Genomic DNA, 252,030 nt, shown 5'->3' with positions numbered 1-252,030 from the left:
GGACAAAGTTACCGCCATTGCTGAAAGGAACAGGGAAATGGATCGCATGCATTGAAAAGAACACTGTAGGAATGAACTTAGTTATAGGCAATATTAAAAGTCTGCGAAGTAGACTAACACGGTGTTTGTCCACAAATTATGCTGACAGACACCGAGCATGAAGGGCCACATTCAATTCATACAGGCACCAGATATGGACAGCCCTGAGTGATATGTTCCCCGACTGACCAGATGTGGGAGGGTTAATGGTAGAGGCTTCAAAGCCAGGGGAAGAGTATAACCGATTCTCTGGACAGAATGAGGGTATGATGGGGACAGAAGACAGGACAGCTGTGGACTGATATGGGCCCACAAGTAGCATTCTTTTACAATATACTGAAAAAAGAACTTCCCACCGATATACAAAGACACCAAACCATGGCAGGTGATACAAGCCCATATATAATATTACCACAAAAAGAAGCAAGAAAAGGATAAAGAAAAACAAGAGCAAACCCAAAGAGACACTGCCAAATTGGTCCATCACAAATTGAAAGATAATGTGCTAAGTTGGCCGCGAGCGAGCAAATGGCATCAGTCTTAAAGGAAGCTCCACCGCAAATCCCCAGAGGGTTTCAACCTAGCTATGGCAGCAGAGGCCAGGGAGGTTTGCAGCAATCAGACCTTAGGGTATGCTACTGTAGCCACAGGATGGGCCACCTGGCAGACAGATGCCACTTAAAGGCATGCCATGAGCAGAGATTGATGGGCCAGGCCCAGCCACAACAAAACCCTATGACTATTTATCCACAAAGCCATGCACCTTGCATTCAGCCACAGGAAGGTCCGTCAGCCACCGCACCCCCGCCGGGGGGAGGGGGGGGGGGGGGGGGGGGTAATCAGGTAGTTGGACAAACACGTGGCAGCAGCAACCACAGAGATTGAACTCAGCCCAACAGGGACCAGGGCCACAACCTCTGCAGGGAGGGATAACTGTGCCTTCTCACAAACACAGAGTCCAAATGTGCCGTAAGAAACCCCCTAGAACAAATAGCACCCCTTCACCCACATCCCCAAAAATGGTACCAAACCGAAAAGGATTACAAACGAGACACCGGTGGGAATCTAAGCTTTTACTCACATCTAGGAATTCAGAAATACTGTATACACTCTGTCGACCAGGTATCCTCATTAAAGTTTGTCATCCAGGGTGCCTATGGGAGGCAAGGACCCACTCTGCTGCTGGTCCCCCAGGTAGAGGTTGGCTTGCCACACCACAGAGGGAGGGCAGTCTGACGAGTGAGTGGATGTCTCCCAGATAAAGTACTTAAAACCCAGGCACCCAGGTCACCATGCCCAAAAAGTCAATACGGACGGGTTCTAATCACTAAGTCAAAAGGACCCCATTCTCGGGCATTCGCCAAGTACCAAAGTTTTCTTCGTGGATAGTAGCCCAAACAACGCCTACAAAAACTAGAGGTCTCCACCAATGGAGCCCCCCCCCTTTCAGTTCTAAAATAAAGCTGTCCTCCAGTGGTGGTAGCCAGGGTTCCCGTACGCCTGGGATAGTGAAGACCCTACAACCGCCACCTAACACGGACAGGAACCAATTAGCAGCGAGACGTCCACATGATGTCGAATGCAGGCCTTTTGGGGGTGTGGGTTGTTGGAGGAGTCAGAGGGCCCAGAATTGCTGGGGCACTCCTAGTTCAACACCATCAGTCGGCAGACTGTAGTGTACGTTTTTTGGCCTTTGCCCAGGGCTCTTCACGTTATGTTCCCAATTTTCAAAGCCCAACCAAAGTTCACACCTCTGCCAAATAGCGACAGAAGCATGCCTACTCATCAGAAGACCCTAGCCACCGGCCGGGAACAGCATGACCAAATGCTCTGAAAGGAAGTAGGAAGTGGTCCGAGGGGAGAGGGGTGTGCCTAGGAGAGGGGGGGATCCCCAGTGTCCATCACGGCCCCACGCGAGAGAAGAACGCTAAATGCACTGATCCCCATGTCAGATCTAGCAACTAACCAACGAACCAAGCTTCACATGTACCATCCAGACAAACCATGTAGACCCCGACCTCTGACACCACAAAACGGCATAATCAGGGGTACATGGGCGCCACAGAACAAATGTTCAACCCCTTTGCCTCGCAATAAATACGGCAGGAGGACGCAAGACCTAGTAAAATACCCAAAAACCAACAAAAGAAGCCCAAATTTAGCCCAAAAGAAGACTCTGGAGAAAGGATGGAGTAGAGATATCTGGTGCCACAAGAGTGTGTCACATTGCACACTGCATGCCGGGAACTGAGAGATACACACACACACTTAGGGGCACATAGCAATCACAACCAACACTTAACAGTGACATGCCCCCTTCTCGCACAATCCAGTGCACATGTAGGTTGAAAGACGCAGCCCACACCGACAGCGTCTCCGTGCACAAATTGGAGAGGCATGTTCTTGGAAACTTGGTGGTGCTTATAGAATCCCGACTAAAAACTGATGAGAACCATCCCAATGGACTGCAAGACAACTCCATAAATGTATGCACTAGTCCAAGCACCCAGTTAGGTAGGAAGGAGGGGGGGGGGACAGGTAGGGGGCTCAACGGCTCATAAGAGATTAATCCATCTGATTACCAATAAACCACCTCTAATTTAAAAACGACCAAAAAGATACCCCCCAGGGTCATCTTCTGGGGGCTCAATAAAAATGTGAGAAGTGGAGTGTGGAGAATACACCCCTAAGTGAAATACAGGAACCTCAGAAAAATCATTGACTATGGCACACTTGCAGAATCTCCGAGTGTACCACCCCTCAGCTGCCACATTAACACCCCAGCACAGATTCAAAGTGTACGAATCAAGATTACAAATTAACACTGCAAACATTTGAACTGTTAAATGAGAAACCAGAGGACCACAGACACCATGGACCCATATCAAGACTTGCAATGTTCACTAACAAGTTATGTATGTATCCTCGGTCTATGGAGTCCTGGCCAAATGGAGTTCATTCAAAAATTGCCACAGCGCTTGCGCAGGGATCTTTCCCATGTCACTTACAACTAAACACTAGCATCCCATATGCACTACACAGCGCCCTCTTGCACAACAAGTGAGATAAGGTCATGACTGTAGTGGCTCACAGACATCAGCCAGGTCATGTTACGTCTGTTCACTGATACCGCATGCGGTGGGCGCTGACAGACTTTATTTAGGTAAATGCCTTCTTAACTTATACCTATGCAGAATTAGGGCCAAAATACAAGCCAAAACAGTAGAACCCCACGAGGTAGTAGTTAATCTGGCCCGACACGAAACCAACCAAATGGCTCTATACCATTTTACCCAGCCTAGCAATATTCAAACTGACCTGGAGAGGATTTGCAGAAAAGCACCATTGGGGAGGATAATGTTTGACCCAGAGATTTCCCACACAAGAGATTCTCGGAGGCAGCAAAACTCTTGATTCAATGCACAAACACATGCTCCTGCCTCCATATATGGTCCAAGGGTGGCCCTTAGCGCATCTGGGGCAGTCTTTAACAACCATAGAGCGCGATTTTAGAATATTTCAATTGCTTAGTCGTGTTTTAGATCGTCTGTGTCTGTACTTGCATTGCGCCCACTGGGTCTTTACCCCAATCCTGCTTCGGTGTTTAGCTTGCAGCCATTTTTGTTGTTGTTGTTGTGCCCTCCTGGCCGGATATCCTCCACGCACCCGCCTCCCAGCTGCTCCTCCCTCCCACAAGCATTGTAAGCGCCGCTCTCCCCTCTGCGAAGCTGTGACCGCCCTGATTCCCATCAGAAGCGGCCGCTCCCTCACGCTGCTCCCAGCTCCTCAGAACCCACCATCTGGTATCGTAGCGCTACACCGCACTATTGCCAAGTGAATTTCAATCGTAGCGCTAAACTGCCATAGAGCGCGATTTTAGAATATTTCAATTGCTTAGTCGTGTTTTAGATCGTCTGTGTCTGTACTTGCATTGCGCCCACTGGGTCTTAACCCCAATCCTGCTTCGGTGTTTAGCTTGCAGCCATTTTTGTTGTTGTTGTTGTGCCCCCCCTGGCCGGATATCCTCCACGCACCCGCCTCCCAGCTGCTCCTCCCTCCCACAAGCATTGTAAACGCCGCTCTCCCCTCTGCGAAGCTGTGACCGCCCTGATTCCCATCAGAAGCGGCCGCTCCCTCACGCTGCTCCCAGCTCCTCAGAACCCACCATCTGGTATCGTAGCGCTACACCGCACTATTGCCAAGTGAATTTCAATCGTAGCGCTAAACTGCCATAGAGCGCGATTTTAGAATATTTCAATTGCTTAGTCGTGCTTTAGATCGTCTGTGTCTGTACTTGCATTGCGCCCACTGGGTCTTAACCCCAATCCTGCTTCGGTGTTTAGCTTGCAGCCATTTTTGTTGTTGTTGTTGTTGTTGTTGTGCCCCCCCTGGCCGGATATCCTCCACGCACCCGCCTCCCAGCTGCTCCTCCCTCCCACAAGCATTGTAAGCGCCGCTCTCCCCTCTGCGAAGCTGTGACCGCCCTGATTCCCATCAGAAGCGGCCGCTCCCTCACGCTGCTCCCAGCTCCTCAGAACCCACCATCTGGTATCGTAGCGCTACACCGCACTATTGCCAAGTGAATTTCAATCGTAGCGCTAAACTGCCATAGAGCGCGATTTTTAAATATTTCAATTGCTTAGTCGTGTTTTAGATCGTCTGTGTCTGTACTTGCATTGCGCCCACTGGGTCTTTACCCCAATCCTGCTTCGGTGTTTAGCTTGCAGCCATTTTTGTGGTTGTTGTTGTGCCCCCCTGGCCGGATATCCTCCACGCACCCGCCTCCCAGCTGCTCCTCCCTCGCCCCTCCCCTTCCACTATCCATATATGACAGATGCATTCGCGCGCAGCCGACGCGCCCCATGCGCGCCGAAGGTGCGCCAAAGGTAAGCCCGACTTCGCCCGTCTGCGCCTGGACCGCGCCCAGCGCCATACCCCCTGGTCCCTGCCTTACCCTGCCCACCCGCCTCATGTATGACGCCGCAACTCTCCTCGCCCTTAACCCCGGAAACACACCACAATGCTACGTAGCTGCCCCGGGACGTACCCACGGCCCCTTCGCCTGTCGCTCCTGCAAATTTTCCAGCGATAAGACCCATACCACATCCACTAACCCCAAACACAACTCCGACTAACCACCTGAAGTGCATCCTGCTGAACACCCGCTCGGTCCACAGACACGCCACTGAACTCTGGGATCTACTCGACACCACATCACCGGACATCGCCTTCCTTACTGAAACATGGATGAACGCATCATCAACACCCGACATCGCCATTGCCATCCCTGACAATTACAAGATCATCCGGAAAGACCGCACCGTCCAAACAGGAGGAGGCATCGCCATCGTCCATAAGAACACCATCAAAATCACGACCAGCTCCGACGATAACCTTACAACCACCGAACACCTCCACTTCCAGATCCACACCGACCCCAGAACCACACTTAGAGGCACCCTCATCTACAGACCACCAGGAACACGTAATTAATTCAGCGAAGACATCACTGACTTCATCAGTCCACATGCCCTCGCCTCCGAGAACTACATTCTACTAGGAGACCTCAACTTCCACCTGGAAAAGAAAAACGACAACAACACCACCACCCTTCTGGACAACCTGGCCAATCTCGGCCTCAAACAACTTGTTGACACCCCCACCCATGTAGCCTGACATACGCTCGACCCATTCTTCTCCTCCAGCAAACACATCTCCTTCGATCGCACCACAGCTCTCCACTGGACGGACCACTGTTGTGTTCACTTCAGCTACAAAACAACCTCGACCCACAACCCCCCACAACCTATCCCCTGGAGAAAATGGAACAAAATCACCACCGACCAACTCCTCACATTGCTCAACCAGAACCCACCCGCCCTCTCATCGGACCCAAACCAAGCTGCCATAAAATTCAAACAATGGATCACTCACAGCGCTGACGAATTAGCACCCTTGAAAAACCATCACACCAAACAAGACAACAAAAAGGCCCCCTGGTTCAACGATGACCTCAAGAAATCCAAGAAGCTATGCCGTACTCTCGAGAAAACATGGAGAAAAAACCCAACCACCGACAACATGACCACCTTCAAGTCAGCCACCCGCAAACACCACCAGCTGATTCGATCCACCAAGAAATCAGCATTCAAGAATCGACTCGACAACAACGCCCATAACAGCAAGGAACTATTCAACAACGTCAAGGAATTCACCAAGCCCACCGCAGCCTCAAACGACATCACTCCCTCCCAAGACCTCTGCGACTCGTTATCTTCCTTCTTCTACAACAAAATTGCCGACATACATAACAGATTCGAAAACAATTCCAACGAACAATCCTCTCCACCGCCCTCAGAACCTAAACCGCCCTCCAACCACCTCAACGCTTGGAACCCAATCACCACTGAAGACACCATCCGCCTAATGAATTCCATCCACTCTGGCTCGCCAACCGACCCATGTCCCCATCACATCTACAACAAAGCAGACTCCATCATCGCACCCCATCTCTGTGACATCATCAACTGCTCCTTCAACTCTGCTACCTTCCCAGAAAGTTGGAAACATGCCGAAGTCAGCGCCCTCCTGAAGAAACCCACAGCAGACCCCTCTGAACTTAAAAACTACCGCCCCATATCCCTCCTCCCATTCCCGGCCAAAGTCATTGAGAAAGCCGTCAATAGCCAACTCGCCACCTTCCTGGAATCCAACAACGCCCTCGATCCATCACAATCCGGCTTTCGAGCCAAACACAGCACCGAAACCGCACTCATCGCAGCAACAGACGACATCCGAACACTACTGGACAACGGAGAAACAGTGGCCCTCATTCTACTCGACCTCTCCGCCGCCTTCGACACTGTCTGTCACAGCACCCTCATACAACGCTTCAGCTACATTGGCATAAAAGGTAAAGCCTTGGACTGGATCATCTCGTTCTTCGCCGGAAGAACCCAGAGAGTACGCCTCCCCCCCATTCAAATCAGAGGCCACCGAAGTCATCTGCGGTGTACCACAAGGATCATCACTTCGTTCCACCATCTATAACGTCTACATGAGTCCACTCGCCTCCATCGCGCGCCAACACAACCTCAACATCATCTCCTACGCTGACGACACCCAGCTGATCCTTTCCCTCACCAAAGACCCCAACACCGCCAAAACCAATCTTCACAAAGGCATGAAAGAAGTAGCCATATGGATGAAAAACAGCCGCCTAAAACTTAACTCAGACAAAACGGAAGTGCTCATCCTAGGATCATCCCCCTCTGCCTGGGACGACTCATGGTGGCCTTCGGACCTGGGCTCCGCACCCATACATACAGACCACGCAAGCAACCTAGGCTTCATCCTAGACTCCTCCCTCTCGATGACCAGACAAGTCAACGCCGTCTCATCCTCCTGCTTCAACGTACTTCGTATACTCAAAAAAATCTTCCATTGGATCCCCACCGAGACAAGAAAGACTGTCACCCACGAACTGGTTACGAGTCGACTAGACTACGGAAACACCCTCTACGCCGGAATTACAGCCAAACTACAGAAAAAACTCCCAACGCATCCAAAACGCATCGGCGAGACTCATTTTGGACATCCCTCGCCAAGATCACATTACCGGCCACCTGAAAGACCTCCACTGGCTTCCCGTCAACAAGAGAATAGCATTCCGTCTCCTCACCCACGCACACAAGGCCCTCTACAAACTAGGACCCAAATGCCTCAACACTCGACTATCCTTCTATACACCCAACCGCCAACTTAGATCCTCCAATCAAGGCCTCGCCGCAGTCCCGCGTATCCAAAGGTCCACCATGGGAGGTAGATCCGTCTCCTACTTAGCGGCCAAGTCCTGGAACTCACTCCCCACTCACCTCCGCCTCACACAGAACCACATCTCCTTCAGAAAAGAACTTAAAACCTGGCTATTCGATAAATAATGAACCCCCTCCCCAAGCGCCTTGAGACCCTCTGGGTGAGTAGCGCGCTATACAAATTCTTGAACTTGAACTTGAGTGCGAGGATAAAAAGGTGATGAATCACATGGGGGAGGGTTAAATGAGAGCATGACTACCCTACCCCATGACAGGAAAACTGAGATACCAAGGTGAGTAGATACACTTGGCTAGAAGGGAAATGACAACCCCTAGTTTGTATGAAAACTTACACTGTATTCCCTAGTCTTCAGTGGTAAAGGGAAGCTTCCACTGGGCACGAATGAGAACTGCAGCACGATTATGCACATTCCAAACATGCAATGGGGGCACCTCCACGCTGATGGCTTTTTACTGGCAGTGCGGCGAGTTTGCCTAGACTCAGTTCGTCCCCAAATGGCACAGACTTTGTTCCTTAGTAACCATACACACCACGACCCTAGGCATTCCCAGAGAAAAACTGCTGGATATGAACCAACACCCACTAAATAAGAAAAAAGACAAAATCGCTGCATCAGGCTCATGAAAAAACCTGTGGATTATTTTGGCTGGGCTCAGTACAAGGACATTCGAGCAGAATTCAGACTGTTCACAGACACAAGGGAACGCCTGCTATTTATAAATAACCAGGTCGGTGATTTTTAAAATGATAAACAGCACTGAGCTTGGCCTTAATTCAAGCAAGGAGAAATGAGAGCAATCTGCCTCATGGTGATGCAGCATCGATATGGGTTAGACTTAATAACCATGATGGAGTGAGGGGTGTTAGCCAAGATCGATGTGTCCTGCTGCAAATGTATTCTAGGGAATGATATGGACAATGGAACACTGACTCATGCCATCCTAGCACTGCACTATTTACACAGAGACATGTGTCAGGAGGGAGGTGCCCCTGATCAGGAGTGGCTCTCAAATTGGTTCTCCTGGCTCCCCGGCGGAACTCTGGTTAGTGCAAATCATTGTAGCCAGTTTTCATTGTGTTTGTGTCGATCCATACAATTGGGGATTTCCAGCTGTAAAAAAAAAAGCCCTCAAACTGGATAGAATGCTAGTAACTAGGAAAGTAGTAATTGTCAAAAGTGAGTTTAAAGAACAATAGGCCCACAATAAAGTAACTGTCACGAAGTATGGGTTAGTGTAGTTGAATATTCAACAAGAGGGGGGAATATTAATATTGTTATTATGAAAAACTATATGTATTCATGTATGAAAAGGAAATTGCATCTTTATCAACAAATTTGCTCGTTGTGAACTCCACCTCAACCTGATTCAGACATACGTAGTCAGGCAGGCTCTGAGATCTAAGCAGGAGGTCACAGGTAGGGCGGCACATAGCTGGCAGACAAACGCACGAACAAAAAATCCCAGATCAATTCCACACATAGGCGCAGCAACACCACAATGGTCCAAGGAGATTGGCCCCAATGAAGCACATATGGCCGGAGGGGTATGTGTGCTCCCAAAAACACCATAAAGTCAGATGCCACATAAGTTCGGAACATATAGCCAATCAGGACACACAGTACACACAATGATCACACACTCCCCATACCGGACATCTGGGCACATTACCCACTGGCCACAATATGTCCACGCAAGTTCAAGGCCCACCTGGATTCCCCATTGAATAAGTTGATTTACGAATCCAATTGCAGCTTTGACATACATGGATCGCCAGAACCATTTATGGCATTCAATGAACAGTATATAAACATATCTCAGATCGATTGTAAGTTGAGACAGACCTCAGACCCTATGCCTGTAACTGTGCTCCTGGCTGCACTGTTTAATTAATCAAGTTGTTCCTGTTTGCCAAACACCTTTTGTCTCTTCTTTTGCTCAAGGAACATAATCTCTTCCTCTCACACATCATGATCTGAACCCTTTCACGTTTCTAGGCCAGCACAAAAAGTATTTCTACCAATAATTTCGAAATTCGCCCTTTCTTTTGTGTCACTATTCCATGTTGGAGCAAATCTTTAATCTTTTGCTCTCAAAAGATTCATTTCTTTTTATGAATGCCACCAATCGATATCTCATAAAAAAAACTTGCCCATCAATGTCCCTATTCCACAATTTCCCCCTTATATTTTTACTTCTGTGTCTCTGCAACCTGCTAAAATTGTTGCAATTCAACACATTTATATATTCTTAGATTGCTACTTTAAATAAATGTATTTTAGCTTTCTATCAGCTCACACAGCCAAAATACTCTTCTGTCAAACTTTCTGCTTTCACTGCATCAGAATATCATCTCTGGTTTTACACTATCTTGGTGCTCGTTTAGCTAGAAGTTCTTAGTACATTTTTCGGCTGGTCATGATCCCTTCCGGATTACGCGTGGGGGTAGGTTTGCAGGCAGAGACCGCACACCACATGGGTCCCTGACTCGACTGTGCAGGTCCCACAGAGCAGACTGAGAGGCACCTTCGGGATTCGCTTAGGGTTGCATTACTTAAGGCAGGACCAGCAGGCCTGTCGCACTACAGACTTGAGACTAAAGGTTGTATAATAAAAGAATTTTTATTCACTGTGTAGTACAAGCACTAAGGTCCTGAGGAATTGCTAGGTTAAGCAAGAAACATGTCGACCTAAACTGAGGGTTGCAGATATTTTCGCCGCATACACCCTTGGCGTCTATCTCCCCTCCCACCATTTTTAATCAAGGGAGTTAGCCACATCAATAAAGTTCCTTGTGGACGAACCCATCTTTTTTAAACCACCACCTATCCACGACTACACATTCACCTGCCCCCTCACACGCATGAACCATATGGCTGGAACAAAAGATCTCCGCTAAAGAGCCCCTTCGGGGGTGCCCGTCAGACATTGCAGCGCCAGTCTGACGAGGAGCAGGACCCATATGATGAAGCATGACACCTAGCTTGCTGGGTGTCTGAGGGTTCTAGTTCCCAAGAGGGAATTCCCCCTCCTCTTTCCCTCTTGGTTATCTCCCTTCTACACTACACACACTTCCCCTCCCCATTCAGTCCTTCCGGGGAACTTTGTGTATCTTCTTTGTTGCCATGATGGTTTGCCTTCCTTTTTCTTATTGTGCTACATGGGGTAGAGTGTTTAATCCTTGGGCACCCATCACTAAGCCTCATGGCCTATCCTGCCACTTGTATACCGATGATTCACAAATCGTTCCTTCTATTTTGCTTCTTTGTACCATTTGTAATGGTTGTTTCACTGTTAAATAATGGATCTCTGCCAACTCTTTTCACTTACACATCAAATTTAAAAAATAAATACTTCTTCCTGGTATTGTTCAACCTTTTGATATGCTTCCCTGATCAATAAATGTTCATATTCTCGACTAAGAATGTTCTTTTCTCGGTCCTCCTAGCCCCACTTGGTTAAAAGCAGCAGATAATTTGGAAGTGAACTTAAAATCTTCTCTGGCGATCTCAATGCACACTTGCTTTTTTCCTCACAGACGCAGAGATCAGAGCTACAACATTCACAAAATGTCTTCCTTTTCAAGCTACGAACACCCTGAATCTTACGTTGCTACGTGTCTTGCCCAACTATTCTCCTTAGACTTCAAAATATGTCCCTTAGATATATGCAGTGAAATTGATCTTTCAGCTCCAATCTTCTGTTCATATCATAATTTTTCTTCTCTTTTTACTGACTCCTTGTTCATCCGTAACTTTCGCTTCTTAGTGTTTTGAAAAGGTGTTCATCCTCTCAGGCACCTTGGTTAGTCCTCCAAATTCTCTATATGTACCATTTTTAGTCATGTGATTCAACATCTCTAGTTCATCTTGGTGTTTCCTCTCTACCATGTGTCCAGTTTCTCCAAGTCATTCTTAGTAATGGTCCTTAATATAGGAATTGCTTGTGTGTCTGTCCCGGTCGCCCATAATTTGACCAGTTTGGTGTCTATTGAAAAACACTTGCATAATCTGTGTTTCCTGTGTGCTTTACTTCAGAATAATTTTGATTTAGCTTTATTATTTTTATTGTTCTAGTTTTATCTATGGAATGTGATTTAGTCATGAATATTGGACCACTGCCACTTTTGTGAACCATTTTGGTTAAAGCCCTATATTAAAAATTTAATTAAAAAGAACTTAAGAGTAAAAAATGGAAATTAAGAAAAAAAAGGAGCAGGTACCAAACCAGAAAATAATTAGCATAAAGCCACATACCTGACAGGCATATGTTCCTTTATCTTTCCGATCATGCCCATGGACGGATCCACACGGGCATACATCGTCGCCATGATGGTGATGACAACAAAGAGCCAACTGGAAGGACTGGCTGGATAAACGCCGGTAACGAAGGTATTCTGAAAACAAGAGCACCAAATTACACACTTCCTTCTGCCAGCCTAGAGCTCTCTACAAATTAGAAGTAGTGACTACATATGATTAACTTACTTGCAGGTCACCCAAGCAACATCAGAGCCCAAGCCCCGTGCTCGATGGCCATTGATCTAGATGATCTTCCAACATTAAGCCATTTTGCAATAGCAATGAAAATAACTCATCTTCCAATGTTAAATATCCCTCAAAATATTGAAATCTATATTGAAAAGGTGTTAAAGTCAGCATAAGAATCCACATCCTGCCGTTTTATTTCATATAGGGAATCAGATGATTACAAGGCAAAAGATCTGAAGCCATTCATTATTAAAACGAGGTTTTTTACCCAGTACAACACCGAATTACGGTTTTAACATAACATGGCTACACAGTAAAAATGATAAAACTTGGATAAATGGTATTGTATTGTAAGGAATATGCTACTTACCAGTATGCATCTGTTCTTGGCATGTAGGGCTGCTGACATTCATATCTGTGCATAGATCGCCGCCTAGTGTTGGGTCCGGATGATGGCACATTGTTGTCCTGGAAGAGTCTTCAAAGTATCACGAGATAGGTGGCTCCTCCCCTGGACTACAGTGCCCATGGGCATCCTCTCCATCCTCAGATAGTTTTTCGCCATTGTGGCAGAGATGGAGTGTAATACAGTAAGTGATGACCATGCCTGAGAATGATTCTGAGTGCTACAGCTGCGACAGGCACCCGGGAGGAGGGCGGGCGATATGAATGTCAGCAGCCCTACATGCCAAGAACAGATGCCTACTGTTAAGTAGCATATTCCGTTCGAGGCATGTGGGCTGCTGAATTCATATCTGTGCATAGAATAAATAGCAGTGACCTCCTTAGCGGTGGTTGCCCGTGCCAGCTGCAGCAGTCTGAAAAAGGGTTTTGAGAACAGCCTGTCCTACAGCAGCTTGCTGTTTGGAGTGTACATCTACGCAGTAGTGTTTGGTAAATGTATGTATGGTGGTCCATGTGGCTGCTTTACATATATCCTCGAGGGGAATGTTACCTAGGAAAGCCATGGATGCCCCTAACTTGCGTGTGGAATGCGCTCTTGGGGGAACTGTTAATGTGCGTTTAGCTTTTTGATAACCGATTTGTATGCACTTAACAATCCACCTGGCTATACCCGATTTGGAAATGGGGTTGCCTTTGTGTTGTGGAGAGAAGGCAACAAACAGTTGCTTGGTCTTTCTGAAATCTTTTGTCCTGTCGATGTAATACAGGAGAGCTCTTTTAACATCTACGGTGTGCAGTGCTGGCTCTGCCACAGAATCTGGATTGGGGAAGAAAACTGGCAGTTCAATGTTTTGATTAATGTGGAACTGCAACACCACTTTAGGCATAAATTTAGGGTTGGTTCGTAGCACTACCCTATTAGCATGAATTTGTATGAAAGGCTCTTGAATAGTTAGTGCTCACTAACTCTTCGTAGCGATGTGATGGCTACCAGAAAAGCCACTTTCCATGTGAGAAACAGTATTTCACAAGAGATAAGGGGTTCAAAGGGTGGTCCCATTAGTCTGGTGAGAACCACGTTTAGATTCCAGACAGGTGAAGGAGGGTGCCTGGGAGGGATCACTCTTTTGAGTCCTTCCAGAAAGGCTTTAATGGCAGGCACCCTGAAAAGGGAAAGATGCTGCCTGTTTTGAAGATATGCCGCAATGGCGGCCAGGTGTATCCTGATGGAACTATATGCCAGATTGCATCTGTAGAGATGCAACAAATAGCATATGATGTTCTGCGTGGACGCATCCAGCGGATCAATGTCATTATTGGAACAGTAAATGACAAATCGTTTCCATTTGCCCTAGTTGTAGGTCGCCTTGCCTCCTTGATGAAGTTCATACAGTCAGGGGGTAGGTTGAGGTAGCCAAACTATGACCTCAGGAGCCATATCGCAAGGCTCAACTGTTGTGGATCTGGGTGCTGAATGTCTCCATGGCTCTGAGTGAGGAGACTGGGCATGAGGCGCAGCCTTTCGTGGGGCAGCACTGAAAGTTCTAGGAACGTGGTGTACCAGGCCTGCCGTGCCCACATTGGAGCAACCAGGATGAGCGTCATGGAGTGTTGTCGCAGTTTGCGTGCCACTAGCGGTATGAGTGGTGCTGGAGGAAAAGCGTACGCAAATCTGCCTGACCAGTTCATCCATATCGCATTGCCCTGAGACTGCGGGTGTGGGAACCTGGCGGCGAAGGTTTGGCATTTTTTGCGTTTTCCTGTGTGGCGAATAGGTCGATCTCCGGATGACCCCACTGCTGGAAATATGGTTGGAGCACTGAGGGGTGTATCTCCCACTCGTGCATTTGATGGCTGTGCCTGCTGAGCAGGACCGCCATCTGGTTGTCTTTGCCTGGGAGATGTTCTGCCATGAGGAACATGTTCCTCTGGATAGCCCACTTCCACATGCTCTGGGCTAGATGAGATAGTTGCGGAAAGTGTGTGCCTCCCTGCTTCTGGATGTAATACATTGCAGTCATGTTGTCCGCCCGGATCAGCACGACTTTGTTGCACAGGTGCAAATTGAATGCCTTCATCGCCATGAAGATTGCCATCAGCTCCAACAGATTGATATGCATCTTTTACTACTGCGTCATCCATAGTCCCTGCATGGTATAATGGAGGACATGCGCTCCCCAGCCCTGGAGAGATGCGTCCGTTTTCAGCACTATTTGTGGGATAGGCTCTTGGAATGGTCGTCCCCTGCAAAGCTTTTGTGTGTTCCACCAATGCAGAGAGTTGTATGCACGACCGGTCACCAACACTAGGTCTTTCAGATGCCCATGAGCCTGGTTCCACTGTCGTGCCAAGCACTCCTGAAGCGGATGCATGTGTAGCCTCGCGTGCGGGACTATGAAGATGCAGAAGGCCATCATACCAATCAGCTGCATGAATACCTGCGCTGGGAGCGAGTGCTGGGGCCTGAATTTCTGGATTAGCAACTGCATGCTGTTGACTGGCAGAGTTTGGCTGCGCTGTTGCTGTTAGAGTGTTTAATGTTGCACCTAGGTACTGTTGTACATGAGCGGGCTGAAGGTGCGACTTTGGGTAATTCAATGAGAATCCTAGACTGTGTAGGAGGTGAATTGTGCGTGGCATGTGGCTGGCACACTGCTGGGCTGACTTTGCTTGGATAAGCCAGTCGTCCAGGTAGGGATAGACATGGATGTGTTGTCTCCGAAGGTGCGCAGCCACAGTCACTAAGCACTTGGTGAACACCCTAGGGGCAGTGGTGACCCCGAAAGGCAGGACCTTGAACTGGTAATGCTGGTTGTTGACGGTGAACCTGAGATACTTCCTGTGACCTGGGTGGATGGGAATGTGGAAATATGCATCTTTCAGATCTAGGGTTGCCAGGAAGTCTCCCTGACTGAGCAATGGTAGGACTTGCTGTAAAGTCAACATATGAAAATGTTCTGACAAGATGTACTGGTTCAGGGGTCTGAGGTCTAGAATGGGCCGCAGGGAACCGTCCTTTTTTGGGATTAAGAAGTACAGAGAGTACACCCCTGTACCTTGCTGTTCTAAAGGCACGAGTTCTATTGCCCCTTTTTGCAGCATGGAGAGTACTTCTTGCTGCAATAAGTGCATGTGCTCTGCGGACATAGGACGGTGCCTTGGGGGTATGTTGGGGGGAGTGGAGGTTAGTTCCAGACAATAGCCGTATTGGATAAGTTGTCTCACCCACCTGTCTGTGGTGATGGCTTCCCAAACCGGCAGGAACTGCTAGAGTCTTCCCCCGACCGGTGTTAAATGGTCTGGGGGCAGTGACAAGGCGTCATTGTTTGTTGGGGGCGGAGGATCTGGCGCTGTTATTTCCACGTCCTCTGCCTTTGGTGCTGTTTCCACGATATCCACCCCTGTTATTTTTAGGTTTCGCCTAGCGGAAGCTGCGCTCTGCGCAGCTTTTCCGCGCAGGCGAAATCCTGTTGAGAACCGTAGGGTGCTTTGGTTCGGCCCTCGTCGTTGATTGGCTGGCTCCGTAAACGGAGCCTTGCCATTGGACGAGGGGCCTGTCTGTCAATGCCGGACCAGACACGGGGGCGTTCCCGACATTCTTTGGCTTTTGCCGACGTCACGCGACGCCGGGAACGCCCCCGTGTCTGGTCCGGCCGGCCGTGCTTGCTGCTGTCCTCCCTCCTCCCGCCGTCCCCACGTTTCCCTCCTCCCTCCCGACGTCCGTGTCCTTTCCCGCCCCCCTCGTCCTCTCCCGCCCCCCTCGTCCTCTCCCGCCCGCCCCCCTCGTCCTCTCCCGCCCCCCCCCGTGTCCTCGCAAATATTGGTGTCCCGCCCGGGGGTTTCTTCAGCCGGCCGGCCAATCCCAGCGCGGCCGGCCGGAAGTGCCCGCCCCCCCCCGCCGCCCAGCGCGAGAAGAGGAGCCACGGCGAGCGCTGGAAGTCTGCGCTGCTCCCGGCCGGCAGCTCGGGGACGCTCTCAGGCCTTCGCACCGGACACACACCTCTTCTTCGCAGCGCTACGGTGCCTCCGGGTGCCCGGGGGCAGCGGAGCTCCGGCGGGGGGTACTCACCAGCCGTCCACCTTACCAGAGGGCCGAGAGGAGAGCGGCAGCACCGGAGGCGGCCTCGTAGGAGCGGAGTGAGGCCAGCCCGAGTGTCACTTCCCCCAGTGAGGCTGCCGGGACAGCTGCATTGATACAGCCCGACTAAAAATAACCCCGAATGTCAGCGAGGGAGGGCAACTCCTGCGCCCGGCTCCCTGCCCCGCTCCCCAACCCCCACGCGAGCTGTGGGAGCGCCGCCGACCGAGCTGCAGACTGCAGTGCTGCCGGCGGTGGCTGATCACGGTGAGTTATCTCGGTGGGTCAGTGCGTCTGCTGCAGGTGTGCGTGTGTGTGAGTCTGGGACAAGAGGACACAGAGGAAATAGCCGACCCGAGGGTCACAGGTTGAGATCCTTGCGGGTCAAGTCTGCGTTCCATCCTCTCGAGGGAACTACATCCAGCGTTAATCTATCTCACTACAGCGCTTAGAAGGGCTTCTAAGAGACATGCAATCATTGATGCTTGTGTGACTGTGAGATTAATACAGCCTAGTGAATTGATCACAATCTTTAAGTCTCTGGGGCAGATACAAATATGCTGATACCCATTCAACACACTGAAAACGTGTTGTTCTGTAGCAATGGCGCAAGCCATTCTTCCTACTGCCCTTTTATGATGTTACGCCTTTTTGTAAATCGCTGTTTTTGCCAAGTTTGTTTAATGTGTGTATTAAACGAATTGCCCTTTGGTCCCTTAAACATAGTTGGACTTCGCTTTCCATAATATTGATTGTTGCTCTCGTAGAGGTTCTCTGTTCTCAAAGACTGTTGCTACATTACCGGAATGGAAGCAGTAAAATGATGGTTAAAGATTAACTAGTCATTCGAGGGTAGGCTGGCATGATGGACTGGGTGCACTATTGAGACTTAATCTGAATACAACATCTTGCAGTACATATTTTGTTACATTCTAATTTCCAGTGACTTCCCGCACACCATGCCTCCACCCCTGAGTTGGTTTAAGGATTCATCTGCTGGTTAGTATGACAGACCCTGCCTATTCACGTTCTCAGGGTCACCTTGCCGCTTCAGAGGCCCGAATCAAAAGTTAAGCCCCCCTTTAAATCGTGGCCTTGTGGGACAGTCCGTTCTGCGCATGCTTCTTGCTATCTTGTTGTTGTTCTACTCTTTAGGGGACATGCGCTTTTTCAAAACTGCACATATTATGTAACACATTTTTGCCGATTTAAGCTTCCTCTTTCCATGCCTATATTTTATTAATCCAGTATGTACAAGCTCAGAGAGCAACCTCAGAATGGAAGTGAGATTTCACATTTCCTTTTATACAGCTTGGGGCTGCCAGACACTGGCTCGGATTTCGCCACTCTCACCCTGATATTTGAAACTGGACGAACAATGCTCTTTCTGGTTTCGAGCAGTGCTTAGCACAAGATGGTGCGTCGAATTCACCCTCCCCCATGCAGAGAGCGTTCGTTGGAGCTTCGATGCATGGAGATATCAGCAGTTTCTCTGCGTTCCCTTTGTCCGATAAAAGGTTGTTTGCCAACTTCATACGCGGCCTTTTTTTGTTTCAATTCCTCACCGACTACTAGATGGCTTGATAAATCGGCATGACAATGCCCTCTTTCGCTTGCACGTGCCTCAGCTGTTTCAGGGTCGCATGTGAGCGCGAGCCGCGTCTCTTGGTGTTCTGGAAGTTTTGTGCGCTTTGTTAGTGATACTTGGTTTCCACGTCCATTACTGACATTCCATTCCGTCTATTTGAGCATTCCATACTAATAGTGCTGAAACTTAAGACCCTGTTTACACTAGTTCAAGGCCGTGCACGTCGGCATGGCTCGCTGTATTCATCGGGAAGTAGACATTCCAAAAATCCGACAACTGCACATGGTTTATTTTTCTTGGTATGTGAAGTTTTTGTAGCCAGTAAGCGTGCAGTACATTCAGTTGTCTTTTTTTTCTTGGTGGTCTTGCAATCTGTATTGTCCCAGAAGTACCATTTCTTAGTCTATTACAAAATGTGCCTGTCGGGTGTGTGAAAGCAACTGTTCATTTGCTGCTATACTTTGTAAAATACTCCTCCTGTTGCACCCAAACGAATTTTGTATTGTTTAATATACTTATATTTTTAAAATGCTTAGGGGGAGTTTCCTAGATCAAGGATGACTTTGAGCAAGCAGATCGGAGTCCAAACAGTGATAATGTTTAGGTTTCGTCTGCACAGCGCTTGGGATGGGCTTGTGAAATCTATTATTTTTAATATAAATCTTAAAAGGAGCTTACTTCCTGCCCCCTCGCTTTCCTGGCATTTTATTGGTTCCTGTGTTGCTGCTTACGTTTCCTCCATTTCTATTGGCTGTAGCATATTGTACTGCATGTACCAATGCTTTTTACTTGTTTACTTCTCTTATCAATTTCCTGTAGCCGAAATACGGTTACCTTCCTCTTTAGTGGAACTATTTTTTCATAGTGTTTTGCCTCTTACTGCTTTTTCGTCTTGCAGCAGATTTATATAGCACAATCTATCACCTGGGCAGATAATGTTTGCCATGTCAAATTATTTTACACTTTGCCCTACCTATTTTCAATACCACATGCCTGCCATGGAGTCAACATTTACCATGTTTCTATCCTTAGCTTTATTGCTTCTTTAAAAAATGTTCTCCTTCAGACAGCTTCTTTGATTTGTTAGCCTTTCTTAGACTCTATATACAGGGCGTTAGTATAACCGTAGGTCACCGGGGAGTAGTCTTGCATGCCTCCTTAGGTTTACATATGAAAGTAATTTTCTATCTCGTTTAAAAAAAAAAAAAAATCTATCTATCCGTAGTTCCACTCTTAATTGTGGGGCTCTTTGCATGTGTGTGGGGCTCTTTGCGGGTGTGTGTGGCTCTTTGCGTGTGTGTGGGGCTCTTTGCGTGTGTTTGGGGCTCTTTGCGCGTGTGTGGGGCTCTTTGCGTGTGTGTGTGGGGGGGGCTCTTGCGTGTGTGTGGGGGCTCTTGCGTATGTGTGTGAGGGGCTCTTGCGTGTGTGTGTGGGGGGCTCTTGCGTGTGTGTGTGGGGGGCTCTTGCGTGTGTGTGTGGGGGGCTCTTGTGTGGTGTGTGTGGGGGGCTCTTGTGTGGTGTGTGTGGGGGGCTCTTGTGTGGTGTGTGTGGGGGGCTCTTGTGTGTGTGTGTGGGGGGGGCTCTTGTGTGTGTGTGTGGGGGGCTCTTGTGTGGTGTGTGTGGGGGGCTCTTGTGTGTGTGTGTGTGTGGGGGGCTCTTGTGTGGGTGTGTGTATTGGCATTGTAAATGAGAATGCCATTTATTTATCTGTTTTCAAAACCAACACATAAATAAAAAGTTTGCCATTTAGAATGCCAATGGCTCAAACTTTTCCGAAGGCGAAACCATTGCATTGTAAATGCTTGTTGTTATAGGTGGTCTGCATGCTCCCCTTGTTGTACTGGGCTTGCTGTAATGCCTGACCTCTAGAAGCTCCCCTGTTACCGGAGCGACGAAAGGAACTGCCCCTGAACTGCTGTGACTGCAGAGCCCCCATGGATTTTGCTGTCTCAGTGTCTTTTTTAATTTTCTCAAGGGTAGTGTCTACATCAGGGCCAAAGAGAAAGTCAGGGTTAACAGGCTGATTGAGCAAAGTTGTTTGGATTTCTGGTTTGAAACCAGAGATGCAGAGCCAGGCATGACGTCTCAGCATTACGCTAGTGTTGATGGCTCTAGCTGCTGTGTCTGCTGCATCGAGTGCACACTTGATGGATGCATTTGAAATCAACTTTCCTTCCTGTATCAGCATTTCTGCTCCCTCTTTGTAAGCATCAGGCAGGTGTTGCATCAGCTGTTCTAGCGTGTCGTAGTGAGCCCTATCATATCTGGCTAATAGGGCCTGTGTATTTGAGATCCTCCAAATATTAGCCGCTTGAGCAGCCACCCGTTTACCAGAAGCCTCTAAGATTTTGGATTCTTTGTCCGGAGGAGCATCACCACTTGTCTGAGAGTTTGCTCTCTTGCGAGCATTAGCCACTACTAGGGAGTCCAATGGGAGTTGGCCCTTGATGTACATAGGGTCCACAGGCGCAGGCCTATACTTTCTTTCAATCCTTGGGTTTATAACCCTTGCCCTTGTGGGTTTCTTGAAAATGTCAGTAGCATGTTTGAGGACACCCTTTAGCATAGGCAGTGTTTTTACCGATCTTTCTGAGGTGGAGAAAGTATCGAAGAGAAAGTCCTCCTCCACTGGCTCTGCGTGCATGTCAACATTATGGTTGAGGGCTGCTCTTTCAATTAAACGACCCAACTTTCAATTAAGGCATTAAAAGCCGCCGTGTCTTCAGTAGGCGAGGTTTTGACACTATAAGACTGAGTGTCGGGTGTAGTGAGGGGATCATCAGGGTCAGCAGGGTCAGTCCAGTGTTGAGACTCTCCTTAATCCACGACAGTATTGTAAATGAATCCCATATGACTATAATCATCTCCCACTTCCTCGTCGCTGCGTGTGGGAGAATCGGCACCATGTTGTGTATAGGACTGAACATGTTCAAAGAGAACAGGTGAGGTTGCAGAGTCCTTTTTCTTTTTGAGGGGGATTTTATATGACTCCAAAGGATGTTCTGGTGCGATTTTCCTTTTGTGAATGGTGAGTCTGCCAGAATCCGAGTTGATGTAGAGCTTCGACTGATTGTCATATGAGGGTGCCTGGAACATTACCTCCTCCCAAATGGACTGAGATTTAGAAGGTCCCGATACCTTTTTGGAGGGTTCGGCGCTCCTTTGTCTCTCGAGCGTTTTGGGTCGAGCGGTCGGGGGCAGTCCGTATTTAATTGGTGGTGGAGGCACCGGAGATGAACCGACCGCCTTAGGGATCGATGTCGTCTTCGATCCGATCGGCTTCGATGTATCACCAGCATGCTTGCGGCCTAGCGTCGACTCGAGCTGATGGTGCGCAGCAGGTACGGCCTTGGTCTTCGACGCGACATGCTCCTTCGGGCCGGGTTTGGTCTTCGACTTGAGGGCCTTACTGAATAGAGTCTTTGAGGCTGCAAGCGTCGGATCAACAGTCTTTTTAGCCTGGAGACCTTTGGCAGTGTCGCCATGTTTGGACGTCGACGTCGTCAGGCTGACGTGCTTGACCGTCGAGACTGGCTTTGGCGCCCCGCGTGGCCCCAAAGGGTCGAGGACGTTAGTAGACTTGACTGGAACCGAGGAGCTCAAGGGCATCCATCCGAGGACTGCTTTCACCAGTTTCGGTTTCGTTTTTGCCTCTGTTGGTTTCGGTTTCGATTTTTGTAGATCGACCGATGGCTCCGTAGACGTATTCTTAGACGGGCCTTGACGCGGGGCTATAGAATGTAACTTAGGATCTCGGCTAAGGCCTTCCGGCGATGCCTCGACCTGAGCCTTAGAGAGTACAGTGTCAATATTAGGTCCCACCATTGTGGGTGGGCCTTGCTCATCGCTCGAGTCATCATCGACAGCTTCGATGGCCTCTGCGTCGTCTCCTACCTAGACGACGTCTTCTTCATGGACGTAGCCTTCATCGTCGTCCATACCGAAGGTAGAATCTCGCTCCAACTCGGGGTCTGACTGCTGGTCAGGAACCTCTTCATCGACGCCTTCATCGTCATCGGCTTCGAAGATGTTCTCCGGGTCAGGCGTCGCTTTGCGCGGCGCGTCGAACTCGAAGTGTCTTCTTCGACCGGAACTTTGAACAGGCCATACAGCTGGCCTCGTCATGGTCCGGGGACAAACATTTATTGCACACTGGGTGCACATCAATGTGAGGGCACTTAGAGTTGCAGACGGGGCATCTCTTGAATGGTCTCCGTTCCATTGTCGTCGAAGTTGGGGACTGGTGTCGAAAAGGCAAACGGCCTTCGACGTGCTGTTCGAAGAACTGGATGAAGTATAGGCCCGAACGAGACAATACAGACGCCCCGAAGGCCTTTTGGCCTTGCGCTAAGAGTTTTATGTCGATTCCGAACTGGAGTCAAGAAAGTACATCCGAACCCAATGGCGGAAAAAAACAATCTGAGGATGGAGAGGATGCCCATGCGCACTGTAGTCCAGGGGAGGAGCCACCTATCTCGTGATACTTTGAAGACTCTTCCAGGACAACAATGTGCAATCATCCAGACCCAACACTAGGCGGCGATCTATGCACAGATATGAATTCAGCAGCCCACATGCCTCGAACTTGCATTTATATAGCGCTTACTACCCATGACAAGGAGGCGAAGTGCTTTTTCGGTGAGTAGCACGCTACTCCGGAACCCATAAAGGATTAGTGTGGAGTTAGTATAGTGAAATATGAAAGTCATTTCAGTGGTGGATAGGTTGGTCAGTTATGTGGATTCAGAAGGATAGCGGAGGGATAGAAGACGTTAAAGGTTTGCATGATCTAAAATCGGCAATCCAGGCTTAAGTCATCTCTAGACTAGAATATGGTTGCTCCACCCTCGCAGGCCTACCCAAGATCTCTCTGGCACCCTTGAAAGCCTGCCAACGCCAGACTTCTTACTGGCTCTAAGAAGTTCGAGCGCATCTTACCCCACCATAAAGCTCTAAACTGGCTTCCTCTTAAGGCCAGAATCCAATTCAAGCTGGCTTGCATCACCCACAAGGCTCTCTATTCCAGTTCCCCTGCTTTTCTCGCACAGAAACTTGTGTTATCCGGAGGAACCAGAAACTTCCGGTCCGCCAGAGCCCTTTTGCTCCAACCCACACACGCTTCAAGAAAAAAAGAACATACAATCGGGCTTTCTCTGGGGCCGCTCCAAGAATATGGAACTCACTCCCACCCGCCATTAGAAGAATACCATCTCTAGCTCATTTCAAAAAGGAGACCAAGGGAGGCGTGGCTACCGGACGTGGAAAATGGCCGCCTATTTCGAGAGCTCCGGAGTAACACAGCCCTCAAACATCAATCCGCACATTTATCCGCTAAATTGGGGCTTCCCGAGGGGCTCCTCCGCCGTCGAAACCCGAACGGCACACATTGATGCCCCGTGCTTCTAAACCGAAGCCCGCTTCAGAAGTTATCCGCGCCGAACTGTGCGAGGCCTGGTGGAGCCTGTGAGACCGGGGACTCAGTTGGTTACAGAAGCTGGCGGCGGCCTCATAGACAATGGCGCATGCCTGCACGACGCTCCTACCACATCTGCTCCTTCCTGTGATTGCCTCCCTGGCTGGCGGGACCCTGCTGAGAGTGACAGAAAATTGGCCAACGTCGTCCATTGGACTCTCAGCCTTGCGGGAGACGTCTCTCCGGCCTCGCCCATCGACTCACCCTCTCGCCTCCACCCCACTACAACAGCTTGAGACTGGGACGCTGAGAATATTGAGAGCGTGTGTTCGGTTTACCCAGTAGCTCCACTGGGTTCACAACTGGTACGCACTCTACAGCCCACGGTAAAATGGCAGGCAGAGGGCCCAGAAACCAGACTGTCCAGGCGAAATTGAACAAGTATGCATACGAAAAGGGATCGCATACAACGCCACTTCACGGCAGAGCGCAGGAGGGTGACGGAGGGAAGAAGGTAACATTAGAGGACATCATGAAGGCACTAGCAAATGTCCAGACGACGGTCGGAACGATCTCTATGGATGTATCCCTGCTGCGGGCGGACCTCCACAAAATGGCAGACAGAGTAAAAGACGTGGAGATAGTGGCCAAATCCCTGGTCCAAGACACCTCGGACCTCCAAGTATCAGTGGCCCGCCTGGAAAAAGATAACAAGCTGCTTATGGACAAACTGGATGACCAGGAAGGGCGCGCTAAACGGAACAACGTCAGAATTATTGGCATTCCGGAATCGGAAGGGACCCAGGCAATGGACCTTTATGTTGAAGACCTGATAAAAACTAAGTTACAGCCCAAGGAACTCTCGCACTTCTTTTCAGTGGAGCGCGCTCATAGAGTGCCTGGTGGAAGGCCGAAACCGGGGGTGCCTCCGAGACCTGTACTGGCACGTCTTTTCAACTTTAGGGATCGCGACGCCATTTTGCAAGCGGCAAGGATCTCCCCCCTGTTCGGATCTTGAACTCGACCCTCTTCTTCTTTCCGGATTATACTGCAGCCGTCTCTCGGAGAAGTTTTAGTTTCTTTGAGGTTAAAAAACTGCTGCGGGCGCAAGAATTGCCATATTCCATGCTATTTCCAGCAAGGCTGAGGGTAATGGCTGAAGGGAAAACATGGTTTTTTGACACGCCAGAGACGACCCTCGAATGGCTGGAGGGATGGCGTCGAGCAAACAAAAAGGACCGGAGACCGGGATCGCACCGCCGCCGAGAGGGGGTAGACTCCCCAGAAGATATGGGCCCCGGGGATCAGGAGCCCCACCGTGACCTACATCCTGAAGAAGAGTAGGGCTGACCAGGCTGCAGACAATACTTTAGACTAGAAAGTACGGCACGATGAACGCTGACAATTGAGCTGCCTTGAAGTTCTGGACTGGGGGGGCCTAAGGGACTCCAAAAGGCTGCTGCCTCAAAGGACTCTCCCCCGACACGCAAGTATTGCAGTTCTGGGAGGGACAATAAAGCACTCTGCAAAGTTGGGGTGGCGGGCAGTTCTAGGTTCGCCTGGCAGGGAGGCGGGGAGGGTGGGTGGGACGCGAAGGTAACTTATGCTACAGCTTTTGTTATGTATACAACTGTTTCTTGTTTGTTTGTTCAACTCACTCTGGTTCTGACAGCACTATGGGACGACACTTCGGCACTATGGGCCACACGCAACTCTAGATTCTCGATTCACCTCACTGCACCCAATATTGGCGGGTCACCTGCATGATGTACCTTACTATAGATAATGGCTGAAGCTGCTGCGCATGAGCCGCAGGCTCCTCGGACAACTCTCACCCTTCTCACCTGGAATGTCAGGGGCCTGGGAGATAAAGTGAAAAGAGCCCTGGTACTGCCATACCTGAAACGCTGTGGCCCTGCAGGGGTCTTTCTGCAAGAGACGCACCTGGTTGGGTCTGCGGTTCGAGCTATGGATAGATGGGGTTACCAGATGATGGCCCATGCAGACTTCTCCTCGGGCTCCAGGGGTACAGGGATTCTTATTAGGAAAAACTTCCCATTAGCGGTGCAGCAAACACGAGTTGACGAACAGGGCCGCTTTGCGGCGCTGACCTGTCGCTGGAAAGGAAGGTTATTCAATTTGGTCTCTGTATACATACCGCCTGCACTCCATACACAATCCCATTCAGCTCTTACGACGTTTCTATTGACACTCCTAGAGGCAACACTCCTAATGGGGGGCGATTTCAATGACATAGTAGATGGCTTACAGGACAGATTCCCTACTAGGCCTGAAACTCAGAGTGGGCGACGTCTTCTTGGTCTCATAGATGCCCTAGGGCTTATAGACAGCTGGAGATTCAAGCACCCGAATGAGACACGGTACACCTTCTACTCAGCAGTACATAAATCTCTCGCACGTATCGATTATTTCCTGGTGTCAGCAGACGCACTGCTGGGTATAGAGGAGGTCACTATCCGCCCTAGAGGCATATCGGATCACTCCCCAATAATGCTTAAATACACCCATCATCAGGCCCGCCGAAGGCGCATGCTCCCGGTACATGCTAGCAAAAAAAAACATTCAGTCAACCCTCGCACGTACCACTAAACAATTCTTCCAAGAAAACCAGGGCTCGGTGGACTCACCCAGTACGCTCTGGGAGGCGTATAAAGTGGTCCTCCGGGGACAAGCTATGGCATCCATTCTGGGACACAAACGGGAGCGTCAGGCGGAACTGGACAGCCTCGAGGCTGAACTTACAGTAGCCATTGAAGAGCAGGAGGCCCACCCATCTCCGCCTAAAACAAATAGAACTTTTGGCCCACCAGAGAGAAATAGCGCTAACCAAGATACAAGCCACTAGACACAGAGTGTATGAACTGGGAGATAAGGCAAGGAAAATGCTGGCCTGGCTAGATCGGAAAGAGTGAGCACATAAAGTCATTCCACAAACTAACCTCTCCTACAGGCTCCCCGATTTCCGACCCAGATGGCATAGTCAATCTCCTAGCTGACCACTATGAACAAATCTATGCTCCCCGGGCAGCCTATTCGACTGCTGAGGCATATGAATATATTAAGGATCTATCAATACCAAAGCTCTCGCCGGAGGCAGCGCTCCTCTTAGAGGCAGACATTACCACCGATGAAGTGCAGACAGCTACCTATGCCTTAGCGTCTGGCAAAGCACTGGGGCCGAATGGGCTCCCAGATGAAATGCACAAGAAACTGATACAATCGACAGCCCCCTTCTTCCTTAATATGATCTCCGACAGTCTGGAATTAGGAGAGCTGCCACGAGATCAAAGACTAGCCACTATTGTTGCGATCCACAAACCTGGCAGGCCTAAGACGGACTGTGCCTCATACCGTCCGATCTCACTCATTAACGCAGAGCCTAAGATCCTCGCTAAATTGCTAGCGTTGCGACTCACTCCTCACCTAGCGACATTAGTACACCCGGACCAATCTGGCTTCATGCCACATCGGAGCACGGCCCTAAATCTCTTGACGGCTTCTTGCGGTCCTTGCACGTGCCCCCTATCTCAAAGACCCTGCTGTCATCCTCTCTCTAGACGCCACTATGGCGTTCGACACAGTCGAATGGCCCTACTTGTTTGCAGTGCTCCAACATATGGGATTTGGTCCCAAATTTTGCGCCTGGGTTCGTTTGCTGTACACTAGCGCATGTTGTCGCAAATGGACACATTTCACGACATTTCCCACTTGGCCGAGGCACGAGACAGGGATGCCCACTGTCTCCGTTGCTATTCGCACTGATCCTGGAACCACTTGCGATCTGGATCAGATGGGAACCCTCCATCAAGGGGCTCCGGTGGACTGACATATGAGAGGATGGTATATCCCTATATGCGGACGATATCCTTCTGTACCTCACCTCCCTGAAAAAATCAATTCTTGAACTACTGAATGTGTGTGAAAAGTTTGGTAGAGTATCAGGATACAAGATTAACTGGACTAAATCCATCCTGTTTATCCTTTCTGGTCCGCTGCCTATTCTACCATTAACCTGCCCTTTAAGGGTTACAACAACTGCATTCAAATACCTAGGTATCTACATAACACCAGACCCCGATGAATTCTACAATCTAAATCTCAGCCCTCTATTGGACCGTTTCAAACGTGACGTGAAGGTATGTCAGACTCTCCCTCTCACACTTCTAGGAAAGGCAGCATTGTATAAAATGATGGCTCTCCCCCGCTTCCTTTACGTTCTTGAAAATACTCCTTCCTTGGTCCCTACACAGTACTTTAAAACGATTGAGTCATCAGTATCCCACCTGCTGTGGGGTGGAGGGCCGCCCCGAATAGCACAGGATAAATTGACTAGGAGTTGGTACGATGGGGGAATTGCACTTCCAAATGTAGAGCTCTACTACTGGGCGGCACATCTTAAGCAGATTAATTTTTGTTACACGCCCCGCAAACTGAACCTACGTATCATGCTGACAGACACTCTTTGGAAGGCAGGGGACTGCTGGGTAATATATACAGCCCCCGTCCACCTTCAGACTTGATAGGCCCAACGCAGCACTCTGTGCAGCTTTAGTACCGGGCCAACAGATGACTCAAATGCTTGAGAACCATCACCCAAATGACACCACTGTGGGATTCAAGCAGGATGGGTTTCCTCCGAAATAGTAAGGGATTCCAGGCCTGGGATAACCTTGGTATTTCAGTGGTAGGAGATTTACGGAAGAACGGTAGGGTGGTAGACTTCGCCCATCTACAAACACAATATGAAATGTCACAAACAGAGATATTTAGATACCTTCAAGTTAAACATGCGCTTCAATCGGCTATACCGGTTGGCACTGTCCTTGGGGAACCCTGTCCTCTCGAGGATAGGCTCTTGACTGAACACATGCAGGAATGGGCAACTTCCCTCACATACAGAAAGCTAGTTAATAACCTCCCGGACGTTACAACCACCCTGAAACAACACTGGTCTGAGGAGGTGGACCCACTTGATGACTCTGAATGGCAGTAGGCCCTTGCCTCTCTACGTGAAGCGGCCATCCCCTCTAGACTAAAACTGATCCAACTCAAAATATTGCATTGTACGTACTATACCAGACCACTCCTACACAAGATAGGAAGAGCTGTGCATAAATTCTGCCTACGTAATTGCGGGGAAGAGGGGACTTTTTTCCACACTATCTGGGAGTGTAGGTTCATTTCAATGTACTGGACAGCAGTGATGCGCACGATTTTTCAAACAATAGGCATCTCCCTGCTGCCGGAGCCTCGGCGATGCTTACTAAATGTATGGGAGCCAAATTACTTGAACCACCGGCAGCAGGACTGGGTGATGTTGGGCATGCTGCTGGCAAAACGCAATGTCGCCAGGCTTTGGGGCTCTGCAGTGTCACCAACATTAAATAGTTGGTGTAAAGATATGGACGGGGCAATGGTAGCAGAGAAGGCTGTATATATTCATCGTGGTTGCCCAAGCAAATGGGGTAACATATGGGGTGAGTGGAACACATTCAGGGGTAACATCTGCGAACCACCAAGCACCGATGGGGACAATGAGGATCTAGACCAATGATAGCTCCTTGGATATATGGCTGATGAAGCGATGTGTTCACAATGTCATGTTTAATACCTCTGATTTCAAATTGAATGTAATTGCGGAAGGCCCGCTATTGTGTTTCTATACCTGATATAACAATCCTATGCAGAACTGTCCTAATTGCTGTGTTATTACAAAATAAAAAACAATTTTAAAAAAAAAGGAGACCAAAACTTTCCTAATGGGCAAATTCCTTTCCTAAAAGCTCAAACTACAATCACCCCCTCAACCTGACTTTACCTATAGACACTGCACTATTCCTTGGCTGCCTCCCTTATGTTATCCACCCTGCACTTCTGAACAATCTTTCAGGGTTTTCTAGTTTATTGCATCGTTTTTGCTCGTATCCCTCATAGTAATCTGATATTATGATTGTTTGTTTTGCCACCTTCTGTATCTATTTGTTTCCCTATCCCTTGGCTCTCCTCCCCCCTTTGTTCTGTATCCCACCTGATACTACCATAAAGCGCTTGGATACCCTCACCGGTCTGGTTCGCACTCTATAGAACACTAAATAAATAAATAAATAAATAAATGTATATAGCGCTTGTTACCCCTGATAGGGTGTTGAAGCGCTTCTTTTTTTTTGCAAATAGCACGCTACTCGAGACCCCATTAAAAGATTAGTGATTAATTAATATAGTGAAATGTGTTTTTGGTGCGTGCCCTTTAGGGTTGCACAATACATTCAGCAGCCCGAAGGGACCCACTCTGGTACAAGGCCCTTGGTACCACTGGTACCTTTTACTAGGGACTTGTATGTGGGCCAGAAGTGTGCCAATTGTGGGAGCAATGGTACAGGGTTGGGAAAGAACACAGGTCCTGGGGCCTGTTTAGCAGGCTATCAGCACACACTCAGTAAAGTTAGCATCAGATACAAGGCAAAACGTTAGGGGGTAACCATGAACAAGCATTTACAATGCAACGGTTTCGCCTTCGGAAAAGTTAGAGCTATTGGCATTGTAAATGACAAACTTTTTATTTATGTGTTGGTTTTGAAAACAGATAAATATATGGCATTGTCATTTACAATGCCAATAGCTTACTCTGTCGCAAATGCGAGACGTATTGCATTTGCACACACACACACCCACACAAGAGCCCCACACACACACAAGAGCCCCCCACACACACACGAGGCCCACACACACACCACACAAGAGCCCCCTACACAGACCACACAAGAGCCCCCCCACACACCACACAAGAGCCCCCCCACACACACACGCAAGAGCCCCCCCACACACACGCAAGAGCCCCCCCACACACACACACGCAAGAGCCCCACACACACACACAAGAGCCCCCCACACACACGCAAGAGCCCCCCACACATGCAATAGACCCCCACACACGCAAAAGCCCCCACACACGCAAGAGCCCCCCACAGACACAAGAGCCCCCCACGCACACGCAAGATTCCCCCACACGCAAGAGCCCCCCACACACACGCAAGAGCCCCCCACACACACAAGAGCCCCCCACACACACAAGAGCCCCCCACACACAAGAGCCCCCCACACACAAGAGCCCCCCACACACACGCAAAGAGCTCCCCAAACACACGCACAGAGCCCTCCGCTCCATTTGCATCAGGTGTGAGGCTCCTGACTGCTGACAGCCAGGAGACTCCAACAAAAGGAGGCTTATGACCCCTAAGACTCGGCCTTTGTTATGGCCAGTATAGAAATAAGAGAGCCCTGTCCCCTCCTGCACTTTGTTGTGATCGGAAGCAGACAACAACGTGCAGGCGCTGCTGAGAGTGTCCCGGTGTTTGGAAATTACACCAGGACGAATTCAGTATCTTTTTCTGTGGGCACCAACTTCTTGGCAGGGTGGACGGCAGCCACCCTGTGAAAATAAATGGGGGGAATCCGTCCACCCGCGTGGACCCCTGACTCGTGCCCTGGTTGCAGCCACCCCTTCTGCACATTGCACCCACACAAAATCTGTGTTGCTCCTTCCGCGCCCCCCCCCAAATGTTTAACTAGCGCTATGAGGTGGCCAGCGCCAACTGCATAATAGCACTTTTATCTCACTGCCTCATTGCCTGTTAACTCCCACCCCCTTGTTGTTCCTTCCCTCCCATTGTCCCTGTTGACACAGCCATCAGCGAGGTGCAGCAGTAGGAGAATGGGATGAGCAGGAGGCAGGGTGCTCCTGGTGGGGCTGCGATCGTGGATTTACTAACTTGCAACTAAGACTTAATTAATAACCTACAAACTACACCTCGACTACCTGACCTTCATAACTACAGTCAAATATTCAAAATACAACAGCCTTCTAAATCATGAACTATTTTATTTGCAGTTTTTTGCAGGAAATAGGTTCAATAGCATTAGAGCACTTTCCATTAGCACACAAGAGCTGATTTTTTTCCTAAGTCACAGGAAATTAAATAATAGGAAGCTGAGCCAAAACTGGGACTTAAACCTGTTACCTAGCTCCAAAGTCTGCAGCTCTGCCGTTTAGGCCACTTTGTCTGCCTATTATGGTGACGTATTACTTATTTTACTTTGCACTGTAATCCTAATTTCTTTATTTACCATAACATTTCCAAAAACGTATTTGGCAGGGGAGAACATCCCAAAGAACAGCTTAACGTGATCTTTAAAGCATAGGATTTATAAATGATAACTATACACCAGTTCTCAACGTACCGATTTACTCCTTTGAAGTGCAGCTGTTCTCCCATTGCAAGTACTGTACACCACCTGAGAAATGCTTGCACTCTCTTTTTCAAATTAAAAAACTACATGTCCATTTACAACACAAGGAACAACCCAGCTAAACATCACGCTCACTTTTGTGTTCAATATCACACTCACTTTGTGTTTAAAAGTACACATGGATACACTGTTGTCTGTTGACAACCTGGATGGAACGTATGAATTTGGCATTTACTGCTCAAGACATGTCAAAGACAGTCACGATGGGTGGCCATATTAAAATCAGGCAAAAACATCCCGCCTCATCAATAAGGTACATGGCAGCTACGGCTGCCTCCCATACAGCTGCCTGAACCAAACGTGGACAACATTTGTGACTCAGTCACGCCTCTGCGCAAAAAATGATGCGCTGTAAAAAAGTCATGTGAATATCACCGCTGCTTAACGTGAAGAACCCGTATAAGGCTTTATTAAGAAAGCCAAGGAGTCGGTTAGAGCACCGTACGTGACGTCAAATTGATCTTAACAGCCCGCCTCTCACCTCCTGTGCGCCGCAGCCCGGCAGCAGATACGAAGCCAGCTCTTCCGCGGCTGCTTCCACCAGCGGCTCAGGAGCCCAGGCAGAGCTTCGGCTCACTCCCGGGGTCTCTTCGGGTGCGTCACCCACCCCAGAGGCATTGCTGAGGCTCTGGGAGACGTTGCCACTGTCCTCGCTCTCTCCCTCCTCTTCAGTCTCTTCCACCGGGCAGCTGTCTACACGCTCCATCTCGTAACACCCCCAAGCAGAGCCACTACTCTCGATTACTTGCCGATATCTCGGAACTAAAACCAAGGGAACTACAACTAGAAACTGCAAAATTGAAGCCAGACAGAAGTTGTTGTCACATGACGCTAGAGAGGCGTTAACAGTCACGTGATGGATCTCCCGAGCCCCGCCCCTCATATTCTAACCGGGGCTTCCCTTCACAAAGAGAAAAGCACTTATGAAGGAAAAAAACTCGAAAACAGGACGTGCAAAAGATGTAAGAACTGTAATTTGGCACCGACTTTTCGACTGAGGAATACTAAAATTACATCCGTGGTCAACATAAAACAAGCACCTACGAGGACAGGGGGGGGCGGGAGAGGAACGGACGGCGGGAGGGGGCGGGAGAGGACACAGGGGGCGGGAGGGGGGCGGGAAAGGACACGAGAGGAACGGACGGCGGGAGGGGGCGGGAGAGGACACAGGGGGCGGGAGGGGGGCGGGAAAGGACACAAGAGGAACGGACGGCGGGAGGGAGGCGGGAAACGTGGGGACGGCGGGAGGAGGGACACAAGGCAGGACAGCAGCAAGCACGGCCCGGCCGGAGGAGACTCGGGGGCGTTCCCGGCGTCGCGTGACGTCGGCAAAAGCCAAAGAATCTCGGGAACGCCCCCGTGTCTGGTCCGGCATTGATGGACAGGCCCCTCGTCCAATGGCTAGGCTCCATTTATGGAGCTAGCCAATGGGACGGGGGCGTGTTCCAGAGTGCCTTACTGTACTCAATAGATTTCTCTGGAGGAGGAGCCTAACGGCTCCGTCCCCCAGCGAAACCTAAAAAAGGAGCCCATTCCTACACCTATGGTGACATCTGAAGTTTCACCACGCTTTTGTATTTGCTGAGGAGCCCAAGAAAAAGGCTCTGATAGAGGGGTATCTGTGAGATGAAACACAAACCGATATTGAAAGCAACTAACATGACACTGTCTGGGTATATTCACATGATGACGAGAATTTTCCGATGTTATTCCATCCTGGTTGGTAAAAACTGATGGTGGGGTTGCAAATGTGAGATTTCTCCCAGCTACATGTTATGTTCTCAAGCAGGCTGCGTGAATACAGCTAGTTGGTAAATGCGCAAGCTGGATGTGTGTTTATCAACACAAAAAGATTATCTTTTTTAACTGGATTGTGGCAACAGTTCAATAAACGGCCAACAACAAGTTTGCTTACCCAGCTTGGGAAGTCGGACCAGGTTGGACCCCGTAGGCAGAGGTCACGAATATTACGGATGATAATCACACAGGACTGCAGACCATTTGCTCTAGCCTCCATCCTTCAAATATTTCCCGAATGAGGAATCCCGTGGCTGCCTCTTAAGAGGCACGAGGTCACTGCTCCCGTGCTACCCATCACCTGGAGCATTCAATTTAGAGTACTGAGAGACAAGGAAAAGAGAGGAAGGGGAATCCAACCCAGCTGACATGACTCTTCTTTCTCGAGTCTCATGGAAACAGTGGATAAATGCATCTTTCGATCCATCCAACGCTAAGCACAATACGTCAGGCAGGTGTTGCAGGGAATGGGGGCATGAAACTAATATCAACAAGTTCTATAACAGAAGAATGATTGGATCAGAGTTAGCAAAGTGCTAGATGACGAACAATTGTGCTTTAAACTCCAGAATTTGGGAATTGGGAGACTGGCGGCTAACATGATGACTCAGGATCTTAGACAACACAAAAACATAACATATACAGGCCTACGTGCCTATTTCCTGGTGAGCATATACTAATGCCCGTAGGTATGTGCCACCATCACCACTAGGGCAGGCGGAGGGAAACACCCATACAGTCACGCTCACTCCAAGGATACGGTCTGTACCATTGGCAGCACCTATTTTTTCCAGCTCTGCCCTTTTTCTCATACGTTCTGCATGTGTATACGTGTGTTTTCTCGTGGGCTGTATATCATGTTTATGTACTGCATTGCCTGTCGCTGAATAAGATGTTTCATGTGATGATGAAAGAGCAAGATGGTGTGTGTGCGCGCTCTCTTTATGCGGTGCAGTGAGTGATGTAGAAGGTGCGTGTGCGGTATGCTTCCTTCAAGTGCACAACTCCTTCCAGAAGAATCGCTCATGTCTTACCTTAAGTCGTGCAAATTTCTTCTTCCAGGAGCGCAGTCCAGAGAGGTAGATCTGCTTGAGCACCCCTTGGCTGAGCTGCAGGTCAATGCCCTCTGGGGTGACTGTGAACTGGAAAGCCACGGCCTGGTGGGCTTCTGCCATGATGAAGATGCAAAGTCCTCCCTGCTAGAGTACAAAGGAGGAAGCGAGTTAAGTCGAGCAGACTTCAAGATCAGCAGCACGTGGCATCAGATAGCAGGCTGTGTAACCATCCCTTCACAACCCCACAACAATACAGAGGACCACGTGGAACAGCCTGCACTTGAGGCATGCAGGTTCACCCCGTCACTGCTCCGCCATTTCCAGCTTACACAAGAGTCACGGTTGCAGAAAGTGGGCAGGCCTTGGGGTTGAAACCTCCTTAGGTAACGCACCGTCTGCAAATCCTCGGGAAACAATGCACGGTATCTACATCGTTTTTACGGCCCTGCTTTCGACGCTGGCTCCTGTGGAGATATGCTATCTGCTATCGGCTGTTCAAGGCCAGCTCCTAACAGAAGGCACTGACTGGAAGGAGACAGCCAGCAACCATATCCCCGATAAGGCAGCGATAAAGCACCAAGGCGGGGTTCCAGTCCGAACAGGGGACACGCAGGACACAGTTCTCGCATACCTTGGACCAAGACAGCAACGTGTCAGAGATTAAAAGAGAGCAGTATTTTTTCACGAGATACATGTCGTTTTCAGGAAAATGACACATTACTGGACTGTAAAAAGGCAAAACCAAATTCTAAGAAATTTGCGGATGTAGGTAGATTTTGCCTAAATAGGAAAATTCTTGCCAGCTTCCATTGAGGTTAGATATGAGAGAAAAATGAAATTACTGTGCAAAGGCGGTCCCGTTAATTATTTCATGCTGACACCCTCTAAAAAGCAATGCTTAAAGCAGCCAAGTCAGTGATACTCAAAGTACGGCTCGGGGGCTGCTTGCGGCCCTCCGAAACTTCACATGCTGGCCCCTGCTGAACGGCAGCCTGCACCATTTAACTATAGGAACACGTTCATTTTTAAGACCTCTTTCAAAAAACCTGCATAAAAATGGCAAAGTCTCTCCAAATTTCAAAATGTTCATTAACATGCAGATCAGTTCATTGAGAAGTATATTTTAAAAGTGATAGTTTAAAAAAAAAACGTAGAAACATTCATGCCTCCTCCCACCCTGGCAACAATGCCAATGATGAACTAACTAGGCAAGTCAGTTGTCCAGTCGAACCCTCTGGGTTGCATAGGTTGTTGTTATACATGGGCAACATTATAGTTTATTAAATCAACCACAGCAGAAAGTTTTGTACGGTGCATATCCTTTACACATATATTTCAAGGTGCTCTTACATGTGGAGTGAAGAAAAGGGAGGCATAGTATAATAAAACAATTCCCTAGGATTGCACAATTTAGTCAAGTGAGTAATCCAGGATTGACCATATGTTTTTTTGCTTTTACATTGTGCAATTCTATTTCCTTCTAATTCAATAAGGAAGTTACTTATTTTTTTACTCCTGACTCACCAGAGATAGTGATAGCAAGTAGAGAAGGCTGGTAGAGGGATAGCGATTCAGATACTGCATAACAGTATTGGCAAAGGTATGACTTCTAGAGACTAGGGGATTCATTTAGAGGGCAGTATGGACTCATACTCTCAAAATAACTCCATGATTAAGTGATCACACCATGAATATGCTTCACATCCCCAACACACATCTTACCCCATACCATGTTGGCATCAATGTGGCCCTTGGGCACACCACTGACCATATTGTGTAGCCCCTGGGAAAATGTTTACGAGTACCCATGAGCTAAGAGATCAAGACATCAGCAAATGGGCCAGAACCTCTCACCCAGAGCGATAAACCTAGGATGCCCTACATAGAAGACAAAAGAACTTACTGCCTACTTATTCAAACTCTTTTTCGCGAGTGGCCATATTGAGAATACAACAACATGTACCATAGACTTCTTTTTCTGTCTGAAATAAATCTTTCTTTTTCTTTATTTTTTCACATATCAAAATTTAGACATTTCCATCATCTTTTTGAACACATCACTGCCAATTTTGAATCATAGAATCTTCTACTCCCAATCAGCATTCTCCCATTTTCTCACTCTCATACTCTCTTCAAACTGCCTTTGCATTCATTTGCCGCACATACAACACACACTCTGAATATTTCTTTTTTTGAAACTTTTTAGTCCTGATCTCTAAAACAAGCCATAGTAAATGATATTACACATCAAAAAACTTTGAAGATTTAAACAATTAGGACTCTGTTTTATATCCTTATGGCTAATAACATGAAATGGTCCACGTGTTTCGAACTCCTGCGCTTTCTAGAATTCTCATCAGGACCACGCAGCTTCTCTTATTCTCGCTGTCTTAGATGTGCGACCTCCAATTCTGGAGAATCGGTGTTACTGGTTCTGGCACATCTATTTTGAGCTGAAACCATTTTTTGAGAGGAAGGCGCTTATGTGGGAGTATTCTTTCTGTAGGTGAGGATAGGGTACAAATCCTTTCTCCTCTCCTCAATTGATAATAATATTAAGCAGAGGCGCGCCTCATCTTTCTCTTTAACCAGGTCACCAAGGCTGCCGGGATGCGTCGATATGTCCACCACCTCGGCGTCTGTGCATTTGCCGGCTCTAAGAGGGGGTAATCCTTTCTCCTCCTTTTCTCACTCGATAGTATAGTAGCACGGGGGCACGCCTCACGTTTTGGTCTTAATCCAGATTCCTGAGGTTTCCAGGACGCGTCAAAAGAGTCCGCGGTCTCGGCGTCTGTGCCTTCATAGAAGGCAGCACAGGGTTCTACAAGAAGGTCTGGGAAGTGTTATCCAGCGCTACATGCTGTGCCAATGTATATGTAGTTCACATTAGTCATCAGTCCTGGAGAAGGAGAGGGCCTGAGGGTGAGGAGAAGTACAGTCTCTCGGGTTACTTTGAAAGATCTAGCAAAACACAACATGCAAACAGGTGTGACAAATGGCACTTTAAGAAAGAAAAAATAGCCTGTGATAACCTCTGTTCCTGTGAGTGAAGAGCTCCTTCGTATCTGCATTTAATAAACAATAGGCCTGGCGAGCCCTTAGAAAATGTCAAGACAACATCTTGGGCACCGACTGGTATTTCATGCACATTCATATCTCGAGTTTCCCCGGTCAGGAGAGGCTTGCTCATCCAGACCAGCTTTTTGTGCTGTCCAATACACATGCAGCACTGGTTAGACTAGTCAAATCTGGCATGGTAACCATTGTTCTCTCTGGACAGAGTAGAAGTGTCACGCCTAAGATATGTAAGATAACTTAAGTAAATAAAGGACAGAATTTAAGCTAAAAAGGGACTTCAGTATGGATATTAAACAGGATGAAATTCTTTAAAGCATGGGCATTCACAAATATTTTTCCAGGGGCCAAAAAGTTCACTCTAGCAGGTCTGAGGGTCACGTTGATGCAAGCAGGGTGAGGGTCAGTGATGGTTTATGGTGAGCGTAGGGGAAGCGAAGCATGTACATGACAGGGATATGGAAGCATGGTGTTATTATGAGGATCAAATCATATCTTTCATATGCTTCAGTCCCCTTAATTGTCATTATTTGATAGAGCTGGATGAGTCACAGAAGGCTCGAGTTCAGCTGCCTGGCTTTGCTCATGGATCCACTGGATCCTCCAGCCCAAAACAAACAGAGCCCTCATGTTGCTCATTCGCCACCCACACTTTCACCTCAAGACTTAAAGACCAAGAATTTACTTTTGCTATAAACCGTGAAAGGTAAAGAGAAACTCATCAAGTGGCCGAATTGTACCTTGTGAAACCAGAGACTGCGCTCAATCCAGTCAATGCCGTTTGACCAACTGTGTGAGCCTAGGCAATTGTTTTATTTCCCTTTTCTTATTTATCGCATATAAGAGCACCTTGAAATATTTGAGTTCAGGATGTGTGCTATACAAAAACGCTGCCTCTTCTGTTTGATTCAATAAACTATAATGTTGTACCAAGTATTACAACCTAGACCACCAAGAGGGGACACATGACAAATGACTTGCATCTTGGTTCACTCATGGCATTGTTGGCGGGGCAGAAAGAGGTATGTGAATGTTTCTAGGTTCATGTCTGAAAATTATCACTTCGAAAAAATGCCTCTCAATGCAGTGATAGAAGCGTTTCACCTTAGTCTCTTCAAAAAGTGCATTTCATTAACGCTTCTAATCTGATATATTATCAGATTCTGAAAAATAATGTTTCTGCACAATATCTCTAAAAACTAACGTGTTCCAAAATACAAGATGTGCAGGACAACTTCTTTGCTTCTTTTCTTTTACTTTAGTTAAAGTGTAAATAAATGTATGCTTTCTGAATGTTCACATTCAGTCAAGTAAACAGAAGCCCAGTGCTGCTCTTCACCAGATGAATGAATGTAAAGGTCAGGAGGAACTCAAGACAGCCCCCCGGGCCGCATTTCGAGAATCCCTTCTCTAGAAGAACTCACAAAACGCTTCTATGTTCTAAATCAGTTGTACACTTTGGACTTTCAGTGTCAGTAAATTGTGTTTCGCTAACCTCATTCTTGACCTCGAATGGAGTCATAATACGTCAAACACGTCTCTCTGTGCTAGCAAATAATGTGGCACCGCCCATGCTTCCATACCCAGGGGATAAAGCTACCTAGGTCTCTCTCACAGAGGCTCACCTTAAGCAGCCTTAGGAAGCTAGTACAGGGCTGGCTCGCAATGCAGGACCATGTTACCTACGTTTAAGTAGGGGGAACTCTAAGTTGCAATGAAAAAAAACTTGATTTAAACTAAGGCCCATAGCAGGGCCCACCGATTTCAAGAGTCTCCGTTTTCCAGAGTTGTTTTCAGGTGGCCTTAGCACTGTAGGGGCATATGGGTAATGCATCAGCGCTTACACACCACTAAACCAGAATAGAAAACAAAAAGAAGACTAGCGGCTACTATGGGACTCAAGAGAGGCCACAGAAATGGGTAGGTAGTCAGCATTTGGGTGAAACAAGGAAGGATAATAATAATAACGTGATCAGAGAAGTAGGTTAATGACATCATCAACAAGCATTTGCAATGCAATAGGTCTCGCGTTTGTTAAACTTAGAGCTGTTGGCGTTGAAAATAACAATGTTTTTTACTTTTGTTTTTTTATTTGTAGTAGAGTTATTATATTTGCATAGCACCATTGGCAATGGTATAAAAAAGCAAAAAATAAAAAACTGTCATTTTCAATGCCAACATCTCTAACTTTAACAAATGCGAGACCTATTGCATGCACCCACACTGTGCTTGTCCGCTCATTTCTTCTGTTGTCAAAGAACCCCCTACCCAGAAGTTTGGAGTAGCGCGTCTACTTATCTGACCAGCTTATTCAGGTGAACTCTGTCAGCAGCTCATGAGAAGTGACTGTCCGATGTTTAGCTGAAATCCAGCCTACCTGGTGATGAGAGGAAGTGAGTGTGTTTCTCTAAAGAGATTGAAGAGCTTATGGGAGGCAAACTTGATCACTTTACTAAGGAGGGATGAGACGTATTACTAAAGACTCCGATGCCCTGCCTGGACTTTGAACCTAGCCTTCCAGTGCGGAGGGCAGTGGCATTTCCTGGCCTGACTCTCCTCGTGCTAATGCAAGCCAAAGCAGCCAGACTCGGTGCACCGGCTGCAGGTACAGACGAGAGAAAGTCTAAAGATCCTGAGCCTTGCCCGTCTCTCTTACCTAGCAAAGCCTCGCCTGTCTGAGACCCTAAGCAAGTCCCTAGTGGCCTACAGGACTGCACCATCCACTCTATCTGCAGGGAGGATGTTTACCAGATTCTACTCCATACAGAGAAAGGCAGCATCTGTGTATACAAGGCCCAGACACTTGGCCTGTCTCACAACGAGAAAGACTTGTAAGTCCACAACCTGCCACAGACCCTCCTTTGTAAACCTACTCTCAGCTCCCTCAGAAGTCACAGACCCAGGACTCAGAGTCCTCAGGGCTCAATATTGCTGTTAGAGTGTCTCATCAGCAAAGCGCTTAGAGGCAGCCTTGGATGGAATATGGCGCACGCTGAAGCAGAGGGCAGAGGGCAGAAGAAACTGCACACTTCCCAGACGTCCCCTTTCTTCTCTCTTCGCTGCGGAAACCAAACAAGAATTTGCGCGCACGAAAAGAAAAGTGCTTACCGCCTTCTTCTCACTCATTTCTTTCTTAACCCGTTTGCTGCGTCGAACGTTCAGCTCCAGTGCTGAACGTTCGAAAAACAGATAGGGCAGCGTCGGCCAACGGACATTCGCAGCACTATCAAGGTAGTGCTCGCGACGACCGTTGGCCGACGGCAGCAGCCAACGGGTTAAAGATCCTTCTGGTGTCCCAGGTCGCTGACTCACACGCACTCTGACACCTTTTCTCACTCGCCTCATTAAATCCCCCCTCTAAAATATCCTTCTTCTACTCACTCGATAAAACAGGCATAACCAGCTCATCTGGCTTTAGGGGGTGGGGGCTGAAATCATGCAGCTTGCCTGATTCCAACGGCGGGGGAGGGAGGGAAGGACAGGTACGTAAAAACAAAAGGGAAGTGAGAGTAAAGAGTAAGTCCCCGACAGGAGTCCGAGCTAAGAAGGGAGGGGCAAGGAGTTGGGGCCTGTAAGAGGCTGCGGCGGGCTGGGAAGCAGTCTCCGTCACCGCAGTTGACTTCACGGGGGCATACTGCACACGCGTTACCTAAAAACTGTCAGCATTGTGCGAGCGCGCACTGAATAACTAGGCTTGGCCCGAGTGAGGTGGCAACAGGAGCACGCCGAGGCGCATTTTAGAATGCTGTTGGTGTTGCGAGCGCGCGTGCAAATCTCCTGTCCTGCGTGCGCATAGACAGGGAGGGAGGGGAGAGAGGGAGCGAGCTGAGCCCTATGCACGTGAACATTTCCTGTTCACGCGCGCGTCCACCTTTCCAGTCTGTCTCTTGCGCGTGCCCATCTCTTGTCTCCCGTGAAAGGGAACTCAGTAACAATACTTCTCGCTCAAGGCAACGCTTCGCGCTGCGTTCGCCAGGCGAGACCTAAAAAGGAGACAAGCAGTCATGGAAGCAACGGTGTAAACACATAAGAACAACAGACTGATGAAGTCTTGTAGGTTTATATCATACAAAGAATCCCAAGGGCCCTAGTGTGGGACTGGTTGGCAAGGGGGGAAAACTGCACAAAGTGTTGACTATATTCCCAAACGAAATCAAGAATGAAAGGGGTTAGACAAACAGAAGAGGGGGTGGGGTGCAGAATGCAATGTTTTTATACTGGGTTATCTGGTCGAGCCATCATTAATTAAAAAGTTGACGAGATCGTATAAAATAATTACCCATCAGTACAAGACAGGTAAAACTTATGGGCCAGATGAGATTTAGAAGGTTTTAACCAAATACTTGCTGATAACTTCATCTATTTAGTGACAGTAGGACACAAATAGAGTAAACTATAAAGGCATAGATTTATTCAAAGTTAGAAATACTTAAAAAGTCCTAAAGTTTGTTTCCCCCGCAAAGTCCTCATCTGCTTCACTTATCAAAACGACTTTATACTAATCATACCATCGTTTTCCATCTAAGTGACACATTTACTTGTACATGACACTGCATACTCTTCAACAAATACTTAATTTCATTGATTGTCTAATGAGCACGAGCTAGTTAATCACAATACTAGTGAGAACACATTTGGTTTTGTTACACAATTCGTATCATTCATTTGCACGGGTAGAAAACTAAAAAGAACTGTTGCTCCAAGCAAGCAACACATTCTGAAGAGGAGTCTGCTAACTCATGGCTGGACCTCTTGCAGACCCTGCCCAGAGGTGTATGCTACAGAATGATTGCAGATGGTATGTGCCAGTGGACAAACTCAAACATTTCACAGCTCAGTGAAATACTGCGCCCGTCCCTAGAAAGGAATGTGTCAGTAAACATACCTTTACTTCACTTGCATACTCCTGGGTGCAGCGAGGTGAACCTTTACCTAGATCGAGGGCCGGAGCTCAGTAAACACTAGGACAGGCAGGGCACGGACAGCACCGCTGCATCACTACTTGGAAAAGGGAGCCCAGGCAATTCAATTGTATTTATATAGCTCTCAATATCCCCCTGATGAGGTGCTTTTCAGCAAGTAGCGCGCTACTCCAGAACCTAAAGTGGTGGATTAGTACAAGGAAATATAAATTGTTATTGGGAGTAGTAGATCTGAAAGTCTGTTAGTTAAATGAATACAATAAAGGATGGTTAGAGGAGGGAAGAGTTTAGAAATGGTTATTTGGGAGCCATAGTAGGAGAAGAGATTTGGGATGAGTCAGAGTGGGAGTAGGGGATATTTTGGAAGAGAAATAGGATGAGTCAGAGTGGTGGTTTAGCGAGGTTTGGGAAGATTAGTTTTTTCCCCTCTGCAGTGGGAGGAAAATATACAAATATGTAGATCCATAACCACACCTAAGAGGTATACATACATAGAGATTTAACATAATATGCATATGGAAAACAGTCCGTCTGATGATCCGATGCCCAAGGATCCCACTTTCCACCATCTATCCATCAGCGGTTCCATATTAGTATACCTTGTGCATTGCTCTCCTGGCAGCAGACAGAGCTGCACCATGGTGCCCCGTCCGTCTGAAAGGTTTTCTCTTGCACATCTCTTCTCAACATGATGTTGAATTGAACACCGGCACTAGCATTCTGTAAGCAAGTTGAAATGCTGCCTTTTTGGTGGGGGGGAGGGTATGGGGCGGGAGGCGACTTATTTAATGCACTGGTCAAGTTGCTTCGACCTTTTACGCTATCATATTCATCACCCAGCTACTTACACTTATCACTCTAGATAGTCAGCATGAAATATAATATTCACATCTACATCCATTTGATTTGATCAGTTACCCTATTTTTTTTTATAAATGATTTTTATTGATTTTAATAAAGTAACATCCAGAGCATTTGCATGACAATTGAGGCATAATGTTAATATTGAAGATGAGCAATAAAATTGAATGGCATGGGTAGGGGCATAAGGAAGCACGAAGTCAAATAACATTTCCGAGTCTACTACGCTAGGCGGCTTGTTGCTTCGCTCTGCAGCGCCACACATTCGAACGTAATCGGGTTATAATTAAATTATCAAAAGGCGAATCGGTCATTGCTCAATTCCAGCTCAACGATATATTGCATACATCTGTGGAATAAATTATAAATTTAAACAAGAGAAACACAAGATATTAAAATAAAGAAAAAATTAACATAGAACATGAAAAAGAGAACGGGAACCGATCTCCATATGTAAAGATCATCGCAGTTTGATAAGTTACCCTTAACAGACAATTCTTATAGGACTATTGTCAAATGAATGTCCTTTTCGCTTGTACCTCCCAATAAATGAACTTTTATTTTTTTTTATCAACCCCCTGGTCCCCGCATCACCCACCCCTCCCGCATTACATACGACCCATCCACCCTCCTAACACTTAACCCCGGCCGACTCCCTAACTGTGCCCAGGCCGCACCGGGACACACCATGGACCCTTCACCTGCCACTCCTGCAAGTACGACTCCATCGAGACCCACACCAAATCCACAAACACCAAACAGAGATCCGACACCAACCACCTTAAATGCATCCTTCTCAACACCCGCTCTGTTCACAAACACGCCATCGACCTTTGGAACCTACTCAACACCATTTCCCTGGACGTCGCCTTCCTAACAGAAACCTGGATGAATGCCTCATCAGCTCCAGACACCGCCATAGGCATCCCGGACGGCTACAAGATCATCCGTAAGGACCGCACCAAGCAAACAGGAGGAGGCATCGCCATCGTCCATAAGAACACCATCCGCGTCTCAACCACCTCAGAAGACAACCTCGCTATCGCCGAATACCTCCACTTCCAGATCCACACCGACCCCAAGACCACACTCAGAGGCCCCCTCCTCTACAGACCCCCAGGACCCCGTACTCAATTCAGCGAAGACATCACTGACTTCATCACCCCACACGCCCTCCCCTCAGAAGAATACATTCTTCTGGGAGACCTCAATTTCCATCTGGAAAAGAGCAACGACAGGAACACTACCACCCTCCTGGACAATCTCGCCAATCTCGGACTCAAACAACTTGTTAACACCCCCACCCACTATGCAGGACACACACTCGACCCTATCTTCACCTCCAGCAAGCATATCTCCTTCACTCACTCCACAACCCTCCACTGGACGGACCACAGGTGCATCCACTTCATTTACAATAAGACCACGATCCACAACCACCCTCAACCAACTCTGCGAAGAAATTGGAACAAAATTGGAACAAAATCGACCAAATCTCCACATCACTTCTTCAAAAAAACCCTGCCTATTCGACGAACCCTAACCAAGCCGCCATCAACCTCACACAATGGTTAACCCAAACCGCCGACAAACTAGCACCCCTGAAAAAACATCAAATCAAGCAAGGAAGCAAGAACGCCCCATGGTTTAATGATGACCTTAAGAAATCCAAGAAACTCTGCCGCTCCCTTGAAAAAACTTGGAAAAAAGACCCAAACACCATCACCCAAGCCACCTTCAAAAACGCCACCCGCAAACACCACCAACTAATCCGGACAGCCAAGAAATCAGCACTCAAAGACCGACTAGACAACAACGCCCACAACAGCAAGGAACTTTTCAACATCAAAGAATTCACCAACCCCACCGCCAGCTCCAACGACATCACCCCCTCTCAAGTCCTCTGCGACTCCCTCGCCTCTTTCTTCCATGACAAAATCGCCGACATTCTTAACAGCTTTGACAACCAACCCGTAAACCAGTCAACCCCTCTCACCTCCGAACCAGCACCCCCCGAATAACCTTCTCAACTGGAACCCAATCACCACAGATGACACCATTCGCCTAATGAACTCCATACATTCCGGATCCCCCACAGACCCTTGCCCCCATCACATCTTCAACAAAGCAGACTCCATTATCGCACCCCATCTCCGAGACGTCATCAACTGCTCCCTCAAATCCGGCACATTCCCAGAAGAATGGAAACACGCCGAACTCAGCGCCCTTCTGAAGAAACCCACAACTGACCCCACCGAACTCAAAAATAACCGCCCCATCTCGCTCCTCCCATTCCCTGCCAAAGTAATTGAGAAAGCCGTCAACAATCAGCTCGCCGCCTTCCTCGAGGCCAACAAATCACTCGACTCCTCACAGTCTGGCTTCCGAGCCAAACACAGCACCGAGACCGCCCTCATCGCAGCAACAGACAACATTCGAACACTACTGGACAACGGAGACACAGTCGCCCTCATCCTCCTCGACCTCTCCGCAGCCTTCGACACAGTCTGTCATAGTACCCTAATACAACGCCTCAGCAACATCGGAATTCAAGGAAAAGCATTAGACTGGATCATCTCGTTCCTCGCTGGAAGAACTCAGAGTCCGCCTCCCCCCTTTTAAGTCAGAGGCCACCGAAGTCATTTGCGGCGTTCCACAAGGATCTTCTCTCAGCCCTACCCTCTTCAATGTCTACATGAGCCCCCTCGCAACCATTGCACGTCAGCACAACCTCAGCATCATCTCCTACGCTGATGACACTCAGCTGATCCTCTCACTCACCAAAGACCCAACCACCGCCAAAACCAACCTTCATGAAGGGATGAAAGAAGTAGCAGAGTGGATGAAGCACAGCCGTCTGAAACTGAACTCGGACAAAACGGAAGTCCTCATCTTAGGGGCATCCCCTTCTGCCTGGGACGACTCCTGGTGGCCAACGGCCCTAGGAAAAGCTCCCATACCGACGGACCACGCACGGAACCTGGGCATCATCCTGGATTCCTCTCTCTCGATGACCAGACAAGTCAACGCCGTCTCATCATCATGCTTCAACATCCTACGCATGCTCAAAAAAACATTTCGCTGGATCCCCACCGAAAGAAGAAAAACGGTCACCCACGCACTGGATAAAAGCCGTCTGGACTACGGAACACCCTTTACGCCGGCACCACCGCAATACTGCTGAAAAAACTCCAACGCATTCAAAACGCCTCAGCCAGACTCATACTAGACATCCCCCGCACAGACCACATCTCCTGTCACCTGAAAGACCTTCACTGGCTCCCCGTCAACAAAAGGATAATGTTCCGTCTCCTCACCCACGCACACAAAGCCCTCTACGAACTTGGACCTGACTGCCTCAACACGCGCATTTCCTTCTACACTCCCACCCGCCAACTGCGTTCGTCCAACCAAGCCCTCGCCGCTGTTCCGCGCATCCACAAAGCCACCATGGGGGGGGAAGATCCTTCTCCTACTTAGCGGCCAAAACCTGGAATTCCCTTCCCATCCACCTCCGCCTTACTCGAAACCACCTAGCCTTCAGAAAACAGCTTAAAACCTGGATATTTGATAAGTAAACCCCCCCCTCCTCAAGCGCCTTGAGACCCTCTGGGTATGTAGTGCGCTATATAAATTTTGACTTGACTTGACTTGACTTGGGATGAAAGACCGATGATACCAAATCATGTCAAAGAAAACTGATAACTTGGCTGTTTTTTTTGTTTTTTAAAGCATTATTAAAGAATCAGAGAAGTTTAAAATTGGCTTCAACTCAGTCTAATGCAAAGTTGTGCTTTGTGCACATAACAAATCGATGCAACACCACATGAAGGGAGAAGGTCTTTAAGATAATCGAATGTGAAAAGTCTTCATGTTATGTTACTACTATCCACATTTGTAAAGCGCGAACAATCACCCGTTAGGGACTCTAGGCGCTGGGGGCCGTCGGGAAGATTAAGCAAGCTATTGCCCAGAGTCACATGGTGCTGGGCTAATCTACTGCCAGCGCGGTGGATCGAACTGTGATCCCCAGATTCCGGAGTCAGTCGCCCTGGCCGCGGCGCCACACCTCCTTCCTTAGAAAATACTTCTCAATATAGCTGCTGTTTAGTATGTTTAGAGGCCATCAGCAAAGCATAAGATTAAGAAGCTTCAGCCATCAACAGCCTAGCCACAGAAAGCCGTCAAGGGACGCTCCTTAAAGGCAACTATTAAAAAAAAAAAAATAATAATGTGCAATACATATGCTACAACAAACCAGACTTTTTGATGTAAAACAAAAATTATGCATACAAAAGCTATAAACTAGAAAGAAAAACAGAAAAGCAGAACATCTGTAAACAGCCTAAATGCAAGAGCAAACAAGAATTTTCAATGCAATAGGTCTCGCATTTGCGAGTGTTTAGCTATTCGCATTGTAAATGACAATGCTTTTTATTTTTGAGTTTTTTAAAGGAACACATATATAAAAGACCATGTTATTTTTAATGCCAATAGCTCAAACTCTAGCAAATGTGTGACCACTTTAATGGTGGCCAAGCCCCTTTCTTTGGAAGCTGCTCCCTTATTCAGGTTGCAAGGAGCAGCGTCTAAAGAAAAGGGCGCGGCCAACATTAAAGTGAAAGCGCATATGGGGCACTTTCACCCAAAGTTTTTTAAAAAATGAATTAATTTAGAAAAGTTCTGTAGCACAGCCGCTAAAGTGAAAGAGGCCAGCACTGTTAATTAAATAAGCGCGGCTGCTAATGTGAAAGAGGCCAGCGCTGTAAAATGATTTAAATAAACATAGCCACTATAGTTAAAGCGGACCACGCTGTAATTTGAATAAATACATTATTAAAAGCGTGCTGCAATGTCATGGGTAGAATAGGAGAATATCATTAAAGAAAATAGTACTCACTGACTTATAAAGCAAACTGTGTAACAACAAGTAAAAAGTCCAATCGTTATAGGAGGTTACAAATTCAGAAAAGGCAGTACCAAGGAGGGACTATTAAGTCTATTTACAAATGAAAAGCAACGATTTCGCAAGGACAGTAACAAGAGCCAATTGAAAAGATGGCCGTGAAATGGGCGGAACTTCTATGCCTATCCTTAATACAGCATGCCTCGCAGAGCAGCGCATGTGCTGCCCAGGCGCGACCTAAAAAACAAACATGATAAAACACTGCTGAACACTGCAGCTAAGTGATAGAGCTATTGTATTGGTTGGCACACTAAAGGGAATCCCCGATAACAACTATAACACAGGATGAGGTCACCAAGTGTAGGGTTACTGACTTTAAATTATTAGATTACATTGTGATCTAAGGTTAAGCGATGGATTCAGGGTGCTGTAAACCTGCACAGTAGAGAAAAGGGGGTGACATTTTCAGGGGTGTGGAATTCCTATAGCCCGACGACCAGGACATATTTTGGGGGGGTCAGGGACAGCAAGTTATTATGTTTATTTTGTCCCTGGGACAAGTCGTCCTAACCCCCTGCAGCACAAATCCTTTGGTTGCCAGTTTACAGTACCACATTATGGAGCAGGGTAGGGAATTGTCTGTAGTTGAGGTAATCTTTGCGTCCATACGTTAATGCTGTTCGAACTTGTATTTATGGTTTATTAATGCAAAGCCTTTATTATTAGTGTGAGTCCAAATGTTGTAAGCTGGAACTGCACTACTAACATAACATGCGTATTTGTAAAGCGCAGGTTCATCTAGAGGCATCTTGGCGCTGAACAACAAATGTTTATTGCCACTCAACTCAATAGTACTCATTTTATCGACCTCAGACGGATAAAAAGCTGAGTGGACCCGCCGGGATTTGAACCTGTGAACATGAGTTCGAACACAGGCCTCTGGAACCACTACAGTGTTTCCAGTAAAAATATGTACATACATTTGCAAAGTTAGGCAATATGAGACTAGCATTAAGGCTCCCAGATGCTCTCTGATTACATGCAAATATTTCCAGAAGCTTGAAAGCAAGATTGATGACTTTCTGCTTTAAAAATAAAAGGTCTATACTTAGTAAAGTTTGGGGTGCCCGCTGCATGAACTGTACTGGTTATAACTTGTACCCATGGGCTTAGACACACTGTGCAGGGACGACAAAGTATACAAGTATACATGGTATTATATGGCTAGATTTGGATGGAGGGCTCTACGGAACTGTGTACAACCGTAAGAATGCAATGTTGGTATATTATTGTGTTTATTCATTCATCTCATCTCTTCTACAGATCCGGACTGATGTTTAATTTCTTGTTTTCAATATACTTTATTTTCCTTTACTGTATGTATGTATTGTTTTATATGTACTGATCCATGTTTGATTGCAGCATTATTACAATACGATTGTAATTCTACTGATGCCTTATGCCGTTATCATTTTTGTTATTGCTCAATAAAAAAGATTTGAACTTAAAAAAAAATAAAAGGTTCGATGCAACTAGGAAAAAAATTGTTTTGCTTAACAACTGTAAGATTGTAGGTACCAGTTCTTAGAAGCACCATTTAGAAAAATGTATTGATGAACGCTAGTATTTTCAAAACCTGTTCAGAATGAAAAATCAGTGTCACCAGTTTCAACAAGATTATGGGAAATATGAAATTAAACAAGAATAGGAAAACCCAATAGGTCCGGGATTGGTAGTCATCATTCTTTTGGTTTTGTCAAAGCGTGTCTTGTTTCAAAATGGCTCTTGTAAAACTTTATTATTGTGAGAGTTGCCAGGCCCAAACATTGGCAAAAAATAGAATATTTTCTGGTCTCAAAAAGCACACATTGCCATGGTAGTTGCTGGCACTTTGTGTGCCGATACGATTCTTGTGAAAGAGCAGAATGCTATCACTCACCAACTGATCGATGGATAGAGAGAGAATTTTACTAAAAAAACACCAGACTTAATTAGGGGCCCAGTTCTTCAAGAAAGTCATTAAAGTGCACCCATGGTATAGGTCTTAGCATTAGTGCAGATTTATGTATTTAATGAATTCATAAGAATTTACAGAAGTAGACCAGGAAATCGTACTTCTAGAAAATATTTGTGAACTGTATTTTAGCACGAGCAAATATGCATCTGTGATTTGCTCATACGAAAGTATGTTAAGCGTTTACAAGCTCACTTTTTTCCCAACCCTGGAAGAAGTTTTACTTTTGCCCTTGTCAGAAGTAAATGTCCAACCTTTTCTCAGTGTAGAAAAATATTAGAGAAAAGCTGGTGAAAAACCTTACAACATACAAGTTATTATTGCACAGACTCAATGGGCCATTTAATCCCTGGAACTATTGCTTACTGCTTTCTCCAGCCTCAGTATGTAGATCTGCGGAGAGGTGGTAAAATAAATAAATTGCTAGTATTCAAGGCCTACTATAGTATTAGCCCTAGCATAATCAGAAAGGCTATTATCAGAGCTCTTATATATTGAGATTGCTACCATAATTTGTTGCTGCATTACATAGCACTAAATGGACAAGTAGATTTTTTTACAGGACAAGTAGATTTATAAAGCAACCTGTCCCTTAGATAGGTAGATATTTTATTGAACTCCACATCCCTGCATTTTACAATGTTCACTTTAATAAAATATGATCAACTCAGTAGATTAACAAATTCTCTTACCTACTAAGCATATTCTCTCAGCGTCCGTAATGCAGATTCATGGCAGAAAAAGTACCTATGCATCCCCGCAATCGTTTATCTCGGCCAATCTTCCATGTTACAAATAATGGGTATGGGTCATTCGAGGAAAGGATATTCATCAGAGCAGAAAGACTGAGCGGTAACAGAGTGCAAGAAGATCCACAATTAGAACAATTGGAAGTTTGCCCTGTTGTCTCACACCAGGAAATACTTGCAATACATGAAGGAGCCTTATGGAGCAGTGAAGGCTCATCATGCAGGCTGGATCCTCACCTATAGTGTAAGCAATGTTGCACATAGCACCTGCCACTCCATCCACAGACACGCAGGGACCAAAGTCTTGTAAACATCACAATCACTGACCTACCTGCAGGTCATATAGTTTCCTTTCAGTTCAACCAGGTTCCGTTTTTTTCCCTCATGAAAACGAGTAGTAGTTAGAGCTAGTAAAGGATGTGACGTTTTCCTTACAACTTTGAAACTGGATGGATGCAGGCAATCTGTTTTTGCCACAAGACAGCGCTAAAGGGGTGCAAAAATCTCAGTTTTAACATAAAAACAAGTGCAGACATCATCATGAACCATTTGTAATAAGAATAACGTCTTCTACCGGTGTCCTACCCTTTGGAGTACAGACTCATGGATGATTCTCTTCCAGATCAGGCCATCTCTCTAACCTATCGTAAACTCCTGAATAACTCGCCTGACCTACTTGTTAAACTTCGGGAAAGATGGTGTTTAGATGTGGGTGAAATTGATGATGAGGTCTGGAGAGATGCCCTCGCTTTTCCCCGGGAGGTTGCGATTCGGTCCCGGTTCAAACTAGTTCAACTCAAGTTGTTGCAAAGGACCTATTACACGAGCTCGGTCCTGGTAAAAATGGGTCTCTTGAGTTCTCCTGTCTGCCAGTGAGGTTGTGGACAAGTGGGCACTTATCTACATCAATGGTGGGAATACCCTGTTCTCCAGAAGTACTGGGGGGAGATTATCACAGCTTTAACTCAGATTTGCGGGAAAAATATTGGAAGTTCCCCAAGACTTTGCCTCTTGAATATTTTGGCAGGCCACTGATCTGGCTAGGCCAGAAAGATTATGGGTCCCCCTGGGGTGCATGGTGGCCAACCGTAACATCGCCAGAACGTGGAAGGGTGGAATTGAATTGAAATACTCAGATTGGAATTCCGATATGGATTGGTGTATGCAGGCTGAAAGAGCGGTGTATGAAAGCAGGGGCTGCCCGGGGAAATGGACCAAAATCTGGGCCCCATGGAATGAAAGCAGAGGTTGGCTGTGCACCAACTTTGGCGAGGCCTCTCCGTTTGCAATGGACGCTGAAACGCTGTAATCTGGTGCTCTTAGACCACAGTTCTACTGAAGTTATCTGGACTTAAAACTGTTGTACAAATGTGCCCCTTCTGTATTGTGTCGGACTGATTCTTTGCCACATTTTCTTTTCTATTTGCTATAAAATGTCATGACTGCATTTTTTGTGTGTTTATGTTTGGGATATAATGTGAATCGTTCTTTATTTTTTCCTCAAAAAAAGATTAATAATAAAAGAAAAAAGGCCAACTTCTTCGAGATTCACGGGAAGCTAGCAATAGATAAAAATCCCTCACAGTTGAAGACTCCTGAACGGAACAATTAGGGCATTCATTATTCGGAGGTTTATTGTTTAGTTAATAAAACCATTGGAATTGAATAAAATCAGATAAAAGACTTCCTGAAAGTGAAATATGCAATGAGCAGTTACAGTAGGCAGTCAGTGCTTCACTAAGGCAGCAAGCGACCCGGCCAGGGTCGTGCACCAGGACCCGACCTGACTTGCTGGGTTTTGGCCGGATCATAATAAAACAGCATTGAAATCCTAAGTCCCCCAAGATACAAGACAGTTAAAATATTCAAAGTGCCATGTGCCAAGGACCACTGCGCAGTTACAGTGGGCAGTCAGAACTTTACAAAAGGCAGTTAAAATGTACAAAGTCCAATGTGCAAGGACCAGAAGCATTCAGTCAGTAACAAGCATTTACAATGCAACGGTCTCGCCTTTGCGAAAGTTAGAGCTATTGGCATTGTAAATGACAAATTTTGTATTTATGTGTTGGTTTTGAAAACAGATAAATAAATGGCATTGTCATTTACAATGCCAATAGCTTAATCTCTTGCAAATGTTAGACCTATTACATTTGCACACACACACACACAGAGCCACACACACACAGCCACACACACACACACATGGATGTGGTGGTAGTGGATCTGGTGGATGTGGATGTGGTGGTGGTGGATGTGGTGGTGGTGGATGTGGTGGTGGTGGATGTGGTGGTGGTGGATGTGGTGGGTGTGGTGGATGTGGTGGGTGTGGTGGATGTGGTGGGTGTGGTGGATGATGAGGTGGTGGTGGATGATGAGGTGGTGGTGGTGGTGGATGATGAGGTGGTGGTGGTGGATGATGAGGTGGTGGTGGTGGATGATGAGGTGGTGGTGGTGGATGATGAGGTGGTGGTGGTGGATGATGAGGTGGTGGTGGTGGATGATGAGGTGGTGGTGGTGGTGGATGATGAGGTGGTGGTGGTGGATGATGAGGTGGTGGTGGTGGATGATGAGGTGGTGGTGGTGGATGATGAGGTGGTGGTGGTGGATGATGAGGTGGTGGTGGTGGATGATGAGGTGGTGGTGGTGGATGATGAGGTGGTGGTGGTGGTGGTGGATGATGATGTGGTGGTGGTGGTGGATGATGATGAGGTGGTGATGATGAGGTGGTGGTGGATGATGAGGTGGTGGTGGATGTGGTGGTGGTGGATGTGGTGGTGGTGGATGTGGTGGTGGTGGATGTGGTGGTGGTGGATGTGGTGGTGGTGGATGAGGTGGTGGTGGATGAGGTGGTGGTGGATGAGGTGGTGGTGGATGAGGTGGTGGTGGATGAGGTGGTGGTGGATGAGGTGGTGGTGGATGAGGTGGTGGTGGATGAGGTGGTGGTGGATAAGGTGGTGGTGGATGAGGTGGTGGTGGATGAGGTGGTAGTGGATGAGGTGGTGGTGGATGAGGTGGTGGTGGATGAGGTGGTGGTGGATGTGGTGGTGGTGGATGAGGTGGTGGTGGATGTGGTGGTGGTGGTGGAGGAGGAGGAGGTGGTGGTGGTGGTGGAGGAGGAGGAGGAGGTGGTGGTGGTGGAGGAGGAGGAGGTGGTGGTGGTGGAGGAGGAGGTGGTGGTGGTGGTGGAGGAGGAGGAGGTGGTGGTGGAGGAGGAGGTGGTGGATGAGGAGGTGGTGGTGGTGGATGAGGAGGTGGTGGTGGTGGATGAGGTGGTGGTGGTGGATGAGGTGGTGGTGGTGGATGAGGTGGTGGTGGTGGATGAGGTGGTGGTGGATGGCTACAGTGTGGTTGGGAGAAACAAGTTGTGTGTTTTTGTGGGAGGCCACCAGACAGAACAAACGCCATTGTAAATCCTTTAACCATAGTTGGGAAAGAGGACAACTACCAGATCCCCATGCTACCGAAAATTCCAGAGTCCCCTTTTTGCACAACTACATGAAAGAAAAGATATAGCTCCTTTGAGGAAGTGCTTGCCTCACAGCTCTCTTCAACTCTGTCTTGCGGCCCCTGCGGGGGAATGACATACGTGACTCACTCACAGCTCCCCTGCACTGTTTGGGGAACGGGGGGTGCTTGTCTCACTCCCCTCTTACACTAGTTTGCTTAAAAGCACTTTTTGGGTTGAAAGGCATGACTTTGACGTGTATGCCTTAGGGATACTGTTGCGCACATGAAACACTCCTCTCATACCTCTCTTATAATCATCTTCCTTAACAGCACTATAGGGGGTTGAAATGCTTGACTTGAAGGATTCCTATGCATCGCATGAGTAGGCACCACTGGATTCAGGGGCGCGCCCCCGTTCATTGGGACCTGCCTCGATGGTGGGGTGACCAGACACCCAGAGCTGGCCTGTCGCTTCTTGAAAAACAAATAAGAGCCCAGCCGGAAGATGACGCAACCAGAAAAGGGAACACGTAGGTGGCGTCGCTTTGCAGAAATAGCGTCCGAGGAGGGTGTCAGTGTGAAATGACAGGGACGAGGGTCCCGGACATCCCCTATGTAGGGAGCACAGCACAGAAAGCGTGGAAGTGTCAGCCTCCGAAGTCTGCAGACATGCATAGAGGTCAATGAGCACGCAGAGTGACGTGCGCCTCCTGTGTTTTGTAGATGTGCATACAAAGAACAGCATGAGTCCTATAGGTCAGACTGTGCACGCACAGTGCATCGGTGGGACTGACTGCTCCAATATTCTGCGGGAGGAACGGAGGAAGCCTTGCAGGAAATATATACAAGGGCTTGCCAAGACGCGAATTTTCACTTTAAGCCCCGTCCTTTTCAGACTGGGGGGCATGTTTTTCTTTCTCCCCTCTTCTCCATTGGCTGGAGGAGAGGAGAGAAAGAAATGAAAAAAACACGCCCCTCAATCCGAAAAGGATGGGGCTTACAGCGAAAACAGAACATCACAGAGCCCTCTTCTCCAATGGCTGGCCGCCGGTTAGGAGGCCAGCCAATGGAGAAGAGGGGCAGGGTTTACCCTCGCTACTCTGAGACATTAGGTCTCGCTGGTGAGACTGCGCGTGTGCGCAGCCCACGCCAGTCTCGACCTAAAAACAGAATCGATCACCAGGAACCGGAGTTATGCGATAGGACCCAACCCAACATGGAAAAGTGCGTTGGAATTGTCTGGAACCCAAGATCGGCCTCTCCCTTTACATCTTGTTCTGCCTGACATGGACTGTATACTTTGCTATTGGGTTTTGCCCTTGGTTGAGGCATGATACGGTCATGGTGAATGAGGCGAGCTGTTGCCCGAGTATTTTGAAGAATTTGGCACATATTGTCAGCACCTAGGGACCAAAGTTTTGAAAGCAGATTGTAAAAGAATCTTGATATATGCGCGCCCCTAGGAACAATAAGACCGGTTTAAGCAACAACCTCCTTTGAGGATTTAAAGAGGGGCTGCAGCATAGCAGATGTAGCCAAGTGTCATGCATGTAATGACATAACCTGCAGTTCCTTTTAACTCCTCAGCCAACCCAGGCTGGATTGATATCTTTTACTGGGAGCACAAGCTATCTCATGTGCAGTATCTGTCTGCGCATTTCCGCGTTTTTGGCTTCCAGAAAATAGGGTTGCGGCTTCCCAACAAGGCAGGTGTCATTCAGGGTCTGCGCCATCACCAAGTTGATAGTAGGTCTTGCACCCTTGAGGTCTCCTTCAGTAGTTGATTGATTGCTTTTTTTCCAGGCTTTATATGCAACATCTTTGACCTGTAGGGCTGCTTCATTGATCTGGAGGGACGCAATAGTACTACTCACTTGTTTGAACCAAGGAAATCCTAGGGCTTCAAATATAAATTTCAAGTAGCCCTTTAATGAGCACCTTGGGGCTTTCCTAGACCAGATATATAATTTCAGCAAGGAGGCTTTAAACTCTAAGAATTGATTCACAATGCCCAATTATATTTTTAACCTTGAAATACAGGTGTATCGTGGCTGTTGAAAGATTTTTCTGGAAGCACTACAATTAATTTGCTCCGAGGCTGAGCCAAGAGCCCCTGGGTATGAGTGGTGGCCAGATTGTAACGCTGAGATTAGGGTTGCCTTCATTATCCTTAGAATTTGGGCAGCCGAGACACTGCTTAATAGTCAAATCAGTTGATCAACCGCATAAGTAGTTCAGTTCTTAAACGTTATTCGATTATTCGTAAAAACAATCATAAAAGCATACAGATTAAAAAAAACACGTATGAATTGGTACAAAATAGGGGAATACAGTACAATAAAATAGCAGAACTCAGATAAGGACAATCATGGACTTAGCAGCGACAAGATTAGACTAACACAATATTAGAAAAACAAACTTTTTCTGACCGATACTGATTTTAGAATAAAGGCTGCGATAAAAAAACAAATATCTGGGGTGGCAAGTGCAAATAGAAATCTCATGGCATTAACAGTTGTGGACACAGAGTATTTCTTAAACAATGGTTTGAGGTAGAGAATATGCAAATGCTTATACAGAGGGCATATTAGCATAAAGTGCAGCGTGCATTGTTTAGTGATTCCGTCACACAGACAGGGGATGGGAGAATAAATTTTCATCCTCGGGAATGCCACCAGGTTATGTACAATACCTAATCTCAGCCTTGTGAGTTTCGTACTGATGAGACTGTCTGGTAATAGCTTTTAGGTACATAGGAGTGCCAATCCCTTCTTCCTTGTTTGAAAAATAGAAAGCATGGGTTGAATAATGGCTACATTGTTCTTTACGCCTGTTATATTTATGCCCCAAAAAAACTCTTTTAACCTCCTGCTTTGGTAAGTCAATGGCACATGGAGGGTCACCGTGGACATCCAGATCAAAAAGTTCCTTAAAAGATGAGACGACATATTTTAGCCACGGAATCTGGTAGGCATTGTCCAGACGTAAACAGTCTTGAATTATTTCCCTGGTAAAACCAGTTTCATCTTTAGACCAAATAGACCTCCAGGCCATGAGGGGTCTCAATCCGGTTAAGTCGGTTATATAATCCAGCCCTAGTTCTTTATGGGTCAGTTCAGTAGATGCCGAAGATGGGAGACAAAGGAGTCTCTTTAGAAATATATTTTCAGCAATTTGCAGATCCCCTTGGGTCCTGTGTCCCCAAACCCCTGAGCCTTAAAGGGCAATAGATGCACACCTGTGCCGATAAACATTCAGCATGTCAGGGATGCGGCGACTTCCCAATTTAGCAGCAAAACGAAATACACCTGAGGAAGCCTTGCCCATCCTAGCTTTAACATTGAGTAGTTCTGGGGCCCAAGACCCACCGTTATTAAAAGTAATGCTCAGATAGCAGAAATTGTTCACAACCTCAATTCGGTTTTCCTTAAAATAAAATGATTTAAGTTGGTTCACCTTTTTCCCGCAAGCCATGATGAAAGTTTTAGAGTTATTCATTTTTAATTTCTTCCCCTGTATAAAATCATAAAAATGGTTCATAAGTTTCTGAAGGCCTATGGGAGTTCTTGAGAGTAAGACCGTGTCGTCTGCATAAAGCGGCACTGGGATTGATTGTCCCTCGACTTGTGGGGCGTCGGCTTGCACATTTTTCAGTTCAGACTCCATGGAGTTTATAAAAAGGGAAAAAAGTAGCGGGGCCAAGACACAGCCCTGTCTAATGCCGGATTTAACCCTGATCTTCCTCGTGCATTCCCCCTCATGACCGTAGCGAATCTGGGCAGATAGATTGCTAAAAAAGTCTTGCCAGGAAATGGATTATCGCAGCCGGTGCTCCCATTTAGAGTAGGGTTGACCACAACAAAGTATGGTCAACCAGATCGAAGGCACTAGAGAGGTCCGCAAAACAAAGGAACAAAGAACCCTGTTTAGCTTTGGTGTATTTTCCTATTAAAATATATAAATTGATACACTGCTCAATAGTGCCAAGGCCCTTCCTAAAACCGTATTGGGAGACCGCAAGGATGTTGTTAGCTTCAGCCCATTCCTCCAGACGTAGCAGTAAAACCCTGCTCATGATTTTTAACGAGGAATCCAGGAGGGAGATAGGGCGGTAGTTCTTAGCCTCTCCTCTATCTCCCTTCTTTTAGATTGGCAGGATTACAGATTCACTCCAGGTAGAGGGAGTAGTATCGTTGACAGCAGCGCTAAACACCTGGGTCAGTAGGGGGCTCCACAGGGCCAGATCAGTTTTATATAGGTCGACCGGCACCCCATCTGGTCCTGGAGCTTTCCCCCCTTTGCTGTTTCGGATTGCCGTGTCAACTACTTGGAGAGTAATCCCCAGCGGTTGAATAAATCTGGTGGAGTTAACACAGGGACTATCCTGAACCTCACAGGTTGGGTCAAAAATTCCTGTAAAGTATTGGACCCAACTGTCCTCACTAACCTGCGCAGTTAAAACTGGGAATTCCTCCTTCTGGAGGAATGGGCTGTTGACAGTGCTCCAGAATAAGTTACTATCCCGCAGTGCTGACGCCTTGGCCAGGTCCTCCCAGGCTTGTTCCCATAATTGCTGTTTCCTACGCTTTAGCTCATGTTTATATGTGGCCCTCAGAAGTATTACAGCATCCCTATCTCTAGGGTGGTTGGATAGTGCCCTCTTAAGATCTTGTAACGCAGACGTACAGGCTCTATCAAACCAACCTAGCGTGGCCCGCTTGGTTATGCCCTTAGTGATGGTGAGGGACTTTTTAATTATATTGCCAAGTTCCTCGAAATCGGCAATAATGCAACTTGGGGCGGCATCAGCTTCAACACAACGGAATAACACTTCAGAGCCTGCTCCCACAATTTTCCGTAGTAGTTTATCGAAATTATCTCCACACCATTTAATCCGAATGCCATTTTGCCTGCAAGGTGTAATCTCATCAACAATCCTACCTTTAAAACGAGTCATAGGACCCCAGATGAGAATTGACATAGTAATGGCATTGTGGTCGCTAATTCCAAATCCACAATAATGGGGACCGTGCAAAAGGGGGCCGTATGTGCCGATATAAACAAATAGTCAATAACGGAGGCTGACTTCCTCCCAGTGAATGTCAGGACAATGTTACCCTCTTTATCCAAAGCAGGTTGGTTAATGACCAGATCAAATTTTAACAGGAGGGTATTAACGGAGTCACCATAAAAGGTGTGGGTAAAATGAACCCGGTTCTCCCCATTGTCCCCATCGTACCCACATACGTTAGTATATGAGTAGAGACAAGATCGAATATTAAAATCCCCCCCCCCCCCAGATGATGTCATATGGCTTATGGATGTCACTACAAATTTTGTTTATAGCTGACTCAAGGTCTTCTACAACAAGGGTACTCGTAGGGTCGAATATATTGTTATAATGATTGATTAACAAAGTGTCCCGACCCCCTCTATGTTCTAACCTAAGTATTTGAGAGTGTGAACCTACGATGGAATGGGATCTCACACATACTGGGAAATGCACAGACAATAAAATTAACAGCCCACCTTTTGCCCTACCCATGGAAGATTCTTGCGCTAAGCAATTATAAGAAACAAAGCCATCGAAGTGAATATCTGTCGTAGACCAGGTCTCCTGTAAGCAGAGGATGTCAAACCCGGAGATCGATTCCCTCCAGCCCAGGGCTGACATCCTCTGCCGCCAACCGGCAATGTTCCAGCTCGCCAGTTTAAAGCCTGGGGGACTAGATACCGGTACTGGCTCCGCCAACACATGGTTAGTTAAGGATACCGGAGTAGTTAACCACTCCTCTGACATATCCGAAGCAATAGGCGGATGATGGGTGTCCGCTATGTCAACTTGCAGAGGGGGCACCAGGGGCAACCTTTTAGGAGTTAAGGTGGTTAACAAGCACTCATCTGGACGCATTACATTGGCCACAACGTCCCCGTCCAATAAACCATTAACCATCTCAGGCGGAGAAAACCTTAGATCACATGTTGGGGATAGTCAGTCAACTCCCTCTAGACCATCTAGACAACTATACCGATTAATATAAAAAAAGGGATTATACTGGGGAGTATACTGGGGCAGCATAGCCGGTCTAGTATATCTTCTTTGCCTGCCCCTCCGTTCAACCCTTGTCCAGTCAGCCCTTCCTCTACCTTGGTTTACATAGTTAGGTGGAAAGAAGAAGGACACTGGGAGAGTCTGGATGGTCGAGTCAAAAGACCTGTTAAAACCCGCACAAATATGTGATACAGTTCTAGGGTCTCTGAAGCTGACCGTAATGCAAACCCCATTAATGGACTTGGCCGTCTGACCTAGCCAGGGCACCCTTCTTACCATAATGATTTCGTTGTGGAGATGGGCCGGAAGTGGTCTATTCCAGTTAAGCCACTTAACAACTTTACCTTTCAGGGAACTAAAGGTTTCTGTTTCTCCTGTTTCCAAGGTGGGGGCTCCAGCTAAAACTACCATATAGCGGTTTGCTTCCGGGGGAAGGTCTGGCAGACGTGGTCTAGGGGCTCTAGGTGCTTTAGATGGAGACCCTTGTGTGCCATCAACCGTTGGTCCATATGTATAAGTATTACAGGATTGCAGTCCAGGTAGATGTTGTGGGGGTACATTATTACCCTGGTTGGAATCTTGGTGGACTACAGAGGGACCTATGGGGGGACAAGTAAGGTGTTGGGCCTCATTAACTTGTTGGGGGCCAGGGATGGTAGGAGTAATTTGTAAAGTACTCGAGCTACTGGGTTTGTTGGAGTTAGCTAGAATAGTGGCTGTGGCTTTCTCTATAATGGACAATCTAAGTTCTATCCTTTCCATTTTGGCCCCTAGAGGGAATAGGATCGATTTAAATAGGGCACCCAAACTTTCAATAGAGACCTCTCTACTAGACAGGGTTTGTGTTGAATTCGTGGGAGGGGGGGTGGGGTCATGTTGTAACTTTGCTGTTTTCGATTTTCTACCAGCTTTCTTATTATACGATCTTTTCCGTTTAGCAGTAGCCCCTTCCTTAACCCCCTGGGACATTGTATTATTAACAGTATCTTCGTGTTCAGAAGCAGTGGAAACATTATTTATATCAAGAACTTGATTGATTTCAGGTACAATTTCGTTCACCAAAATGTCCAGGTCCACTGAAGCCTGGTTATCAGCTTCAGGGGGAGGGGCTTGATCAGCCACGACCGTGGTAACAATATCAACAAGTCTTTCTGGTGTTTTGGCATTAGCTATTGTCCCCAGGGAGGATCTCTTGATAGCCAACAGTTCTTTGGACAAGCGTTTCTCAAGGATATTCATTTCAGTGTCAATGATGGTATTTGCCCTGATGAGAAATTTTTCCATACCTCCAGTTGCAGGTCCTCCAGCAAGCGAGGACTTACTCTGCGTTTCCCGACCAGCCATGGGATCCCAATGAAGCGTGCAGGTGGTTTTGGAGAAAAGTAAGAGGGGTGGCCCGGTCCGGTCACTCCTGGTCACGAACGGGCACAAACGGGCCCGCCCTTGGCCCGGGCTTCGCCCGGCGCACACCCGCACGCGTCCCGCGAGCGCGTGTCAAAGTGAGGTTAAATAGGGGGTGGAGATAGAAAGAGGCGGGGCGGGAAGAGGAGCCAGGTGCGGCCGGTCACTCGCCGCAAAGCAGCCTGGCCCTCGCAGTCCCGGTAGCAGCAGCAGTCCTCTGCCCCAAGATCGCGTTACTCCACAAGAAAGTCCCGGAGTCAGGAAGCAGCTCTACAAAGTCCTGAGCCTCGAGCGGCACCCCATAAGTAATGGCAGCCTCTTATTTTTTTAATAGCTCTCGCTTGTTCCACAGGTGTGAAATTTTCGCTGAATCTCACACTGAGGTAAATGTACTTCGTGGTTGTATTAACTGTCTTGCTGCCCAAGCAGCAGGTCACATTCTTTCAGTTCTGATATCTCCCAAAGATTAGGGGCCAAATGTAGGAAGCCTAATTCCGGTCAGTAACGGCCGAAATTACCGAATTTCGGCCGTTACCGACCGGAATTAGGCTTTTCATATGTAGGTGGCTACATTTCAGATTAGGTAATTTACCGAATCGGTATTTAAGAATTCGGTAAATTACCGATTCTTAAAAATACAGAATCGGTAAATTACCGAATCTGAAATGTAGGGAGCACTCAAATGAGTGCTTTTCCCATTTTAGGATTTGTTATTTACCACCAACTATAAGTTGGTGGTAAATAACAAATACCTTTGAAAATGCATATCTGTGCATTTTCAAAGGTGCCATGTGGCAGACATACATGCCCTTAGGGCATGTATGTGTGCCACATGTGCACCCATACACAATTGAGGGGTGCAACAGGGTGTCAAAGTGACACCCTGCCACCCTTCAATGGTTTCCCCCTTTTACCGAATCGGTATTTACCGATTTGTTGCCATTCATTCCTATAGGAATGAATGGCAATTACCCAATCGGTAAATACCGATTCGGTAATTACCGAATCTTAACGATTTGGTAATTTTTAACGGAAAATAATCTACATCCCATTTACCTATTCTTAAATACCGAATCGGTAAACTTCGGTATTTAAGAATAGGTAAATTGAGATTACCTACATCTGGCCCTAGGACTTTTATTTTGTCCCGTTTTACCTGGAGATAGTTGGTCACATTGAATGTGTTCTGCGCGTTTAATGGCCGTTGAATACCAGTTTTGGTGTGGTCCATAATTACAATGTCGTCCGCGTACTGAATTATTTGCATATTGGTGTTACCTAGTTTGGGAGGGACCAAACATCCAGGCTTCAACGACTTTCCCAGATCAGCAGTATAAAGTTTGAACAGCTGGGGAGCCAAGACTTAGCCCTGCTTTAGGCCTCGATTAGTGTCGTTTTCGCAAGTAACCTTGAAGAGCCCAGTTTTCACATGGACCTGTATCTCGGTATAAAATGAGATTACAGCTCTTAGCAGCAATGGGGGTATACCCCAGGTGCCAAACTTTCTCCACAGGGTTGCCAGTTCAACCCTATCAAATGCTGTACTGTAAAAAAAAAAAAATTAAGAAAATCGATGAAACAGCAGAAGAGAGGCAATATGTTATTTTGGACAACTCGATGTCTCAGGAAGGATAGCGCTGGAATGTTGTCCAAGGTTGACGCCTTGCCCGGAAGCCAGAATGAACAAGCATTTACAATGCAATGGTCTCGGCATCATTAACGATAGAGCTATTGGCATTGCACATGACATTTTATTTTTATTTATTTTTTAAATCGGCAATAAATGGCATTGTCATTTACAATGCCAATAGCTACACCCTACACAGAGCCACCCTCACACAGACAGAGCCACCCACACATAGAGCCACCTACAAAAAAAATAAATGGCATTGTTATTTACATTGCCAATAGCACAATTAGGGGAGCAGAGGCAAGAAAAATGGCACAATCAGGGGAGCAGAGGCTAGAAAAACGAGTGCAATCAGGGGGCAGAAGGCAAGAAAACGAACGCAATCAGGGGGGCAGAGGCAAGAAAAATGGCACAGTTAGGGGAGCAGAGGCAAGAAAAATGGCACAATCGGGGAGCAGATGCAAGAAAAAAACGAGTGCAATCAGGGGGAAGAAGGCAAGAAAAAACGAGTGCAATCAGGGGGCAGAAGGCAAGAAAACTAGCACAATCAGGGGGGCAGAGGCAAGAAAAATGTCACAATCGGGGGAGCAGAGGCAAGAAAAATGGCGCAATCAGGGGAGCAGAGGCAAGCAAAAACGGCACAAACAGGGTGGCAGAGGCAAGAAAAACAGCACAAACAGGGTGGCAGAGGCAAGAAAAACAGCACAAACAGGGTGGCAGAGGCAAGAAAAACAGCACAAACAGGGGGCAGAAGGCAAGAAAAAAACGAGTGCAATCAGGGTAACATCTCAGGGTAATTAGACCTTGGATTAGTGAGAGGCAACTCACATTCAAGCATGCGTACTCTCTAAGATGATCATTATACCAAAGAACAGTCCCTGCAGCATTCAGCCACTCAACCTCCTTAGTATCTCAGGGTTATTGCACCACACGGTAGTAAGAGCAATAATCAACTATTTATCCTATCTGACACAGTATCTTGATTCACCACAGAGCTGCGACAGCCGCCGTTCACTCTTCCAAAGATCGCCTGGGGCTGTTCGAGGTGCTGCTCGCGGCCCCTCCGTTTCGTGGTGGGAGTGCCCAGAAGGCCCCGCCAACGAGGACACGGACAGCGGGAGCGGGGAGGGATCAAAAACACGGTTGCAAGTACTTTGTGTAAGTGACAAAGCTCCTAGACACACACGCACCATATAATGGGGCGTAATAAACCCTACTATTAAACGCCCCCTTAGGAGTCATTCTTTAGGTCCCGCCCCGTTTGGTGTAAAGGAGGTCAACCAAAGGGCATTAAGGGGGCCCTCCACTAAATATCGCTGAGGATCACACATTCTGCATTAAACCACTCACTGTATATTTCACGGTTTCTATTTAGTCTTGTCGAATGTCGGCACACATAGAACTGGTATATACAAATGTGTTCCTGTAAGCTAAGCGAGCTGTTCACATCAGAGTTTCGCTATTAATTTAAGACGAAATTCAAAAAGACTACTGGTCCACCAAAACTTATCGTAATGCCAAAAAGGCGAAATAATGTACAGAAGGACACATAAAAAATGCGCAGACCTGCAAAAATGTAAAGGGCAAAACATTGTCAGCAGGTTCGAGACTTCATAGCGTGAGAAGAGAATCACTCCCCATGTTAAGTCGCCCAAAGCTCTGCTGAAAAAAACTCTCTCCAGCACCCTGCAACAAATGGAAGGGTGGCCGCAGTACACCAGGAACCACAGCTGTGAAACACAATCCTCATCATTGATAAGCGAGCAGCCTGCTCTATCCTTGCTGCCCATCCCAGGCATGGTTCAGACCTCACAACCACGCGGGCATGTATATAACTATAGGCTGCGCCGCGCAACCCAATACATCTCTCAAAACGTATGAAAAACCTGCCAACCTAAAGAGCTGTATACATGTCAAGATGATATCCAGGGGCGGGGATTCATTAACAGCGAAGCACAGGTTATGTAAAGCCCCACTGATTAACTTGGTAAAGGCATTTTGAATCCTATGCCCACTGATTACCATAACAGGCCACTCAAACCATACCCAAGGTTAAAACAGGGCTGCGGGGTGCGAGGGTTAGGGGCTCTGCTTGGAGGGAGGGCTCGGGAAGGGACAAAGGGGGTTGGGTGCAGGACGGGCGGCTATACAAAAGGAACGGAATCAAGAGGGGATATTACATGCAGAGCACAGGGAACAGAAGGCTCTGAAGACGCAGGCAGGCTCTTACCTGGGGGGCTCCGCTCTCCGACGTGTGGTGCAGTTTCTTCCGTTGCGCTTCCAGGTACTCGCTGAACGGCTTCTGCAGCGAAGGACTGATGCCCGGCACAGCTCTGCGGAGGGAGGCCCGTCCAGGGCAGAGAGACAACACGGCAACAAGGAAAAGGAGGGAGGCAAGTCATCCGCGCAGCACATGAGAGCCGCAGACATTCAAATGTCAGCCCGGGCCCTGTTTTGAAGAGGCAAACGATTCGCGGTCTGTCGCGTCAGGCAGTCGGGTAGAAATGGCGGCACAAAGCTCCGAAAATGTTCGGATTCGGGGGCGTGTTTTTGGCTTCTGAGTGACGGATGACGTCACAGGTGGAAAGAACGCCAAAAACACACCCCCAAATCCGAAAGAGACGGGGCTTGATTGGAGTGACGCCCCTCTCCTCCAATGGCTAGCCTCAGTTTAGGAAGCCAGCCAATGGAGGAGAGGGAGGAGAGAGGCGGGTTCAAGCCCCGTCTAAAAAACTTTAAATCTCCGGCCAAAGACTGCGCAAGCGCAGCCTTTAGGTCCTCGACTTAAAAAACGGTAGGATGTCCTGCTCATGTCCCCCAGCTTCGAGCTGCCCCAATACGACTTGAGCGTAGACTTTTGCTTCTACGTCCAGAAGCGCGATCAAACAATTTGAGGCCAGTGTCCTATTCCACTTTCTGTATATATAGGACAGAGAGTAGACCCTCTCCACGCTTCGGGGACGGCCGCCGTTTGACAGGCAAGGTTGAAAAGCAGAGTTAGCAATCTGGGCCAGTTGTCAGGGGCGCATTTGAATAGGCTAGCAGGTGAACCGTTGGGGCCAGGAGCCCTATCCTTTCTCAAGTGGCTAATTTTGCAAGAAACTTTCTTGTAAGTAGTTCATTCTGCTGTAGCGCTCTGGTTCACATTAAAATTGATGGCTGGTTCTTGCCCTAGTTAAGCTCTGTTTGACGACCAAGTGGCGGATTCCCCAGTAACTGGTTCTAGAATGGTAGTGGGCTTGCAGTCCACTGTTGCGGCCTGACTGGTCATCTGAGAGGCTACGGGCTGATCCACATATTACTCTGTTGCATGCCTGGCCCGTGCTGCTTCTGAAAGGCCAGTCTCCCTGGTTGCTTTGCTGTTTAATTTGTTTATGTGGTACCAGACGTACGCTTGGTTTGGATCAGATGTAAAATAGTGGCCCATTCTTGTTGGTTCCTTTCCTCCTTTTGTTAACAAACTGTTTTTTTGTGAGCTAATCTAGTGAATTTTCCTGCTGCACTGTTAGGAGGCTTTGGTCTGTGTACCCACTGGGATTGGGGGAAGAGCTCTTCTTGTGGAGATGATGGCTTTGTCACACTAGGAAACAACAATTCTCCTATCTCGGCTAGCCTGTTGGAGGTTAGGTTTCGTCCTGTTTCCTAGCAGATGCATTCTGAGATCTTCCACACAATTTGTCAACAACTGAAGAGCTTAATCTGAGTGATTCAGAGTTGGTAAGGGCTTTTATTGGTCTTGCATGTTAGACCAAACTCTCGACCGAGTTATTTTCTGATGGCTGCCCCAAGCCTCGAGTATTGAAGTCTCCTACAATTATAATTTTGTGTGATACAATAGGAGCTACTCCAGGCTGTTGAGCAGATTACTTGTTGTCATTGACAGGTTTTTATTTTTGTGCGTTAATTTAACAATTAACCAATATCAGGCCGAAAGCTTCCTGATCAAGTTTCAGGCCTCTGATAGAAACTGCTTGGGCCGCCGTGCAGCAAAGATCCAAAGCTGTGGCCTCCGATTTGCTTATGTGCTTGATGAAAATAGGCAAGCCCCCCCCCTAAGGGCGTCCAAAAAGACTTGTGTGGAGTGCTGTGTGAAGGTCTCATGAAACCTTGGCACTGTTGTTGGTGCCTAAGCCTAAGTCTCCAGGAGACAGAGAATGTCACTTGACTCAAGGTAGGACATGGCGTCCTGCTCGCAATAACGCTTTTAAAGCTGGCCACGTTCCAAGAGACCACTAAGAGGGGGTATTTAGCCCCCGGGGGTAATGTGGTCGGCATCTCTCGGGGCTAGGGATGACAAGCCATTCTCCTGGCTGTGGGTTGTTGAGACTTTCTCTGCTCTATGCATGTATTACTTAGGATATCAGAGCATACTTCACTCCGGTTGCGTGTGAATAAAATATTTAGGGCACGTGAACCCTCGGTTGCTTTCATGGCCCAGCCTCGATTGCCTCCGGTTGTGCCCTTCGGGACACTCATGGTGGATTGTCTTGGGTGTGGGTTTAAGAGACCAGAAGGATATTTCACTGGTGCAGGTTTGTGAAGGTCTAGCCCCCATTAAGCTAAGGTGGCCTTTTCAATCCACACCAATTCTCTTGGGGCCCCTTTCATCCATACCGAGGCAGTAACTTCCCCATTTGAGTTCAGGAGTGGTGGATCGAATCTCACCCATTCACGGTCCTCTAAGGATATATGTTTTAGTGCGAGAATGTGGCTGAAAAATCAACAGATTTCCGGTATTGAGTCTACCCTGTGTGCCTTTTGGATAATAACAGGGTATAAAGACCAGTTCTGAATCTTTGTGTTCATCTCCCTGTCTTACAGCCAGGGTAACAGGCTGTTGGTACTCAGGATGGGCAAAATGGGGCTCTTTATGGGTCCATAAAGGCTCGGCTGGATTGCTGGTGGAGCGAGGCTAGTGAGCCTTTCCCTGTTTCAATAGACTGTGTGTTGCTCCTCGGGGGTTGGTCTACAGCTGCCTGTCTAAGTTCATCACAGGAGAGGTCGCTCCCTTGCTGCGGAGTCGCACTGGTTCAACTTTGTTCAGAAAGGAGGAAGGCCCACTAGACTCTCTTCCTTTAAAATGACTGAGTATTGCTACTTGGTGTTTAGTCTCCAGCTGCCATCCCAAGTTTATCACAGGAGAGGCTGCTCGTTCGCTCCTGAGCCGCACAAGTTCAGCTTGGTTTAGGATTGCAGAATATATGTTTATCTCAATCTACACAACGATGAAGACAAACATCAGGGTTCAACAAACTCCTCTCAATCCAAACGAAAATAAAGGGCGTCCCCAGAGCCAGCACCCCCTTTTCATATCTGCAAAGGTCTAGTGGACTTCCCTATAGAGGAGGCCCAATCCCAAATGTCAAAGCCACCACTGACCCTGAGAAAGAAGGGTCTGAATTGCATCCTGCGGGTCAAACCACTTGATTGGTTAGTTCCTCTAAAGTGGGCCGTTACCCCAGGAAAGGGGTGTCCGGCGCTGAAAACTGACATAAGTGAGATCATTACTGCTGCTGAAACAGCAAAGATTTCAATAGCTTTGTAAAAGAGTAATCAGATGAAAACCTCAAAGTAGTGGGACAAAAAGTTCCAGAAACGTGGTGGTGTGGTAAAGAAGGAATGCCCTCCCACACGATGGCAATCTGGGAACCTGAAGAAATCTGGCTCCAGTATAATGGAAAGTGCTTCGAAGTAGGCACAAACAGTTCTTTGAAAACAAGTAAAGAGGGCCAACATTCTTCATGGCTTTAAAATCCAGGCAGAGTGCCTTAAAACACACCTCTGCCAAACAGGTAGACAGTAAAGCTTAGGATTTACCCAAGATCTGCGAGAAAGATTGAGAATAACCAGAGTCGTCACATTCTGTACTATTCGTAGCCTGTCAAGATTAGCTGACAGATCTAAATAGAACATATTAGCATAGTCCAGGCGACAGGCCTGGGCTGTAGTTTTACGAGCGGAATAGGTACATATTGAAACATTTTACAGATGGCCCAGAACAAAATACATAACATGTAGTTCAGTAATTCAAAAACAGCCCACATACAAGTGGAAATAGGACTCTGGGTTTCAGTCAGATTATCAGAGATGGAGACATAAGCTTATAGCATGCATGGAAAAAAATAAAAGATCTACTCAGGGCTGCCAGCGGACACATATATACTTTGAAGTCATTGGATAGGAAAGGAGGCAAAAAGGTGGAAAAAAATACATCTTTCTGAAAGGAAGAATGTAATGATTCAAGGCCAAACCAGATGCCCCCATGCTCACTAACGGCTCTATAAGCACCAAATGAGCAGCCGTGTCAAACTCTGCAGACAAGTCCAACAAGATCAGTATTTGGAGCCACCCTGATCAGGTCGGACTGCAAAGGTCTGACTGACGGATCCAGAGGGTTCAGTCCAACTCTTCCAACCCTTCTCTAAATAAGTGCCAAGACTATTTGTTATCAGTATGAATCAACTTTTCCAAAGAAGTTTATAAACCCTGAACTCCAAAAGAAAAACTACCCAAGAAAATGAGCATTTACAAAATAAAAACCTGCCTTATTTAATCCTTTCACTGTCTTAAATTAAAAAAAATATATATCTTTTAACAACCTTTGTTCTAGTAAAGGTAGAGCACACCTTCTAGCATATGCATAGCATATGCATTTCATAAACAATAGTCTCTTGGAAAAAGTCAAGCCAACCACTTGGCCATTGGTATTTCACACCCACATAAATCCTTCATTCTCCATGTCAGATGAGGCGCGCTCATCCACATCTGTTTCTTTGCTATATGATACTTGTAACCTTGCACTTAGAATGTGATACATAAAGAAGCACGAGAGTGAAAACCACTGGTTAGAAAAGTCAACTCAACCATGCTAAACCATGGGTACTTCACAAGTATTTTCTTGGGGCCAAAATGTAATTTGGAGTGTGCCTGAGGGCCGCATCGATGCTGTGGCATCAATAAGGAGTCTGGTAGGGATGATCAAGACAAAAGAAAAACACGCCTTTCTAAAGATTACTAGAAAACGCTCATTTTAAAGTCTTTCTTGCACTTTTGAAGCAGTTTGTGTTCTACTGTGTGTAGCCTTTACATTTTTTAGAGCTTGCCTATCCCATTCCGCAAGGAATGGATAGGGGAGAATTTTAGTGGGCAAAATAAGTTCTCAAACCATCGGGCGGATTTCCAACAGTTCACGTGAACACAAGCACGCGCTTTTCCCCCACATTTGGCTTTCATGCTGGTTTATTTACACTTACTTCAAAGGCATCCCCTCCCCCGCCCACTGCTTCACACTTCACAGCCGCCAGGCGGTGTCTCCCATTTCTCCTCCCCCGCCCCCTGCCTCACACTTTTCACGGCCGCCAGGCTGTGTTTTGCATTTCTCCCCCCCCCCCCTCCCCAAAGCAATGCCAAGAGCTTGTTTATATATTTTATTTGTGAAGGTGGAATAAGATCATCTTTTCTCCTTTCGAAAGTCTGACAGAATCAATCTGCTTGAGTGAGTAGGTAAGAAAACACATTCTTGGGAGTCTGAATTGCCTTCCCCTTGCTTGCAGAGAGAGCTGCATTAAGTGAGCTCACAGCCTGTCTTCCAGATGTTACATTTTCACGGCCAGTGCTTCCTGCAGCGACTGGACAGCCATGCGGGCGTCTGCGAGAAATGCATTTTTTTTCATCTTAAACGCTGTCTGCTTAACTCTTTAAATGTGTGGTATTTATTTTGAACACAGTGTTAGAAAAGAACGTATTTTCGGGCACGAGCATTAAAAAAAATATGTGTTTCTGAGCTATTCACTGAAGGGGGTCTTTCCCACCCCACCCAGCCCTCAGTGTCCTAGCGCCACAGCTGGCTTTGATTCCGGGGACGTGGACTTTGGCGTTAACTCTTGCACCGCTCCTGATGCCGCTGCACTCCTGCAGAGGGAAGGGTTAAAAGGCAAGGCTATCGATGACGTTGCTTAACTGCAGCCCTTCCCGCACGTTCATCGAAAGTTTCCGTTTCCAGCGTGCCTTTCTCTGTGAGTGACACGTTTCTGCACCTCAGGTAAGGCCCATGCTCTGTGGTCCTCCTGCCTGCTGTCATTGACGAATCAGGCTTTTTTAGGCCATTTAATCCATTTCTTTTTGGTGATGTGCTCTGAAAGGCTCCTTTGCTTGTGCAGTGACACATCACACGTTAATGTTTGAGGTGGTTCTCGGGTAAGCATCACTTTAGGAAGAGAATTATACGCTATGTTTGAGAGTACAAATTTGAAGTGTCCATTGTGAAGCAGATTTGAGCAATTTCCACCCATGATTGTGTATTCGTCCCAGAAGTCTTGAGGCTGCGACCACACAGAGATCTTAATTAAGCATTAGTACAGAAAAACCCGGTGTGTTGGTACCCCTTGCCTATTGTAGCAGTGGTTCTCAACATAGGCACGTCGTGGAAGTGATCCATCAGATAGGTAGGGCTTTAAGTGTGCCGGGTCCGTCCGGGTCGTAACTGAAACCGCACATTGGAACGGGTCTCTATCGGGCTGCCTATATTCAAGACCTTAACTCTGCTAGTAAAAGCACTGACCGATTTCTGATTAATGAATTTAAAAAATGTTGAAGATAATCTATATCAGTGATTTAGTTATGTTTATATTTCACGTTTTTCTTGAATTCCCCAAGAGTGTTATATTGTGTTTTTTTTATTTTATTCGTACAGCATATGGTCAGTGCTTTGAATGGAAATATAGAAGTGCAGGTACTCACTATTTAGAGTACCTGTTTACTGCAGAGAAGTTACCTGTTCACTCTCATTAAATCTAATGCAGGAGTGCTGAGAAGGGTAGGCTTTCTCTCAAGTGATAGAAGTGTAGGTACTCGGTACTGGACTGTTCCTGCCCATTTAAAGCACTACATATTGCTCTTGTATAGTGCATACGTTGAACAGAGTCGCCACCAGGGATTTGTTCTTGAGAGCACTGGACTTGAGGCTGCAGGCAGCGCGAGTTCCTCAAAGTGCCTTTCAGGGAGTCAAAAAAAAAGATGTTCAGAACACCTGGTCATCCAATCCTTGGCCTCTGCAGAGAACAGAGTAATGATATCCTACTACAGTTGCATTCGTCATTCAGTGCAAATATGTATGAGGTACACAGTTGCCTAAATCTTGACACAGCAAAAGTAAAATAAATGCAGTGTTTACAGGTGAGCGGAGTGTGTGGAGGTGATGAAGTGAGGGAGATGCAAGTAATAAGTGCATTTAGGAGAGGGTGCTGAAGAGGAAATGGATGAGGTTTAACATATGTAGATGGACCAGATGTGGAATGAAAAAGCGCATGTACGTCTAACATGGAGTTACCTTCACATGAGCGATTGCAACACTTTTTGAAGACCATCACCCCTTGCCTCCCACAAGCCTCTGTAATGTTTAATTGAATCTCACATTTTAGGAATTGAAGCATGTTCAACATAATTTACAACACAATCGTTGTTGAAACTCGTGTATCTTCAACAGTTAGCAACCACTGACAAAGCGAATAGTGCTGGCTGATTTTAGGTGTACCACTCGTTATATATCCGGATGTAATAACAAGACACTCTGAGAGGAACCAACATACTAGTTGGGGTACACGCTATGGGAATCACAGAAATTGTTTGCGTTTAAGCCACACCCGTAATTACATAGGTCACACCCCTTCTCGAGAGCCCACACTTTTGTCATCCGACTTAAAGCCCTACATGGAAGTTATGTGATAAAGGTTATTTGAAGAATTGAGCAAAACCTTGCTGTCACACAATTTTGTTATTGTTGGCACTACCCAGTTTTTCTGAAATGAAGCTTTCTTTGTCAAAAAATCAATTTTTCAACTGCCCGCTTTAGTGTAGTACGGAGTAGGGTGACCACCTCATTATTGTTATCAACATTTATTTTATTTTGCGCACAGATGCTCCAGCTAAGGAGCGTCCTGGCGCATGGAAAAGGTGAATATAACACAACGCAAAAGGAAACAAAAAGTGTAGGAGTCAGCATAAAAGAAGTTAAAACAGGTAAGTTTTCACGGCCCTACGGAATGCTAATAGATCCTCTAACAGGCGGATTTCCAAAGGGAGAGAGTTCCAGAGAGCAGCAGCTCTCACACGAAAAGAACGACCGCCCATCCGGCTAAGCCTGAAACGCGGGATAACCGCGAGGGATTGCCCAAGAGATCTGAGAGAGCGAGTCGGGACATAGGCGGATAAGAGATTATTTAGGATCTCAGGTGCCGATCCTTTTAAGATTTTAAAGGCAAGGCTAAGGGCCTTAAAGTGGATTCGGCTTTTCATTGGTAGCCAATGTAGGGACCGCAAAGTATTGGACGTGGGACAGGACCTCGGCAGACCCACCACTGCTCTCGCAGCCGCGTTCTGAACGCGCTGCAAGCGAACAATCTCAGATTGGTTAGCTCCCAGCCGGAGCGAGCTGGCATAGTCCAGCCGGGAGATGATCGTCGCTTGGATGACCAACTGTCTCGTCGGAGCATCAAAAAATTTGAGCACCGGCCTCAGCCCACGCAGAACACCAAAACAGCATGCCGCCACTCTCTTAGTGTGGGTAGTAAAGCAAAGGGTGTGGTCGAGCCATACTCCCAGGTTTCTAAGTTCCATCACCGGTGTAGGGGCTGGCCCGAGCTCCAGAGGCCACCAAGTGTCCCCCCAGCAGTCCGTTCCCCTTCCCACGATCATCACCTCAGTTTTTTTCGCGTTCAGCTGGAGACAGTTGTTATTCATCCAGCTGGCCACCTCTCTCAGCCCGTCCCGGAACCTGGGGGCATCCTGTACGGCATCCCCGCTGATCGTGACCGCTAGCTGCGTGTCGTCGGCATATGAGACCATGGTAAGGCCCCACTGCCTGGCGACATCAGCCAGCAGGCCGCACGTATAGATTGAAAAGCGTGGGACTCAGCGAGGAGCCCTGAGGGACCCCCAGGTCCAGCTGATGGAATTTGGACTGAAAAGGAGGGGTGGCAACGCAGAAGGAGCGATCGCTGAGGAAGGAACGGAACCACTGCAGAGCAGAGCCACAGATGCCAATGTCCTCCAGGCGGTGCAGAAGGATGCGATGAGACACCGTGTCAAAGGCAGCGCTAAGGTCTAATAAAATAAGCGCTGCCGTTTGACCTGCATCCAACACACTCCGCAGATGTTCTACCATTGCCAGAAGGGCGGTCTCGTGCTGTGACCGGCACGGAACCCATTCTGCGTAGGATCGAGGACATTGGCTCGGGCCAAATGCTCGGATAGAGCCAGGTTGACATGAGCCTCCATGACTTTGGCTGGCCAGGGAAGCAATGAAATCAGGCGGTAGTTTTCAGGTTTTAAAGGATCCAATGATGGTTTTTTCAGGATCGGGGAAACCACCGCCTGCTTCCACTTGGCAGGAACAGTGCCTGAAGTCAAGGAAAGATTAATTAGTGAACACACCACAGTGCGCCCCTGAAAAGACGGATCTCTAAAAAGGGCAGGTCTGAGCGGATTCGCCGGAGAACCGGATTTGACTCGTTGAGCCAACTTGACAAACCCATCCCAGGAGAGAGTAGGGAGAGAATGTAATGCTGGGCAGCTGCGAGGGCCATTCAGAGGAGTGAGTGGCAGCGTCGTACTAGGAAACGATTGATAAATGGTCTTAACTTCCTCCAAGAAGAAAGCGGCCAAGATTTCACAATGGGAAGTAGAACCGTCCACAGGCGAAACCGCTCTCTTAGCCATCAGATTTTTTAGGGCTTTAAAGATGGTCTTCGAGGGGTTGTGGCTGTTACGGAATTCCGTCGCATAAATTGCCGCGCGGATACGGTCTCCAGCCCCGCCATCACTCTGCGCGACCCCGCCATCACTCTGCGCGGCCCCGCCATCACTCTGCGCGACCCCTGCATCACTCTGCGCGACCCCTGCATCACTCTGCGCGACCCCTGCATCACTCTGCGCGACCCCTGCATCACTCTGCGCGACCCCTGCATCACTCTGCGCGACCCCTGCATCACTCTGCGCGACCCCTGCATCACTCTGCGCGACCCCTGCATCACTCTGCGCGACCCCTGCATCACTCTGCGCGACCCCTGCATCACTCTGCGCGACCCCTGCATCACTCTGCGCGACCCCTGCATCACTCTACGCGACCCCTGCATCACTCTGCGCGACCCCTGCATCACTCTGCGCGACCCCTGCATCACTCTGCGCGACCCCTGCATCACTCTGCGCGACCCCTGCATCACTCTGCGCGACCCCTGCATCACTCTACGCGACCCCTGCATCACTCACCACCAGTGAAACCCCTGTAACACTCACCAACAGTGCAACACCTGTATCACTCAGCGCAACCACTGCATCACTATGCACAATCGCAGCTTCAAAAAGCATAACACCTGCATCACTGGCTTGACTAACAAGCATTTGCAATGCAATAGGTCTCGCATTCACGCAAGTTTGAGCTATTGGTATTGTAAATGACAATGCCTTTTATTTATGTTTTACAAACCAAAACATAGATAAAAGGCATTGTTTTACAAACCAAAACATAGATAAAAGGCATTGTCATTTACAATGCCAATAGCTCAAACTCGCGTGAGTGTGAGACCTATTGTTTTTAGAGCGCTGTGCTTTTCACGAGCGCTATTGCCTACATGTTAACAGTAGTCCACATAGAAGGTCCCAAAGGCGAGACCTATTGGCTATGCTAATGCTTGTACTGCATATGCTTGCAATAAGAAATCAAAAAATATATAGCCATCCCACAAGCTTGTCATGGCATACTGTTTGAATGCTGAACTGCAATAACATCGTTCAGCCAGACTCTTCAAAGACAGAAGTAATGATGAATTATTATTGTATGGGGGGCTCGACCGAGCTTATTGGCCATGTGTGATGGTTTGAAACTATCCTTGTGAAAGAATACTACAGGAGCCACTCAAAAGCAAATTTATTTATTTATTTATTTATTTTTGGCAATTATTAAGCGCAAACAATTGCCCGCAGGCGTCTCGGCGCTGTACTGTTTTACCCTCCTATATGATCTTTGCAGTTTTTCAGAGGTTGAATAGCCAGGTTTTCAATTTCTTCCTGAAGGACAATAGATTTGGGCTTGATCTTATGGTTTGTGGGAGCGTATTCCATAATCTTGGGGCGGCAGCTAAAAAACGTCTGTCTCCCCAATTGACCAATCTAGTCCGTGGCACTACCAGGTCATACTGTCCTGCAGATCGTAACATTCGGGTGGGAATGTACGGGACGAGATGGTCGCACAGGAATTGAGGCGCTTGATGGTGAGTGCCTTGTAGACGATACATAACGTCTTGAATTTGATTCGGTTCCTAACAGGTAGCCAGTGGAGACTCCTCAAGGATTCGGATATTGGTTTGAATTTGGGAATGTTGAGGAGAAGTCTGGCTGCTGCATTTTGGATTGTTTGCAGTTTCTTAATTGTCTTAACTTGGGCATTTGCAAACAAGCCATTGCAGTAATCCAACGCTGATAGGACCATTGCGCTAACCAGTGTCTTTCCCACATTGGTAGGAAGAAAAGGAAGAATCTTCCTTACCAATCGTAGCTTGTAGAAGGCATTGGAGGCCGTCTGATTGGCGTGAGCCATGAAATTTAGGTTATCATCGAAGATGACACCCAAGTTTCTCACTTTCATAACTGGTTCAGGTACAGCTCCGAAAGATGATGGCCACCAAGTGGGGGACCAACTAGGGCTGAGGTGGCCAAAGGTGACCACCTCGGTTTTGTCGGAATTTAATTTCAAGCAGTTTGCTGACATCCATTTTCCAATGGCCAGCATACCTGTCTTGAAATTTTCCGCCACTGATTCCCCATCATTTCTGACAGCCAATATCAGCTGAGTATCATCCGCATATGAGGTAAGGTTCATCCCGTGCGCTTTGATGGTGTTAGCGAGGTCCGACACATAGATATTAAATAGTGTCGGACTAAGGGATGAACCTTGAGGTACCCCACATGGCAGTGATAGTTCAGCAGATTCAAATTGGCCCAGTATGACTGCCTGGGATCTCTCTGCTAGAAAAGACGCTATTAAGTCTTTTGCTAGGCCTTGCACGCCCATCATTTCGACACGGTTGACTAAGATCTTATGGTCAACCGTGTCGAAGGCAGCTGATAAATCTAAGAGCACCAATAATGCAGTTCCACCTTGGTCTCTGATTAATCGGATGTCATCCGCTGCCTTAATGAGGGCTGTTTCCGTTCCATGAAACTTACGGAAACCAAATTGTGTTTCATCGAGCAGATGGTGTTGCTCGATGAATCCCGCAAGTTGAATGTTCATGGCTTTTTCTATTACCTTGGCGATAAAGGGTAGGTTCGCTATAGGCCTATAATTTTTAAGTTCTGCTTTATCCAAGCCTGGTTTCTTCAGGAGTGGTTTGAGTAAGGTTTTTTTCAACTGGTTAGGGAAGATTCCTGTGCGGAACATGAGATTGGTCATTTGAGTAATAGCTGGGATTACGGCGTCTATTAATGACCGAAGAGTGTTTAAAGGGCAGGGATCCAGGGCTGATCCGGATTTAATTGTTTTCACAATGTCCTGAATATTGTCATCTGTTACCTCTGCGAAGCAAGAAAGAGTATTACTTGGAGGAGGGGTATTTGTTTTCCTGATCCATTGATCTTCGCCTTGGTTAAATGCTGAAAATATGTCATTTACTTTGGTGAAGAAGAATGCTGCTAATGAATCGCAGAACTCTTGTGAGCAAGGAGGATTGAGGTCTGGGGCACATCCCACGAGATGTTTAGTTATTTCGAAAAGCTTTTTGTTCGAGTTTTTTGCGCTTTCGATTTGCTCAGTATAAAACTTCTATGAAACTATATCCATTTACATGATGTGGAAGACTAACCACCTATTCAGTGGAGCCTTCTCATTTAAAGTTCAGCAGAGAGACAGTAAACAGTTCTCTTTCCAGTTATATGTAAAACGCTCTGTTGCCCGTGTGGCTGGGTCTGCGCTATATAAATACTACAAATAAATAAATATTAAAAGACATTGCTTTGTCTCTTTCAGGTCGATGTCAAACAATTAGCAAACCTCTATATAACGGAACTAATGCTAATCACAACGAAAAAGATTTATCTCAAATAGGCTAATTACATTAAAAACACACACACACAAAGCAGCACAGGTACAGAATGAGGGACAAATCCATGAGTCTTTCTTATGAAGAACAAAGTATTGGTTTCTTGGTAGCACATGCATCTCAAAGATTTGTGGCCAACTGCAAATGGTTGTTAATGTATGACTAGGGAAATCAAAGGGGGGAGGAAGAGGTGGTGCTGTGTGGCACCGAGGTGGGCACGTCCTCCTCTTGCGAAAGTAACAGTAATCAGAAAGGTCCACCTCGAAGAGGGTCAGTGTGTATCCTGTTGTTAATGGAATACACACAATGTGTTAAAATACCCCTCACACACCAAAAGGGCCCTTGGTGTCATGCTTCATCATCGGGGTCTTCCCGCCCGGCTGCCGGACGGGGCAGTGCTGCGACAAGCGACTACGCTGGAGCACCTTTTAAATGTGGGTGCTATGTGAGTGAATTTGAGTGAGTGTCAGTGGTGATGAAAAAGTGATGTTTAAAAAATACCTGGCCTAGTGATAGAAAAAACTATTTAATAAACACTGGCTGGTATTATTAAAAAAAGGTGGTGTCGGAAAGATTAAGCCGGTTAATGGGCTTACTTTCCTGTGCGGGTTGACCCGCACAGGAAAGTAAGCCCATTAACCCGCTAAATCTTTCCGACACCACCTTTTTTAGGTTTCGGCTACCGTCCCACTGCGTGAGCAGTGGGTGGGCGGAGCCGAAATCTTTTGTTAGTAGTATGGGGGCCTGAACACGCCCCTCTTCTCCATTGGCTGGCCTCGTAAATGCTGGCCAGCCATTGGAGGAGAGGAGCGTCACTGAGTTGAGGGCCCGCCTTGACGCGATTCGGGGGCGTTTCCGTGTCTTTTTTTAAGTCACGCCCTCTCCTCTTCCCATTGGCTGGAATTTTACCTTCCAGCCAATAGGAAGGGGAGAGCACGCAAACACGCCCCCGAATCCTGAAACGACCTGTTGCTGACTTGTTTTTAATGGGGTTGGAAGGCGTGACAAATACTCAACCTATATGTGGCACTGGAGCACTTTACACCGAGCACCAGTTACATTAATACAATCATTTTTTATAAGCGAGGAGGGATTGAATTGCCCAGAATCACATGACATTGAGCTCACAGCGGAAATCGAACCTGCTTCCCAGTTCCCTGTCGACAGCTCTGGCCGTAATTCGACATCTCTCTCAGATAAACAGCCTTCAATCATGGAAATGCCACATAAAAAGCAAACTGATAACTTGGCACAGTAAATTCGCTGAACACGATTTCTACGGAAAAAAATAAAATACTGTGAATGAGGGGCAGGTTCTCAATCGGACCAGCAGTTGACACAGAAGATGACGTTAGACTCTCTTTGTTTATACTTGTCGTTCTTAACATCCCAAACGAACCGTACAATGGCTGCCCTCAACAGCAGATATACTTGTGACGCTCTATGGCCACTTATTTTTAACAGGAATCCCGAGGCAAAACATGGTCGCCCTGTGTGCAATCCGTACAACATGTCCGCCGCCTGCAAGGCTTCGATCGTAAAGCGCTGCTGTTTTCTCGCTTTACGGTTTGTTGACGCAGTTGTCGTAAGCCGGTGAGTCTGACTGTACTCCCGGGCCGCCTCTGGTGCGCAGGTGATCGGTCTCTTGGCCTTTAGTCGCAATTTGTCAGAGGTCTCAGGTCAGGAAGATTCCTGTCACCATGGACCCGAACCGGATCATCCAGGCTCTTAAGGGTACCATAGACCCGAAGTTACGGATAACCGCGGAGAATGAACTTAACCAGGTAGCGAACTGAGCGGAGAAAGCAGCAAAAGCACAGGAACTAGCTGGGGGAAGAGAGGTCTGGGATTGTGTGTTGCTATCCGGCTCATTGCCCATCACCACTTTAGCTCCTGCGCACACCCTCTTTCCCCATCTCTTATAATGGCCCATTCTCTTGATTTTACGCCCAGACGACCCCCCATTCCCTCCCTTCTGTCCTCCAATCCTCGCTTCATGCCCTATTGTCGCTCATCCATCCCATGCATGTGTATCATTGATCATTTTAAGGCACAGGATATCCCTCATCAACTGCAACAGGTACACAGTTCTGTGCATAGGAAAGTGCCCTCGGTAGCATATTGGCACCGCGAGCATAACTCGCTGGTGCCATTAATGAGTCACCTCTTACTATTGTTCCTCCCCTCTTCTCCCGAGAGCGAGCTCCCTGTTGTGGAGCGAATTATACCAATTGCAATGTCTGAACGTGAAGTGTCAGTGTAAATTGCAACAGCAAGATCTGAGTGTTTTGTCCAGAATATGATGAAGCTTAGGTACTTGAGGGTCAATACCACGTCTTGGCTGGTCGAAACATCAGTGCTTACACAACCACTTTTTAATTTTACCTTACAGTTTGGGAACGTAAAGCATCAGCGTTTAGTTTCAATTTCTCTAGTTCTGCCCTGGACCATAAGACGAGCCTTTGGAACAATGACCAGTGTACTAAGACAGACCATTTTAAATTAAAATGCTAGGGACCCGGAAAAAAGTGCAAGGCTGTATGGCCATAAGAGCTGGCCTAATGTCTCTCTTCCGCAGTTATTTCTCACTCTGTCATTCTGAGTTACTTTGAGATGATGGAGGGCAGTGGTTGCTTATATTGGTGAGGGGGTGTCGTTTAAAGTAATAGTTAAACATTATTTAATTTACAAATAGCAGTAAAATTAGTTTGTGTGCACTTACGGGCCTCATGGGACACTGACAATATTTGCTGAGTAAGGACCCTTACCTTTCTGATTATGAATTTTTTTTGCCAGTGATCCACTGAAAACAGGCAGGTGTCCGAGTATTCTGTGTTTCCAGAGGAAGTAAATTGCTTCAGAAGTAAATTACTTCAGTTTAAATTACTGGAATTTAAATTAGTTAAACTTCATCTAAGTTTAAATTATATTAAGAAAATAAAACTTTAAAATGCTTCTGGATCACAAATGACTGGCAAATAATGTAAGCGCCTGTAGCAGTGCAAAGATGGTTCAGAATGATGTAGGAGAGTGGGGAGCGCTTGAAATCTCCATGTTAAACTCAGCTGATCCATGATGCAGTTAGTGATATAGAACTGTTTTGAATACCCTGTCTAAAAGTAGCCAGTAGTTTATGCTGCCGCTCATTACAAGAACCATTTAACCGTAGTGTTCTAATGGCTCACCATAAGTTAAGCAACATGTCGGTCGAAACCCACAGTAGTTCAGTCTCTGTTGTGTGCTAGTGTCTGAATCAAGACTGGGTGGGGAAAGACATTGAAATTGTTCTAGACATGTCCAAAATGAACAGTAAAACCTTCATGATTTGATGTATATGACTAATATGACTTCTAAGAACTACTGCTTTTTAAACCAACATTTTTATTTGTGTTTTTGGTTAGTGTGTCTCACGAATATTTAGACCCGGACTCCGACAGCACATGCACTGCATGCGCTCTCGCTTGCAAGAGATATTGTGTTTAACAAGGGGCATGCAGCCTGCTCAATACTTGGCATTCATTGGATTCATTGTCACTCTTATTTGCTGCCTTATAATTGGCCAGCGCATGTTGGCTTTACTTCCTCTTTCGGATGGGGCATGGACCAAGTTCTGATTGGTTCTGCTTGCTTGCTGTCCTTCAGCTGATCATGCGGTAATTGAGGCTCTACTTTTATTATTTCTTCTTCATTATTTAGCCTCTTGCCATATGTCACATACACTTAAAGGAAGCAATTTTCTCCTTTGAATTTGTTTATTGTGACAACAGTAGTTATCTGCTTTTATTGTGACAACAGATGATATCTGCTTCCAAATTAATTTTTATTAAGACATGGATGAAATTACTTTCTTTATGTGATAGATTTTTTTTGCCAAATTACATTTTTTTTCTTTTTCACACCTGGGGAGACTAACTGATTTACTCCAAATCACAGGGGTATTGTGCTGAGACCTAACAAGCGTTGGGAAAGCCAATAGGTCTCGTATTTGAGACTATTGGCTCTGTCATTGCATTTTGTTCATGCTGTACAGCACACGCATTGCCAATGTTTTATAGCCCTGCTGTGTAGCAGCACTGCTAAAAAGTATAATAAACAAGCATTTACAATGCAACGGTTTCGCCTTTGGAAAAGTTAGAGCTACTGGCAATGTAAATGACAATGCCATTTATTTATCTGTTTTCAAAACCAACACATAAAAACAAATGTTGTCATTTATAATGCCAATAGCGCAAACTTTTCCAAAGGCGAAACCGTTGCATTGTAAATGCTTGTTTAATAATACCAGCCAGTGTTTATTAAATAGTTTTTTCTATCACTAGGCCAGGTATTTTTAAACATCACTTTTTCATCACCCCTGACCCCACTGACACTCACTCAAATTCACTCACATAGCACCCACATTTAAAAGGTGCTCCAGCGTAGTCGCTTGTCACAGCACTGCCCCGTCCGGCATCCGGGCGGGAAGACCCCGATGATGAAGCATGACACCAAGGGCCCTTTTGGTGTGTGAGGGATATTTTAACACATTGTGTGTATTCCATTAACAACAGGATACACACTGACCCTCTTCGAGGTGGACCTTTCTGATTACTGTTAATGTATGACCTCATCTAGGACTCCTTGTGAGTTCTGCAAATAAAATATTTCAGAATTGCCAGCACTTGGGGGAAAAAAAAAAAATCGCATTACCTTGCATTCAACACCTTCAGGATTGATGTAAATGCAAATTGTAAATTGATACTTGTATAGCGCACTACTCACCCGCAAGGGTCTCAAGGCGCTTGTACGACTACCGCTGTGGAACCCATCCTGGCTTTCCCTGTGAGGCGTCCACTCCTGGGCACCCCCAAGGTGGAGGCCAGGTATCCTTAGCGTTGTGGGGGCCGTTGTGGAGATTAAGCAAGCTATTGCCCAGAGTTGCAGAGTGGGACTCCATGATTGGAATAGGCACCGAGGCGAGAATTATCAGGTCCGTGGAATTTTTGAGCCCAAGACCTGCTGAGGCGGGGAATTGAACCCTGGTCCCGGGCTAGACATCTGCATCAGGGTCTGCAGCTCTAACCATTGAGCCACACTTCTCCACGATGACTCTTTGCTACTGACGTCCATTGCTTACATAGCACAGGTGCCTCGAGCTGCTGCAGCGGACCCTGGAGTCTTTAATCCACCTCGTGTTCCAGTGAGGGTGCAGCACACGTCACAAAGAGCTGACGCTGCTTTTCTAGCACTTGTCCGACCTGCAGGAAGGGGGGCTCGCATGCGTGTGTCTGTGTGTGTGTGCGTGCAGGGGGGCTGGGTGTGTGTGTGTGTGTGTGTGTGTGCGTGCAGGGGGGCTGGGTGTGTGTGTGTGTGTGTGTGTGCGTGCAGGGGGGCTGGGTGTGTGTGTGTGTGTGTGTGTGTGTGTGCGTGCAGGGGGGCTGTGTGTGTGTGTGTGCGTGTGCGTGCAGGGGGGCTGTGTGTGTGTGTGTGTGTGTGTGTGCGTGCAGGGGGGCTGTGTGTGTGTGCGTGTGTGTGCGTGTGCGTGCAGGGGGGCTGTGTGTGTGTGCGTGTGTGTGCGTGTGCGTGCAGGGGGGCTGTGTGTGTGCGTGTGTGTGCGTGCAGGGGGGCTGTGTGTGTGTGCGTGTGCGTGTGCGTGCAGGGGGGCTGTGTGTGTGTGCGTGCAGGGGGGCTGTGTGTGTGTGTGTGTGTGCGTGTGCGTGCAGGGGGGCTGTGTGTGTGTGCGTGTGTGTGCGTGTGCGTGCAGGGGGGCTGTGTGTGTGCGTGTGTGTGCGTGTGCGTGCAGGGGGGCTGTGTGTGTGTGCGTGTGCGTGTGTGTGCGTGTGCGTGCAGGGGGGGTGTGTGTGTGCGTGTGCGTGCAGGGGGGTGTGTGTGTGTGTGCGTGCAGGGGGGTGTGTGTGCGTGTGTGCGTGTGCGTGTGCGTGTGTGCGTGTGTGTGCGCGTGTGTGTGTGCGTGTGTGTGCGCGTGTGCGTGTGCGTGTGTGTGTGTGTGTGTGTGGGTGTGTGTGTGTGTGTGTCGTTACTGCATGCCAGCCAAGCGGAAGCAGGGGCTGTGTGTGCGTGTCATAGAAGCGCGTCCACAGACCCAAATCGCCGCGTGCACCGATCTGTCTCCCTTGGGAGGCAAAACAACAATAGGTCTCGCTGGCAAGCCCTAAAAAGGACACAAATCTCACAGACACTGCTAGGGGTGATTTACAATAGGGCATCTTTCATTTCGGTAAAATAGAAAAAATGGAAAACAAAATAAGAATCAAATTTCCCCTGAGTGGTGTGGCTTGGCGCTGATGGAGCGAACAGCACAGCGTGCAAGCTCCTGTCAGACAGCCGCCATTGAATGCCATCCTGACCCCCTGAACGGGACAGCTTTTGCAGCAAGCCCTCATAATCATACAGAGGGCGAGGTGCGTGTTGGAGACGGAGAAACCCGTCCCAAAGACCTAAAACAGGGGAATAACAAAATCTAACCATAGCCGGGAGGTGAGCCTAGATGGCAGTGCCCATGAAGATGTTGCGGAAAACCCAGCCGACAGCACTAACCAAGCAGTAGTGTACAGAGACCTAGAGTGTCCCCTCCTGTACCGCTACAAGCCCTGGAACAGGGCCTGGAGACTCCCCAGGGCCGCACCAGAGGAGCGGAGCGGTGGTGGACGCAGAACTGCTAGGGATCCCATGTGGTAGGCCTGAGCACAGAGCTTGCTAATCACTGGGGAAAGCGAGCAGGGCAAATCCTGGGGAACGTGGAGCTGGTCCCCAGGAGGTGAGCGGACTGCAGCGGTATGGATGAGAGCTGCAGGGGCAGCGGCTAACAGCCTGGACAGAGGCAGAGGAGGCCTCCTCTCTCCTTCAGTGTGACAGAGCGAGTGCGGCCCTCAAGACTTTGGTGGGCGCTCGAAGGAGAGGGAGGCCCAGAGAAGCTAGGTGAGAGCGGCAGAGACAAGGAATCAGGACCATTCTTCAGAGGGGCCTGAGCATCCTGGAGACTGGGGGCCCTGAAGATGTTATGGGAGTGAGCCCCTGCGAGGCTTCTAGAAGCGCACCTAGAAGCGCACCCAGAGCCCCAGCAGAGGCAACTGGCAATGAGAGTCCAGAGAAGCGGCAGGCCTCCCCAAGTAAGCGGCAAGCAGCAACTCAGGCATTGAGACATGGGGAGAAGGGCAGACAATCAGCGACACCAACAAGGAGGCCTACTATAGCGGAATGGGCCTAGCGGCGTTGACGGGGTTGGTGAGCGGTCCTAGGGCTCGCCTATGCCAGGGACTAAATATGCATAACAAGGGAGAGAACCCTCCAAGGCACGTGACCTCAGGGATCACGCCGGTAGAACACAGAGCCCCCCCAGGTGGGGAAGAAGGGTGACACAAGTGAAGCGGGCAAGCTAACTAGAGTGCGGCCTGATAGCTTGAGGTGGTGCAAGCGATAACCTGAACAGTGCATAATGGTGCACAAGGCCAGAACATGGCATAATCCGGAGACCCTTGGCAGATATTGAGGAGAGTGGACTCAGGCCCACACTGAAAACATAAAGTGCACTGGAAAGGCCTGGTGAAGAGTGGCGGGAACATTAGGCATAAACAGATGCGACTAGCCTAAGTGCGAGTCAGACTACATACCAGAACGTAGAGCGCTGACCAGAAGAAGAGAACCCACGTGCAACGCGGACTACCTGGAGCGTCCTATGAGCACACGCTGCACCAGAAGCACCGCAGATCAAGAGGACACGATGGGGAAGATTCCCCCCAAAAAAGGACAGATTAGAGGCCCCAACCGACAAATCAATGAAGGAGAGGGGGAAGAGCCAAACACAGGCAGAAAACTCTGGAGATCCTTCGCTGCACGACATTCTACAGGCCATCACCTCCTCTAGCGAGCGCCTGGCAACCAAAATCGACTTGCTGGGTCTAGATTTGGACCTGCTCAGAGAGGATCACAAAATGTTGTCAGACCGCGTTAGGACAAACGATGGCCAATTATCCGAGACTCTGCCAGACATGGTCATAATGAAGCAACGATTAGCGGCGCTTGCACATTGGAATTCCAAGCCGAATACTTTACGAGGAAGCAACCTTAGAAACATAGGCCTACCGGAAAAATAGAAGGCCGCAACAGGATAGACTACCGGGAAAGATGGCTGCGAGAGGGAGTAGCGCCAGACGGCCTATCGAGCTTCTTCGCCCTAGAGAGGGGGCATGGAGTCCCTGCAAAACCACCTGTACCAGGAGCGCCACCGCGGGTGGTGATAGCTCAGCTCCTCCATTACAGGGACAGGGACCACTTCCCAGATTTTGACCGGGAGGTACAAAGACAGAGAGGATCCTACCGGGAGAGAACAGCACCCGAGGCTGGCGAGCCTTGAGAAAGACTCTAGCCCCCACGCAAGAAGAGGCACAGCGTGCATGCCGAAACGTGATCCACATGGTGGCATTGATCAGTGGTACAGGGAGAAGCCCAGCACCCCCTAGGAGCACAGAGACTGCAGCACATTCTGGCTCGGAGCAAGAGTCCAGTGACTCAGAGGCACAGAGTGTGGCACTCTCAGAAGTAAGAAGGGGGATTAGAGGACGGAGAAATAAGTATAATTAGCATAAACACCCCAATGCAGAACAACCAGCCTTCTTCGCAAGACTGAATCACTGCTTGATGCAATATCTGATGGGCAATACCCTAGTAGGAGGCGACTTTAATAGTGTGGACAACACGTTCCTAGATAGATCTCACCCTCCACTGTGAAATTCCCAAGGAGCCCGCATCTTGCATGCGTTCACCACCTGGAGGCAGAGTTGGGGACGGATAGATGCCTCGAGGACCTTACACCCCCAAGATAGAGACTTCTCCTATTTCTCTCCGGTGCATGAGGCACATGCGTGACACAACACTTTCTTATGTGCAGCAGAAATCCAACGCCATGTTGTTGCTGCGGAATATCTTGCATTCACAATATCTGACGAACACCCAATGGTCCTGTCCCTGAGATGAAGGCAGCCTGTATCAACGATCCCCACATGGAAGCTCCGCCTGGACACCCTGGAAGACCAGGTCTTCTGAGAAGAGATTAGGGGGGAGATAGCGCACTACTTTGAGGCCAATGCGGGGATGGCCTCTTCGCCGAATTCAGAGTGGGACGCTTTTAAGGTGGTCCTGGGGGGCCAATGTATAACACGTACCACCGGGGTTAGGCGCGTCATCTTGGGAGAAGTAGAGTGAGCAGAGACAACCCTTAGGGGCCTGGAATGTACAAGACCAGAACACTCTGGCCTTCAGCATGCAGTTTTAGAGGCCAAGGAGAAGGTGGCAAGACAGAGAGACTTAGATGCTTCGACTATAAGAACTATCTAGAGAGCACCCATGCAGAGCAGGACAAATCGGGATCACTCCTGGTGTGGTTGCCAAACTCGGTGAGAAGTAGCCTGCCGCTGGTGGAAATAGAGGATGAGGAAGGGATCAGGCACTATATGCAAGCGAAGATTAATGAGGTCTTCGCCCACTACTATGTAAAGCTATGCAGAAGGTCGCAAGAAGGTGAACATGCGTAAGAACGGGAATACCTTGCAGGCCTGCAGATCATGAGGCTGAACCCTGAGGAGGCAGAAGAGCTAGGAGCGGACATTACACAGCAGGAGGTACGAGCCATCATCAAGGGCATGGCAAGGAATAAGACCCTGGGCACGGACGGCCTACCGGCGGAATTCAATGCAACCTATGTGGAGGAGCTGGCCCCCCCCAACTGGTCACAGTGTACCAAGAGGCTTGGGAAGCATGCATACTGCCAGAGAGCACTAGTAAGGCCCTCATAATTCCAGTACCTCATCCAGGGAAAGAGCCACACAACTATACAGCCTCTAAACCTTTATCCATGGATTACAAAATCCTAAGCAAGGTCTTGGCAATGCTCCTTCTCCTCCACATACCCAAATTGGTCCACGCAGACCAAGCAGAGTTTATGGAATACGGCCATAAATATCAGACTACTCCGAGCTGTCATGGGCTCCAACGAGTACGACAGGTAGGAAGCGGCGGTGCTCCCGGGAGACATAGAGAAGGCCTTTGATAGCCTGGAGTGGCCCCACCTCTGCGAAGTACTGACGAATATGGGACTGGGAGTAAGCTTTCTGACATGGGTGCGACTACTGTACACATCCCCCACGGCCCAGGTGGGCACAGGGAGGACCTTCTAACCCAGACATTGTGTGGAGAGGGGTATGAGGCAGGGATGCCCCTGGAGTGCAGGGCAAGGAGTCGGCAGGACTATAAAGACCTGGGGACAGGAGCGGTACAACATTTCATAGACCTGTATGCGGACAACCTCTTGCTGTTTCTCAGTGACACAGCAGGTGCATTGAGAGGGGCGCTGGGCATGTTAGCCAGGTTTGGTACCATATCTGGCCTCAAAGTTAACTGGTGGAAATCCAGCTCATCTATGATGCACAGTGCCCTTTTGCCACTTCTCACTGAACTAGAGAAATTGAAATGGGAGCCCAGCTGCCTGAGGTACCTTGGAGTCAAAATATATCACAGCTCAGCAGAGTTACTAGAGGGTAACGTGGGTAGAGTGATAAGATCAGTGAAGTCTGCGATGGAATTCTGGGGAAAGCAGCCGTTATCTGTAACTGGACGGGTAGCAATATTAAAGTTGGTAGCACTCCCGTGACTATTGTATTACTTCGGGGATCTCCCGGTGTGGATCCCAAGAGCAATATTCAAAGACCTTGACTCACTGATCACGTCATTTATCTGGGGAGCGGAACGGAGAAGATTACTGTTGACCTCCTTACAGTGCTCCACAGTGGAGGAACAAATGTAAAAACAACAATTGATGGACAGAATTTTGCACAATGGCAAAACATTCACCCCTAGTCACAGATCTGTGTTTAATCCATCGTTATTTTGCTCATCACACCACCCCAGTTCAGACATGGCCATATGCAAATCAGTCTTGACCCTGTGCCTCATGGGAACAGTCCAGCCCGAACTGCTAAGCCATGTTTTCCCTGGACCGGAATCAAGCATCCTAGGATGGAGGGAGGCCTAGCCGTCCCTGACTGATATTAAATAGGTGCCCAGTTGTGCTGGCTGATCCAATGGCTGTTGGCGGAACGTACACCAGAGAGGGAACGGTACCCGGCTGTACCGGATGCCACAGCCCTAGCGATGATCCTGCTACGGGTGCGACAGAACGCATAAGAAAACACAATGGAAACCAGGGTGGTGGTGCGCTGCTGGGCTAGATACCCGAGTCGGGTAGGCGCCAAGATTCCCTACTCTCCGGACCTACTCATCACAGGACTAAGCTGTCTGCCACAGGGAGAGCACTGGACGGGGTTGGAGGACTGAAAAGGGGCAGGCCTGAAAGTGAAGGGGGACATATACCAAGATTCTACACTGCTCCCATTCTAAGTATTACAAGCAGCATATGACTTACCGGGAGGCCAGTTCCTGAAGCATGGGTCTCTTACCAGAAGAATTAGAAAACACTGGGGAGTGGGAGGCATGGATCCCTGAGCAGTAGCCTGATGTAGATATTTTGCGCTATAAGCGGGGAGGATCAAGACAGTCTCCTGCCTCTACAAGGTAATCAGGCAAGACATGCAAAGGTCGTTAAGAGTGCTTGCGTTTACAGTGGGAAGAAGACCTGGGGAAGCAGATCCCAGAGGTAGTGTGTGACAAGATCCTAAAGCGCACCCCGCACGATTTAAATTAATCCATTTTTACAAGCTGCATAGAGTGTACCTCACCATATCCCGCATTAGGAGATATTTTGGGACGGAGACAGCTTCATGCCCAAGATGTGGAGAGAGGGAGGCACATATAATTCATATGTTATGGTGCTGCCCCACACTACAATCCTTTTGGGAGGAGATAAGGCAAGTGGTGGGTGATCTCATTGTCAAAGAGCTCCCACAAGCTCCAGATCACTTCCTGCTGGGATGGTTCCCACAAACGGCCAAAAACAAGGCGAATGGGAAGTTTGAAGACCTGGCCTATGTTCTGGCCAAAAGAGAGATAGCCAGGAATTAGAAGGCATCGGGCGGATTGCTTCCTGGGAATAAGAACACGAAAACTGGGTGGGAGCAGAAGGTAGACTACTGCTCAGGGAGGCCAGTCGAGGGATAGGTAAAATTGATAGGGCTAGGGCATGGGAAAACCTAGTGAGTGAACTGACGGCAGATAGACAAGATAATAGTGGGAAGGGCTCCTGTCAGCTGGCGATGCCGGAACGGGAAAGAGAGAGGTGAGCAGGGACAATAGGCACCACATCACAATGAAACTAAAAGACTAACTCATGAGAACCCAACAATACCAAGGGATTACATTATGACCACTTCAGCGCAACTCAAGGGGAGACTTATGTTAATAGGGGTGTTCAATTAAATACACCAGAGAGTAATAATCTTGAGTAAAGTATACTGGATATGATATGAATAATGTTTATGTATGTCAATGATGTCTTAAAAACTCAATAAAATCTGGTTGTAAAAAGAAAAATTTAATTTCCCCAGCTGTGGTTTGGACCCTTGGCAAAAAGCACTCATAGCCCCTGTTAGCTACCATTGTACCATCTATTCTACATGTATTTGCTATGCCCAAGGCTTTTGTGTCATGGAAAAAGGGTGCTGTCCCTATTCCATTTTCAGGTCATGTTGCTTTTACATGCCACAAATCTACACTTGATTTTCGTTATTTATAAACAAAGACCCATTCCTTTCTCTCACTCTGGCACTTGGCCCATGCATTTATTTTTCTTACTCAACCATTCCCAAAGCCTCATTCCACAAATTAAGGGATTTCTTTCATAGCAAACCTTGCCCCCCTTCTACATGCCACAGCATGTCACAAATGTCTGACATGCACTGGCTTGACTAAAAAGGCCATAGATCTCGAAGACCCTGATATGGGTGATTTACATGGGACATCTTTCATTTGGGTAAAATAGAAAAAAATGGAAAAGAATATAAAAATCAAATTTTCCCAGCTGGGGTTTGAACATTTGTTGAAAAGCACTCATACCCACTAAGAGCTACCACAGTACCATCTATTGTCCTAAAAGAATATTTTGGGGCCAAAGCCATTTTGTCATGGAAGGAGTGTTTCCATCCTTCTTCTATTTCTATGTAATTTTGTTTTTACATGCCACAAATTCTATGTCATGACCGGAGGCTCTGATTATGCTTCTCGTTTCTTTACTACTAATTTCAGCAGCCATTCACAATAAAGTAAAACACCAACTACATAACCCATGTTTCCCTTTACCTCCCATGTCACATGCTCCAATTATATATGAGCTACCCATATAACTGTAGACGTCACCATTTTGTGTCCTCTTTTTTAGCTGCTTCGCAGCTGCAGTTTAATTATTTAGGCTTATACTGCCGTAATTATAGATATCTCATATCTCTATCACATAGAATGTTTCTTTTCTATATGCTTGTTATGCCGTAATTATAGGTATTTCATACCTCTATTTGCTGTGAATGTCATGCTTTCTACATGTTGCAGTTCTATGAGGGCAGGAGTAGTAAGGTTACCAATCACCCACTGCGTGCGCTACATCGCTGGGTCACTGCCTTCATTTTTTTAATACTTACGGCGGTCGGAATCCTATGCTGCTTGCTGCCTCAGTGGAGAGGGTAGTGGACAGCGCACATCTCGCTGATGTGTGCAGCATCTTTTACTTGTGAACAAGGACCACACAACATGCATGTGCAGAAATCGAATGCGACACTCAGGGATATTGATCAGCGCGTTTGCTGGGTTTTCCTACATACAACATGACCCGTCTCTGTATGTGGTGGCAGGGGTGAATGCTCCCCCTAAGCCCTTTCTCACAAGTGTGTGCAGGGCTTTATACATTTGCATAATATTAATACATCTAAGTCATGTAAATACAACACTGATTGCATTACAAATGCTATAGGTGTCACGTTTGCGGAAGTTAAAACTATTGGCATTGTAAATAACAAAGCTATTATCGCTATTTACAAAACCAACACATAAATAAAATATCTGTCACTTATAATACCAATTGCTCAAACTTCCCAAATGCGAGACCTATTGCATTGCAAATGCTTGTTTCAAATTGTGCAGGCTATGTTATACTGTGTAATACATCTGTAAACTAATTACTTGCATATTCACACTGCTTTCTGTCACAGGAAGGGAACTCCGAACATGATATATGCACATCACTTTGCATCTCAGTGACCCTGCAGTTATATACACAGACGTGAATTCTATAGAGATGGCACTAACTAGCTCAGCTTTCCTACCAAACCAATACTTTTCCAAAGAGCAGTTTAATTTGCATTAATTTTTTCATTTAAGGTGTTCACATTATATTTTATATTCAGGTACCTGTAGGTTAAAAGACCAACAAAACAGTTACAGAATATTGTGTACTTTTTAACTACTTCTCTACCACCCCTCCCCCAACTCACCATGCCATTGTAATCACGGCCACATTTCGCTTAATTTTCTTTAAGCACTTACACTCTTCTTTTATCTAAGGTTTCACCAACGAACAGGGTTGCCTTGTTTAAAGTACAAGCTACAATGTATGTCAAAACAAAGTCCGTAACCAAAAGTGCACAAAAAACGTGCCTTTGCAACATCGCTTTTTCGTTTCTAGGCTTTAACTAACTATAGAAACAAATCCCAGAAGGACATCAAGTTGATGGTCTACCAGAAAAAGCCAATAACGGCTCTGGAGAGGTTTTCTTTCTCAGTTTACCAGAGGTCCCCGAAGTCAGCGGGTCGCAAGGAAAAGCCTGCAAGCCGTAAGCGTACCTTGAGTATCACTGTGTTAAACTTGTAATCTTGTTAGATTTTAAATGCGGTGTAAGAAATGTATTCTAATTTAAGCCAATTAAGGTAATTGAATGTCAGCCCTTAATTCAACAAAATAATTATTTCAGTGTGGTCATTCAAACACAGCGAAATACTTTAACAAATCTTTAATGATTTACCATTGCAGCCTTTGGAATAAAAATTCCCAAAAAAACAGAACCCGTCACGTCCGCTCCCTCCCCCAACTCAGAGTAATCTATATTCGATGACCAGCACATCGTCAATACTCCCAGCTAGATTTTTGGATAGAAAGGGAGGCATACCTGGTAGCCCCTCGCCAAGTGCCTTATTGACCTGACGTGTGAATCTCCGTGCTTCCCAAATGTATGTACTGAGGTACTGCTAACATGTAGGTGGGCAGTGCTAGTTAGCTTTGCATATTGAAGAAATTGTACTGTGTTCAGTCCGATTGTTTCCCTTGCTTCTGGGAATGTCTATCCGGGATACAGGTAACCCGCCCATATTCATTGTCTCTCCCGGCAGTCATCGACATTGTGGTTTCAATGTCCCAGAAAGGTGCCATATATTTAATTTCCCGTCTAACATGATTTCTATATAGAATCTTGGTCACTATTTTTCCCCATATTTTTGCCATCTGTTGTATCCCATACAGGACCCCTGCATCAGCCCACCACACCACCTAAGCAACATCACCAGCGTGGCATCTCCATGAGTTTGTTCCCTGTAATGGACGCCTCTCCCAATGGTCATCGATTTGGCTGCATGCTGGATATGACCCACGTAATAGTAAAGTTCTAAATCTGGGAGTGCCAGTTCCCCTCCCAAAACCCCACTCGGCCTATAATCTGGGTACCCAACACCACCCTGCTATGCCTTCCAGCCCACACCACTGAGATCATCAGGCTATTCAATTGTTTAGGACCTCAGGGCCTCAGCGGGCAGATGGATTTCTTCATGGAGTACAAACATCGCAGTAACAAGACTATCTGTGCAATAGCCACTCTTCCCATCACTGAAAGGGGGAAGTGTTCCAAAATGTAAAAGATGAAGTTAGGACGTTAGAGATCCTTCCCATGTTCTACCTGCATTGCTTGTCTTCTGTCATGGTGACCATGAGCTCTAGATTTCGAAACTTGTCACTTGCCCACTTAATACCCAGATCCAGCAGCTGTGCCGACAGGACCCCAAGTAATGTGGTCCCCTGGAAAGAGTATTGTTTTCCACCTGTTCACTCGCAATCCTGATACTGTACCAAATCTTCCAAGCATTTCGACAAATGTACCAGTGACAGTAAGAGAGCGAAGACAGAACAGAGAGTCCTCTGCATATAGAAAGCTTTATCCAAGGTCAGCCCTACCTCAATCCCCCATTCTCACATTTCCTATGTCATCTTGACATCCATTGGTTTCAGGGCCAAGGCAAAAAGCAGTGGTGAGAGTGGGCACCCCTATCTGGTGCCTCTACCAATGTTCAAGCTATAAGAGAAGGCTCACTCAGACCCTTGCCTCAGTATATAGTAGCCTAATTCACCCACAAAAAGAGGGGCCAAAGGACATGGCTCTCAACACCTCCATGACATAGGCTTAGCTTAAGGCTTCAAAGGACTTTTCCAGATCCACCAACCCAAACGCCAGTTCCTCGCCCCTCCTCTATACCTAGTGCAGCACAGGCCTATAAAAGGATGGGTCCACAGCATCGCCTGCCCGGCTTTCGCATCATGCAGATGACCCCTTCCCTTATGGTGGGAGGTAATATTCCCTGTTGCTTGGCCTCCATATATACTTCCAGGAGTCACTCTGGGAGATGCAGAGTAAACGTCTGAAAACTCAGCTGAGGAGCAATTAATTCCTGGGGTTTTTCCTTTGGGTAAGGAGCTACATGTCCCCCACAGTTCTTCCAAAGTGATATTGTCCACCAGTTTGTCTTGTAGTTCCCGTGGAACCTGGGGGAGATCCACCTGAGCCAAGTATGGCCTAATAGAGTCCTTCAATTCTGTTCCCTTTTCCCGATAAATAAGGACCAGGTGAGCTCTAAACGTTTCCAGGACCTCAAATTGTGTGAAGGCAATGGTGCCAACTGGACAAAGGAGGCTTGAGGCAGGGGACATTTCAGTTTCCCTCCTTCATATCTAAGCTAGTAATTTTCCTGGTTTGTTCCTATCCCTGTGTAGTTTTTGACTATATTTTTTCAATGTGAATTTGTCCAGTCTATCCCATACCTCTGCTACCAGACGCCTAGTCTCTGCCGCTCCCCGATCGAGCTTCAAGAGATTCACCTGTAAGCCTCTGTTGACCCGCCAACATCTCCTCCTGCTCGGCCAGTTCCATGTGGAAATTCCATTTCACCCCATATGTCATACTCCTACATTACCTCCTTACCACAGCCTTCAAGGCTTCCCACTTGGTTGACCTTGAGCCTGATGTTCTCAATTAGTTTCCATTTAAGTGGTCAGGGTTACAGAGGCATGCCAGGACATAGATGTAGTACACAGTGACCAAAAACCTGCCAGAGTATTCCCCAGCGAGTCCCACATTATATCAGCGCTGGATGCGCAATGTGTGGTCAGGATTCGGCCAAGGTTTTGAAGGATGTCGACAAGGGATTTCAGAGGACCTCAGAGCCCCGTCCTGTTGACCATCTTGCTTGGCCAAGTTCCAAGCAGAGCAAAATACTTCAGAGGAACCTTTCAACTGCTATCCCCATTGTAAACATCTTTACCACTTTCAAATCTAAGTGAAGTGTGTTTTGCTAGACTGTATTCATGCCCCAAACCAAAAACATTGAAGAGGCATGTCTGTTTGTACCAGCATGTAATACGGTACAATTCATGTTTGCAGGCAAAGTCATGTACAATCTTCATTTTCTGTCCCTAGAAAGTTTAATTCAGAGTCTAGTGTTACCTGTGATAAGATTTCCAAATTCCAGTCATCATCTGCCTCTCTGGGTATCCATTAAAAACCCAAAGCCATGGTCTATGTGGTCTCACATTCTTGTTTGATTACGTTTTTTTATTTGGGACTGTTGAGAAAGGACAAGACTTCTTGATGCGGCACTCTAAATGTAGTAAAGAGGTGTAGCATCTAGAAAGGGGAGAACCTACCGGCTATGATCAGTGTTTCAGTCCGGCAAGCACTGTTCATTTCTTTGAGGAAAGTTTGTTGAAATCACAATTACTGAGACCAAAGGCCGAGCTGAGCTGCAAATCCTATCTGTAGATCGTAGCACCAAGAAGCACGGAATCAAAGAGTTAAGGCTCTTCTAGTCATTGCAGTACTTGCATTCTCCCAAAGAGGCTGAAAAATAGTCTGAACGATTGCCTGGCCTTTGGTCACTGTTGCACCTTCATTACTTCAAGTGGCCCAAGAAATGCACGAGGGCCAACGTGTCTTTTGCCACTGTTAAACTTCAATTCTTTGAATTGTGCCACAGAAGAGGCAAGGAAGCCCACCACCTCTCCTATGGCTTCCCTGAGCAAGCAGGAGAAGCGGGGCAGGTCTCAGTTTCCCTGAACAGCGATGGCTAATGCTACACTACACTTCTAGCACTGTCTAAGGCTGCACTATGGTTCTTCCTGGACTATCCTAAAGAAGAGGTGAGAGGGCTATGTCTCTCCTAGCTCTCTGTTTTCCTGTACCAGTAGCCGTCTCCCCTTCTGTCAATTCCCAACACGGACAGAGTCTAGAGTACTGCAGTGATCATTATTTTACCTGTATGAAGCAAGAGCACTCCACGCCAAATTAGCAACAGATTAAGAAATGTTGTGACATTGATCATCAAGGTCCTACACTCTTGCATGGGCGTACCCTTTCCCAGTCAAGGTGTGTACCTGTAACCCTTCTATACAAGCACAGACTTTCTAGAATTAAGCTGTACAGCAACTGCCATGCTTTCATAAGAAGAAATCTATACCTCATGACGTTACTAAGCATGACAGTATATTTATTTTGAGAGTAGTGTGCAGACTGGCCTAAGAGTTCTACCCCCACACCAACCTCATAGACTGTGACTGACATGGCGATCCCTGAAGAACAAAACCTAAAAGAAGCGGTACCAACAATTCAGTGAGATTGGCTTACAGTTGTACATAGCTCCTGAGTTTCTAATCACAGCGCAAGAAACTGCCCTTGATTTATGCAGACCGTGGAAAACTGGTCTATAAAATAATATAATATGGAACTACTGGTTGCCTAACTCCACTAGTCAGTTCGCACATTAAAAGAGATGGAAGAGGTACTGAATGCCCCACAAGAATAGGTGACCCCTGCACATTTAAAATACAATATGAAGCCGAACACCAGAGATGCAAAAGCAACTGTAACAGAAGGACAGTTCCACTATAAATTGGAAAGGAATTAGCAACTCTGTTCTAGGCACTATCCAACTAAGTACTACATCTTTCGCATAAATGCCTACGACTAAAAATAATGCCATAGTCTCTGCAGGACACTATTCTTCTGTTTCCATCACTTTACCACATTATACTTCAACCATTTAATCTGATTACTTTTGAACTAACAAATCCCTATTGCAACCTCCCCGAAATTAGGCCTGAGGAATTTCAATCATGCTAACATCTCTACAATCTGGGGACAATCCAGCTTGCCCAAGGAGACTTGGTCAGCCATCTGTCTCAATGCTTTCACTATCAAAATCCTGTCACTTACCTAATGTAAATACTTCTCCCTCTATAAAATGTTTTGGACTCCTATTAAACTCCTGGTTCTGGTGTCTTCCAACATCTATTGGAGTATTAAGAAATACAAGGTTTCCTCAAGCACATTTTCTTTTGCTGTAAATTCATATATCTAGTTTGGGACATAAGGCCAGACCTCGAAGACATTTAAGATTCACAGAGATCTCAACTTTCTTACAACTACACTTGGCATACGTGCAGCTACTCGGCTGTGGGCATGTCTTGCCTTTCTAAGATGTGCCCATCAGACCATACACTCTTGATAATAGAACTTGTGTTACTATTCACACAGTTGTAATACATTGGAAGAATATCTTCAAAAGGTAAACAATCCTTAAGATGGGAGTTCCTTTACCTGATAGTAAAACTCTTGCTACTCCATGTTCTTAAGAACCACTCGAGTGAACAGATTAGGTTGCACAGGAAACAACAGTCACCCCTATTAAAATGTACTAATCTTCTCTTTCTCACTTCAAGTCTGATCTGCTTATGCCTATTCTTACGTCTCTATGTTTGCACTCTCTTTCAGCGACGCTCATCCCAATCTTTTAATTATGTACAAATACTCACCACATTTACAAAGTACTAGAGTACAATCTTATGATGTTGGTTTGTTTTTCTCACTCTGACTCCTCCTCCTTATTTGCTCTGTACTCCAGCTAAACAGTTGTTCCAATTCATATCACAAAGGGTTTTTTTTTATTTGGGGGGAGGGGGGTGAGGTGGATCTCATCAAATCGCAACTCATGCATACAGTTTTATGTCTGTTGATATTATTTTTAGTTGTTTTTATTTTTGTATATTCTAACTAAATAAAATATATAGCTACTTGTTTGGGAATGTTCTTTTGCAGGCCACCAATGCTGAATCGGTAGCCAATGAGGGTGCCGCAAATAGCGATCTGCCTAATTAATATTCATGAGGTAGGCCACTCCACGACCGCAATTGGAGAGTCTGCACCATGAACTATCAGAATATATGTTACATCGCAATTGCAGAGACAGGCCAGAAATACAATTAGGAGACCACTAGATCTAGATGGTATAAAAGCCTTCAAAGCCAAGCGGATCAACAAACTGAGGTGCCAGCTGGTTTCTGCCAGAGACCAGAGCCAATTGATCTCCACCTCTTCCAGATAGCCTCATCAGACCAACAGTGATGAATCCATGACCAATGTCTGCTCTGGGTGGGTTAGGGATCTGCCACTGACCCATTGGGGTCCATTACCAACCACTGAAGATTTTTTGCAGTCTCCTTTGAAACCTGGATAGAATCCAAGGCGTTCCCCTGGTGCTGTGCCCACTGGGCCTTCAGGTCCCACTGGTCACCAAGAACCAGGAGAGAGGCTGAAACATTAGGATCATAGCCTAAATCTCCTAGACTCTCCGCTCCAGGAGGAAGACATGAGTAGCAGGGTAGCGCTGATGAGGCAACACAAATAGGAAGAAATGAAATTAAGCCTTGGTTAAATCATGCAGATTATAAGTTATTCAAACTAGGCTTTGCTAGTTAGGAGAGAGCAGCAGTTTGTCCAATAGGAGCATGGTAGATTGGAATAATGCACTTCCTTGTATTTTGTCCAGAGGAGGCTCTAAAGATGTAGGTCACAAACGTGTCAACAGCTCAATAAATAAAAAAAGATAATGCTATAAAGTAATACCTGCTCTATACTGTTTCGTGGCTGGAACACTATTACGAGTGTACTACGGATATTATATAAATTTGGAGACCCCTAGGTTTGAAAATGGAATACAAAGAATGCTTTAAAAGTATGTGATTTTATGCATAATGTGGTGAAACTTTGAAAAAATGTGCTAATAAATTGGCAATGGAACTACTATTGAGAACTGCCTATAGTCTGTCATACAAGCAAGAATACAAAGGCATCAGTCTGATGGCTGACGGAATATTCACAAGGTGAGGAATCTGTGGTTTTAAATATCCATCAGGAAAACATTTAGTTGTAAGTAATGAAGGGGACTACATCAGCTTCAGGAAATGTAGACCGGCTGAAAGACCCTGCCATCTCTAAGACAGGAACTTGTTACCAGCAGCAAGAATCGGGAGAGAGATGGGGAGAGAGAGAGAAACACTGCCTGGAAGACAGGAAAATAACAGGTTATGTGTGACCAGCTGGTTACACAATAGGATGTCTGTATACATTTCCAGTGTGCTGATTTTGGCAGCGGATGTTGCTTTGGTGCGTTGTGAGCAAGTCCAAACTGAATTTTTTTCACCGGGCATTTCCCTGGTGGGCTGAAGCCTTTGGAGGCTGATTTTTAGAGCAGGGTGGTTGCTGCTGGTGCCTGTCACTCTCTCCAGCTTCCCTGGATAATTACTGTGGGCAGTGGGCTTCAAGATTGAGTGGAAAGAGCGGGGGCGTGGTTTGGACGCTGGAGGAAATGGCGGCTTGAGCCCTTCTCTCCTCCCGTGGCGCCGAGTTTTGGGAATATTTCGGCGATCGTTTGCTACTGCCGACCGCTTCTGGCAATGCGATGAGGTAGCGGAACACATGGGGGATCTATCGCTGACAATTTGAGTGTCTGGGAGTGACACAGAGTGCTTCTTCGAAGACCGCATGTTGTGGCCGCACTGAAACCTGCGTGGGGCCCTACCCGCCTACCTGGCCCACCGGGCACCCAATCGCCTGCTCAGCTGCCGAGGTTTTTCGTCTCGGAATACTGTGCCGGTCCCGCACAGGCTGCTGGATGCCTGCGGACCGGAACCAAGTAACGAGGACGAGCTGACTTGCTCCAGTTCCCAGGTACCACGCGCGTTTGTTACGCAAAATGGCGGCCGCCCGAAACTACATCAGCCCACTTCTGCTAAGCCTCCTTAACACGCTTGTATAGCGTTTCAAGTGACAACAGATGGCTTTTCATGTACTTATGCTCCCTGCTGCAGCCTTGCATCACCCATTTCCACCTTTTGTGCCTCGACAATGACCGCCATACCTTGGCCTCAGTGTGTGTCTAGCTACTCACATACTTGTCTCCTCATGGCGCCAGCCTTATTTTGCCATCAATGTAATGTGACCTGCTTACCTGGCGCCCGTGTGATGAGCTGTTTGCCCGGCCTCTACAACGACGAAGAGTAGGCTCATTATCATGTTCAGCCTTGCCTGACCCAAAGATGGCCGACGATTGGGGCATTCCCTGCAGGTAGTGTCTGCTGTTTGATCTGAGGTTGGCTTCCTTTGATCATTTTTTTGGGATGAACACAGTGTAAGCGGTTACTGGTGGTCTTCGGCCTCACTCCACCCTCTAAGCCTTAATTTCCACATAATCTGTTACCTACGATCCTCGATCAGCCTCCAAGTGTCTGGGTACTAGCTACTGAGTATTCGCTACACGCCATATCAGGTCCTATCGCCGGCAATATACCGCTGGCAATATACAAAATTCAGTATCCGAAATATAATATACCACCTGTAGAGGCCTCTTGTCATATTAGTATTGCTGTATCAGTGCCACGGAGCACAGGCTAACTGTACCCATCAACACAGACCTTACGCACCCAACGGTGTAACACCACCTCGTGACGTGACTTTCATCTCTTCCCAGTCAGGAACAAAGGCCAGCATGGGGGACAAGGAGACAACAAAAAATCTCACTGAACCACCGAACCCGGTATCGCCCATCAAAGGCAAGAAGGAAGTCAGCGAAGCCATGGACATCATACTAAGTAGATTGGAAGAAGTACGAGACCTAGCGAAATCTACAAAAGAAGAAGTCGTGGCCATTAGACAAGATATCAGAGACACTAACTCTAGACTCACCGAAACCGAAACAAGAATTAGCCGTCTCGAAGACACACAAAGCCTTCACTAGGCTCTGCAGCAGGTTTCATCTGATAGACTCCTGGCGATTACAAAATCCGGATGGGAGAGAATAGACATTTTACTCCCCTCCGCATGACTCGTTCTCCCGAATTGACTATTTATTTATTGCGAAAAATGCTGTCGCCAGAATTGAAGAAACGAGTATAGAGCCAAGAGTCATATCAGACCATTCTTGCATCTCACTCTCCGTTTCCAAAATAAAGCCAACATTCCCCCAATCTCTATGGCGCCTCAACAAGGAAGTCCTCGAAAAAGAGCAGTATAGAAACACCATTGAGGCTGCCATAAAAGACTATCTGGAAACTAACAAGAGGGGTGACACCACTGATTTGACACGCAGGGAAGCACTGAAGAGTACTTTACGGAGTGTCATCATTAAAATGAAATCCGCCATAAACAAAAACTATAACGCTGCCTTAGAGGTGCTAGAAGAGGACATCTCTGCCCTGGAAGCTAGGTATCTGTTAAATAGGAAAGATGAGATATTAAACAAATTGGCTAATAAAAAGTATGAGTATAATAAAATAATAAGTGAGAGAGCAGGAGTGTGGCCTAATAGGAGGAAAAGATTTAAAATATGCGACTCAAATAAAGCTGGGAAAAGCCTGGCAGCCTATCTTAAATTCAGAAAAACACGATTAGTTCTATCTCAGAACAATCTGGAGTGGCCTGGTCCGACCCTCTCAAAATTGCGGAAATATTTAAAGATTTCTATGAACATTTATATGCTAGAAACATGACATTAAAGACTACTTAGAGAACTGCGCGCTGCCGTCTCTTCCCCCTGAGGACCAAGATGACCTCAATGGCCCTATTTCGCAAGAAGAGGTTAAAGGAGCTATGAAGTCTCTTAAATGCGGGAAGGCACCTGGACCCGACTGGTTCACCGCTAGGTTCTATAAATGCTTCACCTCCACACTGTTTTCCCCATTCCTCCACCTCTTTCGCGAAATCAATGAGATGGGAGAGATAAAAGGTACATTAGCGGAGGCTATCATAGCTGTACTCCCCAAAGAGGGGAAAGACCCAACGCTCCCCAAGAATTATAGGCCTATCTCCTTTATCAATCTAGATTGTAAACTTCTAGCCTCTATCCTAGCCAAACGCCTCAAGAAGGTTTTACTGAAACTGATACACCCCTCCCAGGCCGGCTTTCTGAAGTATAGGCTATCCAGTGACAACACCAGAACCTTGGCCCACGTGCTTGAAAAAGCGAGACTTCTTACTAATCCTACTGCGGCGATCACACTTGACGCCGAGAAAGCGTTTGACAAGGTAGACTGGACGTACTTAGAGGCCGTCTTGCATAAGTTTAAACTAGGATCGTCCTTCACGAAATTGGTCATGTCCCTTTATTCTTGTCCCTCAGCTAGGGTTAGAGCGGGAGGGTAGCTCTCCTCATCATTCACATTACAACAAGGAATCAGACAAGGGTGCCCCCCTCCCCTTCGTTATTCCTTCTGGCCATAGAACTGTTTCTGTACCGCATACGCAATAATGGGGACATTGTCGGTATCCCGTTCCAAGACTGCACGATAAAACTCACAGCGTACGCAGACTATGTGCTAGTTGTATCAGAAAAGGCGGAGGAGGCGATACCAGCCCTGATGCGTACTATTGAAGAGTTCTCGGAAGTCTCAGGATACAAATTAAATAAGGATAAAACGGAGGTTAAATTACTGAACAACCTAGGGAATAAAGAAGTCTTGGGGGACTCTGGTCTGACTTGGCAGCCGGGCTGCTTCACGTATCTTAGACTGGATTTTGACAAAGACCTTATTTCTACCCTAAGAATTAATGAAGAACAGCTCCTAAAGAAAATGTCAAAACTGCTTGATGGTTGGTCTCCTAAATTTCTGTCATGGTGGGAGAGGGCAGAGACCCTAAAAATGATGGTGACCCCGCTGGTGAACTACCTAGCGAGTATGCTTCTAATGACCTTCTCTGAAGACTTTTTGCAAAAGTGGATAAGCTCTTTGGCACATTTTTGTCGCAAGGGAAGAAGCCCAGGGTATCAATGAGGAAGCTGCAACTAGCTAAAGACCAAGGCGGCCTGGGTCTTCCGAATTTCAGGAATTACCAAACTGCGTTCCTCTGTAAGCAAGGTGCACAATGGCTGAGTGAAGATCCAGTATATACCCCGTTATGGATAGATATAAAGAAGTCTCTCGTTGGCAAAGCTCCCCTTCCTGTGCTACTCACAATGGACTGGACACACCTCCCTCACTCGAAATACATCTTATTGAACACGAGGCGTGCCCTTTTGCGTTTGGACCAAGCGCACAAGAATGGCCTCAAGTTTAAAAATACCACATCAGTGGTCCTATGGCATAATCCTGCACTTAGAATTAATGGGGAATCCCTCAACTGGGAACTCTGGTCCACAAAGGGTCTTAATCTGGTCAGTGACCTCTATGATGGGCAACACCTGTTACCGTTCTCCTCGATCCAGGCAACATACTGTCTCATTCCGATGGACTTCTATGATTTCCTCAAATTAAAGTCACTCTTGTCCACACGCTCTCTCAAACCTTCCGAACCATGATTCAAATCCCAACTGGCGCGCATTAAGGCGGCAGGCCATTCTGTGTCCAAAGTATACTAACTTCTCCTCCCTTCACCAGGGAAAGCCCAAAAGCGTAATGAATCACGGTGGGAGGCGGAACGTAACTCAACGGGGATTGATTTTGACTGGGACAAAATCCATGCTACAGCTCTTGTGAACAAAGTTTCTCCAATACTGTCACAAACCAAGTACATGCTACTCAACAGGGCATATTGGACGCCACACAGGTTATTTAAGCTTCATTTAAAAGATGACCCGAATTGCTGGAACTGTAACCTAGAGGTAGGAGACCTAGCACACATGCTTTTTCATTGCCCCTCGCTAGGGAACTTTTGGAACAGAATTTTTGATTGTATAGAACATATGCTAAGAATTAAACCTCCAAAAGAATTTGTGTATGTTTATTGGGCGCTCTTGAACCAAATCTGGACAATGACCGTCAACTGTTGGACTTACTTCTTACTCTGGCATGTAAGGTCATATTATGTAAATGGAAGAACGCCGCTGGAGTATCCTTTAAAATGTGGCAAGAATGGGTTTCTTGCATCAGGGGAGCGGATAATCATGCTTTACACTCCTCCCCTTGGCGTATCTCCAATAAGAAGCTTTGGAAAGCCCTCGATGCCTCTTCCTTATCATTTGACCCCCCGTAGGTCTGTCTTGGGTGACTGGCTCTCTGGTAAAGGTGGTACGCACTACCGGCCGCTATATATACACTACATCCCTTAATATGACTCTCGATGGCGATATATGGGGATAATAAAGAATCAATGTGGACTTGCCCACTCCACTGTATGTTAGTTGAATATATATTAATATTCAGGGTCACTTGTGACGATGGACCCAACTGGTCTTGTTTAAAAACCCCTCACACACCAACCTGGTTGGTGTCATGCTTCATCATTGGGGTCCAACTAGGCAGCCGAATGCCGCCTGGTTGTGCTTCTACGCCTGACTACAGCGGAGCGGGTGTTGTGCAACAGTGTGATGTGGATGAAGGTGATGGTAATATTAAAAGACACCTCTGGGGATCCTTACCTAATGTTTTATTCTTGGTGGCCCAGTGTGTAAGTTAGAACTATGTGGTGCAACTACCAGTAGAGAGATTAGGACTACGAATTGGCCATGTGTTAGCGGTCTACATGTTTCAGTCCCTTGAAAAAATTGGGCAGGACTGTTGTCAGGACCAAGTAGATAGTGAAGTGAGTGGCAAAATGAGGTGCCACTGTGATCATCTCCTACACACGCGCTAAGGTGTGTGGAAAAAGTGAAGAAGTAAAAACGTGCAACTGTTTACTTACAGGCACTTGTATTATGCGAGAAAAATCTTCGCTGTAACATTCTATGCCAGTGATTCGGGGCGCGGGGGAGAGGCACTCCCGTAATTAGTGAGTATCCTCTGCGGAAAACTTAAATTGGGTCCCTCTGTGTCCCGGCTGGTGGTGATATATGGGGATGCCTACGCCTACTGGGACTTGTTAGCACCTTTAACACTACTGGCTGAATGTGTGGCTCTGCTCTAGGACGACCTTGCTATGTGTATGCCACTTCTTACTAATGTAACATCTGAGGTTTCAGCGCCACTTCGGCGTACAATATGCAATATTCCTGTTTCTGTATTTTGTATTCTGTATTTTGTATTGTGTATTTTTGCATTCTGCGTTTGGCATTCGGCTTTTTGTAATATGTATTTTGTAATCTACCTATGGTGCCGCTTGTGTCTGAGGTTTTGTTTCCACATTGACCGCTGCCCTTTGCTACAGGAGTAGCCCATCACTCTGCTCATTGCCTGCTGTCCCGAGTGCGAGGGGAGGAGAAGGAGAACTACCTGGCCGCAGAGGAAGTGAGAAGCGCGGCTCCCGGGACTGCGAGGACCAGCATTTAATAACACCAGCTGGGTCCTCTTCCCGCCAGAGCCGCGCCCCCTTCCAGTGCCACGCCCCCCTTATGTTAAGTCCAATTTAAACAGGACCAGTGACGCGCATCGCGGGACGCGCGCGGGTCGAAGCCCCGGACAAAGAGCGGGCCGTTCTAGGCCGTTAGAGGCCAGATAGAGCCGGGCCGGGCCACCCCCCTAACATCACACTTAAAAACGTACCGCAAAGACCATCTCTGGTATAAGCATGTCTTCAAGGGGAAGCAGAAGCAAGACTGCAGCAAAGAAAGGTAAATTAACCGGCCCAATAGACAGTTTCATAACAAAGGCTAATACCTTTATAGATCAGAGTATATCACTGATTGACCGGAGGGTATCTCAAGACCTTTTGGAGGCCCGACGATCCTCAATGGGACATTTAGCATCCGCTAGAACGCCAGCCCCTACAAAAGACCAAAGGTATAATGAGGGCGGGACTAACAACAGGCAGAGCCTCCCAAATATAGTTGATTTATCGGTGTCACAACTTTCAGAATCACAACTAATAGCTGACACCGACTTGGAAAAAACTCCTGACTTAGTCCCACACCCTACACCAGAAGAGGTAAGACAGGCAAGAGGGAGGAGGGAGGGAGCCATAAAAAAGAAAAAGAATCAGGTAGCGACAAATAAAACACCAACGAGAAAACAAACCCCAACCGCCACGGAGGGAAAAGAAAATACACTTAGTCCCCCCCTGCTGGGAAACCAGAGCAGGCACACTGTGAGTATACATCATGATGCCTCACCCACCACGGATTTAGTGATAGTATCTGAAGGCCCCCCAACAAGTGAAATAAATGAAACTGACTATGAATACAATTTAGACTTGCTGGAAAAAATTGAAAATCTTCTACATAAATCTCTTTCACCTATCCAAAAGACTCTGATAAAACTGGAAAAAGCTGTAACCGAACTTACAGCGACAATCAAAGCTAATCCCGCCCCAAATCGTGCACAAGTTCCACAAAAACCACAAAAACCAGGGGCGCAAAAACCGGCAAATATAATCCCTGTAGCCCAAGCAACCAACTCGACACCTGTACCCACTACAGCCCCGAAACTACCAGCTACAATATCTAGTAAGAATAAAGCGTCAGCTACTTCAGCCCCATTAATCCCACAAGGAAAAAACAGCACCCTCTGTAATAGCACTCCCACGGCTAAAAATAATCAACCATCAACCAAACAACCCCAAACATATCAACCGAGGGAAAGACAACAACATGTCGAAACACGACCAGTAATACGTCCAGTAACACTCCCACCAGAAGCGAGTCCCTTTGTCGCTATATTGACCGGTGTACCAGAGCTGACAGACCAGAAACATGAACCAAACTGGTCGTTAAAAAACAAGATACAACACTGGCTTACCATTAATCGTCCTCCTCCACCTCCCTACTGTTCTACTAGAATCCTGATGGTTAGAAGAGCCCCTTGGGTCGGTCACGGTAAAAAAAAATCGATAAAGGGGGACTGCGTCCTAATTACCTTTGATGACCCCAGAATAGTAGAATACATCTGTGCAGGAGAGGACCAAACTTTAACCGGGGGGTAGGAATAAAACGTTTGTCTTTCTTTTACCCACCAACTTTTCAGGATGGCCCCTCTCAATTAGAGGGACCATGGTACACAGTAGGCCCTCGGTATCGAGGTGGAGAAAGGGATGAATGGAGAGGGCAAGAACACTGGAGAAAATACAGAGAACCCCCACACTGGGACGGGTGGAATGGACTACCACTAACCAATATGTATAGTGGCTTAGAGTGTGTCGACTGACCACCACAGCCAGAAGAACAGACACCTAAAACTCCAGACATCCCACAAACCCCAGACAATACCATAATCCCTGAACATTCACTTATCCACACTAACCCACAAATAGAAAATGCATTTAAAGATAATCCTCCAGCCCTGAGCGTGATCTCCTGGAACATCGCGGGATAGCGACCAAAGCTGGAGGATGGGACCATCATGCACCATGTACATAGACAACAAATACTCTGCCTGCAGGAGACATGGTCACAATCAGAACTTCATTTACAGGGGTACAGGACGTTCTTTTCCCCTGCACTGATGGGGAAAAAGGGTAGACCAAAGGGAGGACTAAATATATATATAGCCAATACCATTCAAAATATCAAAATAAGTGTCATCGAACTGGATTCTAACTTCCAGATCATTGGTCTTGCTCTACCCAAAAATGAGTTTGTAGTCCTCATTAACTTCTATAATAACCTTGAGGAAACACAGCTCCAGAGAGTTTTGGCCCACCTTCATGAAAAACTATCTACCCTTAGACAGAAACAGGGAGCAAGGGGTGGATCATCCATAATATGGGCAGGAGATTTTAATCTACATCAATGTACGCAACCAGAAAAAAAATGTCGAGTATGGCCACAGAGGAAGGTCTTTTTCTAACCCACTTTCTTCATAACAACACGGGAGGAATAATGAACGATCTCCTATCAGATCTTGACCTCCAAATAGCAAACACACCGGATCCCAGAACTAGCTTATTAGAATCAACCTATATAGGAAGAGGGTTTAGTACTACGGTTGATTACATCATAATATCAGCTAGTCTACAACCCAGAGTAAACAACTTTGAAGTTATACCCAACAGCCAAAGTGACCATGCTATTCTCAAAATGGAACTGTATATAAATCATCAACAGTCTCTCCCTACGGCGATAGCTAGTGCACTGACCCAAGAAAATATAAACCTGGGCCAATTGAACAGGTACTCAATAAAGTGGGGGAAGATAAACCCAGAGGAAATCACCAAAGACTTGATAAAATCAGTATACCCCCAAATTAAGAAATGCTTAGACATACTCACAGAAGATGAGGAACTTCTTAATAGCTTCGCACAAATCATGGAAAAAATACAGTCCTTACTTACAGCAAAACATAAAGCTGGACCACGCCGGCCGAAGGGATGGTTCAATCAAGAATGTACTCAGGCCCACTCAAAGCTCAAACTAGCACTAAACAAAGATGAAAGAGACCCCCATATTATATCCGCCTTAAGAAAGGAATATCATATAATCAGGAAAAAGAGAAAAGCGGACTTAAAGCAAGCCCTATGGGATGAACTTCACGCCAGTGCACAGGAGAAAAACAGTCCGGCCTTCTGGAGAGTAATAAGAACCCCATTTTTGGTGGATGATTCGACTCCAAAAATTGAAGTGGCGATAGATGAGTCAGAATGGGTAGCACACTTCTCAAAAATCTTTCAAAAACCATCCTTTGAACAAGAAAATGACCACGAGAACCTAAAAGCTCCGCCTTACCCCATTCAAATAGACTTTGACATCCCCGAGATCCTTCTGGCCCTAAAAACAAGCAAAAATGGAAAAGCACCAGGCCCGGATGGAGTCCCGGTTGATTTTTTCAAATATAAACCGGACCTTTGGGCCCCGATTATTACTAGGGTGTGCACGGCAGCGGCAAAGAAAGGAATCCTGGAGTCTTGGACAAGGTCCATCATGGTACCAATATTTAAGAAGGGAAACTGCCAGGACCCTGCTTGCTACCGCCCAATATCCTTGTTGGACTCACTGGGCAAGCTGGCAGGTAGGGTGATCCTGGAGCGACTGCAGGACTGGGTGGAGGAGAGAGGCATACTGTCTGACCTACAATTTGGTTTCAGAGAAGGCTTTGGAACTGTGGAGCAAGCCCTAAACCGCTCTCTAATTATTGGGAAATATATACACGCCAAGAAAGATAAATTATATATGATCTACGTGGACCTGTCCGCGGCATTTGACTGTTTCTCACACCAAATTGTGGACCCTCCTAGCCCAAATGGGGGTAGATCCGCCACTCCTGAACTTTTTAAGGGAAATGTACTCGAAGCCCTCTGCCAGAGTCCGTTTTGGCACAAAAGGAGAGTTGACAGCGTCTTTTAGAGTGGAGCGCGGGGTCAGACAAGGATGTGTCCTGGCACCTTTCCTCTTCTCCCTCTATACTAATAACCTGGAGGTTGAGCTCCTGAGAGGTGCCCGGGATCTCCCACAGGCAGAACATCGCCCGATCCCCGCTCTGCTCTATGCGGACGACGCTGTCCTCCTGGCACGGACTCCCCATGAACTTCAGAATACTCTGAATAGGTACTCCCAGTTCATGGGTACCCTAGACCTTCACATAAATGTGAAAAAGACTTTTGTGATGTCGGCAGGTACAGGGAGAAAATATCTGAAAAACATTACCCTTAATAACCAAAAAATAGACTCTGTAAATGAATATTGTTACCTGGGAATCACAATAGATAATAAACTGTCCTGGAAAAAGGCTGTGGAAGCGAGGAGACACTGCTTTAAAAGAGCGCTAGCAGCATTGGTGACCAAAGCGATCCTCAACCTATGCCTGCCACGTTGAATTAGGTGTTCCATACATTGAGGATCTTGCAAAAATACAACCGCTACTCTTATGGCGCCGTATCTGGACTTCGGAGAAAAATGATCTCACCAAGATGATAGTGGCGGACGCTATGACATTGGACCATGCCTTAAAAATTAAGTGGTTAGCCTATATTAGAAACTTTTTCATTGGCCTTGGGGCAGAGCAATACTATCTGAATCCTGAAAAAATCACTGAACTCGCAAAGAAACAACTAAAAGAACTAGCCCTGGACATTTGGAAAACCTGAGATTGCAATCGGAAGCAGGCAAACCGTCTGTCCAACACGCTGTAATGGTCCAATCTACACTCTTTATTCAGCCCTATCTAAGGCTTAATCTTGGCCTGTTTGATCGCTACCTTCTGACAAGGTTCAGATTAAATGTATTTCATAGACTGGTGGCTTTTCCAACAGCAAACGTTTGGGATCCGAATCCACCCCTATGCCCCTGTGACGAGAAGTCAACACAGACAACTTTACATACTGTCTTGTTTTGCAAGTTTTACCATGAACATCGTAAAGTTTGGCTATTGACCTTGCTAAAATCTTGGGGTCTCAGGCAATGTCGCCCTGCCATGCTGTGTTTGCAGCTTTTGGATACTGAACTTGCTTGTTACCATGTTCTTAACTTTTTGAAGTGTATACATAGACACAGAAAAAATCTTTAAAGGTAATTCCCTTAAACAAATTAATGCTTTTATAACTTAGATGTGGAATTTACTTGTTATATATGTAATCACTTTGTACCTTTTGATATGACTGTTTTATTGTATACTATTATCGCTTTTATGGATTTCAAACTTGAAACTCCGAATAAAGATGATTATTATTATTATTATTATTATCTACCTATTTTGTATCATATTCATGTCTATGCTCCCTTTGTAATTGATGTATGTATTCATTCATATCATTCTTTGATTTCACAAATGCCATTTCTCTGTTTATTTCTTTTTGATTTCAATTTTCTTTTCCTAATAAAAATGATTTGAAATTTTTTTAAAAAGAGTGAGCGGAAAGAGATAGGACACGAAGAAGATGAGTGAGATGAGAGAGCAACATGAAAGGGAGCAGGGCTGGTGTGAACACTTGGCAGGACTGCTCTTGGCTCCCAGTCCAGCCCTGGCCGAGAGCCAACTAAGAATTCCGCTTAGAGCCAAACGACACTTCCGCAAACACACAGAAACTACAACAAAAGGGAGACAGCCAGCACACAATATAGGAACAGGCAGAGGAGGAACTAACCGGGGAACAGAGACAGAGGAAAAATGTGGGGGTCCTCTTAATTATTTTTTTTATAAGGTCCTGCACAGCAGTAGAAATCGCAAATTAAAAAAATGCAGCTGCAAGCGACCTCAGGTCGTCTGACTCCTACAAGGCAGTCGGGTAATAACTGTAAAAATCCAAACTCTGGCATGAGTGCAAGTTAGAGGCACAGTCTGTCAATCTGTCAAAACGACAAGGAAAGAAAAAACACTTTTTCCAAAAGGTACTAGCAGACGGGGGGGGGGGGTCAACGGAAAGACCAGCTTCAACTCCATCTATGGGTACACAGTATAGGACAACAGATTGGTCCATTAAGAGTATCATCCTCTGATGTTATTACCCACCTACCAGCACCAAGACATACAAAGAGCTTGAGTAGAGGAGGGGCCCTCTTGCTGTTTCCGTTCCTCTGTACTCACTGAGTGCCACATGCCGCCCTCCTGACCTTTGCAACCCACTCTCCCCACTCAGCACTAACATTGAAAATGAAGTTAAATATACAGGCAAGCCATTATGTAAAGGGTGACTTAAGATAAAGAAGCGAAGTAACTAGGTTATCCTATACTGCTTAACTTGCAGCAAGTGTAAAAATAAGATACAATCTCTTCAAATTGAAACAGTATCTCATTAACATGCATAACTGTTTCAGCTGAGTACATCGCATATCAGTGCATTGAGAAGTATATCTTTTTTAAGGGATTTTTTTTAAATGAATGTACAGTCATTCTTCCCCACCCTGTCAACAATGTCAATAGTGAACTAAGATGCAGGTCAATTGTTAAGTACACTATTTGGGCTGGGTTCCTATTATAAGCAAACATTTTAGTTTATTAAATCAAACACAGGAGAAGGTGTTGCACATCCTGAAGTTATGTATTTTGCCATCGTTTTATATGTAATAATTTTTATATTTATATTGTAATAATGGAAAAAAGGAGGGAAAGTGAAATAGGATCACACAATGTGATAAAGTGGGGATCTCGGGATTCAGTCCAGGTTTTCTGGTTTGATATTGTGCTATTCCAGGTTTTTGGGTTTCACATTGTGCAATTCAGCAGATGTATAAGGTTTGCTTCCAATGCTCCCACCTTGCTGGCACCACCCCCGGAACCTTCTTCTGACCACCACCCTGCTGGCATCAATGCAGCCCTCGATCATTTATTTTATGTATAGAGTTTTATATTGTGCGGACTAGACCCAATGAGGGTATCAGAGAGCTTTACAAAAGTTACATCATAAGAAAAGTTGCACGCTAGTCACATATAAATGAGTATCTAAGAAGAGATCGCATAAGTTGTTAGTTCTTGATGAAGGTCATGATTGTGTTAGTCATTCTCTATTATCAACATGGCTCTTGGTTTATGAGTAGCTTCTGGTTGGTATCAACATGCATATCAAAGACAAAACATTTGGGCTCCCCAGGAGCATGTTTGTGAGTACCCATGCTCTGTACCATGGAGGCTGGGTGAACCCACTAAGGTGGTAGGGAAAAGAGGAGAAAATAAGTGAGGGGGTGGTAAATATTTTGGAGAGAGGAAAAAGAGGACGCGCTATTAGTACTTAGACCTTTTTTATGATCAGCTTTATAGTGCAAAATTGCGGAGACTACGACAAAGGGGTCTGAGGCGAAAGGGGAAAAGGAAAGAGGTACTAAGGAAAGAAGAGCTGATTTCGATCTGGGAAGGAAAGTAAGAGGAGCTCATCTGGTCTGTCATTATTGAGGAGGGGGAATGGAAGGAGGGGTTGTCAAGTAACGGAGAGGTAATCGGGGTCAGGTTAGAAAGAGAATAGACAAGCTTGCCCATGTAACTGGAAACATCTTTTGCCCAATCCAGTTATGCAGCACAGATGGAGAGCAACAGCTAAAGCAAGGGCGTGAAGGGACGGAGCAGTGTCAAAGAAGCAACATGAAAGTGGGATCAGGGCGGTATGAGGAAAGACTGGCTCATCTGTCACCCTGCACCGTGAGCTACTGGTCTTTTGACCTATTCTGCTTTCAAGTCTGACGCAGCCGGAGGGCGACGGCTAAAGACGCCGTTAAAAGGAGGTAGGAGGAAAGAATGCTGTTAACAGACATCAGGGTCAGACTGGATTGACCGGCTTAAGCAGCCCGTCCATGTTACGCCACTGGTCAGGGTAGTCTGGCGGTGCCCGAAGGGCTGGTCTTACAAATGAGTGAATGGGCTATTTTTTTGAGTTTATGGGCAGGTGTTTACCAGTGATTTTTCTGATATTACCACAGACAATGCCTGCAGCAAGCACACATACATGCAGTCTCCCACACTGTGCCCAAACGCCTATGCAGCGAGTCTTTAAAGTACAAAACTGTCACAATTTGCCAATGTGGGACGCGTTTTAGCTATCTAATTCGCAAGTGGATGCCACTTAATGTTATGCCCGAGCCTTTTTATACCGCGGTCCAACCCTGTCCAAGGTCTTATGTGACGCGACCAGATTTACAGCAGAGCATGGAGGTTGCTAAAAAGTCAGGAGGTAGAAATGTGCAGGAGAGTAGTCAGGACGGGGGAAGGAGGAATGGGACCCACAGTTCTACTCTCAAGTTAAGAGAACATTTGAAACTGAACTCTCGCCTCGGTGATGATGGACTTGTGCAACAAGCAGTACTCTATTTTTTTTTTTAACTGATTGCATGCTCAAAAAAAACAATCGGTATTTCATTTTTTTTTTACTAAGAACGAAACTATACCTTTCCCAGCGGTCTGTGAAACAAGAGCTTCTTTCCTCTTTTGATAAACGCCTTTGAACACTCACTTTTGCTGTTGGGTCTGGCTCAGAGTATTTCGACAGCCTCCTTTCCAGCCAGGCGACACATCTATTTATGTGCACTCCGCGGAAACCCACGCCGCTGACAGGCCGCGGAAAGTCTCACCCACGTCACGCGAGGCCGAGGCACGAGGGCCCGGCGTGGGAAGGAGGCTGTGCGAGAGGTGAAGTGCCGAGGACATGGCGGGCTGTGACAAAACGTAATGGCCCCGGAGGAGGAACTGAAACGTTGGCGGCCTCTCGCTCGTGACAAGCTGTACATTTATGAATGACGTTCACGAGCTGGTCAATCATTGTCCACAAACCACGAGGAAGCAGGCGGCAGCAGCCGGTCCCAGGCACGGGACTCTCTGCCAACCCTGAACAGAGAACCGGCCTATGCAGAACCAAGTGACAGGGGAACGTAGTGAGGGAAATAGAGACCTCTCCTAGTAGCGACAATCCACTTGGTGAACGGAAATAAAGAGCTAAGCGTTCACTGTTCTACATGAAGGAGAAGGAAGAACTATGCCTGCCAAGTCACATCTGGGCTGGCCGGCTGCCACGCCTTCCTATTTCACTTTTGTTTTCACTGTTTAGCCGTGTTCCACTGTGGACTCCAACGCGCTCAAGGATGTGAAGGGCTCAGGCCAGGTCTCCGGTCCTACGGGGCTCGCAGGCGGCTGTCCATCATTGTGCCAAGTAGACAAAGGTGGAACCTTGAACTAGGTAAATTCACCGAAATGCCACGGCCATCCTTGGGCTTCGGCTTTCAAAGGGTTGTCGAACGAATAGTAAAGACGCTCTGTTTTAGTGTAATGCAGGTAGCACAGAAATAATGGGCAATAATACTGTTGCCAGTCAGTTGTCCATCTTTAGGAATATTATTCCTACTAAGTTCAAATGTGTGTTAGTTAATACTGTTCAATATAGCTCACAGTGGACATAGCTAAAATATATCATGGTGCCACCAGTGTGAAATATTGAATACTTTATGTGCATTAAGAAAACAGAAACTGGATTACCTAGGATCCACACAAGCTCCAACTGACCACGCCCGCAACCTCAGCATCATCCTGGACAGCAAACTCACCATGAAGCGCCAGGTCAACGCAGTCTCCTACGCCTGCTTCCACACCCTCTGCATGCCCCGGAATATCTTCAGATGAATCACCCTTAACAACAAGAAGACCGTCACGGAAGCCCTCATCACCATCCGGCTGGACTACAGGAACACACTACGCCGGAATTACCACCCAGCTCCTCAAAAGACCCAGACCATACAGAAAGCAGCGAACAGACTCATTCTCCACTCTCCAAACGGAAGCACATCATCCCCCACCTCAGGAACCTCTAATGGCACCATCACCAGAAGAGATGCTGGTTCAAGATGCTGACACACGTCTACAAGGCCCTCCACGACCAGGGAAGAGCATTCATTAACCACTGCCTAAACTTCCACCAACCCGCCAGACAACTGCACTCCGCCTCCCTCACACCTGCACATGTTCCCCGCATCCACCTAAACTACTGCAGATGCTGTTCATTGTCCTACCTCCTGGCCAAATTCTGGAACAACCTACCCCTCCACCTGCGAATGTACCCTCACTCAACGAGCTCAGAAGGAACCTCAAGACCTGACTTTTCGACTGAGACCAGCAGACTGCAGTGGCTGGATATCCTCAGGGTAAATAGCCACGCTCTACAAGTACTGACCAGTGTGATGATAGTTTCAGGGGTGACTGTGGCTAGTAGTCAATTGCCAGTCACAAAAGCAGAGGGAAGGGGGCGCAGCAGAAGGCAGTATCCTTCTGTGGCAGTATACCATAGATTAGACTGTACAAACTAGCTTCAGTGAACTGGTTGGGTGCAATAGGAAGGGGATGCAGCAGCGGGCAGTATCCCACAGCGAAGAATGGGTCGACAAGCGCAGAGGTTGCAAAGAAACAAGAGGCTGTGCAGCCACGGACTGATGCAGGGTCTGGTGGCCCAGTGGATGAATTCATCCACTGCTGGGGCCTGTGTTCGATCTGGTGGTCACAGGTTCAAATCCCGGCGGGTCCACTCAGTCTTTCATCCATCTGAGGTCCATAAAATGAGTACCACTGAGTTGGGTAACAATAAACATCTGTTATTATGCGTTGAAGAACCCAATTGGGGTGTACGTGCGCTTTTAAAAACACATGTTATGTTATGGTATGCAACTTGGCAGTCGAGTGTCACTCCCAAGGGCTGCAGAGGGGAATCAACTATGGGAAGACCTGCAGTTTTGAAGATTCCAAACAAATGGGGGTCTAGTTAATCAACTGTGACACAGAGGCAAGGTGAGTCCTTGGTAGTGGTCTGCCCTTTGGGCAGCTTGAACTCCTCCCTCACTCACATAACAGCCGGCAAATATGTATGCTCCGGACCTCTCCTGGGGTGAGGAGTAAAGGTTTGTGTGAGCTCAAAGATTAGGACTCTGGTCGGGCTAGACAGTGGCAACAGGCCTCTGAACATAAGCCCCCACCCTTGTAGGTAGAAATTCTTACTGAATCACATAGAGCTGCTGGGTCTGTAGTAGTGGATTGAATAGAAAGTGTATATGCACACCATGCAGCCTATGTACCTTCCTTTCCATTACAAGTAACAGCAGTTTTTTATCCAGGCCACGATTTTTCCCCTATTCCTTCAGAGGGGCCAGCCAAGCCCTGTCTCTGGTGTATGTATTTCCACTGCACGGGAATATCTTCTTGAAATAAAGGTGAATTTGGATGCCTGGCTCATTGGGCCCATTTATATTCAGTAACAGTGGAAATTTGGGATAAGTCAAACGGAAACCCCGATTTAAAGTCGGCACTTCAACCACACCACCGAACTTCACTGGACCGACCACCTCTGCATCTATTTAACCTTCAAGAAACCAACCACGCACCACCGCACTCAACAGCTGCCTCACAGCTGCTGGAGCAAAGTCCCCGAAGACCAGCTTATCACCACCCTCGCCCAGAACCTACCCACCGACCCCACCAACCCAGACGCTGCAGCCCGCAACCTCAGACAGTGGATCGACGACTGCGCCAACACCCTCGCCCGCTCAAGAAACCCTCCAACAGCCACGCCAGCAAGAGAGCCACCTGGTTCACCGACAAGCTCCAGACCTCCAAACGCGCATGCCGGAAACTGGAGAAAATATGGCTCGACGAACGCACAACGGACAACCACGCAGCCCACAGATTAGCCAAGAGATCCTCCTTCAAAGACCGCTTGAATAACAACGCACACGACAGCAAAGAGCTCTTCAGCATCGTAAAGGAACTCTCCAACCCAAGCGCCAACGTCAATGACATCCCGCCCTCACAAGAACTGTGCGACTCACTAGCCACCACTTTAATGGTGGCCGCTCCCCTTTCTTTAGACGCTGCTCGCGGCATTCAGTTTACAGCGAGCCAAGTCAAAAGAAAGGGGTGTGGCCACCATTAAAGTGAAAGCGCGGCATGGGGGGCTTTTACAACAAACAAACAAAAAACATTTGCTTGTGAAATGTCATCACCTAGTGAATTGATTTGTTTTGATTGTTTTAAAATATCTGTTTCCAGCCCACTACAGAAATGCACAAAAATGTGCTTCACTTGGGCTTTTCTAATTCTGAAATAACTGCACAGTTTATTTACAGACATTTAAATATTGTTGTGTGGTAGAAAAAAATAACCTCGTACAGCCTTCATCAAGCACTAAACTCCCACCTGCGCCCCACCCTCTCTGGAGCCAGCATGATTGTCACATAAATCCTCTCAATTTGAAGCCAGAGAAAGACAAGCATTTACAATGCAACGGTCTCGCCTTTGCAAAAGTTAGCGCTTTTGGCATTGTAAATGACAAATGTTTTATTTATGTGTTGGTTTTGGAAACAGATAAATAAATGGCATTGTCATGAGCAGTAGAGAGTGAGTAGTAGAGAGTGAGTAGTAGAGAGAGTAGTAGAGAGAGTAGTAGAGAGAGTAGTAGTGAGTAGTAGAGAGAGTAGTAGTGAGTAGTAGAGAGTGAGTAGACAGTAGTAAGTGAGTAGTAGAGTGTGTAGTAGAGAGTAGTGAGTGTGTAGTAGAGAGTAGTGAGTGTGTAGTAGAGAGTAGTGAGTGTGTAGTAGAGAGTAGTGAGTGTGTAGTAGAGAGTGTGTAGTAGAGAGTGTGTAGTAGAGAGTGAGCAGTAGAGACTAGTGAGTGTGTAGTAGAGTGGTGAGTGTGTAGTAGAGTGGTGAGTGTGTAGTAGAGTGTGTAGTAGAGTGTGTAGGCGAATGTGTAGTAGGGAGTGTAGTAGAGTGTGTAGTAGAGAGTGTGTACTAGAGAGTAGTGAGTGTGTAGTAGAGAGTGTAATACAGAATGTGAAGTAGAGAGATTGAAGTAGAGAGATTGAAGTAGAGAGATTGAAGTAGAGAGATTGAGGTAGAGAGATTGAATTAGAGAGATTGAATTAGAGAGATTGAGGTAGAGAGATTGAAGTAGAGAGTGTGGAGTAGAGAGTGGAGAGTCTGTAGTAGAGTGTAGTAGAAAGTAGTGAGTGTGTAGTAGAGTAGTAGAGAATGTGTAGTAGAGTAGTAGAGAGTAGTAGAGGGTGTGTAGTAGAGTGTGTAGTAGAGCGTGTGTGTAGCAGAGTGTGTAGTAGAGTGTAGTAGAGTGTGTAGTAGAGAGTGTGTAGTAGAGAGTGTGTAGTAGAGAGTGTGTAATGTAGAGTGTGTAATGTAGAGTGTGTAATGTAGAGTGTGTAATGTAGAGTGTGTAGTAGTGTGTAGTAGTGTGTAGTAGTGTGTAGTAGAGTGTGTAGTAGAGTGTGTAGTAGAGTGTGTAGTAGAGTGTGTAGTAGAGTGTGTAGTAGAGAGTGTAGTAGAGAGTGTAGTAGAGAGTGTAGTAAGTAGTGACTAGTAGATAGTGTGTAGTAGAGAGTGTCTAGTATAGAGTGTGTCGAAGAGAGTAGTGGCTGTAGTAGTGAGTGTGTAGTGAGTGTGTAGTAGAGTGTGTAGTAGAGAGTAGTGACTGTAGTAGAGAGTGTGTAGTAGTGTGTAGTAGAGAGTAGTGACTGTAGTAGAGTGTGAAGTACAGTGTGTAGTAGAGAGTAGTGACTGTAGTAGATAGTGTGTAGTAGAGAGTGTCTAGTATAGAGTGTGTCGAAGAGAGTAGTGGCTGTAGTAGTGAGTGTGTAGTGAGTGTGTAGTAGAGAGTAGTGATTGTAGTAGAGAGTGTGTAGTAGTGTGTAGTAGAGAGTAGTGACTGTAGTAGAGTGTGTAGTACAGTGTGTAGTAGAGAGTAGCGACTGTAGTAGAGAGTGTGTAGTAGAGTGTGTAGTAGAGAGTGTGTAGTAGAGTGTGTAGTAGAGAGTAGAGTGCGTAGCAGAGAGTAGTGACTGTAGTAGAGAGTGTGTAGTAGAGTGTGTAGTAGAGAGTGTGTAGTAGAGTGTAGTAGAGAGTAGAGTGCGTAGCAGAGAGTAGTGACTGTAGTAGAGAGTGTGTAGCAGAATGTGTAGTAGAGAGTAGTGACTGTAGTAGGGAGTGTGTAGTAGAGAGTAGTGACTGTAGTAGAGAGTGTGTAGTAGAGAGTGTGTAGTAGAGTGTGCAGTGATTTGAGTTTTACATCAAATTAAAAACGGGAACGGAACAAACTCATCCTATACATTATTGTGGTAGGTGCCCACGCATATAGGGTTAAATGATGCGTTAGATGCCACAGGTCCCACCAACACGCTTCCTTTATGATAGGAGAATGCCCAACATCGCGGAGATTTGCTCTCTGCTCTTCCCGGATATTTGTATTTTCAAATGTATAATGTTATCCTGCTAAACGAAGACGGTGCTCAAACTATAAAAGAAGAGGGTTTCACAGATATGTTAGTCCTTCCGGGCAAACGAAATGACCCAAAGAAAGATCAAGTGACAGTTTAGAGCTCCAAGTGAGTCTTAATAAAATCAGTGTCTGGAACGCATAGCATCAAAAAACGAGCGGGGCATCAAACTGCAGTGTCATTCAATCAAAGCTTCAAGGCTTCTGAGCGCTAGCCGAGAATTATTTTTTGTGAAGCACTAATCACTGTGGAAGGTGCCCCTGCTATCCCAGATGTGAGAAGTCAGTCTGATATGAAAATAAGCAGTATTTGGAATGAATGTATTTGGCAGGGGGAAGGTGGGGCGGCGCAAGACCGTACTGACGAGTGAACAGGAGCCATTTTGTACCGAGTGATTCTGCCTGTGTGCATGTAGACAAACCAGGCAGCAGCATGAGCATGTGATTCGGTAAAATAACAAGCATTTACAATGCAATGGTTTTGCCTTTGTTAAAGTTAGAGCTATTGGCATTGCTCTTGACACTCTGAAGCTCCACTCTGCACTCTGAAGCTCCACTCTGCACTCTGAAGCTCCACTTTGCACTCTGAAGCTGCACTCTGAAGCTCCACTCTGAAGCTCCACTCTGAAGCTCCACTCTGAAGCTGCACTCTGAAGCTGCACTCTGAAGCTGCACTCTGAAGCTGCACTCTGAAGCTGCACTCTGAAGCTGCACTCTGAAGCTGCACTCTGAAGCTGCACTCTGAAGCTGCACTCTGAAGCTGCACTCTGAAGCTCCACTCTGAAGCTCCACTCTGAAGCTCCACTCTGAAGCTCCACTCTGCACTCTGAAGCTCCACTCTGCACTCTGAAGCTCCACTCTGCACTCTGAAGCTCCACTCTGCACTCTGAAGCTCCACTCTGCACTCTGAAGCTCCACTCTGAAGCTGCACTCTGAAGCTCCACTCTGAAGCTCCACTCTGAAGCTCCACTCTGAAGCTCCACTCTGAAGCTCCACTCTGAAGCTCCACTCTGAAGCTCCACTCTGAAGCTCCACTCTGAAGCTCCACTCTGAAGCTCCACTCTGAAGCTCTACTCTGAAGCTCCACTCTGAAGCTCCACTCTGAAGCTCTACTCTGAAGCTCCACTCTGCACTCTGAAGCTCCACTCTGAAGCTCTACTCTGAAGCTCCACTCTGCACTCTGAAGCTCCACTCTGAAGCTCTACTCTGAAGCTCCACTCTGCACTCTGAAGCTCCACTCTGAAGCTCTACTCTGAAGCTCCACTCTGCACTCTGAAGCTCCACTCTGAAGCTCCACTCTGCACTCTGAAGCTCCACTCTGAAGCTCCACTCTGCACTCTGAAGCTCCACTCTGAAGCTCCACTCTGAAGCTCCACTCTGAAGCTCCACTCTGAAGCTCCACTCGGAAGCTCCACTCGGAAGCTCCACTCGGAAGCTCCACTCTGCACTCTGAAGCTCCACTCTGCACTCTGAAGCTCCACTCTGAAGCTCCACTCTGAAGCTCCACTCTGAAGCTCCACTCTGAAGCTCCACTCTGAAGCTCCACTCTGAAGCTCCACTCGGAAGCTCCACTCGGAAGCTCCACTCTGAAGCTCCACTCTGAAGCTCCACTCTGAAGCTCCACTCTGAAGTTCCACTCTGCACTCTGAAGCTCCACTCTGCACTCTGAAGCTCCACTCTGAAGCTCCACTCTGAAGCTCCACTCTGAAGCTCCACTCTGAAGCTCCACTCTGAAGCTCCACTCTGAAGCTCCACTCTGAAGCTCCACTCTGAAGCTCCACTCTGAAGCTCCACTCTGAAGCTCCACTCTGAAGCTGCACTCTGAAGCTCTACTCTGAAGCTCCACTCTGAAGCTCCACTCTGAAGCTCCACTCTGAAGCTCCACTCTGCACTCTGAAGCTCTACTCTGAAGCTCCACTCTGCACTCTGAAGCTCCACTCTGAAGCTCCACTCTGCACTCTGAAGCTCCACTCTGAAGCTCCACTCTGCACTCTGAAGCTCCACTCTGAAGCTCTACTCTGAAGCTCCACTCTGCACTCTGAAGCTCCACTCTGAAGCTCTACTCTGAAGCTCCACTCTGCACTCGGAAGCTCCACTCTGAAGCTCCACTCTGAAGCTGCACTCTGAAGCTGCACTCTGAAGCTCCACTCTGAAGCTCCACTCTGAAGCTCCACTCTGAAGCTCCACTCTGAAGCTCCACTCTGAAGCTCCACTCTGAAGCTCCACTCTGAAGCTCCACTCTGAAGCTCCACTCTGAAGCTCCACTCTGAAGCTCCACTCTGAAGCTCCACTCTGAAGCTCCACTCTGAAGCTCCACTCTGCACTCTGAAGCTCCACTCTGAAGCTCTACTCTGAAGCTCCACTCTGCACTCTGAAGCTCCACTCTGAAGCTCTACTCTGAAGCTCCACTCTGCACTCTGAAGCTCCACTCTGAAGCTCTACTCTGAAGCTCCACTCTGCACTCTGAAGCTCCACTCTGAAGCTCTACTCTGAAGCTCCACTCTGCACTCTGAAGCTCCACTCTGAAGCTCCACTCTGCACTCTGAAGCTCCACTCTGAAGCTCCACTCTGCACTCTGAAGCTCCACTCGGAAGCTCCACTCGGAAGCTCCACTCGGAAGCTCCACTCGGAAGCTCCACTCTGAAGCTCCACTCTGAAGCTCCACTCTGAAGCTCCACTCTGAAGCTCCACTCTGAAGCTCCACTCGGAAGCTCCACTCGGAAGCTCCACTCTGAAGCTCCACTCTGAAGCTCCACTCTGAAGCTCCACTCTGAAGCTCCACTCTGAAGCTCCACTCTGAAGCTCCACTCTGAAGCTCCACTCTGCACTCTGAAGCTCCACTCTGAAGCTCCACTCTGAAGCTCCACTCTGAAGCTCCACTCTGAAGCTCCACTCTGAAGCTCCACTCTGAAGCTCCACTCTGAAGCTCCACTCTGCACTCTGAAGCTCCACTCGGAAGCTCCACTCGGAAGCTCCACTCGGAAGCTCCACTCGGAAGCTCCACTCGGAAGCTCCACTCGGAAGCTCCACTCTGCACTCTGAAGCTCCACTCGGAAGCTCCACTCGGAAGCTCCACTCGGAAGCTCCACTCGGAAGCTCCACTCTGCACTCTGAAGCTCCACTCTGAAGCTCCACTCTGAAGCTCCACTCTGAAGCTCCACTCTGCACTCTGAAGCTCCACTCGGAAGCTCCACTCTGAAGCTCCACTCTGAAGCTCCACTCTGAAGCTCCACTCTGAAGCTCCACTCTGCACTCGGAAGCTCCACTCGGAAGCTCCACTCGGAAGCTCCACTCGGAAGCTCCACTCGGAAGCTCCACTCGGAAGCTCCACTCGGAAGCTCCACTCGGAAGCTCCACTCTGCACTCGGAAGCTCCACTCTGCACTCTGAAGCTCCACTCGGAAGCTCCACTCGGAAGCTCCACTCGGAAGCTCCACTCGGAAGCTCCACTCGGAAGCTCCACTCGGAAGCTCCACTCTGCACTCTGAAGCTCCACTCTGAAGCTCCACTCTGAAGCTCCACTCTGCACTCTGAAGCTCCACTCGGAAGCTCCACTCTGAAGCTCCACTCTGAAGCTCCACTCTGAAGCTCCACTCTGAAGCTCCACTCTGAAGCTCCACTCGGAAGCTCCACTCTGAAGCTCCACTCTGAAGCTCCACTCGGAAGCTCCACTCGGAAGCTCCACTCGGAAGCTCCACTCTGAAGCTCCACTCTGAAGCTCCACTCTGAAGCTCCACTCTGAAGCTCCACTCTGAAGCTCCACTCTGCACTCTGAAGCTCCACTCTGAAGCTCCACTCGGAAGCTCCACTCGGAAGCTCCACTCGGAAGCTCCACTCGGAAGCTCCACTCTGCACTCTGAAGCTCCACTCTGAAGCTCTACTCGGAAGCTCCACTCGGAAGCTCCACTCGGAAGCTCCACTCTGCACTCTGAAGCTCCACTCGGAAGCTCCACTCTGAAGCTCCACTCTGAAGCTCCACTCGGAAGCTCCACTCTGAAGCTCCACTCGGAAGCTCCACTCTGAAGCTCCACTCTGAAGCTCCACTCTGCACTCTGAAGCTCCACTCTGAAGCTCCACTCGGAAGCTCCACTCGGAAGCTCCACTCGGAAGCTCCACTCTGCACTCTGAAGCTCCACTCTGAAGCTCTACTCTGAAGCTCCACTCTGAAGCTCCACTCTGAAGCTCCACTCTGCACTCTGAAGCTCCACTCTGAAGCTCTACTCTGAAGCTCCACTCTGCACTCTGAAGCTCCACTCTGAAGCTCTACTCTGAAGCTCCACTCTGCACTCTGAAGCTCCACTCTGAAGCTCTACTCTGAAGCTCCACTCTGCACTCTGAAGCTCTACTCTGAAGCTCCACTCTGCACTCTGAAGCTCCACTCGGAAGCTCCACTCTGCACTCTGAAGCTCCACTCGGAAGCTCCACTCGGAAGCTCCACTCGGAAGCTCCACTCGGAAGCTCCACTCTGAAGCTCTACTCTGAAGCTCCACTCTGCACTCTGAAGCTCCACTCTGAAGCTCCACTCTGAAGCTCCACTCTGCACTCTGAAGCTCCACTCTGCACTCTGAAGCTCCACTCTGAAGCTGCACTCTGAAGCTGCACTCTGAAGCTGCACTCTGAAGCTGCACTCTGAAGCTCCACTCTGAAGCTCCACTCTGAAGCTCCACTCTGAAGCTCCACTCTGAAGCTCCACTCTGCACTCTGAAGCTCCACTCTGAAGCTCCACTCTGAAGCTCCACTCTGAAGCTCCACTCTGAAGCTCCACTCTGAAGCTCCACTCTGAAGCTCCACTCTGCACTCTGAAGCTCCACTCTGAAGCTCTACTCTGAAGCTCCACTCTGCACTCTGAAGCTCCACTCTGAAGCTCTACTCTGAAGCTCCACTCTGCACTCTGAAGCTCCACTCTGAAGCTCCACTCTGCACTCTGAAGCTCCACTCTGAAGCTCCACTCTGCACTCTGAAGCTCCACTCTGAAGCTCTACTCTGAAGCTCCACTCTGCACTCTGAAGCTCCACTCTGAAGCTCCACTCTGAAGCTCTACTCTGAAGCTCCACTCTGCACTCTGAAGCTCCACTCTGAAGCTCTACTCTGAAGCTCCACTCTGCACTCTGAAGCTCCACTCTGAAGCTCCACTCTGCACTCTGAAGCTCCACTCTGAAGCTCCACTCTGCACTCTGAAGCTCCACTCTGAAGCTCTACTCTGAAGCTCCACTCTGCACTCTGAAGCTCCACTCTGAAGCTCCACTCTGAAGCTCCACTCTGAAGCTCCACTCTGAAGCTCCACTCTGAAGCTCCACTCTGAAGCTCCACTCTGAAGCTCCACTCTGAAGCTCCACTCTGAAGCTCCACTCTGAAGCTCCACTCTGAAGCTCCACTCTGAAGCTCCACTCTGAAGCTCCACTCTGAAGCTCCACTCTGAAGCTCCACTCTGCACTCTGAAGCTCCACTCTGAAGCTCCACTCTGAAGCTCCACTCTGAAGCTCCACTCTGAAGCTCCACTCTGAAGCTCCACTCTGAAGCTCCACTCTGAAGCTCCACTCTGAAGCTCCACTCTGCACTCTGAAGCTCCACTCTGCACTCTGAAGCTCCACTCTGCACTCTGAAGCTCCACTCTGCACTCTGAAGCTCCACTCTGAAGCTCCACTCGGAAGCTCCACTCGGAAGCTCCACTCGGAAGCTCCACTCGGAAGCTCCACTCGGAAGCTCCACTCGGAAGCTCCACTCGGAAGCTCCACTCTGCACTCTGAAGCTCCACTCGGAAGCTCCACTCGGAAGCTCCACTCTGCACTCTGAAGCTCCACTCGGAAGCTCCACTCGGAAGCTCCACTCTGCACTCTGAAGCTCCACTCGGAAGCTCCACTCGGAAGCTCCACTCTGCACTCTGAAGCTCCACTCGGAAGCTCCACTCGGAAGCTCCACTCGGAAGCTCCACTCTGCACTCTGAAGCTCCACTCTGAAGCTCCACTCTGAAGCTCCACTCTGAAGCTCCACTCTGCACTCTGAAGCTCCACTCTGCACTCTGAAGCTCCACTCTGAAGCTCCACTCTGCACTCTGTAGCTCCACTCTGAAGCTCCACTCTGAAGCTCCACTCTGAAGCTCCACTCTGAAGCTCCACTCTGCACTCTGTAGCTCCACTCTGTAGCTCCACTCTGTAGCTCCACTCTGTAGCTCCACTCTGTAGCTCCACTCTGAAGCTCCACTCTGAAGCTCCACTCTGAAGCTCCACTCTGAACGGTCAGACTCCAAAAATCGGCCCTAATCACAATAGTATTATTTCACTTGCGTGAATATAAGTCTTTGAAATTCTGGCCAGTGGTAATACACACAAGTAATATAAAATTGTTGTTCCAAAGAGCATTAAATGGAAATAAAACAAGTACCAGACCCATTGACGCCTGCACCTTAAAAGCGAAACTGACTGAAGCAAGCGCCCGGGCCACGTTGAAAAAAAAGCCACACACATTAGATGCAGTCAAGGCGCGCTCACGAGGTCAGAAGGCACTCCACATGAACAACCACCAGACACATTGTTTCATTTCACTTTGAAAGTGCAAGTCAAGGTGAAACTGACTAAAGGAAGCGCACGGCCCATTAGATGCAGTCAAGGCGCGCTCACGAGGTCAAATCTCCAAAGGAGAAGCTCGTGACAGCCTGACTACAGCAGAAAAAGCTCGTAACAGTCTGATGTCCACAATATTCCCAGAAAAGTGGCAACATAAGTTGTCTCGCATAGACAGCAAAAGCTTCGCTTTTGCTTTCGTCTAGGCGAGACCTAAAAAATAAATACCATGCTCCCTGAAAGAGAGAGTCTGACATTTGACCTCCGTCTTTGAATAAACAGTAAATGTGAAAAATGTAACCCCTTGTGTGCAGCGCGAATTTTCGGCCTGCGCAGGGGTTTTACAAAGTGGGCGGGATTCGGACAGGCGGGGGCCGTCCGGCGCACATGCCCACCTTGACGCGTGACTGATCCCGGCTGTCACGAGCATGCAAAGGGTTAAAGGCCTGCTTCCAAATTTCGAACACTAGTGGAACAATACAATAAATAGGGTTTGGGTAAGGGGAAGGACTAATTCGAGCTGGACAGTTTAAAACAAATAGCAAATTAAAGCAAGCAAATGTGAGTTACAAACCATAAAGGCAATGATAAACAAAGGTCGGATTGAATTCCCAGGGAAGCAATTGGCAAACCAGACAGCTGCATTGTCTGGCAGGCCTCGATCTAAAAAAGCATGTTGGCGGTACACCTACATGGGTGGAAGACATCAAAGGCGGCTTCCTGTACGCCTCTCACAATATAGAACTTCATGCTGAGATCTGGATTACAGAGAATACGTAAAACACTGTCCTGTCTAACGAAAATAGCTCCCAACCCCATTTTCAAATACCGAAAAAGAACCCGGCAAACATGTGAAAAGGTCAATACCGTTACTAGGCCACAACAGTCTGGCACAGCGATCCCCCCACCCCCGCATTGCGCATCGCCAGACTGGGGTGCCAACTTCTGAGGAACTACTGGGTCTGTCAACAGAGAAAAGAATACATAAGTCAGCCAGCATCAAAGTTTTATTCAAATAGAAGAACAAATATTAGAGCTGGCACTAATACATTTGCCAGCAATTACTCGTAATGATCTCTGCAAATAGAAAAGCTCAGGCTGCCAAAGACAACACTGCAGACACCAGGAATCGCCAACATGGAGGTGGGAGAGTAAAATATCCAAGGCCGATACAGAAATGTGGACTCACTAGGAAGCACAGTGCCCAAAGGCGAAAGCACTGACATACAAAGCTGTACAAAATCACCTAACAACTACAACCGTCACAGAAGGCTGTGCCAATCCCAGATGTTAGAGTTTCACAGAGAGTGCTAGGCACCAGTATTTTGGAACGTAAGGGGGAATGCAAATACTAGGTATCAAAATTATACATACAAATGACGCAAGAACCAGAAATCAGAAGGTCTTGCAAATACAAGATTTGCGACAGTTGCAGATCTGACTGTTTACAGCACCAGCAATTGGAATTCAGATCTTTAGGATCAGCTAATATAACACAAACCAAAGAGGTGAGCATGTGCAAGATCGGAGAACGAGTACATCATCAACATCAAAGCCAATCTGTGTGGCATTGCTGCCACCTCTCTTGCTTTTTTTTCCTGAGTATTTATACAGCGCGAACTTGACCCGAAGGTATCCGGTATCAGAGCGCTTTACAAGAGCACCAGTTGGGTTACATAAGGACACATTCATTTTTGTTAGGCAAAGGGAGATTAAGTGATTTGCCCAGAATCACAGGATGTTGAGCGTCATTGACGAGACTCGAACCCAGTTACCCAGATGAGATCCACCACCCTAGCCGTTAGGCCACATCCTTGTGTTGTCAGGGTTTTACAAGCGTTATTGCTGTGGAAGCTGAGGTGCCCTCATCAAACTAAAAGCACTTTTTTTTTGCTAAAAGCAAAAGTTATTTTTGTTCTCAAGAAGCACACATTGCCATAGTAGTCTCTGGCACTTTGGAAACTACACTGTATGTGTACGTGCTCTATGTGACAGGCAGAAGAGCAACGCCCATAGGGCTCAAAAAGCTTCAGTCCCTACCCCAATAACCCCATACCCCAACCCCCCCCCCTCCCCCTCTTGTCATCGTGTGTGTCAGCCCGGGATGAGACAGCTTCCCAGACACACACACACCGTTTTTGAGCTGCTGTAGGCTGGCTGGTCGGGCTTTCGTCTTATTGCAGCCGCACCCGAGTACTTCACCGGTCTTTAGAGGACGATTTACTTGTCGAACGAGGCTTTCTTGTTTTTTCACCCCTTCTTAGAGCCCCTGCATCTCGCTGGAAGAATTGCCCCACCCCCCTGAAAGCTCCACAAAGCAAGGACACGGGTAATCATATACCTGGCAACCAAGAACCACTGAATGTGTTGAGTGAGCCGCGAAACGTTTGAAACTACCTGGAGGAAGGAGCGCCGGATTTGCCCTTCTTCAGGGTTGAACCCTTTTTGATGGTTCAGCAACAGCTATTACTTTTTGGATAATTCTCGTTTTTGTGCCTCCAAATTTACCATGGTGCTGTTCTTACCTGTTACAGTTATATGTGTCTCCATATAAAGAACAGTTTATTACTTCTGTTCAGAAGACTGAATGTGGAGAGCCTAAACTCAGAGTTTAGTTTATTACTTCTGTTCAAAAGACTGAATGTGGAGAGCCTAAACTCGATGGGATACATTTAGTGTGATCTGTTGGGCAGAGAGGGAAGTTCGATATTCACCCGTGAGCAGAGGTTATGCCTGGATGGCTGCTGGTTGGAAGCACAAGATGCTGCTACATGTTCACAAGTAGGAAGGGTGAAAAGCTGGGAGTCTCTCGTGGGCAGTGTGGCAAGATGCACGTACTCGAGAGGGCAGCAAGCGAAGTGGGCAGTGTGAGAAATCAGGCACACAACCATGAGCAGTCTGAAGCTGGATGCGCACTGGTGGGCAGTGCAAGAAACTCGACCCTCACTGGTGAGAAGTGTGAAGATTCAGTAATGCTCATGCATGGACAGTAGCAAACGCTTAATCCGAGGGCCCACCGTGAGAACCGGATGAGCAGAAGAGGGTCGCGTGAGAAACTCCTCCGTGATTTCAATGTGGCACCTTTCACCAACACCAAACCCTAAATCCACCCATTTGTCTGGACACTTCTCTGTATGGAAGGCGCGCTACAGACTAAAATGACAGGTGATTGAGTAATCAACACAGGCACAGAAAGCACGACATAAAAACAGGGATGCAGAGCTGCCTAACGCGGAGCCAGAAGAGGGAAACAAGACTGAGCAGGCAAGTGAACGTGTTCTCTGCCTGGCATGAGCTGTGTGCCAATGCCCACGGGCACGGGATATGAAACACCGTGCAGTAAAACTCAAGGTATCTCCAGGCAAAACATGGACGATTGTCCACCGAACACCCCCTCATAGTAAAGCCAGCAGGGCATGCACCCACCCCAACCTACCCGATCCTGTATAGGGTCCTCTGGAAGGAGCGACTTCAGGACCTGGAGTTCACGCCGCACGGCAGGCCTGCCCTCTCACCTCCCTGCTCACGTCTGCAAGAGCGAGAATGGCAGGCGGCCCCGGGTCTCTCCAAACAGGTCAGGCGTGTTTGCGTTAGCACCGTCAGCGACGTCTCAGCCTCCACGGGCTGTCAGGGATCAGGAAGCAGGTAAAAGGGGACGAGGAGGGGCAGCCGGGCGCACCTTCCTGGAGATCTGGCTGCAAAAATACTACAAGTACCTGGTGATTGTTTGCTGAGGCCTCAGTGTTGATAAGTACCGGATCTCATGCCAAGTCCAACAGTGGCGTCAGTGCCAGCGCGCAATGCTAGAGCAGTGTGCCAGGCAACAGCGCGCACAGCTGCCCCGCGTTCACACCGTCACTCCTAAAACAAGCATTGGCATAGCCAATAGGTCTCGCCTATACAAGAGCTATTGGCTTTGGCAATGTGCTTTTGCCATGCTGTACAAAAGTGTGGCTGCAGTTCAGCATGACGTTTGTGGCGTGGAGTGTCCTAGAGTAGGGTGGTGAGAGTAGAGTGTCGTAGACTGGATTTGTTGGACTAGAGATTGTTTTAAAGTGGAGTGGCAGCGGGGGGGGAGGGGGGGGGGGTTAGAATGTTGTAGAGGGGGCAGAGTTGAGTGACCGATTCATAGAGTGCAGTGTCAGAGTAGAGTGGATTGAGGTAGCGGGTGGATTGACTGGAATGAATTTGATTGGATTGGGTTAGAGTGGACTAGAATGAGTGGGGTGGATTGGAGTGGGTGGACTGGATGGGGTGGATTGAAATGGGGCAAGGTGGATTGGAGTAGGGCAGATTGGGATGAGATGGAATGGAGTGGGCAAAATGTCTTGGGTAGGAGTGGGCAGACTTTTTTGGACTGGAGCTGGGCGGATTGGAGTGGGCAGACTGTTTTGGAGTGGGGCGGATTATAGTGAGGCAGATTGGTGTAGACTGGAGTGGGGCAGATCGGAGTGGGGGGAACTGGAGATTGGTAAAGGGAAGGGTTGGAGTGTAGTGGACAGAATAGATTGGGGTGAATGGTTTTTGATTGGTCTAGGGTGCATTGGCTTGAGTAGGGCAGTCTTGATTGAGTGGGGTGGCTTGGGCTGTACTGCAGGAATGTTTGTTAAAGCATCATTTAAGAAATGACACAAAAAAGAAACAAAGTTGCTTTGTACAAAATAATATTTTTGAGAACAGTAATTTCTTATTGCTGAAATTTGGCAAGAAAGCTATTTCATCACTAATCCCACCACACGAAGGTGTTCAATACAGATATTAGAGTGGCTGGTGAGGCGTGCAAAGCAATATGCTCGTTTTAAGTAGAATTTTAAATTAATTAACAATGTCACTAAGGCCGGGATGCTGCAAGGAAGGTAGCATAGGCTTCTGCTGGGCAGGAGAACTTTCTGTCTGCCTCCCTTGGCACTCTACCCTACCCTCTCTCCGGCTTGTTTAGTTCAGGTCAGTCAGTCCCCAAACACCTGCTCTCACAGCCTCCATCAGGATTTGGAAGACTATTAGCTGCGTGTGCATAAGGATAAATAAAAAAGGTAAACATTTGCGTATCCTCCTGGCAGCAGGAGGCTGTAACAGCCTCTCCTTATGATAATTATGTGTTTCCACCTTCACACCCTTCACCCAGCTAGGGGTTGTAATGTACATCATCTTGCTGTCAAAAAAATAAAATATTTCCTTGGGGGTAGGCATCAGGAGCGTAAACTAAGGTTTTTAAGGCGTATATAATTTGTCAGTCAGTTCTTCGGGCTGGTTTTGCAGGATTTGGTGGCGCATCATGAAAATGGTTTATATCGGTGTATACTGCGCAGTCTTTTCCTCAAGTCACACACCTCTTTATATCACATAAACTAACAGGCATATGTGTAGGACGCACACTCACCCGAGGGGTCTCTTTGCACTGTTTGCATATAACAGATATTTCGCTTTTCCTGACACATTGGTTCTCATGTTATCGACCTCAGAAGGATAAAAGGCCGAGTGGCCCATTGGAATTTAAGCACAACAATAAGGAATAGCCAGGGAGTCACTTTTTGACACTAGCAAGACTCATCAGTCCCAAGACTTTAATAACTGCATTTTACAAAAGTTAAGAAGGATTCTGTTGAAATTAATTATTGCTCTTTGACTCATTTCCTGCTGGCATTCTAGAGTGATGCCCATGTCAGGCCCTATATCCTCCCATCACACACTCTGGATTATGGACATTGCTTACAGCAGCCCTCCTGGACCTTTGCAAGTTATTTGTTTCAATGCAAGCTATTCCTTGCTCAATCGCCTTACTCCATTCATGCTGAAGTATTGCATTCCTTGTACCACCCCCTTTCTGCAGCATGCAGTAGTGCCTGAACAAGGCACTTACCACATTCATGCTGGAGTATTGCTGTTCCATTTTCCTCTGCTTAAGGTATTCATGCTCCAGCACGGATATTCCTTGCAACCCATACTCCTTAACGATGTCATGCTGTACAACAGTGGCTAAGCAAGGAGACAGAGGATGGTTGAGAATAAATATAGACTCAGTCAGTTCTATATTGCTGTAGACATGCCCATTCGGACAGAGGTCTTCAAAGTTTATACTTGAGTAAGGATTTGTAACACAAAATAAAACCTTCAACAATTCACGTGCGTGGGGCACAAGCCTGTACCCAACCACAACAATACATAGACACAGACAACACATAAAAGGGCTTGCAAGGCAAGAGCAGCAGTCTCTGTAGAATTCCAGTCATACTGAGAGATTTTTGTAAGTACCATTACATAGCATTGCATAGAGGTTCATTACACAAGTATATGGTACTCAAAAAGTCGACGGCGTTTTGGACCCCCTACTAAATGATGGGGTCCATCATCAGGACAAAACAATAATTGCCTTTAAATATAAGCCTCTTTTGCCAAAGAACGTATTGGTGAGAAGCTCACAAGCGAGCTTGAGAGGAATTCAATTCAGCAGGGCCAGGATCTTGGAATGATTGTACCAAGGACTTGGGTAGCGAGAGAAAGTAAATTATCTTGTGGTCTCGGACCCAGGGACGGAGCACGCGAAGTGCCTAGCTTCCGTTTGTGACCGCAATCCGGATACTACCGGCAGCGCCAAGTCGCGCTGGGGTCATGGAGCCAGGGGTGGCCGGGTCAGTCGGCTGTAATGAAAGAGCCAGGAAATTCATTACAGCCGACTGACCCGGCCACCCCTGGCTCCATGACCCCAGCGCGACTCGGCGCTGCCGGTAGTATCCGGATTGCGGTCACAAACGGAAGCTAGGCACTTCGCGTGCTCCGCCCCTGGGTCCGAGACCACAAGATAATTTACTTTCTCTCGCTACCCAAGTCCTTGGTACAATCATTCCAAGATCCTGGTCCTGCTGAATCGAATTCCTCTCAAGCTCGCTTGTGAGCTTCTCACCAATACGTTCTTTGGCAAAAGAGGCTTATATTTAAAGGCAATTATTGTTTTGTCCTGATGATGGACCCCATCATTTAGTAGGGGGTCCGAAACGCCGTTGACTTTTTGAGTACCATATACTTGTGTAATGAACCTCTATGCAATGCTATGTAATGGTACTTACAAAAATTTCTCTGTATGACTGGAATTCTACAGAGACTGCTGCTCTTGCCTTGCAAGCCCTTTTATGTGTTGTCTGTGTCTATGTATTGTTGTGGTTGGGTACAGGCTTGTGCCCCACGCACGTGAATTGTTGAAGGTGTTATTTTGTGTTACAAATCCTTACTCAAGTATAAACTTTGAAGACCTCTGTCCGGCTGGGCATGTCTTCAGCAATATAGAACTGACTGAGTCTATATTTATTCTCAACCATCCTCTGTCTCCTTGCTTGGGACCATTGTTGTGTTTGTATAATAAGCTCCCCGAGGTCCCTCGCTGATACTATTGGGGCCCCTTGTTGTTTGAAATAGTACAACAGTGGCTAGCGTTCTCCAGCCTCTCAATGCAGCCATGTTGGAGTGCTACTGTTCTCTTGTCAGTACTTTCCATGCCATCTTGTACTTATTGTGAGAATTACTATTCCTAGCTGAGGCGAGCTATAGTACTGACAGGAGTTTCTAAATTCCCCTTCTGCATTCATGCCACAGAAACGTCATCCATGTGCCATCTCTTTACTGTAGGAGTGCTACAGTACAGGTATTCCTGGCAGAGTTCATGCTGCTGGCAGTATTTGAGTCAAGATCGATAAAGGTAGTGTAGAAGCTCACATCCTATTAAACCGTAAACCATTACATATTACTAACTTGCTTAACTTGCTTAGAGAAGCAGTAATGAAGCGTGGCTCCTTGGGGGTGCCTAGCACCAAGCCCACTGTATCATCACATTATTCTTCACTGGCTTAATCTATAACATGCAGTGTTCCTTAAGGATCATCCCAGGCTTTGCTGGTATCTAATGTTTATACTCAAGTCTTCACGTTAAGTCATTCTTTTTATGACGTAAGCAGAGGACACCCTTCTGACGATGAAACTCCAGGGCACAAAGGTGTTTTTTCAATACCTTTGCACTGCATCTCAAGCACATTGTTTACTAGATGCCAAAAAACATCTCTAAATCAGAACGAAGGTGAATTCTCTTTAACCTTAACCATAAATTTGACTTGGACTTTGAGGAGGAATTGTGCTGGATCACGTAAAACATGTCCTCTTCATTGCCCTCTATTGTGGTTTATGCCTTCATGTAGTTTCCATTAAGAAGCAGTACACATTAACACCCATCAGCGATATCTTAAACTCTATTAAGGGTGCTAACATCATCACCACATTAGATTTATCTGGAGCCTACAATGTGCTTCTTATTTAAAAAAGGAAACGCATGAAAGATTGCTTTCAGGGCTTAATTTGGGCAGTACTAGCAGGGTGTTATGCTTTTTGGACATTGCAAGACACCTGCTGTGTTTCAAAGATACATTAACCATGTGTTTGGGGAAATACTCAGTTTGCAGTATTTCAATCAATCAATCAATCACTGTATTTCTAAAGCGCAATACATACCTGCGAGGGTCTCTAGGCGGCGGGGGGGGGGGGGGAGAGGGGGCTGCTACTGATCTAAGAGCCAGGTCTTGAGAAGTCTTCTGAAGGCCAGCAGGTCCTGGGTCTGTCGTAGACTGGTAGGGATAGCGTTCCAGGTCTTGGCGGCGAGGTAAGGGAAGGATCTGCCGCCGGAGGCGGTTTTCCGGATACGAGGAACTGAGGCGAGGGAGAGGCTGGCAGAGCGGAGGCTGCGGGTGGGGGTGTGGAAGCTGAGTCGGTCGTTGAGGTATGTAGGTCCGGTGTTGTGTAGCGCTTTGTGTGCGTGGATGAGGAGTTTGAAGGTGATCCTCTGGTTGACGGGGAGCCAGTGTAGGCCTCTCAGATGGGGTGTGATGTGGCTGCGTCGGGGTACGTCGAGGATTAGTCGTGCAGGGGCGTTCTGGATTCGTTCTAGTCGTCTCAGGAGCTTGGTTGTTGTTCCTGAGTAGAGGGCGTTCCCGTAGTCGAGTCTGCTGGTGACGAGGGCCTGGGTGACTGTTTTTCTCGTGTCGGGGGGATCCATTTGAAGATCCTGCGGAGCATTCGGAGGGTGTTGAAGCAGGACGCGGAGACGGCGTTGACTTCTTTGGTCATGGAGAGGGCGGAGTCGAGGATGACCCCCAGGTTGCGTGCGTGGTCGGTAGGATCCTAGTGCCTAGTGAGGTGGGCCACCAGGAGTCGTCCCAGGCTGATGGGCTGGGTCCGAGGATGAGGACCTCCGTCTTGTCGGAATTCAGCTTCAGTCTGCTGTCCTTTATCCAGTCGGCGACGGCCTTCATTCATCTGTGGAGATTGGCTTTGGCGGTGTGGGGGTCTTCGGTGAGGGAGATAATCAGCTGGGTGTCGTCGATGTAGGAGATGATGTTGAGGCTATGCTGTCGTGCAACATGGGTGAGCGGTGCCATGTAGATATTGAACAGTGTCGGGCTGAGGGAGGATCCCTGAGGGACGCCGCAGATCTCTGTGGTTTTTGATCGGAAGGGTGGGAGGCGGACGCTCTGGGTTCTGCCGGAGAGGAAGGATGTGGTCCAGGCCATGGCCTACTCTTGGATTCCGGCGTCATGGAGGCGTGTTGATAAGGTGCGGTGGCAAACCGTGTCGAAGGCTGCTGATAGGTCCAGGAGGATGAGGGCGGCTGTTTCTCCCTTGTCCATCAGGATCCTGATGTTGTGGTTGGTGGCGATGAGGAAGGTCTCGGTGCTGTGGTTGCTGCGAAAACCAGATTGGGAAGGGTCCAGGATGTTGTTGTCTTCGAGGTAGCGAGTTAGCTGTTTGTTGACAATCTTCTCTGTCACTTTTGCCGGGAACGGGAGCAGGGAGATGGGCCGAAAGTTCTTGAGGTCCTTGGGGTCCGCCTTGGGTTTCTTCAGTAGGGCGTTGATCTCTGCGTTTTTCCAGCTTTCCGGGAAGGTTGCTGTCTCGAAGGAGATGTTGATTGTTTTCCGGAGGTGGGGCGTGATGGTTGTGCTGGCTTTGTTGAAAACGTGGTGAGGGCAGGGATCGGATGGGGCTCCGGAGTGGATGGAGTTCATGGATTTGATGGTGTCTTCGTCGCTGATGGTGGACCATGCGGTCAGGCGGCTGAAGCGGGTGGTGGTCAAGGGGGTGGTGGTCTCAGTGGTGGTTACGGGGGTGTCGGAGTTGAAGCCGTCGTGGATGTCTGTGATCTTGCGGTGAAAGAACGTGGCCAGGGAGTTGCACAGGTCTTGTGATGGTGGAACGTCGTTGGTGTTGGAGCTGGGGTTGGAGAGTTCTTTCACGATGCTGAAGAGCTCTTGATGTTGTGTGCGTTGTTGTCTAGGCGGTCCTTTTTAACCCAACAATATTCCTCTTGGTAATTTTTTTGCCCCAAGAAGGCGGCCCACGTTAGGAACATATAAAGGAGATCTTAAGATGTCTCTGACAGAGCAAGTTATCTGTGAAACTCGAAAATGTGACCGGAGGCTAGGATTATGCTTTCTTCATACACATTTATTTCCAACAGCAGGCATAAAACGAAACCCAAACACAGTTTCCCACTAACCTGTGAGAAAATGCAGCAGTTCAAGGTCTAGAAACACCTGTGGGGTCATCTGCATCAGTCCCCTCGTCTGACTGGAAAGGGACCACCGGTGGTGCATATTTGGGGGTGACAATGTCCCCGAAGCACCTCACTGCTGGCTCTCTAGGAAGTCCAGCTGAGTTGGAGTCACGCCAGAAAAGCCTCCTCAAACCTGTCAAAGCTGTCTGCAGCATTGGCTTGCTCCCATTTTCGTTCAGCTTTCGACTTGGCAAGTTTATGTCCCTGTGGCCTCTTGGGGTTCAAAGGTTCCCAGAGGAACCCAGAGCTGCACCCCAGTAGAGTTGTTCAGTGTGGCAAGATGCTAACAATGGTAGTTGCTTCCCAAAAGCCAATAGGGTTTCGTTCACTGCCTTCCTTACCGAAGCATCTACTGAAAAACCCCTGCTCTCAAGGAGTGGCATCTTCCATATCCTCCTCTGGGAATATTGAGTCAATGCTTCTCTGTACGTGGAGTAGAAAATGATTTCTTCTTTAAAGGACTTTGGTAAAATAACTCTGTGTTCTCATGTTTGGCTGGTGTGGTTACAATCACCTCACAGAACTGAAACAGGGATCCCACTGCCTGTGCTATATTCTCAATCTATGTTAGAATATGTACCTTGAACAGGAGGAATTTGGGGTATAGAGGCAGTGGTCAGATGAGTTGCCGTCTTTTTTTACAGTGTCAGATTCAAAGGCAATATGTGCATAGCACCTGGCAGCTTTCAAAATTCCCTCTTCTCCGGGTGCACGTGGGACCAACAGGCGCCACACCTGGAAAAGTGAGCACACTGCACTTATAGGACGGTCAAGATAGGCACTGGATCGCCTGTAACATAGCCCTTTCGGCCACCAGCTGAAAGAACCTGGTTAGCACACAGAACATGATGCTGGTAAAATGGATACAAAGCTAAATATGAACAAGGTACAACGGTATCCTAGAGACACTGGGGTAAACATTCCTGCAGCTCCAATCCAATCCAAGTGCGCCTGAAATGGCATATATTGCAGGCTCGTGGTTCCTGTGCCCCTAATATACTAAACCTCCACACCTCACAGTGTCATTAGCCCCTTGCCATGTCCAAAACTGTAGATCCCAAGCTGGTGCCGCCATTCTCCACTCTGTATTTCAGGTAGGGGTTGCATCTGTGTAGGTGGAGTGTCTTGGGCCACATGGTAAATAAGGCTGTCAGCAGAAACATCTGAAACAGATGTGTGAGAGAGCTCAAACATCCAGGACAGAGGCATTATTTGTGTGGCAAAAATCGAGATGGCATCCTTTAATCTAACACACAAAAAGCTGGGCAGTTTGGTGAAACTGCTCCTATTGGAATAGGACCAAAAAAGATGATTTGTATATGGCTGGGAGGGTGCGTGGTGAGAAACAGAACAATAGGTTGGAATGCTACTGGGAGCGATTGTCAAGTATTTCTCCCACCAGCTTTTGTGTTTGATGTAACGCCCTTAGTGGCTACAGTTAATAGGCTCATAAGTTGGTCCTGTGCCCACTGTGTCGCTGCAACCAGGCTGCACCAGACTGAAGAGGCTCATATAGGCCGATATTGTTCAGGTTCAAGATGACCTGGCTTGGCAGTTGCGGCTGGACTGTTCCTTATGGAGCAGGTTCAAGGCTGATTTGCATATGTTGGGTCTAGTCTGGGGTAGTAAAGTGGGCAAAAAAAAATTTACTGGAAGGTGCCCTGGAGTAATTTCCAGTGGCTGAAATTAATTGAAGCATTCCATCCATCACTTTCATGTATTCCTCTATGTCCCTCCAAGTCAGGCCACCAGTGACACAGTGTCTTCGCTTCCTACCTTAAATTTCAATCTGAACTTGAGAGATTGCAGCGAGCATCTGCTGGTGCGCCTGTATTTTAATTTTCTTGACTCGGACCATTGCTCGGCTACAACAGGGGGCTGCAGGGCATTTAAAACAAAAAAGGTATGGAAACCGTGAATCTGAGTGTAATGGGAGCGAGGTTAGAGTGTGAGGGAGAAGGTTTAGAGACGTGGCTGAAAAGAACAAATTATTCTGTTAACTATTTTGCTAGCCTTTCATCTTCAGGGAACTGCCTATAAAGTATAACGTACAAAACTTAAATAAAAAATGTATGCAGGTTAAACTAGTGGGTTGGAAATGCACTCTTAACATTATGAAAGGGTTAATGTGACTGCAGATGTCTGTGCGTGTGAAAGTAGAGTATTAGAACTGAATCCTGGTTGGTGTTGTGAGTAATAGGGATATGTATTTGCAGTGCTGAGAGGTCCATGCCAGCAACATAAGGCATCGTGAATAAGTTAATTTAAAATTGTATTAAATTATAAGACTGGGGGAAAATGTGTAAAACGATTTAGCATGTAATAAAAGCTAGTGCTTTCAAAATATACACTTTTTTGTAACAAACTGTACCTAATGCAAATTTATTTATTTATTTTAGAGACTTTTTAAGCGCACAAATACCCATGGGTGTCTTGGCGCTGTGAATCATGCTATCAGGGAAAATAATAGTTATTGATTAAAGAGCCATGTTTTTATATGCTTCCTGAATGTAAGCAAGGATGTGATTGTCTTGATTTGGGGTGGAAGGCTATTCCAAAGCTTAATCGTGGAAACTGAGAAAGATCTGTCACCCGATGTGACTTTTTTTGTTCGCGGTACCTTCAGGAGGCTTGCTGTAGATGAGCGTAAGGTTCTTGCAGGGGTATAGGGACATAGTGATTGTTTTAAGAATGCTGGTCCCGAGGCATGTATTGCTTCAAAGGCGATACATAGTGCTTTAAATTTTGCTCTATTTCTTACAGGAAGCCAGTGTAGTTGTCGAATGACGTTGGAGAAAGGTTTACATTTAGGAGTCCCTGTGAACAGTATAGCTGCCTCATTTTGTACTAGCTGCAACTTGTTTAGTACTCTTTCCTGAGAATTAATAAAAAGCCTGTTACAATAGTCAATACGAGACATGTCTAGTGAACGGACAAGCGTCTTTGCCGCAGCAGTAGGAAGATAAGGGTGGAGTTTCTTTATCATTCTAATGATATAGAAAGAAGATCAAAGAAGACAAATCTTTTTAATAATTTTACATTGAAAGGATGAACTCCAGAACTTAGCTAGTAAAACCTTTATGTTACCTCTCAAAAATAGCACATTTTGATCAACATCAATCCCAAACCGGATATGCCTAAAAACACAATTTGCGTGTCTCAAACATGGAAAATGAAGTGCTATGCTTCACGATAACCAGGACTTTGGTTCAGCTCAACATAAACTACTGGTTCTCTGTTTCAGTGAGGGTAGTTCTTGTGTGTCTTTTTGGAGAAAATTGTCAGTTTGTTTCTTATATTAAAATTACAGCATAATAAATGTAAAAAGTGTGTTGGGGAGGCAAGAGGCATCCTTCATTTGTGTTGATCCTTTTAATCTATTGTTACACACCATGTAAGAGAGATCTTGTATTGAAAAGTAGCTAAAAGCCCACAAAAAAATGCCGCTTGTGCTTTTAAATGGTCACTGAACTCCTCAGCCACTTGAAACAATCCATTATCACAGAATGCATAATGGAGGACTTGCTCCAGATCAGACAAGCAGACAAGTGAACAGTGATGTTTGAATACTCACAAGTGGTGGTGGTGGTGCCTTGCTGGGTAATCCACGGTGACAGAAGTCCAGAGATCCCTACAAATGTCCTCTGGCACCGAAGAGCGCGATCTGGGATGCGTTGGCCTGTGCAATGTACACTATGGCCACACTATGAAAAAAGTCTGTGCCCTCCCATGTCCCTTTTCTGCTACTCTAATTACTCTTTAATTGCCTTTTCCAACGATGCCCTGTCCTTATATGTCCTAGTAATTTGCCTTTTACAACGAAGTCCTGCCCTTAACTGTCCTCGTAATTCCAGTCTTGACCAACCTCCCAGTCCTAATGCAAATATCCACGCTCAGTTATTAGCTCTATAACCAGGAATCTACATTTCCGTCTCCGCCAATATGTGTTAATTCTTAACTACGAGTTATCACCCCGGCTTTTTGTCACTCCCCTTCGCGACAGAAATAGCACCCGCTACTTATTATTCCAGTTTTTCTATTTTTCTCCCTGCCTACCATACTAACATCTCTATCCTCTTGCCACCCAGCTATTAACGCCCGCCATTATCTTCTATTAACGCCTCCGTCTCCCATGACCCTCCTTGCATCTAACGTATCTCCAGATGTTTACAGCCACTCTCCTATGAGTCAATAACCCTCTATATTTTTTCTTGCTAATAATCTACCACCAATAAATCCCTTTTTCACTCGTTTCTCCTTATCCCTCTGCCCCTCCGCTGGCACTTCAAACTTCTCTTTCCTCTTACAGATGCTTTATTAATGCTTCGCCTGTTCGTAAATTCCACCTTTCAGTGCTGACGCCCTTAAGTTGGTCCTCCTCTTCTTTAACTGGGGATAACCGTTCTCGTTACTTATCAATGCCCCTCCTTTGGTCCTCTCCCTGAATGTTAACGTCCCTTCAGTCTTGTGGCCCCGCCCTCCCCTCCCTAAAGCCTACTTAGATGATCCCGCTTCTGTGCCTCGGCGCGTGCTCAAATCCCCCGTAGCGGCGCGCGTTCCAGCCAGTGAGGTCACAATGCTCCTGCCACGCGCTGTCGTGCTGCCACAGAGACGTCACAGGACCGAAACGCCCGTCTGAAAGTAAACGAAGGACTACGGTACCGAAGGGCTCGTCTGAAGGTAAACGAAGGACTAAACTGTGACAGAATTTCGTAAATGACAACGAAACAGAAGAAGGACAACAGCCCAGCTTGAGCTGCGAAGAAACGTTTCAGCCATATTGGAAATTAAATCTAAAATGTATTTAAATCTACACTTCATAGCAAACAACCACAACATTGAATAAAATAAGTGTCCTAGAAGAAAAAAGATAGTTTTTAAATATATTTAGTAAATATAGCAGTCTACTAATTTCGATTAGAGTTTGAATATCGATATGTATTTACAAACCAAAAGCAAAACATCATATTTAAATTAAGTCAAATGAGCAAAAAGTGAGGGTATAAGCTGTTCTTTGCAACAACAAAAAAGGTTATTCGAAGACAGACACCGGCGTTACGGCACTCAAACTGTTGTAGGTTCCGATGCAGCTGCTTGATCAAATTTCCAAAAAATCGTGAGCTCGGTTAAGGCTACCTCGTTTCTGTACAATTGCGCAGCTGGAAGAAAAGCCATCGAGCACGCAAGGGAAGAGATTTGTACATAGGCTTCCCCTTTCTTTGACTTTTATGGACGTCATGTTATGATGTATCTCTTTTTTTCAACACTTAACATGTCCGTAGCTGCCATGGGTTCTGATTGCTATGTGTAACATTTTCATGATTTCAGTGTAATTATGATTGAACTGTCACAACTATGAGTGACACTTTCACACAAGCAAAATCAAGCAATGTAGACGAAGGAAACCTATAATAATTAAAAATGACATACATTTGAGCAACGAGAAACTCTAAGAAGATCTTGAAACTGGTGCAAAGCAAGTGATCTTTGCAGCATGCATTTTAACCATCTGGGCTACTTTACGGTGAGCCAATCAATCCAAAAAAGTAAGTTTATTTAGAACATAGGTCTTTAAACAGCATAAAACACAGCATTCATTTAAAATTATAAAAAAGCCATCCTTAAATAAAAAGCAACAATTATTACAAGCCTCCGAGCTGCTGGGAAGGCGGGGCGCCAGTGCGCGCAGCAGGGCCTGCGGGCGAAGTGTGGAGTCTCCCGGGGAGCGGCTTAGGGTGGGCCCAGGTGAACTGTGAGTGCTGTGCATACACCTCATGCGAGATATCGGCGAGGCTTGTGAAGTGCGACTCGGATGCTGCGAGGTAGGGGCTGGAGGGAGTGTATGCGCCCCTGCCTTGTAAGCGTCTTCTGCATGCGAACTTTGGTGCCCGCGGACAAGTTGCAGGTACTCCCCCCCACCATTTTGTGGCGTCTGTGCCCGTTGCCCGCGATCATCGCGCAGCTTGCACAGTTGCCGAGCCCGAGACTAATCGGCATGGTGGGCATAGCGCTGGTGGGGTCCTCCAGCCTTGCCGCTTTGATTAATTAGCGCTTCATTGATCATTTCCACAGTGTTTTCATTCCTGTTGGCGCGTTAGACTGTAGCGCTGCGCTGTGCCCCCCCCTCCGCCTCCATTTTGTTTGTTGTTGTCCTCGTGTGCCCGCCCCGCCTCCCAGCTGTGACGCCCTCGCCCCTCCCCCTCCACTATCCATATATGACAGTAGTTCCCGCGCGCAGCGTTCACGCGCAGCGACCGCGCCCAATCCGCGCCGAAGGTGCGCCAAAGGTAAGCCCGTCTACGCCCGTCCGCGCCTGGACCGCGCCCAGCGCCAGACCCCCTACCCCTCGCGCTGCCCAGCCCCCCCGCTTTTCCTACGATGCCACCACCCTCCTAGCCCTCAACCCAGGTCACGCCCCCAACTGCGTCCAAGCCGCTCCTGGACGCACCCATGGACCGTTCTCCTGCCTCTCCTGCAAATTTAGCGGCACCGACAACATCTCCGCTACGACCACACCACAGATTCCCGAGCCCAACCACCTACAATGCATCCTTCTCAACACCCGCTCGGTCCACAGGCACGCCATTGACCTTTGGAACCTACTAGACACCATCTCTCCTGACGTCGCCTTCCTAACGGAAACATGGATGAACGCTTCCTCCGCCCCTGACATCGCCATCGCTATCCCTGCTGACTATAAGATCACACGCAAGGAACGCACCGACCATACAGGAGGAGGAATCGCTATCGTCCATAAGAAATCCATCCGCATCTCCACCAGCTCCGACGCCAACCTCGCTAACTCCGAACACCTTCACTTCCAGATCCACATCGACCCCAATACAACTCTTAGAGGCACCCTCCTCTACAGACCACCAGGACCCCGCGCAAAATTCAGTGAAGACATCACGGACTTCATCACCCCACACGCGCTCCCCTCCAAAGACTACATCCTTCTGGGAGACCTCAACTTCCACCTTGAAAAGATCAACGACCGCAACACCGCCACCCTCTTAGACAACCTCGCCAACCTCGGACTTAAACAACTGGTCACTTCCCCCACCCGCATCGCAGGTCACACACTCGACCCCATCTTCACCTCCAGCAACCATGTCTCCTTCAGCCACACTACGGATCTCCTCTGGACTGACCACAGCTGCGTTCACTTCACCTACAACAAGCCGAAACCCATCATCCACCTCCAACCAACTCTACAAAGAAACTGGAACAAAATCACCACGGATCAGATCTCCACATCGCTCCTTCGAACCTCCCCAGCCCTCTCTTCTAACGCCAACGAAGCCGCCTCCAACCTCACCCTTTGGTTATCCAACACCGCCGACACCTTAGCACCACTGAAAAAACGTCAACACAAACTTGGCAACAAGAAGGCCTCATGGTTCAACGATGATCTCAAAAAGTCCAAGAAACTGTGCCGCTCCCTTGAAAAGGCCTGGAAAAAAGACCCATCCACCAGCAACAAGGACGCCTTCAAAAGCGCCCCCCGTACTCACCACCAACTTATCCGAAAAGCCAAGAAAACAGCATTCAAGGATCGACTTGACAACAACGCCCACAACAGCAAGGAACTTTTCAACATCGTCAAGGAATTTTCCAACCCCTCGGCCAACTCCAACGACATCACCCCCTCTCAAACCCTCTGCGACTCCCTAGCCTATTTTTTCCACAACAAGATTGCTGACATCCACAACAGCTTTGACAACCAACCCGGAAGCCAACCCACCCTACCATCTGCTGACCATCTTCCCCCCGTAAACACCCTTAACGCCTGGAACCCAATCTCCACTGAGGACACCATCCGCCTGATGAATTCCATCCACTCTGGATCCCCCACAGACCCATGCCCTCACCACATCTTCAACAAAGCAGACTCCGTCATAGCTCCGCACCTCCGAGACGTCATCAACTGCTCCTTCAACTCCGCCACCTTCCCAGAAGACTGGAAACACGCTGAACTCACCGCCCTTCTGAAAAAACCAACAGCAGACCCCACCGAACTCAAAAACTACCGCCCCATCTCGCTTCTTCCATTTCCGGCCAAAGTCATCGAGAAAGCCGTCAACAACCAGCTCGCCGCCTTCCTCGAAGCCAACAAATCACTCGACCCCTCACAATCTGGCTTCCGAGCAAAACACAGCACTGAGACCGCCCTCATCGCAGCAACAGACGACATTCGAACTCTACTGGACAATGGAGACACAGTCGCCCTCATCCTCCTCGACCTCTCTGCAGCATTCGACACAGTCTGCCACAGCACCCTTTTACAACGCCTCAGAAACATCGGAATCCAAGAAAAAGCACTGGAATGGATCACCTCGTTCCTAACCGGAAGAACCCAGAGAGTCCGCCTCCCACCATTCAAGTCCGAGGCCTCTGAAATCATCTGCGGCGTACCTCAAGGATCCTCACTCAGTCCCACCCTCTTCAACGTATACATGAGCCCTCTCGCGGCCATCGCCCGCCAACACAACCTCAACATCATCTCTTACGCGGACGACACTCAACTGATCCTTTCTCTCACCAAGGACCCCAGCACCGCCAAAACTAACCTACACGAAGGAATGAAAGAAGTCGCCGAATGGATGAAACAAAGCCGTCTGAAACTGAACTCAGACAAAACAGAAGTCCTCATCTTAGGTACATCCCCCTCTGCATGGGACGACTCCTGGTGGCCACAAGCCCTCGGAAAAGCACCCATCCCGACAGACCACGCACGGAACCTTGGCGTCATCCTGGATTCTTCACTCTCAATGAACAGACAAGTTAACGCCGTATCCTCTTCCTGCTTTAACATTCTTCGCATGCTCAGAAAAACATTTCGCTGGATCCCCTCCGAAACAAGTAAAACAGTCACCCACGCTCTAGTCACGAGCCGACTGGACTACGGAAACACCCTCTACGCAGGTACCACCGCTAAACTCCAGAAGAAACTACAACGAATCCAAAACGCCTCAGCCAGGCTCATATTAGACATCCCACGCAACGAACACATCTCTGGTCACCTTAAAGACCTCCACTGGCTACCCGTCAATAAGAGGATCACTTTCCGACTGCTTACCCACGCACACAAATCACTCTACGACATCGGACCAGACTGCCTCAACTCTCGACTGTCCTTCTACACCCCCTCCCGCCAACTTCGCTCTTCCAGCCAAGCCTTCGCCACTGTACCTCGCATCAACAAAACCACCATGGGAGGCAGATCCTTTTCATACCTGGCTGCCAAAACATGGAACTCACTCCCCGCCTACCTTCGCCTCACCCAGAATCACCTAGCCTTCAGAAAGCAGCTTAAAACGTGGATATTTGACAAATAATCCTCCTCCCCTTCCTAAGCGCCTTGAAACCCTCTGGGTATGTAGTGCGCTATACAAATTTTATGACTTGACTTGACTTGACTTAATGAGGCGGATCCTTGTTGATCGACTGGCGGAGACTGAGAGGGACAAGGCGCCGCTGTCTTTTGTGCTGACACCGCTGGTGACCTTTAGCTGCTGTGGTGTGGCTGAACGATCGCCTGCTAGCGGGGGAGTTGCAGCGGCGCCATCCACAGGGTGAATAGAAACTGGCTGCATTTTGTCCTGCACCCTAAGTGAGTGAGCTAACATAAGATTTATAGATGCTCGCTGGCTATATGAACAGGCAATGATCTGCTAATTATATTTTTTTGCCTACCTGGTGCCGTGGACACTGACTGCTCCTCCTGCGGGGGAATACTGTGCGGCGAAACCGGCACTTACTCTCGTCTTCGTCCTTGCCGGCTATTGGGAGGTAGCCCTGTGCCCTGTGTGCAACCCCGGGACTACAACACCCAGAGTCCCCTAAGGGGCGCACACCAACAACGTTACTGGAATGCGCCCGGAGGCGCTTAAAACAACCTCGAGCCTCCCGCAGCGCGGGTTCCTCTTCTCTTTGCCTACCTGGTGCCGTGGACACTGACTGCTCCTCCTGCGGGGTAATACTGTGCGGCGAAACCGGCACTTACTCTTGTCCTCGTCCTTGCCGGCTATTGGGAGGAAGCCTGTGCCCTGTGTGCAGCCCCGGGACTACAACACCCAGAGTCCCCTAAGAGGAGCACACCAACAACGTTACTTTTAAGCGCTCGGAGGCGCTTAAAACAACCTTGTGCCAAGCGCGGGCCCGTCCCGCGCCCGTCAAAGACCGGAGAAGGCTGGGCTGGGCCACACCTCTTGGTTTCGTTGTAGGAACCCAAGTAAGCCATTTAGAATTCCTGTGACATCGGACAATAGGGGACATTGTAATCACAACAAGAAATATATTAGGAGGGAGCGAGGGTCCTCCAGGGGGCCAGGCAACGTGACCTAATATTGTGTATTATTGTGGTTTCCGATACCTAGTGGGATTTTAAAATTTGTCTAATCAGTATTCAAGCTGGTAGTCCTGAAATTGTGTCAATTAAGACCATGAGTAAGACAACTCGCAAGGGGGGAAACGGGGTAGCGTTGTAAGCACATTGGATGCTTTCCTTGTTAGGGCTGAGAGTTTGTTAATGCATGAAATACAGTTAACTGAGTGGAGGCTTTCTCTAGAGCCAAGACCAACAATGTCTCCGCCAACATCAGCTCCCATGAATGAGGTAAATATAACTGTAGTAACATGCCCTAGCCCAAATAATTCCTGCCCAGTTGCACCAGAGCAGGACACCCCAGGGACCTCAATCACTACTATTGCTGTTCCCCCCCTGCCCAATCTTGGTCCCTTCTCCGCCACACACACGCTCTGGGCAATCTAAATCTACACACGGCACTATAAGGAAACCCCAGTCCAGGAAAAGGAAGGCATACAGTGCACCCAAACGAGCACTCATACCTCTAAACAGCCAAAGAACAGGAATTGTGTACCTATTCCAAGAAGTCCTGAGGCGACACCTAGACCCACAGAGGGTCTAGGGGGAGAGGATAATAATACAACTACACTTGAGGCTGCTCATGGGCCAGATCGCTCATACTCACCATTGGATATAGCTGACATGCTAGAAGGTAGGCTGCTATCATTGATTACTCCCGTCATGGTGAAGCTCAAAACTATTACTCGGAGACTGAACCAGATTGAGAAGCATCTACTAGATCACTTACCAATCCATCAGTAAAATACCCAGGGACTTAATGTTACCATGAGAACTAGGGACAAGGTACCACCATCACTCCCTTCTAACTTGCAGGGTGAACGACAGGCGGTAAGCCCTACAGCTCTAGCATTAGCTCCATCAGTAGCAACCCAAAACATCAATAATCCCAAGCAGGCAAGCGGGGAGAAGGCGGGACCACAGGGCCCTAGAGGAAAATTTAGGAGTAACGGGGAGAAGCTGCCAGATAGATCCTCTCTACATCTCCCACCGGAGGCCACTCCATACACAATTGTTCTTGCTAATGCCCCAAAAAGCACCCATCATCATGGCGAGGAGCATTGGTCCACCTTAAAGCATAAATCTTTACATTACCTGAATCAGAAAATTGGGCTTGGAAACCATCTATTTGAACAATTCTTGATGGTTTGAAGGATCTCATGGGTAGGGCAATCCAAGAAGAGTTTTGATGGAGACTGTATCGTCCTTAGTTTCCGATCACCAGCTTTGGTCAGGGAAATACTGGATAGGGGTGCCCAATTTAGAAGTACGGAGGAGGGCATTAATATTCTCCCGCTTGGCTTCTTCCGCAGCCCAGATCTGTTCAAAGGACTCATTCGCCATAGACAATTTGGTCGCAATCCAAGGGCAATCCTGGTGTCAAATCGGTATGAGGCATTGAGCACCCTGGACGCGAATGATTGACTGAGTAATCCCATAGTCTGTAAGAGCCAGGAAATATTCAATCAACATGATAAGGGAGACATGGCCATCCTAAGTGAGGTAGACACCACCCCTTTAACATCGGAACTTTGGAACATCATAGTGATGTAGACCCTAATGGGCTGGTTGCTGTGGAATCCAAATGCCCCTCCATTGTTAAGAGTCTCGTCTCTGTTACCACAGACATAGGCCAACTGTCCTACACTAATGCATCTCATGTATGTCCTATCCAGATCGATAGGTGTCCCAACAATAATTTACCTACTGTACAATCTATGGTATCCTGGAATATTGCAGGCTTAAAGAATAAATTAACATCACAAGATTGGCTTACGTTTATAGATAATTATCATATCATACTATTCCAGGAAACGTGGCTGATTGAACCCCAGTTTAGACAGGGTTTCCCGAACTTCTACCGTCCAGCTACACCTAGCACAAGGGGAAGGCCCATGGGGGGTCTGACAATCTGGGTCAGACAGGATGCCAGGTATATAGTTTCCCAGCTGGCTTCCAGTAGCAGCGATATTATAATCATTAAAATACAGAGCCCGAGAACTAGAGATCTGTTTATATTTAATATATATGCAAGGGGCAAACCGGGGGGAAAACCATCAGAGACTGTTTCCTTGTTGGACTCCTATCTTAGCTACTACAATGGTAAAGGAAATATGCTGATAGCTGGAGACCTCAATTGCTATTTTGAACCCCTGGACAGCAACGACATTGAACTAGCAATTGAGGAAGACAATACTTGGGATATCCCTCAGCTGACCATTCCCCCCCTAAAGCGATGGACACAAGCTGCCCTGCAGATAAAAACAATGGGCCAGATGCATCAAGCATCCATTTTGCGATTCCTTATTAGCGAAAAATAAGGAATCCCTAATAAGGAATAGCAAAATGGAATGCATCAAGCAATAACTACAAAAATAGCGATTCCTTAGAATTCCTTAATTGCGACTCGCAAATTGCGAGTGAAGACAAACTCAATTTGTGAATCGCAATTAGCGATTCGCAAATTGAGATTGCGAGTTCAAGGGTGCAGGGGTGTCCAAAGGACACCCTGTTGCACCCCTGAATTTGATCTGTGCACATATGTTGCGCACACACATGCCCTTAGGGCATGTGTGCGCTCAACATGAAACTTTGAAAAATGCACAAAAGTGCATTTTTCAATGTTTTTGCAAATTACCATGAAGTTGTACTTCGTGGTAATTTGCATGCCCTATTAGCGAAATCGCTATTTTTGAAACTTTCATGCATTGCATTTAAGGAATCTCAATTTGAGATTCCTTAAATGCAAACAATTGCAATTTAGCGAATTCTTTATTTGCGATTTTTGCATTTGGCATGATGCATCCCAAATGCAAAAATACCGGTCGCAAAGGGGCAGATTCTGAGAATCTTCCCCTTTGCGACCGGTTTTTAGCTTGATGCATCTGGCTGCATATGCCTAGAGCAGGGGTTAAGGGCAGCTAATGGCAGAACTAAATCTGACCGCGATGGCGATTCCACTTTCGACAATGAGGCCCGTAGCAGTCGGATAGACTAGATTCTTTTTAATCTTGAGTTCTGGTCATCAATTCAAGATATGGTCATAGTAAAACGGGTAGAGAGTGATCACAATCCACGCTCATTAACAGCAGAGTTCCAGGGTGGAACGCCGATAGTCGCTGGACCCATTTCTCTTGATATACACCCCTCAAATGACACCAGGAGGGTAAAATGGGCTGATTGCTTGCTTAAAGAAGAACATTTAACCACAATGGAAGTTCTAGCTGTAAAAGCCACAATCGAGCTGCAGGAGTGTACATCGGACCTAGACTTTATGTCTAAGGTCATTCCTATTCATACAATCCTTTTTAAAACGTTAAGAGACTATTTAATTAAGGAGGTTAGTGGTCCTGAACGTAAACCCAAAATGAAGGCTGAATCTTGGTATGGTAGAAGCTGCAGGGATGCATATTAATCTTTAGCTGCGGCAATAAGATCAAAAGATAGGGATCTAATCCGAGCTACAAGGGGGATGTATAAGAATGCTCAGCGGGAAGCAAAACGGTCCTGGGACGACCAATACTGGTCAGAGTTATTTAAAGAAAGTAGTACCAGGAATATGGTGGCATTCTGGGACCTGGTGAAATGGGGAAAGGGGCGCCCCAGGGATCATCCACATAATCATGTCCCTCCAGACGTGTGGGTTACGCACTTTAAGACGCAGTTTGCCTGCCCGCTCCTTGACTCTGGTTCAGGCCCCAATAGTTTCATTCCTGCTGTAAACACCACACCTTTACAATTTAGTATAAAGGATGTCGAATCCGCCCTTAACTGTGTTCCAAAGGGCAGAGCGCCAGGGCCATGCAGTGTGCCTGCGGACCTATTCCTACACGGAAAAGGCGTGTGGGCGCCCTATATTCAGTCCCTGGTAAATGCCATCGCCAAAGGCTCCCCTATACCTGACACCTGGAAGGGAGCCGTGATAATCCCCATATTTAAGAAGGGGGACCGCTCTGACCCCGCAAACTACAGGCCAACCAGCCTGATAGACTGTGTCCAGAAGGTGGTAGCAAGGCTCGTGTTGTCAAGGATCCTGAACTGGATTGATGAGGCTAATGTTCTGTCGCCTCTCCAGGCTGGATTCCGTGCTCAAACGAGCACTGTAGATCAGGTCTTTAGACTTGTCATGATTTACTGGCGGTGGGTTGTTCTTGGAGGCAGCACTCTATACACGGCATTTGTCGACCTTAAGTCGGGTTTTGACTTAGTGCCGCGACTCAAGATGTGGAGCGTCTTCAGGGAACACGGCATGCCACCGGAGGTACTTTCCTTTTTAATTAAATTACACGATGACAATTTTGCCCAGGTTCGATGGGGAGAACAAGGACAAACAACAGATAGGTTTCCAATTCTTAGAGGGTTAAGGAAGGGATGTGTCTTGGCACCAACGTTGTTTTCATTATACATCAACAGGGTTACTGACAACTTCACGGACCACCCCACGGACGCCCCTAAGTTGAATGGAGAGTCGGTACCCCTGTTGATGTTTGCTGATGACACCCTTTTAATCTCCAACACGCAACAGGGGCTACAGAAGTCTATTGGGCATTTTGAAATCTTCTGTAAAGACTACGGCCTCACCATCAACGTGTCAAAGACCAAATTCATGGTCATGCACAAACATAAGTTTGTGAAAGGACGTGTCAGCATGGATGGTGAAGTGCTGGAACAGACACATTCATTTACCTACCTCGGTATTACACTGGGTTCCAGGCTAGAATGGAAACCTCACACTAACCACCTAACCACCAAACATGCCCAACTAGCAGGAGCTTTACTAAAGGAATTACGATGTTCATCTACTAAACCTTTAGCCCCAGCTCTTAAAATTTATAACACCAAAATAAGTGCATCCATCCTATATGGGGCTGAACTATGGGGGCACAGCAACATAACTCCATTAGTAAATTCCCAAAATAGGTTTGGGAGGGGATTAGTTGGCCTACCATCTTCAACGCCTCTCTTACCCTTATATTACGATCTGCGATGCCAAAGGCTGGAGGATGTGGCGAGGTATAGACCAGTGGCATAGTGGAGGAGGCTCTGGGTAACACCGGAACTCTCCCAGTATGCCCAGGCCCTCCTCGAAGTCCGGTGTACTGACAGAGCTAATAAAATCCCCTGATTTAGGGAAGTTAAGGCAGTCTACTTTGCAATGGGCCTGGGTACACTGTGGGAGAATCCATCAGCCAACACCTTTCCACCACGCAAGGTCCTAAAAGAGCACTATTAGCCACTTGGAGAGCCTAGCCCATATCCTTTTTATCTGCCCAGAGTACAAACTACCACGCCAAAAGTGGCTAAAGTCAATATGTTTGTTGAAAGGTATTACTAGTGGGACAGCAGCATTAAGGATTTTTAAAACAGAATGCTCTGAAAGTATTGTCATCGCTGTTTCTAAATTCCTGCATTGGATGTGGGCTATAAGGAGGGGAAAGTTGTGTTGTTCTAATTGAACCTGGGTTAATCATTTTTTTAACTGTATATACTACCACCATTGGGTTATAAAATGTCTAGTGACCACGAAATTCTTTTTTTAAATTAATTTGTTGACTAGGTTTTTAAATTGTATAGTGTTTCTTTTAAAAACAAATATAAAAATGATCATACTGAAATGGAAAATTTGCAGGCTTTAGTAGGAACTATGTGTCCCAGTTACTTTAGGGATTTTATTGTTGTGTCTCAGCCCTTTTTAAAATGTGAATTTATATTTTGTGTGCAGTCTTTTATGACATGTGTCGAAATACAGACTTATTTGAAATTGAAATTGAAAATACAAGTTCATTATCTCCTTACACCATAATAACTTATTTTCCTAACATCAACCTTAATTTTATTAAGACAATTCCATACCTAATTTATGAACGCAATCTAAAACACATATATGATCCAAGCATTTTAAATTTCTATTTAAAACATTTTAAATGACACAGTTTAAAATTTAATTTTATCAATACACAGTCCACTCCTCCATTCCCTATTCCATAAATAACCTTTTAACAGCCTGGATAAATTTCGCCACTGCTATTGTAATATCAAGATACTGCATGTCTTTAAGGAGCTCAATTGCTTGTGTCCGTGACCCCATACCATACTTAAGGAAAACAGGGCATAGGAACAATTTTCGTTGCGCTACCAATTTTTGGCAATCCATTCAAATGTATAAACAATTACATTTCAAGCCCATCCTGCATGTACATCTACCGTCAGGGTCCATCAGTATTCTTTTTATTTTATCATTGGCTCTAGCGGGATTAATACCTACTCTCACTCTTAGTAATTCCATTCTGAGCTATTGATTTGGTAGGATGTCTAGCTAAGGATACTAATTTTCGTTCCTCCAGCTTGTTATCATGAATTGCACAGCCTCTTTTGCTCTCAGATACTCCAGTTCCATTATTCTAGACTTTTCCTTCCCTAGGGATTTGAGTACACTTATTGGTTTTGGTTCTTCAATAGTCAAGGACTGGGGGTCGATTTTCACCTTCAGATTGTCACAGGTGGACTAGAGTTCCTTTCTTATTACTTTCGTCCACTTTAGTTCACTCTGCTGAATTTCCTTCATACTGCAACATGACACTTTCCCATCTTCCCCTGCCCCCAGTCTTTTCCAAATTCTAAGTAGATTCACTTGGACCTGGACCTTCCATGATATCAAGTCTAGCTCTAGCCTAATAGCTGTAATCATTAATGAGCTAGGCAATGACATAAATTCTTTTAGGCATTTCCCTTCCTCACTGTCCCTAGTACTTTTCCCTCCTAGATATAAGATGTCTGCCCCATACTGCAATTGTGGAGGGATCATTGCATTGTAGGCCTAGGACAAGGGTCTATGGGACATGGCGCCATAATGAAGGTTGAATTTTTTCAGACCGAGGCTAAGGCTTTGGCTTTCTGGGCCTCTAAGTGTGTGCTCCATTTTAATTACTCGTCAAACCATATTCCCAACTATTTATATTCTTTGACAACTTCTAGTTTTGTTTGCCCCAAAAACCAATTCCATTTGTGATCTCTCTTCCCACAGCACAATATTTTTGTTTTATTCATGTTCACTGTGAGGCGTTTTGATGCAAAATATGCATCAAACTCATTTAGCTTCTTTGTAGACCCAATTCTGTTTGGTCGAGAAATACTAAGTCATCTGTGTACAGTAGACAGGACGCATGCTTCCCATTTACCTTTGGGCTTGCACTTCTCTCCGTCATTAAAAAGGAAGATAGATCAGCAAGAAAGATTGCGGAAAGAAGTGGGGCTAATACGCAGCCCTGTCTTAGTCAATTATTAATCGCAATCTCCAATGGCAAGCCCCCCATAGTATCTTTGATAACCTGAGCCCAGTTCTGGCTATGCAACTCCTGACTTACTACTAGGAGTTCTTCGGGAATGTTATAACTTTTTAGCGACTCCCAGAGACACTCACTGTCCACTAGATCAAACGCCGCCCGAAAGTCGACAAAACAGCAGTAAACTCTACCTTGCTGTTTTAGCGACTTCCGAGCTAATGCCCATAAGGCAAAGCAGTGATCAGTGGTTGAGTGCCACTCCTTAAACCCTCATTGTTCCACTGGTGCAATCAAGTGTATCTCTCCCCAATCCTTCAATTTACCCAGGATCATTTTAGAGAATACTTTCACCCCAATATCTAACAGATTAATTAATCTGTAGTTTTTTGTGTCCTTCCTGTTCCCTTTCTTGTGCAGGGGGCTATTCAGCGCACCCCTCCAAGATTTTGGGATAATACCTAAATCTAGTACCACGGAAAACATATTCGAAAACAATTGTGCCCATCAGTTTAACTCTGTTTTAAATATTAAAGCAGTGAAATTATTTGGCCCGGCAGCTTGAGTTAAGTTTAGCTTGTTTTTAATAGGTTATCACAACATTTTTCTTTAAAACTCCTCTTCTTATACCTCACTAATATTTTATATTCTTTCCTTAATTTAGTTAAGTTGGAAAAGCCCTCCTGATCAAACCTTAGCCTCAGACGTCTTTCTTCTCTTCTTATTAACCTTTTTTTCCCCTACACACTGAGTAAAACCAGCTTATTTGCTTTCTACATCGGGCTTGTAATAATAATAATCCACATTTGTAAAGCGCGAACAATCATCCGTAAGGGTCTCTAGGCGCTGGGGGCTGTCGGGAAGATTAAGCAAGCTAACCTGCCACCAGAGCCGGGGATCGAACTGTGGTCCCCAGATTCCAGTGTCAGTCGCCCTGGCCGCTGCGCCACACCTTTCCCCAGGCTTGTGAATCTTTAGTACCCTTTCCATTCCTCTTTAGGTCAGCCAAGAGGCATTGTACAACTTGATAGATTTTTTCCTCAAACCATGAAATCATCTGATCATTTGGTACCTCTAAGGGTAAATTTCGTTGAAATGTAGCTAGTTTTACTAGATATTTGTCTGTTAATTGTGTAGTCAGGTGTTTTGGGTATGCCATCGATTGGGGGAGAACTCTTTCACCGAATCTTGTAGGCCCTCTCCCTAATTCACAAAACAGTTGGTGATGGTCACTTTCCTTGCACTAGATTACCTTAAACTTTTTTACCCTAGGAAAGTTCCAGGCATGTACAAACACGTTATCTATGGGACAGTGTTGATTACCTCTTCTGAACACCTGGTTCGCTAGAGGTAAGCACCTGTCCTACCATTTAAGCTAATTAGCCCCATTTGACCCTAGGAATTTCCCTAAAGCTTCATCTTGTCTACTCATGTTGCAAATGGGGAAGTGGTGAGTCAAAACTGCTACTAGACAATCACTCCAGCAAGAGCTTTTACACCAATAAGTTATGTCTAAGCACAGCACCCTCGGACCCCAGCTCAGCCGCAGGTGTGGCTGAACCGCAAGTAACAAAAGGGGATCTCTGTGGCAAAAGCAATAACCCACTGAGCTATCTACATAAAATACAGTTAGGTGATGTCAAGGTACACTGTTTTTTGTGCAAGCATGTTAACCATCTGCACTACTATATGGTGCCAGGTAGGAGCATATCACCCTGCACCTGCAGTGCGTAATAGGAAGATCAGAGCTGGCCAGATCTAATCTGAAACCAGATCTGCTCACGGAAAGCACACTGTGTCTCTCGATAAAAATACCACACTCCCTACTTCCAGGGCCAGCAATTTCCATTCAAGACGTATGGTTGCCCCTTCCCACCTACCCCCATGATAGATTCATACCCCTACAAAATAAAACCGTGCAGGAGGCAATTTAGATTTTGCATGGGCTACTACTGCCAACAACACTTATGTCGATGTTCCACAACCTAAATATAAAACGGATAGGGCAAATTGCAGTATTATACCCGCTGCTCTATTGGATTAGGTTTTGGCCAATGCCAGAGTTGGTGTACTATAAAGAGGGCATCAAAGAACTTCTAGTCCTTGACAGATGCCTAACCTGTGGTGCTGTGAGTCTGGCCTGCTCTGGGTATAGCTTACCACCAACCCATGTGTTCTGCCGCACTAAATAACTGGCACCCAGAGTCTAGTGTTCTGGTCTCGGAGTTAGCCCTCGAGCTGTCTACTCCCATTTATTAATTATCCTCTGGCCAGCCTGGCCAGAGGATGATGTGTGTGTAAATCTGGCAGTCTGCCCTGACAGCAGGACCACTGGCCTGCTATATCACTCTCCAACTGGGTCTTGAAGATTGAAGTTCCTTGTGTTCAACAAACAAAGTCTTTGAGCTGTCGGCTCGGTTGAGGATTCAGCTGGAGGCTGTATCAATGGGACTGGCTTCATATGGGCAGCTCACTGGCAGGGAGCACAAGCGGAGGAGTATTTTGTTGGTCTTCGTTGGGGCTCCCTGGGTTTTGGCCCTCAGGTTCACTCTCACCGGTGTTGCCGTCCTCACATTCTGGCCAGCCGACGTCATCTTCGTTGCTGCACAAACTTGAGGAGAGACGTGACCTCCTTGAACAATGAAATGTTTCTTGATTCGTTTCGTTTCAAAACTTTATTCGATTCATAAAATGGATCATAAAAGTGCTGAACATACAAACCATCGTACCTCATATAAAAGAAAAATACACAATTTCCACAAATGTATAAAAGACATAATAATAAAATTATAAACATATATGCAGATGTTTCTTGATTCCTTTCCTGGCTGTTACCATACCTTCACTGGCAATAACTGTCCAGATCCCAGGCCCATATGGTGTCCTGAATTTCCACCCAGGTCGGCGGTCTTTGATGATGACCTAAGCTACCGGCCAGAGTGATCTTGGTCTAACCTGGTGGCGTATACTGGCTTGTGTGTTTTGCTGCTCGAGGCATGCTTGTGTTCGCGGTGCGTCATGAGGCAGTATCGCCCACCCTGGGCATGTGGGATGAAGTCCCTCCATGGACTGTTGACATCAGGGCCTAAGGGGTTTGTTGAGTCGAGCAGTGGGGGGTTCTCTGATATTCTCTGAGGAACAGGTGTAGGTGTCATTCATGATCAGCCTGTTCGACGTTGGCAATACGAATTGCTTTGTTTAACGTACGCATAAACCTTTCCACGCTGCTGTTAGCTTGCGGCCACTGCAGGGGGATACAGTGGTGACAGATTCCTCGCTGGTCGATAAAATCAGCAAACCCCACTCCCTTGAACGAGGGCTTGTTGTCACTTAGAATCTCTGTCAGGAGACCAAAGTTTGCAAACACCTTCAGAACAGGAGCCACATGGACAAACGCCGGGGAGGCAATTACTTCTATGACAGGATACTTGCAGTAGGCATCCACTAGGTCAAGAGTGCTCTTTCCATCGGGGAAACTTCCCAAATCCATGCTCAGTTTGGACAAGCGATCGGTAAACGGTTCTTCGGTGATCACTAGTGCAAGCCTTTTCGGTTGCGCTCGTCATCTGGCATGCTGGGCACCTTTGCATGAGATCTTCAGCCACTTCCTCTAGCCCATGGACCAACACCTTTTCTAACATCCTTGATTTCATCTTCGTGACACCTTAGTTTGTGCACCCAATCGTTGGCGTCCCAGAGGAAGTCTCTCCATGTGCCACTCTGTATGGGATTGTACATTCGGGCAATGACAAAGCCCGATTCAGCGGCTTCCTTGATGTCTTCCAGACTTAAGGCTCGGCGGCAAGCAGTACTCAACATCATCTGGACGTAGTCTTTTACTTTATCGGGCCATCTTGTTTTTAGGAGGGCATTGTGATGACCATGGACGCAGGGCATTAGGACCCTGTGGGTCACAGGGCAGGTGACCAGGTCACCGGACACCACTTCCTGTGGACGGACAGGAAAGGACAGGATGTAGCAGGACGAGGACGAGGACGGACGTGCCCAGACTGACTGAGGTGATAAGAAAATAAAGGAGTACCTTCACCAGAGATCTTGTGTCCTGTGTTGTCACTGACGATCGTGCACCACACAATACGACATCTGGCGACGAAGGGTGGTTGGAAACAGTGATCCCAACGCGACCGACAAAGTGCTCGGATCCCAGAGGTCAACGCAGACGCAAGGAGCTACACGGGAGCCCACCCCGATCAGCGTCCTACGAAAGGTCCAAAGTCGGGTAAGAAGAGCCCCCGGGAGCAGCGCCGGTGAAAGAAGAAGAGTGAGCGCGATCGCGCTCGAAAGTAGAGCGCGAAGTCTCGCGAGAGCGGGAGGGCCAATAAAAACACAACAACAACAAGTCGGCCATTTTAGGGTCAGGCAAAAGCGAGATTTCGATTGCGAATTCTCGCGGGAAAACGGGCGGACATTTTGTGGAGGACAAGTGAAGAAAAATACATTAGAAACAAAGGGCAGCCATTAGAAGGGCGGGCAAAACATGAAGAAAAGCCCAACAGAAAGAAAAGAAAGGAGCAACACTGTCCCCATAGGACAGAAGCATCGAGGAAAGGATAATAATACCTGAGAAAAAGAAAAGGGTGTTAGAAAAGAGAAATATATAAGAAATAGAAAAAGAAGAATAAAAGAACTTGAGAAAAAGGAAATAAAGGTGCAAATACAAGAAAAGAAGAGAAAATGCCAGAAACAAAGCAAAATGCACAATACCGCAGACCGATGCCTTTCAATGTATCAGAGCCACAAGTGGGCATACGGTGGGAGAAGTGGATCATAAAGTTTGAAAGATACATGGCGGCAACCGATGTGGTGGAAGAAAAAAAACTAGGGCTATTCCTAAATCTAGTGGGGGACGAGGTGGATGACCTCCTCATAACACTGCCAAAGAGTGAAACAGAAACCTACGATAAATTGATAAAATGTCTAACGACCAAGTTCGACCCCCAAAGGAACGTCGACTTTGAGAGATATACCTTCAACATGGCATATCAGCAGCCAGAGGAATCCATGGATGACTTTGCAACAAGGCTGAGAAAGCTAGTAGGATACTGCGAATTTGAAAAGTACGACAATGAACAGGCCCTTCGCCTAAAACTGATAGAAGGCTGCCGAGACACAGAATTCCGCACAAGACTGCTAAAAGAACCTATCACCCTAGAAAAGATTCTAGATCTAGCGAGAGCGGAAGCAAGAGCAACGATGCAAGCGAGACAGATGGACCGAAAGGGAGAACAAATACACAGAATGTCGGACGCAGGCAAGAAAGGGAACTGGAAGGGAGGACACAAGGAACAAGCGACAAAAAAACAAGGCTCCCAATGCTACAGGTGCGGTCTGGAATTCCCACATAGAGGAACATGCCCGGCGTTTTGTCAAACATGCAGGAAATGCAACAGAAGCAACCATTTTGCCACCATGTGCCAAGGTGGACAATTCAAGAATGAACGAGGCAGGCCCGGGAGACCAAGAACAGCAACAACAAGACATGTACGGCACATGGAAGCGACTGAGAGGAGTTCGTCTGGGGAATCCCAGACGAACTCCTCTCAGTCGCTTCAGGAGAAGAAACAGAAGAGGAAGAAACAACAAGGAAAATAGAACGCCTGTAACTCATGACCACAGATGAAGGGCATGAAGAAGAACACATAAGGCTAATAGACAGGAAGTCAATAAAGAAGACAGACTGGGTGACGATTGAAGTAGGGCCCCACCAAACAGAATTTGTACTGGACAGCGGAGCCACGTGCAACATCATGTGTGCTACGGAATATGATAAAATGAAGAGGAAGCCGCCGCTACAACCATCAAGCATAAGAGTATTTACGTGGGGTGCAAAAAATCCTGTAACAAACATGGGAAAATTCACGGACACCATGACGCACAAGGGCAAGACTGTCACAGAAGAAATACATGTGCTACGAGGAGACATTCCCGCACCATGCCTGTTAAGTAATGTAACAGCAAAAATAATGGGCCTACTCAAAATGACGTACCACATGTCGGAAAAGGACAGGCATGGGGTGGCAGACAGAAAATCAGCGAGGTTTTTTGATCTTGGTCTGTAGAACGCCTCCATCTGATAATGTTGCAATTGGATGGCCCATCTCTCAGTCCGCGGAGGCGGGTGAGAAGCTGACCCTCTGAAGAATGAGACCAGAGGCTGGTGGTCAGTGACAACCTCAAAGGGCTGGCCGATCAGGTAGAGGCAAAAGTGCCTGCAAGCCCACTCGATTGCAAGGGCTTCCCGTTTGATTTTTGCGTATTGTGCCTCAGTTGGGGTCAGCATTTTACTAGCACATGCTAGTGATGCCTATCGCCCTAGCTGTTGTTCTTGAGCCAGCACTGCTCCTAGCCCTACTGGGCTGGCTTCTACCAGCAGTTCAGTGTGTTTTTCTGGGTTGTATTTGATCTTTTGAAACACTTCCTCCTCTCGGCGACTCCAAGCCAACTTTGTGTCAGTTTTTGTGAGGGCCCTGAGTGGTTCCACCAATGTTGCAAGGTTAGAGATGAACATCCCGCAATACGTGGCCATGCTGAGGAAACTCCTCACTTCTGAGGGTGTGCTGGGTGCAGGCACTCACTTGATTGCCTGTGACTTGCGGTAATCTACTTGGATCCCTCCTTGGTTAAAAACATACACGAAGAATTCAAGGGACTTCTGAAAGAAGGAACACTTGTCACAATGTAATTTCACCCCATGTTCGCTGAGTCCTGACAGGGTTTCAGGTATGATGTTTCGAAAGACCTCGGCAGCTGACGAGATTCCAAAATTCAAGCATTTGTATTGGCGCCGTCCCAGGTGAGTGCTGAATGTGGTGATATACTGGCTTTCTTCCGCCAGTGGCAGCTGGTGCTATCTGGCATTGAGGTCCAGCTTTGAGAACCACTGGGAGCCATTGACATCTGCTATGATATCGTCATCTGTGTGTGTGATATACTATTCCTTCTTGATGGCGCAATTTGGTAATCGCATGTCGATATACAGGCAGACTTTTACAGGTTGTCTGGGTTTCTCTGCGATCACCATCAGGGATACCTACGGGGTGTGTCCTGATACCTTCTCTATGATTCCTTGTTGTTCTAGCTTCTCAAGTTCTTTCTTAACCAGCGACCAGAAGTGGAAAGAGATGCATCAGTGTCTAAGTGCAACTGGTGCAACCAAAGGATTGATGTGCAGTCTTATTGTGTTGCATTTGAGGCAGCCCAATCCTTTGAAAAGCACCGGAAATTAGTACAGTAGATCAGCGATTTAGTGTGATCGTACACTGTTTGCGAAGGACATCAGGCCAAGGTCTTCTGTGGTGTGGCTGCCAATCAGCATGTCAGCCTCCTGGTCAATGACGTGAATCGTCGTCATGACTTCTTGATCATTGGACTGTATGGGTACAGACCTGCTCCCTCTGAGGGGTAGTGAGGAGTGGCTCACGTAAGCGAAGATCTTGATGCGAGATGTCATCACTTGTGGCTTGGGTCGAAAGCAGTTGTACTGTTGGATCCCCATTTCATTGACTTATGCTCTGGTGTCGATAATGGCTTTTACTTCCGACCCAGCAACTCGGACACATGTCTGCTGCGGTCTCCTACGTTGCTTCAGTTCCTGCATGAAAGACATGAGAAAGGTCTCTTCCTCTTCTTCTTATTGGAAGGAGTCTTTAAAGCGGCGGGTTGGCTTCCCTGCCCCCCTGGAGTCGTCTTGGTGCGCTAGGTTCATAATGGACAGTTGGCGCACCGTCTTTGTTAGTGATCTGTTATCTTTGACTTCTTTGCCTCAAGACTTTTTCCTGCAGAACGATGCAAAATGGTTGGGGACCCCACAGTTGGAGCAGGTGCAGCTTTGTACTGGGTACTCATTGGTGTGGTGTTCTCTGCCGCAATACCCGCATTTAGACTTAGTTGTCGGAAATTTCTGCCCCTTGGCAGTGTCACTCCCACTCTTTACCCAGACAGCATCGGGGTGCTCTATGTTGATGTTAACTGGTTTCTCTGGGGCCTGTGTGAAGACCTGGTCCATTTCGTTGGCTAATGCAGAGAATAGGTCAATTGTTTGCACCAGGATGAGAATGTCTATAAGGCTGATGTTGGCTTGGCGCAGAATTAGGACTCATTGTTTTGTCTCAGCATCCTTGGATGACCTGTGCCTGGGTTGGTCATCTGCTGTGCAGGTGCTGGCTAGTTCGCGTAACCTGGCATAGAGAGCATCAATGGATTCCCCCTCCGGTTGCTGGGCTTGGCGCAGTTCTAATCTCTCAAAGTCTGGGTTTATCTGCGGGTCGAAGTGGGCATTGAGTGCCCTCACATCTGCATCGTGATCCATGGCAGGGCCAGTTATTGGTAAGTGCTTGAATAACTTGTACATTTCTTCTCTGGCATAATGAAGGAGCCATAACCTCCTGACTGCTCCATCGGTCTATCTTGTGGCGACAAAGTCGTTTTCTAGTAGCTCTATCCAAATCTTCCACTGTGGGGAGGCGGTCGGAAAGTTCGCTAGCTTGCTGAACGGTGGTAGTACCCCTGTGAGGGCATGTTGTACTGAGGCTTGCTGCTGAGGAGGAGCTCGGGCTTCGTCACCATGCGGGCTTACTCTTGGGGCTTCACTGAGCATCTGTGGTCTGACTTGCTTTCCTTTCTCTTCTTTTTGTTTGCTCTGTTTTGCTGTAGTATTTTTTTCCTCTCTTTTCTCTCCTTCTTCCTCCTGTCCTTTGTGTCTTCTGGGAGCCTGCAGCAGCAGTCTGGGTAGTTGTATGGCTGTCTGGGCTTTGCTCAGGTGCCCTTTCTTTTCTTCTCTTATTTTGTATATTAAGTCTGGGTGTTGGGGGCGCTAGAGGGCGCCGGACAAGATGGCCGCACTTGCGTGAGGCTCTGTCCAGACCTGAAAAAATTCGCTCATTTATCCTCAAATTCCCGTGCCTGCAGCCTGTAAAAACGCCGAGAGCACCCCACTGACATCGGGGGTCGGCGGCGACGTCTTTTCCCGGTGCCTGCTGTGGCTGTGTAAGCCTCTGTGAGCCGGGTCGCCCTGCACCGCGATCGCGCTGGTGCGGTCTAGCGACCTCGTGGGGGAGCCTCCCGCTGCTGCCCGGCTGGAGAATACCGCTGCTCGTGCTGTCCCAGGGGTGCGGAGTCGGCAGCCTGCAGGGGTGAGACGGTGAAGGAGCGGAGCGGCGGAGACCCACCGGAGCTGCTGCGGAGCGGACCGGACCCGGCCTGTCGGCACTGGTGAGTGGGGCGGGGCTGTACGCAAGCCCGGGGCTGCGGAGGTGGCGCCGGGCATGACTAGGCCGCGCCGCGCGAACTAGGGCTGGCGGGGGAGGGGCGGAGGTGCTCTGGTGAGCGGTGCTGTCGTGCAGGCGGCCATGGGTGTGAGCTTGATGCCACGGGCGGTGGCGGCGGAGAGGCCCATGTGATATCGGGGCAGTTGGGACCCTGGGCTACCTCGAGACACCGGCGACCTGCGGTGCGTCCGCCATTAAGTGCAGAGGCGATCCTGGTCGGCTGACTTTGGCTCCCAGGGGGGCTTTCTACAACAACGCAAAGAACTGAAAAGCGAGCACAAGTGGTGGTGAGGCTCTGCTGTACTTCGTTTGAAACTCTGCTGGGCGCAGACAGTTAAGCCGCGGAGTGCCTGAAAGTGCGTCGGAGTGTGCCTCTAGTTCCCTCCACGGCGGGCGTTTGGACTGCCTGCGCTTCCCTGGGGTACACGGGGCGAGGCTGGAAGTGGCGCTGGCTAGTGCTCTGGACCTGCCCTTTGCACATAGCCGGACATAGCTGTGTCTCTGCTGACGTCACTTTTTGAGCTGACCTAACTGCCACCATGGGCAGGCCGGACAGAAACCAGCCGAAAATAACATTTGACACGAATAAAAAGTCTGCGCACACATCCTCGCAAGCGCCTGCTGACCATGATCAGGGGGGGGCTGTGGGAGGCACCCCTAACCTGGAATCCACCCTGATGGCCATGCAAAAGACCTTGCAGTCAATTGAAGGGACCATGGAATCTGTCAACCACCGCCTGGATCACATGGCGGCGCAATTCGACCGCCAAAATGAACGCATGGGGGAGGTAGAACAGAGAGTATCTGCCACAGAAGATGGTCTGGCCACAGTCTCATCCAAAGTGTTCAGCATGGAGAGGGTCTTGGCGGTCATACAGGCCAAGAACGAGGAGTTGGAAGGGAGGTCCAGAAGGAACAATGTAAGGGTCACGGGCCTGCCGGAATCCACAAATGTGGGGCGCATGGAAGACTTCATGGAAAGTATGCTTATTGATATTTTCGGGGCTGATCACCTGTCCAAAATCTTTATAGTGGAGCGAGCCCATCGCTCTCTAGCCAAGCGACCTCCACCTGGAGCACCACCGCGCCCGATAGTAGCCAGGATTCTCAACTACAGAGACCGTGATACCATCCTTCGGCTTGCAAGGGACAGGGGGACAATCGAATACCAGGGCAACAAGCTCGAGTTCTACCCCGACTTCACCATGGCGGTGCAGACGGCTCGCAAGGAATTTACCGCGGTGAAACAGATGCTGCGAACTGAGGACATAGCGTATGCCATGCTTTATCCGGCGCGCCTGCGGATCGGACCCCCTGCGGACAACAAGATATTTTCCTCCCCGAAGGCGGCCATGGACTATGCCAAGCAACTGAAAAGGAGAGCTAAAGGGCCGAGGGAACCTCGGGACGGAGAAGATGGCGGGCAGGAGGAGGCCGCCTGATCTGAAACTGTGCAGTTGCCTGTGGAGGGGGCCATGCTGCGAGGCGCTGAGATATACTGCCTCCACTGTCGTTTGGGCGGTTATAATTGCTGAGTCTTTGGATCCCCCGGGTCCTGCATTGATCTACTCAGTGACTGCGTACATTCTGGATGGGGGAGCATGCTACCTGATGGGGACTCTGTGGTTTACGCTGCACTAGCCCGTCGTGGGTCACTTCTCCTCTGTGAGCATGACTAGGCCGGGCTGCGGCCCGCTGGGGTGGTGCGTGGAGTGCATGAGCTGCGATGCGCATGTGGTGCCCCCATTTGCCTGCGAGTCCTGAACTTGTTACTGAGGGCCTGGGCTGGAACACTTTTGACATTGTGCCGGGGGATATTCAATTGTCTGATACTGTACTGTTAACGGAATTGGTTTGCAGGTACGGGGATGTAGCTCTGGATAACAGGTCTACGCTTTCGTCCGTCTCTGGCGTGAGTGGAGTGCCACTGCGCCCCCCAGGACGGGAGATCCCCACACGCAGTTGTTGATGTTACTGGGGTTTGGGGTAGGGGGGACAATGGGATTGCTTTGGCATTTGGGGCACGCTGAAGTGGGTGGAGGGATGGGGGTTGGGGTTCCGGGGACTGTTGGGGGATTGTTCTTATTCCTGGTCAGGGAAGTGTGCTCTTCGTTGATGTTGGATTATGCTTGGGTGTGCTGGTGCTGGAGGGATCGCTGTAGCGAACGGTCTTACTCCCTTTCTGTGCTGTTGATGTCTCTGGGTGGGACTCGGGCATGGTCGCCGGGGAGGGCCTATTATGTTGAGGGTGGATTGCGGGGTTGGTGTAATGGAGAGGGGGGGTAGGATTAAATGCATAACGTGGAATGTGCGGGGACTTAATAGGCCGCAAAAGACCAGACAGGTGCTTGCCTTTCTGAATAGACATGGGGTGCAGGTGGCATTCCTACAGGAAACGCACCTTCAGGGGAAAGCGGCAGATAAGGTGGGCAGACAGTGGGCGGGGGTGAAGCTGGCCACGAACTATTCTTCCTATGCAAGAGGGGTGATGATCCTGGTAAAGAGAAATGTTCCATTTGTACTGTTGCATGAAGACATTGACCCGCACGGTAGATACGTCATAATGCAGGGTAAATTATATGGCACACTGGTAACTCTGCTCAATGTTTATGGACCAAATGTTGATGACCCTGAGTTTTACGTTACTCTCTGGAACAAGCTGTATTCACTTGCACCTTCAGCTATCATTTGTGGGGGGGATTGGAACGTTACTCTGGATGCAGAGCTAGATAGGAAACAGGATAGAACTGCTGTGCGTAAGAAGGCGGTGGATGCGGTGTGCGATGGTATGGATGGGTTGCGGCTGCTGGATGTGTGGAGACTGCGAAACCCGAGTAGGCGGGAGGGCACATGCTACACCTCAGCACACGATACGTGGTCGCGGCTGGACTACTGGCTCACGACACGAGATGTCAGTGGTTGGGTGGTGAGTGCTGACCATCTGCCTCGCACTCTCTCTGATCATGCGCCCGTTACGTTAGTGCTACAGCTCCCGTGTCAGGTTCCCGCTCCTTTCACTTGGCGGCTTTCATCCGGGGTGCTGACGGATCAGGTGTTGTCTGAGCGACTGAGGCAGATCATAGAGGAGTTTTTTACTAATAATGTGGGGTCAGTGGACAGCATGGGTACTGTTTGGGAGGCCTTCAAGGTGACGGTGAGGGGAGCGTGCATTGGGTTGAGGTCGGGGGTGCTCACGTCCATTAGGGACTCCATGAGTCGATTAGAGAGAGAGTTACGTGTTCTGGAAAGGCGATTGGAGGAAGGGACAGGGGGCACGGTCCTCGCTGACATTCGTACGAAGGTGAATGAATATAACGATCTGGCGGACCAGGAGGTAAAATTCCTCTCTAAGACAGCCACGGCCAGGTATTATGGCGAAGGGGGCAGACCGGGCAAGGGCCTGGCAGACCGGATCAGGGAACCGTGGGCACGACACTGCACGGTGCAGGAGATTGTGGATCAGGGGACTGTGGTTACTAGCACGGAGGGTGTATTGTCCTGCTTCGCCAAACATTATGAGCAGCTCTATGCACTAAGGGACACAGCAGATGAGGAAGAGGTGAATCGCTATTTGGAGGATGTAGCCTTGGTGTGGCTCTCTAGGGGGCAGCAAGAGTTCCTTATGCACCATGTCACTGAGGCAGAATTCAGAGATGCAATAGCGGCCCTACCTAGTGGTAAAGCGGCTGGTACGGATGGTTTGCCTTCCGAATTTTATAAAACGTATGCAGATTTACTGATCCCGCAGCTAGCACAGGTGTTGGAGGAAGCATTTGACTGCGGACAATTGCCGGCAACCATGAGGGAGGCACTGCTGGTGGCCCTGCCTAAACCGGGTAAACCGCCAAATCAGTGTGATTCATATCGCCCCCTTTCACTTATGAACACCGATGTGAAGATTATTGCGAAAATACTGGCCACGCGGTTGCGGTTGCTGTTGCCTGTAATGGTCTTACCGGACCAATCGGGCTTCATTCCACTCAGATCCACTACACATAATTTAAGGACGCTCTTCGCCGTACTGCACCTGCTTAAACCTGAACTGCCTGCAGCTGCGGTCATGCTGGACGCGGCTAAGGCCTTCGATTCGGTGGCCTGGAAGTACATGATGGCTATCCTGCACCGTATGGGGGTACCCTTCTTTTTCACGTCGCTCATCGCCCTCTTATATACTGCGCCCATGGCAAGGGTCAGGGTCAATGGCCATGTATCTTCCTCGTTCCCGGTACGGAGGGGGACGAGACAGGGGTGCCCTCTGTCTCCATTACTGTTTGCCATCATGATGGAACCACTGGCCTGTATCTTGCGCCAACGGTATGCTGAAGCTGCATTGAAATTCCCACTACGAGCACTGGCGGTGTCAATGTACGCGGATGACATGGTCCTGTATGTCAGGGAGCCGGCTCTTCACTTGAATAACATCCTACGCGAATTCATTAAGTTTGGTAGACATTCTGGTCTCACTATAAATTGGGACAAATCAGTGATACTGCCGCTCACGGAGGCAACCTGCCAGACTCAGCTGGAATTCCCCCTGGAGTGGGCAACTGAGTCCGTTCGGTATCTGGGGGTCTGGGTGCACAGGGACAGTCAGGAGGTGGTCCGGGCCAACTACGGTGTTGCTGTGTCCAAACTGGAGGATCAGGTAGCGCGCTGGACTCGACTCCCGTTAACTCTAGCTGACCGCATATCCTTAATAAAAATGGTGGTGTTACCAAAATTCCTCTACCTTTTCATAAATATTCCTATTCTACTAAAATCGCATTTCTTTGCAAGGATAAGATCGCTCCTGATAACTCTCACGTGGGCTGGCAAGAAACCGAGAGTGACTTGGGAGGTACTGACCAAGCCGTATGCGCTGGGAGGGTTCGCCCTACCGGACATGAGGCTGTACTATCTCTGCGCACAGGCGCATTTTATGAGTTATTGGTTGAATGCCCCACCATACACCCCGCACGTGGCACTTGAGGCGAGTGCGGTTCTGCCGTATCCGCTGAGGGCCATGGTTGTTAACAAACACTCGGTTTTCGAGAAGGGAGAGATAGACACAGTGAGGGTTACGGCGACGGCTTGGGAACACCTTGGTCGGAGGGCGGCCCGCCTGCCACTGTATGCTCCGTCTATGCCATTACTGTACCATTCAGATATCTCGGTCACTGGGGAGATCGGAGGGTTGCATGTCTTGAGGGAAGCTGGATTACAAACCATGGGGGACCTCTTCCCTGGGGCGTCGTTTCTCTCCTTGCAGGATATGACAGCTGGGTTGACTAACACGTGTATGCCTACCTTTATCTATGCCCGTCTGCGGGCGGCGATAAAGGATTTATATCCGACATACCCGGAGGAGCCTCCGGCGCTCGGGGCATTGCAATTGATCTACGCAGCTAAGGACAGGGCTAAATTGATCTCTAAATTATACAAGGCTGCGCAGGAGGATGAAGGAGGGGGGGCGGACCAGGCCAGAGCACGATGGGATAGAAGTCTTCCTGACCCTCTCACTGATGACGAATGGCTTGAAAGTTGTACGATGACGGGAGGGTATGTGATAAATGGCAACTTCCGTCTCTTGCATTATAAATTCCTGCATCAATGGTACTACACACCGATGCAATTAGTGAGATATGGGCTTCGCACTGTGGCACGTTGCGTGAGATGCGGCGCGGAGGATGCTGACTTTATACATCTTGCCTGGGGATGCCCGAGAGTGTATGATTTTTGGAAGGCGGTGACTGAGTGCCTCACGGTCATGACTTCCGTTGAGATTAAACTTGATGTGCGGCTCTGTCTGTTGGGTATAGCCTCTGCGGTAGCAGCGCAATCACGCCGACTAGTTGTACTGGCGCTCCAGTTGGCCAAGAGGAGGGTTGCTATGGGGTGGGGGGGAAGGAGGGCACCAGACTTGCAACTATGGCTGAAGGATATGGCTTACTGCAGAGACCAACTGAACTGTTATTATGAGGGATTGCCGGAGAGGTCTCGCCCGCGGGACATATGGGCTCCATTCACACTGTATGTCTTATCTCTGGATGACTCCGATAGCGAAAGGAGTGCGATTGTTGGATTGCCGGACCATGAACATGTATCGGATTGAACGTTGTTTGTAAATGTTGGGGATGACTGCGTTATGCAGGGTGATTGCGCTATAGAGCTCTGGATGTGTTGGCCATTTGATAAGGTGGATGGAATGGGTCGGGCCGCCTCTGCCGCCCGGCTGTGCTCTGAGTCTAGGGTGGGAGATCTGCACTGCGATCTCTATGTTGGCCTCGCCCTCTGGGCCGCGGTCTGCACCAGCTAAACCTTGAGAGCTGTAGCTGTCCACATAGTGTGGCTCACTAAGACCAGGAGTGGGGGGGTGGGGGGGAGTTGAGGTTGTTAGTTTATTGACTCTGTTCTACATAATCGGAAAATGAGACCGAGATCACATGAGGGCTAACGGCTGACGTCAATGTGTGCTTTGAACGCTGCATTTGGACCATATTTGGTGCCTACAGGAACTCGATCTGGGGCTGTGATTGTAACACTGAACTATATTATGGAGTTCAACTGTGACTGTATGGTGCACTGATTGCGGCCGGCCCTGACAGTGGGTTGTAGGCGCTCCGCTGTGTTTATTCATGATGTGCAATAAAGGTCTACCAAAAAAAAAAAAAAAAAAAAAAAAAAAAAAAAAAAAGTCTGGGTGTTTTTCCCTCTCTCTTTCCTTCTTTTTTTTTCTTCTGACTTGCTCCTAAAGTCTGTTGCTGCTGCCTGGAGTGTTCCGTGGCTTTCTGGGCTTGAGGTAGGCCTTTCAGCAAGCAGAGTGCTGTCAGGAGCACGCGCATTGTTGCAATGGGCTTGTCCCCACGTGCTACTCACTGCGGTCCAGTCGCTCCGCCCAGCAGGCGAGGGTATCGACCACCGGTGCAGTGTTCCTTGTTCCTGTGACGCTGGTCTGCAGGGCATGAGGAACGCCCGTGGCAGTGATGTGGTCGCGGTTGGCAGGTGAGGCGTGCGTTTTGTTCCTCGCAGGCGGGGTGTGCTGTACTCTACAGTCTCACTGGTGCGCGGGACACATCCCGCCCTCGTCGCCAGTGTGGTACTGTGAGTCGGGCATGCTCTGGGTATACCGTACCACCAACCCACATGTTCTGCCACACTAAATAACTGGCATTCAGACTCTAGTGTACTGGTCTCGGAGTTAGCCCTCGAGCGGTCAACTCCCTTTATTAATTCACCTCTGGCCAGCGGATGATGTGTGTATACATCTGGCGGTCTGCCCTGAGAGCAGGACTGCTGACCTGCTACATAACTTTCCCTTGGCTTAGATATGTTAAGAGATGGCTTATAGAACTTGGCCTTCTCTCCTATCTCGCCACAGCAGCTGGTACAAAGCTCCAAGTATATCCTGAAGCAAGCATATTTGGTATATGTCGTAAACTCACCCCACCGGGTCCTTCATTATGGCAGATTAACAACACAATTCCTCAATTTTAAAACAAACCTATGCTATGAAGAGTTCCTTGATACTATCCAGCCACACCTGGCGAAAATCTTGTACCTGAAATTTCGGTACGGAAATCAAGAGCTATACTGCAAGCTGGGAAACTTAGGGAGAGTTAACCTGCACTTCATGCACTTTAGGCCATACTGAAAACATTGTGCATAGTCTCTTCTTTTGCCCAGCATATGCCAAGGCAAGGAAAAAAGGATTTGCCCACTGTGCAACACGTTAGGGTTCAGGAAACATCAAGACGCTCTAAGAGTGATGAAACACAATTCAACACCATACATAATGTTTGCTATATCTAAATACTTATTAGGAGTCGGATTAGCACAGAGTAAGATGGGGCTGAAACTGTGATGCTGCAGTGAATAATATACTTCTTCCTCAAAGTATTTTATTGTGACTAACAGTAGCTTTACTGTAAATAGTGTATCTTACCTATTGTATGATTTTAACTGACATATATATACATATATATATATATTCACCCAAGTTACCCTGTGCTTAGAAGACGCGACTCCAACAGGGATTCGTTACACTGAACTTTTAATCCACATAAAACAGCATTGAACACAGAGTTGATTCAAAGAGTCCCTGACGCGTTTCGAGGCAGCCTGCCTCTTAATCATAGGGAAAAGCAGCAATGAAATACAGAGGCCCACTGGAGGGTTTTTGAGCAAGATTTTAATAAGCGACATCATCGTCAGTGCTCGGCGCACTACAAGCCCCAGCATGCTGTTAGAACACGCACCTGTGAGCAGTTTGCTAATGAGGTACATTTGATAATGAAGGAGTGCGCAGCCGTGCACGGACTGCTTTTCCCTATGATTAAGAGGCAGGCTGCCTCGAAACGCGTCAGGGACTCTTTGAATCAACTCGGTGTTCAATGCTGTTTTATGTGGATTAAAAGTTCAGTGTAACGAATCCCTGTTGGAGTCGCGTCTTCTAAGCACAGGGTAACTTGGGTGAATTTAACTACACGGCAGCCTGGCCGTGGGAGGATGCACCGCCCGTGAGAATGTTGGCGGGTCTGCACGTCGGAACCATGCTGATGTGTGATGCAGCACAAGGATTATCCCTTAATGAAGCAAACAGCAATGAAATACAGAGGCCCACTGGAGGGTTTTTGAGCAAGATTTTAATAAGCGACATCATCGTCAGTGCTCGGCGCACTACAAGCCCCAGCATGCTGTTAGAACACGCACCTGTGAGCAGTTTGCTAATGAGGTACATTTGATAATGAAGGAGTGCGCAGCCATGCACGGACTGCTTTTCCCTATGATTAAGAGGCAGGCTGCCTCGAAACGCGTCAGGGACTCTTTGAATCAACTCTGTGTTCAATGCTGTTTTATGTGGATTAAAAGTTCAGTGTAACGAATCCCTGTTGGAGTCGCGTCTTTTAAGCACAGGGTAACTTGGGTGAATATATATATATATATATATATATATATATATATATATGAATTTTATTGGGTTTAACTAAAACAAAAAGTTATTAAGCCCTTCGCAAAATATGGCCTTTCTCCAACACAATACCAAAAGAGAGGCCCAAGGATAAGCACTTAGCCTTCCTCCAGGCAAGGCAGACCATAGGAGGTTCTTGCCTAGGTCATAGGGGCACATGCATCAATGAAAATTGCATTCGCAAAGGGTGCGAATCGCAAAATTCGGCCGTTTGCGAATGCAATTTTATTCTTTGGAATGCATCACAATTTTTGCATTTTTCGCAATTTAAGAAATCGCAAAATTGCGATTTCTTAAATTGCGATTACATTTAAGGAATCTCAACTTGAGATTCCTTAAATGTAATGCATGAAACTTTTAAAAATAGCGAATTAGCACTTAGGGGGAGCAAATTACCATAAGGTTGAACCTCATGTTAATTTGCGAAAACTTTGAAAAATGCACTTTTGTGCATTTTTCAAAGTTTCATGTTGTGCACACACATGCCCTTAGGGCATGTGTGTGCACAACATATGTGCACAGATTGATTTCAGGGGTGCAACAGGGTGTCCTTTGGACACCCCTGCACCCTTGAAATCGCATTCTCAATTTGCGATTCGCAAATTGCTAATCGCAAATTGAGAATGTCTTCCCATTCTAGAGGCCCATAGGAATGAATGGGGAGCTATTCCTTAATTGCGATTCGCAATTTGCGAGTCGCAATTAAGGAATTTTAAGAAATCGCAATTTATTTAGCAATTTCTTCATGCATAGCCATTTGCGATTCCTTATTAGCGATTCCTTATTTTTCGCTAATAAGGAATCGCAAATGGCCATGTTGATGCATGTGGGCCATAGTTCTTGTTTGGATACTTTGGGGATTCAACAAAAGCATTTCGGACTGTTGCAGCGGGAGCCTCCGTTAAACAGGATTAACCAGCACAGCGCCTGCAGCTCGCCGGACCCGCTTCGCGGGTCCCGCAGCGCGCTTACCGAGGAGGGGGTTGTTGTTGCCCTTTCGCCAATCCAGTAAGGGGCTACCAGGGGCAGGCGTACCAGGACCGGCAGGGCTGCGAGCACAGGCAGGGACTCCGTGGACCAGGAGTCCCTGCGCGCCCAATAACCATCAGCTGGGCTGCTCTCCCTGCCGGCCACGCCCGCCAGTCACCCACGGATAAAGTCTCCCTCTGCCTCCAACCTGGTGGGATTCAACAAAAGCATTTCGGACTGTTGCAGCGGGAGCCTCCGTTAAACAGGATTAACCAGCACAGCGCCTGCAGCTCGCCGGACCCGCTTCGCGGGTCCCGCAGCGCGCTTACCGAGGAGGGGGTTGTTGTTGCCCTTTCGCCAATCCAGTAAGGGGCTACCAGGGGCAGGCGTACCAGGACCGGCAGGGCTGCGAGCACAGGCAGGGACTCCGTGGACCAGGAGTCCCTGCGCGCCCAATAACCATCAGCTGGGCTGCTCTCCCTGCCGGCCACGCCCGCCAGTCACCCACGGATAAAGTCTCCCTCTGCCTCCAACCTGGTGGGATTCAACAAAAGCATTTCGGACTGTTGCAGCGGGAGCCTCCGTTAAACAGGATTAACCAGCACAGCGCCTGCAGCTCGCCGGACCCGGTTCGCGGGTCCCGCAGCGCGCTTACCGAGGAGGGGGTTGTTGTTGCCCTTTCGCCAATCCAGTAAGGGGCTACCAGGGGCAGGCGTACCAGGACCGGCAGGGCTGCGAGCACAGGCAGGGACTCCGTGGACCAGGAGTCCCTGCGCGCCCAATAACCATCAGCTGGGCTGCTCTCCCTGCCGGCCACGCCCGCCAGTCACCCACGGATAAAGTCTCCCTCTGCCTCCAACCTGGTGGGATTCAACAAAAGCATTTCGGACTGTTGCAGCGGGAGCCTCCGTTAAACAGGATTAACCAGCACAGCGCCTGCAGCTCGCCGGACCAGCTTCGCGGGTCCCGCAGCGCGCTTACCGAGGAGGGGGTTGTTGTTGCCCTTTCGCCAATCCAGTAAGGGGCTACCAGGGGCAGGCGTACCAGGACCGGCAGGGCTGCGAGCACAGGCAGGGACTCCGTGGACCAGGAGTCCCTGCGCGCCCAATAACCATCAGCTGGGCTGCTCTCCCTGCCGGCCACGCCCGCCAGTCACCCACGGATAAAGTCTCCCTCTGCCTCCAACCTGGTGGGATTCAACAAAAGCATTTCGGACTGTTGCAGCGGGAGCCTCCGTTAAACAGGATTAACCAGCACAGCGCCTGCAGCTCGCCGGACCCGCTTCGCGGGTCCCGCAGCGCGCTTACCGAGGAGGGGGTTGTTGTTGCCCTTTCGCCAATCCAGTAAGGGGCTACCAGGGGCAGGCGTACCAGGACCGGCAGGGCTGCGAGCACAGGCAGGGACTCCGTGGACCAGGAGTCCCTGCGCGCCCAATAACCATCAGCTGGGCTGCTCTCCCTGCCGGCCACGCCCGCCAGTCACCCACGGATAAAGTCTCCCTCTGCCTCCAACCTGGTGGGATTCAACAAGAGCATTTCGGACTGTTGCAGCGGGAGCCTCCGTTAAACAGGATTAACCAGCACAGCGCCTGCAGCTCGCCAGACCCGCTTCGCGGGTCCCGCAGCGCGCTTACCGAGGAGGGGGTTGTTGTTGCCCTTTCGCCAATCCAGTAAGGGGCTACCAGGGGCAGGCGTACCAGGACCGGCAGGGCTGCGAGCACAGGCAGGGACTCCGTGGACCAGGAGTCCCTGCGCGCCCAATAACCATCAGCTGGGCTGCTCTCCCTGCCGGCCACGCCCACCAGTCACCCACGGATAAAGTCTCCCTCTGCCTCCAACCTGGTGGGATTCAACAAAAGCATTTCGGACTGTTGCAGCGGGAGCCTCCGTTAAACAGGATTAACCAGCACAGCGCCTGCAGCTCGCCGGACCAGCTTCGCGGGTCCCGCAGCGCGCTTACCGAGGAGGGGGTTGTTGTTGCCCTTTCGCCAATCCAGTAAGGGGCTACCAGGGGCAGGCGTACCAGGACCGGCAGGGCTGCGAGCACAGGCAGGGACTCCGTGGACCAGGAGTCCCTGCGCGCCCAATAACCATCAGCTGGGCTGCTCTCCCTGCCGGCCACGCCCGCCAGTCACCCACGGATAAAGTCTCCCTCTGCCGCCAACCTGGTGGGATTCAACAAAAGCATTTCGGACTGTTGCAGCGGGAGCCTCCGTTAAACAGGATTAACCAGCACAGCGCCTGCAGCTCGCCGGACCCGCTTCGCGGGTCCCGCAGCGCGCTTACCGAGGAGGGGGTTGTTGTTGCCCTTTCGCCAATCCAGTAAGGGGCTACCAGGGGCAGGCGTACCAGGACCGGCAGGGCTGCGAGCACAGGCAGGGACTCCGTGGACCAGGAGTCCCTGCGCGCCCAATAACCATCAGCTGGGCTGCTCTCCCTGCCGGCCACGCCCGCCAGTCACCCACGGATAAAGTCTCCCTCTGCCTCCAACCTGGTGGGATTCAACAAAAGCATTTCGGACTGTTGCAGCGGGAGCCTCCGTTAAACAGGATTAACCAGCACAGCGCCTGCAGCTCGCCGGACCAGCTTCGCGGGTCCCGCAGCGCGCTTACCGAGGAGGGGGTTGTTGTTGCCCTTTCGCCAATCCAGTAAGGGGCTACCAGGGGCAGGCGTACCAGGACCGGCAGGGCTGCGAGCACAGGCAGGGACTCCGTGGACCAGGAGTCCCTGCGCGCCCAATAACCATCAGCTGGGCTGCTCTCCCTGCCGGCCACGCCCACCTGCCTGTATTGCAATCTGCAAATAAAAGTCAGCAGCAGATCCGCTGCGCGGGAGAGCGCCGGGAGAAGCCCGGGACAAGGGCGGGACCGTCTGTGGCCGTCCGGGGCCGGAGGAGGCCGGGCTGGGCCTGACCTCCTTTTTCGCAGTCCGGAGGACATTGTTCATTACATAATGGATAGGGCAACAGAAGAAGAAACCCCGGGTAAAAAATCCAGATTACGTAATGGGTCCCTGGAGAACTATTTTCCCAAGAGGAGCGAGGGAGAAAAGGATTCCATCCTAGCGGAGCGTAGGGCAGAGCGGCGTCGCTCTGTTGAGAATATGAAACACAGACCCCTCACTGATAGTCTACTTGAATTGAACCGGGAAGGTGATTCTAATGGCCTAAGTGAGGATAACGCAAGTCAAGATGGAGTCCCCCTATTGTTTCGTGACTTTGTAGCCACTCCTTGTCTGCCCGCGGATAATATTATAATTGTTTCACCCACCCCTAGTGGTAGTCGTGTGGCCGACAAATCTAAATCTAGGAAGCAGAAAGTTAATATTTTTCCTGTAGCCCAGACCCACCGCCCGCCCCCTAGTAAAAAAAGAAGGAAACAAAGGGTGGTACCAGGTAAAGCGAAAACATCGTACGCTGATTTTGGTAAAGGGATAAAAACTCCGATTATAACTGAGACTCCCACAGTAGCAGAGCAGGAACACACTCCACAGGTAGTTGTTTCACCGGGTCATTGTTCATCTTTAGCAACCATACAAGATGAGGTTCCCGATAACAACATTAGAGTCACCCCACCTATCATTTCACCACTACTTCCCCCCTCAGTGTCAGGGAACCTGGAATTTTTGTTGAGATCTCTCCTTCTACCCATTAATGAGTCTATTAAAAAGGTGGAAATTAGATTAACCATATTGGAAGCCGCCATAACCAGTATGTCTACCCATACCAAAAATAAAGGAAGTGTGGCGGTACAGCCCACACCTCCTCCTATCGCACCTCAAAGGAAATCTAGAATTCCTCCCACCCCTGCTCTGGCCAAGCAAACTCGCCAGCCTCCGGGTGGAGCTGAGCCCCCAACTCATAATACACCGCCGCCTAAACAACCTAAAGCACCAGCCACTGAGTTGGGAGCGGGCCCCTCCAAACGATCCCTAAAGGCTCCGACGAGTAACAATCAGAGTGCACACGGGGATGATGGAAAAAGCAGTATACCCCATAAAAGGGTCCCACAAGTAGAGATTCCCCCAGAAGCTGTGCCCTACGTGGTGATCCTAACGGGGGTCCCGCAGCTAACTGAAAATAAGAAGGAGGGATTTGCCGACCTTAAAAATAAAATTATCCATTGGTTGCGGTTGCACAGGCCGATAGCACCTAATATAGATGGGGACATAGTTCATGTTAGACGGATCAATTGGCTGGGGAGTAGAACTAAAGATATTGAGGGGGACCTAGTGGTGGTCAATTTTAGAGACCCTCGGGCAGTTGATTACATCCTAAACTGGCCACCTGGGATTGGTGAAACCTGTGTTATCCCACGGGCTTTAACATATTTCTATCCCAGGTCAAAAGTTACCAACTCTAAATATTTAAACAGACCACAATCTTATAGGCCGCCCTTTATACCACCCTACATTAATAATCAACCTCAGTATGGACAACAGCTGACTAGGGTGCCTGATCTACACTCCGTCTGGTCCATGGTCCCCCATAGACATATGCTGAACCAGGGTTCCAGTATGAACCACCCGAGGCCCTTTACCCCATTGGATACCTACAATCGGTTCTCCCAGCTGTCAGGGCTGGAAGACTGCGATTGAAGTTGGGGGCAAGGGGGGGGGTTAATGATAATGATCTTCCAGGGGATGATGATTCTCGTCCACCCTGGGGTAGCATTGGTACTGAAGAAGTTAGTCTATCTATAGACCATATGGAGACCACCATCGACATAACTGTGGACTCTAGGACAGCTGGGCCCGTGATGAGTATGGGTGGTTGCTTCGCAACCCTCACTTCACTGGCCCAGGAGGGGGGGTGCCCTTTGACTAGGGTGGTTAATGAGAGGTTGCCCAAGGTGGGTTATACTTCTATGCCTAGAGGAAGGCGGGTAATAAACCTCCTTTCTTGGAATATTGCTGGGCTAAAGAGGAAGTTAGAAATCCCGGAGTGGCACACACAAATTGAGCAGTTTGATGTCTGCCTGTTCCAGGAGACATGGAGTTTTGTTCCGCTACATAAATCGGGGTATACTACCCACTGTGTGCCCGCAGTAAGCAAGGGAAAGGGCAGACCATCGGGCGGTCTCATAGTCTGGATAAAAATAGATCTGAATTGGGTGGTTACAAACCATATTGTGGAGTGTAACGATATACTCCACCTCTCGGCAAAAGGAGGGGAGGATGTCGTCAGGCTTGACCTTTTTAATGTTTATGCAAGAGGGACACAGGGTGACTCCCCCTCTTTGACCCTAACATCTCTGGATTTGGCCTTAGCCAATTGCCCCTGCTCAGCTAAAATTCTGGTGGGGGGTGATTTTAATTGTACATTTGAACCCCTTCTCGGGGACGATCCTTTAGGAATCGAAGAGGAGGATTCAAAATGGTCTATTCCAACCCTTTCCCTGCCCCCTGTCAGGAAGTGGTCACCTAGGGCCATACAAATTAATGCACTGACAAGGGACCATAAATTAAGAGCCCTTAATGGTAGGACTATATCTGACCAGTCAGGGGCATGGACCTTCAATAGACTTTCGGGTCCGTCCCGAATCGATTACATCCTAATGGATGTTGGATTCTGGCCGGACCTGATTGATATGGAGGTCGTCCCAAGCCAGGACAGTGACCACAACCCCCTGTGTTGCAAGTTTAATTGGGGTGTTCTGAATGACAGGCGTGTGAGGGTCACCCTAAAAACAACTAAAGAAGTTATCCCATTTAATAACAACCGTAGACTGAAATGGGATAAGGCTAAGCTTAATGAGGGCGATATAGGAAGCATCAAAGCAATGGTTGAGGGTTTGTCTTCCACCTTAGAAATAGGGGTTGGTGAAAATCGGACCGTTAATCTCCAGCACCCCTCCCTTGACTCTGCCTATAAATCCACAATAGATCAAGTTGGCCAATTTTTTATCTCGAAGGGGAAAAGTAATAGGGCTCCTGCTATACCCTCTACTCTTAGCAAAGTATGGTATAATGAGCAGTGTAAGAGTAAAAGGAAAAAATTGACAGAAGCTCTGCTTTCAGGGGACCCGCCACTGGTTAGAGCGGCCAGGAAGGATTACCTGAAAGCATTATCATTGGCCAAACGGGAGTGGGAGGAACAGCATTGGCAGGATCTTTCCAATGCAGTGAGTAGCAGGAACCCAAACCTCTTTTGGGAATTGGTCAATAGAACAAGGCAGAGAAAATCGCAACCATTGTCTGATCATATAACTTGCCAGCAATGGTTTACACATTTCTCATCCCTATATGGAGACTCGGAAGAAACAACTAGTCCTGGGGTGAATAGCCTAGGTGAAGGGTATCCCGTAGATGATAACGTTCTTTTGTTTTCAACGGGAGAAGTAGTATTGGCGATTAGACACCTAACCCCTAAAAAGCCGCTGGGCAGGATGGGATCCCTGGGGATCTATTGTTGGCGGAGCCGGAGGCCTGGGCTAAACTAATCGCGATTATAATGAATCTGATCACGAGGGGACACCAGGTTCCAGACTCCTGGAAAGGGGCTGAGGTAGTTACTGTGTACAAGAAGGGGGCTAGAGATGAACCTGCAAACTACAGACCTATCAGTCTGATAGACATAATCCAGAAAGTAGTCGGCAGGGTCATCATTTCAAGAGTAGGCGACTGGATAGAGGAGGCTAGTATCCTCTCCCACTTACAAGCGGGGTTCAGAAGGAAGGTAGGTACGATGGACCAGGTCTTTCGTCTCTTTGCCATCTATTGGAAGGCGGTCACTATCATGAAGGGCAGTTTGTATATGGCCTTCATTGATCTTAAAACTGCATTCGACCTGGTCCCTCGTACAAAACTTTGGGGAATTCTAGGAGAGATGGGTATTCCCAGTGGTCTTCTGAGCCTAATCGTAAAGCTGCACGAGGGGAACTATGCGAGGGTGAGATGGGGCTCCCAGGGGCAACTTACAGACAGGATCCCAGTGCGAAGAGGAGTGCGTCAGGGCTGTGTTATGGCTCCGACCCTCTTCTCCCTATTCGTAAACGGAGTGGTTGACCATCTAAAGGGGGAGGAGTCGGATGCCCCATCCCTGGCCGGGGAGAGAATCCCCACACTTCTCTTCGCTGATGACACCCTATTAATTTCTAAATCCCCGGTGGGCTTGCAAAAACTCTTGAATCGGTTTAGCTCCTTCTGCACTAACCGAGGCTTAACTATCAATACATCGAAAACCAAATTGATGGCTTTTGCACCCTCAAAAAGATTTAAAAATAATTTTGTGCTTAACAACGCCCCCCTTGAGCTGGTCGAGTCTTTTGACTATCTTGGTGTCCGGATCAACAGCCACATGACCTGGACGGATCATTTGTCTAAAATGCTACTAAACCATCAAAGAATATCCGGGGTGACGCTGAAGGAGATCCGTGAGTCAACCAGCAAACCGGTCTCCCCAGCAATGACCATCTATGAGGGTCAGATCCTTCCTGCAGCACTTTATGGCTCCGAACTGTGGGGGTTTGAAGGGGTTTCTGACTTGATGAGAGCGGAAAACAACTTTTTTAGGAAAGTGGTAGTTCTTACGACTTCCACCCCAATGATCCCTCTAAGATTAGATCTGGGCAGAAAAACAGTAAAGGACTTGGTGAGGCTTCGCCCATTGTTATTCTGGTCCCGACTAAGAAGAACTGAGGAGCTCGTAAAGTATGCAGAAGGGCTGGATGAACTATTACTACTGGACACCTGTAAAAAAATAGGATGGCTAAACAAACTGAAAGAATTGGTTTTCAGCTTGGGTCTTAGAGAGGCATGTGAGTTGCAGTCACCACCACCGAAAGACGTTATAAAAAAACTATACTGGGACTGGGTACAGAATAACGTTACGAGGTCTACGAATTTGGGCTCACTCACTGACCAATTTTTGTCTATTAAGTGTGTGCGTAAATTGGAACCCTTTCTAGACTTAATAACCAAACCATTGGACCGAGCGCTGTACCTAAAATTGTGATATGGGACGCTCCCGGTGCACGACTTTACGGTGAGATGGTTGAATACAGATGCCCGCTCGCGTGCTTGCCCGGGCTGTGCGGCCCCTAAGGAATCGGTGGCTCACTTGTTCTTTGCCTGCCCAGCTTATAAAGGGGCACGGAAATTCTGGCTGAAACCCGTATGTAGGGAATTAGGGCTGAGGTGCCATAGTCAGGCATTACGCGTCCTCTCTACAGATTCTTCATCTGCCAGTATGATCTGTGGGGTGGCTAAGTTTTTAGGAAGTGCGTGGATGACACGTTCCCGTTTACTGAAACTACAAATTGGAGGTCCCACTAGTTGAGGACGATTTTACTGCCAGTAAATTGATGAATGAGGTGTCCATGTTTCTACTGTATTTTATAATCTTTTATTGGTATTTGTAATGTTTATGTATTTGTATTCTTTTATGGTGAAAAATTGCCGAATAAAGATATTCAATAATAAAAAAAAAAAAGAATACTTTGGACTGAAATGCAAACAGAAAAGCCATGAATGTTATCTGCACTAAGTAGAAACCCACCATGAATGATGTATAGTTGGATATGGAAATATTTTAATTTAGTTTTATTGTGAAACTTTTTACGGCCTGTGGCCGAAATAAAGTATTACATAAGAATAAGATTGTGTGTTTTATCTTCAAAGGGCTCTTTCAGTAATTAAATGTACGAGGGCTAGTGAAATTAGGCTCCATCACACACTAACAGGTACATGCATCATTGTAGTCATTTGCGATTTCTTAATTGCGATTTTTAAGGAATCGCAATTAAGAAATCGCAAATGCCTCTGCAAGTAGAAATCGCTGAAAAATTTGCGATTTCTAAACATTCCTTAATTGCGACTCGCAAATTGCGAGTAGCAATTAAGGAATCCCTCCCCATTCATTCCTATGGGCCTGGAGGCCCATAGGAATGAATGGTAGGAATGAATGGGAAGACATTCTCATTTTGCGAATCGCAATTAGGATTCGCAAATGGAGAATGCGATTTCAAGGGTGCAGGGGTGTCCAAAGGACACCCTGCTGCACCCCTGAAATTGATATGTGCACCCATGTTACGCACTCACATGCCCCAGGGGCATGTGTGTTCGTGACATGGGGCTTTGAAAAATGCACTTTGATGCTTTTTTCAAGAAAACCGCAATTTATCATCACCTTACATGTGATGGTAAATTGCAATTCTTAATTGCAAAATCGCAAATCTTTTTATTTTCTTGCATTGCATTTAAGGACTCGCAAATTGCGATTCCTTAAATGCAATCGCAATTTAAGAAATCGCAAATTTTGCGATTTTTTAAATTGCGAGGGGCTTCTTGTTTCATGCATTCCAAAAGCAATTTTTGCGATCGCAAACGGCCGATTGTTGCAATCGCACCGTTTGCGATCGCAAAATGCTTTGATGCATGTGCCTGTTAGAGCTGTTATGACTAAATTCATGCAGCACTGAAAACTGTTACTCCCATTATATGCCGTTATGCAAGAAGCCATAGCTCTGCACCTCTGAGCAATCTGCCAAGAGTGAAGGCTTGCATGTGTCACTAAAATCAGAGAGCTGCGAGACTGTTACTAACAAAAGAACTTAATAACAGTAAAAGAGTTTATACAAATTTGCTGACTTCCAAACCATGTTTTCGCAACAATTTTCAGTATTTGAGGAATTATAAAATGCTTCATGTGAGCATTCAGCTGATTATGCTTGAAATGTAAGTCTGGTGCCTCTGTACAGGGTGCCAGGCACCTGACGACCTGCCTTTAGATTGTTGGGTGCGCACGCCTTGGCCCGCCTGCGCTATCCACTGAAGACACAGAGGCAAAGCCATGATACATTGAGGCAGCAGCTGGGCCATCCACAATGTGCAGCCGTGTGATTGGAGGTGGCGGCATCATGGGCAGGCAGACTCTGCTATGCTGCACGCACCCATGCACAGTCTGATAAACTTGAACCACCATAATATCCGCATAGTGGCAGGGCGAGAAAAAAAGGTTGAACCTAGGCTTGACTGGGCGCCGGAGCCATCAAGATTTGCCTGGAAAAGAGGCAAGTGCTGGCTGGGGCGAGCCCAGGTGAATCCGGCTGCACCTTCCTTTGAGATTAAAACTTGTGAGAATATATCCGCATGGCATGACGTTTTTCAGGTTTCACCTAGGCAGTGCTTTTGCTGTCTTTTCGAGACATGCTGTATTCAGGATATGGACGTTAAGCAACACCCATCTTTCGAATTGGCTCTGTTGGAAAGTGGTGTATTTGTAGTAGTAAACATATATTTACCAATGGCAGTACGGCCACTAACATGGTCTAAGGCTCAGTACAGGTCTCAAAAAGTTAGTCCCATGCTCAACCCTGGGTAGCTTGGCTGCTAGCAGGCAGGCTTAATGTTGGAGACCGGTATGTAAAGTAGTTAAAATCACCAATTCAGTGAATAATTAAGACACAACACACAATAAAAATCCAACACCAATTTATAGAAATAGGAAATATTTGAATCTTTAAAATGACACCAAAACGACAAACATCCAATATAGGGAACCACTGATATGAATTTTTAAATATTAAACACTTTCTAGGGGTTAGAAACCAATAGTGCCACTTCTAGACATTTGGTCGCCTCTGACCGGGACAAAGTCAAAGTTAGAGGCTGGCGGTGATGGAGCCCTTGTCAGATACACCAAGCGGGAGGCCCTGGTCAAGATTTTACCTTCTGCCTTTCCCATCCTCCCTTTGAAGCTGATGCTTTACGGCCCTCTCTGGCATTTCATGTGGAGCAGAGCTCATTCTAACAGATAGGCCCGCTTCTGGGTGAGCCACTTACCACTTCATCAAAGCAGCCTGGCTGATCAATCAGAGAAGACCTCAGGAAGGCTGAATTTTGGCTTACAGACAATAACATCTTATAACTTCTGTTCTGTACACTTTAGGATGAATACAACAATAGCATATTGTTGGATTTATCAATACTATTCTCCTAAGTCCTTGAATGATGTTTTTCTTTGGTGCCTATCAATATTTATGCATTCATAAACTATTGCAATGTCATCCTATGAGGCTCGGCATCTACAATGGGGAAACTGCAGTGTGCAATTTCTCCTGCATCCGGGCATATAAAGGCCCTCCTCATGGTTACATGACCCCCACCCCTGGAACATCTAGGAGCAACGTTAGGGGTCTTGAATAGGTAAAAATAGTGTTGATCCTCCCTTCACAGTGTACCTAGCACCAAATTCGATCTTGGGAACAACTTTTCTACAATGAGGGAAATACAATGTGTAATTTCTATATCCCCAGAGCATGTAAAACACCATTTATAAGGACCCTCCTTATAATGCCATAACCCCCATCCATGGGACACCTAAGGGAGACCCCGGTGGTACATAATATGTCAAAATATTGTAGCATATCAATTAAGTGGCCCTACCACCAAAGTCAAGTTTGAGCACAGTTTACATTAAAAGCAGTCCTGCAACACACACCTCCTTTTAAAATGACCTCAGGCTCTCAGCAGTGCACACATGCAAGTACAAGAAGGGCTGCTGGCCTCTAAACTCCCATGCCCTATTATATACTAGGGACCTAAAGGTAGTTTCAATCCCCCTGCCCTATTATGTACAAGGGCCTTATAGGGTAGGGCATGCAATTATATAATCTATGTCAGTGTTTTCACTATATTCTCAATGTGTTTTCACCATAGCACTGGTCCTGAGCCTACCCAACAGAGCCCAGTATGCAGTCAGAGTCAGTTACCACCAGCACCAGGTAGCAAAAAATAGGAGTACCCCGGTCACAAGATGACTTTGGAACAGGCTACTTTTACTGTGCTTTGTAAATGTCTGCTCTTCTTGGTATTTTAGGATTGTCGGCGCCTTTAATGTGTCTCATCCTCACATGTTCCCTCCTTCTCTTTTCTGGCTTCAGCTACGGGGCTATCAGCTGCTTTCCGCCAGTGTCTTTGATGTTTTCCATACCTCCCGGTTTATTTATTGTAAGACATTTCAATCTTTTGCCAGGAATCCTGCAATGTTGAGATCAAGGATTAGCTTCGGAAAACTCCATTAATCTTTATTTTAATCTGTGCACTTTAGTTATTGTTTGTGATGTATAATCAACTTCATCAGTTAATGTACAGGGTGGACTCTCTGGCTATCAAGACAAGTTCACCCAGCTTTGTGGCACGCATCTAGTTTAGTTCAGGCAAGGGGAGAGCTGACGTTAAGACTTGAACCTGGGTTCCCAGTTCCAAAGTCATCCGCTCTGGATGTTACACCGCATCCACAACACAGTTAGATCAAAGAAACAGCTTTGTGAAAGATTGTTTTACGCTCTACTTTTCACTACTCTGTGCCTAATATAAAAAATAAACACACCTCTGTACCTATTAGCGCCTTGGTAGCATTTATCAAAGTCCTTCCCTAAAATACCTTATAATGTTAATAAACAGGCTCCTATTTGTGTCTAAATCAATACTTTTGTTTTCATTCTACTCCCCGTTGTGTTTGAAACAAACTGATGCGTGGACTTTAGTTTCATTTTAGTTCAGCGTAGTCTCTCTTTTCATATGCAGATTGCTGTGTGTTAGCTGTGCCATGAAGGCCCACTGCCCCGCCCAGAAGCACATAGCAGAGACAGTAGCGCCAGGTGGCTCCTCTGTTTATCTGACTGTGACATATCAAGCTGATCGCAGGCAGGGCCCCGCCTCCAACCCCCAGGTCTAAAATAAACAGCTCCCAACAAACAATGCCCCGCTTATCACAGCCACCTTTTGTGTGCTCTCAAACCTCGGCCTCAGCCCCTGTTCCTTTTTTAGGTTTCGCCTGGCATAGCACTGCGCAGCAGTGTTCGCGCAGGCGAAATCTTTTGAGAATCAGTATGGGGCTTTGTCCATCCTCTCTGTTCCATTGGCTAGCTCCATAAATGGAGGCTAGCCATTGGAACAGAGATGTGTCAGTCATTGCCCGAGCAGATTCGTGGGCGTTCCGGCAATTTTTTCGCTCTCCGCCCCTTTGTGAACGTCATTGCGGTGTTGGGCAGTGTTTTTTTTTTTTAAGTTTTGTTTTAGTCATTTGTCCGAAGATGGCGGCTGGGCAGTAGCTTACTTGAGAAGCTCCGCAGTGCCGTCTTGAACCAGCGTATGCCCGTTCCCGCCCCCCTCCCGCTGTCCGTGTGCCCGTTCCCGCCCCCCTCCCGCTGTTCGTGTGCCCGTTACCGCCCCCCTCCCGCTGTCCGTGGGCCCGTTCCCACTCCCCTCCCGCTGTTCGTGTGCCCGTTCCCACCCCCTCCCGCTGTCCGTGTGCCCGTTCCCACCACCCCTCCCACTATCACGGCACCTCGGCTTTTTTTTTGAAACCCCATGCACAGCATCTACATAGGCAAACTCCACTCGGTCACTTTGACTCTAACATTCTAAAATCATGTGTATCATGATTTTTTGTGGCCCTTGCTGCCTTCATGAAACTGTGATGAATGGAGCTCAAGTGAGGAATGGAGGCAGGAGGGGGCTGAGCAGAGGTGGCACCCTCGAGGCCATTGCTGTGGGGGAAGTGCAGCGTTTCGTGGCAAAAGGTTGGTTTTCTGCGCCACTTCTGTTTCCTTCTCACAGCGGGTTAACAAATAACCCAAAGCCGCTTTGCATCTGGAAAATACAAATGAGGAAGTATTTGAGCGAAACCTTAATCTTTCTGGCAGGTCCTACGTGATGCGCGAGGAGAGAAGCGAAGCTGGACGGAGAAAGCGAGAGACACGCAAGAGGGAAGCCAGGCTGGACTGGCATCGCGAGAGATACCAGAGGGAAGCTCGTCTGTCTGACCGGCAAGGGAGGGTCTGCCAGGGCAGATATAATCTAGTCACCCTGACTGGCACAGCAAGGGTTGCTAGAGAGAAGCCAGGCTGGCCTGGCGTATCAAAAGTGCCAGAGAGTAGCCAGGTTCGGCTGGGGTAGCAAGAGAAGCTTGTCTGTGTGGCTGGCATAGACGGGGGAGGGGGCGGGGGTACTGGAGAGAAGTTTGTGTGGCTGGCATAGACGGGGATACTGCAGAGAAGTTTGTCTGTGTGGTTGGCATAGATGGGGAACTGGAGAGAAGCTTGTCTGTGTGGCTAGCATAGACTGGGGGACGGGAGAGAAGCTTGTCTGTGTGGCTGGCAGCCTGGCATAGACTGGAGGACTGGGGAGAAGCTTTTCTGTGTGGCTGGCATATGTTAGGTACTGGAGAGAAGCTTGTCTGTGTGGCTGGCATAGACTGGGGAGAAGTTTGTCTGTGTGGCTGGCATAGGTAAGGTACTGCAGAGAAGCTTGTCTGTGTGGCTGGCACAGACGGGGGTATGGCAGAGAAGCTTGTTTGTGTGGTTGGCATAGGGGGCTCATAGAGAGAAGCTACACTGTCAGACTGTCAAAGTGCACCTGGGATAGGAGGAGGCGCGAAAATGAAGCTTACCTCAGTGACTGATGTATCAGCAGTTGCCTAATTGAAGCGTGTCGGTGTGGTGGCACAGCAAAGGGCGTGGAATGAAAGTTCTGCCTGACTGACAAAGCAAGCGGTCTGGGACAGAAGCGTAGCCAAACTGACATAGCAACATGTCCGAAAGAGACGCCTGGCACGTCTAGTGTAGGAAGGAGAGCACTTCACCACGACTGGCATAGATAGCAAAGGTTCCGTCTAAACTGCACAGCAGCAGGTGCGGAAGAGATGGTAGGCTGGTCAAGGAGCGGGCTGAGATAGGAGGAGGCGCGAAAAAGAAGCTTGCCTCAGTGACTGATATATCAGCAGTTGCCTAATAGAAGCGTGTCGGTGTGGTGGCACAGCAAAGGGCGTGGAATGAAAGTTCTGCCTGACTGACAAAGCAAGCGGTCTGGGACAGAAGCGTAGCCAAACTGACATAGCAACATGTCCGAAAGAGACGCATGGCACGTCTAGCGTAGGAAGGAGAGCACTTCACCACGACTGGCATAGATAGCAAAGGTTCCGTCTAAACTGCACAGCAGCAGGTGCGGAAGAGATGGTAGGCTGGTCAAGGAGCGGGCTGAGATAGGAGGAGGCGCGAAAAAGAAGCTTGCCTCAGTGACTGATATATCAGCAGTTGCCTAATAGAAGCGTGTCGGTGTGGTGGCACAGCAAAGGGCGTGGAATGAAAGTTCTGCCTGACTGACAAAGCAAGCGGTCTGGGACAGAAGCGTAGCCAAACTGACATAGCAACATGTCCGAAAGAGACGCATGGCACGTCTAGCGTAGGAAGGAGAGCACCTCACCACGACTGGCATAGATAGCAAAGGTTCCGTCTAAACTGCACAGCAGCAGGTGCGGAAGAGATGGTAGGTTGGTCAAGCAGCGGGCTGAGAGAAAAGCCTGTCTCCTGCCCGGTGCAGCAGTAGGTGACCAAAGCCCGGGCTGGGATCTTACAAGCACGCCATGTCGGGCAGGGACCACCCGGATTTCTCCGAGGCCCTCATCTGCTCCATTTGCCTGGAGCTCTTCTGCAAGCCAGTGATACTGGAGTGCGGGCACAACTTCTGCGGGGACTGCATCCGCCAAGTCTGGCAGGGCAAGAAGGTCTTTTCCTGCCCCGAGTACCGGCAGGAGTTCGCCCACCAGAAGTTCATCGCCAACCGGGTGCTGGGGATCCTTGCCGAGAAGGCCCAGAGCTGGCCCGCAGTCCAGAGAGCAGAAGAGGCACGTCAGAGCCGGGTAAGGATGACGTCACGACAATGGCGGGTTTCTAGCACCTAAAACCCGAAGGGGTAGCAAGCACATGACGTCACAACAATGGCGTGTTTCTAGCACTTAAACCAGCAGGGGTAGCAATTACATGATGTCACAACAATGGCGTGTTTCTAGCACTTAAACCAGCAGAGGTAGCAAGCACACGACGTCACAACAATGGAGTGTTTCTAGCACTTAAACCCGCAGTACCTCTGCGGGTTTAAGTGCTAGAAACACGCCATAGTTGTTACGTCATGGCAGTGCCCCTGCGGGTTTAAGTGCTAGAAACACGCCATTATTGTGACATCATATGCTTGCTACTCCTGCGGGTTTAAGCACATGCCATTATCCCCCCCTAAACAGTGCTCATTGCTCCTTCAGTCTCCAAAGGATGAAAGGCTGAGATTCGAATATTGGATCCGTAGATTTCACACAGATATTTGCAGGAAGTGCTCAATCCGCTGAGCTACCTCACCAGCAACAGTGGCACAGGGGCAGGATAACTCCCAGTTGAACTGCAAGGCATTACCCTTTAAGAGTATTTAATTTATTTCTCGTTCTTTCTCGGTCTGTAAATCCGTATAGTGTCTTTTGAGTGCCAGTTTCTCAGAAAAGACAAGCGCTTGAGAGCTGGTTGTACAATTCCTGAGCATGACATGTTAAGAGCTTTCATAGTTCAAAGTCGGACGCGTATTCTCAACCCACACACCCTGCTCAAAAAGCACCGCTTTATATATTGGCTCTTGCACTCGATACCTTTACATTGTTGTAATTACTTAACACTGTTTGCTTTAGAATGTCTTATACTCGACACATTGCGGGGCACAGTTAGACGAATTCAAAGCTAGAGAAATAGGACAACAAATCGTATTTAGAAAAATCAAAATTTCAAAAATTTTGGAGAACTAATTAAACCTGGCAAAAATTAAACACTGCAAGCAACTGTTTTTTAAATAACCAGTTTGACACCATTTTTCTGAATAGAAGAAGTTCTGGAATGTTACTTAATGTGGGAATCCCAGTTGGGTGGTTTTCAGCCTAATATTTCCCCCTGCCGTGGAGCTACCTATATGTTGGACGTTGATAACTCTAGGGGTAGGAAATATTCCAGATACGTGTAATAAGTGTTTTCTGCATCGATTCCCAAATGTTTTTCTCATAGTTTCATCCAGAGGATCTAGTTATTTTCAGCAGCCAAACTCTCCAGGTAAAACATCACACCCTGTGTATATGTATTGAAGGTTCGCAACTGTTTGCAGATGTTTATTTGATCCTGGTTGATTGATGATGAAGATGCCTTTGGCTGCCCACACATTATCGGCATGATAATTGGCAAGATTTAACAAACAATTGAGTGAGAAGTTGGCCTGATATGCAGTGCTCACTATTCTAGTGATCACTATGTATCAGTCCAAACGACCCTTATTGATGATAGGTTGTAAGTCAACCGTAGACCAGCTATCCTAGTAGCATGGACAAGAGCAGTCTTTAGGCTAGACTCTAGAGGGCGTGTTAAGCCAGCTGTTATACCATCACATATACCCCTTGAACACCAAGTGAAAGGACACCACACAAGTTGTTATGAAAATAAAGTATATTTATTTAGAACACAACAGCCCTGGACTCTTTATGAGGACAGGGTGCTAAGCACAATACAAAACTCTTTGGAAAATACGCAAAGTTGCACAATTTACACAAATGCCCGAGGGGCACGAAAAACCATATACTACAAAAGTGGAATGCAAAATTACTAGCAGGTGAGTACTACGCTAATAGGCTTTGGGATCGCTAGGACTTGACTACTGAACCTTCAGATTACTAGCAGGAGGCCTAGGGAGATCGGGTGCAGAGTGTGCACTCTCACACGGGATGCGGGACAAAGTCTATGGATGCTAGATTACGTAAAGGTAGTGATATCGGACGAATCCGACTAGGTAGAGCTGAAACGAAAAAGGATCTGGACCCTTGGATAGCAAGACTATGCTGGAGCACCGAAATGCTGAGTTTACCTAGCCCAGTGGCTGCGGATGCATAGGTCTGGAAAGACGTCGGGAATCCTCGTTGCAGTCTATGGAGCCTGAAAGAAGAAGTTGCTGGCAGGCGACCAGTGAAGAGATTCGGATGGATCCAAGCCTGGATCGAAGATGGAAGACACCTGTAAGCAGAGGGGACCAAGTTCTTAATCACTAGCCAGTGATTAGATGGGCACCAGGATGGCACCGGATGGAGTCACCTCGACCAGGTGAGTGGGCGACGCTGGGCTCTGCAGTCTCACGGACCAGGAGATGTTGTTGGCGACCAGGATGGAGGTGCGAGCTGTCCCACGATGGTATCTGCTGTCGACGTCGCTGGACCCAGGATTGGGGCAACAAGTCTTGGCAAAATGGCGTCTGGAGTGGACCAGGAGGGTCCGGGGTGCTCCTCTGTTGGAGGGGAGTAAGGGCCAGTCTGGAGCAACCAGACCAGCGGTGTTAATGTCGTTGTTCGTCGTCGGGAAGGCCACAAGCCAGCGGGCTAGTAGCCAGACAACACGGTGAGCAGCAAAGAGCAGAAGGGCCCCACGCAGATCTCGTGGAGGCTGGGAGGCTGAACTTCGGTGCTGGAGCTGCTCAGGGTTGGGGCTTCTCACACCCCAAAGCACTCACTCGAGGATCCCTCCGCGGTCGTGCTGGGCAAGCGTCGTGCAGTCCTGAAGATGGCCGGTCCCTCGAAGTCTCGTCACACCCACGGGTCTCAGCTGAGCTGAAGATGTAGGTAGAGGTCAGAGGTGCCAGGGTAGCCAGTTCTCGTCGAGCTGGGCAGTCTTGATCCGGAGGAGAGACTTACAGCAGACCCTACTCTCCTACATGACCCCCCCCAAACTTTGGGACAATAAACTAACCTTGACCAGGTGAGTCTTCTTGCTCTAAGTGGAAATACCTGGAGAGCCCATCTGCATTGCCATGATCAGTGCCAGGTCTATGCTCCACTGTAAAATCCATCCCCTGTAGGGAAATGGACCACCTAAGCAGTTTGGGGTTTTCACACTTCATCTGATTTAGCCACAAGAGGGGCTTATGGTTGGTCTGAATCTTGAAATGAGTGCCAAACAAGTATGGCCTCAGTTTCTTCAGGGCCCAAACCACAGCAAAGGCCTCCCTCTCAATAGCTGACCAATTTTTCTCTCTGGGGGTCAGCCTTCTGCTTATAAAAGCAATGGGCTGGTCATGACCATCAAAATTCAATTGAGATAGAACAGCTCCCACACCCAACTCAGAAGCATCTGTTTGGACAATGAATGGTTTGGAGTAGTCTGGACTCTTTAGGATAGGTGCTGTGCACATGGCCTGCTTTAGGTCATCGAATGCTTTTTGACAGCATGCTGTCCACTGAACTTTCTTTGGCATCTTTTTACTTGTCAGTTCATTAAGTGGAGTCACAATTGATCCATAATTCCTGACAAATTTCCTGTAATAACCAGTCAGGCCCAAGAAAGCTCGAACATGAGTCTGGGTGGTTGGAGGAGCCCAATCCGTGATGGATTGTATCTTGCTCTCCAGTGGCTGAACCTGGCCTCCACCTACAAGGTGGCCCAGGTATACAACCTGTGTCTGCCCTATCTGGCACTTTGTGGCCTTGATAGTGAGACCTGCTGCTTGCAGTGCCTCTAACACTTTCCTCAGGTGGACCAGGTGATCCTCCCAGGTGGAACTAAAGACAGCTATATCATCTAGATATGCTGCACAGAAGTCATCCAGCCCAGTGAGAACTTGATTCACCAGCCTTTGGAAGGTGGCAGGTGCATTTTTCAGACCAAAGGGCATTACCACAAATTGATAATGTCCACCAGGGGTTGAAAATGCTGTCTTGGGCTTGGCATCCTCAGCTAACCTGATTTGCCAATACCCAGCTGTCAGGTCAAATGTACTTAAGTAGTTGGCAGAAGCCAATCTATCTATAAGTTCATCTGCCCTTGGTATTGGGTGTTTACAACAAGGGGTGGTGAGGGACAGAGTCTCTGAATTAAACAGAATACTCTCACCCAGTCAAGAGATCAGGGCTAGATCCAACACCGTTTTTTAGCTCACTGCACCATCCCAGTTTCAGAACCTGGCTGTATGCAAATTAGTCTGTTCCTGTCCCAGTGCATGATGGGAACAGGGCAAACCAAACTACAAAAGCCAATTCTTACACTGGGAAGGAAACAAGCTACCGGGGACCGGTTTCTGGCATTTCAGCCTCTTCGGCCCGGCTTGCTTGAATCCTGATGGTGCAATGAGCAAGGGACTCACATCTGAGCATACCCTTCCACGCTTAGGGTGGACAAAAATATTTACAACAAGGGGTGGTGAGGGACAGAGTCTCTGAATTAAACAGAATACTCTCACCCAGTCAAGAGATCAGGGCTAGATCCAACACCGTTTTTTAGCTCACTGCACCATCCCAGTTTCAGAACCTGGCTGTATGCAAATTAGTCTGTTCCTGTCCCAGTGCATGATGGGAACAGGGCAAACCAAACTACAAAAGCCAATTCTTACACTGGGAAGGAAACAAGCTACCGGGGACCGGTTTCTGGCATTTCAGCCTCTTCGGCCCGGCTTGCTTGAATCCTGATGGTGCAATGAGCAAGGGACTCACATCTGAGCATACCCTTCCACGCTTAGGGTGGACAAAAATATTTACAACAAGGGGTGGTGAGGGACAGAGTCTCTGAATTAAACAGAATACTCTCACCCAGTCAAGAGATCAGGGCTAGATCCAACACCGTTTTTTAGCTCACTGCACCATCCCAGTTTCAGAACCTGGCTGTATGCAAATTAGTCTGTTCCTGTCCCAGTGCATGATGGGAACAGGGCAAACCAAACTACAAAAGCCAATTCTTACACTGGGAAGGAAACAAGCTACCGGGGACCGGTTTCTGGCATTTCAGCCTCTTCGGCCCGGCTTGCTTGAATCCTGATGGTGCAATGAGCAAGGGACTCACATCTGAGCATACCCTTCCACGCTTAGGGTGGACAAAAATATTTACAACAAGGGGTGGTGAGGGACAGAGTCTCTGAATTAAACAGAATACTCTCACCCAGTCAAGAGATCAGGGCTAGATCCAACACCGTTTTTTAGCTCACTGCACCATCCCAGTTTCAGAACCTGGCTGTATGCAAATTAGTCTGTTCCTGTCCCAGTGCATGATGGGAACAGGGCAAACCAAACTACAAAAGCCAATTCTTACACTGGGAAGGAAACAAGCTACCGGGGACCGGTTTCTGGCATTTCAGCCTCTTCGGCCCGGCTTGCTTGAATCCTGATGGTGCAATGAGCAAGGGACTCACATCTGAGCATACCCTTCCACGCTTGGTATTGGGTGGGCATCAGTCTTAGTGACTGCATTGAGGCCTCTGTAGTCTACGCAAAACCTCATCTCTTTCTTACCACCCTGGGTGTGAGGCTTTGGCACTAGAACTACTGGACTAGCCCAAGGGCTATCTGAGGACTCAATGACTCCCAGCTCCAACATTTTCTGCACTTCTGTCTTAATGCAGTCTCTAACATGATCAGGCTGCCTGTAGATTTTACTCTTGACTGGCAGGCTGTCACCAGTGTCAACCTCATGGGTACACCAATTGGTTTGACTGGGTGTCAGAGAGAACATATGTCTGAAGGATTGATGAACTTGTTTACAATCCTTCTGTTGATGGTCAGAGAGGCTGCCATAAAAGACAACACCATCTATTGATCCATCATCAGGATTCTGAGTAGGCAGGTCTGGGAGAGGGTCACTCTCCTCCTCCTGTCCCTCATCTGTGGCCATGAGCAAGCTCATGTCCTTCCTGTCAACATATGCTTTGAGCCTGTTCACATGGAGCACCCTGTGGGGGCTCCTGGGAGTTCCAAGGTCCACCAAGTAGGTGACCTCTCCCTTTTGCTCAAGGATTGTGTGGGGCCCAGACCATTTGTCTTTGAGTGCTGCTGGGGCCACTGGCTCCAACACCCACACCTTCTGTGCAGGCTTGTACACAGTCAGGACAGCCTTTTGGTCATGCCAAGCTTTTTGGAGTTCGTGGATTGCCTCAAGGTTTTTAGAAGCCTTTTCCATATACTCAGCCATCCTGGAGCGGAGACCAAGTACATAGTCCACTATGTTGGTTGCAGGCTTTTTGAGAGGTCTCTCCCATCCTTCCTTCACCAAACATAGGGGTCCTCTCACAGGATGCCCATACAGAAGTTCAAAAGGGCTGAAGCCAACCCCCTTCTGTGGGACCTCTCTGTAAGCAAACAAAAGGCAGGGTATCAGGACATCCCATCTACGCCTGAGCTTTTCAGGTAGTCCATGAATCATCCCTTTTAGGGTCCTGTTGAATCTTTCAACAAGCCCATTGCATTGTGGGTGATAAGGTGTAGTGAACTTGTAGTTGACACCACATTCCTTCCACATAGCAGTCAAATATCCTGACATGAAGTTTGCACCTCTGTCAGAGACAACCCAATAGGTGCTGTAGTGGTCCTAAGGGGAATAGCTTCAGGATACCGGGTGGCATGGTCCACCACCACCAGTATCAACTTGTGCCCTGATGCTGTCTGGGGTTCCATTGGACCAACAATGTCAATCCCCACTCTTTCAAAGGGCACCCCCACCACAGGCATTGGCATAAGGGGGGCCTTTGTTGTGCCACCGGACTTACCACTGGCTTGGCAAGTGACACAGGAGCGACAAAACTCCTTGGTATCTTCATTCATGTGAGGCCAGTGAAAGTGTGAGACAATTCTGTCCCAAGTCTTATTCTGGCCTAAGTGTCCTGCAAGGGGAATCTCATGGGCCAAGGTGAGAAGGAAACCTCTCAGAGACAAGGGGATGACCAGCCTCCTGGTTGCACCAGGCTTGGGGTCTCTTGACTCAGAGTACAGGAGTCCATCTTCCCAGTATACCTTGTGGGCACCTGTGGCGTTCCCTGCAGCCTCAGCAGCAGCCTGCTGTCTGAGGGGTTCAAGAGAAGGGCAGGCTAACTGTTCCTTCCCCAGATCTTCTCTGGAGGGTCCCCCTGAACCCAGAAACTCAACCTGATCAGGTTTAAGTTCTTTAGGCTCAGTTTCCCTCAGCTCTTTGAGGTCAGCCTCCTCTGAGACTGTATCCACAACCTGGGGCAAGGGGGAAGGCAATGCCTTAACCCTACTGCTCTTCTTCTTGGAAGGTGTCTGGTCCATTGTTCCAGGATCCAGCACCTGTTCAGTGGGGCATCTTCTGGCCTGTGACCTAGCCACAGCAAGCACATGTGCTGGCAAGCCTAACATTTCCATGTGAGTCCTCTGCTCCACTTCTGACCATAGGGATGACTCCAAATCATTGCCCAACAAACATTCAACTGGGAGGTCTGAACTAACAACAACCTTCTTTTGGCCACTTACCCCTCCCCAGGAGAAATCAACAATTGCCATACTATGGTGGGTAGTGACATTGCTGGCATTGGTCACTAGGTACTCTGGACCTAGCATGATATGTCCAGGGTCCACAAAGTTAGGTGTCACCATTGTGACACTGGCACAAGTGTCCCTGTAGGCCTGAGCCATCTTGCCATTGATAAAAGGTGTCTGTCTGTATTTGCCCAAAGTATTGGGACTGGCATCAGGGGATATATCCACATCCCCTGTACAGACAAGGGCAGCCTGAGTGAGTGTGCCAACTAAGTTGTCATACCCCTCAGAACCCCAGGTTAACCCAACTAATCCCTTGGGAGGTGCACTACCACTGCTGATTGTACTAGGGGGTGCAGGTGCCTTAGGGGCTGCAGTGGCAGGAGTTTGCCCTCCTTTCTTGGTGCACTCACTAAACCAGTGAGTTTTACTTTTACAGTATTGGCACCACCTTTTAGACTGGCCTTCTTGAGTCTTCTTCTTCTGGGAAGCCTGACCCCCACCCTCTTTGGTTTGTTGGGGACCTGTCAAAGACTTCTGGTCATTTTGTTCACCTTTGGTATTATTACCCTTCTGGTCTGCTTTCTTCTGACCACCCTGGTTCTGGCCCTGGTTCTGCTTAACCCTTGTTCTGACCCATCTGTCTGCCTTCTTTCCCAATTCTTGGGGAGAGGTCAGATCTGAGTCAACAAGGTGCTGATGCAACAACTGGTTCTGACAATTGTTTAAAATCTGTTCCCTCATGATCAGATTGTACAATCCTTTATAATCAGTAACCTTACTGCCCAGCAACCAGCCCTCCAAAGCCTTAGTGGCACAATCCACAAAATCAGACCAATCCTGAGACTGAGTTTTCTGGGTATCCCTGAACAGCAACCTGTACTGCTCAGTGGTTAGGCCAAACCCATCTATCAGTGTACTTTTCAGGACTTGGTAATTGTTAGCATCCTCAGCTCTAGTAGTGAGGAGCTTATCTCTACCTTTGCCTTCAAATGAGAGCCACAAGACAGCTGCCCACTGACTCTGGGGGACGCACTGGACAGTGCAAGCCCTCTCCAAAGCAGTTATCCATTTGTGGATATCATCCCCTTGTTTAAAGGGGGGCACTATCTTACTCAGGTGTTTAGTGTCTAAACTCCTGTCTTTTTCTCTTGGGAGAATGCTGCCACCAGTGGAATCTAGCCCACTTAACTTTTGCTCTCTAGCAAAGGCAAGCCTCTCTTTGGCCAGGGAAAGTTCTTCCCTTTCAATCCTCAGATTGGCTTCCCTCATCTTAGCTTCATGCTCTCTCCTCTTAGGGGATGACATCCCTCTATGAGAAGAGGTCTGAGAGCCATTGGTTCTAATGGATCTGTTAGAGCCTCTGGATAGAGATCTAACTCGTCCATTACCAAGGTTAAGCCTGCCTGAGAGTGGCCCTGGGGGTCCCCCAAATCCATTCTCATGCCTACTTAAGTTGGTCCTGGTTAGTTTACTGACTTCTACCTGACCTTTGTCTGCCTCATCCCCTGATAACTCCTCTTCCTCCTCCTCCTCTGCATCATCTGCTGCCTGGAGGTGGTCAGGGTCACCAGTGGTTCCCTCTAAGGGGGGCATATTCCCATCTGGATGAGAAGGATCTGTGTTGGCAGTCCTCCTGGCATCATAAGTCTCTAAGAGACCAATCAGAAAAGGAATGGTAGGGTTAGAACCCTGTTTTAGCTTCCTGGATGTACAGATTTGTCTCATCTCCTGGAAGCTAAGAGCAGCATATCGTGAAGTGACCTGTGGAGGGTCCACTGACACAAGGGGGGCTTCTGAGTTCCCTCCTTTGTCCGACATGCTTCTAGTGTGGTGTAAGTGATGCACCTACCTACACTATTTGTTTGCCTACTGATCCCTTGCTAAGAGTTGTAGTCAGGGTGTGCTAGGCCCTGTGGAACTAAAACAGCTGGTTCAGTAGAACTCAGAGTATTCTAAGCTAAGTTATATGTACCTAGGTACTTATGTGATCTTTCACAATGATATTCTTAGGATACGTGTGGTAAAACAACAGCAAGCTCAAATCCCAACCGCTGCTCACCAATGTGAGAAGTTGGCCTGATATGCAGTGCTCACTATTCTAGTGATCACTATGTATCAGTCCAAACGACCCTTATTGATGATTGGTTGTAAGTCAACCGTAGACCAGCTATCCTAGTAGCATGGACAAGAGCAGTCTTTAGGCTAGACTCTAGAGGGCGTGTTAAGCCAGCTGTTATACCATCACATATACCCCTTGAACACCAAGTGAAAGGACACCACACAAGTTGTTATGAAAATAAAGTATATTTATTTAGAACACAACAGCCCTGGACTCTTTATGAGGACAGGGTGCTAAGCACAATACAAAACTCTTTGGAAAATACGCAAAGTTGCACAATTTACACAAATGCCCGAGGGGCACGAAAAACCATATACTACAAAAGTGGAATGCGAAATTACTAGCAGGTGAGTACTACGCTAATAGGCTTTGGGATCGCTAGGACTTGACTACTGAACCTTCAGATTACTAGCAGGAGGCCTAGGGAGATCGGGTGCAGAGTGTGCACTCTCACGCGGGATGCAGGACAAAGTCTATGGATGCTAGATTTCGTAAAGGTAGTGATATCGGACGAATCCGACTAGGTAGAGCTGAAACGAAAAAGGATCTGGACCCTTGGATAGCAAGACTATGCTGGAGCACCGAAATGCTGAGTTTACCTAGCCCAGGGGCTGCGGATGCATAGGTCTGGAAAGACGTCGGGAATCTTCGTTGCAGTCTATGGAGCCTGAAAGAAGAAGTTTCTGGCAGGCGACCAGTGAAGAGATTTGGATGGATCCAAGCCTGGATCGAAGATGGAAGACACCTGTAAGCAGAGGGGACCAAGTTCTGAATCACTAGCCAGTGATTAGATGGGCACCAGGATGGCACCGGATGGAGTCACCTCGACCAGGTGAGTGGGCGACGCTGGGCTCTGCAGTCTCACGGACCAGGAGACTTTGTTGGCGACCAGGATGGAGGTGCGAGCTGTCCCACGATGGTATCTGCTGTCGACGTCGCTGGACCCAGGATTGGGGCAACAAGTCTTGGCAAATGCAAGCCCACGCCGTGGACTCAAAATGGCGTCTGGAGTGGACCAGGAGGGTCCGGGGTGCTCCTCTGTTGGAGGGGAGCAAGGGCCAGTCTGGAGCAACCAGACCAGCGGTGTTGATGTCGTCGTTCATCGTCGGGAAGGCCACAAGCCAGCGGGCTAGTAGCCAGACAACGCGGTGAGCAGCAAAGAGCAGAAGGGCCCCACGCAGATCTCGTAGAGGCTGGGAGGCTGAACTTCGGTGCTGGAGCTGCTCAGGGTTGGGGCTTCTCACACCCCAAAGCACTCACTCGAGGATCCCTCGGCGGTCTTGCTGGGCAAGCGTCGTGCAGTCCTGAAGATGGCCGGTCCCTCGAGGTCTCGTCACACCCACGGGTCTCAGCTGAGCTGAAGATGTAGGTAGAGGTCAGAGGTGCCAGGGAAGCCGGTTCTCGTCGAGCTGGGCAGTCTTGATCCGGAGGAGAGACTTACAGCAGACCGCGATGCTTGGATGGTGCCTGCGGATGCAGGGTGACTACTCCTTAGTCACAAGGGAGAAATCTTGAGAAGAAGTCGAGAGTTCCTTTTGTAGAAAGTAGTTTCAGGATTCAAAGATGATCTAATTTGGAAGGGGGCCCGCTCCTATCTTTATACTAGGAAAAGGGGCTGGCACGCGACTAGGTCCTGCCCATGGGTGGGACCAGGAAGGGGGGTGGTTACACCCCTCTCCCATGCCGGACTTTCCCCAGCTCAGGGGCTGGTGTGCCCCTGGAACTGGTTCTAGCCAGCAGATGCATAGTGAGCACCGGGGTGCCACTGCAGTCACCTTCCTCTAAAGCCCTGCCTACCCAGGATACACAAAACCCTGTCTGGGATGGTGCTAGCACCGCCCCTGACAGGAAACCCTTTGTCCAAGCTTCCCTCGCTGGAAGGACTCCCAGCAGCAGGAGGCCAGACTTGTGTCTGTGGTGGCAGCATCCATTTTGTGATGCTGAGGCTCGAGTTAACTTTAACCGGGGTTCACAGTTACATACATGTTGTGTCCCTCTAGAAGGGTGGAATGCTAACCCCATTGCCAGAATTGGCGAGGGGTTAGTATTCCAATTTGTATGACACCTTACTCGACATGTTTTGATAAAGTGATACCAGAGTTAGCATATAACCGCTAGGATTATAATGCACTTAAGAGTATATGGTATGCGTTATCCTGGAACAGCTATTAGGACTTGGTTCCGCAAGCTGCAAACGGGCTCAGCTCATGCCAGAGCACCATCTCACACGATTCCAAGCACTCTGCCTTCAGGATTGTCAAGGCCTGCCATAGGAGTGACTGATAGGAATACGGGTGTCCATTTTAGGGTTAGATATAGGTATACTATATCTAAAGCAAAGGGTGATTACACCACCTTGCCCCAGCTGTCGTGCAGCCAGTTGTGTCAGATTTAGATGGCCAGCCAGGGGTGGCATAATACATGCTGCTGCCCCTGGCAGGCCCTGGGTACACCTATGCCCTGAGTTACAGGGTCTGATAAGGTGGCCCAGTACCAATTGGTAAATGCACCTAAAGTACACGTGTCAATTTAGTGAGAGAACAGCAAGGCTGTGGGTCTGATTAGCAGGCCCACAGCCAGAGAAGTCGTAAACCAGTGAAGCAAAAAGCAAAAATCTGGGGTGATCATAGGATTGCAGACCCTACTCTCCTACAAATTGTTTCCAGCTATTGGCATTGTAAATGACAATGCCATTTATTTATAGGTTTTCAAAACCAACACATAAATAAAACATTTGTCATTTACAATGCCAATAGTTCTAACTTTTACAAAGGCGAAACCGTTGCATTGTAAATGCTTGTTTCCTATTTTAGGTCGAGGCTAGCGTTGCAGCGCATGCGCTACTCACTCTGCGAGGCATGCTGCAGTAGGGTATGTTGTGGAAGTGCCGTGGAAGCCCAGACCATATTTTTCATTGGCTGGTGTCATTAACCATGGTAAATGCTGGCTTCTGATTGATGATGAGGCTTCTTAGTCCCTCCTTGTTACCGCCCTGTTTTCTTTTGTGACCGCCCATCAGGACAGGATCTTTTACTTGGGGTGTTACGCAGTCTCCTTCATTAGTCGGTAAGCATTCTTTTTTTTCATTTGGCTTTGGCAATGGCAGTCGTGTTTATTTTCGCATCGTGCTTTCACTTTAACAATAGCTGCCGCCCCACCTCGCAAGTGCTGTGGGGGCGGAAACTATTGTAAAGTAAAAGTGGGATGCAAATATAAACAAGCGACTGCCATTGCGCAGTGGCAACAGCTTGCTTACCTCCTTGTTGAAGTTGATATCGTAACCCCAAATCTTTGACTCGGAAGAGCATTCAGCTCCCCCAATCTATCCACTGAGGAGTGATGGCATATGCACACATATCTCAGGCCTGTTGCCCTACCTCCCGGACCCGCACACCGGCAGCATGTCTGGCATGATCCATATCGTTATCGAGGGCTCAGGACCCTGGGGCTTCAGGCTCGCCGGTGGGAAGGACTTTGACAAGCCTCTCACCATCTCCAGGGTAAGTGCTCAGTGCACCCATTTTCCCGGGCGCGGGTGCTCTGCTCCCGGCATCCGTTCTTATTTCTGCTTTGCAGCCAGGCCCTCCTTTTATTTCCGACTTCAGAAAACGTAGACAGAGTTGCTGTCCATGGCAAAGCTTCTGCCGTTGGGTGATTCAAAATATTCAAACTACCCGCCTAAAGTGTGCAAATGAGGGGGATGCCAAGACGAGCAGGAATACCACTTCCTGCCTCCTCTCTAGTAGCTCGTTGCTGAGGTCCAACTGTGGCGTCATGCTTCTTGAGCGTCCTGGCAGTGTCTGTAAATGCTGCCTGGGAGTGGTCAGTCACCACACCTATCATCTGCCCTGCTCTAGTGAACCGGTGTTTACCGGAAACATGAGGCTCCCACACCTTTGACTCCCAAACATGTCCTCGAGGGTTCCCGCTGAATGTGAGTGTAGACATCCCTGTGACTCCAGCAGGTCAGCCTGCTCTTTAACTTAAAAGCTAAAATCCTCTTATCATCGACTGGTTGGTGTGCGATTCATGGTGTGAAGGGTGCTTTTGTTTAGTCATATTAGTTACCTTACAGAAAAAGCTAAAGTCCTGTATATAAACCGCGTAGCGTAGGATCTGTATAAATTTATGCACACCCTGTCTTTCTCTTATACAGGCAATACTTTCATCAGAAGTTTGAGGTTTTGGATGATGGGCATACATTTTTTTTCTTCTAAGGGAAAGAAGACCAATAATCAAGTGGTGAGTTTAATACTAGCAAGGGTATAGCTTATTGTGCTGGAGTGTACATGTTTTTTTTAACATATTATCTATCATAGAAATTCAGTACTGCTGAGTTTTTTATTTGTTTAAACCTTCCGATGGTGAATTATGAGACCAATCAGACACACAGAGAGAGAATATCCATGATTCGTACTTTGGCAGCTATTTTTTTCTTCCAAACAAGCTTTATTTGATTATATAGGTTTTTTCAAAGCTATATAACGGTGGACATTATCACATTAAACCTAGGCACATATAAGCTTTCATATAGTATGCTTTAAAAGTGGGTTATGTTATCGTTAGAATCTCATATTATATATTGAAAGATGCTGGATTCTAAATGATGCGCCTCAACCGTCTTTTTTTTTTTTGTCCTCATTCTGCCAACACTCTTGTCAGGGTTTACTCTGATCCATCTGGGTCTTACCCAGGGGGCTTGTCCGATAACCCATGAGAAAGACAGACGTAGTAACCCACAAGTAAATAGCTATGTCCACTTCCATCTCCTTACTACTGTGGGACAGCCCAAAGGAGAGACTGTAGCTGACAGCAATATTGGCTTAATCATAGGACTCACATTGTCTTTTCTCTCCACTTTACCAACAGAGCCAACATTTTCTTTTCCCTTGTAACGTCACACGCCATATCCGACTCACTAGTATATATGACATTTCTAAGGCACTCAGAAAAACAAGGAGAACTCTCTGATTTCCAAAGTCAAAAGGATAACATAGAACACAAACTTTATGTTACTCACTGAGAGCTGGACTTTTGCTTCGGGGTTTAATCCCAAAAAAATAAGGCGAGAACTTACTGAAATCTGAGTCCTGACTATATCCCCTATAAAATCACAAACAGAGTTCCAGTATGATGAGATTCTTGGACCAAGCATAAATATATGGATATCGTCCACCGCTATCAGTTTACATCTTGGGCAAGTATATTTGTTGTTGGTAAACTTAGACAACTTAGCAGGTGACCAATACACTCTATAGGTGGTAAATAGGTGATTGCATTTAAGGGATGCTGGTTTGACCGCTGATCGTAGGATACCATATGATTCACACCACAATGCTTCATATTGCTCTCCCCAAACTCCGGACCCCATAATTTTATAATATCACTTTCAAATTTTGTTTCTGCTACCAAGAAAGCCCAATACCAAACTATAATTTCTTTTTTTCCTCTGTTGGGTTCTAAACACCTGGCTAAATCTGGTCTCCTCTTCCTCCACCCAGTCTTGTGTCATCCATCAAGAACGCAGTTGGTAGTATTTGAACCTCGTTAGCTGTCCATTGGACAGGTTGTTCATGAGCTCCCAACTTATCATATTAACGCCCTCCTTGAGATCCACCCAATAAAGAATAGCCCCTGATTTCTGGGGCAGGCTAAGTTGATCACTCAGGCTCTCTGGCGTGCCTGAAGAATCCCATATGGGAGCATAAGACAAAAAGTATGGAACTCTCAGTGTTTTCCTCACATACATCTAGGTATTCAGTGCAGCCTTCAGGACATTCAGTCTGACTTTCTTAAAAAACTTAGGGCCTCCGAATTTAAAACAAAAGTGCTATTGACCTTGCGGGATATCGTCCAGCATGTCCTTGAAAAGTGAGCTGATAGATGACTTATCTATCTTATTTGCCAGCATATGCACATTTTTAAAGTGAAATGCATAGCAATATGCAAGCAAATCTGGGAGTGCCAAACCTCCCAACTCAAGTCTTCACCTCAATTTCTTCCAGGATATCCTGGGTCCTTTTGATAATAATAATAATAATAATAATAATATGAAACTTATAATGCGCTCAGCTTACCCTGGGGCATCCCGGCGCAGACAGACCAAAAGGAGAGACTCAACTAATCCCTACTGTGGAAACAGGTAGGTCTTAAGAAGTTTCCTAAATAGTAGGATCTTGGGCTCAGAGCGAATCTTGAGGGGCAAAGAGTTCCACAGAGTCGCCACCTGCACAGAGAAACGCCTGCCCCCAGATCGAACTCTCCTTACTCTCGCTGACTGCAGCAGATGTTTTTGGTCCGAGCGTAAAAGACGTGGGGGCTTATACGGATGGGCCATGTTAGAAAGGATGGGGGGGCCTTTGCCATGCAGAATTTTGTGGGCCGTGCATAGCGCTTTAAACTTCACCCGCTCCTTCACGGGGAGCCAATGAAGCGTCTTAAGGGCCGGGGCAGCAGACTGTCTTCTAGGAACATCCATAAGAAGTCTAGCCGCTGCGTTTTGCACCTGTTGGAGGGTTTTAAAGGTCGCTTCGGGAGCGCCGAGGAACAGCGCATTCTCATAGTCGAGCCTCGATAGGATTAAACCACGTACCAGAAGCTTCTTTGCTGGATCAGGAAGCAGTGGTAACACCTTTCGGGCTGACCTCAGTAGACCGAAGCAAACCCCCGCGGTCTTCTTGGCGTGGGTCCTGAATGACCAAATAAAACTCCTTATTTTCCCCTGGAGTTTAGCTATGTGTTCTTTCTTAAATGTTAATGGAATGGAGGTAAAGAGGAAAGTGACTTTCGGGAGAATAATCATTTTTATTAAATTGACAGTACCGTAGATGTTTAGGGGGAGGTTCGCCTATTTTACCATTAATCCTATCACATCCTGACTGGTTTTCTTCCAGTTAGTTTTCACAATGTCCTCTAACTTCTGTGTGAATAAAACTCCTAGGTATCTTATTTGTGTTTTAACCCCCTGACTCAGTTGGCCCTGATTCCACTCCATTATCTAAGTTTTATCAACATTTACTTTATACCCAGAGATCTGGCCAAATATTTCGGCCTTTCTCATCAAATTAGGGTTTACTTCCATTGGGTTATTTGTGTATCACATCATTTCATCGGCATATAATGCCAATTTAACTTCAAAATCATTAGATCTAAATGGGAGGATAGTGGTGTCTGTTCTTATCAGGTTCGCCAATGGCTCTATGCATATGTTAAAAAGAAGTGGGGAAAGTGAACAGCCCTGTCTTGTTCCCCTAAACATTTCAAACCAATCAGACAGTTCCCCATTCAACAACACCTTGGCCCTCGGGCCATAATACAAATGTTGCACCGCCGTGACCATATGCTGAGGAAATCCGAAGCTCCGTAAGGACTCCCATAAATACTTCCAATGTAACTGGTCAAAAGCTCTGACCGCATCGAACGCCTCTATAGTGAGAGGGATATTCCGAGTCACAGCAATATCTACCACCCCTATCAACTGAAATGTTAATTCGTTGAGTTGCCTCCCAGGTATAAAACCTCTTTGATTGGTGTGGACAACCTGTTTTATTACCTTGGCTATCGGAGCAGAAATAATTCCGGAGAAGATCTTGTAGTCTGTGTTTAATGGAGAGATAGGTCTGAATGAATCAACTCTCCTTGAGTCTTTGTTAGGTTTTAAAATAAAAGTAACTGTAGACCAGGTCTTTGGAGCAAGTTCCCCCATATAAATTTCATTAAACAAAACTTTTAGAGCTGGAATCAAGACATCAATAATACATAAATAAACATCCACAGGGAGACCATCTGGCCGGCAGCTTTCCCCCTTTACCATTTTTTTAACCTGAGTCCTGATCTCTCCGTCCCCTATCTCTCCTACTAAAACTTTCTGTTGTTCATTGGTTAGCCGTGGGAGAGTTGTTAAACCTAGCCACTCAGCGATAGCTTCCTTCTCAGGGTGGATGTCTTCCATATAGAGGTCTCTCATAAAACTACAGGCCTCTCCTGGACCTTAACCCATTAATATTCCATGTTAAAAAATTAACTAATTTTAACTTATCCATGCTAAAAAACTGTAATCCCAGTTCAGAGTCAGAGTCAAAAATACTTTATTCGATTAATTAAAATCATAAAAGTATACTACAAACACATTTAAAAATGGGATAGACATACATTTCATTCATTTTTCGACCAATACTGTACAACATATAGCATACATTATAAAACATTTTAAAAACGTTAAAAGAACATTTGTGCAGGGTAAATCAGGTTCAAGTATTACTTTTTACTTTGTACAATAGATCATACACCCTAAATAAAACATCACTTTTGGTTCTATAGGTAGTTCATTGCCATTTTCAGATTACTTTAAAACTACAGGGAACAAAATTATACAATTCATAAGGAAATAGGATGTGCTAAACCTTATTATTTACATGATTCATTCAGCTGTTGAGGTGTTCAATAATCTAAGTCGTTTAGCTCTCATAGCTGCTACCAAAAAACTTGCAACCCCAAACATTACAATGGGGGTCTCCATGAGTTGTAAAAACAACATTGCGGGTTTCACTTGCATAAATCCCCTGTTCCTCAAAAGTAGTAGTATATATTTTTCTCTCCCCTCCGCAAAAAGGGACAGAAAAATACAAAATGAGTCAGGTCTTGGTCAGAGAAAGTATCACATTTGCATGGGGCATGATCCCTTGGCTTATTCCATTTCGGATATTCACCCAGAAGGAGGTGCATCTGGTTGAAACGGAATTTCGTGAGAAGCCACCGATGATATGGCCTATTCACTACCCTCAAATAAGGCTGGATGGACATGGTTGATAAAACAGTGTAGTGAGCCCTAACAGTGGAAATAATTCCGGAGAAGATCTTGTAGTCTGTGTTTAATGGAGAGATAGGTCTGAATGAATCAACTCTCCTTGAGTCTTTGTTAGGTTTTAAAATAAAAGTAACTGTAGACCAGGTCTTCGGAGCAATTTCCCCCATATAAATTTCATTAAACAAAACTTTTAGAGCTGGAATCAAGACACCAATAATACATAAATAAACATCCACAGGGAGACCATCTGGCCGGCAGCTTTCCCCTTTACCATTTTTTTAACCTGAGTCCTGATCTCTCCGTCCCCTATCTCTCCTACTAAAACTTTCTGTTGTTCATTGGTTAGCCGTGGGAGAGTTGTTAAACCTAGCCACTCAGCGATAGCTTCCTTCTCAGGGTGGATGTCTTCCATATAGAGGTCTCTCATAAAACTACAGGCCTCTCCTGGACCTTAACCCGTTAATATTCCATGTTAAAAAATTAACTACTTTTAACTTATCCATGCTAAAAAACTGTAATCCCAGTTGTTATCCAATACAGGTTAAGTTCGGCCCATGACCATTTCTGAGCTTATCTCCACCCCTTCAAGAAATAAACCAATGAGGGCTATTTTTTTGTTTTTCTCCCATTGCTCCCCACTCCCCTCCCCCTGGGAAACACCCGCTCCAGATCTTGGGCGATGCATTCCGCCCTCTGCGATTCCCCTTTCTCACCCAGAAAAGAGAGACCAAAAAAAATGAGATATAATACAGAAAACAGCCTCTCTATACCAGTTCTTAATGTGTTAATCTACTAAATTTAAAACTCAAACCCTTTTAACACAAACTTCTACCCTATGTATTCCATATATCCTATATCTTCTCATTCCATCTGTGATATAAATATATCGACTTCCTCTGGGTTGCTTATGTTGTGCATTTTGTTTCGCCACATTATTTTTAACATGGCTGGGAATTTTAACTGGACCTGGGCTCCCTTACTTCTCAATTCAGTCATTCCTGAACTCAGTTCCCTCTGCCTCTGGGCTGTCTTTTTCACAAATGTCTTAATATTTTTACACAGTAACGTTTGAGACATAATAATACATGTTAATCATTATAACCATTTTGAAAAACTGGGATGGTAACTGGGAGAGATGGAGGCAACGGGGTGGAAGGGACAACTACATACTGGGGGGAAGAATGAAGGGCATGGAAAGGGTAATGGGATAAAGTGCTGAGAAAGTGGAGCGGCGGTAACTAATGGCTTGATTTCTGATGAATCGCCTGATAACTAGTGAGGATCAGTGTTTCAAGAGTGTCAGTGGAAACGGAGAGAAATCAAGGTGGGAGGATTTCGGCAACCATCCTTTTCAGATGTTCAAGCAGGGAGTTCCAGGTTGTTGCCAAAGGGTGTTTGTGGAGACCCTTGGCCTCCTTTCTCCTCAATGCAGAATTCTTCACATTTGGCCTATTTTAAGAGAGTTTGGAAGCATGATGTGGTGAAAGAGGTAAACTTGGACTTCCAATGAAGAGTTATCGCTCGCTTTGCCAGAAGGAGCACAAAATTGGCTAAACAGGAACCAGACTGGTCTTTCCTGGACCTCTTGTACATGCCTAGTGTATGGGAGGCCAATCTAAGAGATGGGTTTGCATATGGTGGATGTAAGCAGGTTTTGTTATGTAAGTCTAGAAGAGGGTGTGGAGGAGGCAGCTCTATAGCATACGCGTGAGGCCAGCATTTTAGTTTGAACGTCTTGGATACATAGAAGCCGCCTGCGGAAGGTAGTTATGCATATCGAGCACAGTTAGGTAGGCTCTGTGGAGTACAAAGTACTGTATCAATTAAAATTTGGTATTTCTAGATATAAGCTGTGAGACCTCTAGGGTGAGAGACCATTCCTTATCATGAAAGACTCTACCTGCCTCATCCTTCCACCTCTCTCTAAGGTCCCCTAGCATAGAGATGCCAAGTGGAGAACAATTCTATTGAACCAAAAGATGTACCAGAGTTCTAGACACATGGTATATAACACCTGGATGAATGAGTGAGGTTCACGAAGGGAATCTGAGATGCGCCAAAGCCTTTGCAGGGCGCAGTGGAGAGTATTGCAGAGTAAGAATTGATGGAGTCTGTAAGTGTCTACAAGCTCTGGAAAGGGGAGCACGTTTTCCTCACCAAATAGGTCACCCACTGTCAAGAGGTTAGACTTGTGTCAGTGAGTAAGAGAGGTCATGGTAAGTGAACCGGTAGATGTAGGGGGACCCAGCAATGAAATTGGCTGTGCATATGTGGTTAGATTCTTAGTTAGGAGCAAAGCATGCAAGTAACAGTACAGCGCAGCCTGAGAAGATGAGGCTGTAAATGGGATCGCCTAGGATCTGAGAGTAATCATGTATGTTCAGGTTTTTGTGTTTCCAGCAGTGGTGAACAAGTAGATGTCTCTTCAAGGGAGAGGCCTCAAAGCCACCTCCTCAACCATTGAACTTGGGAAGCGAGATAGTAAAACTATAGAGCACTAAAACCACCCTCATTTGCTAGGCGACAACATTTTGCAAGAGTCACCCTATGTCTATTCACACCCCAGATCAGTTCGCCAAGGAGTTAACTTAGGTCCCTAAAGAAGGAGGGGGCAATGCTAGCGGAAGATTGGAAACGTGATAAAGAGGTTGGGCAAGGACCACCATTTTCAACAGCGGTATGCGTCCAATGGGCATTGTGGGGAAGAGTTTTCCAAAATTCAATCTGATAAAACAGGGAAGACACTGTCCTAGACAAGTTAGTCTCTAGGAGGCTCTGATGGGAGTGGTATACACTAATACCCAGATAGCTAATTGATGTGCTCTCCCAGCGAAATGGGTCGCCGCTTAGGCCATGATGAGTGAATGGCATATTGGGGAACAGTGGGAACGTGCATGGTTTGGTCTAGTTAACTCAAACAATAGATGCTGCTGCAAAGTCTGCAGACAATTCTGGTATGTCAGCCGTAAGGGAACGGCAATCTTCTAAATAAAGGAAGAGGTTATCAGCATATAGTGATACTGATTGAACTCCATCCGGGAGTGGAATTTTCCAAGACAAGCTCCATGCTCAGAGTTTGGCCACCTGTACCTCCATCACAAGGAAAAACAAGCATTTGCAATGCAATAGGTCTCGCATTTGCAAGAGTTTGAGCTATTGGTATTGTAAATGACTATGCCTTTTATTTATGTGTTTTGAAAACCTGCAAGCGGTGTATGAACACGCACTTTGTACAGATAGTACTTGCTTACGAGAAGCAAGGCTGGCAGTAAAAGAGGCGCCGTTATTGCCAGCCTTACTTCTCGTAAGCAAAGGCTATCAGTACAGAGTGCATGTTTACGCACCGCTTGCAAGTTTTTAAAACACATAAATAAAAAGCATTGTCATTTACAATGCGAATAGCTCAAACTCTCACAAAAGCGAGATCTATTGCATGGAAAATGCTTGTTTCTCTCATTATAGAGTCCCATCCTCGTACTACTAAAGATTCTCCATGGACATTTTGAAGCAACTGGTGAGCGCACTTTATTTAAAAAAAAATTCTCTGCATAATCTCTATTTTCATGCATGCTTGTCTTAATACGGAAGGCTCTGCTGAAAGAAAGTAATGGAACTTTCCCAAACAATTTAACAATTGCTTTTACTTTTAAAGGGTCTTGTTCATTTTTTGCTCTGCTTTTGCGGTGAGTAATAAACATATTTCAGAAAATCTGTATAGCGTACTCTTGTCTCGTTTAACATATTTATAATGCTGTGAAAACATCAGCTCATACTTTCAAACGACACACAAGAGGGTGGCTAAGACGAGGCTGTACAATGACCTGTAGAGTCGCGCTCTAGTGTATGTGTGCTACGTAGTGACGTAGCCCACAGCAGCCATTTTGGGAGCGACTGCGCATGCGCGAATGTCCGAGAAACGGCTGAGAAACGACCGGAGCTAATCTTATGCCTGGCGCTCTCCTATAATTAATGTATGCAATAAATAATAAGGTTCCCCTTTCACCTGCCTCACTCGTGGTTAATTATAGGTGGAAAACCATCATCACAGTGGCGACGAGGGCGGGATGCCCTAAGAAAAAAACACATAAAGAGGCACGAAGGACCCGACCCAGGAAGGAGAGGCACGAACACAGACTGGTGGGCCACCACAATGAGTAACAGGAGGAGCTAGGAGGTACCCAGAGCAGAAGCAACACTAGAGGAGAGCGTGGCAGAGGCAAGGAAAAAGAACAGGACGAGGAGCAGCACAAGGACATCGAGGTACCAGACATAGGGGCACGAGACAGCCAGAGAGGGCGTGTAGTGAAGGACGCGGGAAGGACGCTCTGCAGGGTGAACCAAGAGGGTGAGCGAACAGTGGCGGAGGAAGGACACCGAGGGGGGTGTATACAGTAAAGTACCCGCACCCTGTTGAGGCCCTGGCGGAGTCAGCGAGGAGCAGAGAAGAGGGCGCAGAAGGACCCCAACCGAACAAAGTGCACGGTGAAGGTGCAAACGCGCCGGGCAGCCCCGAAAGGTCCAGGGGTGGAACCAGAAAGACGCGCCTAAATGAGTGCACAGGCGTCTTCACTCACGACGCCAATCCCGTTTCTACCCAAGCCGGGAGAGCCTTTAATGAAGTGGGATGACTGAAGAGAGTACTTCATGAACTACATTGAAGCACTGCAAGACAAGAACAGAGAAGCATTTCCCAGTAATAGGAAGAGAAGGATACTCCTGCACAACCTAGGCCCAGAAGGGATACGAGTATTTCAGAGTCTTGTGCCCACGCCTAGACCGAATGCAGATGATGACGTATTCAGACACGCAATAGAAGATCTGAACAACCACTATCTTCCAGCAGTGTGCACTTCCATTGACCGATATAATTTCCAGCAGAGGAAACAAGAAGCGGGCGAAACCATAGACGACTACGTCGCTGCGTTGAGGAAGCTGGCGATAACATGCAAATTCGGTGCTTTGCATGACAAATTCATAAAGGACCAGATAGTCATGCACACCACCAACAAGACTGTACAAGACAAACTGTGGGTAAATGGAGACTCCACGCTTAAGGAGGTGATTGCCATGGTGAAAAAAGTGGAACTTATAAAACGATGCGCTGATGCGGTCAAGAGAGAACCTGTCCAGAGGCCCATGGTGAACAAGGTAGACGATGCAGACCTACCAGGAAGGAGCAAAGTCACGACAGCTGAAGGAAAAGGGCCGAACAGGTGGACGGGGAAACCCGGACAGCAGAGGAAGCAGAACAAAGAAAGGACGTCCACGTGCTACCAGTGTGGAAGCCAGTCACACGCGGCCTACTACAAACGATGTCCAGCGTTCAGGGCGAAATGCATGTTCTGTGGCGTAGTGGGTCACTATGAAAAGGTGTGCCGCCGCAAGGTGAGGAGACCCACGGTGAAGTATGTAGCGCAGGAACAGCAAGAGGAAGAGGAAGAACAAGACGAAGAAGACAACGTACTGTGTATGGAAGAGCAGGTACTAGGCATTGACTGCAGGCGCTCACGCAAGCCACAATGCGACATGCGGATAGGAGGAGTGAAGATTAAAATCGTAGTGGACTCGGGATCCCCGTACACCATCGTCCAAAGGACAGTTTGGGAGGAGAATTTCAGACCCAGCCTGGGCCCGCGACTAGAACCTCCCGACATTAGACCGGTCACGTACACCGGTGAACCCATTCCGATGGTTGGGTACAGATCCTAACATTTGAGTTCAAGGGGCATAGTGCGGAGTGCAAGTTGTACGTGGCTGAGAAAGGACCGTCGGTCCTAGGATGGATGGACCAAGGTGACCTAGGAATACAATTGGATCCAGGAGGAGACACGCAGGTGCTACTGACAGCACCAGAGCACTCGCTGGAACTCGAGAAGGTGAAGAGCGAGTTTCCTAAAGTATTTGGCGGGAAGGTCGGCAAAGTGGAAAAGTTCACACATAGGATAGACCTCAAGGAGAACTCCATGCCTATAGCCCACAAAGTAAGGAACGTACCCATAGCTGTGAGAGAAGCGGTACAGCAGGAATTGCACAGACTGGAGGAGAATGGAATAATCGAGCCAATAAATAGTTCGGAGTGGCTGGCGCCCCTGGTGGTGGCAATGAAACCAAATGGCAAGGTTCGCCTCTGTGTAGAACTTCGAGAACTGAATAAATACATAATAGTGGAGAAATTCCCGCTGCCACACATCGAAGAAATGTTGGCCAAGACGAAAGGGGTAAAGTGGTTCTCCACTATTGACCTCACTTCCGCATATCATCAGATAGCCCTGCACCCAGCAAGCCGGAAACTGACTTCATTTATAACACCCTTCGGATGTTACCGATTCCGCAGCATGCCATTTGGTCTTGCATCAGCAGCGGCCGTTATTCAGAAACTGATGCACCGCCTATTTAAAGACATCGAAGGGGTACAGTACTTCCAGGACGATATACTGATAATGGGAAAAGACCGGAAGGATCACGATAGGAAGCCGGACAAGGTGCTCCGAGTCCTAGAGAACAATGGGCTAACAGCAGAATGGGAGAAGTGCTGACTCGGGATGATGTCGGTCATATACTTGGGGCACCAGATTGGAGAACATGGCATCACGCCCAAACGGGCCAATGTGAAGGCAATCTGCGACGGCCCGGCTCCTACCAGCAAACAAGAGGTGAGATCCTTCCTAGGAATGGCTGAGTACTACAGCAAATTCGTACAACACTTCGCCACCAAGACGCACCACCTGAGGCAACTTATAAGGGACAAAACAGTGTTCACATGGACAGAAGAGACGGAAAAAGAATTTGACACCCATAAAAAGGACATCAGCCAAGCTGGACCGCTACAAGGATACGACCCCCATGGGAAGTCGGTTTTGACGACGGATGCCAGCGAAAAAGCGCTGGGAACAGTTCTTATGCAGGAGAGGACAGACGGAACAATGGAAACCCTCAGCTTCGCGTCCAGGTCCCTATCGTCCACGGAACAGAAATTCAGCATATTAGAGAAGGAGATGCTTGCGGCAGTGTGGGCCATGGGGAAGTTCCGACAATTCCTATGGGGCACGAGGTTCCAACTCAAAACCGACCACAAGCCATTAGTCAAGGTACTCACCTCGAGTGGACATGCAAGCGCGACGCCGCGCATTGCTAAGATGACCCTGAAACTACTGGAGTGCAGGTATGAGGTAGAATACATACCGGGAACAAGGAACAAGATAGCCGACTACCTCAGTAGAGTGTCAGCTATGGAAAGGGCCCCAGCCAGACAGGAGAATGTGAGGAGATGGTAGGCTTGATGGAAGACGGGGAACGTGTAATAAGCCACCAGGAGTGGATAGAGGCGTATGCAGCGGACCAGGACATCGGAGAGGTCAAGATGTCTATAGTACATGGATGGCCAGAAAAGAAACATTTACGAGCAGAGCTCAGGAAATTCTATGAAGTCCAGGAGGAACTGTCCGTGGAAGACAATGGCATATACTTGTACAGAGGGGACAAAGTAGTCCCACCGAACACTGATACCCCGCCTCTTGGCGGTGCTGCACGAGGGTCATCTGGGAATCGTAAAGACCAAGATGTCACGATCGCTCTCGCCGCCATGGCGAGAAAAAAGAGATGTAGAATAGCGCGCTCTCTCCAAACGGACTACATGTCCCAGAAGGCTAAGCGGCTATGGAAGGCCGGAAAAAAGGCTGAGCCTATATAAGCTCCTCCCCTGCAGCAGGTAGTTGCTTGACAATTGTTTTTGCAGTTTTGGTTATGGCGGAAGGTGTTGTCCCGGCCGAATGTATAACCTAGAAACCCAGCGCAGACGAAGAGCCTGCGAGGTCAGAGGATTCAAGCCCAGCGCAGACGAAGAGCCTGCGAGGTCAGAGGATTCAAGCCCAGCGCAGACGAAGAGCCTGCGAGGTCAGAGGAGTCCAGCCCAGCGCCGATGAAAAGCCTGCGAGGTCAGAGGAGAAGAGGTTTTCCTGCTGCAGTCGCAAGTATACAAAAGAAGAACGGGCTCGTTCTTCTTTCCACACCTGTTTTACTTTCTTTGATACTATCCCGCGTGTTACGCGTTCTTTGTTTCTTTAGCGCACCCGAGGTTCACGAAAATACTTTTCTTTGAATCATGCGACGTCTTGTTTGTTCCCAAGAATTATTGAGAGCAAAGCGCCCGCAAACAAAAAGCACTTTTTAGTACCGGAGGGTAGAAGAGTCTCTCTGGAATATATATATATACTCTATTGAGGAAAGTGACGATAACTTTCCTTTCAAAAGTGTCTGGTTATCTCAGATTTAGGAACTGCACGATTACGCTGTACGACAATATAGTGTTACATCTGGTAAGTGTAGTAACTCGGGCCAGGGGGGGATTGACATTATTCGGACAAGGTACTCACTCCTACTCTTTGTCTCTCCACGCTGCAGTACGTCCCTCAACCGAGATCTCGTGGATAACTCAGACGAGACCCAGAAGGCAGTACCGCTAACCCCGACTCTTCTACACCTTCTCACCTCCCGGCTTCTCGCAATACATGCTCAGAAAGTGGCTAATACATCACTACTGGGTGTTGTGTTTAGACAAGTCGAGGGGACTGTCATCCCATCGTCCCGGCTGGCCATATACATAAAGACGTACCCATAGCTGTGAGAGAAGCGGTACAGCAGGAATTGCACAGACTGGAGGAGAATGGAATAATCGAGCCAATAAATAGTTCGGAGTGGCTGGCGCCCCTGGTGGTGGCAATGAAACCAAATGGCAAGGTTCGCCTCTGTGTAGAACTTCGAGAACTGAATAAATACATAATAGTGGAGAAATTCCCGCTGCCACACATCGAAGAAATGTTGGCCAAGACGAAAGGGGTAAAGTGGTTCTCCACTATTGACCTCACTTCCGCATATCATCAGATAGCCCTGCACCCAGCAAGCCGGAAACTGACTTCATTTATAACACCCTTCGGATGTTACCGATTCCGCTGCATGCCATTTGGTCTAGCGTCAGCAGCGGCCGTTATTCAGAAACTGATGCACCGCCTATTTAAAGACATCGAAGGGGTACAGTACTTCCAGGACGATATACTGATAATGGGAAAAGACCGGAAGGATCACGATAGGAAGCCGGACAAGGTGCTCCGAGTCCTAGAGAACAATGGGCTAACAGCAGAATGGGAGAAGTGCTGACTCGGGATGACGTCGGTCATATACTTGGTGCACCAGATTGGAGAACACGGCATCACGCCCAAACGGGCCAATGTGAAGGCAATCTGCGACGGCCCGGCTCCTACCAGCAAACAAGAGGTGAGATCCTTCCTAGGAATGGCTGAGTACTACAGCAAATTCGTACAACACTTCGCCACCAAGACGCACCACCTGAGGCAACTTATAAGGGACAAAACAGTGTTCACATGGACAGAAGAGACGGAAAAAGAATTTGGACACCCATAAAAAGGACATCAGCCAAGCTGGACCGCTACAAGGATACGACCCCCATGGGAAGTCGGTTTTGACGACGGATGCCAGCGAAAAAGCGCTGGGAACAGTTCTTATGCAGGAGAGGACAGACGGAACAATGGAAACCCTCAGCTTCGCGTCCAGGTCCCTATCGTCCACGGAACAGAAATTCAGCGTATTAGAGAAGGAGATGCTTGCGGCAGTGTGGGCCATGGGGAAGTTCCGACAATTCCTATGGGGCACGAGGTTCCAACTCAAAACCGACCACAAGCCATTAGTCAAGGTACTCACCTCGAGTGGACATGCAAGCGCGACGCCGCGCATCGCTAAGATGACCCTGAAACTACTGGAGTGCAGGTATGAGGTAGAATACATACCGGGAACAAGGAACAAGATAGCCGACTACCTCAGTAGAGTGTCAGCTATGGAAAGGGCCCCAGCCAGACAGGAGAATGTGAGGAGATGGTAGGCTTGATGGAAGACCGGGAACGTGTAATAAGCCACCAGGAGTGGATAGAGGCGTATGCAGCGGACCAGGACATCGGAGAGGTCAAGATGTCTATAGTACATGGATGGCCAGAAAAGAAACATTTACGAGCAGAGCTCAGGAAATTCTATGAAGTCCAGGAGGAACTGTCCGTGGAAGACAATGGCATATACTTGTACAGAGGGGACAAAGTAGTCCCACCGAACACTGATACCCCGCCTCTTGGCGGTGCTGCACGAGGGTCATCTGGGAATCGTAAAGACCAAGATGTCACGATCGCTCTCGCCGCCATGGCGAGAAAAAAGAGATGTAGAATAGCGCGCTCTCTCCAAACGTACTACATGTCCCAGAAGGCTAAGCGGCTATGGAAGGCCGGAAAAAAGGCTGAGCCTATATAAGCTCCTCCCCTGCAGCAGGTAGTTGCTTGACAATTGTTTTTGCAGTTTTGGTTATGGCGGAAGGTGTTGTCCCGGCCGGATGTATAACCTAGAAACCCAGCGCAGACGAAGAGCCTGCGAGGTCAGAGGATTCAAGCCCAGCGCAGACGAAGAGCCTGCGAGGTCAGAGGATTCAAGCCCAGCGCAGACAAAGAGCCTGCGAGGTCAGAGGAGTCCAGCCCAGCGCCGATGAAAAGCCTGCGAGGTCAGAGGAGAAGAGGTTTTCCTGCTGCAGTCGCAAGTATACAAAAGAAGAACGGGCTCGTTCTTCTTTCCACACCTGTTTTACTTTCTTTTATACTATCCCGCGTGTTACGCGTTCTTTGTTTCTTTAGCGCACCCGAGGTTCACGAAAATACTTTTCTTTGAATCATGCGACGTCTTGTTTGTTCCCAAGAATTATTGAGAGCAAAGCGCCCGCAAACAAAAAGCACTTTTTAGTACCGGAGGGTAGAAGAGTCTCTCTGGAATATATATATACTCTATTGAGGAAAGTGACGATAACTTTCCTTTCAAAAGTGTCTGGTTATCTCAGATTTAGGAACTGCACGATTACGCTGTACGACAATATAGTGTTACATCTGGTAAGTGTAGTAACTCGGGTCAGGGGGGATTGACATTATTCGGACAAGGTACTCACTCCTACTCTTTGTCTCTCCACGCTGCAGTACGTCCCTCAACCGAGATCTCGTGGATAACTCAGACGAGACCCAGAAGGCAGTACCGCTAACCCCGACTCTTCTACACCTTCTCACCTCCCGGCTTCTCGCAATACATGCTCAGAAAGTGGCTAATACATCACTACTGGGTGTTGTGTTTAGACAAGTCGAGGGGACTGTCATCCCATCGTCCCGGCTGGCCATATACATAAGGTTAGTGGCGCGCGTCTGTTCTTGCGCTGCTTACAATCCCGACAGATTGTCAAGCCCAAGAATACTAACCAGCCCGGACGATGGATGCCGATGCTACCCTTGCTACCTTGTTGGAAAGTTTCTCGGAACTGCGACAGGAGGTCCTTACATCTCGTGCAGAGAACCAAACTTTATACCACAAGGTTTCCCAGATGCGCAAGGAGTTGTCGGACTTGGCACTTAAAGAACCAGGGGTGAGACCCATACTCAAACTGGCCACGTTGCCCCCACCTGCTTCATCTCGGCCGCGGGGTTCATTTTTGCCTCTGTCTACTCCCTCTACAACCACGGATGCCTTACCCACTGTTCAGATAATCCAGAACACTGGGATACCTCTTGCTCCACCAGAGAGGTTTTACGGGGATCCTCGAAAATTTGAGACCTTCCTAAATCAGTGCCGTCTTCATTTCTTGTGTAAGCCAGCGGTCTTTCAGGATGAAGCGGCTAAAACAGCGTTTATGATGTCATACATGGGAGGGAATGCGTCAAGTTGGACCATACCCTTATTGGAACGTAACGACCCTGTGTTACATAGCTTTCCCGATTTTTGTCTCGAGTTGAGAAAGTTATTCGACAGAAAGTCTCACATGTTAACCCTCGACCGTGAAATAATGACATTGAGACAGGGTTCGCAAGATCTTTTGTCTTATATTACCACTTTTAATCGCCTATTAGTGGAGACAGAATGGCCAGTGGAAAAGCGGATTTCCCTCTTTTATCAGGGTTTAAGAGGAGAATTGAAGGACGTGTTAGCCCAAGTGGTACAGTTACCGACAACGGTGACAGAACTCATTGATCTGACCGTCCAGCTAGATCACCGCTTGCTAGAAAGAAAAGGAGAAAGACCTAGAGGAGAAAATCAAGTCTACTATCCTCTGACACGACCAAGAACAGGAGGAGATGAAAAGACTAAGGCACCAGAAGAGTCGGAACCTATGCAGATCGGAGGGAATAGAGGCCCCCTTACCACGGAAGAAAAGGATAAAAGGAGACGACTTAAGCTTTGTCTTTATTGTGGGAAAGGAGGACATTTCATCAAGGAATGCCGAGCCCGGAACTACGTTCCAGGACGCGTTACCCTTCCTCGAGTCCAAGCTACGATGAAGAACGAAGAACAGTCGGAAAACTGAAGATCTCAAATCAGACGGAGGTCTCTGACTTGAGATGCCAGCATTCCATGATCTCCCCCATTCTTACTAACACCCTTCATCCCGCAGTGGCCCACATGAACGTGAGTGTGTCTCTCTGGATTTCCTCTCGAGGCAAACTATAGATCGATGCCCTCCTTGACTCTGGGGCCACTGGTAATTACATCGACCAAGACTTTGCGTTACGGATGGGCATCCCTTGTGAAAAGAAGCTTCGATCCGAAACAGTAAAGGCAGTGGACGGCACTGTCCTTTCATCAGGCCCGGTGGTGTATAACACCCTTTCACTGTTGATGGAGTTCGGGGTGGACCATCAAGAACATATACAATTCGACCTGATTGACGCCCCGCAATTTCGTCTCATCCTGGGTATGCCATGGCTTACCCTACACGATCCTTTTGTGAGTTGGTCATCCCGTACAGTCAATATGACCTCTCTCTATTGTAAGGAACATTGTAAGAATCATGAACTCCTTCCTTCAATCACTGAACCCTCACCTGCCAACTATTTGGCAAATGCCTGCACCCTTGAGAAGTTCTGTTGTGCCACAGCGCTTCCCGCTAAATACCAGGAGTACCAAGCCTTATTCGACAAACAAAAGGCTGCCCATTTACCACCCCATAGGGTCTATGACTGCCGTGTTGACCTGGTCCCGGGGGCAGATATCCCCTGCAGTAGGGTGTATGCACCGACGGAAAAAGAAACCCAATATTTGAAAACCTATATTGAGGACAACTTGGCAACCGGGTTTATCAGACACTCAACCTCCCCAGCTTCCTCGCCGATGTTTTTCATTGCCAAGAAGGACTGTGATGAGCTAAGACCCTGCATAGATTACCGCGCCATTAACAAGGTGACGATAAAAAAACGTTATCCCCTTCCCCTGATTCCGGTCCTGATGGATCAATTGAAGGGAGCACGCTATTTCACGAAGCTCGATCTTCGGGGAGCATACCACCTTGTTCGAGTACAAAGAGGAGACGAGTGGAAGACGGCGTTCAGGACCAAATTCAGTCTATTCGAATATCGGGTAATGCCCTTTGGTCTCTGCAACGCCCCGGCCGCTTTTCAATTCTTCATGGACGAAGTGCTAAGAGGGTGTTTGGAGTCCTACTGCGTGGTCTATATCGACGATATTTTGATTTATTCGTCAACTATGTCAGATCATATCGTCCATGTTAAGACGGTGTTGAGGAAGCTACAACAAAATTTGTTGTACGCCAAGCTGGAAAAGTGCCTTTTCCATGTTCAGGAAGTCGCCTTCTTGGGGTACATTATAGACGCCCAAGGGTTCAGGATGGACATGAGCAAGGTTGAGGCGATCCTTAACTGGAAGACTCCGCAGAATGTTAAGGCGGTGCAAAGTTTCCTTGGCTTTGCCAACTATTATCGGCGCTTTATTCGGGACTTTTCTAAAACCATCCACCCCATCACAGCCCTCTTACGAAAGAACGTACCCTTCGTATGGGGAACAGAAGCAGAAGTATCCTTTCGACTCCTGAAGGACAGGTTTACTCAAGCCCCGATTCTCAGACATCCAGATCCTCAACTGCCATTTATCCTAGAGACCGACGATTCCCAATTCGCCCTCGGAGGGATCTTATCCCAACGGCATCCCACCACAGGGCAGCTGCACCCGGTGGCCTACTATTCGAGGAAACTTACACCCTGTGAGACAAACTACACCATCACAGATAAAGAACTCCTTGCCATTAAAAGAGCGTGTGAAGAGTGGCGACACTATCTCCTAGGGGCTCTGCATACTGTTGAAATCATCACGGATCATCGGAACCTGTTGTTCCTCAAAACGGCTAAAGCCTTGACTCCACGACAGCTTAGATGGACCTTGTTTTTCTCCGACTTTGATTTCATAATCAAATACAGGCCTGGGTCACGCAATGGAAAAGCGGACGCCTTATCCCGTCTGGGAGAAGAAGAGACGGTGGAACCTGAGGAACCCCCTTATATCCTTCAAGAAGCTGAATGTTCCACAACATCGATTGCCCTGGTCACGTCTGAGGACTTTTTGGAAGATGTAAGAGTGGCACTAACTGAGATTGATATCCCCTCTTGGATACAAGAGGCGCCAGAACACCGACATACGGAAAACGACCTAGCATACCATTATCATGCGTTGTATATACCCCAGATTGCGTTGCAACAACAGGTGTTGATGTGGGCACATGATTCTGTATATGGCGGACACATGGGCATATACAAAACCACAGCAAACGTGGAACGTTCCTTTTGGTGGAAGAGTGTACGAGCTGATGTAAAGGAATATGTAAAGAACAGTGCGATTTGTGCCCAGGGCAAATCAGTCCACACTAAACCATCAGGCTTACTCCATCCATTGCCCATTCCTCCTAAACCTTGGCATACATTATCCATGGATTTTATTGTGGAGATGCCTCCCTGCGTCAATCAGACGGTCATTTTGGTGATAGTAGACCACCTCACCAAGATGGGACGCTTTATTTCTTTGCCAGGTCTACCTACGTCTGTGGAGTTAGCGACGGTATTCCTCCAACACATTGTGCGGGCGCATGGACTGCCGAGTGTGCTGATAACTGATCGTGGTGCGCAATTCACATCCCATTTTTGGAAGGCTCTCTGTGCCATCTTACAAATTGACGCAAGATTATCATCCAGCTACCATCCCCAGACATATGGTAAAACCAAACGTCTGAATCAGACACTGGAACAATACCTCCGCTGTTTTACCATGCAGAATGCCACGGATTGGACCACCATTTTGTGGTTGGCGGAGTTCGCCTATAACAATGCTGTTCATACCACTTTGGGGTGTTCTCCCTTCTTCTGCCTCTACGGTTTCCATCCGAACATGCTTCCGTTCGACTGGCCTGCGGAATCCTTGATTCCAACCATATATGAACATCATGCTCATTTGAGGGCCATCCTGATCAATGTTCGGAACTGTTTGGAGACTGCACAAGCCGCTCATAAACTTTTTGCTGACAGGAAGAGGTCCGAGGAGCCGGCTTATAAGGTGGGGGACAAGGTGTGGCTTTCCACACGTAACATACATCTGAAAGGGGTTAATAAACTTAAGGCTAAGTTTATTGGTCCTTATGGAATCTGTGAAGTAGTGAATCCTGTGGCAATGAAGCTGTCCCTGCCTGTTTCATGGTCTATCCATCCGGTGTTCCATGTGTCCCTCCTCCGACCCTGTCCGTTGAGTATGCGGTTGCCGGAGCGTCCTCAAGCTCTGGAGGTGGAAGGCCAGGAGGAATATGAGGTGCAACGAGTTCTGGATTCTCGTATGGTGCGTGGCAGGGTCCAGCATCTGGTCGATTGCAAAGGGTACGGACCCGAGGATAGAACATGGGAACCTGTGGACCATTTGCATTGCCCGGAACTGGTCGCTGAATTCCACGAGCGGTTCCCTGGTAAGCCGGGTCGACCGCCGGGACGGCTGTCCTCGAGAGGGGGTACTGTCGCGATCGCTCTTGCCGCCACGGCGAGAAGAAAGAGATGTAGAATAGCACGCTCTCTCCAAACGGACTACATGTCCCAGAAGGCTAAGCGGCTATGGAATGCCGGAAAAAAGGCTGAGCCTATATAAGCTCCTCCCCTGCAGCAGGTAGTTGCTTGACAATTGTTTTTGCAGTTTTGGTTATGGCGGAAGGTGTTGTCCCCGCCGGATGTATAACCTAGAAACCCAGCGCAGACGAAGAGCCTGCGAGGTCAGAGGATTCAAGCCCAGCGCAGACAAAGAGCCTGCGAGGTCAGAGGATTCAAGCCCAGCGCAGACAAAGAGCCTGCGAGGTCAGAGGAGTCCAGCCCAGCGCCGATGAAAAGCCTGCGAGGTCAGAGGAGAAGAGGTTTTCCTGCTGCAGTCGCAAGTATACAAAAGAAGAACGGGCTCGTTCTTCTTTCCACACCTGTTTTACTTTCTTTGATACTATCCCCCGTGTTACGCGTTCTTTGTTTCTTTAGCGCACCCGAGGTTCACGAAAATACTTTTCTTTGAATCATTCGACATCTTGTTTGTTCCCAAGAATTATTGAGAGCAAAGCGCCCGCAAACAAAAAGCACTTTTTAGTACCGGAGGGTAAAAGAGTCTCTCTGGAATATATATATACTCTATTGAGGAAAGTGACGATAACTTTCCTTTCAAAAGTGTCTGGTTATCTCGGATTTAGGAACTGCACGATTACGCTGTACGACAATATAGTGTTACATCTAGTAAGTGTAGTAACTCGGGCCAGGGGGGATTGACATTATTCGGACCAGGTACTCACTCCTACTCTTTGTCTCTCCACGCTGCAGTACGTCCCTCAACCGAGATCTCGTGGATAACTCAGACGAGACCCAGAAGGCAGTACCGCTAACCCCGACCCTTCTACACCTTCTCACCTCCCGGCTTCTCGCAATACACGCTCAGAAAGTGGCTAATACATCACTACTGGGTGTTGTGTTTAGACAAGTCGAGGGGACTGTCATCCCATCGTCCCTGCTGGCCATATACATAAGGTTAGTGGCGCGCGTCTGTTCTTGCGCTGCTTACAATCCCGACACAAGATGAGAACGAAGCAAATGTACTGGTGGCCATGATTGGACAATCAAGTGGAGAGACACATAAGGGAGTGCGACTAGTGTCTAAGGGCAGACAAAACTCTGACGCCCTTGAGGCCCGCCTTGGGGAAGTTTGCCAACCCAAGTAATCCATGGGAGGAGGTGTCGGTAGACATCCTAGGGCCCGTATTGGATGCCCAGGGCACACCAAAGTATCTGTGTGTCCTCGACGACAGGTACTCAAAATGGCCTGAAGTACACATACAGGAAGAGATGGACACAGAAACAGTACTCCGATTCCTTACATCCGTCTTCCTCAGAGAAGGTATTCCCAGATCCATCCTGAACGATAATGGACCGCAGTTCACCTCGGAGAAGTGGTACAAGTATGCAGAAAGAAACGGCATCAAAGTCAAACACCCTTCTATATACCATCCAGCAAGCAATGGCCAGGTGGAGCAGTTCAATAGAGTCATAATGGGATCCATACAAGCCTCCATCACGATGGGCAAGGATTGGGAAAAGGAGGTCTAAAGCATGATATGGGCCTACCGCATCACCAAACGAGCACAGGGTATAGCCCCTTCTAGATTCTGGAAGGTGCTATACCCCTTCACCAAAGACAACTTAGCATGGAGTGAAAAGACAGTACCAAGCAAGTGGTCTCCTGCGGTGGTGCAGCACAATCTAGAGAAATCCCAAAGGATATACACGGAACATTACAACCGAAGAAAGAATGTGAAAGAAACAGCCCTGAAGAGAGGAGAATGGGTGAGAGTCAAATTAGAAGTACTAAGGAGAAAAGGGGACAGCAAATACAGTCAACCCTTACAAGTAAAAGGAGTATACGACAGGGCAGCACTACTCAGCGATGGAAATGTATGGTCCCAAGACTGCATGGCCAAATGCAATAAAATTCTACAATGGTCCCATGAGGATTATGGGAGGACACCGCAAGACCGGAGGCAATGGGAAAATGAGGAAAATATACCTGGGGGAGAAGAGAATCCTGTAGATAGTGAAAACAGCGAGGAGTTGGAAGACAGCGATAACCAGGTGGCAGAGGAACAGCCAGGAGAGGAGAGTGTGACCTCAGGGAGAGAAAGACCCTGTACCCAAGGAGATAAGATGGTGAGCCCTGCAGAGAACAGCCACAGGGAAGTTCCCTCTACTCCGGTAAGATGCACACGAGCAGGCCGGGTGGTGGTCAGGCCCACCCGTTTCTGAGACTTAGAACTGGGAGAAGCTAAATAGCTTCCGGATGTACATAGACTGTATGTTTTCCTTTGAAATGGAAAAAAGGGGAGATATGTAGAGTCGCGCTCTAGTGTATGCCCGCTACGTAGTGACGTAGCGCGCAGCGGCCATTTTGGGAGCGACTGCGCATGCGCGAATGTCCGAGAAATGGCGGAGAAACGACCGGAGCTCATTTTATAATTAATGTATGCAATAAAAAATAAGGTTCTTCTTTCACCTGCCTCACTTGTGGTTCATTATAGGTGGAAAACCATCATCACATGACCCCATCCATTTTCTTTGCATTTGTGCTCATTTTTTATTTCTTAGCAATACATGCTTCTTGTATAGCACAGTGTCGTCTTGTTTAATATATTTGTGATGCGGTGAAAACATCAGCTCACACTTTCAAACCACACACAAGAGGGTGGCTGGACGAGGCTGTGCAGGCCATGCATTTTCTTCACATTTGAGTTAATTTTATATTTCTTAGTAATAAATGCTCCTTATAAAGCCGACGTGGCTAACTGTATTTAGACATGAGTGTGTAGTGTTTTTTTTTTCTTTCCAGCAGAAGGACTACGTTGCTTTCGCTGCTCACATTACATGTGACAGCGGGCTGGGGAACAAAAACGAGACTTTAAAAAGAGAAGTACACTTTATATAATAAAAGCTTGCTCTGGGAAAATGTGACCTTCCCACTTTACAGCAGGAAGTTATGAGCAGCTAGTTAGCTGTATGGCACTTTATGCCACCTTAAGAGTGCCTCGGATCTCTGCAAAACAGGTTGCTGTTGTGCCATCCTCACACTATTTTTTTTGTTTCATAGCACGTGTTGCTGCTGTCTTAATAGTTATTTATTACTTGTATGTTTATTTTCCCATTCTTAAATATATATATACAATTTTAACTCCGATATTATATGTGCATTGAAAACACGTACCGAGCTGTACTATATGATGCAAACCCAGAGGCGACATTCTGATCCTTATGCTCATTGTTAAACAAAGAACTCTGACCAGTCATGTTTCTGGTGCACTTATTGAGGTTCCTGTTTCTTGTATCAGTTTAATTATGGAACAGGCAACACAAGATCTCGGCTTCTTTTCGGTGCGGACAAAAGAGGGCGCGCATCTATAACTTCCTTGTTAGGTCTCGCTGAATCATCGGATCACTTTCGCTTTCACAGTGACCGTGATCGCGATGATTTTCGAAGCACACCATCTAGCTTCATGTTTATTGAGAATTCCGCCTCCTGCTAGTTTCTTTCCTCCTCTTTTACTGTTGTTTATTTCAATGTGCACGCTTTAATTTTTACTTGGTTTCGGTTAAACACAGTCTGTTAATCCGTTTGAACGAATCATTTTCCATTCTTCGGCGACCTGAGTAGTTTGACACGTTGCTTTCAGAATGGAGGAATCCTGTACCAGAGCATGCAGAAACGTCACGTCTGGCGTCACGTCTGGCGTAATGTCATGTTCCTCTGATGACGTCACCGTCTAAAGTTGGGCTCCTGAAATGTCTGGCAATGATTTCCCCTTGAGATGTTGTATCCTGTTTGAGATGAAAGAGTAATGTCATAGTCTGTGTTCTAGGATTGATGTCTGGTCTCAGGTTCCCTAAATGGATGTCACAGTCCGGCATTACATAGCACGTGTATTTGTAAAGCGCACGATCGCCCAGAGGCATCTTGGCGCTGAATAACAGATGTTTATTGTTGACGCATTGTGGACTCAGGTTCCTGAAGTGACATTTTAATCTGAAGCCAGGCTGCTGAAGCCATTTCAGTGTCTGTTGCCATGTGGTGTGAAATCACAGAGTAACGTCTAAGTACTGGATTGATTTAACAACCTTAAACTTGGTCCCAGAACTCATGCCACAGTCTGTTATCAGCTATACGTCCCATTTGGGATGGAAAATCCTGGATTTTAAAAACAAAAATATGCTTTTATTTAATCTCTCCTCTTTAAAGCCGTTTCACTACATTGTAATTTATTGGGACCATTACATTCCTTGGATTATTTATTTGAAAAGTCTCTTCTTTGTTCCCAATTGCTGCCATCGGATTACAACAGATATGTAAAACACACAAGATGATGGACGAAATGTTGCAAAACATTCACCCCCAGTCGCAGATCTGGGTTTAATCCATCGTTATTTTGCTCACCAAGCCACCCCGGTTCAGCATGGCAATATGCAAATCAGTCTTGACCCTGTGCCTCAAGGGAACAGTCCAGCCCAAACTGCCAAGCCATGTCTTTCCTGGACCGGAATGCCAGAAACCAGTCCTAGGAAGCTTGTTTCCGGTCCAGGGAACGCATGGCTTGGCAGTTCGGGCTGGACTGTTCCCATGAGGCACAGAGTCGGACTGATTTGCATATGGCCATGTCTGAACTGGGGTGACAGAGTGGGCTAAAGAACGATGATGGATTAAACGCAGATCTGTTGACTGGGTGTGAGTGTTTGATTGGTTCAGATGCTCCGTCCATCACCACCCCCTTTTGTACCGCATTGTTTGCCATAAATTGGTAGGGTATGCTCAGACGTGAGTCCCTTGCTCACTTTGCCACTGGATTCAAGCAAGCCTGGCTGAAGACGACTGAAATGCCAGAAACCGGTCCTAGGAAGCTTGTTTCCGGTCCAGGGAAGGCATGGCTTGGCAGTTCGGGCTGGACTGTTCCCATGAGGCACAGGGTCAGACTGATTTGTATATGGCCATGTCTGAACTGGGGTGGCAGGGTGGGCTAAAGAACCTTTGATAGGAGGCAACTTTGTTAAGTAGGGATGTCACCTAGTATAGTGTAGGGACAGATTAATCTGGACTTTTTCCTTTCTTTTCCGATGCCTACCAAAACCCAGGTTATAGCAATTCTTGTTAGCCTGATGATTTTGGAATTGATATTGGTATTGTTTCTTAGCCGATTAAGACTTTTCCGTAGGATCATGTTTGTATTAGTGCCTGTTTATCTTCTGAATCTTTTACTGAGGTGTTTATATACACAACTGTTTTTGGCTTTATAATAAACCTTTAAACTCGATCTTATGTCATTGGTTCTTTGGGGAAAGCAATGGGGATCGTTCAAGTTGATATTACACTGTTGAGATAGATTGCCTTCTACACTCCATGACAGGTAAAAAGGTCTAGTCGACCTGTGACGGGATTCTAGAAAAAATGCTATTCTGTTTCTAGAGTAGAAATCCCGCCTTTCCAGTTGGTAGCAGAGTAGGATGGTTTATCTTCTGGAGTGAGGGTAATCTAGAGTAGGCAAAGATTTCCCCAAGGCCCATAGATATCTGGAGATGTGTGTCCGCAGAACTGCGGACGGAGGATAGCCTTCCACGGAAAATGACGGAGAGTGACGTGCGGCAGAAAGCAGCAGGTCGTAAGAGAGTGAGTATGAAAAGGGTCATGCGTGTTAGATTGCGGTGAGCATTGTGTTGTTGAATTGTATTGTCTAGCGGAGTTGAGTGCCTGTAGTGTGAAAGGAGATCAGGTTGTGAGCGCGCGCAACCGGTGAAAATCTTAGACTCAAGGAGAGTTTAAGTGGTTCGGGTGTATCGAACACCCACAGTAATTGTCGACCATTGTAAGGGGGTCAAGAGGTACCATTGATCGCCCGCAGGACCGAGATAGGGGGAACGAATGTGTGAATGTGTGGGTGACGGACGCTGGTCGGAAGTTGCCGTGTGTATGCAACCTATCAGAGAGGCGATTGTCTGGTCGTTAAGTGGACAGACATTTGCCAGTTCGGTGACAATTACAGTCAGACTGTGAACGTACAGTCAAGGAAGTGATTGCTTGGTCGGAAGTGATCATTTCAAGTGTATGATTGGGACGCATGCATGACCGAGAGACGAGCGGAGAAAGGAGGGGAACTGCTGTGAAGCGGAGGCGAGTGACGTCAGAAAGAGCCGCGCTGGGATAAGACGGTTAGTGTGGAGCCGCGCTGAGATTGGGCAGTTAGCGAGAAGCGAGTGACATCAGAAGAGAGCCACGCTGGGATAGGGCGGTTAGAGTAAAGCCGCCCTGGGATTGGTGGATTGTCATTGGGAAGTAAACGAGCATTGTAAACAAGGAAACGTTGTGGGTTTCATCATGAAATGTCTAAAAGGATTGCAATGCTGTTTTAAGGGAGAAAAGAAGCTAGAACCTCGGGATGGGGAGGAGGCTCCACCCGAGGATACGCCAGCTCATTACATGGCTACGAATGTTGGGTTGCATACCATATTATGGCTTGAGAACTGGTGTAAGATGACTGACGGAAGTGAGGAATTGACTTTTCCTAGGTATGGAACGTTTAGATTGGAGGTGTTGTACCAGTTAAAAGCGACTATGGCTTCTTTGCGACCTTTACCTAGACCAACACAGTTTGAAGCATTAAATGCATGGTTCAGGGCAGCCTACGAAAAGAACAGAGATAGAAGACAGGAAAGAGTGAAGAGATCAGTTAGGGCGGTACAGGACGCGAGGTGGGATGCACTGGCCAAGAGGTGGAGAGTGCAGACCATTGAGGGAGATAGACTGTACCCACTGTTGGTCAATGCAGGGGAGACGCTGAGAAAGAACACAGAGGATGACGACAGTGAGACGGACAACAGTCTGATAGAGAGACTGTTGTTAGAAAGGCCACCTCCATATAATCCAGAGGTAGAAGGGAGGCCAGCACCACCAATGGGAAGAGAGATATCTGTAGTAGACGGTGGAGTCTTAAGAGAGAGCGACTTGGGCCCAGTAGGGGACAGGTCCGGCTCAGTGGAAGGAGAGGGGGTATCTCAGGAATCCCCAGAAGCGAGAGTAGTAGGAAGATTTACGGTACAGAAAGTACATTGCGAAGAAGGGGCCAGTGCTCAGAGGCTACCAGATGCTCTTACGGTACCTGTCACCATAGGTCCCATAGTATCAGTGTACAACCCAGAACAGACACAAAGCGAGAGTCTGCCACAAATAGATAGAGAAAGGAATACCAGCAAAGGTAGAAGTAATGTGGCGGACGAGTGGAACCAATGGTCCCGACCTATAGAAGGGAGCACCCCTTTGGCAGCATCGGCAGACTCATCCAGAGAACAGGGGGGTTTAAGAGGACCGATGGATTTGAGAGGGCCACGGTCATGGCCTTTTAGAGAATTGAGGCCTGATTTGCGAACTTGGGAGACGATCGTGAATACCCAGAGCGACAGGTCAAGGGATGGTTATGGCAATGGAAGTCAGGACAGTAGGGGGGTGTCTCACTGTACGTCTAATGGAAGCCGACAGGAATGGGACCGTGGGGGGGAGGAAAATAGGGGAGCGTCCCCCCCTGCATCTACAGTCAGAAGACAAGACTGGGACCGTGAAAGATGGGAGCAAGGAAGTGTTCCCCATAACACACCCGAGGAAGACAGACGAGTGAGTCAGGAATGTAAGGGGAGGGACTTGAGTGAAACCTCTAGTCAAGGCACATTGAGGGCGGCTATAAAGGCAAGGAGAATAGATGTGCTGAGACTTAAATCAGAGGTGGAGGAGATAGTGGAAGGCACAATACCCCTGGAGAGAATAGAACTTCACGAACCAGATGAACTATTGTTTGTAGCGAAAGATGTTACTCGCAGGGCTAGGGCAGCTCACGAGAAGTTAACTGAGCTAGCGAACAAATACTCAGTGGACCTGACCAGGACAAAGGCATTTCAGGGTGGCCATAGGTTGCAGTATTCAGACCAAGATCTAGAGTGATCGGATTAAAAACCCACATCAGAGAATTAATTGTGGGAATCCGATTATGGGTCCAACTGGACAAGTGGGAGGAAAAGTGGTCAAGGAAGAAGAGCGTTAGGCGAAGCACTATAGAGACAGCACCGGGAGCGGGGCTGATGCATGCAGAAGCATACCCTTTGAGGGAGGTGGCTCATGGGGGATATGTGCATGTACCTTGGAGTAGGGGAGATTTGGCTGCCTTTACGAACACATTTCCTAAATTGAGGGAGAGTCCAGTAGAATGGTACAAGCAGGTAGAGAGGTTCGTAAAAATATCAAAGGTACTGTGGGTTGATTTGAACACGTTGTTTGACATCGTGGTTCCGGGGGACCTGTGGGTAGCATGTAAAGTCAGCGTTGAATGGCCCACAGAGGAGCCAGAACGAGATACTGTCACGAATGGTTCCTCACCTAGGGTGATGATAAAGTACGAACAGGCGATTACGTGGTTAAAGACTAAGGTACCACCACAGGACATAGATTGGGTGAAAATAGATCGAATTAGACAAGAACCGAAGGAGACAGTCCATGAGTACTATGAGAGATTGTTGCAGATATTCAAGCAGTGCAGTGGATTGGATGTGATGGATCCAAAGGACATGGGACAGTTTATGTCCAAGTTTGTTCTGGGACTGAGACCCGAGATCTGTCTCATGATACAACAACATTTGATTTGTTGGCAGAACAAACCTCTAGAAGAGATCCTGAGGTATGCAAGGTACTTCAGTGATGAGATAGACTCTAAGACTAAGAAGCTCAAGGACAAGCTGATGCTAGTCCAGATGCAACCGGGAGGACAGGGTCAGTCTGGAAATGGAACATTAGGGAGGAAATCGGGCGGTCAGAAAAGAGACAATGATGATGGCCCAAGGCCAAGAGTAGATCTGGCGACTCTGAAAAAGACAACTAAGTGTCATCAGTGTCATGAGATCGGGCATTGGAGACGCAAGTGTCCCCATAACCCGGAAAATCAGGTACTGGAAGAGGAGGAGGAGAGTCAGGCCCCTCAAGTACCAAGGGCAACAGTAGCTAAGTTCAAGGCGGCAAAAGGGGGGACCCCTGCCCCTAGAGCTCCGCTTCCCCAGCCACCGAAGATTGCGGCAGGGAACAAGGCTTACCAGCAGATGCCTCTCCTGGTAGACGGAGACGAGTACTATCACTTTGACCCAGTGACAGGACGGTGCCTGAGTGAAGAGGAGAATTGTACCCTAGGAGCAGTACTAGAGATAGACCAGAGGGGCCCCTTGTAGAAGCTGATGTAGCTGGACACCGCACCACCTTTCTGGTGGATACGGGTGCTACTCGTTCTACCGTACGGTCTGCAGTAGTTCCTAACTTGCCCCTTTCCAGACAAACTATCCAAGTTGTAGGGGTCGCAAATAGAAGGATGACAAACCCACTGACTGAGCCAGTCCCAGTAAAAATAGGGAATTTCAGGGACAACCACCAATTCATGGTATGCGATTCTAGTCCTGTGTGTCTGCTAGGAAGGGATCTGTTGTGTAAACTTAACTGCACCATCTACTGTACACCTAAGGGAGTAGAGTTAGAGACAAATGATGATGATGCTGCCTTTAAGGTTGCAAACACGCATGTGTGCATAGAGCTGTATCCTGCACTAACGGTGGAGGAACTTCCCTGGGATTTCAGAGAGGCAGTCCGACAGGAAGTTTGGGACTTTACAGGAGAGGAGATTGGATTGATCAAAGGAGTGGAGCCAGTTAAGATTCAAGTGAGACCTAATGCGGAGTTTCCAAGAACACCCCAATACAAGTTGACTCCAGAAACAATTGCGGGAATAAAACCTGTGATTGAATCCATGATTAGACAGGGAATTCTGAAGGAAGTAATGGGCAGTCCATGTAACTCTCCGATCATGGGCTTGCAGAAGCCTAGCGGGAAATTCAGGATTGTGCAGGATTTACGAAAAGTGAATGACATAGTTGTTCCATGCTGTCCAGTGGTACCGAATCCATCAGTGATATTGTTTCAGATTCCAGCACAGGCTGAGTGGTTCACAGTGATTGACTTGTGTCAGGCATTATTCTCAATACCATTACATGAGGAGAGCCAATTTCTTTTCTCTTTTAAGCTGGAAGATCGCGTGTTGACATGGTGTTGTATCCCTCAAGGATATACAGAGAGCCCATCGATCTTTAATCAATTGTTGAAAAGGAATCTTGAGAGGCTAGTACTGCCCCAGAACTCGGTTCTTGTACAGTACATAGACGACCTCCTTGTTGCGTCAGAGACAGAAGATGCCGGTAGAATAGACACCATCGCTTTGTTGAACCATCTGGCAGGAAATGGTCACAAGGTATCTCCAAGTAAGCTACAGTACTGTCTGTCTGAAGTCCAGTATCTGGGACACAGAATAGAAAAGGGCAAACAAAACGTATCTCCAGATAGGATAGAGGCCATAATGAAAATGATGGTGCCCTCGACACAGAGAGAAGTTAGAATGTTCTTGGGAATGGTTGGCTACTGTCGCCAGTGGATTGCTAACTTTTCCCTGAAGGCGAAGCCCTTGCAGAAACTGTCGCTCAAGGACGTAAGTGATCCGGTACCATGGGACACAGACTGCATGATGGCTTTCCTTGAGTTGAGAGAGGACTTATGTCGTGCTCCGGCTCTGGGAATGCCTGATTACAACAAATTGTTTTCATTGTTCTGCTGCGAGCGAGAGGGTTGCGCGTTGGCAGTTTTAATCCAAGATCATGGAGGTGTCCGTAGACCAGTTGCTTATTTCTCGGCTACCTTAGACCCAGTAGCCGCAGCGTTGCCCGGATGTCTCAAATCCGTTGCTGCAACAGGTGTCAGCATTGAGAGATGTGAAAGCATTGTGATGGGACATCCATTGGTGGTACATGTTCCACATTCAGTAGAACTGTTAATGACCAGGACCAAAACGCAGCACTTGACCAACAATAGGCTCACACGCTACGAGCAGGTTATACTTGCCGCGGAGAATGTGACCCTTATAGGTGCTCGGTTTTGAACCCTGCTACGTTAATGCCATTGCCAAATGTCTTAGATGATGATTGTGAAGACCACGACTGCCTTGAGGTGACTGAACTGTGCACCAAACCTAGACCAGACATTGTCGATGAGCCATTGGAAGACCCTGATGAAATTTACTTTGTTGATGGCTCATGCATAAGAGACAGTGCTGGACAGTTAAGAGCGGCTTTTGCTGTTTGCACGATTCATGGGATAGTCGAAGCTGCCTGCCTAGAAGGAGTACACTCCGCTCAGGTGGCTGAGATAATTGCGTTGACGCGTGCCTGTTTGGCAGCCAACAAAATTCGAGTCACCATATACACCGACAGCCGATATGGGTTTGGTGTGGTTCATGACTTCGGTCAGTTGTGGTCTCAAAGGGGTTACATGACATCGTCAGGTTCCCCTATCAGGAATGGAGAATTTGTTAGGTTACTGCTGGAGGCTCTGCAGGGTCCAGCAGAAATTGCTGTGGTGAAGTGTACAGCACACAGCAAAGGTGCTGATTTTGTGTCCTTGGGTAATCGTTATGCTGATGAAGTTGCACGCTATTGTGCAGAACAAAGTTACTCATTTACTGATCAAGTTATCGAGGGGATGCAGGGAGGGACCGAGCTAAACATGATACTTGAAGTGGCAGATACTTGGGATGTATTGAGGAAGATGCAGGAACAAGCGTCAGATTTCGAGAAAAGAGTGTGGGTGACATCTGGTTGTATCAAAGGGGAACTGGTCTTGTGGATTTCAGCTGATGGGAGAGCTGTGTTGCCGAATGAACTAGTGAGCCCGATGGCTCGACAAATACATGGCCCTGTGCATTTGGGAAGGGATGCAATGATGCAAGTGTTCAGGCAGACTTGGTACAATCCCAAGTTTCGAACGGCTGCGGAAGCAGTATGTCAGAGGTGTGTTACGTGTCAACAAATCAATGTTGGGAAAAGGACACCAGTCACACTGAGTCACATTGGGAGGTCTGGTGGGCCTTTCAATAGGATGCAACTGGATTTCATTGAGATGCCGAGGTGTAATCACCTCAGATATGTCTTGGTGATTGTATGCGTGTTCTCCATGTGGGTAGAGGCATACCCAACTCGTAGGTGCGATACACTCACAGTAGCAAAATTATTGTTGAGGGAGTTAGTGCCAAGATTCGGGGTCCCGACCTCTTTGGAATCAGACAGAGGGACGCATTTTAACAGTGAAGTTGTGAAAATGCTCTGCTCTGCACTGAACATTGACCAGAGACTGCATTGTAGCTATCGACCAGAGGCTTCTGGCATAGTAGAGCAAATAAATGGAACACTCAAGGCTCGAATGGCGAAAGTGTGCTCATCCACGTCCCTGAAATGGCCAGATGCCTTACCGTTGGTGCTAATGAGCTTACGTAGTACACCAGACAGGAGGACAGGACTCTCACCTCATGAGGTGTTGATGGGAAGAGCTATGAGATTGCCGTCCGTCCCTTCAGCAGCCTTGTAAAATATCACAGATGATCTGATTCTTGACTACTGCAAGGGACTATCTGATGTCATCCATTCTGTGTCTCTTCAGGTGCAGACTGCTGAAATCCCGGCTTCTAGAGACCTTTGTCACGACCTGTGTCCAGGTGACTGGGTCCTGGTGCGGAAGCACGTGAGGAAGAGCTGATTGGATGTGCGCTGGCGAGGCCCGTTTCAGGTTATCCTGGTGACGAACACTGCCGTGAAGTGTGGTGGATTGCCGAACTGGATACATGCTTCTCACACCCGAAGAGTTCCAGCACCCCTAGAAGAAACAGCTCCTCTCGTTGATGGAAATCCAGCTGTGGAGGAAGATCCACTAGAGGGGACAAGTCAAGCTGTGGGGGTGTCTGAAGAGGCTGGTAACTCATCCGACCGAGCTGAAGGAGATCATGACAACAGTGACACGGAATCCGCCTCTGAATGGGAAAGTTGCTGTGAAGGTGATCTCAGCACAGAGCAAGCTGAAGGCAGTGATGAGCAGGTTGTGCCAACGAGAAGCAGAGGAGTGAACAGCACAGAGGCAAGTTGGCCTGAGAGGCGAAGAAGGCTGAACGTGAGGCTGACCTCTGAAAGAGATCTTGCACCTGTATCTGAAGAATCAGACCCGGAAGGGGGAAACCAAGAGTCAGAGGAAAAGGGTCCGAGGAGAGCAAGGAGTGTGAGAGTACCTTGTCGAAGATACGCCACCCCGGAGTAGACCTACCCTTTGACAAATGCCAGGTGTACTGAGGTCCGGGAGGGTGAGGTCAGTGACTGTGATCAGTACGATCCCCAACGTTAAACTGGAAGTGATACTGTTGGTACCTGGACTGGAAATTGAAGGTATACTGACAATCACAATTCCTAATCCCCCTTACCTAAGCAAGATACATGATTTAATCCTGAATAGACTGATCTTTCCAAATTTGGTCCTGAGATACCTGCTTATGAATCAATAGTCCTTCGAATGGAACTCTTGGATTACGTGCTATGTGCAGTTGGAGAAAATATCATCATTGATCAGTAAAGACTTTGTAAATAGCTGTTGAATACTTAGAGCCGAGTGGAAGAAGAAATTTAGGGACATCCCTTAGAGGACGGAGAAGGGTAGGGTCGCCTGAATGCGAATGGAAATGAAGAATTGAAAGGGGATCTCTGCTTCTAGGTGTGGTTCGATTCCCAAAGCCAAGAAAAAGACTTTGTGTTGCTGCTAGAAACGAATCGCACTGTTTGAGACCATGGAGGCTGGGAACCCGACTCGTAGGGCAAAATGTATTATAGGCACACTTATAGGGGTAGTGATATTCTTTATATTTTTAGTAGTTTTAGTTTCTTATTTAGCGCCACAAGAGCAGGAAGCGGAGGTCGAGGGAATGCCTACACCTACCACTCCTAGCCAGAAAGAGGTTAACATAGGAATCGAGAAAGCTTTGCTAGCAGAAGAAAGCCGTAGATTACATGCAGATTTGTCTAAAGGAAACTTTGGAAAGAATGCGTATGCAAAGTTGTTGTATGAGTACATTGATGCGATGGATGTGAAAGATTGTTATGTGTGTATGCAGTTGCCAGCTTCAGTAGACGAGGGTATTAGATACCATCACCTGCCATTGACATATGGAATTTCATGTAGTTTGCTGCTTAGCATATTTTATCGGCGGAATCATTTTGAATATTTCTTTTCGAATTATGATGCTGTGCTTCCAGAAGTCCCAAATTATAAGCACTTGAACAAGGGGGATTATTATAAGTCAGAGGATAGACTTAGATACTTTTTCATTCCAACATGAGAAATAGACACCTCATATGCTCATCGACACAACTTGACCTGCTCATTGGCAGAGGTAGAGAAGAAGTTCATAGAACAGGTAGAGGATAGGTATCAAAAACAAAAGCAGTTGCAGGCGTCAGGCCAAGGTAAAGTAGATTGGACGGATGAGGAGAAGTTGCATAAGACAAGGGGAAGCTATGGTCCGATAGCATTAGACGAGGTACAGAAAGGGAAGTTACGCCTGCACAGACCAAAGACGTATTATGAAAATGTGTATGTGGGCCAGACAACTTGTGAACACACTTTCACATTAGAATATTACACCAAGGATTTCCTGAAGAATGTGGTACAAGTGATCCCTATGGTGTACTTTGTCTGTGGGAAAAATGCGTATGTGAGGTTGCCGGATAAGTGGTATGGGACATGTTACCTGGCGATTATTTTTCCTAAGATATACCACACTGAGGACTTTGCTCTGGTGGAAGGTGGACACTTGACGAGGGTAAAGCGAGGAGAGAGTACTGGTGCAATAGTGTCCTTCTGGCGAAAGAGGGCGGAGTCTGTAAACTTTTGAAGGTTCAAGAATGTTGCACGTATATTCCAGATAACTCCAAAGATCTGAAGAAATATATACGTACCATTACTGTAATTCATTAAGAAATTGAGGATCTGACACAAGAGAATGCATGGGAAAAAGTTGGCAAAGGATTTGGAAGTGTTGGAAACTGGTTTGCAAACCTGGGAAGGAGCTTCCTTGGATACATACTGAAGCCCCTTATCATCATAGTGGCATGTGTGATCGGATTATGGGGTTTGCTGAGACTCTATAAATGGTGTAGGTCAAATAGGCTGACAAGATCGATGAGAGTACAAGAGCAGAGAATGGAGAACTTGCAAGACAATCAATATCGAAGTTTGAGGGCATTGGAGATGCTCAAGCGAGGGAAACTTGCGACAAGTTCTGTGTAGCTCGGTCCCTACCCTAAGGGATGTTGGGTTGCTGGTGATGACACAGGTCATCAAATGGGGGGACTGAGAGAGTGCAAAACTGAGTTAGAAATTGTAGAGGTGCACCATATTCATGAATAATCAGCACCCATATATATAGAGGACTATAATCATGTTTAAATGTGATGTAGAGTTATGAAATAATGTGCCAGAATTTACATAGAGTAAAGTAGAGTGTTTTGAAAGTACTAATGCCATGTTAATCTAGAAATATTGTTTGCAGTGAAGTATTAATCCAATTAAAGGATGGTCAATAAGCCATTAGTGTAATACGTTGCTCTATTAGAAATTCATTATTGTATTCATATAACGATAGAAGTGTTTGAGTTAGAAAATGTGTTTAGAAAACGTATTTTTGCTATAATGATGAAGGCCTAATGAACGAAAATGTTTGCTCATGTTAGGATGTGATACCCAGAAACGTGCAGAGGCCCAGGTGGGGAAAAAGATTGTGTAGGCCGGGTTGAGAATGTTTCACTCGACATTAAATCATGGAAATGTCTTTTCTAGAAGGTTGCTTTAGAAAATTAATTGCAAGTAACATGGAACTGTGAGCCAATTTATGTGCATTCTTTTGCAGGTGCAAGGTTAACTAGAGATTGTAGAAGAAGGGCCCATTGTGTATGAGCGTTAGGATGGTAGTCCCAGACATGGAGGAGTGGCTGCGGAATTTAGGGAAGCAACTTCAAGAGAAGAAGGCTCTGGGACCCAAGGACGTTTTCAACGGACAAGGATGAAGATGTCGTAATGGAAATTATTGAAAGTTAATACCTTTGAGAGGGGCGTACCTTAGGGTGTGTTGTCCATATTGTGGGGTTTTGTATTAGGGACAGCACCCCGAAGGAGAGACAGAGCAGATGCGCATGAGGGCGAAGAGAGATGTTGGTCAGGCAGAGAGCTTTGCTATGCGAGATGGGTTCTTAGGCTAAGTCCGAACAAAGTGAGTGTGCTTCTTTGGAAGTCACCACGGCTGACACCTTTGATAGGAGGGAACTTTGTTAAGTAGGGATGTCACCTAGTATAGTGTAGGGACAGATTAATCTTGATTTTTTCCTTTCTTTTCCGATGCCTACCAAAACCCAGGTTATAGCAATTTTTGTTAGCCTGATGATTTTGGAATTGATATTGGTATTGTTTCTTAGCCGATTAAGACTTTTCCGTAGGATCATGTTTGTATTAGTGCCTGTTTATCTTCTGAATCTTTTACTGAGGTGTTTATATACACAACTGTTTTTGGCTTTATAATAAACCTTTACACTCAATCTCATGTCAGTGGTTCTTTGGGGAAAGCAATGGGGATCGTTCAAGTTGATATTACACTGTTGAGATAGATTGCCTTCTACACTCCATGACAGGTAAAAAGGTCTAGTCGACCTGTGACGGAATTCTAGAAAAAATGCTATTCTGGTTCTAGAGTAGAAATCCGCCTTTCCAGAGTTAAACTCAGATGAGAGATAAGTTTATGAAGGACCGCAAAGGGAATGTTTCCTTTATGCGTGGTTCTGGCTGGCACAATCTTGCAGGTTCCTGGAGTTGTAAATACCACGTGTCCCTGTTACTCCTTGATGATCAGTTTGTCGACCTTGAATGACAAGAAAGAGGAAACAGGCTCATAATAAAACATACCTCCCTCCCTATGCATCACACAAACACAAGGCTGCAGCACCAGATGATACAATTCCAACATAATGAAAGGACAGCACGGGCGTATACACAAGAGGCAGGTCCGATCACTCAAAACAACCAAGCCCACTCCGATTACAAAGCGCAAATACACACACAAAGAAAATACACCTAACAGTAGAAGACACACAGACGTCTTGCATCAGATGCAAGAATTTTACAAAACAAGTTCCTTACTCAATTCCGGCACATGCGCATGCCTTGCTTTGCACGGGTGTCAGATTGGCACAGGTAAAATCAAAAAGTCTGATTTTTTCTCCAAATAAATTTCAGCAGGTCAAACCTGTCAGCGCTGAAGGGGGTGAAAATGTAAATTCTGGGACATGAAGATTTGATGCAATCAGTACTACATTCCATGTTATGCCCCATTTTCACTGTACAGCTCATAATTGAGGATATTTATTGCATCCGATAAATACTAGTGCTCAAGGTGCCATATGTATCAGGTGTGATCGATAGCGCAGCAATAATGAAGGGCTAATAATCGAGGTCCTTCTGTGTAATCTGAGGTGTTTACTATTCAGAGCCATTTCCCTGGTATTACATGTGGATATATGAAACATACATGTGCTCCCCTATCATGTAACCAGCCACACATTCATTCCCTGTGAACTTCTATCATTGCTATACAGATTTTTGGTCGAAATATTCTTTTGCTTTGCCAGAAACTCAACAATCTTTGCAAAGTCCATTTTTAGGTCTCGCAGAACCAACGCGCATGCGTTGTTCTGCGAGAGTATAGTAAGGCTTTCAAAAATGCTCCCAAAGACTGCAGATCGAACATAGTGCATGTGCTCGGGCGCGCACACCATTTGTCCGCCTGCAGCTTTGGGAGCAATTTCGCGGTCGCTTTGATGTTCTCAGTGAGCCGCGCGGCCATTGAGAACATCAAAGCGGCCGCAAAATGCTCACCATTTGTCACCCCCTCCCTTCCTGCTGGCATTCCCCCCTCCCTTCTCGCCCAGTCCTTGTTTTATTCAACTCATACCCCACGCACTTCCCTTCTACTATTTATTCTGTAACATCCCATAGCTCTCTCTACGTCTTATCTTATTGAGTGTTCTCTCTTGCAGGCTTTCCCATACGAACTGCTTGCTCTTCCTCCTATCATGCCTGTGCTCAGGTCTAATTTACACTCTTTTTTCTGCACACTTGTGTCCTCTTGTTTGTTCTCTCTAGCATCACCCTCATCACACTCTCCTAACGAGTCTTCCTTCTCCTGCAGGTGACCCTACTTGCACCCTCTCGGATCCATCTTCATTCTTTTCTGCTTTTCCCTGTTTCCGCCACACACTTCACTCCTTTGTATATCCTTTCTGGCCTCTTTCCTACTTAACTTTTCATCCTTTCTCCTTTAATCCGATTTCCACCGTCTCACAACCCCTTCGAGCACTGTTATCTTAACATTTGTGTTTCTCTCTGTCTTATGATGTCTGGCCTGCCACCATTTACTTCGGACCTCACACACCCTCGCCCTCACACCTCCTCACCCTCACAAACTCTCACACCCTCACACCCTCACTCACCCACCCTCACACCCCGTCACCCTCACACCCTCACACACCCTCACCCTCACCCCCCTCACCCTCACACACCCTCACTCACCCTCACACCCTCACCCTCACAACCCTCTCACCCTCACTCACCCTCTTACCCTCACCCTCACACACCCTCACCCTCACCCTCACACACCCTCACCCCCTCACCCTCACACCCCCTCAGCCTCACACCCCTCACCCTAACATCCCCTCACCCTCACATCCCCTCACCCTCCCTCACACCCTCACCCTCACACACCCTCACCCTCACACCCCCTCACGCTCACCCTCACACCCCTCCTTCACCCTCACATCCCCTCACCCTCACAACCCTCTCACCCTCACACACCCTCACACGCCCTCACCCTCACACTCCCTCACCCACACACCCCCTCACCCTACACACCCCCTCACACACCCTCACACACCCTCACTCACCCTCACTCACCCTCACACACCCTCACCAGCATAGCATAACAAAACATAGCATAGCATAACAAAACACAGCATAGCATAGCATAACAAAAAAAAGCATAGGATAGCAAAACATAGCCTAGCATAACAAAACAAAGCATGGGATAGCAAGACAAACCATAGCATAAAAAAACAAAACATAGCATAGCAAAACACAACAAAGCGTAGCATAGCATAGCAAAACACAACAAAACATAGCATAGCATAACAAAACACAACAAAACAGCATAACAAAACAAAGCATAGGATAGCAAAACTAAACATAGCATAGCATAACAAAACAAAGCATAGGATAGCAAAACAAAACAACGCATAGCATAACAAAACATAACAAAACAGCATAACAAAACACAACAACACATAGCATAACAAAACATAGCATAGCTTAACAAAACACAACAAAACATAGCATAGCAAAACAAAACATATAATAGCATAGCAAAACATAGCATAGCATACCAAACACAACAAAACAAAACATAGCATAGCATAGCATAACAAAACATAACATAATAAAACACAACAAAACATAGCATAGCATAACAAAACATAGCATAGCAAAACATAGCATAGCATAGCAAAACATAGCATAGCATAACAAAACACAGCATAGCATAGCATAACAAATCAAAGCATAGGATAGCAAAACATAGCATAGCATAACAAAACAAAACATAGGATAGCAAAACAAAACATAGGATAGCAAAACAAAACATAGCATAGCATACAGCATCACTCAGCACCACCACAGCATCACTCAGGGGCACCACAACATCACTATGCGCTAATACAGCATCATTGAATGCCACAGCATCACATATGTTAATATTTCACTTCTGTTCTTGGATTTTCGTCACAATATAAAATACACTGAATATAATCTTCACAAAAGTTATTTACAAAAGTTTAAGCTATTGCCATTATAAATTACAATAACTTTTATTTAAGTATTAATTATAAAAAAAATTAAAAGCCATTGTTATTTGTAATATCAATACATGTAAGTCACGTAAATACAACACATATTGCATTACAAATGCTATAGGTGTCACATTTGCGAAAGTTATAACTATTGGCATTGTAAATGACAGAGCTATTAATTTAGCTATTTTCAAAAACAAAACATAAATAAAAAATGTGTCATTTACAATACCAATAGCTCAAACTTTCCTAATGCGAGACCTATTGCATTGCAAATGCTTGTTACACTGGCTATTCCTCATTCTAAGTACTCTAGGCAGTGCTGCAACTGTGTCTCTCTACCCAGTGGTAACTCCTCATTCTTAGTCCTCCAGACTTCTCTAGTAAAAACAATACCATTTACAACACCAACAGCTCTAACTTTCACAAATGTGAGACCAATGGAATTGCAAATGCTTGTTTACTTTTGAGACCTCCCTTGAGGACTGCCCCTCTTACATGTGGTGTTACTCGTCTTGTTATTTATTAGTGTCTGAGCACTCTTTTTTCATTTAACACTCGCTCCCCGCCTTGGCTACAGCTGCTTTGGAGGTCGTGCTTTATTTGACACTTAACATTTACAAAAAGCACACGCCGCGATGTCGCGCTTTAACTTAAAATATGGTGGCAGCGCCTCGTCGGCTGCTTTATATTTACAAAAAGCACTCGCTGCACATTGCGACATCATGCTTTAACTTTAATTATGTTTATTTTTACAATGCTCCACACCGCGATTCATATTTAACATGGCGGCCGCACGCCTTTCTTTTGTGCTGCGCGGCTCGCTTAGATTAACCTTTAAAACATTCTTTTTAGTTTTTTAACAGCACGCCATGCCGCGCTTTTACGTTAACAATGGCATCCATGCGCCTATTCAACAGATCACCGTCCCTTTAAAATGCATGCTGTCCTCCCTCCTCCAATTGGTCACTGCCATCACCTTTAAATGCATCGGATTTACGTTCTTCTGCAAGACCACCCATAGCACATACCGCAGCAGCTTTTCAGCATTTTTATCTTTGTCTGTTTTGGTGTAATGGTCCTTACGAGCTACTAGGTAGAAACAGTTGGAGCGTATCATTCAATAACGTAATTCCTTATCAGGAAGAAGGTGCAGGATGCATCACACATTCCTTCCATTCCATTCCATCACAGATCCCTTCATTCCATTACATATCGCTAGTCTAGCAGTGGTCAATGGACTAGCTCAGTGGTTCCCAAACTTTTTCAACTCACGGCTCCCTTGACCTATTGGCCGCTGGCCGCGGCTCTCCATTATGTTACTTTTTTTGGGTGGCTGGAGGGATTCAAGAGCTCCCTCAGGCCGATCAAGGTATTATAATCATAGATGTAACAAAATAAAAATATAACAATTGTTTAATAAAAAAAAAACTTGAATTGGTTAGTCAAGTCAGAAACAATACTATTTAGCACTGGAGCATCCATATGGAATTTTTTCACTGTTTTTGTTTTGAAAATGGCCTCTAGCATGTTGGAGGAGAAGACACTTTTTTTCTCTTGTTGGTAATTAGAGTGAGGATAGAGGGCATGTTACATTTTCCAGAGGCGCCCAGTCCTATTGGTATTACTATGTGTAAATGTATTGATTTTGCCAATCTTATAACAGAAGAATTGTGAGTCACCTTCTGAGGATTCAAACGTATGATCTGCAAATTATGATATGTAGATAAAGCGTCCTTCCGATCTCCATATATGGCATAGCGGCAGCTATAGTAGTGTGGTACCTCCAACTTTATTTATCACAAGAAATTGCCCAAAATGATCACAGGGACCTAACTTGTGCACACACCTAATATTTGTACTCCCTCAATGTCATGAGTAGAGGAACACCACTCCATAATGCACAAAAGGAAAAATCTGAAGATCCTAGACTTACCTGTGGCATTTAGACAAGGATTGAATATAAATGTGTGTGCATATGCTGCTGCTAATCAAAATATAATATATAATTTATATATAGTATATTTGTACTTTGTATGGAACCAGCTGCTTTGTTAGCACCAAGCCACGTGCTAAAAAGTCACAGTTGACAAAAAGAAAGTTTTAAACAATGTTAGGCAATGCAAGAAAAAAAAATACACACTCCCCCTCCATAAAAAGCCAATAGTAGTGCCTGTATGCAGCCAATTTATGGTGTCCTGTTTATTAATATGGGCAGGACTATGCTAACCAGTGTTGCGTTGTATGAGATGTGAATGCTATTTTAAAATGAGCATACAGGGGCTAAGGCCTGTTCAGTAGGTACCAATCACTGACAGAGGTAAAAAATCTAGGGCGTCCAAAAGTAAAAATTATGGGGTACATCTTGGGCAGAAGGGATTGTAGAGAGCACATCTATATAACAAAATGACAAGTCAAAGTCAGTATTTCATGTCTCTTTAACAATTAGATACCCTCAGTAGATCATGCCTCATTTATAAGACATATTAATAAAAACTATCTGCTTTCTGCAGCACACCTGAAATTCGAAATGCTAGAAGACATTACTCCGTTTTATGTGTCTACCAGTCTGCATACTGCATGCTAATATTTTACTGAAGTTATCCTCTTTCACTGTGCCCTGCTACAAATAAACATACTCAAAAGTGAAAGTGGAGATAGCCGCTTGTGAGAAAATAGTTCAAAAAGGCATTTGCAACTGTAGGATTCCTCGTGTCCATGGCATCTGTCACTTCAAAACAGACGAGGCTGTGTAGGAGTCATTTTGGGAAAAAGACCCACGTTTAAGAGATGCAGAGTAGCAGCATTTTCTGAGGCTAGGATTCCATGCTGCTGAAATGTTCGTGTGTGTGCCCAGTGACAGCAACAGCTGTAACTCTTTCAGAGCTAGAGATATCGATCCGACATCACAGGAGTGTTCACCTAGCAGTGGTTCCCAAACTGTGTGATTGGTGCGCATCTGTTCACAGCGCCCCTGACTAGTTTTGACGGTGCACTGAGGTGCCGCAGCGCACAGATTGGGAACCACTGGACTAGCGCCTAACAGTGGAAATGCTGGTGTTGCTTTAGCCATAACTGATGCTGTGAGTCACAGCGACATCACAGTCTGACTTCTTACACACTGCAGGTCCAACAGGATGTTTCTGTTGCCGTGTCCCCTCAACTCGCCCTTTACATGGCCAGCAATTTGCCCATTGTGCCCCACCCCTTGAAACTCACTGAGCTGCAACCCTTAACCGTTCCACTTGCAATTCACCCCACTACCCCTCGTCCTATGCCGCAGCATACCAGGGACTGCCCTGATCCTGGGGACCAGCACACACTGGACTCTTACGAGTTACCCCCTGCAACACAGTGCCCCTAGACTGTCCCATCTCTTTTGCCAATGCTTGGTTAAGGTATTGTTGCCCTGCCCATTCGCCCACGGCCCCCGCCGCTTGATATGCTGCTTCAATATCTGACTAATCTTCCACGTCACCGTCTACTGGTGTCGTCAACAGCTGCTTAATCTGGTTTGAAAGTTCCATTTTGATACTGTTGCATCATTACCGGAGAGAAGCAAACGATGCAGGTCAAATCAGAATCACAGAGGACTGATCCCATGTGAAGGGAGAATATTTATTTACCAACAGGGAAAAAGAAACTTAGTGACAGATAAAAACTGGCATGGGGTTAAAAGATACACAGCCACTGTTGTTTAGGCATGCGCACGCCTGAATTATTGTTTCAGTTTCAGTTTTGCTTTATTCGATTTTGAATTAAAATCATAAAAGCATACAGTTAAAAAACAAACATAAATCATACATACAATAGCACAAAGTATCTACAAGTTTAAAAGACATTGATTTAAAAGACATTTGCCCTCCAGTGGGGATACTTTCCTTTAAAATTACATATTTTCATACTTTAGGCATTCACAGTTCTACCCTTACATCATGTTCACCAGGGAAAAAGAAACTTAGTGACAGATAAAAACTGGCATGGGGTTAAAAGATACACGGCCACTGTTGTTTAGGCATGCGCACGCCTGAATTATTGCTTTTCAGCTACAGCAACATTTTTGCGTGGGGACACAGCGATGGCGGTGCAAAGAACATTGGTCTGGTAGGGATCAGTGAGTAAAGAAGTGCCTCGTGCATCAGTAACTCTAGATCAAGAAAGCAAACAAAGAGTCATTTAAAAATCACTCTGCAGGTGATGGAGCAATAATTCAAGAAAAAGAAACTTGCTCTGATCAATCTCTCATTAGCTTGTACTAATAACTAGAAATAGTAAATAGGAGAAAATTAACATGCACACGACATTCACATATGGGGAAAAGGGCTTTACGCATGCTTGAATAACAAAGCATAATTTGCTACGCAACTGAATCCCCCTCGAAACCGAAAAACGCTTATGCACATGTGCAACCCAGAACCGTGTAAATAACCATGTGACTAACCCGTTTGAAAGGGAAAACTCTCACACATGCGCAAGAGTTACTAACTGTAGGCCTTGAGGCACAGCATGTCTGGCATATGCTTGCCTGAACTTTAAAAGAAGCTAGTTCTGCGAATGCTTTTCCTTAAAGAAAAAATAATTTAACATGGGGGGAGTAGAAGTGGCAGTGACAATCACATATTTGAGAAATTAACATCTGTTTATGATTCTTTTATTAATAGTCTACATTTGGGTCAGTATACCGGAAAATGGCGCTGGAAGAAACATTGTGCTGCGCATGTCCAGAAAGAAACGTAATGAGACCTATTGCCCGGAGAGTTGAATAACTGCCAAAGACCAAGAACAGCAGCTGTGTGAACATGGGAACGTGTGATATTTATCAATGGAGCTTGAATAAAGTGATATTTAGTTCGCAACAAAATATGTATGAGAAAGAAAGACATCGGCGACGGTGAGCTAAAGTGGAAGGGTTTACAAAACAAATGGGTCTTTAGAAATTAGCTGTGTCATGATAGTATGATGTGAACTCCCCTAGTCTCGACCAATCATATTTAATATTTACTGATATTTGCAAATTTTGAGGGTGGGACATGCAGCAATGAAGAGTATAATTGAGGTGTCTGAAAGATTAAAAGTTAATGCTGCTGGAGATTTCTAGAGATGATGCGAGAGACGAGAGGAAGAGAAACGAGAGAACAGACTTGGAAGATTCACCCTTGAAAGACAGCCAGGAGACACATTTAACCGAAAGTGAGATATCCGAGTTAGTGAAGAAAAATAGGTGGATAAATTCCTCTATCTCAACGTCTCAATCACTAAACACGCGGGGTTACAATTTTTAAAAAAAAATCTTCAAACAAATTTAAAAATTCTTCAACAAAAAGTGGATAAGGGAGGGAGATGGGCCATCACAGCTGTAGAGATAGGAGGGGTGGCTATAACATTGGCTGGCTATTACGGGCCCAATTGCGATGATCCTTCCGCGCTAGAATCCTTATTCCAACACCTCTTGAATTTCCCAGAGCCGGTGATCATAACTGGCGATTTCAATATCACTATCAACCCTTTACTGGATAAGTCTACAAATAGCAGACAACATGTTCCCTCCAAATCTAGAAATTGTTTATTGGGTTTAATAAAACAATATGGATACGTTGATATTTGGAGGCTGAGAGAGGGCCAAAAACAGTGTTTTTCTTTTAAAAATCTAAAATACAGACACAACTCAAGAATAGACTTTATCCTAACAAGTAGATCTTTGGCTGACTCCATTATTTCAGTAGATTATATTCCATCTCATCTATCGGACCACTCAGCGATGAAGCTGGAAATGGAGTGGGGAACTAAGTCTTCTTCCCCGAAACTTTGGTCATTTGACAGGTCATTTCTCACATCAGTAGAAGATATAGAATTCCTCCAATCCGAGACTCGCGAATTCTTTACCTTCAACACGGATTCAGCCCCAGTAGGCATAGTAGGCGACGCCTTCAAATGTTCACTAAGAGGAACAGTCAAAAACAGGGTAGCTCACAGAAGAAGGCAGTATAGGGAAGAAATTTCTTCTATTGAGAATAGTATGTCAGCTATCCAGTCTTGTATAGATACTGACAGATCTTTAGACAATCATAACCTGTCCCTGAAACTCGCAGAGCTAAATAAGCTTAAAAACAACTTGTCCTCGATAATGGAGAAGCGAGTCTTGCAGAAATGGGAGGCAAGCAAACTCTCTCATTTCCAGTATGGGGAGGGAGCGGGAAGGCTGTTGGCCTGGAAAATTAAATCAGACCGGGTTCGTAATAACATCGCCTCAATTACATCAGGTAAGGGTACCTTTACCAGTGACGCTGAAATTAGAGAGACCTTTAAAACATTCTTCCAGTCAATATATCAGGAAGATCTCAATATCAATACTAATGATATTGGCAACTGGTTAGAGGGCATTTCCCTTCCCTCTCTGTCATCTGAACAGAGCAAACTTTTTGAAGAGGAAATAAGTGTTGCCGAGGTAGAGCAGGCCATAAGAGGTTCTAAAGGGGGTAAGGCGGCAGGAACCAACGGTTTACCGAGCGAGGTATATAAACATTTGATCTCAGAGATATCCCCAATCTTAACAGTCTTGTTTAATCAAATATTGAGGGAAGGGGTAGCACCGCCTGCCTCTTGGGATAAAGCCTCTATAACGCTTATCTTAAAGCCAGGGAAGCCCCCTTCCGACTGTGGCTCATATCGGCCTATTTCAATCTTAAATGCCGACTATAAAATATTTGCCACTATATTAGCCAAACGGCTTGGCCAGGTTGCCCCTGATATACTTCACTCGAATCAAAAAGGGTTCATAAGAGGGAGACAATTAAATGAGCTTACTTACGAGCTAATAGGATCTATTGATGTGGCTATAAAGGAGATTCTCCCTTTGTCTGTTCTGACGTTGGACGCTACCAAGGCCTTCGACAGGGCAAATTGGTTATACCTGTCGGAGGCCTTGAGGAAGTTTAACGTTGGAGATAGATTCCGTAGGGCAATAGATCTGTTATATCGAAGTCCTTCTGCTTCAATTTTGATTAACGGGGGCCTTACA

The 252,030-nt window shown here is 47.4% G+C and overlaps 1 long non-coding RNA gene across 1 annotated transcript; it reads right to left on the bottom strand.

The window, feature by feature from the left end:
- Nucleotides 1–11,033: 11,033 nt before the first annotated feature.
- On the bottom strand, nucleotides 11,034–131,435 carry LOC147668190 (uncharacterized). Its single transcript, XR_015304148.1, has 3 exons — nucleotides 131,231–131,435; nucleotides 35,008–35,172; nucleotides 11,034–12,270 (listed from the first exon to the last, which is right to left on the bottom strand). It is a non-coding gene; the product is annotated as an uncharacterized LOC147668190 (long non-coding RNA).
- Between the last annotated feature and the right edge of the window lie 120,595 nt (nucleotides 131,436–252,030).

The sequence above is a fragment of the Lissotriton vulgaris genome, unplaced genomic scaffold (assembly GCF_964263255.1).
Source record: "Lissotriton vulgaris unplaced genomic scaffold, aLisVul1.2 SCAFFOLD_1181, whole genome shotgun sequence".
Classification (NCBI taxonomy): Eukaryota; Metazoa; Chordata; class Amphibia; order Caudata; family Salamandridae; genus Lissotriton; species Lissotriton vulgaris.
Note: the sequence above shows the minus strand (reverse complement) of the source record. Positions and strands in the feature narration are given on the sequence as shown.